Source organism: Tyto alba, unplaced genomic scaffold (genome assembly GCF_018691265.1).
Source record: "Tyto alba isolate M040663 unplaced genomic scaffold, T.alba_DEE_v4.0 Super-Scaffold_38, whole genome shotgun sequence".
Lineage (NCBI taxonomy): Eukaryota > Metazoa > Chordata > Aves > Strigiformes > Tytonidae > Tyto > Tyto alba.
The window spans coordinates 25,309,503-25,530,808 of record NW_024881313.1 but is presented as its reverse complement, the minus strand read 5'-3'; the positions used below and the strand labels follow the sequence as shown (position 1 = coordinate 25,530,808).

Sequence of the window (221,306 nt, the reverse complement as noted above, 5' to 3'; positions counted from 1 at the left end):
AAAGCCATGCAGTGGTAGTGTGGACCTAGTAATGATTTCCCCCCAGTGCATTGCTGTGTGGAAGATGTGCCTGAGTCCCCTTCCTGACAGATAGGACAAGGTCTGCAAAACAGAGCCTCTGATTCCCTTTTTATTCACACACAGTGTTCCCCAGTCAAGCTACAAAACTCTGGGTGAAGTTGGAAGAACTGAAATTATAACCCAGGGCAGAGCAGATGGTGGAGTCACAGTGATTGAGTTACTGCTCCTTTGATACCACCATCTGGGCCCCCTCCCACCTGCCCTGCAAACAAACCCTGGCAAAGTTTTTGCCCTCCCCCAAAGCCCTGTTCCCCACTAAGCCAGCCAACAGCACACTGCACTACTGCAGAGTCACTTTTTATGGTTAAAGCACTGGAAAGTGAGGGAAGACATAATTAGGAAGACTCTAGTCCTTTTTGCAACCTTAACCCTGCTCCTGTTCAATCCAGCAGAACAGTGCTGTCACCTTCTCTCGGGATAATGAACTTGGGTCTGCCAGACTCTTTCCTAGGGAGGTGAAATATCTAACAAATTCTGGCCCCTGCTACCCATTAAGCACAAATCGCTTCAGAATTGCCTTGACCTGATTGCATCAGTCGTCCTTGGTCCTGGTCATCGTCCTCATTACCTCTCCTCTGCAGAGCACAGTCATGAATGCTATCAGGCTGCAAAAATCCCCCCTTCTTCTCCTACTCCTTGAGCTGTACACTGGATGCAGCTCCATGTGGGCAGGAGGGCCCCAGCTCCTTGCCAGGCCAGCCACGGCAACCGGCAGCAAGGCTCTTGGGGTGGCCACGGGTCACCCCATTGTGGCTCCCACTGCTCTGGGCGCAACCAGGAGGCAACAGCCTGGGCCAAGGGTAGGCTGGATCCTCTGGCTGAAGAGTGCCTTGGAGAAGACAGGCAGTTCTTGCCAGCCCAGGGAAGGAGGGTTTTCCAGGAAAATTCTGGCCAAGTCCTCTCCTTGCCTGAGACCTCACACTCCTCTTCTGTTTGTTTGACTGTCTTACAGGGCTTGGCTACCAGCAGAATTAAGGTCACAAGTCGGTCTGTTAAAAATACCCATCCAATTATCTGCTGGGCCATGTTTATCCTTTATTTTCCTAGCTGCAAGTAGTCCTGGAAGGCACAGGACCGTTCACCTCAATGAAGACAGCCGGTCTGGGCATATGGCCTTTTTATTCTCACCTGCTTTCTCCCAAAAGCTGTGCGAGGGCTCTGATCTCCCTTTTAAAGGGGTCTCATAGTCTTCCCTTTGAGAATGCTGCGAGGTCTCTGCCACACAGCAATCTGTTCACAGCATAATTATTCTCCGTTAAGGCCTCAGAGACCACGAGGCTTCTGACATTTTTCATTGCCTGGAGAGGGGTAATTTTTCATTGCTTTCCTGAGGACTCTTGCAATTCGCAACAGTAATGGAGCATCCAGCTACACCAAGCTGCAGCCTACAGTTTATTTTTATCTCTTGATAGACATAAGCTGAAGGACTTCCAGCTAAGATCAGGAAAATGGGGAGGTGTAAGTAAAGCTATTAAGCAAATTATTGCAGAAGCTCACAGCAAACCACAGAATCTTTCATGGTGGATGTAATATGATTTTGAAATTGTACAATAACAAGATACACTTTACCAAATACTAAGCTATAAGTAAAAAGCAGCAGGAGAGAAGGGATCTCATGTTACATTAAAATAAATAAACTCTGAAATAAAATCAGCAATATCATACATGCCTCTAACTTTATCTGTCTCCAGCTATAGATCTAGAGGCCAGATTCCCTACTGCAGCTGGTATGTGATTGTGTCAGCTGAGCTGCTGGTGGAGGAAAGACATCACTTCATCTCTGGGATACACACTAAGAAAAACGGAGCCTAGAAATCGTACTTTGGCAGGACCTGCACATCTCCATCTAGTTACCGCATTTTTTCACATAGTCTTTTTAAAAGAAAGTATGTGTAACAGAAACTGCTCTTGCAAGGAGCTGGTAAACAGAGCAGAAAAGGGTTGAAATTTTAGTTTGGATTTGAAATGCTGTTGTATGCAAGAAGTGTTTTCAAATACTTCTGAAATCTAACATCTAATTTAACTTACCAAAACAGATGAGTAACAACCTACAAGCCTGAAAAAGAAAAACATCTGAGTTTTGCCAAACCTTTCCAGTGATTTGCCGAAGAATAAGTATCTTAGTTTAAAGCTCTTAAAGGGAATTAGCTCTGAGAATGAAACTATAAGGCAAAAAATAAATTATATTTTCATTTATTTTTCATCATTCCCAGTGGTGCTGAAGAAAGGCGGGTGGGCTGGGCTGCCTCTCCTCCTTACAGAGGGTATAGGGGGGACTGGGGGGTACAAACAGAGCTAGGGAACACTGTCCTGGACAGGGCAAATCCCTGCTCCAGAGTCAACCAAATACCCTTCTGTCCTGCAATTACTTCTCCCTTATATTAGACAATCTGCACTTAGGTCACAGAGTTAAGGTCAGTTGATTTTCTTCGGCACAGTTCAGGCAAAAATTAGTATGATGCTGCTTTGCTCCAGACAGGAGGCTTTTTCTTCTTTTTAAACCCAACCCTAAAATTCAAATTAGCCTCCAGCTCAAAGCCTTTACCACCAGGGCATGAATGCTAAATAGCCTGCTCCCAGTCCAATCTGTTCACTGCCTGGCTAATGATTATTCTCCATAGAAACCCTACCAGAGTCAGTTATTATTCTCTCCTCATGCACTTGTATCTCTCTTGTATTTATATAAGATTAAGTAGCCCTGTTAGGTTTTTACCTCTCTGATTGGAGCTTATTTTAACCTCAATTAAGCCATCAGCCCAGCTTTCTGAAGGCAGAGCAATAGCATAGCCATTATCATTCTCTCCACCTTTTGTATGAAAATGATGCTGAGGATTGGTTGCTTTGGGGATTGCTCTGTGACAGGTAACCAGTGCCGAGAGTTGGGGAGGATAAATGGTGTCAGACTCCCAGAGGTGCCGTGGCACTGTGTAATTATTGTTCCAGACAGCTGAAAGCAGCAGGGTTTCTGGTTCCCCTGCTTAGTTTCAGTCTGTCATGATTGCTGGCACAGAAAGATGCTGATTATAAGTAAACATTAATTATGCCCTGCTACCCCACTGCTAGCATCGCTGGGCTTGCAAGCACAGAGCTGGGCTTGGTTCCCGTTACTGAAAAACCATCTATACACATTTCAATGTGCAGATTTTCATCTCACTTGGTCAGAGAACACTGCTCCTAAATATCATCCTCATGCATACCTGGAGTTATGGTGCTTTTTTCTACCACTGCTTATGTGCTGTACTTCAATGTTGTTGCTAAAATAATGACTAAAGTACTTATTCTTTGAAGAAGGTGAGCTCAGGTGAAGCAGCAAGCAATTCTGTTATCTGCTCCAGAGCAGAGGAATCATTTTAGCATCTTTAAAGGAAAAAAAAAAAAAAACAAACACAGGGCAAATAAAACTTATCAATCATCCTATATGTCAAGGTATTTTTTTTTCAGATTATGTGCTTTTTTTAAATGGCAGCCTATTCCTCCTTCTTTTTTATGTGGCTTTGGGATTTCTTTTTCTTTGTTAAAGGAGGCTTAAAAATGCAGAGCCCACAGTGTTACAGACTGTAAACACTGCTCCTCGAGTCGCGTGGACAGTTACAAAGAGATATCTGTGGCACTCGAAATGCAGCCTCCGACGCTGATGGAATTTCACTGCGCTGTGATTGCACCGCACTGCAGTGAAATAGGTTCAATTTGATTATCTGGCTATTCCATTTCGCCTATATTTACAACCTGCCTGACCTCTGGGGGAAGGGGAGGACAGGCAGCCAATCATGCCGGAGACATTTCAAAAGGTCAAAGCAATACAGCGTTTACCACTATAATTCACAGGCTCTACAATTCGGAGACTGTGCTCTCATGACAAAAATTGGCAGAAGAACATAGTTAATGTGAAATATTTGTCCATTCCCAGAGCAAACACGGAAAATAGAGAATGTTTTAAAAATTCACCCCTTTCTCCTTTTGGCACATGATGATGTGCAAGGGCATAAAAGCAGCACACAGACAACACCGTGTCTTTTAAAAGTTGCCCTTGGCTGGTGCCAAAAGGTTTATGTTGGACTGGCTACCTGGGATTTTCTCCCCCTTGTACACAGCCTCAGCTCTGAAGCTAACACATTTACAGCCCCATGGGGATGCTTTTGAGTGTGCTGCTGCTGCTGCCACTGCTCCCAGCTGGGTGTTACCTTCCACACCTCCTCTCTGCCTTCCCCAGTCAGCAGTGAGGCCACCGTCCCTCCTACATCACACCAGCGGCTTGGAGGGGCTCAGGGGCAGAAAGAGATTCGTAAATTTTAATTAAGCTTCACATCCACTCCTTCCATTCTGAAGCAGAGATTCATTAAGGTCACAAACAACCACCACCCTTTCCAACTGGTTAGCTAATAAAATAGTGTGATGACTCTAAAGCATTGTAAAAAAAATCTTGTATACTTAAAAGGCCCCAAAAGTCAGGAAGGATGAAAGCAACTTCAGGCTCAAACAAGTTAGTGCAACTACTCAGTTCTGATTTTTCCATCCCTCCCAAGCCTGGGTCTCAGGTCTGGGTTTCCACATAAACTGGATCCACTTTTTGCACCTCTTGTCTGGTTGTATTTAAACACTGTTTAGTTTTAAAGCTCCACTGAAGTTAGGTTTGCCAGAGCTCCTGGGGCCAGAGGCAGTGTGAATTATAACAGTTTCATTTTGAAAACTCAACTGGCTTTTGTTTGTTTTAAAGTGAACACTTTTTATGAAATCTCCTGAGAACTCCCGTCTATCATCTTACATGTTATTGGATTAATACAGGAGAGAGTGGAGCCTGAAAGGCAGCTGTAAGACCTACTTCTTAGCATCTTTTATCTTTGCAGGGAAGATCTATTTGAAAGGCAGCCTAACAGAGAAGACCTGCTTGACATAAACATCAGCTTCACGAGGCAGCACAGTTAAGAAATATGAAGTGTTTCTTTTAGGGGAGTGTTTCATTTAGATGCTGCATCACATTCAAAAAGGATCACTTGAGGCTCATGCCGCCTCTCCCCTCAGCTGCCACAAGGTACTGGCCCTTTTCTTTGTCCCTAGCAGAGGTCTCTGGTGACACAGTTCCACTGTGCAGAGCTGAACAGATGAGGTTTCTGCCAGGGACAGGGGTGAGCACTGGCTTGACCAGTGCTGCTTGGACTGTTTAAAGCAGAAAATACTTTGTTTGCGTAGCTCCCTCCACTTCAGGCAACACCACACCGCACCACCACCTTCTGCCCAGACTTAACAGGGGTATCTGATGAGACACCAAAATAATAGCAGCTTGCAGGGAAGGGAAGGAGGTAAGACCTGTGTGCTGTTGAACATGACAAGCCAAAAGAACAAGGAAGAAAAAAGGAGTGTGCCAGAGACACTCGGTTGTTTGTTGTTGTGAAGCATGACCGAGTCTCACACACAGAGCATTTTCCTTGCATCCCAGCTCACCCTCACAGAAGGAAGTACTCAGCTTGGGCCAAGGAGCAGCTATCTGGTTAGAAGGTGGTTGAAAGCAGCTTCTGCTCACACACAGGGCTTAAAATGAGCTTTGCGCAAGAAGAAGTAAATACTGCTTTAATGACAGCACCTGTCACCAGCTGGGTGTGCTGCAGGACCAGGAGCAGGACGTGGTTAGGTGAGGTGCTTAGGGATGTTTCATCCAAGCTCAACCATTGGCACAGATCTGGGGTTTTCTTATAAATGGAAAGGGCTAAAATTTGCCTCCACCTCTAGCTCTTGTTAATAATTCTGTTTTTTCTCCATCTCCTTCCATTTCTTTTACCTCGTTCTTCATTTTGTGTTTGCCGTCCTTTATCAAGAATGACTAACCTTCCCCCACCTCCTAGAAAGACCATTTTCCAGTGGATTATAAAACCATCAAAAGTGGAAAGTTTGGCAAGGTTTCCTATGTGAGATTTCTGGTTTTGTTCATAATCTTTGAGAGGAACCATCACAAAACCTGACCAGAGAAGCCTCAGAAGGAGTTCAGAGGAAGACCCTGAATGACAGCCCTTCATTAGGGAGTATTAGCACATCTATTGTTTGAGGCAGAACTTTAGAAACCTGCTGAGAGATCACCCTCATGTTAGCCATGGGCCTTTGCTATCTCCATGTGACCTGACCAAATTTGGCCAATTTTTTAGCCTCTGAAAACTCTCAGACTGTACACAGACAATAACTGCCTGCTGGAGTTTGCCAGCTAAAATATCTTTACACTGAGCATGCTCTAGCTGAGAGGCAGTGGGATGTTAACTGATCTTTCCACACCTCCCCTCATGGGGCACAAGCACTGGGGGCAAAGGACCAAATTAAAGTTATTTTAGCAAACTTAATATTAGTGTTTGGCTCAACAACCCTATTTGAAGCTGTGTGGACAGACAAGATAAAGATTCTTACTGTAACTGAACCATTGGAGAAGTTAATATTCACTGTATTTAGAGTTAAAGTATGCAAAAATTAAGGCTTCTGTAAGAAATGTGTTCATGTCACCAAAAATGTCAGAGGTGTGCCTTTGTTGTTCGTCAAAATTGTTTAATTATTTATAACTGCACTGCATTGTCAAGATTTACACACTTGGTCAAATAACAGAGTCACTTAGAAGAGCAAGATGATGTCTTTATTGAAAACGCTTGTGTAATTGGCATAACCTCATCTTGGCTGAGCTCTATCATAGATTGTCTATAATATTAAATTACTGGGATACGGAGTAAAAAGGAGACAAGTCCAGCAGGCTAAAGCTGGGGGTGTCGAATGCTGAGAAGTGTGAGAAGCTGCATCTACAGAAGCGAGTTTCTCCCTGTGAGCAGCCTGGAAACCAGGCTCAGCAAAATCCTTTGTAAAAATGAAGCAAGGGATAAAAATAACAAGGCAAAAAAAAATGAAAACAAAACAAAAATACCCTCACCAGGAAAAGAATGTATCTCCAAGGCAGGATGAGAGAGTAAATCAGGAAATGTTTCTGCAGATAAGACAACTCAGTAAAAAAAACCCCAACCCCTCCACCCTGCAACTCATACATTGATCATGGGCAGATTGAATTTACCGTGACGCCAGCCGCAGCTAACTGATGTGAAGGAAGGGTGCTGTGTTGCTTTTACAGCTTACAGAGACCATGGCTGCTGCAGAAATTGGCCTTCACTAAAGGGTCAATATGCACAAAAGTCTGCCAAAGCCATCACCTGAACTGCCAGGCACATGCACGTTGAACGGAGCCGGCAAAGGCGGCTGGGGAGTGGCTGGCTGAGGTGGAGCTGCAGCCTCCAAGTGCAGGTAAAGAAATGCCCCTAAGCAGCACAAAGAAATGTTATACAATTAACACAAGGTTACTTATAGAAAGCCTAAAAAGGTAAAAATATCCTGTTGTGCTTCTTGATAGCAAACCTCCTTTCTTAACGTCTTTCTATTTAATTCCAACAGTGAGCTTAAGGAAAAGCTTTAAGAAGAAATAGGACAAACCTCAAACCCAGCACAGAGTCCTCTAGGCCGTTTACAGCCCTCCAAACAACTACAGCTACACAGCCTTGACATTCCTGATCTTTTACAAAAAACTGGGCATTGAAACAAGATTTTCCATGTTTGCTTTCTTCACATTACAAAAATTAGAAAGGAACAAAAAATTACAGGCTGCACTGAAACACAGAGAGCCAGAGGGACATTCCTGAGCATATGCCCTGTGTCTAACCCCGGGTTGGCATGTTTAACTCCAGCTGCTCTGGAAACACCAGCCACATCAATGGCCACCACAAAGCTTTCCTGCCATGGCTGTAACTCCAGCAGCAGGTTGGCCACCATCACTCAGAGGCACCCACATCCATGGCTTTAGGGTCCCTGGAGCTTTGCTCTGCTGGAAACAAGAGCCAGAATCACTGAAGGATTGAGGTTGGAAGGGGCCTCTGGAGGTCATTTGGCCCACCCTCTTGCTCAAGCAGGGACACCTGGAGCAGGCTTCCCAGGAACATGACCAGATAGTTTATTAATAACTCCAAGGATGGAAACTCTGCCACCTCCCTGGGCAACCTGTGCCAGTACTTGGCCACCCTCATAGTGAAAAAGTGTTTCCTGATGTTTAGAGGGAACCTCCTGTGTTTCAGTCTGTGCCCATTTCCCTCGGTCCTCTTGCTGGACACCACTGAAAAGAGCCTGGTTCTGTCCTCTTTGCATGCTCCTTTCAGGTATTTATATACACTGATAAGATCCCCCCTGAACCTTCTCTTTTCCAGGCTGAACAGTCCCAGCTCTTTCAGCCTTTCCTCATGGGAAACATGCTCCAGTCCCTTAATAATGTTCATGGCCCTTCATTGGACTCTCTGCAGTATGTCCATATCTGTCTGGTAGTGGGGAGCCCAGAACTGGACACCGCACTTCAGGTGTGGCCTCACCAATGCTGAGTAGAGATGAAGGGTCACCTCCCTCAATCTGATGGCAATGCTTTGTTTTCTAATACAGCCCAGGACACCATTGGCCTTCTTTGCCACAAGGGCATGTTGCTGTCTCATGATCAACTTGGAGACCACCAGAACCCCCAGGTCCTTTTCTGCCAAACTTCTTTCCAGCTGGGTAGCCCCCAGCATGTACAGGTGCATGGGGTCATTCTTCTCCAGGTGCAGGATTTTTCTCATGTCCTTGTTGAACTTCATAACAACCCAGGGTGGCCTGAATTGAACCCATAGCCTTGCATAATCTGACCTGAAGACCCAAATCTGACATTTCCAGTCTCCACCTGTTCCTCCAAAATGTTATCTAGGAGGCTTGTTCTATACTCAGTTCAGACCCTACAGAAAACACATCAGTGTTTGAAAGTCCCCTTTCCCACAAAATAAGCCCTTCATGGCTGTATCAGCACTGCTGGTACCTCTCAGCCCTTTCCTTCAGCTTCACGACCAGAGCACACACGCAGCATGGACAAGCCCAGCATTCAGCTCCTTGCCTGGCTCAGAAGGTACCAGAGGCTCCCACACTGTGGATGCTCTCCACTCGCTGATCATGAGATGGCCACAGCTGCAGGGACAGCGGCTATCCTCTATTGCAGGCCACACAGCCCAGCATCTCTGCTTGCTCCTCATCCCTCCTCTAGCTAACCACAGGGCTCCTCCTTGGGCTGGGGCACCTTGACAGGAGAGCACAGCCACACCATTGGCCTGGGACAGACCAGGGCTCTGGGGAGCTATAGAGGCCACTCAAAATAGGGGGAATTATCATTCAAACCTCACTTCTTCAACTGGTGTTACTCCTACCAGGAGCATGGTGCTGGACCCATCCTGTCTTCCTCTGGCCACGTCTGGAAAGAAAAGCCTTTCTCTCAGCCCACCCTCAGTGACTACTTCAGGAAAATGTCTGGGCAATGAACCACCCAAATGGCAGGACATATGGCCCTGAGCAATCCACCTCCTGGGTGCTGGGTCAGGCAACTCCCCCTTGGATTATCCTTTTCTATGGGGACCACACGCCCATCATAGGGAAACCAGAGCTGAACAAGGGCCTTACATTACAGATGGCTAAAGACTAGGTGCTGCAAGGAGTGGCATTGCAGCACCCAAAACTTTTTGAGCACTTAGGCTTTAGGTTCTTGAAAAGAAGCAGCAGCAGAGGGGAATAAAGCCCAACCTGCCAGGGCTTCCTTGGTGGCTGGCAGGCAGTGAGTCTCCATCCTTCCCCCTTCCCATCACAGGTTTATTGACTACTGGAATCATTTCCGTACCTACTGCCAAAACAAAATGAACATTTATGCCCAAATTGTTAACAGATGTTGGGAACATCTCAAAAAATACATAAAGTCCTAAATTGGTCTTTCACTGAGAGATTACTATTATAATGTCATCCCAGCACAGTGCTGCTCACAGTAATCTGCCAAGCCAAAGAAAGTAATTAACACAGTTAAGACTGTGCTGTAAGTCCAAATAAGGGAAGAGGAAAATGGAAGTTTATCTTAAGCTATCCTTAGCTCACCTTACTGTGTCTAGACGTGGCAGGTTGTCAGAGCTGTCTAAGAGCTTTGGGAGCAGGTATGCAGCAGATCAAACTCTCCAGCTCCCAGCTGAGCAAAGCACAACTGATGCTTGCAGACTGCAGCTCACTGGGAACCTCAGCAAAGCACAGTTGGATTTCAAGCCTGTCTTTTTCAGTCTCCTGATGTATCAAGGCACAGGGTAAATTTGAAAACGAAACCAACGTAACAAGTCTTGTGCAGAAAGGTGTGAGACTTTTTCTGCTCTCTCACTGCTTCTTCTGGACATTTAAGAAGGGTCTGGAGAACAGCTTGCTGGAGAGACCTCCACGGAGTATCCTGCTGCCTGTTAGCTGATTTATAAAAGGAAGACAGTTAAATGTCAGCATAAGGGCAATACAAAACCCATGAAATTTTGCATTGGCTATGATCTAACACCACAGACCCCCTACACGTACACAAAAACCACCCTCAAGGAAGGGAGATCACATGGGGTGGGAGGGGGAAGATGGATTGTGTATTCAACAGTTTTGATAGGAAGCAAACATTTCCAAAGAAAAGGGCTACTGACACTGAAGTATTCACCTTACTACTTAGCTAAGAAGAGTTTAATCTTCCCCCATGTGCTGTTACTCTTTGAAATTATCTTGGTGCAACAGAATTTTCTTGAGACATGGGGTTTTAAAGAAAAGCTTTGACACGTTTTTCCTTAAAAATTAATACCTAAGATACAGCAATAAGAGATCAAGGTGGACAAAAGTTTGCTACAAAGAAGGAAAAAGGTAAAAGCCAAATGGAGCTAGGAAGAGTCAATAAGCATAAGTGGAGCACAAAGCAGACTATAGCAATTACATCATTGTTTTGCTCTTATGCCAGTACTGTATTTTGAAAACACAGTGTTTTTCTGTTCCCTGCGGCATAAACCACAAAGTTTCAGGCCTGCTGTTCCAAAAGCCTTCAAGTTAACATGCTGTATACTTATATCATTAAAGAAATAAGAGGCCACTTCATTCATGGTATTTAAGCCTATATATTTTAAGATCTAAACAGGACTTGAGTGACAAGGCTTAGTAAGGTTATTCCATAATTACCTACTATGAAATTCATCTAAAGCTTCTGACTGACTGTTGCTACAGACACATACTGGCATAGCCAGACCACTCAGTACAGCAAATTCACCCTCCTGCAAGTCTCTGTATTTGCATGCATCCTTACACCCCCTCAATCCCTATCTGAGATCAAAGACGCTGCCGTGTCCTGGTTCACAGCACAGCAGGAGCTGAAACTGGAAGTGACATGTTTAGAGAGTGGTCATTTAGCACTAGCACAGGCTTCATGAGTTTCCACTCGCCTTGATATTAAACAGGTGTTAAACAGTAGGCAATTTTATAAGTTTCTTTTTAACTGGAAACTGTCTTGAAAGCAACAAAAACCTCACAGAGGTGTTTTTGTGAAATGTCAGAGGGAAACATCTGTTATTTGAAAACTTAATAGGAGGAAAGTACTCCAGTTAGAAATTTCTCTTTTGCACATTTTTCCCGTGCTGGGAAGTGCTCCTCCGGGACTCTCACTCACGCCTGCCTGCAGCTTTGCTGGTTGAAGCTTTGCTTGCAAGAGCGGTAGGATCTAGAGCTGCTAGAGGTTCAGTCAGGTCCCGAGTCACCAGAGAGCAGCCAAGGTGAGGCAGCTCAGCATCACACAACCCTTCCCAGGCACATGAGTCTATGCAACAGTTTACCAGCTTTTTGCCCCTTTAATTTGCTGCACTTCCAACAAAACCTGACTTTTAAGCACTGCTGGTGTTCATCAAATTGTGTTGCTTAGCAGAAAAAAAGATTATTTTGGTGCCTGTCCTTTAACTGAAGCTTACCAAGGACATCAAGGACTCCAAATACAGGGAATAACAGGTAGGAATGAATGACAAGCTCTTATAATATAGACATATTCATCAAATTTCTCCTCTCAGCATCTACTATTGGCCACCAGCCACAGGTAACTGGTTTTATCCAGTTAAGACAGGGATTATCCTAAGGGGTAAATTTGAGATGGCGCCTGAAAATCCATCATTTTAGTTGCAGGCACAGCCCTGACTGCTCTCTCTCTCCTGGGGCTCAGGGAGGGAAAATGATACTTTTCAGAGCATGATGCAACTGGTGTTTCAGCCTCCCCTGACATCCTCTCCTTTGCTGCCCCAACCTCAGGCACAAGGATGCTGCGGGTCCCCAGTTTCTCACAACCTCAGAAACTCTTGACAAGAGTAGTTCAAGTGGTGATGCAGTGGGTCACAGGAGAGAGCAAAGGTGCTGCTTTTCTATCTAGACCTGGGGCTTGGGGTATGACCTGAGTCTGATGTACATCTTGATATTATTCATATGCAAAACCAGGTCTGAAGTAGATCAGCAAGACAAGACAGTCATTTCTTTATTCTTCAACTCAGCCTGAGAGCAGCAGGGGCTGGTAACGTCCCACATCAGTGGAGAGGTTAGCACAAGGAACCACAAAGTTCTTCCTCTCTGTTTCATGAACAGGTGATGGATAAAGCAGAAAGCAAACCCAGTCCTGGGGGACTTCTGTTAGCTCCATTTGCATTAGGGCAAACTCTCAGAGACAAAGGTACTGGTTGTTTACTGTTGTGCTGTCAGCTTTAAACTGCTCAGTGTGACTGTTTTGGGTAGAATAAATAGTTTTTGTTTTACTCCTCTGCTGTCTTTGGCTCCTGCATGTACTGGTTTATTGGATTAAAACACACAGATTAAGGGGATAAGATAATCAACAAACAGACATTGAACTCTGTGAGACTAGAGCAGATGGTGGTACAGTGCATACTGCTGGTTCTGCCTCCACACCTGGGAGCATCGGCCCTCCCAGTGTATGCCCCTGTTGGTATAGTGATAGGTTTGGTTAGCCATTGCTGGGGCATCACACTCATGGGCAAGCTCCACTGCACACACCTGGATGAGAAGTCAAATCCATGTCCTGTTTTCCCGGATTTGCCTTTTTCTAGGTTTGTGTGGTCCTGTTTGGTTTGTGTCTGCACCTGCGTTGAGATCACCTGACATAATTTTATACCCCGATCAAGTACTTGCAGTGTCTGTCCTGGCAAAAGCCTCAGGTGAACTCAGACCAAGGCCTGTGACACAAAAACCTGTAAATAGGACATGCAGGCATTTGTTAGTCACGCATTTTCATGGGGCCCTATTTAGCCAACAACAGACAATTGACACAGGACGGAACTTACATACGAGGCAAACCTTTACCAGGTATCCCTGCACTAATTTACACAGGCACAAAGACGATGCAGGCTGCTGGCAGGATCAGGGGCACTGTCTGACACTCATTTTTACAACTCCCCAACCTTTAAACAATAACAAAAAACAAAACAAAACAAAACCCACCTTCATTTTTTGGGAAGGGAAAGAGTGACACACTACACACATAGGCACTTCCTTGTCTAATTGTGAGCTCAGCCAGACACGCTCTTTTTCTTTTTCCTCTGATTAATCTCTGGAGACATCATGCTTGAATTGTCCTGGATCTTTACACAGGCTGTTTGTTGCTGTGCTACATCCCCATGGTATTTGCTATAAGCTAGGTTCTTAGAAGGCTTAGTGTGAAGTCCCTTATAAGAAAGTTATTTGACATTCATCTGCTGCTCAGTTCCAGGGAAGGTTACATTGGTTAGGCTGCAAAGTTATGATGTAAATACATGTAGCTTTACATTGCAGAACTAACTCAGCCCTGCCTGGGGACCCACCACTGAGCCTGCCATGGAAACCCAGCAAATGCCTTCTGCAAAGCTCTGTCCTCCCCGGCAGAAGCAAGGCTGTTTTTTTGGCAGACCATCGAACCCCATGCCTCATGCTTCACAGCTGGTGCAGTGCCACAGCCACCTCCTTGCTGCAAGATACATGATCACAGCCATCCTGAATACCTTCTCATGTGGCCACCGCAATCATCCTCTCCTCCCCTCCACCTGCTCCCTCGCAGTCCTATTTCCCATGTCCTCCCCTGAACCGCTGTGGTTAGTGAAACCGTTGCACGTCAATTCATAATCTATCTGTGTGTTGGTCACAAAAGAAGCGCTTCTGATGCACAGCCATCAGTTCACAAGTCAGGCAGTGGCCACAAGCACAGTGGATTAACGTAATGACTTACAAAATAAGAATAACCATCCCATTTTCATTATTCTTTTAAAAATTCAGAGTGGAGCAGAGAAAACCTGACCTCTGCAATTGCCTTTTCCTCCAAGGCAGAAATCATATGAAATAAAAAGGACCCAGCTTCTCACCCAAAGGCACACTTTTAACTTCCTACAAACACAGAAAAGTGATGCAAAATGCCCATATTTTATCTGCAGAAGTATTGGGCTGAGATAGTACAGGCTGACCCAGCTGGGCAAGGATTCTAAAAGCAAATAATGTGTCCTGAAACACTATTTCAGCATGTGCTCCTATTAGAAATATGGCCGAAAGAGAAGTTGTATGTGTGTCAATAGACAACTTTTCACCTCTAAGGAAAATCAAGCCTGCACTTTCCAGAGCCACAGCCACTGATGTACAAACTTAAAAGCCCCAACCCATTCCACTGTATTGTGCAAGCCACTTTCTCCAGCCTCCACCCCATTGGTCTCCTTTCAATTTTCTTGATTTTGAGGATTGAAACATATGGACACTTACTGCAGGAGCATTTTCCCATACAAAAAACCCAAGTCTTGAGTGAAGTCATGAGCTTTGTGTGAATGGCTTAACCTTCATTAATTAGGAGCCCTCTTTTTAAGGATATATTTTTTAGGCTATACTGACATCTGCAGGTGCACCATAATGGATTTTGGAAATTAGACATGCTATGGTTGAAAAATCAGCCGCCAGGATTGCAAAGAAAATGATTATTGCACTACTCTGTCTGAAGGGAGCAGAGAAGCAGTGCAAGTTCCCATGAGAGGGTGCTATGCAGTTCAGTGGCCAAACTCTACTACCAAACCTGTAAGAGTAGACTTAATTACTCCTTGCTCATGAAATTCTTCTCAGGCTAGTAAATCACATCAGGCCAACCCATTAAAGCATCTGCAAGCTGCAGCTCCTCAGGACGAGCAGTGATTTGCATTTAGGTACATTTTTGCTGGTATTCAAACCTGTGTTGACCAACGCTGGCCTTAATTTGTCATCAGACTATACACATAGGAATATACATTTGGAAAAATGTAGGAGATTGTAGGTGAGAATGAGGGTCAAATTGACTTAGATCATCACTATTCGAATTTCAAATCACCCATCAAAATTTTATTCAGCCAGGATATAATATACTTTACAAATATTCCCAGTTTTCTACAGTTCTGCTCTTATACTGAAGTATTACACTTCTGCTTGCTTGCTAAACTGCAGCAAGATGTTACATGTTCTCCAAAATCAAGAGGCATTCAGAGCGTCTTGCCTTTAATGAAGCTGTACACAACAAAATCACAGGAGATGCAACTTGAAGCGGTTGAAAGATAGAGTGAAGCCCAGGAGCCAAGACAGATGAGATTTTTTGTGGCTAATGCATGCCTGGATATTACAAAACTGAAAGAATTTGGCTGAAGCTTTTGGGTGCTACTGTACCCATTGCAGTAGTATAGCATAACAGTTTTGCAAAGGCGAATTGTTTTTAGATATTTTCTTCATAAAGTAAACATACATTAAAAATTATTGTCATTTTCCTCCCAAACATTTTCTGGCTTCTAAAAAATATTCTATTATCAGTACAATACTCTCTGTTTTATCTCATCCTCAAATTATTTTCAAGGCATGAGGGCTTGGACAGCCATTGTGTTACTGTAGAATACTACAAATCCTTGAAGTATTAAAAAAGAATAAATCCATGCAAACAACACAGAGTTCTTTTAGTTTAAACATAGAAACTTCCAGTATCTAAGGTATGATTTGTTTGTCTCACATTAGTTTAAAATTCAGGCTCTTTGCCCACTGAATAATGGACCTCAACAGACACCCAGGCCCACCTGAGTGCAGGGAGCCCTGATGCAGGGAGCTCTGGGGAGACAATCTGCACCTTCTCCCCTGCAAACTGCTCTTGTGCAGTCTGTGCTCAGCACCTGCACCTTGCAGCTCACACCGGAGGCGGCAGGGACTGATCCTGGTAGCTGTTACTTTTTATAGTGAGATGGCACGGTTTAGTACCCAGTTACAAGAGGAATTACACGTCATGCAAATAATGTCAGCTGGCGCACAGAACAGCAGGAGAAAGTGCAGCGTTAAGACACCCCTCTCATGTCAAAGGCCAGACTCGGCTCACTCAGTCTTTCCAGATAGTCTCACTGAAGTTAAAGCAGCTACTGGAGCAGCTAAAGAGAATGGAGTTGGACCGTGGGTGTGCTAATGTTAGAAGATCTTTCCCCCTCCACAGCCAAGATGCTACATCTGAGTGTTGTCTCAGTGACTGTGTGGGTGCAGAGCTGCCTTTGACTGCATCATTTCTGAGATCTGATCGATTTGGTGAGTGCATGGAGAAGCAGATGAGGTGCCATCTGCCCTGTGAGCAAAACAGGGAAGAGACTCAGGCAGCCTCTTCCTGTGCCGAGGACTAAGTGCCCCAATCACAGTGTACAAGAGGAAACAAGTCAGCTAACACAGCTGTCCTCTGCACAGTGTCTGGAAGGCACACCCCAGGGTCAGTCTGATGCCTTGGAACAGCTCTCAAAAAATTGCAGCAGAGCTTAAAAATGTGTCCCAGTGTGAATTAGTGCAGAGTGCTAGCCAGCTATGGATCAGAAGCATGTAAGCATGAGAAATTAACTCATACTAACATCGTGCACTTGGTACATATCTCTCAGGGCTAGATTCACATAAAAGCTTTTGAAGACCTTGTCTACCAACTAGAACCCATTGCACTGAACTATGTCCCTAAGCTTGCTGCACACTGTATGACTGCAGGGAGTCAAGCACTTCTGAATAATGAGTGGTGAACACCAGGAGTAACCCTGCACAGCAATTAATATACACCCAGGACGGGTCTGTCTTGTGTGCCTCCCTGCGTACCCAGAAAACATATAGAAGTCCTGCAATGAGAGCAGTGGCTTATCAACATCTGCGATTAACACCCTTGGAGCTACAGAGCCTATATCCCTCCAGGTACAGCTGTCTGCACCTTTTTATAAATCCTGTAATGGCACATTGTCTGAGGAGGCAGGAGGCAGAGGTACAGCTCTCCCTGGCCCTGATGGCTTTGGGCATTCCTCTTCTAAACCAGGTGCTCTCACAGTGAGGATCTGAGGTGGGGGCAATGTGGATTTTCTAGTCCCTGTAGCAGGAGTCACTTTTTTTTTTTTTTTTTTTTTGCAGCACAGGAACAGGACAGGGCTGGAGAGCTGGAGCCAAAGTGGATCAAAGAGAGAAAACTCACTCAGCAAATCAGGTACGGCAGCTCTGTGGCAGATTGCACTGAGTGTGAACCGAGCTTCTCTTCTCCATCCATTTAACCATCACAATGAACTACCTCACCTGGGGAAAAGCTGGTCCTTCTGACTTGGCTGCACTGGGGAGGGAGGCTTTCAAACATCCTGTAGAGAGGATGGAGGCTAAACCCCTTGAATATCAACAGACCTTCATTGCCTTCTCTCAGTTTATTTTGGGCATCTGGACATCAGTGATCTCGCCCTGTGTGTGAGCTGTGGAGCAGCTCAGCAGCCCTCAGGCCATGTCTCAGGAGTCCTTGGCAGCACAGCACCTCACAGGAGTTCATCACTTGGCCATAGTTTTGCCACGTGGATATTCACATCCTTGAGCTCAAATTCAACAATGTAACAAGCAAATCCTCAAACCAAGAAAACTAGCCATGAATCTATCGTTTTCATTATAGCTTTATACATCTAGAGAGAAAACAAATCTCCCTATCACATTTTTTTCCACAAGAGAAGCCCCTGGGGCAGGTAAGCCCTGCAGTATACCTGTCATACACTGTGTGCAGCACAGCTGGCAGCCCTGAACACGAGGCAGCCATAAATCAGAGGAGGAGGAGAGGATGGGCCCAGGTCTTACACTGCCATCCCAGCAATGGTAAAGACCTTGGAAAGTGATCCACAGGAGAAGGACACAAGGGCCAGCTGCTTACTTCTATCTGTCAAGAGCGCTGTAGTACAAATCACCTAACAAACAGAAGCAGGGTCAAAAAAGCCATGGCCATAAAAGCCAGGGTGAGCTTTCCTCCTCTTCTGTTACGAAGACAGGACATTTAATAAAACTGGGAAAACTGACTACATGCAGGACTTGCTGAAGCCCATGTGCTGAGTACCTTGCTCACCTGCTGACATAACACACATTTAGTTCAGCAAAGAGGAATATAAGAGCAGGTAAAATACTCATCCAAACCCTACCTTCTGAAGGTGATGGGGAGAGGAGAAAGGAAACCAAATCTGGGTCAGGAGCCAGAATGTATGCTTTGCTTTGTTTTGTTTTGTTTTTTTTTTTTTTTTTTTTTGTTTTGTTTTGTTTTTGTGATGGTCTAAACCTGAAGTCTGATCTGAGAACTTCTGAAATGCAAGGAAGTAAAATTCAAGTCCAGACTTCATATTTGGATCCATTCCAAGTAAAACCCAAAAGGACTAAGTCTTTTGCTGTCTGAAGATTAGACATGTTTATCTGCCAAACTGTCTGTTACCAAGCATGAGTTTAGCACAATTTAAACAAACAAACAAGCAAAAAAAAAAAAAAAAAAAAAGAGGGGACAGTGGAATGCATTTATCTGATTTTTAAGCAGTGATTAACTAGACTAGATCTGAAAATGCCACCTGTGAGGAAAAAAAGACACTAGCCCAGGTATGAAACTGGGAGTCTTCCAAACTATTAAAAAAAATGTAACATATTGTCAAAACAAGCTACAGACAAACAAGCATACCACAGGTGAAAAATGTGACTGCAAGGGGTGTGATGACAGTTCTGTTTGCACAATACATTAATTTCAAGGTACTTGAGCATCTGTTATATATTTAGTTCCTTTCTGCTAAAGACAATAAAGCAGGTGAGCATCACTTACACTTAAGAGACCATATGTTTGTGAGATGCTGAGAGGTACACTCAGCAGAGAGAGAAATGCATTCACTTCAGGGGAGAGTGAAGCAGACTGAATTTCTTCGTTGAACAGACTGCTCTTTATTATCACAAAGTTATTAATGCAAGTGATTTAAAATCATGTACACAGAATACAGCACCTGGGCTGAATAACTCCTATTCCTTGCTCTCAAGACATTAAACTAGAGTCTTGCTTTGGCTTTTGTGGACAAATACGGTATAGGAAGGAAAGTTAAACATGGCTGATTTCCTCTACCCTTTGTACTGCATCCTCTCCTAAACTGTCAGGAGGGGAAATTGGACATGAAAGGTGGTTCCCAAGCAGGTGTCTACTGAAGAAAAGCTCCCAGGTGCTTAGCATAAAACCTCAGCTGGAGACAGGAAAGGAAGAGATTACTTTGTTTTAAAGTCTTCCTATTTATGGTATCCCCATTCCCACATTGCAATGGCTGTGTTTGCTCCGCTGTTTGAGGTATGTTTTCATGTTTTGAGGAAGCAACAGACTGAGGAAAGTGGTGGCTCCCCTTTATTGAGCATGTGTGAGGCCACACTGGGAGTACTGTGTCCAGCTTGGGACTCTCCAGAACAAGACAGACAGAATTATGCCCAGCAGAGGCCACCAAGATGGTCGGAGGTGGGTGCACGTGCTGCGCCAGGAGAGGCTGAGGCAGCTGGGCTTGCCCTGCCTGGTGAGGGATGGCTGTCAGGGATCCCGCTGCTGTTGGCAACTGCCTAGTGGGAGGGAAAAAGGATGAGGGAACCAGAATAGGTCCCTCCCAATCTACATCATTCTGTAATACTAAAACTGGGTACTCCCCCATGAAGGAACAACCCACCTTCTTCACACTTCAGACTTTGATGTGAAATGCAAGAAAGGGAGAGAAACCATACGGAAGTGAAGACGCATTTTTATTTAACTGCGTGGCTTCCAGGACAGTTCAGCTAGAAGGGCCTGAGTGAAGAAGCTCCTCAGTTTCTAACTTCTAACAAAGTTCACCTGGCTCAAAAAACTACCCAGGTGAATGTGTCTACTCTTCATTGACTACTGCACTGCTGAGACAGCCAGGCCTCAGCCTGAAGAGAGGTTTTAAATCAAGAAATTAAATTTAGATGTGTGCACTAACTGGCCAAGTTATTTGGTATTAGTGTAGGTGCAAAAGTAGAGATTCAGAGGAGTTCTACTGCAGCTGAAGAAGCTGGTTAAGTCATAAAAGCAAAGTATTGGTAGCTGTGAAGATCCCTAGACTGCTTGCTGAAAGGATTTTGAAGTGTTTAGAAAACAAGTAAGATGATGCTTTTTTTTTCCAGATCTAATGAATTCAGGTGCTACACCACAAATCATGGTTATGCTACAAAGACAGAAAAATTACCTCTGAAAGACATTTAGAGAGGACTATGTTTATATGTGTGTACCGAAGTAGGAAAGTGCAAGTGTTGTGGTGTAACCTTGTATAACAAGTATGTGTAATGGTAACCAAGGGGTAATTCTGTATGAAAAAAGCCAATGGATTTACTGCTTGAATGGGTTTTATTTAGAAGTAAAGTACTGGTATTCTAAATCGTACTTAATGTGTTTTTTTATAATGTATTAAAAGTTTGCTTATTAAGAACCATACAGTATTCCCTTGTTGATGTTAATGGAGACTATCGACACCTTCAGTCAATAACTAAGACCCAGATAATGTTTTCTGAAAGGACAGAATTGAAGTCTGTGTTTCAGGAAAGGGTTAAACAGAGTTCCCCAGAGCTGGATGGTTACAGGACTGGCACTGAAATGAGGTTACATGGGCATGCAAATGGGGAGGATAATTAAAATAGCTAAGCATTGTTTCATTGCCTCTGTTTCCTTGTTATCAAATCAGGACAGTGCTACCTGGGCTATGAAAGCACCTTGCTGGGCAGGAGATCTCCAGCCCATCAAAGACCTCTACTAATCTGCAGCATCTGGGCAGGACAGAAATGTGCCCTTGGGGACCCAGCTGGCACAGGAGGAGAGGTGGGAACCCCCATCCCACCCCATCGAGAGGTATTAGTGTAAACAGATCTGCCCCATAAACCCTCCTGTTTCTCTACAAGAATAGCAAGAGTTTCCCTGAATCTCTCCCAGCCATTAGTGGGGAGCTCTCTCTGACAGGAAAGGCAGAGGAGCAACCTCTAGGAGCTAAGCAAACCTGCCAACATTTTAGGGCTGGTGATTTAGGGATGCATCTTAAACATCTCCAAGCCTTTGGGGACAAGATACAGGGAGGCCTGGGAGCTGTTTTGCTGGGCCAAGGGGTTGGCCCCTGCCCAGAGCTCCTTGCTTTTTCCCATACCAGTGCTCCCAGCAAGGCTGTGGTGGTGGTGGGGGGGGAGCAGCCCTGTGAGGATTCAGGGCTGCTGGGCTGCTCTCCTTAGGCAGGCCCCTGGGGTTGCTGGAGTAACATGTTTTAGTGGCCTGGGGTGTTTGGTGGGGAACAACTGAGCTATACAAACTCCCCAGTGGAACGCCAATGCCAGCCTCAGCTGTGCCCTCTGGCTCACCTGCCACCTCCTCCTCAAGAGCCCCCAGAGCCCTCTGTCTGCTACTTATTTATTTATCTTGTAAAGATGAGCCTGGAGCGTTTCGTCTTTCAGTCCTTTCTGTGCCATCAAGGGAGGTAATGGAGGTAATGGAAAACCTGGCAGGAGATGCATACGCTTATCAGCCCGGGGGTCCCCTGCAACACTTTTGGAGAGTTCCCCAGCAGGAGGGTCTGGCCCCCGTGAGGGGGACCACACAGCCATTGATAAACATTTATCAGCGCTGCCATCATTAATCCCTATGCTTTTTAAAATAAAGAACACAAACCTAAAGAAAGCCAGGGAAAGCACATATATAAAACCAGCAGGAAACACTGGAGACTTGGAGTAGCATCTTTCCTGTACTGGGGGGTTTCCTTCTGCATAAACACAACAATAAATAACAAGTGCTTCAAGTAACAGCTATAAATAGCATCTCGTGCGCAAACTCAGATGATTTATATGCTTGTCCTGGAGAGATTGGGCTGGAATGACTTGCAGCCTGTTCCTCTTCCTACATGGCAGGAGTTCTCCCATTACCTAAGCTTCATTGTTTTTACACTTTTTATTCCAGGGATTCACGCATGGCTTGTTTGCTGCTCAGTTCTTTCCCGTGTCCAGCTTCCCTCCCTGCCAACATTTCCAACAACGGAGATGACACCTGATGGTGAGCTGATCAATGGCTGGTTTCCTTCCTCTGAACTCACCCCATCCCACACACACCACAGCCCATCAGCTTCCCAGATGTTCCCACTTGTTTTGTTTTCATAAGATATTTGAAAACATTTCAAATCCACCAAGGGCTGGATGAAAATAATTCAGGCCTCAAGCAACTGTGCTGACTTTAATCATATGTGTCCTGTTGAAGAGGACACACACATGTACACATACTGTACACACTCTTTTCACATATGTGCAGTATAAGTTTTCTGATGCAAATAACATGTTTCTTCTATTGGTTACTCTGGGTATGAAACAGTATCTTTTGAGACAGAAAAATATCACATAGCACCAATAAAAAGTTTGTATTATTTGGATTGTTATGGCAAAGCATTGGTGGAAATTTCCCTTGGGAAAATATGTAGCACCTGAGATTTCTCCTTACATTCATGAACATGTATTAATGAGTCTTGATTGTTTGAATTTCTAATTGAAAATATTCAGTATAACTCCCCTTGCTGTCCTGACTTCATAGCTGTAGAATTGTGTTTGCCTTCTTTAAAGATTTCCTGCCACCTCAACTAAACAGAGGTTGGAAAAAGGGAACTACCTTAGTAAAATACACCACTGTCCCAGAACAGGGGTTCACAAACTTTTTATCTTGTGGGCCAACTCTCATCCTTTTGAACTACAGCTCCACAGATGAATGCCATCTCCTCTGCAACCCACATGTTGCTGGAGGTGGTTCAAAGACATATGGAGAGTGAGAGCCTGTTACAAGTAGAAGACAGCACTGCCTCTGCTGAAAATAGGAAACGAGCCAAATGAGCCCTTGTGATGTACAAATGAAGTCAGGACTTGTGACTGCCCTGTCAGCCTTGGCAACTCCCACAAGCAACTGCAGAGTCACAACCATCAATGGAGAACTGTTGGGCTAGGAGAAGTCATTAGCTGCTTTGATATTTCTTGTAGGGAACTATGGAGGCAGACCTGCCAGTTTATCCCAGCCCCATGAACATTCATGCTTCTCAAGCAGCAGTAACGATTACAAAGAGAATGAAGCTCCATGCAGCTGCAGGGTGCTGCAGAAGGGCTGGAGGCACCCCCACTCACGATGATTGTTTGCCTGCAGCTGGATTATGCACATGGTTGCTTCCAGTGTCCACAAAAGGTTGAAGAATGCAAAGAAACCAGCTCAGACAATTGTTTATTTGTGTAAAAAAAGGAAGAGAAAGAGACTCTCTCAGTGGAGAGCATCAATTCATGGCCAAGTACATGTCTTTGGGACTAGAATAAGTGGTGCCTCCACCAAAGGAGATGAAAGCTGATGTCTTCTGCCAGGATGGGCCATGACAACCACCTCGTGCTTCTGTCTCACCACAAGTGACAGACAGCCTCTCCTCGACTTGAGTTCAGCAAAATTAGGGTCTCAACCTCTTTGTGCATCTGTCAGTAGAGGGCAATGTAGTTACAAATAACTGACCCACTGCAGGTCCCCACCCAGCTGAAGGCATAGACCTTACCTAGTATTTTATATTGCCATGTGTGACCTAACAGTGTATCCTGCTGTTATGTGCCGTGTTTAACATACCAGTAACACTATGTCATGAAGCTGATACTAGAATTAAGGTCTAGGATATTTGTTTATGAAGGCAGGTTCCCTTGTGATCACTGCTATTTGTGGCAGGGGGAAAGGAGGGGACAGAGCACTGGAATGGGTTTCCAGTGGGCGTTTGTTTACTGTACTTTTGATGCACTGGTTTATCAGACCAGGGAATAAGTTATAGCTTCCCAGCCTGCCTGTCTGGTTACAAATTCCAGTCTGTTCCTCCAAGCTGAATATAGAGAGCAGCTGGCTGAAGCTAAATGAATAATACTGCCTCACAAAACAATAGTGCTGGGCTCAACATGTTGCACAGACATCTATTTTGAGTTTGGATATTTAAAGACTAAGGAGGCATGACAGGCACATTTATGGGGCAGCAATTACCAGCAGCTTGCAGACTGTGCCTGGGATGTGAACAGATTAACACCTTCCTCTCTGCGTGTGTCAAATACTCTAGTAAAGAGTTCACCTCTACAAAGAAAGTGTCTCTGAAGAGTTGACAAGTCCTTCTACTTCTTGTATACCCAGCATTTGCACACTGGATAGCCTAAAATTGAAAGTTTCTGTGCTGCAATTAATCCTGTCTGGAATAAATTAATGAAATAGAATGCCGTTATTTTCTTCCATCCTGGACTTTTTATCAGTGGAAAAAGTTAGAAAGATCTAACAGGCCTTCATGGTTAATAATTTTCTAATTTCCGGGCAAACTCTTTCCTCTGGAAGAATGAAAGCACTGCTAAGAATATCCTTAGCATATAAGGTGCCTTAATACTTAGCAGCAATTACTGCTTTTCAAATGGACAAAGGAGGTTACTTGCTGGTTTTCTGTTTTTCTGTTTTTCAAGTCAATCAGAGCTAGGATATAAACAGATACATAGGTTGCTTCTGCAGATACTTCATCTCTTTCTGTTTCAGCTATGAATTCCTGCATATACCTATTTTCTAGAAGGAGACTGGATTCCTATTTTGGGCAGAACCTGCTAGCTTCTATTCATTTCAGATGAAGCTGAACATGTGCAGAAGAGCAATTTGTATAACTTTGTGTCCTGAGCCTGAAAGGCACGGTTCTCAGGACACTGTCACAACAGATTGAACTGCTCTCATGCAGGACAGTGCTAGAGAGCTAAAATGTATTTGTTTTACAACCCAGTGTCATAACACTGGGTACAAGCAGTCACAGGAACTTGCAAGAGCTTTTATAAACTCATGGTAACTTCAGGTGGTTGAAAGCTCCAAACTTTGACTAGTATCTTCAGCAGGAAGAAAAAAATACTCTTGTTTAAATGGTGCTTAAGGGAATAATTCAATCTTTCTTAACAAGCTCACTGTCCAATGACCCTGGGGTTAGAGAAGTCCTGATCGTAGTAGGAAGTGACACTCTATCCCAGGTTTAGGGGCTGAGATATAAATGAACTTAGGCTAAGAAGGCTCCTAGTACAGACTTCAGCTGATTAGTAATGTTGACTGGCCTGCAGATAGCTTGTGCATTGATGCATTAGTAGTTTCATGACAAGTAATTCAAAATACCTAATAAAATAAATTGAAATAGGTTAAAAAAAGAAAGCTAGGGAATCCAAAACAGATATTCATGATGGCATTTGCTGTCTTTTTCTGCAGTTTTGAAACCAGCACAATTCTCGCATTTCATCATGTAGTTCTGCATGTAGCAAACAACTAGGACAGTGAAAACAGGCAGCTGACAGAAAATCCCAGTGGAAAATACAGTATGCCACACTTCTGACTTTTATCTGAAGATGGCACATGATACAAATGCTTTGGTCTCACCAGTAATGTCCACATTAATGAAGCTGAGCATGTGATTAAATGCTTTGCTATACTAACATTATTTATCTGAGGCTTTTGGAAAATTGAAAAGTAAGAAACGAAAAGATTCAAGTTCAGGTTGTGATTTCCAGAAAAAGTAGAACTAGCATTACAGCAGAATTAAAGATACACAGCTGTATCCTTTGTCCTGGTTGGGGCTGGACTAGAGCTCCCCTTGGTTCGGCAGCGGGAGGAGCTGCAGCACCCTGAGACCCCAGGGGCTCCCCAGGTCCCAGTGCCCTCACCTGTGTGCGGGGGCGGGGGGAGCACAGCTGGAGGGCTGGGCCCGGATTGGCTGATATTTCATGTCATGTGACATTATGCTCACCATATAAAGGCAGGAGAGGACTGGGAGGGGCTGCCACTTCTGGGAGTGTTGCTGTGGTGCCTTTGTGTTTGGGATTGCTGGCTGGGAGCAGGTGGGTGTTGATCGGTGGGTGGTGAGCAGCTATAGTGTACATTACCTGCTGATATTGCTGTCAGTGTATTATTCTGTTACTATTATTAAACTGTTTTTATCTCAACCCATGAGTCTTCCCTTGCCCCTCCGATTCCCTCCCCATTCCCAAGTGGGTGAAGGGTGGGTGAGCGGCTGTGTGGCATTTAGCTGCTGAGTAGGCTCAAACCACAACACCTGGACAATGCCTTAGACCCATAGACTAATTTAGGTAGGAAGAGACCTCTGCAGTTCACCTTGCCAACATGCTGCTTAGAAGAGGGTCAACTACAGGAAGTTGCTCAGGGTTTTGACCTTCTGAGTTTTGAATATGTACAAGGATGGAGACTCTACAATCTTCCAAGGAAACCTGTTACAGTGTTGAGACCTTCTTCTGCCCCCTTGATGAAAAAGGCTTCCCCCCTATTTAATTGGAACTGTCCACGTTCCAGCTGGTGTCTGTTGCCTACCACTGTGCACCACTGAAAAGTCTGGCTCCACCTGACCTTTTGGGGAACACCCTCCTGAAGCCTTCCTTCCTCCATGATGAACAAACCCAGCTCAGCCTCCCCTCATGCTTCATGTGCTCCAACCCCCTCACCATCTTGGTGGCCTCCTCTGGACTCATTCCACTTTGTTCATGTATGGTAGAGTCCAAAAGTGGACACAGTGCTCCAGATGTGGTCTCATATTCCTCAGCCTACTGTCTCTGCTCATGCTCAGGCAGCTCATTGTGGAGTTGCCTTTGTTGCAAGGGCACACTGTTGTCTTATGTCCCACATATAGTCTACCAGGACTTCCAGCTCCTTTTCTGCCAAACTGCTGTCTGTCTGCTTGGCCCCTCACCTGTCCTGCTGTGTGGCATTGTTCCATCACAGGTATAGGACAGGGTGTAGCTATAGAAAGTAATTAGTGGGACAAATGCATCCAAAGCCTCTGAACAAGCCATGCTCGAGGTCTTCTCTGCACAAGATGCTATGGCAGCAGTCACGCACAGTCCTCCTGGAAGTCAGCTGTGGGGACAGTCACTCAGCACCTGGCAGTGCAAACTGTCCTGCCCCTTGCAGATGGTCTTTCTTGGTGCCTGTTATGTCTCAGATAGTCAGAAGTGTAGGGCTGCAGTGACTGAATGTCTAGGGTATGTGTCTTGCCCTATCCGGAGGATTTATTTTTGCAATAATGTAATATTGGGACGGTAAGCAGGAAACAAAATGTCATTATGTTTTTTATCAATCCTTTTGCCATCAGCCTGTACTGCTTAATTTTTAACAACCAAGGGCATGGGAAGTAACTGAGAACCTCTAATTGAGCTAACAGTTTCCCCTGATTACAGCAATTCCCTGTTCCACTTTTCATCCTGATTTTAGAGTGTTTTTGCTGGGACTGGCTTTGTCTTCCACTGACAAGGTTGCAGCTGGTCCAAATCTGACGGGCTCCTATCTCTGACAATGTTTTACTGCTCTGGAAACTTTTCCAGGGCCATGTCTCCAATTTGAATTTGATCTAATAAAAGTCACAGTGTCTAGACAGTGAAGCAAATTGTGGGGGGAGCACATGGAGTCTGATCCCAACTCACCGCTGTGGTGATGCAGCGTGATGTGGTACAGCTCCTTGACACAGCCTCTGGCCCACGTGGTTGGAAATGGCTCTTTGTGTCTGGTGGAAGGTATCAAACCCTCTCCTGTACCAGGGAGAACCATCAAGAAAGAACAAACCACTTCTCCTTACCTCATGCAAATGTTATTCAGCACAAAAGGTTATGCTGTTTCCCAGGGATGTGATTACAAAGCCAAGGAGACACACTTGTACTGCCTATTAATAAACATTCAGTTAGTTAGGCAACTTAAATCTCTTCTCTATATGCTGAGTTTTGGCGGTGCTGGCCACACAGGACTCCGAGCTTCACCCTGCAGTGTGCTCAGAGCTCCCTGACTCCACACTAAATAGGTTCCCGCCTGCTGCAAGACCGGAGGAATCACGTGGCATTGCTTACTTATAAATAGCATACACCTAATCTGAGTGCTAAATTAAATTAGACATAAAATATTCACACAGCCTACACCTGGTTCCCTGCTAACAGCAGCTAACAGCTACATTGGTATATGCTCTTTTTCTCCAGCAAATCTCTCCCCTCTGAGACAGCTCTGGCAGAGCTGCTCACCGCGAGCAAGAGAGGATGGGACACGGGATGACTTCTGCCTCTGCCCCTTGCTGGTGCCATCCAAGGGGTCTACTCATGAAGGCTGCTGCCATTTTTGTCCCTTCGGAGAATTCCTAAGTTTGCTATTTTTGTATCACACACAAAGCAACAGGTTCTTTTAATTTTAAATATTAAAAAAAAAAAAAAAAAAAAAAAAAAAAAGAGAAGAAAAGACATGTCTTGCATTTTTAGACTTGCTGAGACACTGTACTGGGTACATGCAAAAACACAAGCCAAAATTTATTCAAGGTGTCTAATTGGTCTTCACCTAAAATCTTTAATTTTCTCAGTGGCACATTGCATACAGAGATTGATGATGTGGCCTTATGGTTTAAGGATTGCTGCATAATTCTTTCCATATAATAATACAATAACAGGTGCTGTATTTTTAGCACATAACTTTGGCCTAAAAGGTAACTTCCCCTACTAGACTTCCAAGGAACTGCTGCAGGAGAAAAAAGCTACTGCTGTACAAGTGGTTCAATAAGCAGAGCCTGTATCTGAGCAAGTTATGCCTAGCCCAGGCCACTGTGCCTGCCTTTACTGAGCTGGATTGTCCAGAAATTTGCAGGGAAACAAAAGCTGTTAGCAGGTTTGAACAGTGAACAGCCTGGGCCAAAACTCAGAAAAACCATCTCCCCAGAATGGGAAGAAAATTTTGAAACTTCTGGATAATTAATTTTTATATTTAAAAAATCAAACCACTTTTCATCCTTACCTTAACATTGATTTATGCTTCTCAGAATCTAAGGAAAGATAATTCTGAAAAAAACTTTATCTCTGGCATGAGGAAAGTATTTGGGGGTTCACTCTTTTGTAACAATTTTGGCTGCAAGATAAAAAAAAAAAAATCCATTATTCATACAGCTCTATTCAGGAACTCTCAGCCTACATGTCCCATATGGCAAGGTTTAGACTTTGAGAAGTAGCAGATATCAAATATTTGGTGCAATTTTGGGGTGAGGGGAGGAGAGAAAGACTAAGTAAGTACTTATAATTTAAGTTCTGTTTAACCCATTTAAAAAAAAGTCTTTGAAAGCCACCGTAGAGGCAACATTTCATGTGTTTAACTCAGGACTGTATCTTCTGGCAAGCTGGAAGAGTGAGAGGCATTAAAAACAGCCTTCACAAGCTCTGTAAAGCCCTTGTACAGTTTCTTTCTTCTGGTAGTTATGAGACTTGCTCTTAGTGGTGTGGAAGCCGTGCCAAAAGCTGTATCTCTGTAAACAGGACTTCTGACTTGATCCCTATGGAAATGGTAAAATAGAGGTAATACTCAGGGGACCGAAGTAAATGACAGGCAGATTTATGAATATCAGGTATAAAATTAATAATTTTCAAATTGCCTATTATTTGCCGAGTATTGTGCAAAAATAGAGACACTGCCTGTTCTGACAGGCTTATGGACCTTGGTTTTTAACCAGTAACATGCAGCCAGATTGCTGTGGCTAAAGGGCGAACCACTGCTTTCATGTGCACTTTTCACCAGCAGACCTACGCATTAAAAGCTGCTGCCTAAACAGCAGAGCCACCCAGTAGGAAGGATGAAAGGGAAACCAGGATTCTGAAAGTGGTCTTTCTATTCCCTGCCTTACCTCAGAGGCTGTGGGCAAGCCAAGGTCTCATGTTCCCCTTCTTTAAAAGACTGGTGACAGCACTCTGCTACCCTGGCAAGGATAGTGAAGATACATACATTTAAGACTGTGAGACTCTGACACTAAAAAGAGAGAAGCATCCCAGACAGACACAGAGTATACAGGCTGCCCTGGAAAGCCCCTAGTGAGGAATGTGGCTCAGTATTTGCAAATTATAGTTGACACTTTTTTTTAGGACTTAGTATTTTCTGGCGATGATAACACTCTCAGAGGAACAGACCCTCAGTCTCTGCAAATCATGCATTAGAGCAGATGTCATAGTTCTGATGCTTTGGTCCATTACATATATTTTTGGAATTCTAAAAACCCCTAAATCCTCCAAATCTAGATTGAACACTATATGTGTTGTAACATAAATATGCATAGCTGAAACCCTCGTTATGACTGTCAATACTAACTAGAGAACCCTAATGTGCTTAAATTTAAGCCCACTTAATTTGCAGAAAGCTATTCAGGTGCTGTCAATCAAGCTGGGAATTTGAAGAATATTTAAGCTGTTGATTAACTACTTAACACTACAGGTTAATGCAAAATTGTCTGTCCTACTTTTCTTGTGGTTATATGATGACCTGTATAAATGTTGGAGTTCTGTCTCATTCCTTGCAGTGCAATGAGGTCCCTGTCACCCCAAATAATCTCAGACTGGAGGGGGTGCAAATATGTGTTTACATGTCAGGCTACCAACTAGCAACTCCTTTGTGCTGCTCATTTGCTCTCACTGATGAGATGCAGATGTTCACTAATCATGCATGTGAGACTCAACTAAGGCAGGAGGAAGAAGTAAAAATTCCATGAAGTTGCTTCTCTTTCCAGACCTGTGGTGAGGTCTTCTTGCATGGGAAGGGAGGAGGACAGTGCCAGCGAAGGCTTGGATGGGAAAAGACACACTCTTCCAAGAGCCTGGGTTTTATTAGAGCTCCAAAATCAAGGTGAAACTGGCAACACTAGATCCCTCTCTGCCCAAAACAGCTTCCACCTGAGAAAATCCTGACCCTGTCATCATTTTGCACATGAAAGTGGGAAGGTGAAACTCCCTCCCGTCTAGAGGCTGGAGATTTGTGTGCAGGACAGCAGGTCAACATCACAGAGCAGAACAGAGCATTTGCACTGCCAGCACCAGAGCTTTCATGGTGAGGCTTTGATTTCTTTTTTCTTGAAATCATAGACTTTGCAACAAGGGTTTACAGGACATTTTCAGCATGAACCAAGCAAAAACACACACAAAGACTCCCCACAAACTTCCTAACTCTTCTTAAAGAAAAATCGAGAAAAGATGACCAAATACAATGTAAAAGACTTAAAATTCAGAAAGTATCCCATCCTTGTTGTGGGCTATTGTAAAAACTTGTGAATGTAGGCAGATGGGCACACTGTGTGTTGAGGCTGTCAGTGTTGTTTTGTTGAGCACCACATAGGCCAGGGCAATTCTGTACTCTGTACTTAGAAGTAGAACTGGCCCAGACAACAAAGCAGAACTAAAATAAACTCCTTACTATGAATAATGCATGGGCCTTGGTACTCCAGGAGACCAAATCTGTCCCTCCAGCCACTGCGTTAGTGGTGCTGTGCTACAAAGCTCCTATGCAGGTGTGTTTCTTTCTCATGAACCTCATTTAAGGAAGATAAAGACCTTAGATGTCCTCTGTCCTCACAGGTCTCACTTCATGTGTTTCAGGCCAGGAATAATTCAAGTTTACCTCCCCCTGACGTTTTTTTCAAGAGCTGAAAAAATCCACTGTGGAGGCAGAAACTCATTAACTGGTTGAAACAGGGATCACCCAGTGGCAGTGTCCTTCACCTCCACATAGAATCACAGAACCCACCTCATCTCCTTCAGATACTGGCATGCCATCCCCATAGCTGCTGCAATTACTTAGTCTTCTATGTGACACCAGGGAAGAGTATCATTGATTTCTTCCTTGTTTTAATGGAGTTTAGCAGCTAGAAAGGAGGAAGAACAAATGCTGCATCATCAGCCAGTTCCCAAAGATAAGCACCAAGTAGTCCTCAAACCATAACTGGGAAAGTGGTTGATAAAGATGACATGTACTGACATATATGTGGACTCAATGTGATGGAGGAGTTCCTGGTACTATTCAAGCATTAGGATTTTTGGAGTTAGCTACATAAACCTATGTATTTACTGAGTCAATTTCTCCATAATTAAGGAAATCAGATTACCACCTGTCTATTTGACTACTGAACTGTAAGGATGCAGTGGGTCATTAAAATAATATATTCTTACATGATACACACATTTGTAAATGGCCTAAAAATCTAGGTCTGGTAACAATGACACATGGAGTATGTGCCCTTGGGTTGGTTTAATCCTAAATGTATAAGTGAACTGAACTAATATGTTGTTTAGTTCAGCGTTATAGAAAAATGCTCGTGACTTATTTCTAAGTGTTTATTCTATATGTGATCTGTATGTGTTCACTTCCCTGGGAGTTGGTTTTTTAACTATATTCCCAGGGTAGTCAGGATGTTGGTAAATATTCATTGGCAAAAACATCCCCACATGACTGGAATTCACTCCCAGCAGGCACTAAATTGGAACAGAGGAACAAAGGATATGCCAGACTTGATCAGACCACTGCTCTGTCAAGCCTGGTACCCTGCCCCTGGCAGTGGCCCATTCTTTATGCTTCAGAGAAAAGCAAAAAAAAAAAAAAAAAAGAAATAATAATAATGCACCTGTCTGGAAATGCATCCCAGATACTTAACTCAGACTTACTACCTCATCTTAAATATCTGGGACTGGAGTTACAGAGAATACAATAACTTTATACAGTATTTCAGGGAATGATTGTATTCACTTAATTTTTGCTGCCCTTCATTGATTATCTAACTAGGAGAGACCTTACTTTAATATTTATGTAGCTTCAGAGTTTCCCTGATGCTGTCGAAAATGAGCTTTGGCTTCTCAGGCATCATTCTGGTGGGTGAGTGTCTCAGAAATCAATCAGATTTGACTCTGGCAGTTTGACACACAAAAACTGCCTTTCACTTACAGCTCCACAGCCCAAGTCCAGGAGAGCTGGGCTTTGAAGTCAGTACCTCGGGTGGCCTTTGCAGAAATTGTTTGATTCCAACAACTAAGTTTTGCTTTTATTATCATAGTTTATCCTGTATTAAGGCTCCTCTATGCCACCCTGCTCAGGACCCAAAGTGGTAGCCCATGCACAAGACCATCTCAGATCTGACATGCCCTGCCTTCAAAGACTTCATGGTCCAGAAGAGAAATTGTGGCAAGTGAATGAAACTGGTAAGCCAGTAGGGAAGATAAAAGGTGAACTAGTATATTCATCAGGAGAAAATAAACAGGTTTCTCCCACACTGGTACAATGACAGATCTGATCTTCTCATTGAGTATGAGGTTTTACTGGCAATGTCAGCAGAAAAGCTGAGGTTTTGGTGACATGGAAACTGAGTGATGATCACAGCCCAGATGTATTGCCCTCTGGAGAAGGTCTGGGGCATGTTGATGAAGAAGGTGATCAGCACCCAGGCTGTGGTGAGAAATACAGACTCTTAGAGAACCTTAGAAGCCACCAATGCTGTGTTCTTCATGGGCAACACATGAATAATAGAATTATGTTGTATTTTTGCATCCCAATGTGCCGTTCGAGTCTCTTCAGGTCTGTGAGCAAGCAGAGCACCTCTGTTTGCAGGTGAGGAAAAAGGGTCTTTAGATATACTTTCTTCAGATTTTGAATCCCCCTGCCTCAGGCCAGTCTCAAGCACTTCAGCTGAGAAACCTTTGATCCCCACTGCACTATATTACACAAGGGATACGTGTCATGAAGTCCTTGCTTTTCACCCTAATAAATTGTAACCACATATGTTGTGTGCCAGTGTTGTGTGAAACTAGTCCGTGTGAGAAGTGATGCTCACAGAAGACAGTGAATGCCACTGGCAATAAGTGACTGACTGCTGAGGAGGGTGGTCACGATAAAAGGGGCCAGTGATTTCACCTTAAAAGCTGTTCTGAGCACGTCCAGTCTGTATGGAAAACCCAGTCAAGAATGGACATCTGTGTTTTTGGTCTGTTAACTTGTATTTGACAGCTTGGGTTTTGGCAGCCTGAAAAGATTAAAAAAAAAAAAAAAAAAAAAAAAATGCAGCCCAGACAGAGCTACCCTTACACTAACACAAATAGCTGCAAGGGGATTAGAGATGGAAGGGAGGCTGAGATGCAGTGGTAGTGGTGGGCCCAAAGCTCTGTGAACAGCCCAGTGCTCACTTTTCCTCAGCTGGTAGCCATTTCTTTGAGGATTTGAACTGCCTGGCCACTGGCTGGGGGCTTGCAAAGTGCCTGTGTGGAAAACATTTCCATCGGTGTTTCTGATGCAGCTGCTGGAGGAAAGGAGCATGGCCTGGGAGTCCAGCAGTGCTCTGCACACCCCATCTCCCTTGAGCACAACCTGGGCTGAGTAGCGTCGATGCCGGTTTCAAGCTCTTCCCAGTGCTTTTAAAGCTGGTAGAGGTCTTCTCTGCCTCTAGGGAGCATTCGCTTGCTGAAGGTAATTAAAAAGAGGAGCTCACATAGCTGACAACCACGGGGTATAAAACTGGATAAGAAGAAAAAATATTGAGCCTCCAATGAATAACATGGCTGGGTCTGTACCCATGATCTTATCGTCCCAATAAAGGTATTTTGTTGCATTGTCTTAAGAAAAGATATAGGATTTTTGCCTGATTGAGCCCATAACAGGACAGCAGATTTAGAGAAAGGCGCTTGTCAACTTCTTGCTGCTACAAGGCTAAATGCCAAGAGAGATAGATGCATGCAATATTCACACCAAGACATTTATTAACCCTTGCCACTCTTAGGATTGTGTCAGACCAAAATGCCCTTAATCACACTGAAGCATCTAATGGTGATATGCTGATGATAATGATATGCTAATGACAAAAGATTTGGCAGGCATTGTCCTTCCCTCAGCAGCAAGAACCAAGAAGCTGAGACCACAGAGTTGATTGTGGAAATGGTATCCTGGTAAAGAGGTACTTATGTGCTCTGAGATAGGCGTTCAGAGTACTTCCAAATGTTATTCTGAAATATGTTGATTTTGTCGAGAGGGCAACTGTTGTAACACCTAGCAGTGTTGTCTTCTGCTGGTGTGATGAAGGAAGGAGCCAGAGGGAAGGCAAAGGACTGCAGGCTGCAGTGCTTCAGAAACTTCCCCCGTACCTGAACAGCAGCACTAGATGAACCTTCCAGTCCTCTGAGAATGTGTGACCATTTCAGCTCAGCATCATTTAGCAATAATGGCTGTCAGAGGGGGCATTTCTTAAAAGCTAACATGTGACTGCAGATGTTTTGAGGCTGAAAAATAATCCAGTCAGTAAAGAGCAATAGGAAATGCTGATCAAGGTTGGTCATTGCAAGTAAAGCATTTGTTTAAAGTTGTGACTGGTAAGAGGGCAGGATTACATTCCCAACATCTGTATTGCTTAGAGTGAAGTAAGAAACAGAAAAGGACCATAAAAGCCCAGTTCTAGTCTCCAACAAGGACAGAATCACTGAACATTTGGAATTATTTTTGATTACTCCTCTAGAGCAGCATGCACAGCCCTTACGGAGTGGCCAAGCTGCCATGTGGCTTGTTCGGGGGAGTCGCGAGTGTCTGAGCAGACATATGGTGAGGTGAAGAACCAGCCGGTGCAGGTTGAGACAGACACTGCCAACTCACTTTCTGCCGCTGCTGGGCAATTAGGCACATCAGGAACTCAGTGATTTTATTTTTTTTTTTCCCTCTCTCCATGTTTGTAAGTGAAAAGACATAAAATGTCTGCAGGGCTCACACACACTTTCATTGCCATTGTCTTCATCTGCATCTCCCCCCCTAGCAGTCACCAAAAAATAAGACAAAAATAACACTGTTTGAGCTGAATGTATCTCTGTGCAGAGGGATTGTGTAATGCCCTTTGCAGTATTCAAGCCTTGCCTTGGGTCTGCATATGGCTCATGGGTGAAGCAGCCACACAAAGAGGGTTGTTGTATTGAACAAGTTCCTTCGGCACAATAAAAGTCTCTGCCATAAGAATAAAGCTCCTTTGTGCAGGGAGCGGAGAATTTCCAGTGTGTGGTGGTGGAAGGAACACCCTTAGAGACTGGGCAGCATCTGGCATTCGCCATCGTCCTTTCTCAGCATGAGGCATCTTTCTCTGACGTTGCCTTATCGCAGGAAAACACGTAGCAGCATGGATCTCAAAGAAATAAGCCACCGAAAGAGGCTTTCTCCTGCACCCACCTCTCCCCCCAGGCTGTGGACGAGCCAAGAGAGGCCTGTGGTAGTCACACTGCTGCAGGAGAGAGCTTGGAGGGTGCATAGCTGAGACCTCACTGCTGCATGTTCATCTCTGACAGAGAAAGGGTGAGTGGAATGGGAACTGCTGCTGTTGAATGCCCAAGCCATTGTGGGACCTTCTGGCAAGGATGCCAGACATGGCTGGGACACCAGGACCTTGTACCCGCTTCTCCTGAGCCCTACAGGGCCAGGGTTGCGATTCATGTGCCACCTGGAGAGCTGGAAGGCCCCAGACAAGTGCTTACACTCCATACAGAGATGCCTGTACTTAGATGCTCTTCTGACATTGGTCCAGAGCCAGCTTGTGAGTTGAGGGAGCCCCTGCTGCCACTCCTTCCCAAATGAAAAGCACTCTGTAAAGGCAGGAGCACTTGTGAGGGCTGTGCTCAAAACCACATCTAAAAACAGACGGTGTCAACAGAATATCAGACCAGACATCGCCTACCTCTAAAACCACATGCAAGGCCTGAATTTTAGCTGCATCTGCTAAACGTGCATGGCAAAATGGCTGGTGTGACCACATTTCCTGTTGTCCCCAGGCCCGTGGTGCTGCAGTGACATGAAGCAGAGCATTCATCCCGGGCAGCGCTGGCCAGGGGATGCAGCAGCCTCAGGCAGCTCAGTACAAATGCTCCCATCACTGCCAGTGCTCCCCAGCACTGCTGCTCACTGACAGGAGAGAGGGCACGGCACAGGTTGCCCAAGTGCTCAAATGCTGAGCTGGGAAGTGCAGCAAGACCTGATTCCATCTGCTGTTGCCAGCGCAGGGAACTTTTCTGGCTTGTAAGGAGGGAGGTGGATAGGAGTGGTCCCAATGAGCGTGGTCTGCAGAGAAGCAGGAGTTGTTGGGTGGCTAAAGGCAGCAGTGTCTGTTGATAACTTGGCATCTTGTTGAGCAGAACAGGAAACATTTTTGTTTGGATTTAGTCATAGCAGGACCTGTGATGGGTAGGAGAATCTTTCACAGGAGCTCTGAGGATTCAGGCAGAGGCTGCAGATAGAGGTAAATGTTTCTGGATTTCAGACTTCTCCTTGGTTTGGGGAAGCAATGCTGATGGTGGGAAAGCAAAGCTGAAGAGAGCTCTTGACCTGCTGTGATTGCTCCTGTTGACACATCATGAGACACAGCCCAGTTTCTCCTCCTGGGCTAAGGAAAAGGCTGTCAGCTCCTGGGTACCTCTGATGGCAAATGCCAGGGCTTTGTCTGTGAGCGGTGGCTGCTCCAAACTGCTGGAATGCCTGGGGAATTTCTGCCTTAAAACTCACCCTGGGTCCAGAGCAATCAAGTGCCAGAATGAGAGGGACCAATTAGAGGAACCCATGGAGAGCGGGAGAGGTTGTAACGCTATTCACTTGCTGTCATTTCAAAAAGGTTTTCTCTTCTGTATGTTTAATATGCAAATATTTAATGGGGTGTATTAGAGCATAACAGCCATAACTTGAGATCTTTCAGTCAAGATTAAACAGGTGCCGAGTCTTTCTTTACAGGGCCCGGCAGAGCTGTGAGCCTGCGCTCCCCAGTACGTGATTATGGGATGCTGCTGGGGCATTTTCCACATCCCTCCCCCACGATGCCTCACCCACTCCTGCAAAGACCCTTTTTTTGTCTTCCTACAAGAGACTGTCCTCGCCATTCAAAAGGAGCAGGAAAAAAGAATCGTGATTTATTAGCTCTGGCGTAGAGGGCAAGGTTTTGACCTCAGGTGTGAATCTGAGAAAAATACTATTTTCCTGACAGCCAGTCCTCTCGGAGTGAATTAAAACTGCTATTGTGAGGAAATGGATTAAAGCCATTTTGACTTTTATGACAATATCAAGGTGGTTACTTTATAGAGCGTCTAGGATGTAGACTCACCCCAAAGTGCTTTATAATCATAAGTTTAAAGGGAGAGAATTTGCCTGCAGAGATGAATCAATAGGTGTATTTTATGAAACATTAATGACTGCTTTTGTAGATGTAAATTTGGGGGTATGCTCCTGCATCTCTCCGTGCTGTCCTGCAGCTGTAACTTAAGCTCTTTTGCTGTTAGTGAGGATCATAATCCAGCAGTGCAGTCTTGCTGGAGGAGCTTTACATCATCTTCTAATGTAAACAATATTGTAAGAGAGCCCGACAGCCCCACAGGATTTTCATTGAGCAATGATTGATGTGGAAAGGGATGGAACTGCAGTGATTCCGCATCAGTCACAGCTCTTGCTTGGCTCTAAAACTGACCCTGTTAGCACAGTCTGACTTGGATCATTTGTCTCAGAAGTACCAAGGGATTTTAAAACAGCTGTGGATTCAACCATTTCAAATGGGAACATATTTTTGGTTTGTGGTAAGAACAACATAAACCGTATGTGTTTCAGAACTCGGGCCTCAGCATTCCTGGCTTGTTTTGTCAGTGAGTCTTTGCTCTCCTCCACAGCATTTGCACATGCGGCTCCACAGTGACTTTTTTTTTCTGGTTTTGTTTTTCCATTTCAGGTCTTCCTTGCATCTTTTTTCCTCCTCTCTCCAAAGAAAGAAAGAAAGAAAGAAAATGACTCACCTTTGCTTTCTACAGCAAGGCAAGGTGTAAGCTGTGAGAATGCTTAAGCAAAACAGGTATTTGTTTTTCAGCCTTTGATGTATACCCCATCTGATGTGTTTTCTCCTAAATGCTGTTGATTGTACAAGTGCCCACTGGTAAAAGCAAGTACCAGACATCACGGCAGAGCCCTGTGCAGTAACTGTGTGCTGCCAGCCCTCTCTCTGTGGCCAGATGGGTATCCCATTTCACTAATGCAAAATTACTCTGATTTTCTGCTTCTCTCCCCAGCCCTTTCCACCACTCCTCCCCTGCTCCTTCTGCAGGTTCCTTCCCCACTGACATCTGTTCCAAGGAATGATGAACCGAGCTTTGGAGCAATTACCACAGTTTGCATTTCCCGAACCAGCTTGCAGCATGTGTATTAAAAACACCAGCGCTAAAAGTCAACAGGGTGTAAAAGGTAACAGGGTCTCCCACCTCAAAGCTAATGATGTTTTGCCATGTGAACAAGGGCTGTGGTTCTTAATTTGCTGGCTCCTTTCTCACTTGTACGATTTTCAGCCATTGCTTAATGAAGCCCGCCTGGTTCCCATGATGTGATATTCTATTATCACAATGCTCATGTTAAAGGCCTTATATTTCACCCCAAGCACCTGTGGCTGCTCAGCAAGAAGGAAAGATCTAATGTGCCAACTTGGATTCAGATTTTGCAACAGGAAAAGCCTGATTTTGGAAATGCCTCTCTGCCTTCCTTGTGGCCGAGCACAGCAGGGGTTGGGGAGCCGGTGGGCTGCTCAGGGTGCCTGCTGTCTGAGGCAGGCTCTGTGCTACAGCCAGCGGCTGGGGATTAATATCACACAGAGAGTGAGAGCCGAGTTATTTCCGCAATCTGTTCACATAATGGATGTGAATGTCAAGATGCCGCCATCTGAAGTATGAGCACCTTGGAACAAAACAAAAAATTACTGGCGGTGTCAGCTTTCAGGAATGCTTTTCAGAGGTGGTGGAAAGCTACACATGCAGTGCCGACCTTCTTCAGAATCTTCCTTTCTGAATAAAAGGTGACCTCAAGCCCTCTCCTCTTCCTCCACAGGCAGCCACGCACAGATCTCCTATAAATTAAACCCTGTTCACTCTTACTACAATGTGAGAAGCTTTTTGGTAGGTTATTGCTCGGGCAGGTGCTAGGTGTGGATTTGTGGCTCCAGTGTGTACAGACTCTGCCAAAGGGCTGCGAACAGACCGGAGCATCTACAAACTCTGTCTGAGGTTTTATCCCCCTGTTTGCTGCAAACTGACTGGAGCTCATGTCAGACATGAGACACAGGCTGGTTTGGCAGTGTCCTGTGTACAAACACCACCTCTGGATCTGGAGTTCCAGGACCAAATTGAAGCTGGAGCAGGGTTTAGTGCTAACTGGGAGATGGCTGTAATCACCCTGGTACTGAACCAAACCCCTCCGTACTCATGAGCTTCCTGGCTGGATATTTAAGTACTGTCCTCATCATCACCATCACCACAGTTGGTCAGAATAACTTACTCTGACCATGAGCTCTGATTACACTGTAGAGCCGTCTACTCTCCAGCTGTTAAAATGCTTCTCTCTTGATCTGGGGACATAGGTAGAGAAAATTGCATTGATTACATCTCTGCCTTGGATGCCTAGCAAGCCTCAACCCCTAAGGCTGTAGCACTGCTATATGGCATTAGTAGGAAAACTCAACTTCTATTTTCCCTAGAAAAATGGTACTGGCTTTGCAGTGGGTCAGTGCGTGGGAGAGTGCTGCTCCCCATTTGGAAGGATCCTGGCCAAACCTTTTAAGAGCTTTGTAATAGGGCCATGGAAGACAGAAAGGGAGTTTTCCCAGGAGTTCCTGGTTTTGGTGCCTGAATGGCACAGTGACTATGTCTCGGAAATTAAATAACCTGGCTGTTACATCCCAAAAGTTGTGAAAATAATATTTTTTTCACAAATAAGCACACCTGCCCAGAAATGACACCCAAAGATTTCATCAGTAGGGAACCCTCAAAGCCCAGATATTGCTCCTTCCCTGCTCCAATTCACCAGCAAGGAGATCACTGATACCAAAAATATTAGATTCAAAATAAGTATTAGATCAGATCCCGTCTGTGGCCTGTCAGGATACTTCAAGGGCTGAACAGTATTTCCAGTCTTCCTCCCCATGTCACCAACTTTCCCATCACGTAATGAAGTTTCATTTCTAAGAGAACAGGAGTGCCCTGACATTCAGACCTGATTACCTGATTTGAATTTAGATTATTCCATCAAGTTAATAACAAGATCTGGGATCACAATCTGCTGGAATAATTCAGTAAGCCATGCGAGGTCACTATTGCTTTTTACAAATATGGCTTAGACATAATTTACCTGGCAGTAACTTGACCTGGAAGAGAGAGGTTTATCTTCTTGGCATACTGTGTCTGGGTAGCTTGACAATCTCTACATAAATTTGAGATCTTTCATTCTCCAGCTGGTTGTTATCATTTATAATCTCTTAATACAAAAAGTATTCCTTCTAGAGGCCCCTTTCCTTGCCTTTCTTACCTATATTTTTTTTTAAAAAGGATTTATTGCTTGCTGTTTTGTCTTAGGATCTCAGGCCCTTGACCTTGCAGCCATTGCACCAAAAGTCTTTGTTATGTTTTAGGTGCCTCTTCACTTCTAAATGTTATACTATATTATAACATAGGAAATGCTGATTAAAGGACCTATGATGAAAACCTTTCCTTGTCGATGTAGCCCACAGCATTGCTTAGAATCCCTTTTGTGGGGATATTACAAGCAGAACAAGGGAATTACGGGATTATGGTAGAAATGGGAGGAAAATTGCTGCAGGGATCCTTGAGGGAGGCCTGATCCTGGCCTCTCTCGGGGTAGGTACAGCGCAGCTCTCTCTTACATATCCGCTCCATCCCTCTCTGGGTGTTTGAGACTGGCAGTGGGTCACTGTCTTCCCGCACTGTGCAAATGCCCTTCTCTGTGTCTTGGGACAGTCTCCCTGTCCCTTGTCCCCTTCCTCGGTGCCAGCAGGGACTAAGCGGCTCCTCGTCACTGCCTCAGCCGCCTGACACCTGCTTCCTTCTGATGTCTGTGGTGCTGCCCCTTCTCCCACACCTACTGCTGCTGTTAGCTGAAGCACTGGGGGATTTCTGCTGCCCTTTGAACCTCTATGGCTGCTGGAGCATGAAACACCCCCTCAGCATTTCCATGTTCTAGAAAGGGTGGTTTCACTTCCCTTTTTGGTTTTTGCTTTTTTAGCCCCAAGAAGGCAGCCCACAGCAGAGTCTTTTCCTTCCCCTTTACCGGAAAGAGCCAGCACTGAAGAGCTGCCCCATCTTTGTGACCAAGTGCTGTGGGAAGCCCTGTGCTGCCCTCCCCATCGTCAGGGGAGGGAGGGAGACACAAGGCTCAGCTGGAAGCGAGTTGTGCCTCTGGGGTCTGCCCATCACTGGCAAGACCCAGCGCGAACTGACTGACGTGTCCCACTGGCTTGCTCACCGAACGGTCCCAGGAGCACATGGTGGCCGCTCCTGTCTGTGCACAGGGGCTTCTCTGGGGGAATCCTGGGGGCATGGCCCATGGCCAGGGTGCGTGCCGGGTGAGTCCCGAGGGACTGGGATGCTGGGGAGCACTGTGGGGTCAGCCTGCCCTGCTGCACAGACGTAGCCCCTGAGAGCTGGAAGGCGACAGACCCTTGCTGTATGGGCTCGACTTCACTGCCAGGATAAGGAGTCAGTGCCTTGACATGTCCAGCATCAGCACTGGGCTTAGAGGATGGGCACCAGATCGCAGTCACCCTAGAAGGCAAGAAGAAGCTCTCTGAAAATGCTACTGTTCCTTCGGCAGAACATGTTGACCTTCAATAAAATATTTTACAATGCAAACCTCCTTTACAGTTTGATATCACCATTATAGTTGTTGTCAGGCTTTATGCAGTTTCTCTCAATAATCCTTTATCTTCACTGTTATGGTTGTCTGGACCCAAATCATTACAAATATCTCCTTCCCAATATCATTGTACCTTGTTTTAGCAATGTGACAAACAGCAGCAGTCTCAGAAATGCCAATTTTAAAGAGTGACTAAACCCTCACCCACACTTTTAAATTGGGACAGATGAGAAAGTGCTTTTATGTAAGATGATGCAGAGCATTACGGCCATCCCCATCAGGTTGGTTGCTTTTCTCCTTCCTCCCTCGCCTCAAGACGTTGCAATTTTAGCTAGTATTTGCTTTTTTTCCAGCTCATAACTCCACTTCTGACTGGAAGGCACAGCCTCCGAGAAGGGCTCTGCTGATGTCTGTAACATTAGCGCAAGGCTGTCAGGGAGCAGACGGCATGTGATCAGGAGAGGCTAAACCAGGACGCTGTGATTCAGATAACCAGCTTCCCTATTTCTGGCTCTGTGTTGAGGTCTGTGTTCTGCTGCTCCTCAGCTATTAGGTGGGGGTGCAGGGCCACAGCATCCCACCATGGCCAGCAGCCAGTGCTCAGGACTGCGTAGAAGAAGCACATGTGTGATGCAGGGCATCGGCTATGGAAGAGGAATCAGCAAGGGGACTGGGCTGGAAATACCCCAAGGAACAAACATTTTTACTAGTCCTGTTGCAGAATTTCCTGCCTCTGGCAGCTAGGAGTGCTTGGCCCTGTGCAAGGGAGCTGCTCTGTCCCCTCTGGCTTCTCTCCCACTGCTTTTGCTTTTGCTGTGTGTTTCTCAGCAACTGTCCCAGCAGACTGTCATCCCTAGCTCTTCCTCCCACCGCTTAGTCAAGTGCCTGTGATGGATGGGAGGTGGAGGGGGTACTCCTGGGGAATTTATCCAGCAACCTTTGAACTATGCAGAACTGTACAACTTCAGCAAAATTTTAATCTGACCCTGGAAATTATGGCTTATTTTTTTACTGAAAAAAGAGATTTAATTGAAAATTCAGGGCAGTGCCTCCTGTTGGGCTATTACTTATGATGAGTGTAAACACTTAAAGTGAATTTTACTTTTAAATTATGAGGCAGTGTCATAGGAAAGGATTGTAATTGCATTCCCGTAAGAGAGTTGCCCACAGACGTCTGAGAGCGATGCTCTTTCTGTGCAGCCTGCCAAAGGCCAGTGTCTGAAGTGCATAAACCTACAAGAGGCAGAAAGCAGAAACGAAACTGTTGCTCACCGATCTGCACAGCACAAAGTGCTAAGAAAAAAGGTTGCTCTACCCAAAACACCTATTTAAATCTCATCTGCCATTGCAAATATTATGAAAACACCCAATTAAGGCTGTTCTGCCATTGCAGATATTATGGCTGATGTCAAAAAGGAGTGGGATTAAAGCCACTCTCATTTGATGTTCAGTAGGTGGCTCTGGAAGAAGCAGCTGCTGCTCCATTCCCACAGGTACACTGTAAAAGCTTTAATGGGGGAACAAACAGTCCCAGCCCTGTGCCACGATGTTGGCTGCAGACAGCTTCTCCCTGCCCCAGCCAGTGAGCCCATGGTGCAGGCAGACCACTGGGGCACAACATCTGTCTGAACTTCACAGCTTTTTCAGCCCAAACCCTCAGCATAAAACCTCTCCAGCTCTGTCTCTCTTCTCAGTCCCTCCTCCCTGTTGACCTCAGCCTGTTCCTGGCACAGGCCTAGCTTCCTTTTCTTCCCCCTTTCCTTCACAACGTCTGTATAATTTATTTTCTGTCTCCTGTGCATCTCTCTTGCTGTCTGTGTCCTGTCAGAGGTGTCTTGCCCACAGCATTTCTCCCCCCTTCCTCCATCCCTTCCCCAAATTTCTGTGTCCTACAAAAATAACACTCACTGCATCTGGTCTGCTTTTCTCCCTCCCCATCAGCTCTTCCCAGCTTTCACTGGGTCTTCCCTCCCCATGACCTCCTGCATTGAAGTCCAATTCCACCACTGCCTCCCTGTACCTGCATTTGCTTCAGGGAAACCTCCTGCTCCCTGGAGGCAGCATTAGATTCAAGAGGACCCAAGGAAAAGTGGAGATTTGAGTATCCCTCCTCTATCAACAGATGGAAATAAGCTTCTTAGCTTGACCAGTGATGATCCCTGTATTGCCTTCACCACGAAGAATTGCCCTAACAGAAATGGCTTTCTCTCCTGACTGCTTCTTCCTTCTGCTCTCTTCAGCTGTGCAATTTGCCAGCTTCTTCCCCACCATCCACCCACCCACCAACGGTTCCCCCCTGACAGCCTCCGTGGACCACTGTATGGTTTAACAGTAACAGCATTGGTGGCACCGTCACCCCTCAGTAATAGTCATGCTGTGTTCTGACTGTTCTCTGCACCTGCCCGGCATCACCTCATACCTGGTACACACACGTTGGCCTCCCGCCGTCACTCTTTGACTCAGACCAGCCACCCACCACGGTGACCGAATACTGCCAGGAAAACAGGGAGAAGGAGCTTACCCTCAGTCTCCACCTGGCCTCCTCCTCTTTGCCAGGCTTTCCTCTACTTTTTTCCTACCTTCCCTCACTCCATCACAGATTTTGTGTGTTAATGTGTCCCGTTTTGATTTTCTCAGTCCACTCTGAGAGGCAGCAGTTCAGTTCTCTTGATCTGGAGTGATTTTGTTTTCACAGGAATTTTTGTCTCATTTTTAGAAACCTTTTCAGCCTTCTCCAGCTCTTGCTTTTTTGTCTGCCTCTACGCCTTGCCTCTCAAAGGACCCCTCCCATTTTTTTCCCCTCCCTCTTGAATTTTGTGCTCAAAAGCATATTTAGATTGGAAGAATTGGGGAAGCTTGTGCCTTTTAAGTTCCAGCAATGCTCTGGTCTTGGTAGATTTCAGTGATGTTGTAACAGACTAATCTATTGCCCAGGAAACTGAAGCATCCCACCTGCATCTTGCCCTGCCCTCAGTCACACTCTTGGACTCAGCCAGGTTTGATGTAATTATTCCTTCATTATGTCTCTCTGGGCTTATTATTTATTCCATGTAAGATTCGTTCTTACCTTTTTATTTCTGACACTGACCACATCTCTCTTGCCATGCCCTTGCCCTTACCCCTGAACCAGCAGATCATTCCAGTTCATCTTTTAGCAAAAATTATATGTCTTCATAAGTCCCTACCATCGTGCTTCTATTTTCAGTAGAGGTGAAATGAAACTGAATTACTTTGGGTGTTTTCCTCTGCATATTTGTAATCTTATCCCAAAAAATACTTCAAAAAAGTTACGGAAGAGCTTGTGATGACTAATACAATGCTGTCATGCAATTAGCACCATACTCACTTAATCTAGTTTTAGGAAAGAAATTACCATTATATCAAGAAAATTTATGAAACCTCCAAAACACTAACCACCCCCACATCAAGCTATCAGTTTGTCTTTTCTCTTCAGTCACTTGCTGCTGTATGACCTGGGTTATACGCAGCAAGTCCACTTCTGTGAGACATTTTCTTTTTCAGAAATAATGGATTGCCACACCATTCATGAAGAACAACCCAGTCCAGGAGCTTTTCTCTAGCAATATTTGGTGTTGGAAGTTTCAGATGAACATCCACGCTTCACTTTCATGAAATAAGGCAAGTTTTTTCTGCCTCTACCTGGCAATGAAGTTATATGCTTAAGGAGAAACATTGCCTCTTGCATAGTTTTACAGTCCCTAGTGTAACTACATATATAAATCTTATTATTACCAGTACATGGACCCTACAATTTTGATTTGACTGTTGAAAAAAAACACTAAAGCTTTATCTGAGTGGAAAGCTTTCCCTTTTCCCTGTGGTTTCAGGTGCTGTCTGTCTTTCATCTTACTCCATTTCCCCACACAGTACGAGACGGGGGTGAGCCTGCCGTGCTGTGCTGTGCCTGCAGCACGGAAAAAACATTTCTAATTCATCTTTCACCAGTGCAATGGTGTGGAGTCAGCTGAAGCTGTATCAGAAATCAAAGCAATTTTATATGCCATGACTCTGGAGGAGAAACACATGCTGTAGCAAGTACAGGGTCTAAAATAATAGACACTAGGGGGAAATAAAAGCATGTCAGTGGATAGACTGTTAAATCCACACAGCCAAATCCTGAGAGGTCTTAAGCCCCCCCAGGCAACTCCTGTTGGCTTCAAGTGCTCATCTTCCCTCAGGATCTGGCTACAGGACTTTTACTTAATGAAAAGATCTCCACTGACTACGTGGAGAGCGAAAGGTTTTTGAGCGCAATGAAACGATTTTTCTGGATTTGTGGAGCAGGCAGCATGAGTTGGGTTTCATAACAACAGTACCTGTTCCTCTGGAAATGGTGGTTGTGACTTCTGGTGCTGGGAGCACATTTCTGCTTCTGGATTCAGTACACTGAAACAGTGTGTAAAATAGGGAACAAGAAGAGCCGCTGTCAGAAGGGCTCGTAGGTTGCAGATGCCTGCGTGGCTGACTGGAGAGAGGAAAATATCTTAATTCAGATGGCTTTGAACTCCTGACTCTTCAACAAACTGCATATTGTACAAAACAAAACTTGTATTCAAACTAAAGAGACACTTTTGTTTGACATGGTGTGGAGGGGGTCCCATATGACTCTTCCCAGGGATACAAAGTGATTGATAATAAAACAGCCTTTCAGTGCTCGTGCATCCAACAAAGGGCAAGTCTTTAACATGAGACTGTAATATAATTTTAATTTATTATTATTATTACTATTATTACTATTATTATTTTTTTATTTTATTTTATTTTTTTTTTTTTAAAGACACCGAACAGAAGTGCACTAACTTGGAGTATTATTTTCAGTAGTTCCAACAATGTCTGCAGCACACCTGCTCTCTGTGGTCATTTCAAGACAGCTCCTGCTCTGTTGTTATTGGCTCCATACCAAGAGCCAGCAAAGCAAAAAATTTTTCACTTAAGCCCAGACTTACTGTTCTCCTGTCAGCTTCCCCATAATGTATTACTTCACCATGTCCTTTGACCGCTTGCATTTCTTTGTAGAGAAATATAATTAATTGTGAGCCACAGCTTAGCTCTGGGGGTTCAAAACAGTTTCACATGTTTATTCAAAACATTAACTTTTTTCCTTCTTTTTTAATTTTCAGGCAGAAAAGGTGATGAGGGTTAAGCAAAGCATCACTCCTTCCAAGATTTCCAAACCCCAGCAGGGCTGGAAGGAGCTGATGGGAGGGAGGAGGGCAGAAGGGACGGAGAAGGGGGTTTCTCAGCAAGACCCCAGGAGCCAGAGCTGTGCCTGGGAGCTCAGGTGTAGGAAGGAAAGAGGGAAACCTCTACTGCACAAATAGCCTCAGCCCCAGAGCAGTGGAAAGGAGAAGATGACATTCTAGAAAAAACGCAAACCAGATTATGGTTGTCTAGTACTTAACTACCCAGGTTCTTAAAGGGGTACGGGTACAAGGCTGCAGCCCCACAAGAAGCTCTCCCCAAGCAAGATGGACAGTGTGATCTGAGATCCCACCAAGAGAGCAGTGTGCTGGCGTGCAGCATCAGGCAGCCCTGGCTGCTCACAGTTCGGGAGTATGGCACCAGCAAATGTGTTGGCCAGGGTTCGGTGCACACCCTTCGCCTTCTGGCTCCAGAGAGCTGTGAACAGGAGACCCAAAACCAAGTCTGCAGTACAATAACCTTAAATTTATACCATGTAGCTAGGCTGTAAACATCATCACCGCTTTCAGTATTGGCCTGGGGAAGTGGAAGCTGAAGGCTGGGGAAAAGCTGCTGCATCCAAGCTGCCAATTTTCCTCCTCCTAGCACCACAGTGGTGTAGGTGATGGTGGATCTCTGCAGATCGCTCTGGGTTTTGCGAGAATATTCATTTACAGGCTGACTGCACAAAAAGCTACTGCTGCCAACAGCAACATCATCACTTGCCCTGCCCATGCAGGCTCCCTCATGGGCAGAGCTCAGCTAGTACAGTGACATGTCCCAGGGATCCAGGCAAACACTAGTATCTTTGTTTCTCACTGAGAAATCAGGACACGGAGGGAGTGTTAAGGTGACCTGCTACCTCTCTCATTTGCACATGAATTCATGAGGATTTGTCATAAAAATGACAATGATCTTATTACTGAAGGAAGGTCTTATTTACTCATCACACCAATAACACCTCGGTAGCAACCCTACCAATACTGTAGAAATCCTTCTTCATTTGTGGATTATTGTCAGAAGACCCAAGGCGTTTCTAGAAACCCTGAAGGACCCAGTTAAGCCACTTTCTGCATCATTTTTCTGCTGCAGAACTGTTTCTTGTGTTGCAGAATACACTCACAGTCCATCTGAGGGCAGCTGCTGCAAATCCAACATGTAGGTGATGTTAATCCCACAGGAATTTTCTTAGGAAATGGGAGGGAAGGGAATTTACATAGATACAGAAATAAACAAAAAAAAACCCTCATAAAACTTCAGCACATTTCTATTTCTCAGGCATCCAGAGCCATCCAGCACCATTAGCAACCAGTAACTGGGAAGAGATATATTCAGTAACAATGAGAGATGCACTTGAGGTTATATTTTCAAAGGGACGTGTGGCTTCTAGTCCTTATGAACTTAACAGTAGCCCCATAGCTGATACTCCACAGAAAGCCCTGATAACCCTTTGCAAGTCCAGTCAGCACCTTTGAAGTCAGTGACAACGCTGCCACAGTAATAGCTCTAAAGAGCTGTGTTGGCTCTTATGTTGCTGAAAGACCATCTATTTCGTACTGCTCAGGTTCTTTGAACTAACACCAGTCCCCAGGCTTATAGCACCTGACACATCTGCTGTCAAGATTCTTTGCTTCTTTCTTACTGCTTTTCCAAAGCAAGCTCTCCTATAACTTATTTTTTAATGTCTTTTAATAGAAAAAAACCTGGTTCCATAATAAATTCAATGTCTAACTTTGCAGAAATGTTATACAAACAGCCATACTGGGATTGAAGCAGCAACCAGTTGCTGGAGATTTGTGTTTGTGCATCCTCTTACTTGAAATCCTTTTCCTCAATGCAGTCCTGAAAACACTCTCACATGGAAACTAGCAGGAAAAAGGTCTAGATTTCATATAATGAAAGGTGCAAAATTAGTTTCAAAACAGACTATAGGTTGTTTTTTTAAAAAATTGACATTTCATTGTCATATTGGGAGGATGAAGTAATGTCCCAACAAGGTTTGTCACAAATCTGACGCAGACTAGGCAAAGGCAGCAGTCAAAAGCTATTATAAAAGCCAAAGCTGGCATTTAGCATCATGCATCAGCAAAGAAAACATGAAATCTCACAGCACAGCTCTCATCTAACCATGATACATTTGACAGCTGGGTGCCAGAAAGTTCTTTGCAGCTTACTTAATGGCATGATGGAGTATCAAAATGGTGGGGTGACCCCTGCCCAGGCCTGGCATGATGATCTCAGCCTTGAGCCTATGGCATGAACTGAACATTCAGTGTTAACACATGACGCTTTTCATGAGTAGGGTGTGCTAACCCGTGGGAGACTGCATGCCCGAGGGTGATCTTACTCTTGATCATTTTCTGTGCACATAATGAGAAGCAGAGTGCTCAGTCCTGGGCACTAGACCAGATCTCACAGTGCCTTGGCTGCTGCCCACCACCTACCATATTGCCCCGGTAACCTGAATGGCAAACCCAGTACCAAACTGAGCTTCAAGGCCGTATCACATCTAGTCCTTAGCAAGGGTGGAATAAACACCAGTTCTGAAGGAACTGGTTGTAGTCGGGGACCAGGAAAAAACACTCAGGAGGCAGCAAACAACCTGTACTTTTTTTTTTTTTTTTTAATTTGAGAATTGTCTGCTAAACATCCAAATCATGATGACATCTAATAAGGAAGGGAAAACAACAGTAATTTATCTGAAGCGCTATGGTCTTTTGGATAAACTAATTCTCCCTGCCTCTCAAGCACAAGTTCATACAGTCAATGCAGATTGGCTACTCTTTTAATACCCAAACTAAGATAAATGATCAGCTTGTCCACAAGTCATCTATACCATTTCCCATAGGAAGACAAGGTTTGAATTCAAATTGATCCTGAAGAGCCCAAAGTAATGGACAGAAATCAAATAGGTGATAGTAAAAAGCACATAAGAGGGAAATGTCACAAGCAAACGTCCCCAACAAGCAAGCCCAACCTGCGGCCCTCATGAACAATGACCTGCCAGGTGTCAGTGTGCAGAGAGGGACCTACAGCTTTTAGAGATCCAGAAACTGTGGGAGACCTTGGTATTATCTGCCCAAGACACAAGAAAAAAGAAAATGTCATCCCAGGACACACCTGCAAGTTTTTTATGTAAGACACAGAAGAAATTATTGTGCTCTACTTGGCACCGGTGCAGACTCAGCTGAGTTTGGTGTCCAGTTCTTGGCACCATGCTTTAAGGAAAATGGAAGTTGGACAAGGTCCAAAGGAGCTCTTATGAAAGCCAAAATGTTTAGAAGATGCAGCCCAAGACAAAAGGCTGATGGAGTTGTCATCTTCTGTGTGGAAATGAGAAGATGAGGGAAACCTAACAACACTTAGCTGTCAGGCAGAAACCTGACTTCTTTCTGCCCATTATAAACTGGTGAAGTGTGATGTCTTCTGCTCTCTACTTTTGTTTGGTGGGCTTGGTATAGCAGGACTGCTTTTGCAGTGCAAATTTAGACCACCTGTTAGAGTATTTTCAGACTTTTCATAAGTCCTTAGAGGAATCAGACCTTCCTCAGATCAAAGTCCCTCAAGATTCCCCTCAGAATTCTGTGGCCAGAATTCATCACAACCAACTGCTTTTGGACATATCCAGTTGTCTGGGAGACTGTATGGTTTAGACTTGCAATGCTGCGCTTAAGCTGAGGCAAGGTCTGGGACATGATGGTTCTTACTGTGCAGCATCAGTCTGCCTAGTGACTTCTTGCTCTAGGAGACACAGTCTGGACACAAAGGGCTTGAGTCATTTGCAGCATTGGTATCTCCAGTGGTCCACCTGCCAGGGCTGGCAGGCATGACACAGGACCTCTAGAAGACCTACATATTTCTGGAACAGCAGTTGGACTCAGGTGGCACTTCCTAGGGGAAAATGGCAACTAGCCTGCACTCAAGCAGGTGAATTGTGCCTGCTACCAAAGCAGAGGAAGCCATATGTTTACTAAATTGCTTATACTAGGAGCACCTGTTGTATGGTTAAAGAATTACACCATGATGCAGTGACACTTCTGGGCAGGAGATGGGGATTCTGTCCATCCAAGAACAGAGGCTCCCAAACTGAATCCTAGGACACCCACAAGCACAACTTATCTGAAGACAAAGTGCAGTGCCCAGCAGGGCTGGCAGTGGGCGCACATGTGGAAGCCAAGGAAGGCAGCAGGGCAAGGGAAATGGCTGCAATAAAGGCTATTTCCCCAGCTCCATATCCCTGCAGCCACTGCCTGCCCTTCCCTCACTGGAGCTGTTGCTCCCAAACCCTCTGCTTACCCAGGGTGTGGAGCTGGCACAGATTCACATCGACCCCAGATCCTGTTTCTGGGCCACACTGACCACGAGTGCAATCATGCACACTTCCTTCCACATTTGTGCAAAAAACATCCACCCCACACACATTTCCACTGTATTTGAGGCCCTGTGTAGTCTTGGCAGAAGTGAATGGATTTTGCCTAGCATACACAATTTAGTGCTAATTATCTCTTCCTGCTGGGCTTTAGAGCACAGAACTTTCAGTTCAAAAACAACAGTTACAAGAGCTAATGGATTTCTCTGTTACCAGGAAGCAAACTCTTTGCAGAGCTTGGAGGATCCTACCCTGCCACAGGTCCCAAGGAAAGCCCAGCTCCGCAACAATAGGAGAATGGAGTTCCTTAACTCTTCAGGGAAGGAGACAGCATCACCCGCGTTGTAATTGCCTTCTACTGGTGCTGCTGGGAAGACTCTCCAACATAAAAGAGAATAACTGTGGCTGAGATTCATTCCCTTCCATGTCACATACAGTAAAAGTCCCCATTTTTTGCTCTAATGTGAGGTGAGTGTATAAGACATGGATTAAACTGTTAGTTTCTGAGCGCCACTTCTGGTGTGCAGTTATCCCATATCTAGGATGACCTATGGGCCTCTGCTAGGGCTCCACTGACAAGCCAGTTCTTTTTTGGTGATACTCCCTGAGATGAGAAGGAGCTTTGCACCACTCTGCTGGCAGTTCAGGCACAGGTAATGAATTAACAGCATATGGGAATCACACTTGTAGCCAATAATAATTTAATTCACCTGCACTGGCACTTAACCATCTAGCAATAACTGTTGCAGAGCTGCTCTCCACACAGCTAATTTAGAAGCTTTATAGACCTGCATGTGGTGATCATTTATTCTAATGCTGACATGTTACCTGAAGGAGAGTCCAAAGTACCCCCTAGCATAGTGAGTGTCTTGGCTGGGGGTGACCACATCTTATCTTGTCTTTCAAATTCAGTCTTTTACGTGTAGATGCTCACCTACTTGAATATCCTTACAAGTGTAAGAAATAAAATACTGAAATATAGAGCAGATGCTTCAGTACCTTGGACTGGATCCATTATTGACACGGGACCAACATTACACCCTTCTCAAAGACACTTTCTCACTTGCTCATATGGTGCACAGATGTAGGCTGCTGGCAGCAATCTCTGAGGCAATGTGGGCAACTTCTAGATTTTCAGCTACCCTTTGTCTCCATTTCTTTTGCAGAATTCTGGACAGTTTATTCTCATTTGCGTCTCTGTAGTTATCACATTAAAATATCCTCATGAATGCTGTATTTTGGCTCCCTCTTGAAAACAGGGTAAGGGAAACACCACTGGATAAATGGAACAACACTCAGCAATGGAGGCGAGGGATGATGTCTGGCCCAGCAGCGTTACTGCAGGCCACTGAGATAATCTTATGACCTGACTCCCAGTGTACAGAGGTTTTAACGGCAACTCTTCTAGTGATTCTGTTACTTCTAGTAGCAAAGATCTTCACAGTGTGGAATTGCAACTACCAGCACCAAAAAATAAAAGGCTGTAAGGAGTGAGAGCCCTTCTCCAACCGTCAGCTGAGGAAACAGCTGGAAGAAGCCTGACGCCCCTTTGCTGAGACATTTGCGAGCATCCTCCATCACGTTCAGACAGTTTCCTGTTTCTAGAACAAGTCGTCTAGCAGTGGCTCACTGGGAAACACCAGAAGAAGAAAAAAAAGAAATACCAGGTTGATTCCAGGGAAGATTTTCTTCTGTGAAATGAAGGTAAATAATTCTGCTGCTTTATGACTAGTGGTTTTACTGTGAGGTATTGCACAACAGGCCTAAATTATGCTGAAGTATCACTACCTCCAGTTTTATGTGGCTGCAATGTTTCTTCTTAACTCATTGCATCTTGGAGAAGGTTGGTTGTGAAGAACAAAAGCCTTTCAGGGCTGCAGTCTGCTTGCACATGAACCATTCTTGCCCAACCACAATAATAAGCATGTGAAGTACACACTGAAGTCATTCTTCATAAAGTTTTGTCTCATAACATTTGAAATTAAAATAAACTTTTTTCTTTTACAAATAAGTATTGAGCTAATTGCATTCATAAATATAAATCAAAACCGTATATTTTGGCAAATAAAAGGTAGAACATACTCTTCCTATCCCACATATGGACAGCCACAGTTTCTATCATGAGCAGGTCCATGGGGAACCAGTGTGGGCAGCTGTTACAGAGGAAATCAAAGCAACTGGACACCCCATCCCCAAGCTGCCAGAAGCCCCACCCTCAGACCTGCAGAGGTCTGTCTCTCTCATCTCCCTCCCTGGTGGGCCTATCCCTACTTCTTGCACATTTTTAGCAAGGTTTGCCAGGCTCCTTTTCTGCCCAGATGGTCTCTACCTTACTACTGTCCCAAGAGACGGAAGGGACCTCAGCAAATCTACTGCCCACCTTGTACAGTAGAAAAAGAAGGAGCTGTGGCAACCCCTGCCTTTGAAAGAAAAGCAGTGATTTGCCTCTTCTCTCGTAATATTGAGGATGGTCCACCAACACCTTCCCCACCCATCACCTCAAAGGGCTCATCTTCTCTCCCTTATTTTTTTTTTTTTTTAAAACAAACTCAATTGGAAAAACTAACTGAGGGGCAAGTCCCTACAAGGAAAATAGAGCTTTTGCAAAAAACGTTAAGCAGCTTGAAGCAGATCTTGCTGGAGGCGAGTCAAGCAGGGTTGTCAGACTATAAATGTTGAGCCGGCTCAGAGATGTACATCTGCTTTTGTGCTGTGTCTTCAAGCCCAGTGCCCTGGGCATGCTGCAACCATGGCAGAGTTGTATCGCATGTGTGGGATCTAATGTGTTGCAGCAAAAGTGCTGTCTTCCCTTCAGATGAGGCTTGGGATGTGAGCAGTAAGTACAGGACAGCTCATATTGCACAGGGCATCTGGTGACTGAACGCCGGTTGACCTCTGTACCGCAGGTGATGCTCCAACCCCATCGGCACAGCCACAGCTTTGCTCTCCTACAGCTCCTACGCTTCACTGGCTGGGCATTACTGAAAGTAGATCCCACAGCATGCCTGTGGATAATGATTTGTACTTCTCTTTCCTCCAAAGATAGGGAAACTGGAGCAGAGACAGGGATTTTTTCCTACTGTAGTGATGTTTCAGTTGTTTTCATCCTTGAATCTGATGTTTGTGATCTGGGATTTCTGCTTCCCTCCCCACTTATTCCTGAACTGGGGTAGGATGTGGGTACCTGGGTGTCCCCTGAAGGCAGCTCTGCCACCTGACTTTGACAGAAAGGGGCAATATAAGGCAGGAAGCACCCTTTGTTCCCTGCAAAATATATGTTGGGTTTTTTTATTCAGTTGGGCAGCAAACTGCTCAGCTGGGAGCAGGGAGAATGAGGCTGATCCTTGGGAATTTTTTGGAAGCTTTGCTGGCTGTCAGATGGATAGCTATAAAAATACTCATACAGGATCAGGTCTGAAAACACTGCAGGGCCATCCCCTTCACTGGAGAGATTTTGTACAGAGACTGGGTGAAAACCAGTGAAGCAATGGACATCGTTGTATTTCTTTTTCATTGTCACAGCTGGTAGAAAAATCCAGTTTACATATTTGCTGACATGTTGTAGATAACAAAAGATAGCTCTAATATAACTGCCTGTAATAGCCCTTGGCCCCACCAGCAAGCACCCAGAGGTCCCTGCTGCCCAGGTGTCCAAGGCCACCCCAGTGCCAGCGGGCCAACATGTCTTTCCTGCCCAAGGCAACAAGGTAAAGACACTTAGTTTTGGGGAGATTCCAAAATATCCTGCGGAGCCTGACCTTCTGGCTGTGCCCAGAGCCCATCTCATGTGTAGTGATGATTTCTGCCCCTTGTGAAACACAGATGCAGCCAGTGTTTTCTTCTAAAGCTTGGGTGGAGGAGGTACCCGTCCCTTATGCAGCAGCCTGTTGCAAGAGCACTCACCCAGGACACTGTGCTGTGCTCAGGCTGGCCCTTGTTATCTCCTACTCCATCACGGTGGCTAAACATGCATGGAGTGGTCCTTGGGACACAGGGGCATCTTCTCCACCAAGGGACTGCTCTTCCTGTGGGATCAGAGACAGGTTACCTCTGGTACCTGTGCTCCTTTATATGGTTCTTGTCTCCTTTTCCCATCTCCAAGTCCAGAAATACTGTCTGAAGAGGAAAACTTCCTTAGTAAAAGGAAAAGTAGTGTCCCAGTCCTGCTCTGAAATAGCCTGTGTCTGTTGGGTTACACTTTTCAATCACTGAAGCAGCAATAATGGGTGGGTTAAGTAGGATATTGGGTGAGTTAAATAGGATGTCCTCCTGACAGGAATAGTTTTATCTTTTGGAAATTGGCAGGAGCAGGGTTTGAAGGCATGCAGTGAGGCCGGTCCAGTGCAGGTCCTGGAAAACCACAGATTCACAGGGAGAAATCCATGTTTTGGAGTGTATGTAGACAGAAGAACCCAAGAACATCCCTGAGCCAAGGCAGTGCCAGCTGATTTGCATCACATGTTGGTGCACCCAAATTTCGCTTTGCACCAAGTAGCTTCCCAACAGAGATCCCTGGACTTTATTTCACGGTTAGGCCCTCAAGTCCTCTATTATGTCTAGTTTGTAGTCTCAGCATGATGACACCCTGCTGCCAGTGTCTCATTTGTAAGCAAGGGAAAAAACAGCCCATTCTAATTTTGAATATGCTAAATGACTAATAGAGGTAATTGTGGCCTCTGCTCTTGTGACAGCTTGAAAGTGAAAAAGAGATGTTGATGCAATAGGGCAAAGGACATTTTCTAGCTCTGACAATAACGCAGCAGCCTGTACTAAAGCATCCCTGTGCCTTTGCAGAGAACGTGCCATGCTGCCAGCAGCATGCTCTCAGTGGTGTCTTGCTTACTTTTGTAATTTATTTCAGTTTTTGGCTACCAGCACAATCTTAAACATCGTTGCTCTTGGCTTTATTCTGGAACATAGCAGAACACACAGGAACCCTGTGATGGATAAAGCAAACACAGAAGAGTAGAATACCTGTAATCCAGCCCCTACTTGTTATTTTCACCAAAAGCAGTAGCATACAGAGCACAGACATAGGAGTGAGAGAGTGGGGAAGCACTATTTTAAGTCAAACAGCAGAGGAGGTGGTTCTTAGCTCAAAACTAAAATGACCTGCTTGCATCATAAAATAAATGAAATTTTCAGCAATAGCTGGAAGTTTATGCAACCACATATATAGGGAACAAATAAGTTTGGTTACAAGACACTGGTTATATTGCATTTTAAGGTAGTAAATGTAGGTGCAGTACTAAAAGCAGAACAAACTCAGTTCAGGTTTAACTGTGAGCTGCTACTGCTACAGACTGCAATGAGAGATTCCTAAACTGTTTCCTACCATTGGTATTGGGGCATGTGTCTTGGACAGATAAACTCTGTACCTGTCGTTGCTCTTTGGTAAACCAACTTTAAATTCAAGTGGAGAACATTTCAGAAGGACAAAATCAAAGGCATTAAGGGGATGAATCTTATCAGTAAACATAAAACACCTTCAAAAAGCATTTCCACTAGATCCACTACCAGGACCAAACTGCTCCAGCTGAGCTAATTCTTACTTTTGGCAGCTGTACACAAAACTGTGGTCCTCAGGAGCACCAGCCAGGTGTTGCTGTCCTCTGGAAGCAGGGATGCCCTGGGCAGCTCAGGCTGTAGCTCAGCACGTGGTCAGTGCCTCCTTCATGCCAGTGTAAAAGGGTAACCCCATGCCCCAACCTTCCTTCCTCTTACTCTGGCAAAAGCTTTTGTGTTATGTAGTAAACTGATCCAGCTGAAAAATAACACAGGAGAAATAACTGGTTAATTGTTAACTGTATTGGTCCTGATGGGGCTGTACCAGCCTGGGAGAGGGCAGAGTGGATGCAGAGACCAGCAGATGAGAGGGGGCCAGATTCTCCCTTCCAGCAGCATCCACACTTGCTAGTATTGACTGCAATGGTTGTTGAATCACAGGCTCAGTGTTTGGACATATGGTTCTCAAGAGGTTTAAACATCCACTTCTGGCATTCCCAGAAGTCCTCCAGCATCAATGTGCTGACTAGAACCCACAGCCTGGGTCTTCCTTCACCTCTATCATTTGGGAAGCATGGTGAAACAGGATTAAACCCACTTAAACTGTTTGGACTGAGATGTACACTGGTGTAGAAATAACAGGATAATCCATGATTACATCCATGTTACAGCATTTATGAAGGATATATGAAACTTACACTCTGTTTTTCCATTGAAATGAGAAGATTCAAAGACACCATGATGTTCTGGCCCTTCTGGAAGACAAAGACTCTGTCACTGGGCTAATTCTACTTTGCATGACAGAATTTCGTATTTGTTTGGCTGGAGAGTGAACAAACAAACATGATTCTTAGCCTGTGATGGAGATGACGGTGTCAGACCTGTTGGCAGTCTCTCCTGTGAATAATGGTCAGACACTGTAGTTAGTACCATAATTCAGGTCTCCTTTTTAAGGGCAGTGCAATAGTCAACTAGTAATTAGAAATTCATACCTGCTCTTGTGTGTTTTTTCTTTTCTCTTTTGTCCGCTCAAATAACAGCATTGACAAGAGAGCAACTGAACTAATGAAACCCTCTATCGCCTTCCCTATCTTTCTTGGATGGACAAGCAGTGGCATATGCTGTAAATGGTTCAGAACTGCACTTACGATGTTAAGGGACTGAATAATACTTGCCTTTGCTTAGCAAGGACATTAGTTTGGTACTCTGCCCTAGACAAGTTTCACAAGTCATGTAAAGACTTCACATCTTTGACATATTAACTTTTCTGTCAAAGTTGGCCAGGTACAATCATCAGGTCAAAATGTATTGTAAAATGAGAGAAGGGAAAATGCAGCACAGGCTCACAAATGCCATTGCTTAGGAGAACAAGGCCAAAACCAAGGTAGGTGGTTACAAGATACTAATTGCAAGGGAATGGTATTCTGCAAGGATACTTAATTTATTGCTGCCATTTCTTTGACTGAGAAAGACATCATTATCCTGAAATTATGTCACCCTAGAGATTATACAGCAGCATTCTTCCATGCCTTGCCACTGCTGGTCATTCAGGAGAGCATCTTTGTGTGCTGCAGAACACTAACAGTAACATGCACCTTTTGGGGGAGCAAAGACTCTGCTTTCCACAAGGAAAACTGGGTACCAGCACCCACACAGCAAACTCCACATCAGGTAACACCACTCAGCTGAACACTTAAGTAGAGAGGTGGGCAAAATGCACTTCAGCTACAGAAGACAGCTCATTTAGTAGAATTACTGGAAAAGGTAATTTGTGAAATATGAAGGTATTCACCATGAGAAATCCCACAGAAATGTAAATTTTCTGCTTGGAAGGAAGTATATGACTAGGCTCTGGTGCAATGGTCTGGCTGACTGGCTTATGCAGTCCTGCTGTGACAATGAAGCTAGGCTGCCTCTTGTTTTGGTGATTTCAAGTGCTTGATTTCCCAGCAGTACAGTCACTGGAGCATGGCCACGACATGAGGAGAATCTTATTTACCCACGGAAGTCACAAGGGGTGCGCAGGTGTTTGGGTGGTTTGGGCCTACAGGGCAAAACTGAGAGCACCTGGGTAGAAATCAGGTATCAGGAGGAACAGAAGATGGACTTGAACAGAGTTTTTCAACATATAGTTTAAAAAATCAGGAACATAAATGGTCTTTGTCCTATACATGGTTCTGGTCATGAAATATTTGCATCTTTTTGGCATCAGATTCTCCAGCTACTTTCAATTAGTTTTAGATACAGTGAGCTGAACAGTTTCAGATTTCACTGAACCAAATACGTTTCCATTATCAGAGAGTAAGCAATGCACCTGCTTAAACAGAGATGGCGGGACCACAATTAGGGACTACATTAAATAATAAACTACAGTAAAGCAGGAATTAAGTTTTTGTTTTCCTTAATATTAAAAAACCCCCAGAACATTTTAACTGTAAAGAAGAAAAAGGAGATCCTACAATGGCTTTACTTACATAACTAATCATGATTTGAACAGTTTCTGTAAAGAAGGATAAAGAAGGATTATTCATACATGGAACAATCTGCTGCACCGAGGGGATTGATGAGGTATTGGGCTAGCAGAAGCTGTAGACAATTAGCAAAACTTTTATTCTTTCCCCTCCATAAGAGTCACCGCCAGAACCTGAACTCCCCCCACCCAGACTGAAGCACATTCACCACTTTTCTTGTAGCAGCCACCCCTGCATCAGCTTGTGCAGGGAGCAATGGGGCACAAGGATTACAGGTTTCTAGAAACAGTTCTGCAAGTAAATTGCTCGTGGCAAATAACCATCCAGTGAAATGTCCCACCAGTCCTTTTTTTGTCATCTGCTGGCCCTGAATAAGATGCTTTTATTGTATACAAAGTCTGAGTCTTCGCTGCTCAAACTGAAGAACTGGCCTCATAACTGCAGTGTAATAGGATAAGGTTGTCAAGCACTGTGGCTGCTAACAGGTGAACTCCACTGTGCTGCTGAAAACCACAGAAATGCTTCATTTGCCATATTCCTTCAGAACAAGCCACATACTAAAGTAAAAGAGAAAGAGCTTGGTCATGGTAGAGAACCCTCAGTTCTGTTCCCAACTCTGCCTGAATAGCCCTGTGCAAGCTATATTATCATTTATCAGTTAATTTTTTATCTTTTTTTTTTTTTTTTTTTTTCTTCCTAAGTCACGAAAATTGGCTTCATAACCAGGGTTGGAAAACATGCAGAAATTTTGGTAACACTGACTAGAAGTGCAAATGCTAGAATTCCTTGTTCCTTGGTTTATAGAGTGCCTCTCACTAAGCTTCAGGATGTTTTAAGAGAATTTGACACAACAGATTCTCTAACAGATCAGAATGCAAATACGAAGAACCCTGATTAAAAAGATTAAAAGAAGATTCTAAAGACAATGCCATGTTTTGGGGAAGATGAGGCACTACTCTCAAGAATTTGTAATTTATAGACTGAGAGCTGGCTGTACCCCTGCCTCGGGTGATGCAGGGGAGCAGCTCCTCCAAGAATGGTTGCTGGCTACTGCCAGAGGAAATCTTTGGAGCTGTCTAAATGGGGAAAAAAGCTGCCTTAAGGTCAACTTAGTCAGCTTGTCTTGATTGAAGTCCCTGTTATCTCTGCAACCACAGCTGAGATCATTTGACCAGGTCAGGCTGTAACCATGACCACTTCAAATGCTCCCTGGCCAGTAGCAGCAGCAGCTTGCAGAAAGGTGTTGCTGGCAGCATGACCATTAGAAAGGTTAAACCTTCCTCCCCCTCACTCCGACACTTACTGCTCACAGGGACTCAAAATGAAGTATGTACAAGTGAGAGAGCTGTTCAGCTCCTGCTTTGGAGACCAGTGGCAGCATTACATTCAGCCTGAGCAAAAGAAATTGAGGACTGCTGTCCATGTCAGTGTTCTGTTATTGGGTTGATTTGATTGAGGGAGGGAAAAAAACTCCAAGTACCCTTTTTGTGTATAGTGACGTGACCTTAAAACCTGTTGTAAGCTCTATTTTCAGAATATTTCATGATTTTCCAATGAACTTATTTCTTGACCAATTCAGTCCAGCTTTGAACAATTTGGTCCAACAGATTTTACTCTTGCACACCGAAAAGAGCAAAATCCTTTCTCTGTACCTTTGCAATAGCTTACCCGTCATTAAAAATTTAGAAAGTTTCACAGAATTCAAGGTTTCCGGTGGTAGTCATCAACAGTCATGGAGGATTTGGCCTAAAGAGAATGCTCCTGAACAGTAAGGGATGGAAACAGGACCCAGTCATACAAAGTGGTCTTGTATGACTTGTGGTTTGTCTTTGGGCCCAGGCTATGGTAAAAGCAAGCAGACTTTCCAGGTAAAAGAGGAACAGAAACTTTTGAGGAATGACACAAAGCTAGTGTAGGTGTATTTCAGGTTTTTGGGGGTTTAACCCATTTATCCCCTTAATTCCTGAATTAACACGCAATGCAAATCTCCTTGTTATTACACAAACCCTAGTCTACACAAAGATGAGCAAGACCCAAGGACAGTCCCCAGTACAGAAATGTTGAAATCTAAAAGCAGAATTAGAGAACTTGAGACTCATCAGAAAACCAAAGGAAAGACCAAAATGGATTTCAATATATTTATTTTAAAGATTACTTCCCATTGTCCTTATAATTTTAAAAGATCTTTTGGGGATCTGATAGTGTAGAGGTATGGCCTTGGAGAAGTTTACCTAGTTGTATATTAATACAACATGACTTTCACATTTGGCATGCTACTAGGACAAACCTTGCTGTGAAAGTGCTCCTAATATCAGCACATCGCATGTTTAATCCCAACTATCAGTTTATTTTCTAATTACAGTTTAAAAGAAGAGCAGATTTGATTTTGTGAAGCAACGAATTATATCATAATATATAGCTTGCCCTAGAGACAGCATACATAGAATGTGTATGACAGGCATAATACACACAACTAAGAAGACTACGTGTCAGATTAGTGACCAGAGGTCATGAAAAAGCAGAGGGATAAAACAAAAGTTGTAAATGTTTGATCACTTTTGAATTAATTTGATCATCATAACCTTTTTGTATTATTTTTTTTTTTTTTTTGGTGCAAATCAGACTGTGCAAATATAATTAGAACAACTGCCCAAGAAAAACATGAACAATAAATGATAAAATACAGACTCAAAAGATACTCTAATATTGAATTTCCATTATGAAATTCTGAGATTAGTGACAATTAAACAAGCTCTTCTGCCAAGGAAGGACAAAAAAAATACTTGTGTGCTTAAGTACCAGAATGTGAATTGCAAAACATACAACAAAACCTCTATCCAAGCAAAGAATTTTGTGCAGACTTATATACTAGTAGTAAATAAATGAAAAAGAACACCCTCTCAAGAGATGCTTAGGACAGAACATATTAAGCTCCTTCCTCTCTCCTCCTCCTCTACTATCCTCTGTCTTCACTACAGCCTCCATGAGCAAAATGAACTTTTCTCATCCTCATACCATTACCTTCACCTCTAATGGTCTTCTGTACACTAGAAAGTATTTTTATTTCTCCACTACAGACTTCTCTGTTGGTTTGGAGTGTATATGCCTGATCTTTCATTGCTTTGATGATAAAAGCCCCACTATAGCATTTTGCTGTGGCTGAAACTGTGCTTTTAGCAGTGTCATATTTTCTCTCTTGTAAATGGCTTTGCTTTCAAATTGCCACTCAGGCTTGTGGCCACCACCATCCCAGGCACACTTTGGCAGCACAAACAACAGTAAAGTGCTGCTTGTACAGACACCAACTGTGGGTTTACCAGCAATAATGGCATTAGAATAATTTTACTCAGTAGTGTGAACACAACATTTGTTGCCAGCTTAAGCAATTTTTTCTCAATCTGCCTGAAGAATAGTGCCTTTTAGGGTAACTATACTGCATTCTGGGTTGATATGCCATGGTGCATTCTTCTACTAAAATTTAAGATAGATATTGAAACACTGAGATTAGCCAAAGTAACAAAACTTCCTGATTTATTTTTTTAGTATCCATTAATTTATCTGATTATTTGTAATTCAATACAATTTAAAAAAAATCTTTCAAGCTTATACATATAGCATTGCTATGTTATCAATTACACATATGCATAGCTGCTCCAGGAAACTAGCAACTAGATAGCAACATGTCTACAGAGAACTTGAGAATGCCTCCAGAATCATCACTGGGATGACACACTTGTACTACTAAAAGAGGAGAAAGCAGTTACTTATCTTCAACATATCTGCTAGTTTTCTCTGTAGCCTTAAGTCCCTCTTGCTGCTCCCATTTGCTCAGGATCTCAGAAGGGTATACCCCATCCCAGGGCATGAAACTTAGTATTCTCTTCTGTAACTTTCTTCCTACAGTTATTCTGTAATACCTTCCCTATTCTCAAATTAGTTGATAAAAGAGTCACAATTTCACAACTGGAACCGATTTTGAAACATAGCTATTATCTTCTGGAGTCATAAAATGGGCCAGTTATCAGAACCAAAACCAGAACATCAGGCTTAGGTCACTGTTTTGGCCTACACTGTATTCAAAGGACAGTTTTCTGTCAGTCTGGACTGGTGACTGTCCCCTGATTGCTTAGCTAAGATAAGTCATGCATGGTGAGCATGAGGAAGGAGGCACAGACAACAGCCTGAGCACACAGGGCAACTGATGTACTTTTCATCTTCTGAACAAAGGAGAGGTTGCTGGACAGTGACGTTTTAAAACTACGTTCCATTTTTACTTCTCTTTTCCAACTTTCCTTTATCTTTAAAGGACAGAACGCAAAGGCTTTACACTTTTGCTTTCAACCTTTTATCATGTTTGAAATTTACTCTCCTTGAAACTGCTTTGCTGTTAACTTAGAGGGAAGGTCCACGTGGCTGCAGCTGGGCTGCTTCTGGTACATTGGTGGCTGGACTCCTTCACAGCTGCCCAGGCTTCTCTACATTGCACAGTTACCTGCCCCGCAGGCATTTCGCTCATGGGGCTGGGAATAAAACCCGCGTCTCCTGAGCACCTCTATGTTCCAGATGAGCTCTGCTAAATGAAGATGCATGACAGTTTTTGTGTTTTTCAAATGGATAATAAATGATGTTATAAGGTCACAAATATCAGAGGCATCTCTGAGCTTAACAGATGCAAAATTCAATACACCAATTAATTTTGAAGTTAAAATGTTAATAATGGTTTCATAGCCTAAGTAATGAATATGAATTTTCTCCCCGAAACTGATGACATTTCCTGAATCAAAAATGCTAGGACTTTGCTCTCTATCCAAGCATAATGTTCTCTTGCTTCATTTAAGGTTTTGGAAATTGAAGTTACTGGGGCCATTCATGTGCAGCTGTCACTTCCGTGAGTAACCTTGGATTTATTAAAATTCTTTGTTCTATTACTAAAGACAGCAAAATTTTCCCATTTCAACGAATGTCTCACTTGGTTTATCACTATAGACAAGTAAGACATTCCTGGAATGTGAAAAATCTTAAAACAGTTTCAAAAAGGTGTGTTTCATTACCTAGAATAGAGCAGACCGTTTTACCTGCAAGAAATCCTGAACTACCTGATTGATTCTATTATAATAATAGCTACAAGGCAACGTTATTGATGCAGTATAAATGGTTATTTTTTTCAAAACAGCTTTCTCATGTTTACCCCAACAATACTACTGAGTTAAGAGCTTACTCCACTTAAAGGTGCAATATTTGGTGTACTGTACAGCAAAATACAAAGTAAAACAATTAATATGAGATAAATCCTTTCTATGTATTAATGTTGAGATAAGAAGATTAAGAATTATTCAAAACTTAGATATGTGAATATAAACTAACTTACATGATGTTCATGTAAAAAAGCAAAGATGAACAACTGAAATTCCTTTTTAGGGATCATTAAAGAACAGAACTTTCCTTAACCATCTCTAAACTTTGCTTGAACTGCAAAAGATTGTAAACATGCATACGTAATACACCTTTCAAGCCTTCATACTTACATTATTGAAATTATATATAATCTGTAAGGTTGGCACTGTATCTTTGGAAAGTTCAACAGCAACATATACATCCACATTTTCACTAGCTTATTGCTAAATCAAGAAAACATTTATAGACTTACTTCCTTTAAAAGCAGTCCTACTGAAAGAGAGCATTAAACTGTATATTAGATATATATGAGAAAAAAAATAAATCACAAAACCACATGGGTTCATTTTGAAAACTCTGTTGTTCTACTGATTTTGCTAAATCAATAAACTAATGTCACACAATCCATTTGCCTGCACACAGTCAAACCCTTCTTTCACTTATGTGCTCCTTACATACAAGTGAAACCGAGTATCAACATTGAAGCAGGAACCATGTCTGAATAACATCACATAGAAATAATTTAAAGGCATTTTCTAAATTACCAGAATAATGACAGTAAGTCAGACTTGTTGACGCATTTTATTGTGAGATGGGGAGTCTGGTAAAAAACTAGAAAATGACCATGATGTAACAAGGAACTTAAAAATGAAGTTTCAGATTTGTAACATACATACATGAATACAGGAACAAATTGGCACAAAAATGTTAAACATTGTTCCCAACACTGTTTATAAGATTATTCTAATTTGGCTTACTAAGGAAATGAGAGTTTTATGGTTAGACTAATCTCTTAATAAAACTGCAGAGCATCATGCTATTAGTCACACAGTGAATTTCAAAATTTAAGAGCTTTATATTAAAAACTGGGTAAAGGTAAAATGAATTGATTGCAATTGTAAAATTAATACATTCCCATTTTAATTCTTCTGTTCTACAGTCCAAGGCAAGTATAAATGTTAACATAACACTGTTAAATCAAATCTCAATGCAAGAGAACCGATTGCATCTCTACTTTAAATCTTATCAACTTTCCAAATTTTCATACTAAAATATATTATTGTATTAATACAAACTACAGTATTATACACTACACTGTGTAATAAATAAAGAAATATAAAAATAAGACACATAAATATAAAAGTTTTCTAAAACTAAAAAGGTACATATGTCAGTAAGAAGGGTATTAATACTGCCAGGTTTGAAGACATACAGTACAAAATGTTGCACAGATCTATAAACTAAAAGAAATAAAATAATACTGATAGGTAAAAATCAGCTAACATTGTTAATAAATGGGGTCCATAATAACTAACATTTGAAAATACTTATGAGCCAGATAACATGTCATGTATGTGTCTGAAATTAAAGTAAACCAATAAAGCAATAAAGCAGATTAGAAAATTTCCCTTGTAATTATTGTAGAGAAATTCTGCAAGTCAGGTATTAACCCAAAATACCACCAAATAATTAAATAATGAAATATACCAGTGTTCTTACTTCTCTGATGGCTAAGTGTTTTTTTCCCCATGATTCGCTTTTAAGTTTGATACAAATCAACAAATGCTAGTTATTGTAGGCCACACATTGGATAAAGGCTGCTTAAAGCCTTTATAATACTGATAAATGGCACTTACAGCACACAGGTCTTGCATAAGGCCAAAGGAGATACAAAGCTTCATATCATATCCTTCATATTGTAACTACATACTCAAAACACAATTACAAACACTGATTTTGACGACTTTGCTGTCCTTACCAGTATTAACACTGTTAGTCCCTGCAATCAGAACTCAACAACAATCTTTTCAACTACATTTTTAATCACATGAGTAAGAAACTTCAGTTCTTCTATCATCTGCTTTCTTAAGGCTAACAATACACTTTAAATGATAATATGCTCTACTACAACATCTAATGTCATAAACCGCTACCTTCTAGGTTGAATTTACAAAGGTAGCCAAGTACTGTTTGCAACTGCATTACAGGTTTCTGCAAAAGGGAATTTTGTAGTGCAGAAGTTCTCACATTTTAAAACATAAGAAAATACTGAATTGGATTTAGGAAATGTTTTACCATTAAAAAAAAAAAAAATCATATAAATCTCTCCCAATTGTACAGCTTAAAAATTAATCAACTGAAGAATGAAAATTAATACTGATAAAACAAACAATGCCAGATGCTTGTCTAATAAATCAGGTTTCCTACAACCTGTTAAATCTTTGCTTCCAGAGTCACTGTATTTTTCTAATCTGCTTCATGTTATAAACTTGTTCCTAACTTTGAAAACTGTGTGAAAAATTACTAAGTTTGAGGTTCAGGCACACCTGGATTTATTTTTTTTTTCTTTTTCTTTTTTTTACATATATATTTTTTTACACAGTAGTGAACAGAAATCACAGTATGCAGGCTACTGCGTTTCCATGAAAAGCATGTATAATATAGAACGAACTTCATTACCAATTTTTTTTTCCTTATAGAAAAAACTATCATTTAAGCTTTATTTGTTTTTTTCTTCTGACACCTGCCCATTATTCTGTATAACTTCTGGTTCTGCATTGCTTGCTTGATTAACAGCTTCATCATTCTTGTTACCTTCAGTTTTCTCTTCTTCTTCTTCTTCTTCTTCTTCATCTTCTCCTTCTTCTCCTTCTTCTTCATCCTCCACTTCTTGTAGTTTCCTACATTCTTTTTCTTCCTGCAGTCCTTCTATCTCTTTTTCTTCCTCCTCCTCTTCCTCTTTTTCACTGTCTTCCTCTTCTTCCCTGGTTAGACTCTCTCTCTCATCTGAGTCGATCTGTGATGGAGATGCCCTGGCACCAGCATGCTCATTATTGAGGACTTCCTGGCCTGTCTCCTCCTGTTCCGTGCTGTCACGCTCTTCTGCCTCTCTTTTGCAATAGGAGTAGCGATGATTCATGTGCTGAGAGTAAGACCCCGAGTGTGAAAACCGCTTTCCACATTTGTCACATTGGTAGGGTTTTTCCCCAGAATGCAGTCGCATGTGTTCGATCAAATGGTGTTTGTGTTTAAATGCTTTTTTACAGATTCCACACTCATGAGGTCTTTTACCTACAAAATAAAGCACAATTGGACATCATGCAGCTGAAGTTTTAAAAATTTATACTGTTGTTTTCATCATGAAATGCTGTTGGTGAATGTATTACCAAGAATTAATACTTTTATTTAGCAAGATGTTCTACTCCACATTATCAGCCTGAGTTTCTCACCCGAGCCCAAACGATGAGGGTGCAAGGGTACATTGCCACAGTTACAAGGTTAATTTTGTAAGTTTTTTATGAAAACTGAACACAGAAGGACAAACAGATTATCAGATGTAACTTTTAACACAAAAAAGTGCAAACATAAGTAAATTATAAAAGGAGACATTTTTCTTGCAGTAAACATTACTTTGACTCAAAACCATTTTAACTTTTATATATTGATGGAAATTTTACATCAGCTAAGCTTTTACATTGGTTTTCGTGTACCAAGTCCTTCTTCCATGTTATAGGTAAAGGGAAAATAATCTGAAATCTAGGTTGGCACGGGTAAACGCCTTACATACAAAACTTGCTGACTATACATATATTAACAAGAAAAATCTGCTTTGTTTCACTTAGTTCTCTTTCTGCTCTGTTTTCCAGGTTTCTACTCTGTTGCCTTGTTTTTAGAGTCTCTTTCAACAAAGTTGTTATGCAAAACAACTTCGTGAAGTCTTAGCCCAGACACAGAAGTCAGAGACAATAAGACAGCAGTTTTTTGGTCACACTGCACTGATGATCAACACCTCCATGTCAACTTATGCCAAACAAAGAGGTGGGTGTTGGTGCCTCTTCCCAAGTCACAAGCGATAGAAAGAGAGGAAACAGCCTCAGTTTGTGCCAGGGGAGGTTTAGATTGGATATTAGGAGAAATTTCTTCACTGAAAGGGTTGTCAGGCATTGGAACAGCTGCACAGGGAAGTGGTGGAGTCACCATCCCTAAGGGTGTTTAAAAGACATGTAGACATGGCACTTACGGACACGGTTTAGTGGTGGACTTGGCTGTGCTAGATTAATGGTTGGACTTGATGATCTTAAAGGTCTTTTCCAGCCTAAATAATTCTGTGATTATGAACAATGCACTTAATTTAAAAGTAGAATGGAAAGAACAATTACATTATTAAAAGGAGGAGTTAAAAGAGTTTCAGGACTGGAAAGTTATGAAAATAGTCTTAATGAATTCATCTTGAGAAACTTGATTGAGTAAAGAAAAAAGGGATTTTTTAATCTTTTTAATTCTATATGTGAGATGCAATTAAAACATTAATATAGGCACCTAAACAATAAAGATTTTTTTTTTAAGACATTACAGTAGAAGTAAGAGAGCAACAGTTATTAAAATAAAGACTAAAGATACCAGAAACTGAAGCCAAAAGGGACAACTATGACAAATTAAAAATAAAAAATAGAGCCAAAAGGGTGTTTTTTTGGCGTTAGATTTCATGTCTAATGAATGGCTGTTAGCTTCAGATAATTATAAAGGTGTCTCAATTTGAAAATCCTTCAGGCTAGATAGAAACACTGACTTTCATGTGAAGTATCATACACATACATAATCCTTTTTTCTTAATTTCGAATTTTAATTTTAAATTGTTCTTAATTTATAGTCAGGCAAGTTAAATTAGAAGTAATACATCCTTGATTACAGGCTGTGGCTTGCAGATGATTGTCCATGATCCAGATGGAAGAAACTCCCCTTTTTCTACTCAGGGTTTAGGTCTTACAGATTTAAAGAAACACAGAATTGCAGTTCTGTCAAACAAAAATACAAAACACATTTCTAAAGAAAGCTGAGCATAGGTGATAAGAAGGACTATTACACTTCCCTACACTTTCTGAGAACTGGATTCCAGTTATCAGTTACATACTAGCAATGAAATAATAATCTGAAACTGCTTTTCCTAGTACATACCTGTGTGCTCATACTTATGTCTCAATAATGAGCTGCTCTTCTGGAATATTTTATCACATAAATCACATGCATACATCCCATTTTCTGTCTTTCTCATCTTTTTCTTTGGGGGTGTTGAATCAGAATCATTTTGATCTTCTACATTTGATACTCCTTCTGAGCTAGTGTCTTGCCTTTCATCCTTAAGAAAAAAATATGAAAATGAAAAAAGGTTGAGTTCAACAGAAAAAAAAATGCACTGATGCAGCATACAATTTATAAAGTGTAAGCTGAAGCTGCACTGTTATTCAATTCTGTAAACAGCCAAACGAAGTTGTTTGGACTTATATAGTCAGAAAAATCTTTGGCTGCATCACTCTGCTTTGCAGTCCCTGCCACCATAGAGATGCATAATTCTCACTGGGACTGACTTTAATCACTTCAAAGTCTGACTGTTGGCGAGGTCTAAGCTACACTGACACATCATGTTTTAGGGCCCCTAAAATAAATGAAATGTTAGGAGGGAAAAGAAGATTACAGACCTATAAAGTACCTCAGTAAGTTGGAAGAGCAAATTTGTTATCTAACTGCATTTTTCAACTAGTGTTTGTCACACACATTTTGCTACCATGCGGATTTTATGGAAGTTAGGACTGTATTTTTTTCATGAATTTTTCACAAAAAGCTATTTAAGTTACCAATTGAATTTGCATATTTGACTACCCCCTTCCTCATAAAATTACCACAAATACTACTTAACCTAAAATTTTGGTGATTTCAAATGTTTCATTAATAAAGTTTTAAAAATATCATATCTGTTGTCTGTTTCTAAGCATTTCAAGTGCTGAAGCTCACCTGTAAGAAGCAAAGTATTTTTTACTGATATCAGCAGTATCACTACACACAGAATTAATTTTATCATACATTACTAAATCTGAATATAAAAAAGTACAAGTTAGCTATCTCAAATGTTGTATGTCTCATTAACATTAAGCAACCGTGTAAGTCTTCAAGGCTCCTCAGTCTCTGGCAATACAGAGGCCTGCATAAAATGCTAAACAGCCAATTTCTAAGATTTAATTAGAAATGTTCAGTCTTTACACAAGCCACTTTTCTGTTCTGCTCTGTCATGCACAGGTGTTTTGCAGGAGGCCTGACTGATTAGATCACATCTGGATGTACCCATGGAGGAACACAGCAGGATACAGGAATGGCAGATGAAGAAGACAAATACCTGCCTGACTTCCAATTGAGAAAACATCTGAATTTCGTTTAAAGTGCCATTATGGCGTAGGACGAATTCAGCTACTCTCCAAGAAAGCAGAGCAGTGTGAAGGGAGTAGCCAAAAGTTTCAAATAGTTTATTTTCTGGATGTGGGGAAAGATACAGAGCCAGAAAGAAACACAAATGGTGGCCTTACTTTTCTTTTTGATCAGGAGAATTAGACTGTCTTTAAAATAATGAGCAGCAATGTCCTAGAAGACACTTCTGAATGACTGAATATGGTGAAGAACTGACTTGTCCACACACAGAACTATATAGTTTCTGTCCGTCTGGACTCAGGCTGCCTGAGCTAACTAGCATTGCAGAGGACTTAACAGTAACATCTACTATCCATTTAACAATCAAGCCAAATAAACATGAGAGCTTATATTTACATTTTTATTTAATTTATCTTGACAGTTTTCTGTTAGTTCAGCATGGATACAGAATGAATACACCATACACAACATATAGGAATAGAGGGACTGAAGTACCTGATTTCCATTGGCTTGGGTCTGTTTTGGTGGTGTTTCTTGAACTGCAGGACTAACTGTAGTAGAGTATGTATAAGCCACCTGTGGAATCAAAATGGTTTGCTTATTGGCAGCGAGAGCTCTCAAGCATGGAACACTGTTCTGGTCAGCAATGGCAACAATTGTAGGTAACTGGGCAGTGACTGTAGGTATAGCAATATTTATGGGATTGGCACTTGGTGGGATTACATTTACAATAGGATCAGAGTCTGTAATACTGTTGTCCTTTTGTGGTTCTTTTTTTGCACAAGTTAAGTTCAAAGGTTCTTCTTGGACAGAATAAACACTGTTCTGGTAAACACTAGTTATGGTAGATCTTTCCAATAGTTCCCCATGTTGCTTTGGTAGCGAAAGGTCAAGAGGTTCAATTTGTGGCTCTTCTTGTACACCCTCTGCTGTGTACGTATAACCCTGTGAATTTCTTGATGAAGATAGGTTTAGTGGCGATGGGGATGGCGTGCTACTGCGTGAACCATTCAGAGTTGATCCCCCTGGTAAAGTCTGAGATTTTGTTGTATTGACAGGATTTTGTGAGTTATTTGTGCTGTTCTGGGGTTCACTTACATTTGTAGTTGCTGCTTGATCATCATTATCTGTGTGACTGCTTAATTTAACTTGTTCAGGAGAAGACGGTGCAGAAGACTGCACAGAAATTTGTCCAGCTTGCATTTTTTCAAACCACTTTTTTACCACATCCAGTGGTAGGTTTACTGAATCTGCTATTTTTGAAAGCTCTTCTGCGCTTGGTTGTGCATTTAATGCATAATACGCTTTTAGGAGCGATAAAAGGTTCTTTAAAGGTGGCTGACCAGGAGATAAGTTATTCTCCCCAGTTTCTGATGGGACAGGGGAGTCAGGCTTCTCAGCTTCTGTTCCACTGGGCTGAGGAAGCTGAGGAGGATTTTTCGTTTCATAGTGCTTTAATTCTTGAAGTGCATTAAGATCTCCTGGACAGTCATCACAAAGAAGACAAGTGCTATCATTAGTCTCTCCTTCAAAGTTCTTATCTTTCTCAGACTTCACTGTAAGATCTTCTGGTAATTTTTCATTTTTGCAACTATTTGTAGGAACAGAGTTTTCTTTTTTCAGATTTTGTGGAACAACCTGAAGTTGACTTGGCTGCTCCAAGCTGTAGTTGATGATAATTTTGGTTGTCCCATCTTGGTCAACCAAAGGAAGACTGATAGCTGAAATGAGGGAATGGCCAGCTTGTTGTATAGATGCATTGCTGATTGTTTCTTGTTCTTTGGACGCAAGATTAGCATGATTGTTTTCCAATACTTGCCGTATTACATTACCATCCACTGCCACTTTAAGTACATTTTGAATGTCACTTAAGTTGATGCTTATGGGAGACACCAGACCTACTGTTGGTAGAACAACAGCTTGCACCACACCCTGAGGAGAACTGGTTGCCTGCAATGGGCTACCACCACTAAAAACCCCATTCTGCAAAGGGGTTGAACAATTAATTCCTGAAGCAACCACTATGGGCTTGAATTCATAATCCACAGGTTCAGTTTTAATTTGGTTAACAGGAAGTTGCTCTTGCAAGGGTTTATTTTCTATCTTTTGTCGTATCTGTGGTCTTGCTGGGCTACCTGGTGATGCAGAAAGGGAAGGGGAGGAGCACTGAGATGTCTTGAGCCCTGACCGGGCTCGACCATTCACGGGCATCAAACCAATACACTTCTTACTGCTTATGTGTGAACTGTATGAACCAGAATGGGAAAAACGTTTCTTGCAGTTTGGGCACTCATATGGCTTCTCTCCTAAAGATAAAAAAAAGAAAAAAACAAACAAAGAAAAAAAAACACACAAAAAAAAAAAAAAAACAAAACAAGAAGAAAAAAAAGCATATGCAGTAGTTTACTAGGTTACAGTGTAACTTCATCGAGCAATAGTAACTAGAAAAGAATACATCAAAATGACATCTCAAAGACTCCTAGGGATAAAGAAACCTTATACAGTGAATTGAACAGTAGGAGTAATTATGTCATCTATAGCTCTGATTCTAGGGTCCTTTAATAAGTTTGTGATCCGCTAGCAGATATAGGATGGAGTCCATATGATCATGATACATTTCACTATTTCCCAGTAACTGTCTACTTATCACATAAACGAGACTATATAATACTTGCAGATTTCATTAAACTCCATTTAAGTAGTACCACTACTAACTTCATAAACTACTTCAGAATGGAAAAAAATTAGAACTAAAGAAAAACTGGCATAAATGCAGGTCGTAAATGTGTAAGGAGCTATGCACATTTTATTGTAGCAAACTCAATACAATATATCCCTATGTTACTACAATACTCGTCAGCTGATAATTAGGCAAAGTTTAAGTAAAAGGAAACCAGACACATATAGAAGACATGTATATTTGTGTTCAGAGATGAATGTCAGGTTAAATTGCCAGGAAGAAGCACACAACTATGCAGTCATTACACTCCTAGTAAGAGTTGGCTTTTCAGGGGATCTGTGCTACAGAGGAAAAGGAAAGAGCCCGAAGAGCTGGCTTGCTTCATACTGAAAAGTATGTTCACTGAGGCTTTCCCACTCACAGGCACAGTGCCAATACCCTCTGGAAATGAAAGGAAGACTATGTTTGCTGAGTGAGGACTTCTAAGTGAGGTGTACTTCATTGCTATTATCATGTCTGAGAAGAAGGGAAAATTTGGCCTAAAAACTTGTTTTCAGACTTTCTGTCAAAGGGTAAATCTGGGTTAAAGACAGAAATTGAGAATCTCTTTTGAGTAACCACATTTAACTTATTGTTATATATTGAAATATATTAGTATGTATTAAATTTCTTATAAATTGGAACTTTCTTATGAATTGAAACCGTTGTGACAGAGTATCAGAATCCTAGACCTGTGTCCTAAGGCTATTTTAATATGATTAGTCTTGAATGATGACAATCACAGCCACAGTAGGAAGCATAGTTCTTATGTCCTGATTATTATCACTTAAAACTTTCTAGCAAGGCTCAATAACATACTGAATGATCTGCAAACATTGAGATAAAACAGACAAGTGAAAAAGGACCAGAAGAATGCCCTCATTTCTTCTGTGACAAGTGAAGTTTTCCTTAACTGTCAGAGCTTAAGCTGCAACTGTAAACCCTCTTCAGTTATTCTATGTATTTCTTGCACACAGCTGAAGGCTGCAGTCAGTTTTTACAGAGTCCCAGAGAAAAAAAGAAATGGAAAACACTAGTATTTTAAACTTAGACTTACAAGACTGATACCGTATCAAAATTATAAAGAGTAAAAAAGGCAACATTAGTACATAATTCAGTTCTTGGTTTATTTACCACTGTGGATTCGTAGGTGCTCCTTTAGGTGATGTTTGTATTTAAAAGCTTTTCCACATTCAGTGCACTTGAATTTTCGATTACCACTGGACTGCGTCACATGTCTCTGTAAGAAAGAATTCATAATTATTGAATAAGACAGCAAGCTGGAAAAACATCTTGTATTTTCACACTGTAACAGAGAAAATGCGATACAAAACTGAAAAGAATCAATCATAATTTTAAGAAACTGAAAGGTGGTATGTGTTATGCATGGAAAAGATACAAATTAGAAGTCAGGTTAAAACTGAGCCATGTGTATCTTCTGAATAAATCTGGTACAGTAAAAAGAAAAGAAAACAAACCAACCCCAAAATATATTTGCCCCCTCTCCTAATTTCAGATGAAGCTTGCATTGACATGTTATGTGAGTAAGAAGTTCCAGGATGCATGCTAATTCTATTTGTAAAATTAAAAAAAAAAAAAGCAAGAAAAACCCCATGCCCACCACCCATAGAATAAGTCACGCAGGACAAAGAAACAAAGCATATAAAAGCCTGTTTAAAGTTTAATCAGTTGCCTTAATTTTTCCATTTACATGCTTCCAGCGCTTACTGTTGGCCTTGGATTCCTCTATGTAATGATGTCACAGGATTGCTCAAGAGAAGATGGCTCAATGACAACAAAGGCACTCTCAGACACAATTAATTCTCAAAATAAATGCAAAAAACTAAATTAAAAGAAATAACAATATGGAGGGATTTCCCAAGTACAAAACATCAGACCTCTTCACTATTTGCATTAAAGCTCTGTGGTTATTTTCGTTATATTTTGCCTTGTGAGAACATTAATTGATAAGCTCCGAATTATTTTTAATTTATCTTTATTTTTATACTAGTTTAAAAAAAGCAAAAGTTAAGACAGACATGTAAATATATGTAGTATAGACGTGATATGTATATGGAAGATAGATCATTTTATCAGAAACTGTATAAATCTATGAATGTGTATTTTTAAAGACAAAAATTACATACATTTTAAATGTTGGAGCAACTTAATGAACTCCAAGATGAAATGGAGGAATTAGAAATTCTTCTGTTCAAACAAACTGTTTATTTAAAAGACCTGTGGCTCCTTTTTAAGTAGAGCTCACTTTGCATGAAGATGCTCTATCACCGTTTGTATACAGCTGCAGATTTTTGGTAACCGGGGCAAGTATTTTCATAAACTCATTAATAGAGCTATTCTTGTACTCTGGGGAAACAGCCTGCCTATGGGCAGCTACCATGAACTGTCTGGCATGCATTAGCTTCCGCTGGTGTGAAAGAGTGGCAGGGAGCTCCTACACCTAATTCTGGTCTACTGTGGTGGGAGCAGATGCTCACCGAGTGCTCAGGCTGTTCCCCGAGTACAGACACAGCAACTGGGGGCTGAGATCTGTGCTGGAGAAGTGGGGATGAATAAAAGGCAGGATGATGCTCCTGTTCTGATTTAGATCTGAGGAACCCCCATCCATGCAGTTTGCTAGATAGAAGTCTGAGCATTCTGCTATGAGATATGTTGTCCAAATTATCAACCCTCCCTGCTGTATACCCTGTCTTCCTTTATATGATACAGATGCTAACAGAAGACGAATTGAAACAAGATAATCTAAATTGCTTACAAGTACTCTAATTTAACAGTTCCCTTGGGATGAGCACTTGGTTAAGCTGCAGTTTTCACCTCTCAGCAGATACTGCTCCCACTCTCCTTGGGGGGGTGGGCTCCTTCCCGCCTCCTCCCAGGCTCTGCAGTGAGGTCTCCACTCTGACTTATCCTGATTAGCACTTGACCTTTATTTCGGGTTTGTCAGCTGTTTTTTGCTAGTCCACATGGCTTTTCAGCTTTGTTTAACTAAGTCCCTTGAAGATGATGTTCTAGATGATTGTGCCTGACTCACTGCAGTTCATTTTAATGATGCAACTCCACTGAGTCTAGAGGACTGTGTCGGGATTTACTTAAGCCTGCAGAGAATCAGTTACTGTGGTTTGACTTGGGATTATACAAGTTAAAGGATCTCAGCATATATACAGCTACTGCAGATGCTGGATTACATAAAAATTCATACTAAATATTAGTGCATGTATTCAGTCTGTCAGAAATATTTCCACTCCAGTCTTTAAAATCCAATGTTCTACTTCCATGGCGTAGAAGCCCAAATTTAACTTATCAAATTTTTAACGAGTTTTCCTGTTTTCCTGGTCATGGCTATAAGCTGCTTTGAACTTTCTGCTAGGCAGTGTTTCCATCTATTTGCCTTACCTTCTTATATTTGTAATTCTTTATTCAGTTTTCTCGCTGTCTGTCCTATACTTTTCTTTTTTATAAATCTGGAACATCCTCAGAATTACTCTCCAGGATCTTCTTTAAAACTGAGAAAACATAACTCTTCTATAAAGTACCATCTTTGATATTCTTTCACCTTCATTTTCTCAGATTCAAATGGTTTTCCCCCTTTCAGTACTGTTAAATCCACATTTTTTGTGCCTCTGATGTGTGATATATTTTTTTTAAAGCACTGCACATAACTGCTGTCTTCTGCTCATTATAGAATTAACCGCAGCATTCAAAGAATACTCCTCTGCATTCCTTTAAGGATTGAAAGAAGAAACATCAGCATTAAGGTCTGTAACTAGTCACTAGTACATCCCTGCATCATTATTTACTGTGCTTAGGAGTAAAATCCACTCTTTTCATACCACAGAATCAAAACTAATTAATGAGTATCATCCAAAATTATTTGGAAGACAGGATTTACAGGTACATCAGGGTTTTTTCACAGATGGTTTGAACATGGTCTTCAAGAACTGCCATTTCTCAGTGGTGTCCATGGCAATACGAAATTTTAACAGAATACCTATGGGTGCTTAGTAAAATGATGAAAATAAAAATAAAACAAATATAAGCAGCACTTATTCATACTTCAACATCTTTCTTGGAGTTTTATATGTGAAAGCAGATGATACATAGGCAGCATTGCCTCCTACCAACCATTAGTGGTGTAGGAGCAGTCAGGGGAGCTGTGAGGGATGACGGGGCCAAGGGAGGGATGAAGGAGAAGGTGCAGGATGGCTCCCAGATCTTTGCTCGAGCAGAAGTAGCTGCAGTTTGGCATATTTCCCCCTTCCTCAGAGAGAGGCACAGTGTGCACATATCTCTTCCACTGCCTTCACTACACTAGGTATTATCTTTGCTCACTGCTTCCTTGTACAAAACAATTACACAGTTGTTACATGCTGGACATTAACCAGCTAACAGTTATCCAAATATACTTTCAGGTGAAGCCCTTTAAGAACAAGACATGAACCATTCTATGATTAAGTTTTGAAGATGCAGTTGTTTAAGATGCACAACCAGGAGGTCTATACTTACTATGGAAAAAGGTTAATTTTCTATTACACGAATGACGTAACCACATACATGTACATGAAGCCAATTTTGAAGACAACAACTTTGTGAAAATAACAAACAAATACATATTTCAAATTTACCAAGTATCTAAACTATTGTAGTTTTGACTCTAGCTATGGCTCTAGAGAAAACTCACACTTAAACAGGTGTAATATTGAGTTCCAGATACTTCATAGAAACAACATTTATCACATGCGATTGTGCCTTCAAAAGTGTAAACCCATTAAAATATATCTGCAGGAAAACAATTTAAGCTTCCTTTTGTAGCAATTCTTCTGAGATTGTTTACTCACTTGGTATTTTTTAGCTATTCATTCAAACTACATGTAAATATGGGAAAGGCTTCTAGCCTCTCCAACTACTTTATTCTTCTGCTTTTAGGCTTCTAGTTGGAAGATCTGAAAATAAATGTGGTAGCTCACAAAAAAGCATTATACAAGAAGCATTCATAGATTTAATAGTTAGAAATATAAGATATGTAAAATATAAGATGATAGTAAATTTAAAGTGGAAGACAAGCCGATAAGATAGCAAGACAGAAATTAATTTTTAATGGGAAATATATTTGCATAAACAAGAACTGCCACACCAGAATATGCTGACAGGGTTACTCCAAACCCTGTGAGATAGTAAAATCCCTGCAGTAGGATGGCCAATACTTCTTGTAAGAATTTTTCCTATTTAACTTACCCATGAAGGCAAACAGGTATAAAAATGTGTAACAAATGTGTAAGTCTGTTAAATTCCTGGACTTAGTGATACTTTGTAGAATGGAGGTTAATACACAATGTGTAAAAAAGTATCTCCTTTACTGTGTTACTGCCTTTCAGTTTAATGAAAGATCTCCGTTTGAAGCTGCAAGAAATATTGAAGTACCTTTCCCTTTACATTTATTATTCACTGTTTTGCATCTTCCTGTTTTCTGATTGAAAACCTGTGTCTTTTTTACTTGCCTAATTCCTGACTGTTTCAGTGAGTTTCAGTTGGTTTCTGAGCCTCAGAAAACCTCTGATAAGCTATGGAAGCATGTAATTGGGGATGGATGATAAGAAATTGTGGGGATAAAAGAACAAAAGAAAAAGAGGGAGAGTGGAACACAATCTCAGGACCTTCCATAGTGATGAGATGGGTAACTCCTGGAAGGCATCTCAGGGAACCAAGCCGTCGGGGTCAGCCCATGAACCAGTGAAAACAAGGCTGTAGTATCTTTAGCCTTTTTTGTTGCTTTATTTAGTGCTGAAACGTTGTATTTTATGAACAAATTATTTATATATTGTCTTACAGCATGGACTGCATTTAAAAGCTGTATCTCACAGTTCAAGCAAATGAATTTACAAAAAAAAAAAAAAGTAGTATTTCTCTAAAGATTTGAGATTAAATTTGAGTCACAATTTTTATGTAATGTTCGCCAATGAACAGAAAAAACCTAATTACCTATATAAATGCAATAAAGCACTTCTGAAAACCAAATTTAAACCCAACCATACTGCCTAGGTGAATGAAAACACAGGAATTCAGATCTCATCATTTGACAGATATGGAAAAAGCCTGACTTCATCAGCAAGTTTAAGTGCATGCTCTGGGAATGGGACTTCAGCACACAGATAATCTGATGTGAACAGCTGACTTGCTCTGTACATTTTTGCTCACATAACAAATCACAGCATAGTTACAGAGGGTGATAAATCTTTAATTCAAATGCCACTTACTTGATCTCTTCCTGATTTGTGTGACGTCATGTGGCGGTCGAGCTGCGTTCTGTACGCAAACGTGTAACTGCACAAGGAGCAACTAAAGTTATCTTCATTTTTTTCATGGCGATATTTAATGTGTTCCTTCAGAGAGGTAAAACGCTTGTACCCTCGATCGCAATATGGGCAAGTAAGCAGTTGGGAAAATGCATCAGGTGTTCCTACACAGGACAGGCAATACACCGTATTTAAATAAATGTAAGTTCCAAACTTATTACTATCAACATACATACTTTACATTTACATATATAACTGTAAGAAAACATGCAGCTGCTAGGAACTCCATCTGTTTTAGAAAAGGACTAATGATTTTTTTTTTTTTTTCCCCACAGGTATTATGTTACTAACTACAGTACAACATGGTTGCCCCAGTGTACACTGGAGAGAGTCAGCACAATATGATTACCCAAAACTGCACCTCTCAGTGAGTCTGTTGGGCTTCCCAATACATTACTAGAGCTTCTATATATGTATTTCTGTTTAAAAAGTAGTCTGAAAATTGTGAAACATGGTTTAAGATCTAGCTATTTTTGCAGATCTGGTTAGCTCAATCACAGAAATCCTCAAATCCTGGTTAGAAATGTAAGTTTGTCACTGAAACACCTAATAGTCATCCTGTTTTCAACTCCTGAGGAATAAATAATATTTGCAAACTGCAGAGAATATTTTTTGTTTTCTTTTTACCTAACACAGAATTGTAAGTGAAAAGAGAAATGAAAAAAAAAATTAGAAATGTGGTTTATAATTCTTATACCTGGACCTTTTGGAATGGGTCCAGAGGAGGGCCATAAAGATGATCAGGGGGCTGGAGCACCTCTCCTGTGAGGACAGGCTGAGAGAGTTGGAGTTGTTCAGCTTAGAGAAAAAGAAGGCTTCAGGGAGACCTTATAGCGGCCTTCCAGTACTTAAAGGGGGCTACAGGGAAGCTGGGGAAGGACTTTTTAATAGCAACAGTGCAAGGTGTAATGGTTATAAACTAACAGAGGGTAGATTCAGACTAGATATAAGGAAGATTTTTTTTTTTTTATGGTGAAATACTGGAACAGGCTGCCGAGAGAGGTGGTAGATGTCACATCCCTGGAAACATTCAAGGTGAGGTTGGATGGGGCTCTGAGCAACCTGATCTATTTGAAGATGTCCCTGCTTACTGCAGGGGGTTTGGACTAGATAATCTTTAAAGGTCCCTTCTAACCCAAACTATTCTATGATTCTATGATACACAGATATGTACCTGTTAGTAAGACATACTGTCTGAGTGACAGAAAGGAGAGAGAGCAAATGTAAGGCCGTAAGTATGATTCTAATGTGATTATGGGATCTATTCTGCTCACTTTCATGAAGTTACTTCTGTGACAGTACAGGACAAATCAGATTGAAGCTGAATATTAATTTCACAAGTCCATTTCTGAAAAGTCACCATTTATGAAGTTTTAACTCCATCTCTTTTTATTAGCATATATTTATCTCCCATTTATAGTAACAATCTATCTTTGAAAAGTTAATTTTTTAAAGGATTGAAAACAAAAATCTTTCTTTCTATATTTATAAAGGTGTGTTTAAATAAATGTGGGCTTTGCTGTATTTGATCAAACTATCAAGTTATGAGGTGTGATATCCTCCAATGACGATGCTACCCTTCCATGCTTCAAGAGAAACGGGAAGCAAATTTTGCAAGGATGCACCTATGCAGTGCACTGAGTGAGAGCAGGAGAGGAAGGTGGAACATCTTTACTGATTACCATTTTATGTTCTGAAGCACAAGGGGGAAATTTGTACGCACTGTCATTTGAAGTTGCAGAACTATAACCATTATTAATACTCATAAAATTAACCAGTACTTTAGGAAGTACTTCTGAACTATTTATCTTCATGGCCTCTTCCAGCAGTTAGCACCACAGATAGATTATATGCTCTATAAAGTAGCAATTTGTTCTGTTTGTCTGGAGTTTACTGACTTTATTTTTACTGAACGTGCCATTGTTCTTGAAACAGTGAAAAGGAAAAGAGGAGTCAGACTAGTTTTCAGTACTAAAAGCCAACACCTTCTCTGTCATATAGGTTCTTTTACACTTGTTATGGTAACAGGCAAGGTAACAGTTGTATTGCACTCGGTTTTGTGTTGTTCTATCCCTTTTCTGCTTTTTCTGGATTAGCTGGATTGTCCAAAAATGAACCTGTCCTCACATGTGTAGACACAGTATGCTTCCCTTCAATTCTCTTTTTTCCATCTACAACTCAATTCACCTGACATAAAGAATACTCCATTTCAGCACAAATACAACTCAGTGGAAATGTCAGAAGCATGTTAACTTAAATGCTGTTTCTGTGGGAACAATTGGCAAAATGGCAATGGTTTCCCAAAGCCACTAAAGACTCTAATTCTCTGTCGGTTCTCTTGTGCAGTCCCTCAGTTTGGAAGCATTTATCTTTAGCAAATATCACTATATTTTTGGCTTTATTGTTCAGCATCATGATTTTCAGAATACCTCCCTGTGAATTTACTGGGCTATGTCCAATTTAAATTATTAATACAAGTGTGTATTCTTAATGATTACATGGAAATCATATTCCAAGGCTGTAAAACTATTCTTAATAATCTCTGCCAGTGCAACTACAAATTTAAATCTTAAATTTATTAAATTGTAATTTTAAAAATGCTACTGTTGAGCAAGTATCTTGAATTTTGCAAAACTTGTTAAATAAACCACAAATTATTAGCAATTCAGGTCCTATTTTTGTATGTAAATAGGCATGTACACAGTTTTAATTTCTCAAATATTTTAATTTATTTATTTGTTTTTGCTAAAGTCTCTAATAACATAAAATCTCTGGAAAAGCAGAACAAAACTCTTAGCATTACCCCTTTCACTGCTCTCCCTTGGACTTCAACAGAGCTACAATGTAATACAGCTACAATGACACTTTTTGTTCAATTATGTACATTTTTTTAAATGACTGGAACACAACAACTCCTTTACCATTTATGTAGGATGTTACTTTCTTTTGAAAAATCTTAAATATTCCAATAAGGGAACACAATCTGGTTGAAACTGCAGTTATCACAGGTTATGAAAGCTGAACACTTCAGAAAGCAGCACAGAATGCAAAACCAATCTGAACAGGTTTTGCCTTCAAATATTTCATGACGAAGATGCCTTCAATGTTTCACGATGAAGAAATGAATAAAGAATGACTTCTCACTTGGAAGAACATCTTAAACATGAAACTTCCTTAGAGAAAAAAACATACCTACTTAAAAATAACAACAGGTCATAATTTTTTTCACATAAATGTTTTTGTATAAACAATGTTTCTTTTTTCTCCACTGCTGACTTTTCAGGAAAAAAGAAAAAAAGCCTGTCATAGATTGACTACCTAATAAAAGAACTATCTAATAGATCCTTTTGGGTGTTTTGTTTAGAAATCTAAAAAGAAAAGTAACATGTTGTAACTCCCCCTAAGTTATTCTTGCATAAAACCATACTATCTTGCGTCATTTCATCATATTTAATACATTTGTTCTGTTCTTTCATATAATGCTACTGAATGGATTTCTGAAAACTTCCGTGCCGCCCCCTCCCCTCCCCTAAATTACACGTGTATGCATTGTTGTCTTTGAAAATACAACATAACTTCTGGCTCATATAGTACAATTTATTTCCTAAGAACCAAACCGGTGGCATATTTACCATTTTCATCCTGACCACTAGCTTCTGGAGTGCCTTGTCTCTGGTCCTCCTCAGGTGCTTCAGGGTAAATAACAGCTGTATCTTCTTGTTGAAGGAATTCTTCAACATTAGGGTCATGGTTTTGTTCATTTTCTGCATCAGAATCACATTCATCTTCTTTTACTAAGAGTGAAAAACAAGATAGGACATACGAAATTAAGAGCTTAAAAAGAACACAAATGAGATTCACATTGCCAAATCGCCCTCTATCCAGGCATTTCAAAACTCTTTACAAGTATTAGAATAGTTCAGCCCTTTAAAATGCAGGAATATGACAAGTTTGAAAACAGAGAACCAGTGGCATAATGACATTTACAATTTTGACTAAAACTAAAGTTTGCCTCTTCAGCTCAGTGCATTTTTATCATTTTAGATATAGCTGTTCCCCTCAACTTCCCTAAAAATCTTAAATGCAACATTAATTATGATTTAGCCCTTGTAGTTTAAAGGCCAACTTACTGTCTTGGCTCCTGTTTGCAGAAGTAAATTTGTTGCCTTCAAGACATAATTTTGAATATTATTTAAGACTTGTTCATTAGTGCAAGTCCAGAAGATATCTGAACTCTGAATAACAAGTTGGCTGGATGAAATGCAGCAAACTTGAACTTTGATTGCCTTGTTCTCTGGTGTTGGAAATGGCTATCAAAAAGGTTTCAGATCTACTTAACATCCTTCAACTTTTTCCATTTTAAAACTTAAGAACACAATCAACAACTGTATTTCAAAGCTAACAAATAATAAATTAAATATTTTACTTAATGCTTGCAAGATAAATATTTGCTACCAAGTATTTCTCTAAATACATTGTTCATAGAGTTTACTTTTACCATAGCAGAACAGTCTGTGAGAGCTCTGCCTGCCGCACACTAAATCATGACAGTTCTCCTCCACTATTAATAATGTGAGGTATAGTTTTAATAGGAAGGAGAAGTTTTATGATTCATCTCTCAGTATGAAGTCATATACTCAATTTACAATTTGACAATTTTTTTATGACATAAGGCAGTCTCTTACATATAGACTGTAATGCAGTACATAATGTAGTTCTCCATACTTGTTTGAAGAGATCAGACTTTATAGTAACTTAAAGCAACGCGTGAAATTACAGTTGTAAAATACCAATGTTTAGTTTGTTTTGTTGTTTAAATAAGGCTTACCCTGATAATATTTAACCATTTAGAGTTAAGGGTGTTAAAAAAGAGAAATATATAAAAATCTTTTAAAAAGCTGGATGAACTATATGTTACATTTTCTGACAACCATAGAAATAATAAACTAACAAAGCATCTGGTTTTGTTTGGTTCTGAAACTAAAGTGCACACTTTATTTTGCCTTCTGTATAATCAGTACAGACAGAGGAGTTGATAAGATACAGTATTAGCTTAAGTTTATTTTGGTATATGTCTTATTAGTTTAAAACACTATCTATTGACCTGTACTTGTATTCTATTCAACTACAAGTAAGATGAGCGGTATTCCTTCTTTTGCTCCAAGAAGACATGGTGCTGCAGAGGACTGCTCTGTCTCACTGGTCAGCTACGCCTCTGGACACAGGACCTCTGAAAGGAGCCCAGGTTATTCTTCCTCGGCTAAAACACTGTTTATAAATTAAGACCTCTAGCATGGATGAGCAAGGCAGTTTATAAAGAGAGGTGGAAGAATTAAAAAAATTTCAGAAGGATACTCACCTAGCCAAAATTCAATAGCACTTTATGAATAAGGGACTCAGATTAACAAAGAAATACCTGTACATCCAACTTCATCTGTCTGAGCTTCAGGCCCCAGGATTTCCTTTGTTTCTTTTCCAGCTGAAGTAATACATTTCACAAAAAGAAGAATGAATATTAAAAAAAAAAAAACCAAACAAAACAAACAACCCAAAAAAGCACCACACACACAACTTAATATACTTATTTTTTCAGCAATTTTTTCCATTTCTTTATTGTTTAGAAGAACTGCATTCAAACACAATATTAGTTCAAAAATATAGATTGCGTATTATTTCAGCAGTGTGTAATCAGTTGAACCACAAAGATATTCCACAGTTAAAGAAGCAAAATCTTAAAAGGAAGTAATACTAAACACTAACCATTATTTGAAGAGAGGTAAAGACAGGGACTGTGGGTTCCTCCAGCAAATACAGAATCAGCTACTTCAATAACCCTGCCTACAAATGCAGCTGTTTTATACACTGGAATATTATTTCCAGAAACCAGAGTATCATAAACCAAATAGGTTTACATTATTTTCTCCAATTAGCAGTTTTCAGAACTGATTGATAATTTGCTGGTAATGTCTGCACACAAATACTTAGTGCATTCTCTTTCTTATAAATCATCTATAAACCACTTACAGACTGCTATTGCTTACACAAACAAGGATTTTAAACGCATGCTCCCCACTTCAGATCAACTGTGCACTACAAAAATGTTTCACATATCAATTCCAACACTGAGTATGAGTTTGCAGGTACCAGACATCTGCAGAACTATTGCTGGGGAGCCTACCTGCCTCCGAAGCTTCACCAGCTCCTGCTGACCTGCAGCATTCAAGGATGCAGCATGGAAGCTTTAACTCACTACAGGTTGTTGGTTTAAATCAGTATGGGGCCCAAGTTGTTCCTAATTTATGACTGTTGGGTAGCCTGGACTGGAAAGTTCCCATTGGGAAGGCCACTGCTGCCATTTCTGTCAGTGTGTGGCTTATGGCAGGAGTGCATAGGAAAGCTATGTTGGTTGTTTTGCTCCTTTATCAGATATGCTCTGATGCTATGCTAATATATATGAAAACAAAGCATAGTTTTATTATGGAAACTTTAGATACCTCAGAGCTACACTGCAGAAGACTTGCATGATACAGAAGGTTAGATCACACAACTGCTATCACCTGAAGTGGCAACTGTTATACTTTTATTTACCTTACTTCACTCTACTTCAGTGCAGGGAAATAATTTGGTTTAGCTTGTCAAAACCCCCAAACATTCCAGCTTTTTAATTACAGGAGAAACTAATTTCTCCTTTATGTGGAAGATGATAAATTGTAGGAGAACTTTAAGGTCTCAGATAATACCAGCTTCCTCAGAGGAAAAGATTGTTAATTCTGTCTACTTTGATAAAAATCCCACAGACCTAAAATATCTGCAGATAGTCACAAACAAGAAATATGCTTAAAAGGAAACTGTTAACTGTTAAATCTTACTTTAATTGTCATCTGAAAAAAAAAAAAAAACAACAAGCAGTCCATACTTTATTGGTCAATACTGGATTGTGAACCAATTATATTTTTGGCACATGATACCACAGGCTTGGTTCAGAATTTGTAAGATGGATGATTGCATGCAATGCAAATTTATATCAAAAAGTTAATTTCTTAAAAACACTCATGATGCAAACCCACTATTTTTCTTTAAAAAGGGTTTGTGATTTTTCTCCTTTATGAAATAGGCTCTGTGGAAGAGGTTTTTATATTTTAATAAAAACTTACTGTTTTTACTCATAGAAATTTAAATTATAGTGTCTAGCAAATTTCATTGGCTATGGTGCAAATAAAAGCTATGCTTCCCAAGGGAATGTCAAGGAATTTATGGCATTATAGATTTATCCCAGTGAAGTTAAAACTCTCAATTCTAATAATTATAACCTCTGTTTGGTACTGTCTCTTCCCAATATCTAAAAGTGGGGTATATAAGACAGAGAGAAGACCTTTACCACAGGGGATGATCTTCCTTAGTACTGTAGGAATAATTAATAAGTTGAAAAATGTTAAGCTGAGCTCTATCTTTATAGCTATGTATGGCCCACATAGGAAGGCAACTTTGCAGTTGTGCCCTCAGACGCCCAGTTGCCATGCTGCAAATACAGCTTCTGGGAAGCAATGGAAAGGGAAGCAATGATGGGGGAACAGATCTTAAGACACTGTTCCACCATGTAGAAGTCACAGCTCTGAATTCCAGAAGAAATTTGAGCTACCTGCTGAATGACTCCTTAAATACAGGTCCCCACGAACAGCATCTAGGGCATAAATATCCATCTTGGCATTACATCTGGGCAGACCAGATAATTGCAAAACATGTTCTTGGACTTCTGTATCTCATTATGGCTTCTGAGCAGCTGCTTAGAGATACTGTGGGACTTCACTAAGGTTAAATATTAATGAATTTCAGATCACAGGCAACAGCATCTACTAGCAGTGAACATGCATGACACAATCACTGTGTCATAGGCTGACTGTAAAGATCTCTGCATGATCAAATTTAAACCACTAGCAAAATGGAAATTTTGGTTGTAGGCAGAAAGACAAACTTCACTAAAATTTCCACTGCAGTCTTATCTTCAAAGGGATTAAATTCCAAAGCCCATCAAAAGAGTTTCTAATTCAAATTATTTAGAGCTAATTTTCTGATATGCATGTCACAAGCACTGTTTACAGCTTACAGTACTGCCTGGATGTTTGCATCTGAGTGAAAATTTGATCAAAAAGATGTCACACATTTTTAGCCTTCCTCCCAAATGAAATCAATACAAAATAGTGCAGCAACCTTCCTCAGCAACCCACCACACTGAAAGAAAACCATCAATCTTACAGCACATAGGCTCAACCTAAAATGTTGAGAGTTAAAGGACTTTCTGAGTGCCAGGAAGAGCTTAAACATAAAACATAACTTCATTAATTGTTAAAGGTTATTTCAAGATCTGGACAATTTTTTAAAATTTTCAAATTTTCAAAGATACCTTTGTTCCAGGTCTGGGATGTCTAGATATGCTAAATACTTATAATACATAATAATGCTTTTTAAGTGTATTAATATAATAAATCAATAAGTTTAACATTTGCTTTTTTTTTTTTTTAAATTATAGCATAGGTTTTACTTTAAAGCAAAAAAAAAATCATGTTACAGAATCATTGCACACATGAATGCTGGCACACTGCCAACAACTTGTGCAGGATACACGTGGTTCATTTTTTCAAACCCATATGACTGTTTCAGTTAAACCTCTTGAGATACACACCTTATATTTAAAACACCTGCTCTGAAGGTCTTTTAGAAATTCAGTTAGAATGACTGGAAACGGAAGGAAACTAATCTGATAAAAAAATGTTACGTGTGTTGTTTCTATTCTTGGGCATTCGTGAGCAGAATAAATATGTAAAAAACTCATTCTGTCAAGTTCAGCTAAACCCAGGAACTTTCGGTACTACTTTACCAGTGATACACAACTTACAAAAGGTGCTGCAGTGTATGTTTTTTAAAAATAACCACCACTCCTGAAGATGGTATTAGTGTTGCATGGACTCCAGTACCTTTCCTTGTATGAGAGAGATCATGTATTCAATACCTCTTCTCTTCAGATTTCTAATGTGTAACCAACACTGATAAGATTTAACTCACACCTTTGCTTCTAGGAAGGCTATAAAAAAGTAAATAGTTCTTTACCATAGCAAATCAAAGCTCCATAAAACCTAATGTAGCCTTCATTTTTCTCATGTAGTCTTTGCCAGAAATTCAAACAATTTATTTAAAAAAAAAAACTTACTATCAAATAAGAAACCCTCCAGACTACTACAAAAGAGACTACAGAATACATCATCTTTACTGAAGAAATTTACAGTAGTTTGGGCAAGCCTGTATGGCAACTGTTTAATCTTTTGTCTGTCTAAACACTGATGAAATCCTGTCTTCAGCAGCAGTGACCAAGTCAGGGAAAACATTGCCAACATTGCGTTTCTAAAATAGCAGTAGAATTTGGTTTAAATGCTGAACTGGCAAACAAATTTTAAAAGGTTAAAAATTGTACATTTGAAATAAGGAGTCAAAAAACATGTCATCACATGTCTGGAGCTCTGAAAAACCCCAGAAACTTGTCTGAGGCAAGACTATGTGTCATGATTACCTGTAAGTACATCTCCAGGAAACATTCAGTCCAAAGGGTCTTGACCCAGCACCCTCTGTGAGCCAGTGCTCTTCACTGACTATTTCGGGTTTCCTACACCTATGCTTGAAGGGTTTAAGAAACAGTCTACACACAGCCCATTTTTATGTAACTGCAATTCCTGATAGATATAGCCTATGGTAGAGCAAAGATATTACAGAACTAAGAAAATTACCTACTTAGTAATTTAGCTCCAAAATACTAATTTCCCTGCACAGCATACCTTGGCAATAGCAGCTATGTAAAAACAGGCTGAGTTGATGCTATTCTTTGAACACTCAGCTGCTTGCTCTCAGCTGGATTGCAGTTAGGGACCATATGACTGCTTTCCATTTATTTAGATGTGAGGTCATACAATTTGTCTTAAACCACCAGTTTTAACAAGGTGGATGCTAAAAAATTGCATCTGGAGTTCAGACACAAACAGGGATATGCCGGAAAATACTCTGCATCTTCCAGGGGATTAAGGCCAAATTCCATAATAAATTCCACTAATTTATGCATTTATCTCTATTTGGCTCAAATGTAAGCATGCTGTGTGATACTACGAAACTTGGTATCTGATTCCACACTAAAAAAGGCCCATTTCCTGATTGCTTTAAATTTTCAGCTTCTAAAGCTTCTGCATAATATGTACAGCATTTATCGCCTTCCAGTGTTTTCGAAATACAGATTCATTATGAGTAAGATAGCCAATTCTAAAACTAGTAATCTAAAAATTATTTTTTTCTGGCTGTATTTTAGAAGGGAAAAGGCAGAAGCAGATCACAGGGAGAAACTTATATTTGAACGCTATTTTGTTTCATGTTTTTGGCTTACTGCTTACCCCTCAAGCAGAGCAAACCCTGAACCTTACCAGGAGCTATGGCAAAGACCTGCCATGCAAAAAGACTTGGAAAAACTAAACGCAAGTAACTAGTTTCTGATTGCCCTTAAGAGTGCTGCATCTACAGATTTGAAGCTCCTGTTTAACAATGCCAATGGAATGAATGCACCTCTGAATCTGCCTCAAACATGAAATAAAGAACATAAAATATATTACAATAAATGTTAAAATCCCTATTTTTTGTTTATCAATATTATATGCTATTTCAGTAACAAAGTGACCAAAAAAATTTCTATCGAATCTTCTTTTAGAAACCTTTCTCTACACAGGATCATCAGTGAAAATGCACGTACCTTCATCTTCCCAGCAACTGTTTGTGCTCCCTTCTCTTTCACTGTTTTCTGGTAATACTGTATGGTCTGTTGGCAAGTCATCTTCTGGCACACTAGCATCACAGTCTGCTGCATCAGTTACACTTTCTTCTTCCACTATATGCAACTTATCTTCATCATCTGAATCTGAGTTTGCTTCTACCACGTTATTATAATTGGTGACTGTGGACAGATAAAAAACAAAATACTGATCAATATACTCTTAATTTACGGCATGGAGATCCAAAGCTTTCAGAACTGTGGCCAGATGCTCTATCTGGGGCATCTCTATGGAGTCACATTATTATTTCTTCTTTCCACATGGGGATGGCAGCGGCTTGTGAGCACCTGGATGTAACAGCAGCACACAAGGAGACATGTGACAGCTGCTGGGCTTCCACCACTCCTCAGAACCATGATACCTCTCACTTCTGCACACTCAGCCTAAGACTGCACAAGACAAGGCAGTGGACAACTCCAGAGTTGTCTTCTGGACCACACTGAAACATCAGGCTTCCAACTGGACCACTCCAAATTGGATACCAGCATTATGTATGATTCCTTTAAGAATATTATAGCCTGGTTAGCAGTCTGTGAAACACTGAATACTGATAAACAACATCTTGTTACAGACACATATAATGAGGATGGGCTGTATGAGTATAGCAACCAGTGGGGTACAGAAGGAACAGAACTGTAGGGAAACAGCTGGCACTGAACACCAAGTGATCCCACGCTGGGCACACGCCAGAGAGGGAAGCTCTTGTCTGGCCCCACTGAGCAAGCCCTTGTCTGTGGTTATGCACGTTAGCTGTGCTCACCCAGTCCATCTTCTCCCTGGCTTTTCTTATAACTGATGCCACCTCCATGCTCCACGTACGTGAATCAAGGAGCAATAAATGGGAACAATAAGGAGATTTGATTCAGGAGGGCTAAAGTGCTCCTGATCCAAGCTAAAATGCTCCTGTAGTTACATCCGAAGATCACACTGAAGACTCAGCAGGAGATCAAACTAAAGACTCGGCAGGATGAATGTGAAAGGAAAAATCTGAAGTGACTTAGAAAGGAAATATCACGTAACATATTCCCCAGCTACCATGAAATGGTAATAACTATACTTTTTCAGCCTGGAGAACATATTGTAAAAGTCTTGTGGACGAAGGATTACATAATGATATATATGTTTCTGTCATACGGGAGCAGATTATTATTAGAATATTCTTCATTTGTAAGCACAAAAGATCAGTTATGGCCATTTAAACTTAAAATGTAAAGATTACGTATTAAGAAAAAAATTACTTTCACAATCTGTTGAAATGTCTTGTTACTCACACTGAAGTTAAACTATTAAATATTTATATTTGTGTACTACTTCTTCACTGCCAAGTTTGAATGTCTTACTGAAATGCTTCAAAATACAGTTTAAGAAAGAGAATAAATTTATCCATGAATAAACTAACAAGATTTGTCCTTACTGCAGTACTCCTTCAGTGGTTATCAGAATCATACCTGGGAGGCACATAATTACGCTACTTTATAATACCTGCATCCTGTCACTGTTAGCATATGAGAAGCCAGACTGATTCTTTCATGTGAAATCCTGCCTATTAAGGTAGATAAATAGCAAACTGTACTCATGGTCTTCAGAAGTTTTTTGTTTTGTTTGGGGTATTTTTTCGTGTGTGTGTGGGGTTTTTTTTGTGTTTTTTTTTTTGTTTTTTTTTTTTTTTTTCTGTTTTAAAGTAGATATTCTAGTCATGTAAAAATGCATTTAAGCAGGGAAAGTAACATTATGAACTGTCAGGCTACTATCCCATTTCTTACCAATACAAGAGAAAAATGTCTCATCTAGAATATGCATAAGCAAGACAAAAGAGCCTTCTGAGTTTGAAACAACTATTCCATGTTTCCATATTTTATACACCACATTATATGAAAAATATAGTAGCACCTCACTATTTATGGTATTGACCTTTTGTAAGACAACAAATTTAGCCAAACTGCCTAACTACTACTATCTGGTCCATTTCAATCGACAAATTGATTTTCACTTTCTATTCTGCAACTGATTTTGCAAAGTAAAATTGGTGCTGTAAGGAATGCTGTAAAATTGTGTGAAAGAGAAGACATACATGTATTCCCTCACCAAAGCAGAAGAGATTCATGAATTATTTTGCCTGAGAAATGGTTAATGCAACTTTAAGAAAAGTGTAAGAACAGCTAATAAAACAGGAGGAAATGGAAAAATTATCTTAGCCTGTTGTCTTAACTGGGTTTTATTGTGATGCTTAGATATAGAGGTTTATTAAAATAAAACACCAGTGTATTTACATGTGTTAGTAAGAGCAGGGATCAAAATTTATAGGCCTATGTTCAGTAATGTAGATAATGAATACTGGATTTTTTTTAAATAAAATTCCTGTTTAGTTTGCAAAATTATGTAGAATCCCTTATTTTAGAATTAAGAGTGGTTTTTACAGAAAATGAAAATAAAATCAGAAAGTTTGTTCTGAAGAGTTACACTTACAGAGAAAAAATATCTTTTCCTCATCATATATTTTTTGGTTTTAAATAGAATCTATTCATTATGGGTCTAGTTATCTTGAAACATTTTCATACATTCTCACTATGTTCACCTGTGCTAACTCTGCACAACTTAAAACCTCCTCCTTCCTCATGAAAAGTGAGGAATAAATGGTCTTTGGTATTTCAGTTTCTTCCACCAAAGATCAGTTGTCAACAAGGCAACACAATAAAATCAGCAAGAAATCTGGCTCTAACATTCCTGCTTCCTCTTACAAAGAGCTTTGAGGGAAATAAACTGCCAAACCTGCATCTAAATGGGCTCAGCACATTTAGGATGGCCAGGCAGCCCACGCCAAATGCAGCAGAAAGTTGAACACTTAAAATGATGGAAACGTCCATCTATCTAGACACAATTCTAACTAAATGATTACACGCTGTTTTTCCTCTACAGGATCCTTGCCTCTTCTAGTGCAGTGATGGAAAATACACAGGGAACTCTCAGTTTTATGGAGTGAATTGAATATCTGTAGGATCCTGCTTCACTTTTTCAGATTGCAAAGTGATTGCTCATTCTTTTTATCACCACCAGCCAGCAGTGTTCCCAAAAGCCTCACTTATAGAATGTTAGCCCAAATGAGATTCCGCATTATAAATTATATATATTGTAGAAGATATTATATATATTTATAGACAATATAGTATAACTATATATTACATAATTATATGATTATAAATTATATATAATTTCCCTACGTGGCATCCATCAGGAATGCTTCAAAACATAAAATTAACTGAACCATAGTAGGGTGATGGTATCTCCATTTTATGGAGAAGAAAGTGGCTACTTAGAAAACAGAGGATTTGTTTGTAAATCCTGACAATGCCATGTCAGCGTAAGGTATTTTGGGCCATACTTTTCAGAGGACTTTGCATTTTTACAGCATTTTATATATTCAAAGCAGACTTGCATTCATTTCAAATGCAGCTGTGCTCAGAACCCAGGTACCTTGGCCTGCATGCCACAGCAACTAGAAACACAGAGATCACCTCCAAAGTAAGTGACCTTCCAGAATCACATAACTCCTTGAAATAATGAGAATAAAATCCAGTCTTTCAGTGGAGCTTTCAAATGCTTTAGAGAGCGTGCTTTTGATTCTTACAGTCCTCTACTTAAATTACTACGCTTTCCAGCAATTAAGGCAAGGGTTCTGAAGGCAACAGCTTTCTTTAATAAACACCCCTGATTCATTCTCTGGGCACCATTCCTCCTGTGAAAAAATTATGTGATCACATAATTAAAGATCTTATCATTATGCATACATGCAAGGGACAAATTAAAACAGTCTGAACAATCTTCATTCTGACATTTTCCAACTTTTTTTGAATATTCAACCTTCAAAGTCAAGTGTTTGATTTCAAAGAACGTATTCATATTCTTTAATAGAAATGATGGGGAAAAAACAATCAAGCCCTGTAATGTACGGTATTTTTAGCTAATTAAAAGTAAAATCCCATTACATGGTACCATACTGATGCCTCCATGGCTGCAAAGCTTTAGCAATGCAGATCTGCTCCAGGTGCCTATGAGACTAAGGGGTGGTAGTAGCAGGCTATGTTCATTTGCTTCAGAGGTGTCTGGCTACATGTTTCACAGCTCTTTGAAGACATTAAAGAAACCCTGGAACTACAGCACCCAGTATCCAACTCCAGGGGAAACCGTCCTCACCCTCTCCCTTCTCCAGTTCAATCCTAGAGCAAGATTTAGACCTTCCATATCTGCACATCATTTTGAATGTTTTCTCCTCTCGTCCTTGATGTTCCCTCAGAATAGCCACCACTGAAAGAAGAGGAGAACAAGCTCCTAAGCCTTGCTAGATGCCTGGCACCACAATAACTGCTGAAGTTGGGAGGAATATATTTAGTTAAACCTTTCTGGATAGAGATTGAAATATATTTAATAGAAAAGCAATATGTAGACACTACTGCTTACAACCTGAAAGAAACGCAATTGAATATATGTAGTGATGACTTCAAGTGGCTTCTAATTGGGCCAAATATTCCATGCAGAAAATAAAAAACATATGTAAAATCTTACTTAGAAAAAAAGTTAGAGCTTTCTGATGAAGTAACTACAAATATTTCAAACTTCAGTAATATTTACTTTTAGTTAATATAATTTGAAAGTAGCAACTACCTCAACAAAATGATTCAGCCTGGATCACAGAAAACTGGCACAAGCAGCAATCAATGTCTCCATGATGAGACACTGCTCTGTGAAAATCAAGGACGGCTAGAGAGGTTATGTCAGGCTTAGTCATCACTGCTCCAGGGACGGCCATCAGCAGCAGGGGAGAAGAAGCAGACCACTGATGAGAATCTTATCTTTAGCTGTAAAAGCTATGTCTGACACAGATCATGAACCATGGCTATGAGCCTCTGAAAACAGGTCACCAGACAAGCATATATGATGTGTAACAGACATATGAGCCTATTCAGTCCACCATATAGTATGTAACCTTTGTGTAAACATGTATATAATTATATTAAACACTTCCATTATTAGTTTCAGCTTTACTTTCACAGATTGATAAAGGCCCCACTTTTGACATATGTACTACAAATGGCACTGAAGAGTAAATATTTATTCAATAATAATTTTTTATATCATTACTATATATCTTCTGAAATAAAGATGAAATAGTCATTTAAAAACAATACGTGAAAAATACATCTTATAATTACCTTTTTTCTTCTTGATCACTTTCTTGCTACAGTATCCTGATTCTCAAAGAATAAATGAGTAGCTGTAGTTGAAGCTTTCATTGCTATAAGAGTAAATGATTGCAAAATGGACTGCAGAAAATAAGCTTTGCTTTCTGGATTTTGAGAGTATTAATTCTGAGATGTACAATGTTAGGAAATTTAATTTAAAAAGAAATATGTTCAAATGGAATTAGTGATTAAAGCTAAATCAGAGAAATACATTATTTTGCTGGTTGAATACAGCTGGGAAACTGTGATACATATGTCTAGTCAAATTCAAACATGGTATTTAAAAGGAAAAGTATCTTGAGTTCTCTTATTGAAAACCAGTGAACCCAGGAAATTTAAGGCAAAACTAATATTGGAGAGATGAAAGACCACAGGACTCACTGTTTCCACAGCATATATGATAATGGGAGAGACCTCAAAAAGGCTAGTGACCTGGGTGGCAATAGAAGGAAAGCTTCTCAAAAAGCTGGCAGCAGGTACCTGCTCACTGCTTCCCCATCCAGATCTGCTCTCAGAATCATCAGATGACATGAAAATGACATTCCCAACACAAAGAATGAGCCAATCAAGTTCATATCACTCAAATTCTGATAGCAATTTACTTATCTCAACAAGAAAAAAATTGCATGGTGGAATACCAATTGGAATAATTTAAGATCAGGTGGCAACAGCACAGAACTGCACTAAAAAGAGAATAGGCTTCAACAGAACTAATCCATAATCTCTAATATGAATTACCAGGATCTGGAAGCCACAGAGGGAAGGATGCTTTGAACCTGATCTGTTAGTCTCTTCTTCAATACTTGCCTGTGGTCACTGTCTTTTACATAGAGCCTGGTCCAACATTCTTGCTACTCGTCTCTTTTATACCTCCCCATACTTAATCCAAAATCCTACCTATTTCCATTGAAAAAATAAACTTTTTAGAATTTGTGAGTTAACACAAACACCCTTGAGTTTTTTAAAATCTTGGACACATGTAACCACTACATTTGAGTTGTGTGGGCTCAGTATCTCAACACTGAAAAGGCTGGAGATCTACAACAGGTGTGAGGGATTATGATCTTTTAGAAATCCTACTTCTAAAAGCTCTTCCAAGTTCTAATAAAAATTTGAAAGCTTATTCATGAATACGGTTAGAAATGAAACCTTTGATTCTACAAACTGGAACGACTCCTGTGCTCTCTGAAGTGCATTCTTAGTTCATGGATTTCTGCTTTGACAGCCTACAACATATCTTGGAAACCATTTACTCTCTGTCAGCTCAGCTGAAGATCTGCACCTAATATATTATTTTGCTCTAGTCTTAAAAATATTTTAAACAAAATGTATTGCTTATATATTAGTATCTATATAATATCTATATTATATAACATATATAATATAATTAATACATATTAGTATAGATTATATATATACTAATATATATTATATAGATACTAATATATCAGACAGAAACCTGATAGTTTAGTATTCAGTATTTTATATTTAGATTTTAGTGTATACTATTAATTTTATTACTACTCCTGAATGAAATGCCATACTTCTGCCTCTCCACTGATAAGCTGCCCAATATCTTTACTAAAGTTAAACCTTTATGTTTTTTTCATATTTTTTCTCTCAGTTTAATACATACACTTGAAATTAATAAGTACCTTCCATGCAATAATATGTACGTAACCACGTTATCACCTGAAGTAGAAACACAGGGAAGAGCTTAAGAAAAGGCATATCTTGATGCTTCTCCTAAAATTCTCTGCCTGTTTCCAGTAGTTTTTTTGGCTCCTGGAATTCCTAAACAAGATGTGTTGTCTTCATACCTAATAGCCTCATTTTCTGTGAAATCATCTGGTTACTTTTTGAACTCATTAAAACTTTGGCATCCAAATTATTCTGAGGCATGCAGTTTCACAGCTCTCTGTTGTGGGAAGAATAAGTTTCTTCTGTTGATTTTCAACCTTCGCTGCACTAGAATCAGTGGATGTCCCCTAAATTCTCCCCACTTGTGTCCTCTATGGTGTTCATGATTTTATACACTTCATTGCACAGCACTCCCTTCCAGTGTGAAGAGTCCTTGTCCACATGTTACTCCTACAGAAGCTGTTCCACTGATCGTTTCTGCTGCTCCTATCTGGACCTTCTGCTCTGCTCCACTGCCATGTTTACAGGGGGGAGAGATGACAACCTACAACTGCGCCCAGCATTCAGGATGCCCATGCACCATGGATTAGAATAGCAGCATAACAACGCACTGTTTTCTTCCCTATCCCTTTTCTAATAATGCAAGTCATATTCTAGGACTTTTCTTGACTGCTACAAAGTAATTAAACTGACACTACTACAGGTTTATTTTCTGTAACCCCAAAAGTGATATTCCTGAATGTTAACAAACAGCTCAGAACCCATCAAGGGACCATGCTCCTCCCTCAACATACACTGTTTCACCTTTTCTACCTAGAATTTTATCTGCCTTGCTACTGCTTGGCTATTTGGAAACACCGTCATTACTTCCCAAACAAGTACAAGCAACCCTTAGTGAAAATATTCACTGCTTCCCAGTCATGCCACAGCCTCCATCAGGCAGCAGAGTGATTTTCTGTAGTATCGGGACCACTAGCAGTACTACAGAAGGGAGTGGAGGTAGCAGAAAACATTACATTAGGCAGCTTGTTGAACTCAACAAAAATACGCTACAATGAGATCTCGTTATGTGGAAAGTGTGAGGAAACTGTATTATAATCTTAATAAAATCATTCAAAGAAAAAAAAAAACAAAACAAAAAACTTACCAGAGATTAGTTTCTGAAATAATCCATTTAAATTTTAATTTAAAAACATACTTGCAATTTTCAGAAAAGGCATTCTGCTTTTAAGAACAGTATAAATGCTATAACTGTGAAGAATAGAACTATATTTTTTATATATAAAAGGTTGACTCACTGTTTATTTAGACATATATACATGTGAGCATGCTCACACAGGCAAGGGGGAACTGGATTCAGTCCTTCGTCTGCCTGAAGGGATCAAACTTACATCTCCCACATGTATTTATATATGAAGAGCTGTAAAAATGTAAGTCTAAATATTTACATGTACCAAGCACATTTCTGATAATTTTAACTAATAAAAATATCTTTCAAAATTTTTTTACACCTGTTAACTGAATACTAACATCCAATCAAATTCAGCTTGACACACATTTTGACTGAATATTCTGACATTATAAAACCCATAAAATTCAAGAATTTTGATATGCACCAAGGTATATAAATCATCTCAATACACATGTACTGGATTATTTGGTCTTCTGGTCAACTCAGAGAAATGTTGAGTTTAAAATAAATGCTTTGCAAGTGGACTGCATACTGAAATGTGCTCTAAATGCTGTACCAGAAGTGAGACTGAATGTTTGGCTTGGCTTACACAATACACATTAAAATCAATGGTGTAAATACAAATTTTCTGCTTGTCAATTTTAAATCTTGGTTTTAAAATCAATCAGTATTTGACATTAAATACAAACTGACCTTCAGTGTTGAATTTTTCTATTGATATGGCAAAGTCTGGCGCAAAGCCTGATGATCTAAGTCAGGACCAGCTCCCCAGCATGGAGGTAACGGCTCCAGCTCTGGCACTGGACTCTGAGATGACATAAGTGATACTTGGAGCAAATCTGGCAAATATTCCAGCCTCAGTGACTAAATTTCTTGCTGATCTTGTTCATCTGATCATTAGTTCGATTTAGGGTTAACTGAGTCCCATATGCACAATTATACTGGAAAAGGACCATTTGGTAGTGTACTATTTAGAAACTCAGAAGCAGCTCCAGGTTTCCCAGTGGGGCAAACATGGTGAAGCTTCTGCCACGAAGGTGAACAAAGGCAGATAGCAGACAGCAGCTGGGGATTCTGCTTCCTTGGCTGCTCCTGGCAGGCAGCTTTAGCTAACTACCTGCTTTGCCTATGACTAAGATAAGTTCTGGGTAGAAGAATGCATATATTCCCTCCATCCCTCCCAAACTGTTCAAAACTATGTACCTAAGACTTTAGATTTTATTTCTGTATCACGTCTGGGATACTGAGTCCGAAACAAAGTCCCACTGATTGTAAAGGATTTGTAAGAGTCGCTGGCTGTGATGGCAAGGACAACGAGCTTGTATCCACACTAGCAAGCAGGGTGGTGGAAGAGAAACAGAAATATATGGTGAAACTGCTGACACTGAGGACCTGATTTTCACACTCTGTTTCAGAGTGGTCTCTTAATAAAACTAGCTCTAGTCTGGTCTTCTGGAGTAAATTTTCATTAGTCTGCAACAAACTAAGAGTGCTCCCAGGGCCCATCTTCTCATTTCGTATAAAGAAAAGGTATGCTCCCAAGTCACAGCACAGTGAGTGAGGGCAATCAGGAGTTTCACTTCAAAAACACAGTCCTGATCTGTATGAAGCCACTGAAGGATGTGCACCTGCAGCCAGACACCTCTGGAAGGGACATGCACTTCTTGCCTGCTGAGTCTGAAGGATAAAACTTTTCACCGCTCATTCCAGTATAATGATTAAACGTGACTGGCACCAAAATATCAGCCAGTAGAGGGGAGGGACTTCTTGGACCGTGTATAATGTTCCTCCCTCCTACAAGCAACCAGGTCATATATTCCCTTTCACAGTCTACTTTTTGAAGGGATCAGTCAAATTGCAATAGCAACACAGAAAAGCTTGAAAAGGACCTTTGGGAGACAGGAGAATGATGGCACAGAAGACATGGATGCCAGCAAGTACCCAATTCACTCCGCACTGCAGTGCAGGGTTAAAGATGAGTGAATAATAGTAATGGAGCTCTAGGACTGGTAACAAGTTGTCATACGCAGTACGTATAGCCCAGTAAATGAGAGACCACCACCACCTCCTCCCTTTGGGTTGCTTCTTGAAAGAAAATCTTTTCTTCCTTTTGAAATATCTTAAGAACATACGCATGGTTGTTCCCATCTGCAGTGCTGATTGGCATCAACTCTGAACATTACTATATATGATCCAGTGAGATTACCTGACCACAACAACCATATGTGTTTCAGTAACTCCTGAGATTGCAGATGACAAGCTCAAGTGGGGACACTGGCTTCACATGCATCAGAAAGGATCACCAAAACTACACAGGCAATCCTCTCAACAAGGGGCCTTAGTACAGAGGGCCATTGGGTCACCAAGCGGGAGCTCTTAAGGTAGCCCACATACCACATAGTTTTAACTGTCCATCACCTGAGCAATGCAATCACAGCAGTTGTACATTGGGATACTATATAAACCTTTCCTAGAAACACTAGACTCCAAATGCATGCCACTTGGAATGGCTTTCCAGATGCTGTAAAGCAACATGTTAAAAATTTATAGAACTTATAAGGGCAGGAAACAACTATAAATGTAACTCTAGCACTCACATGACAATTTATTTGCATGTAGAACTGACATGAGTCCAGAGATGAGAAGTAGAGAGTACATCGACAAGTGTTTCAAGTATTCAGTCTTAGTCCAATAATAAGTTTATAATACAGGAAAACATATGTTTATGTATTAATATATACATATACATACTTACATATATTTTGTCAGGTTTGATAGCCTAAAATTAGATTTGGAAATCTATATCTATATATGTATACCTATATCATCATATAAAAATAATCTGATTTTGAAATATTCCTCTTATCTTCAGATAAGTAACTTAAGAAATGTAATTCTTAGCACACTGCTTTGAATCTTTTCGTTACTCTGCAGCTCTTCTGTACTAAAAATGGAAGCTTTATAGCTTTGCAAAATGAAGGCTTTCAGTCTTTCAGTGAGACAGAGAGACTTGCAATGGTAATTTCTCTATTGGATTTCCAAATTATGATATATTTTCTAATGAAAAAGTTAACTATTGCCCAAATATTCTCTCCTTCTAGTCTCTGGATTGATGTAAATTCTACATGCAAAAAAGAAATTTCTCAGTGGCAGCACAATTTGAAAAATGGTATTACTACAAGGTGCTTATAGGTTTGGAAATACTAAAAATGGTCCCATAAGAAAAAAATTAACATTCAGAAACAAGACAGCTAAATGTATATAAGAAAATTAACCATACCCTTTTCCTGTTATCACCAGTGTACAAGCCAAGGTTGCAGAGCTTTCTACAAATCAGAACTTAACTCTGTGTAATTCCATGTCAACTGCTGCTGTCAGGAAGTTTTACAAAAATTTAAAGTATGTTTAAGACTTTAAGGAGGTATTTACAAAACCTTAGAGTAGTGAACAGAAAGAACCATATCCCCCTCACAGCTTTTTTTTTTTTTTTAATTTACTGAAAAAAATCATTTAAATAATTTCACTGCAGCTTTAAACATCGGGCAGGGAGAAGTCATACCCTGGTTAATTTTTCTCTCTCACAGCTCCCCCATTTTCTGTGCTGTCTCTCAGGTAGCCTCATAAAATCCAGAAAAGTATTCACTCATTATGGGTGACAAAAACTCTCTTATGTCACATGGAAATTATTACACATATTTATATTTGTGAATGCACGTGGACAAAATAAATATCAAATAGAAGTGGGGATAGCCATGTAACACAACAGCAGGAACTTTTTACTAAATCTCATGCTCTCTGCCCATTTTTCTCTTTCTAAAGAACTCACATAATTTTCCCATGAAATTATACTGATATAAATATCAAATAGATAAAATCTTCATGTTTATGATTTTTCAGAAAATCTGAATTTTCAAAGTATATACCGTGGGGACCAATTCTGGGTAGGCAGCAATGATATAGTAATTCTCTGCTCCAAATTAAAAGAAGTGAAAAGTAGAAACCTTTCCCTCATGTCCTATTTCATCCCAAGTAAGTTAGCATTTCTGTCACCAGTATTAGTTTCATAGTCTATCATTTTATTCAGAAGACTGGAAAAAATAATCTACACATCTGACTGGTGTCCCTCACAGCCAACAAAAGTTCGACAGCTGCAATGATTTACTTAATGCCTCTGAGACAACTGATCATGGTGATCATTAAAATTAAGCACGAGATGTATCAATACCTGAGAAGCCTTCATCTTTTAGTAACTCCAATTACTGAACAACCAGAAACAGTAAACTACACTGAGGAGAGGCTGAGAGGAAGAATTATTTCCATGGGTTAACACACTTAAAAATGATCTGTCCACTGATGACTGTACGACTCTGTTATAAATAGAGCATTTTGAACATACAAGATGACCACATTGTTTCTACACAGTTCCTAGTCCAGATGCCTGACATTTTTTTCCTTTATAAAACTTCTCTCATATAAAAAAGTAAGCCAATAAAAGTATATAAAAGGCAAGTTCATTAATTACTTTCTCAGAGAGAGATTTTTAAAACCAGAGGATTTATTACTACAGTAAAAATTAACCCTTGCACACAGATAAATGTCACCAAGTTTAAGATGAGCCACAGAAAATTGTCTCATCATTAACTGCTGTCAGGTACCAATGGGTATTGGTACTAGGTGCCAATGGGTAACGAATCATTTGGGAGAATGTGGTCAGTTACAGGAATTTATTTGTTTACAGCAAGATGGAGATACTCATTGTAAGAGATATATAGGCATAAACCACACACACACCTCATAGTAGCATTCTTCAAAATTACAAGCTCCCTCCTGCTGACCAACTTGCTAAAAAAGCACCAACTGTAGCATAAACTGAATCCAACTGTGATATAGTTGGTTTAGTTTTATCCTCATTAAAGACTTAATCTGAATTACAGTTTGATAGTTACCTCAATCCATACTGAAAAACTTGACAGCTGTGTTTTATCATTATACATAAAAACTCAGGTTAGTACAAATTATCAGTTGCAACCATAATCACTCCAAAATGCTAACTCAATCACTGCGTGAAATAATTCCACTCCTGTGGCACACTTGCATGTGTATCAGTTACAGAGCATCTACTCATGCCTGAACTGGCCTGAATCTTGTGCCAGTAATTCAGATATCATTAGTCCAGGTTAATTCTGCAGGAAGACACAGTTGAGATGCTTACAAAAATATGTATTATATATTTCATAATACCAATGATTGTCTATAACATAATTACCTGGGTTTATATACAGTAAATGTTTATTTCATGGATAATTAAAAGACTGTAATACAGGAGTACCAGTTTGGCTTATAAAGTTTTGTGATCCTCTTAGATACAAGGCAGAAGAATGATAGTCCAACTGCTACATTTTATATACAAGAATAGCCAGTTACAGCAATTCTTTCTTGCCTCCGAAGTTTTATGACTGTAATTAGATGCCATTACAAAAGTCTTCAGCATTAAGAAAATTATATACATGGTAGAGATACCACCATAATAAATCACATGCCTTATAAAGCCCTGACATTTTTCTTTATTCATTTCTAAATTAACAGAACAAAAAAATTATGCAACTTCAAACAGATGTTGCATAAATATAATATAAATTAATATATCATCAAAATTAATTTCTTTAGAAAGTATAATTTTATTTTCATTTAATAATTCACAACATTTTTCCTTAACCTCTAAGTAATTTCTTAAATATACCTCTTGAAATAGAACTAGTTCGTCAAATCCATAATGGTCAGCTATTTATTCTGACTATAGGTTTAAACATTCCAGTATTCAAATGACCTCCCAGGCTGTTCCCTGCTTATGATACAGGAGAAGGGACCTTTTTTTTTTTTTTCCAATTTATTTTTTAAGTTGACAAGCTACTTTTTAGCCTCTCTGAATTCACATAACAGAAGAGCATTTTCGATGGTGCTCTAGGTTTCACTTTTCAAAATATGGGTCCTGACTTTTGGATTCAGGGTAACTAATTTGTTATTATGACAGATTGCCATATCAAACATTCCTAATTCACTTTTCCTGAAAATAAAGATTACAAAGAGATGTTACAATACCAAAATGTGCACAAACAGAGTTTTAGTATGTAATCTGGATGAACTTGTTTGCTTCATGTAGTTTTGCATCTTGAATAACATGAGTTTATTATGCATATTCATATATGACATGCACATAATTTTTTTGCATTTATATTCACAGCTAATCAACCAAAACACTGGTAGTAGAAAATTACTGTCTGGGAGTGATATGACAAGTTTCAAGTATCTCAAATTTTTAATTATCTTCTATATTTTTACAATATTCATTTTTACATTACAGATTTTTCACATTACTGATTTTCAATTATTTTAAAATATTAAATCACTGATGATTTATATAATTTATTTGTGTGAAGTAGGAAATAAAGCACCACCTAAATCCTAAGTGTGGCTTGTTCATTTTGCTAGCTAGTGAACAGCTATCATTCCCAGAAACCTACTGCAGTACAGGAGCATGAATAAAGAGACAGTCAAAAAACATGCAATGGATTTACAGTGTTTTACTGGATTTCAAGGGTAGACATTCCCTGGTGTTCTATTTAAACAAGTGGATGTGTGAGATCATGAAAGGTCTCATCTTGTTTAAACTGAAGTAACAAAGCTTAAGGAAAAGTTTAATGTTCAAAAGATGCATTCCAAAAGGATAATATACCTTTGCTAAAACAACAGGAAATCACGTTAGTGAATTTTTACACATTTAAATAAAACTTTCTATATTTATACAAATCAGAATGAAACCTAATGGATACTTCTGACATTCTATTAAGAAAATAAACATATTTTGCCATACTAACCTCTTCGCTTCAAAATGCTGTGTATGTAGACCACAGCACACTTTAACAAGATCTTATTTTTCTCTGAAGATCAAGTAATTTATGACTGATCCTTCTAAAGGCAGGGTTGTTAACTTCTTTAAAACTGTAATCTGGACTTGCATTGTTCCATTCCTGTACAGAAATTGTTCACATATAGCTACTGAATCTCTCTGCAAAGGCAATTATACCTAGATTTTTGGACCGAGAACTGGACAAATCAGCTCTTCAGCCCCCACGGTTAAGAACAGCCCTCATCTAACCATTGCAGTATTTCATAGACATAGTTAGCATGTGCTTCAAAAGAAGTCAGGTTCATGAAGAACGTATGAGAGGAGAATGCCATGAGCTTCCAGGCGTGCATGGCCATGCTGGCTCTGTGACACTACAGCTGCTCCTCACTAGACAGATGAAGATTCACACCAGCACTGAAAAAGTGTTGCACGAATGAAGAGGAGAATACACAAGACCCTCTTGTTGGAATACAGACTCACAAACTCACTCAAACACAAAGAAATGCTAAATTTAGGTACTAGACTAATTTAAAAAAAATTTCACTCACTTTTCAATAGAACCAATTAGATGAACTAACAGATGGATGTACTAGCAAACTATTTCAGACTGTTTCCCTTAAGAAGTGGAATAATATCCTGAGAAATCAGCACTTCTCACCTTGAATAATGATAATAATCTCTCCAAAACAGTCTTAATGAGTAAGAAAGTATCTCACAAAGCCAGGAACTTCAGAGCAGACGTAACATGATGACGTGATATTATCTGTCTGAAGTACTTATGTAGCTGAAAATGTTATTATTAAGGAAAAAAAAGATCTTACACTCTTGAAACTATTTGAGTAGTGAAAATATTGACTGTATACATGATTCCTAGCACAGCATTTTTTTTTAACCATTCAATTCAACAGATATATACTGAAAAAAAGCATGCCACAGAAGAGCATATAGTTCTACTATAAATACTGCTAAAATTTTATTCCTACCTGGACTCCTCATCACTGCTTCTTGTGGCCAAATCAAGCATACCGCTTCCTCCTCCTAACAGCTATACCCATCTATAGATAGCATAAAACACATTTGCACATAGGCTTTGATGATTTGCCAATGAATATGAGCATGAAATCTGACAAGTTCAATTCTTTGAGCCTAAGCACTATATAAATGAGTTGAAGAACAAATGGACCTGGCCCAGAAGGCCATTGCCCACCAGCTCCACAGTCCTGAAGGCGGCCAGCACCCACCAGGCAGGGGTCCCACTCTTCCCTGCTTCCTTCCTGAGCATTAAGTCATTTCTGAGTGGCAACCCTTGCCTTTAAGCCTTATATTACACTGATTCAAGTTCACTCTTGTATTTCTGAATCCTACCAGCAACTGTAACTTCTATCAACAACTGAAAATTTATATATTAATCAGTGATTTAGAAAAAATCTCAGTTTCCCTCAAGAGAGGTGTGGACTTCACAAATAAACCCAGCACAAGGAAGAAGGAGTTATAATTGGCACAAGGGTAAGGATTTCCAACATTTTTATTTAATTTAACCTAATTTAAAGAAACAACAGCCAAGAAAGCATCTTTCCAATCAGAAGAGAAAGAGCTTTCCTTACTGAAAAAAACTACAGTAATCAGTTCTGTAACATGACTGAGTTTCAGAAAATGATGTCCTGTCCACTGTCTTCTGCTGGGCCTCTGGAGAAGCACCCTCAGAGGCTTTGTTTTATTCAGACTCACACTTGTTTCTTTATAAACTCCAAAGGGAATTATTCCTTAATTTTTCAGATTTTCTTGTCACAAAAAAACCCTGCAGGCAAAAATATTTCTAATCTTTCATTAGTTAGTTGCTGCCTTTTTTTTTTTTTTTTGACATTATTTAGGTAGTGTAATGTTACTGTAATATGAGCTGAATGAATAGTAGCTAATAAGCTAATGCTGAAACCTTTCTTAAATATTTGTAATTACTTTTTAAAGTATGCAGCGCTACATGATACACTGAATTTCCAAGCAAGCATGCACTCATGTTTGTAAAGGATCAACATACGGCACAGTAAAGTCTGTAAAAGGTTCCCAACAAATAAATACTTTAAAATAAGAGTACAGCAAATGAAGATGACTTAAAATATCAGTCCATAAAAAAGACAACTGTGAGATTTTAATTATGATATTGGAATTTACTGTACAGTGGGCATGTTCCAAGACTGGTTAATGGCGATGAAAAACTCTATTCAATGTAGTCCAACACCTCCAAATTCTCACTGTCTACACAAGGATGAAGTCAAACATTTTGAGACTTTAATTTAAAAGAGCTTATCTATTTCATTTGACATTGAAATTCATATGTAAGGTGAATGAACAGTGATAAAGAAGAATCTAACAAAAGATCATCTACGGGCTAGCTTAAATAAAGAGACCAGTTTCCAAAAAAAAGGAGAAAATATCCAACTCCTTATTTATTCATGTAAATGACCTGACATGCATTACAGGATTTTTAAGTTTAATTTTGCTAGCCTTTTGTAAATGAACGGAAAAGAGAGTAAGAAAGTAACAAAGACATGCCTGATTTCAGATGAATACTGAGAAAGACAGTAAGAGACTTTCTCTTTGTAAAGACTACAACAAAAACAGCTGAGCACTAACAAACCACTACAGGAGTATTTGGCTTGAAAAGAAAACTGTTTTGTTTAGGAGGCAAATTATTTTAAGCTTGCTGTATTTCTTATGAAGAGACAGAATTTCTAAAGAGGGAGGAAAAGCTTTCAAATGCCTTGTGGATTGTTTTTTACTGCTTCACAGCTAGTCTCTTAGAAATTTCTCAAGACCTATCTGGTTAAAATTACAAGCCAGAGAGATACTGAAGATAGCAAAAGCATATTGTTGCCTGTAGCTATTTTAGCATATGTAATCCTTTAATTTTATATAAAGTATTTCTATAGTAGATTTTAGTTTTTAAGAATTATTTGCTCTATCAGATCAGTCCAACTGCAATTCTCTGACATACTACAAAAAAGGCATAACAGCAATAACAATAATGTTAATAAATATAAAACATTTTAATCTAGTTACTCCATTGGTAAATCTTAGTAATGGATAGTTGGCTGTTAATATCCCAGATATTAAACAACTCTAGGCTTACAACCCTTTATTTCCTAAGGGAAAAAGAACAAGGAAACACAGAATTTGAAGAAGAACGAAGCATTAAAGTGTGATCAGAACTGACTTTTGGATCTTCTGAAATGAGAAATATATTTTCCAATCTCTTGTAATTTTTCCAAGAAGATACCCACACCCATTTTTAAGACCTATCTAATCTGTTGTTTCTCCTAAAAATAGTTGAGACATCTTTGTGGTTTCGAGTGTAACTAAAATGATCATGAACTCCTAAAAGGATCAGGATCAAGGAAGATTAAGTCAACCCCTGACTACTTCTGCAGGGGAATTCAGTTTTTTCGAAAGCCGTGATGCCATTAGAGAAAGGGAGATGTAGGGAAGTGTATTGAGGATTACAACACAAACAGTCGGTGAGCAGAAGGCTACTGAGAAGTCACTGAATAGGAAATCAATATGACCATGAAAGACAAACAGCCAAAATGAAGGTAAAAGGATGAGATGAGCAACGTTTAAATAGAGAAAACCCACAACTCTGCAAGGTAGCCTGACACAAATAGCACTTCTGGGAATGGTAGGAGCACAGGGAAAAAAGATTCGTTTCCATTGTGCTGAGGATTGTATGGAAAGACTCTAACAGTTGTCCTAACTTTCTTTCACCGCAGACAGTACAACACTCAAAGGTATTACAGCCAGTATGAAGCGCTGCCTGGTAAAAAGTCTAATAAAATAGTTGAGAATATTGTGGTAGATACCAGTAATAGCCAAATACATCCATACTGCTCTTGGGATCCAAAGTCAGATCAACAACTTTTCTCAAATCCTGCGCTGTTAAGAAAGAGAAATATTAAAATGAACCTTTGTGATTAAAGATATTGTGTAGAAGCTTAGGAGATCTGTTGTGGTCTGGTAAAAACTGAGACACCTATGAAATCTCTTCCCACATTATTATTTTTTTTTTAAAGCTCAACATGAGACATGTGAGGTGAAATAAATATTCCTCCCTGAAAATATGAGTCAGTAAATTTACCCTTGTCTTCAGAACACCCATCTTTTTGCAAGCTGATATAAATGACATATTTGTTCTTTCTGGAGAATACGGAAACTAGTGATAGAGAGCAAAAACTTAAGAACAGACTCACAAGGTTTCACGTTAGAGTTTAAATACTACGTGACTTAAAAAACTCTTCAGTGTAAATGAGAAAATCAGCTTTATTTTACCAGCTAAATTTAGATCAGTTAGTAATCACTGTACTCTAATAGGAAGCAGATAGTTTTGGCCACTGCAGGTAATCACTGTACTCCGGAAACCAGCAGCTGTAAAAGGTACTGTAACAATACATCATCTGGCTCACTTATGAGGTCTCTTGATGAACAAACTCAAGGCCACACAAGTATTCAGTAAGAAGGAAAAAAAAAAGAGAGGGAGTAGAGTGGTTAATTAAATTTTTCCAACCTCAGTGTTACTATACAGCGCATAGAAACACATGTGAACATTCCCCACACTGGCTTCAGTCCAGGCTCCTCCCCTGACTTGTTACAATGTCTTATTAACACTCATATAAACTTGAAGTCATTCAAAACTGTAAAGGGAACCAAGCTTCCTTAACACAGAAATGATTTAAACTCTCTGTGATTAGGACTTTTGAACAATGACAGGTGACTTCTGAGACTCAAAACTTTCAGGCTGGCCAGGATCATGAAGAATTAAGATAACTCCACTCAATAGTCAAATTGTAATGTGCCTGCTGACACATCGATAAATAGTGTACTGGAAGGACAGCAATACTGAATTCTCAAGTAACACAGAAGTGAGATTAAACATGAGCTCAGAAAAATTAGGAAATGTGAAGAAATAAAAAACTAAGACATATAACCTATGATGTTAAGCTCAACAGAAAGTTCAGGTAATATTTTTTTTAGATTAAAAAGTACAATCTTAGGGCATTTTTATGAGAATATGACATAATTAAACAATATAAATGCAATAGAAACCATTTGAAGTACTTAGAAAAACTTACATAGTTCCAAAATTTTGTTATCCTTTTTTTTTTTTTTTAAAAAAAAAAAGAAAACAAAAAGAAATCCTGTCTGTTTTGCAAAACTACTTTTTTCTTCAAGTCATATGATATTCAGATTCCTTTCTCCAGGAGAATTCCCAGGCATTTTCACTGACTACCTACAATGGAAACACTCAATACTACAAACCAGACAACTCTCAAGTGGAACATCGTGTTAATTTTGGTCCAGCTAAAGCAGGATAGTGTTTTGAGAGAGCTGAATGATGGGTGTTGTTATCAACTAGAATGGCTGAAAGAATATATTGTCATAATTTGAGCACACCTAGAAAACAGCATCCCTGCTCTGTAAAAAGAACTATCTAGTTCTTAAGAACAGAAGTAATGAAGATTAATTTTACAATATATTTATTTAAACAACATCTATATCTTCTAGAAGTCCTTTAACTCAGTGCACTCAGAACACTAATTCTGCACTCTCTCATTTTAATGCCTTATGGGGCAAAACCTGCGAAATTATGAGCTAACACTTACAGAGAGATAACCTGTATGATAGCATTTTGTTAGTAGCCACTTAATCTATTAAGAATTTTTAAAGGATCTAGCAAAAATATGATTTCTTTCTATAATTCTACTGTGATTTGTACCATTAAGCATGACAGTGCAGTAGTACCAGTAACATGTTCTTAGTAATAAGCCAATATGAAAATATGAAACAATGAATTTCTGTTCCACTTATTAAACACTTTGAATAAACAGTTCTCATGTGCATAGTAAGATTTAAAGTAAGTTCAGGTCACTGCTAAAAGAAAACATTGTAATGAAGAAAAATGACTATCAATTTTTTTTTTTTTTGCAAGAAACTCAAGATGCATATGAAAGTCCTTGCAAAGTTCTGATATACCCTCTCCAAAATAATTTAAAATGTCTTGTGTTTTACTCTGTCACTATGGAGTATACAGACCTACAAGGAACTGCTTATTCCCATGAGCCAACACAGAAGAGTGAGCAGGGGCTTTAATTACTATTCACCTTTAAAAATGGGACCACTGGGTCAAACAAGATACTAGTAATGGCAGAGCATAAGCTGTAAAGTTATTTGTGCTTATCAGCTGTATGGATAAACACTGAGTGTTATCTGATTATCAATCTTATTGACAAGCTTACTGGTGTCAATGTACGTTGTTACAAAAGACTGAATTACTTCAACATGATTTGCAACTAAATAAGTCACAGTCCTTTTTCCCTTGATTCTTATTTTTGAATAGCAATTTAAAAAGTACCTGATCACCCTCCTGCAGTTAGAGATATTTAGAATCTTAATCTAATAACTGCAACATCAGAGACCAGTCTAACTCTCATCATCTCAACAGATGTCTTGACTGCTTGATCAAATTCATTTGGAGCTACTATTTCTATTCCGGAAGAACAACATCTGGTTTTTCCAAGTAAAAATGGTTTTGTTCACTCTCATTTTAATAATACACTACAGACAGATCATTAGATACAGGGTAAGCAATTAATTAACCTTATGCAGTTAAAGAAATAATTTTTTTTTTTAAATAATAAAAATGTCAGCCACATATACCAGTTCTATGCACTTGTCAAAATGCAGCTTCCCCTCAGAAAAATGAGGTACAATTGAACAGCATAAATGTTCTAACAGCGGTTTAGCAAACAAGGAGCTGTCAACTTCCAATAAGCTATTATTCACACCTCTTTAATCACTGCCACAGAGTCGATTATAAATAGCCTCATACATTTTTAAATAAGGTCATTCTGAAATGAAACAACAAAGAGGGTAGTAAATATTCCAGTACATAAGCAATTTAAATTCTACAACATAACAGAATTGTGCGTTCTCAAATATTCAGTTTAAAGAAAGCCAACAAAACCGTTTATTAACTGGTGCAGTGTCAGATGTGTAATCTCTGTGAGATCAATAAACCAGCCCAATTATGTGATAGTTTGCAAACAGATCTGAAAGAAATGAAACTATTCAGACTTGTTCATAAAATCCAGTTTCAATAGCATTATTTACAAATATACAGTAATACAAATTAATACAATACATGCATTGCATGAGTAATTCTACTATGCAAAGACTTTACATGACTATGAAATGGTTCCTCTGTGCGTTCCCAGAAGCAGAACACAAATAAATAACTCATGTAGAGCCCTGGTTCATATTAGACCCCGTTTTCTACTTTTCTTGAGATTTTAAATAATTTTAAATTAATACATAAAGAAAAACAAGAAAAGAACTGCGCAAGTAGGAGCAAGTTCTTATTTCTTCCCTCTTCTCCAGTTTTTCTCAGGTTCAAGATCACTTGACAAATTAATGCTAATATCAAATCTTTAAAAATTAGCTTAGGGAAAAAAGACAAAGATTATAAATATTTATAACTATGCAGAATTTTTCTCAGAAACATTTTAATAATTGCAGATGTTGACAGCAATTTAAATAAGTTAATTTATCACTACCAGAAAAGCAAAGAATTAAAAGAAAAAAAATAACCAAATAGTTCCCATCTTATTGACCTCTACTGAGTTGTTACTGTGTTGAGTACTGGAATGCTCCTTCCTATCACAGGTTTTGTTTTTCTAACTTGATACTCATCTTTGTAGACAGACACTTATCTATGGGTTTTTTTTAAATCACGAAAGAAATGCCTACTGATACACTGTGCTGTATCTGCCCAAATACCAATAGTCCTTATTGCTCCACTGTGAACACTTCATTCCAGAAAATGGGTTCCTTGAGTAGGGGACCCCAATACCACCTTCCCAACCTTTCTGAGGTTTTTAAGCCTCTTACAATTTAAGCCTCAACTATTTCCTAGATTTAGCTCAAAGGATTTTGAGCAGGAAGTGAAGTTTATTTAGTTCACAGGCTGCTGTGTGTCTGATTCTTAAAAAACTAACATTTCACGTGAGCAGCAGACACACTAGAAACATAGCTTAATATTACAGTGTCATGTTTAAGTATTCATGCATTTGGACAGACACAGGAGGCATGAGTTCATTCTGCCTATACTGAGTTGGCCATGCCCAGAAGCTATATCCCCATGACACCATGCCTAACCTGACAGCCTTGCTGAGCCTTCTTGCCTTTTCATGTTCTTACCATAAAGCAAGAGTGACCTCCCAGGTAAAGGGCATTCAGATCAATTAAGAACTTAATCATTATCAAAACCTTTACCTACACCCATGAACACCCTAGAAATCAGTGTAAAGGATCTACTGAGGGTTTGTTCTCAGTTTTTTCCCATGGTAAGGCAGTACTGCTTTTCTATGAAGCTACACTTTCTAACTGGATTCCCACGTCCTAAATAAAACATACTACAGCAGCTTATGCAGTGAAGGGATAAAATTGCAGCTCATCACAGCAAGATCTACATAAAAGCAAGGCATGACTTCAAGAAACAAACTTTGCTATTTCAGTTCTCAGATAATACAGAAGTAGAAATGGTTCAGATGCCAACAGGCATCTCAGAATATGTTCATTTCTGCATTAGGCATGTTACTTTTTCCTCTAATTCAGTGTCATCTCCCTCATAACAGCCCATACTGAATACTTGAAAAGGGAAAGACACCAACAAGAAGTTGTGCAATAGCTTACACAAAGATACACTCCTTCTCAGCCTTAATACCACCAAAGCCTTGTTCATGCCCCAAACCCTGAAAACTTTTTTTTCTTAGGTGTACACCCTCCATCTTCCATAATTTGTTGCTAATAGATAGAACAGTATTCCAGACAGCTCTAAGTTTTATTAATTGCCCCCTTTTTTAACCTATATCAGGGAAATGAAAGAATAAATGAATAGAAATTTTTTTTTTTCCTCCAAAAATTTGCCCTATCATATATGCTTTAAGTGCATCATCTTCTGGTGTTTTACATTCATTAATAAACCACCTGTGATTTTTCCATCTGTAGAAGACAGTTTTTCTATACTCCCATCCTCACAACTTTTGGTAATAACAAAGCCTCTTATATGCTATTTACAATATGTTCTCAACCAGAGTTTTCTGGAAGAAACACAGTCAACTATATGGGATTTGTTACTTATAGGAGCATTTGGTGGGGCTGGGAGTTCAAACTCTTCTTAATATTGAGAGGACATCTTCATTGCACTATCTTCAGCAAAACAGAAAACTTTCTTCTCATTCAATACAGAACTAGGTTTATAACCTAGTAATTGTGAGAAGTCTAGTGTACAGTAGTTTCAGTGGTTGCTGTGAGTCTCACAATAGTTTGCTTTCAGCTGCTTCATGACAACCTTGTAGAAGATGGAAGAATATTAGGTTCTGATAAACAAAAGAAAGAATAGTGACATGTTTCCCGCCACAGTGAGAAAAGCATAGTTCAGATCCACTAAGTACAACAAACTGGAGAGGAAACAAGTCTGAACTGTGAAGATATTTCAGGGCAAAGTTACTCAGCACTGCCATCAGAGATCAAGAAAGTTGCAGTCCTACAGTGACACTCCACAAGAAAGTATGAAAGGATCATGCAGATGAAACTGGTCAAATCTCAGGACCTTTGGGTACCAATAATGATGCTACATATTCCCATTACCAAAAAAAGCAAGTGCACCCCAAAGTACAAAAGGACCTAGAGCAAGGTGAGTCCCAAAACCAATGAAAATCAGTAAAGAAATAAAACGTAATAAAAATATACCTGTTATTCGTATTCATTAGTATCAGAGGTGACTCTATGAAGTGTGAAAAAGAAAAATATGGTTTGAGTTTTATACAATATGTATAAAGAATACACATATACATATACCTTTACATACATGTATATACATATAAATAACCACAATTATTTATGAAGTGCCTAGCATCCTTGAAAAGCAATGCAACCTATCTGACAGTCAGCTGACCTACAGAGTATACAATATTATTGTAAATCTGGCAAGGAGGGTCCCTCCTCCTTGCTGTGTTTGTACTCCAACCATCTGAGCTGAGAACAGGAGTGGAAAAGGGAACAACGAAACAAAAAAGACACAATTCAGCTAAAAACCAAAAGAGTAAAAACGAAACCCAACTCTCACATGATCTAAGAATATTACTCAATATGTCAGGAACAGGAGACAGAAAGTGGAGAAGAATGTGACACACATGCACAGATGAAAGTAGCACAATGGCTATGCCTATATGAACTGTAAATGAGAATGAAATCCAATACTTAGACAGCAAAAACTTTAAAAACTAGCAGGTGGGCAGCCCACATGGGATGAAACCTCATCTAACTCAATTCAGATTTAGAGATAATGTTCCAAGGAAGATCTTGAGGCACATGTGAACATGAATGTGCAAATGAACATGAGTTCAGTGCAGTAGGAACACTGCTCAAAAGCACAGCCCTCATTTTATCATACTAAAATAAAATTATTTTTAACTATATACACCAATACTACTATATTCCCGGCCTATTCAAGATAAACTTAAAAAACACACAAGCCAGTCTGCTGACGTGTTTATTTATGAAAAGCATGCTTCGTTTCTCACTTCTGACTCCCCTTGCTTCAAACACTTCACAGTCAGCTTACCTGCTGATAGCATAGTTCCAGCCAAGCTCTTATTATCAATAACATACACTTATGCCTTGCCAAATACCTTCCTACATTATTATAGCTCATTTGGTAAACTTTAATAGATATACTAATGCAAATTATGTGAAATTAAATAGTCTAAGGACTATTTGTCTCCCAGCCATGATGCAATGCCTGGACTGAGATATAGTACGTTATCAGTTACAGTTTAACATACTCATAATGCTCCAGTGGATATGGCATTGGAGGAATCAGTAGTAAACAACATTGAAAACTGTGTTTTATTGGTTTATTTTCCTCTTCAGTGGCTATGCAAACAAAGAATTTCACACTTTTTTTAGTAAGATATATTTGGCGCTTCTGATGGATGCTAGTGTAGTCTGACAGCTGTCCACCTCTGGAGAGGTGAGCCGCCCTGTAGAATTGCTTCTTTCTTTCCAAGACTAAGTGGCAGGACTAGCTCAGATTTCAACATCCAAAATGCTGACAACTAATTAGTACAGGTGACTCTTGCCCAGTAAGAGAAGGTACCTAAGGAAGAACATACCTGGGAGAAGATACATAGCAATCACCTGAAAGGAAACGGACACTTTTAGGGTGAAAGTGTACTTAAACCTCCACCTCAGAGTTATCAGATAAACAATGTATATTAGCAAAATGAGATAATTTCCCTTGCACAAAATCCATTCAGCTTTCAGTTTTGCCCGTTTTTTTCTAACATTCTAATTTAAATATATTTGTGAAGAGATGTCTGAACTTCCTTAGTTGTGCAGAAATTGTGAGTGCCACCTGCAGAAAGTAGGAGGAGGGCCAGCATCACTGGAGAGTAATCCTGGGCAACTCATTATGAGCTACTATAAAAGGCTGAAAGTATTACCATTAATGAACTAGCTTCACAGAAAACCAGACATGATGTATACTGCACAGAAGGGCCTACCTTTCTATACAGACTCTTCTGGAAGTTGAAGTGAGTTCCATCTGCTCACGTTCCAACTTGGCCTGACAGAAGCCAACGTCAACCAAAACCCTCATTGGTGTTGTAGCATTTTACCAAGCCCAAGCAAACCCCTCCTGCTATTCAGCCTGGTTTATTACTGCAGGCATGCTGCCATAGAGATATAGATCACCTATTTCAAACTAATTCAGAGCAGTAATGCAGGCAAATTGGAATAAAAAAAAAAAAAAAAAAAAAGGTATCTAAGAATAAGCTTAGGAAAAAAAAAATGCAGCAAGATTAGCTAGAAGCTCCTAAAGCTTGCAAACAGCAGTCACTCTTGTTGCAGGTGCCATATTCTAGGCAGAGAACTCTTTTGGTAAGACAAGCTTTGCCACTCCAAACCCTTTTCAGACAAATTTACAGCCTGAAAGAGATGAAACCAGTGTCAAGGGAGTGTTCAGTCTTACTTCTTTCAAAAAGTGACTGTTACTGTAGGAGGAAGCTTGATTTTGTCCAGCTTTCTACCCGCATAAACCCTCATGAGTGGGTCCCTAACCCAGTCCTGGGCTATTAGAAAGAAAAACAGTGGGAGAAGCAATAAAAGGTCTAAAACATATTTAAAACTGAAAGAATGTTTGAGCATCCTAACATGAGTGTAATACAGGACACCATTTTTTTCATGTTTCTTTGTTGTTGTTATAGAACTAGGAACAAAGATTTTAAAAAAAAAAAAATAATTAGAAATTGCAACACTGATCAGAAATAACATTTTATACAGCTATTTTCCTTAATTTGACAAGATCACACAGATACAAGTTTTACAATCCTGTTACACCTACTCAAACTGTAAAAGTGCTCTTCAAAAACACTTGCTTTTAATTTCTAGCTAGAGTAAAAGCAGAAAATACATGTGTGGAATTTTTAATTTAGGTGAGCCTTTGGTCCAGGTATAATCCATGAGATCTCTGTTAAACACACTTGCACAGATCTGCGACTGTAATTCAGTTTTTCCCACTCATGTAAAATGTTCTCTTCATTGCTGGTCGTTGCTATGCAGTATTTCTCTTCAGGAAGCCTGTAGTGCTTTCTTACTGCATTTTGCACCAGTGATTCCAGGAGTACATGCATGTAGTGACAGCTGCTGATGTGCCCAAACAGAAATACATGGTGCAATATAGCTGAAGAACTAATTAGTGCATCACCAATGAAAGGGATCTTTCTCAAGCTGAAAATTTCACCTTAATCGCGATTTCTTGTTTTCTGAACTTAATTTGCTTGTTTTCAGTGTTCCCTACTACAAGTAACTAAGTGCTCAAATTCCTTCTGAATTTAGAGTATGCTGCTTCCATTGCTTTCATGTCTACGTCTACACTGATGATGCCAGATGATATACCAGGTACAATGGATGGTTTATCAAATCCCTGGAAAAACCAATCAGGATAACCAAATGATACCTTTATTTTATGATAACTTTAACTTGACACTAGGTACAACAGAACAGAAAGGTGGCACCTAATCTTCAATTCTGAGCTTTGCTTTTCTACCCCAAGCACAGGCTAACCTGGGCTACTCAGAAGCCACTCTGCACAACTGGCCACATTGTGGACATGTCAGCCCACGTTCAGCTGTCCTGTCACACCCAGTACACCTTCTCTCAGCTTACCAGTGGGGAATTTCCAAGAGAATTTGTAGTTTACTCTGCTGAGCAAAGGAATTAGAATGATGAAGAAAGTATCAGTGACAGAACAGCTTAATGTGGTTCTTGCCAATAACCTGAAAAGATGAGCAAGTCGTCAGAAAGTATCTATGCGAAGGTTCGTTTTGCTTTCTAAAGTAATTCTGAATTAGCTACACACTGGTGCAGCAGCTGGTAAGTCTGTTGAGAAGGAATATGACAGGACAGCTTCTTCCTACTCTGTATCTTAGAAGTTATGTATACCCAGGTCCGTATTTCAATCATACTCAGCAACTAAGATGAAAATACATCAAAGGGTGATTTCTATACCCATTTTAATTTTTTAAGCTCATTATTAACCTAATACACTGAAGAAAGACTACAAAAAGCTTATTATTATTAGGAAATGTCAGTGAATTCATACAACACACTTGAATTTCATGTACAGCTTCCTGAAGAAAAACTGAACAAGGTCAGCAAGTGCTTTAGGTTCCATATAACCTGACTGCATGAAGATCATAAAACATTCCATTGTTATGAATTAAAAGAGCACTACAATATTAAAAGTAGTCCCTTTAGATGAAGTCTCACCTCTATAGCTACACCAGAGCTTCAAATAGCCTATCCAAAAAATATTTCTGTTCATTAAACCTAATAAAATATTTCAGACAGCAAACCTGACCACAACTTTTAAATAGCCAACTACATTTGAAATTACTTCATATGAGTAGAATTTCACAGGTTCCCTCCTGTTAGGTTTGCAAGGCATAAATGATAAACTGCATTTATTTTCAGAACATAGAAAAGCGTGTTTCAGAGAAAGACAACTTTTTCCATCTTCGCCTTTTTACAATTATTCTAAAGTATAAAGGTGGTCTCCTTTGACTAATGACAAAGAAAAGCATACATTTACAAGGTAAGTGGTCATGAGTCTCTAACCTCTCTTCCCGGCTAGTAAGGGAGAACCTCACACAGCACAAGGGAGGTGAGGGCTGCCGAGACAGAACATGAAGTTCCCCAGACCTCTGCCAGCTTTATGAAAGGTCAGAGCCTGGGGCTCCACCTTCCTGGAGCTGCCGGCCTTCTGTTGACCACATGAGAAGTGAGAGGGAGAAGGATGCAGGTTTCCCAGTTAAGTGAAAGGCTTGAGAAATCCCAGGACAGGTGTAGATGGTAGTGTTAAGACAGGCTTAGGTGAAAAAAAAAGTCCATAATCCACATCTGTAGGCCCATATTTATGTTGACTTTGCTAAGTAGTAGCTTAGAGTTTGTTTTGTACACATTTGGTAACCTTGTCTACTTAGACTAATAATTGTTCTTAAGACTCTAATTTTACTTCCTCTAGTAGAATTTTTTTCAGAAAGAACTTACATGGCAATGCCTCTACCCCCTGGTTAGTTAACCAAATCTGTGTGCAGAAAAAAAAAATAATATAAAATATTCTCTAAAGCAAATTTGAAATAGTCATATTTAAGCAAATGACAAATAGACAGGTTTGAAGGTGACAAAAAATATCTCATAACAGCAAGTCAACTTTAAACTTGAAACTAAGAATTGATTGTAGAGATTAGAGAAGAGGAAGTGGAAAAGTAAAGGGAAAGTTATTTTTTCATGGTACCATGTGAAATTAAAGGTTTTATTTAAGAAATGCCTATACAATTACTTCAGCTCTTAAAACCCAATTATTTTCTAATTTAACTTCAGAAAGTTTCTAAAAATACATTAATGATAAGAAATGCCATCAAATAAATTCTTCCTCCAGAATGAGTGACAAGCAGCTAACAGATCAACAGCCAAAAACATGCCATCTACAACATGTGCCAATTAGGTTATTTCCCATAACATAATATCCTCTATAACCCAATCATTAGATCTTTCTTATTTCACCTAACTTTAAATAGCATCTCAATAACACATTACAGTCACAAATCAGAATCAACTCCACCACTCCTCTATCCTCTCCTTACCGTGCAGTCCACCTACTGAAAATACAACACATTTGGATGCATGTGCTCCTAAATTTAGAAAACAAATCATGATAGCACTTACAGTTTTGAAATCACAGGTAAAGACACCACAAGAAATATTTAAATTTTCAGTAGTAAGGAAAACAAAACTCCACAATACTGCTCTTTAGGTGTGATAGTAATTTCAAAGCAAAAAGGAAATAATGACTGTCACTTCAACAGATACAGTTTTTACAGCACTCACTAGGAGCTACTGTGCATTCAGTAACACAGAAGTCATTTCAACACTGAAAAAAGTTTTCTGCAATTGATAAAGAAGAAACAGAAATGGTAAAATATTAGCACGAGCATGACTAAAATAAGAAAATCTAACATTTTGTCAAGGATATCTTTATGCTTCAAGCAGAACAGGAAAGTGACCAGGTATTTTTACTTGTGCATATCTTCAAAAATGCAGTACTTCTATGAATGTCTTCTAATGCTCGTAATTTTTAGTTACATTAGAAAACACATTCACAAGCTTCAAAGAAATTAATGTTACAGAAATCTTACGCCTTCTGTTTCAATGTTAAATACTGAGAGACATTTTGCCTCAGGTAGGAAGGAAAAAAAAACCAAACTACTTGTATACTGAAACCCTGAGATTTAGCTCATTGACCATCCTCTGCAATGTTTGGTAAGAATACACTGAAATAGCGTGTGGCTCTTGATGTGACAGCACAAGCTCACATCAGTATATTTGGGAAAAATAAGGTTTCAATCATATTATTTGATTCCAAGAAAAAGATCTAAGTAACAGGCCCAATAGCTAGCATCATCACCAGTTAAGGATTTCACTGATAAAAAAATTAAATTTGATCTAATGAAGTTAAACAGTAAAAAGAAAATACAGGCTGACTGTAGGTCCTACCCACCATACGCACACCATCATTATGACAGCAAACCATAATAGACTTGAGAAACCGTCTTAAAGAAATATTTTCTTCTACCACTTATGTTTAATATCTTAAAGCTAAACTATAAAGCATCACAAAACATACTTGAAAAATAATGATGCGTTAGGTATTTGAGAGAGAAACTGTTTGATCACCTAACTGATCACCCTGTGAAGCACTGTGACGGAGTTCTTTGAGTGGCGGGCAGACATTCACTGGATGGCCAGAACAGAAGAGGTTTCTTGCAGCATCACTCTGCCAGTTCCCTCACCGTCTTCCCTGGGTCTGCCAGCCTCCCTCCCCTGACAGCAAAGGACTCTTTTCCTCTCAGACATTTAAAGTTTAGGGTCTTATTTGTTCCTAGATTTTGCTATAAGTATAGGAATTCGTTACAGGTTGAGTTAAGCCTGAGACGTTACTCCAAAGCAGAAGGAAATAGAGACTATGGGTGAAGAAGTAGCTGGACAAACTCCCCTGATAACGGAGTAGGCAGTATGCTAAAATGCTCTTTAGTTCTGCTTCTTCCAGGCCTTTAACTGAATATATTCTCCAAGACATTAAGTAGCTCTCAGCACCAAGATGGGTATCAACTTCAAATGCAAGCAGCTTTTCCAGTGTTTCACTATTCATTCAATGAAATCTATGCTGTCCTGCTCATTGATATTCTGTTCAATTTCTAAGTTTTTAATTAAATCAAAGATTACTTTCTGAATCTATTACATTAAAGAAAAAAAAAATCCTTTCAACAGCCTTTGCTGAGCCAACAAAATTGCTATAAATATATGAGTCCTCATTTCTGGAATGAAAAGAGAACTCCATGTCAGAACAAAGAAGATAGTGCATGCCAGCACCAAGGAGTGGCTAACAGAAGTGCTCATGGAGTTTTAAATGTTATTAATATTCTATGTTCAAAACAGCAAGACACAATTCTTATGTTGTTCCTTTTCATGTACAAAGCTCTTTTAACACTTTCTGGTTTATTATAGCAATGTATTAATGTCCTAAATACTTATTAAAAGCAAAATCCTGTAACCAGTAGCCGTTAGGTGAGCAAGCTGTACCTCAGAAGGACATGAAGCAGTCTGAAATGTCGCAAGCTAAAAATAGTTGGAAGCTTAAAGCAAAACCAAAATTAATGGTATTGAACAATTTTTAGTGAAGAAAAAACTGTCGTATCTGGAAACATGCATTCTAATTTTGATATTGTACTAAATTCCTAATTTTCAGACATGTGACCAGGCATAACTGGTAGCTTTGAGATGAAAAGGAAAAAATCATGCCTGTAAAAGGGAAAAAAAGTTAAAGCAGGTCTAAATTGGTTTGTTTTTTGTTTTTGTTTTTTTTTTCTTTAAGACTCAAAATCTACCTTAAATAAATTTTCTTTAGGTCAAGTGCTTCATTTCTCTGCTTTAATTAAGGTGTATTTAGAAGTTGATTTTTTGAGCTTTTCTGCAGGACAAATTAAACTTCTGTTTTCAGTAAAAGAAAACCATATTGCTAAAAGTATACAGTTTCCAGGGTGTATAGGATGGAAACAAGACAATTAGGAGTAACATCATTAGGTTTTCATTTTACAGATCAACAACATATTTTTAAGAACTGCTAACAGTATCTAGAAAAATGTATTAATTAACTTGAATTCATAATACAGTCATCTGCATCGTCCTCGGAAAAGTTTTAGGATCTACAAATGGAATGCTGAAAGCCATTGGCAGATACTCTTTGCATGGCATGTGATACATCGATGTTCTGACTAATACACAGTTGTAGGGATTAATCTAAAAAGCAGCAAGACTTGTAGAAGAGGCAAGAGCAGACTCAGCATAGATTACATAAAAAACATAATCAGGAGTTAAGCAAAGACAACTGCACAACTGAGGGGAAAATAATGGCTTCTTCTGCAACTTCAGGCTGAGTTCCTAAGACATTTTACTACAGAGTTTTTATTTACATGACCACCTGCTATTTTTCCACACACCTTCTGTCTCATTCAGCATACAGGACAGGCAATGCTTACTTACTGGGCAGGTAGTCAGGTTTAATTTGCACAGGTATCACTGAGTGACCACTTAATCCAAAATTTCTTGCATTCCTTCACTGTATCCATGTTCTTAAACATCTTCACAACATCACTATGACAACAGGAAGACTTGGCTCCACTTGATAGAGAAAGTAAGACCAGATTTTAAAAATTAAAAAAAAAAAAAAAACACAACAACCCAAAAAAACACACACCCCCTCAAACCAAACAAAACCAAAAAACCCCAAAGAAACAAACAAAATAAACCAAAAAAAACTGCCACAAAAAAAAGTGCTCATTAATTTGGAAGTTCAATCTGAAGTACTTAAGTCTGAGCTTTTAAAAGTATTTCTCATTTTGACAGCCATGTATATGTGCAGATGAGAATTTTAACAGAGTGCAGCTGTTCCTGTGAACACCATGTGCTTCTGCTGAAGTGACCTGAGCAGCAGCTACACAGCCAGAGCAACCTCTGCTCACTGACCACTGAATGAGGAACGGATGTGATGGAAAGTACACAGCTATAATTAAAGACCATCGTAACCGCTACTGTTCCAAGTATGGAGTGGCCATGCTTCACATCTTACGTATGCTCTTCTCCTTCAGCTGGTGACCGGGCTGATCTCCTGGATCTTGGCTGCTTTGCGTAACGACTGCAATAACTCAGCATTCAGACTGTATCTCAGACTTGCACCTTTCCTTTCTTCTCAACATGACAAGTAATGTTTGCAAATTTTTTTTGGCTCCCAAGAGTTTCCTATCAGAGACTTGAAATAACCTTGCACTGACATCTTCAAAAGATACTATTAATTAAACTCTCAAGAGAGATGTGAATGAAAGCAAAAGTTTTAAAGATTAATTTTTATGTGCACAGGATTCTCTGGTACCTTAAAAGTCTCTGCACACATTTATGCTCCTCATGTCCACACAAGCTTGGCTGATACCAGCCCTGGGCAAGGAGCCATAGTCTGCTCCTTCATTATTTCCTTAAAGCCTTCTCTTCCCAATTGGTTAGTCTGCAGGTTTCCTCTTTATAGTTCCTTTTCATTTTAACCCACTGAATTCAAACAGGTTAATGTAATATCAAAGTTATGCAAGAGGCACACAGAATTGAATAATCAATTAAAATATACAATGCCAAGCCTTTTCTCAAGTGTATGTATTATTGGGCTGAATTAAGGTGTTGCAAGCAGTTTTTCCACAATTTTTAAAACCTTTATTATTTTATTATATACCAAGATTATAAGCAGTTAAGGAAATAACGTTAAATGGAACTGCACTCATCTCTGAGGGTCAGCAGCAATATCTTACTGAGTAGAGTGGTCTTTCAGCTATCGATTCAATTTGAGAAATACTAAGGACACCTAAAAATGATTGGTTTAGGGACTCCTGTAATTATAACAGCTATTATGATTAACAGTAAAAATTTGTATCATTTAACTACTGAAGATGGAGCATAATTATTTAGCAACTCTCTGATAACTAAATCTTAACAACAGTACACATTTATAAGCTGCACCTGAGGACCCTGAATTTCAAATACTGCATCATTAAGGGTATATTACTATCCATATTAGAACCTTCTCTCCTGACCTTGGATCTGCCATCTGTTTGTGACATATAGATACTTTTTTTCAGTTAAAAAGCAAATGATAAACCTTAATCAAACCCTACAGAACACTGTGTTCAGAGCTTAAAGCAAATCACATGCTCAAATTTCACTTCATCAAAATTTGCAAAGTCGTTCCACAGCAAATAGGAATTTTTAAGAGACATGCACACTAAGGTGGAAATGTAGGACAAACTACAGTGTGAATACTGAAGTTTTCGCAAAGCAATAAGTAATGAAATAAAAGAAAAAAATCGTGCTTTTAAAAGGTAAAGTGTTACTCAGGTGCTCCATATATTTAATATCTATTTTAACTATTAGTTAGATGATGGTTCTAAGTTTAAATCTCAGAGTCTGTTACTGCAGTTATGAGGAAAAGCTGGAGAAGCAGATGTTTAAGAACTGAAAGGAAAAGAACAGATGAGGGCAGTATAGATTTTTGCCAATTAATACTTTAGAAGATAAGGAAACATTTACAGCTTTTTTTAGCCACTGCTTCCTGCTGTTTTCCAGACTTACAATGTTTAAATCAAAGTGTCACTTGCAGGGTAAAGTTGCAACTATGATAACTTTCATAAGCTGAAGCTGTTCCAAGGAAAAGGAGAAAAAGAAAAGCCCAAACAGGATCCTTCTAACTCCTCTTGCCTAAGTGATCTGTGCCATATCAGCTTATGTTAGCCAGGAAGACCCAAAGGGTCATGTTTATAGTGCTGTAATGTAAAATTAAACACTGAAAAACAGGGGAAAGAGAGTATAGATCTCTATAGGTTAAAGAGGAGCAAACAAAAAGGAAGAAATAAGCAGCGTTAAGAAAAAATTAGCAAAATTTCCAAGCAGAACAGATTAAGTTGACTAATCAGCACACTACTTAGTTGAAAATGCTCTATATTTTGTCTAAGGATGTGCACTAAAATATATTATGTTTCGGTTTTACAGGTGTACCTAATTTAAAACAGCATGAAACTGATAAATAGGCAAAAACAAATAATCAATTTCCTCAAGACTGTTTGCTACTCCAGCTGTCACATCCAATTCCAGCTCATGTGTCATGCTAGGAAATCCTAAACTACTACCATCAAGACAAGCTGTTTTTCTTTCTCCCAGATTCACTGAAACCAGAAAGACAGAATATATATATTTTTTTTACAGTCTTAAGAGGCAGAGAAATCCAGAAGAGTTCTTACATATCAGAGGCAGAAGAAACAAAGATTCACTGAAGTATTTTCTATGTAATAGCATGTTACTGTTTTTTTATTCCTGTGTGTCACAGGAAGATGGTTTTACTTACCAAAATTAGGTATTTAAAGAACCATAATTATAAAAAAAATTGCACACACACATACAAATACCTGCACATCTGTGCATTTAAGGGGATAAAACTAAAATCAGTGCACTGAAATGCTAAACTAGTTTTACACATAGTGAAATCTGGGTAAAAGTAAGTGTAATTCCAATAAAGGTATATAGAAACAACCACATCAAATGCCTTTTGAGTACTGCTATGGGGTGTTGGTAAAAAGCAAAACTATGCTAATGAAGTTTCTAAGACAAAAGGTTAAATGTGGAAATCAACTTTCATATACCTGCATTAATATAGAAAATGAAAATCTTTGCAAGCATCCACATACTCAGTGCTTAATTCACTGAGAATGTTTTCAGTGCATTTCATAATAGCTGTTTCAGGTTTACAGAGCTGTAACTCAAAGCAGATATAAAAATCACTGCTTATTTTAACACACTAAACAAAACAATTATGAAGTGTGTGACAATTCAGGTAGAAATACCTGTTGTTATAGACTAAAAACAAAGTGGCATTTCAAGTAATTTACTACTATACAAAATAGCTGTTATTGCTGTTGGTTTGCCACTACAAAATCTCTCCCTATGAGCAAAACCCAACAATTTAGAAAAAGTAGAGTGAAATGCAGAGAGAAAACCAGAAGTTCTAAATAGAAAGGCAACACCCTTACACAGGGATGATGAGAAAACTTCATAGAGTGACGTACTATAGCACGCCAGATCATACAGAAGTCATTCCATGGAACAGAGATATGTAAGTCCTTCTAGCTTGAGTTTTAATCTATGCAGGGATTTTGATTCAGGGAGTTACTGAAGCCACACACTGCTGAACAGTTTGCTGTTCTCCTTTTATCATACTATTCCTTTAGCATCTATTAGTCACTAACTTTGATGTTTATTTCCATTTAAGGTTGGGTATTAGCCTTACCCTAGCAAAGTTAAACATCCCAACTGTTGTAGAGGAACAATAAATTAAATAATTGACAAGGTTTGGAGGCTGAACGATGAACTAGAAGGAGACATCAAGCAGAGCAACACTGCCTATATCCACTGATCCTTGAAGGTGTCTAAGGAGATGGTGGATGATGACCAGTGGTGCTCTGTCCAGAAACGTGAGTCCAAGAGGACTTGCCTGAGATAGAAAATTGCAAGATGTAAGGCAGCCCTCAACTTCTGCAGCAGAGAGAGAGGCAGCAGGTGGGCTGGAAAAACAGCATGGGATCCACAAAGGGTAGCAAAATATAGTCCATGAGCTCTCTAGCCTTGGTGCTACCTGTCAGAATGAGCGCATGGCATGGCAAGGGGTCCTTCAGGCCTGCATGCAGGGATGGACAAGGTCTAGCAGGTTCTCAGCAAGGTTTCTTCCCACTCTCTTGCTGACCAAGAGGGATTCAGTTGTTCTGAGAAGCTTTCAGGTTCTAAAAATAGTTTTGGTGGAAGACTGGCAGCTGAGAATAGTATTGGAAAAGATCTCTTGATATGAGGGTAAAGAGCTGCTAGTCATATTGGAGCCCTCAGATATGACAGAGGAAAGTCCACGCCAGAATGCTCCATGCAGGAAAGCCTCCACCACACAGGAATCTCTGTGGAGCCTGGAAGTAGAAGGTATGAACCCGAATGCAGATGCAGACCAAGTCCTGCTCCCACCCTCCACTCAGGGGGGACATCAAGAACCATACAGAGAACCAGTGCAGGATACTCACTAGCTAGATCCTTGGTCTGACACAGTGCAAACAGCATTATAATCAGATTTGATGACTGAGTTGCAGAAAGAGGCAACAGTTTTGATGAGTAATTTTTATCTTAGAGGACACTTACAAATCCGAGTCCCAGACCAGACTTTACTAGCTTGGCTCTGGTTGAATTGCACTCTCTCACCACTAAGAGTGCAAGAACAAAGGGACAGCTAAGGTCAAGAGGCAGAAGAGAGTCTTTAATTATCTTGTCATCATGGTTGAGGGATAGCTCCCTCTTCTAACTGACCAGTAGGGAACCAAGGTATTTGTTGTTATTCCAAGAGAACAGTTTAAAATTATGCAGGATAGAATGAAATTTAAAGATTGCTCAATACTGAAGTTGCTATTAGAATACTGTATTTTCACTTGGTTATAAAAGTAACATCAGCCAACTGTGTTAGAGTTTTGACACGTAATGTAATTTGAGGCAACTACTCAACATTAAGCCTATCTGTCATAAAACAGCTCCAATCATTTCAAGAAACTTGGATACAGGAAAAATTTTACAGCCTGAGCAAAATGAATGTGCTCACAAAAACCTCATCTTTGAGCATGACGGCAAATCTACATTTAGTAGAAAGAACTCGGTATGTTTAACAGTGTTCAATTTACAGGGTAGGAATTTGCCTTTTACTGTTTTTTTCACCAAGAGGTAGCCTAAAATACATCTTCAAGGCACTGTGGGAATAGGAAATTTGTACATACTAATGACATTAAAAAACCCTAAGATCCACAACATTACATAGCAAGTCTCAGCAGCATTTTTCAACTTTATCAGCCAAGATTTCTAAAAACTGTGGACACGCCCCAATATTGTCGGGGTTTCCATGTTCCATTTTCTCCAGAGTAAAAGTTTCCAAATTACAGCACCTAAATGCTTTTACATTGTACACACAGCCCCAATAACTGAGTATCTTTTGTACATTGACATTATCTGGAAGAATACTGACACAGTAGACCAGAATAAGTTTTGGAACTTTACCAAGAAAAAGTTTTACAATCTATTTTTAACAAACATGATTTCAAGGGTAAAGTTGGTCATTTTAAAAATGGATTTTCCTCACAGTTTTAGCCCCTTGGTGAGATAAGCACTGAAAATACAATCCAGAAGCCAGAGAGTTTCTCCTATGCTTTCAACTACTCTGTGCTGACACCTAGGCAACATAGAAAGGAAAATGTGATGAGAATGCAAAGGGCATGAATGAAGTGAGGAAAAGGAAAAAAGTGGATTGTACCACGTCTGATGAGTGGGAAGATGCAGGAAGCTGGCCAGGGAGGATTTGAGCCTACTTGGCAAGGCCAGTGGGAATTGGAGGAAGGGTCAGTGGAAAGCCAAATCATTTGGGCAAATAGGATGGAAGACAGAAGAGACAATTGACTAAAAGTCAGTAAGAAAAATGGTAGATAAAGGACTAACAAGCAGTTGGATGAAGAGTAAGAACGGGGTCACTGAGGAGGTGTGAAAATTCTGGGAACAGAAGGAAAGGCACCAGAGCTGGGAAACTCTGGGAATGAAAATAAGGGACATGGAGACACTATCACTGGTGCTGAAAAGCAGCAGGAAGATGACATATGCCTGTAACTCTTTTCCAGTTCTCCTGATAGGCAAAGGTTGAGGTGTGGGCACAAGAAGAAGAAACAGATCAAAATGGGGGAAAAGACTTAAAAAAAGAAAAAAAAAAAAAAGAAAAGAAAAAAAAAAAAAAGGAAAAAAAGAGGTCCAAGTAAGGAAATAAAGAACAGTAGTCAGAAAAAGGGAAAAGGGAGAAGGGACCTGGGTAAGCTTCCATGAAGATACTGGTATAGACTGAACAGACAGAATGTGATGGATACAAGAACTCTGAATATTGGAATTAGGTATCATGAGCAAGACTAAGACAAGCACCCAAAGATCAAGCAGGGGTAGGGCGGATGAAAGCAAGATGTAAGAAATTTTCATGCTCAGAGCTGCGGGAAGAGAAGCAAAAGCATCTATGCTTTCTAGAAAGAATTCTCCAAAGTTTCTACTGGAACACATAATTCCTAAATGGTATCTTTCTTCTCTGTTAGCAACCACTATATAGCTTGCTAGTAAAACATGCCTTCTCCTGTTCTAGGGTGGCCAATGTAACTATTAGCAATAGCCCAATAGTGGTAACATTTCTTGTGAATTTAAGGTTTCACAACCTGCTAACACATAACAGGATGACAGAAAGAAACTGAAAGTGGAAAGGTATCAAGTTGAGGCTGTTAAACTCCACTTCTCCCACCCCACATGACAATAAAGTAACATGAAACCATAATTTACGTGGCCCTTCCCACCAAAACCATATACTATTCAGTGTACAGGATGCACCTCCACTGGGAAAGAATGAGGATCTGTATGTGACTTTAGCACCTTTGGCTCATTTACAGCAGAATTTGCAAAGGTGCGAATGACACAAAGATTGCAGTAAGACAGTGTCTTAGCTGACATAACTGCATGTTATTCCTGTCTTTGCTACAGACTCTCTGCTAACACCAAGCAGGCTATTCAGAACAAATTTCTTATACCTTATTAACTGCTACTTTCTACATTTTTCAGATATCCAACATAATTTGCCTATAAAGCAAACAGCTACTAAATAATGAGGAGCAGCTACAGACAGGGGGAGCTGTTCTTGGTATTACACAGTATTTCTGTGTTTCAGTCAAAGGGTTCAAGTACTTCAGGATGCAAAAAGTCACCCAAAATTGATGGAAAACATTCCTTTTAAAATTCCACCTCAAAGAATCACTGTGAAAAGACCGGACAGCATAGACAGAATTGTCTTCAAAAGTCCTGACAAAAAGTCTTATGAACACCCATTTAGGAATAATTTTTATTTCAGAATAGCATCGAGCATTAATACTGTAAGACACAAAGCAACACATGGAACAATAAGGTGGAAAATGGTTGTGACTAGCTTTCTCTTAAATATATACCACACATGTGCACTGAAACTGGAGTGCTGTGGAAAAACTACAAGTGATCAGGAAATTAACTACAATTATCCATACACATAAATGCACACACATTCACTGAAGAATACATGCGTATGTGTTTGGAGAAGAAAGACAGAACAGAGGTTAAAAGTAGTGAGATACAAATTAAGTGTGCAGTTTGCCAATTTTTTAACCTCTGAATGATCACTTAAAGCCAAAAAACTTTTAAGAAATAAGAGCATGTAGATCAAGAAGGACAGGAATTTAGAGGGTTCTCACTTTAAGGGTTCTTTTTTCTTTTTAATAGAACATGGCTCTCAAGTCCTAGAATACAACGTCCAGGTACTCCATTTACAGCCATGCTTCTTTCAGAGCAAATTACATTTGACAAGATTTGGATATCAGCAATTAATTAAATCCGAAGTGGTAAATTATGTTCACAGCCCACTTGAAATATAAAAAGCTACTTTTGCTGCTTAAGTTTAATAAGTAAAATTACCAGGAAAATGACACTAAAGTTTAAAAGCAATCTTTTTCTGGTCAGACACAAACATTTGTTTCTCGGCTAGAATATCTACAACCTGCCAAAGGCTGAGAAGAAACTAATACTATGCAGGGAACCGGTAATCTCTTCTACCTCTACACTGTGAATAAAGAATGGGTGATGGTGACTCACTTTATATGCATATCAAAGGCATGACTAAGGCTGAATATCCCTGCAAAATATAGCAACTCTTTGTCCAAAATAAACTTCAACACCTGTCAATCATTTATAGAGAATAGATATAAATTAACAGAATTGCTGGCACATTCTCTCCTTTGATATACGCATTCTCAAGCTGTATTGGAAAAGCCTGGTCTTAAAGGTATGAACTAGGATAAAAAAGAAACCCAGGGAAAGATTGAAATTCAACACATAGTGCATATTTAGAGTGGGTGTGCTTAATTTGAAACAAAAATTTCCATTTCTGCAGTTGAAGACCTAACAGAGGATATATTTTACAAGAAGTCTTCTCATATAAGAGGTAAGAGAAAAAGGAATGCACTGTGTACTAGTCTTGAAAAAGAAAGAATTCACGTCAACTAGATGGACTCTCTGGAGTCTGCAGCACTCTCGTGCAGATGAAGTCACTAAAAATCCACTGTTCCCATTTTTAACGCTATGTGTAGTCTCATGGGGAAAATTTGATTTGACAGTGAATTAATCTGTTCTTTTGGTTCTTCTTACAAGAGAAGTAATTCTGTGGTAGCAGCAACTATGTAAAACAACAATATTTCAGGAGTTTTCTTCCTTCGTGCATTATACTTGCCTCAAGATTGTAATTTTTTCTTTTACTGTTCTTTCTCATTCTGCACTGGTTTTTGTATCATACTCATTTTAAATTAGATTATGCTGGCTACACACTCAGTGAAATGTTGATATTTTCTCTTCATGTAAATTGGTAAATATAATTATCTGATATATAATGAACTATAAAAACCTTTTCAGTGTGCCAGCATCACATTTTTAGTTTAGTTTCATGATGTGTTATGGTATCCACATCCTTGAAGATTTGTAGCATTTGCCCCAAATAAATGCTTAAAACATAAAACAAGACTAAGAGAAGTGAGTTTTTCTATCAGAATTTTTACCATGTTTCACTCCAGTTTCCTCTCTCAAAGTCTTGCTTTCTGTGCTTCTGAAATTTTTCTTAACACTGGCAACAGCTATACAATTTACATCAGCTGATTTTGCACTTTTGAAAAACGGCTCAGCTATTAGAACGCAAAAATATTTATTTCCAATACTTACAGCAAAACCTAACTTTGATGAAACAGCAATTTTGCTTGGGTCTAAGTCCAACTGTTTTCCAATTCTGCTTTCTACATTTGTCTTTATCTACACTATATTTGGCATTTTGAATTTTCAGACTGTCATTCCACCTCTTTTGAACTGTGATTCTACTTCTCATAAACTTCTGGCTTAAAACAGTACCTAATTTGTATGCAGAAAAAAACCCCATAGCTGTAATAGTACTACATTTAATATTTATTTTCTTGACGTAGCTGCTACAGCACTTGACTCTTTTTATTGCATGAACATCTGTTGAGAAATACGTTATTTATCATGTTAGATTTTAGTCTCTCTGAAAGATGAGTCAACTACCTGTTCTTTTGATGCATGTATTTGGAATCACAGATCAGATACTTGTCCTCTATAGTAGGACAAATACTGTGCTTCAGTCTTAGAGGTTTTTTTAATACATTGAATGTCATTTATCCTTTTTGCCTTTCTAGCATGAAATCTCTCTGCAACTCCATGTCACCCTTGTTTCTATGACCCTGAGTAACTTTACAACATTAGAAGTTACTCTTTTTACTATCTATTCCCTTTTCCAGATCATTTATAACATTAGCAGAGTATTGAACAGCACAGATTCTAGAAGGGACACTCACACAATGCAGAAAACTATTTTATTACCAATTCCTTTTTTCCGGTACCCTCAGTTTTAAATTAATGCCTCTATCCAAAGACCTTCCTTACCCTGTTGAAGATGTTAACCATGTCAACTGCATGTCAACCCTCTCATCCACCTGCTCTGTGACTCCTTTGAAGAAAGCAGGAGTGTGCCATCAAGCCTGCTGGACTAGAGCTCTCTGGTCTTGCCCTGGAGCTGTACCCTCTTTCCCAACTGTTCCATACTGAACCAGCCCTGGACAATATGCTCTACATAGCTCAGCCATTTCATTTTCATGTCATTCATGAGGAAAACTACATTTGATCTGGGGGTTTGTTGTTCATTTTGTTCACCCTCCCTACCTCCAAAGTCTGAACAATCTGTTTTAGGGCAGTTTCCTTTTGCAGGAGATCAGAGCTGGACTGAAGTGAACTTGCCAAACCTCTTACACAGTGAACAGTTACCTAAAAGCATCGCTTTTGTGTTCTGTGACTTTATTTTCTTCAAGTGCCACTTTTATACATTAATCAGTTTCTAGTATTACAGCAAGCTTCTTGTTTCTGATGATTGAAAAACAGGCTTTAATAGTGTGCAGACACCTTCTAAATTGTTCCCCAGACTCTTGTTTCAGCCTTCTCTTTGGTGTTTTTAGATTAAGCATACCAGAACCTAATGTACTTTCTATTCCCTGTGCTGGGCACCATTTCAGCTTTATGAGAGAAGGTTATCTTCCTCTTTCTGTAGTTCCATTTATTGCACCATCTAATCATACAAACTCTCTTGATCTTTTACAGAAGTCAACCACTTGCAGGTTACGTGGTGATTTCAAGGCTTCGGGAAAATTCGCACTGCTTGCAGCTGCCCCTTTTCATTTCTTTCTAGAGTTAAGGAATATTCTTACAGACTTCCCAGTATGCGGGGCTTCAACACAGCTACAGAGCACTTGTTTTGGACAGATGCAACATCACTGCAGGAATGAAGTACAGTCTGATCACTGTTAGAACAGTTCCTTAATAAGAGCATTTGCAGTAACTTGGGTCCAGTGCATAGTTTAGGACAAGTCAAAACCCGTTTGCCTTGTAAACTCCCCAACAATAGGGTCCATGATATTCTTGCTGTCTGATGAAAGTGACAAATTGTGTACTATGATACTGACAACTTCTTCTACAAACTTATCACCCTCTCTAAAAGGAGGGCCAAGTGTGTCTGCAGTCTTTCTGGAATCTGACAGCCTTACAATGTAATTTAAAAGGCAGCTCCAGATCCTTCAAATCATATCATCTATGAATAAAATCATGGTGGGCAATAATTTTATTGTGACCTTGAGGGGACACGAAAGTTCAACTGGGGACGATGTTATTGTGTGTATGTGCATATATTTACATATTAATGCCACAGCATGACAGCAGCCTGAAGTGAAAGCTCTATCATCCCCCTTCAGCAATCACAGCTTTTATTTTTGCACTTTTCCAGCTCACTTGTGTGCTACATTCTCCACTGTAAGTTCGTAGTGAAATACATAATAATTTTCCCCACTGTATACTGTGTTAAAAGATTTTTCAGTTTGTGAGAACTCAGCAATGTTTACAACCAAATTAAATATTCCTTCTAAAAACAAATTGGTTTGGTTTCAGTTTGGGCATTAATAAAATTGATTTATTCTTTTACTTAATAAAAGCACAGAAAATATATGAATGACATGACTCAAACATCTTCATGTTGCATTTTTTTTTTTAATCGTGTCTCCTATTGAGATATGCAACTAGAATTAACTTTCATATTAGAAATATATATGGGAAGGTCCACTTGCATTCAATGTTATCCAGGTCAGTACTTCTGGAAGTAATAAGCTCCTTATACCAACAACACTTGTATTATCATACACATAACTAAGTGATTTCAAGATCAATACATTGCAAACATGTTTAACCTGAATCCTACAAGTGTTGGGCTTCACTGTCAAAAGAAGTATAAGCTCATGTCACCTAGCAGAGATAATACGCAAGTTTCCATGTACACATGAAAAAAATTTCCTTAGGGACAGCTGTATAGAACAAAAATCCTTACCAATAGCCATAATCATAAAACAAGAATTACTTTTATGCATCTCAATAGTGCTCACTAAGATTAAACCGTAACTAAAACAGCTTCCCAGCTTTTCTTAAAAAAAGTTTAGGGTAAGTGAAAAAATTTATTATCTACTCTAATTTCTATGGAACTTCATTTTCAGACTGTTATTCATATGCACTTGGATCATTTCCTTTGGTTTCTTCAAGCCATGAGGGCAAATTTGAAGGGTTTATTTGCATCCAAAAACCAAAACCAAAACACCCGCACACAAATCAAAGCAATTTTAAGACAAATCGACACTAAAATTAAAGCTATTCACAGAAAAATCTTGAAGCTTTTTATAGACCAAAGGTAATAAATATACAAATATTTCCTATCTATTTTAACAGGATATCTTGAAGATCGAGAACCTCTGAATTTCATATTTTCAAATATCTGAATCATTAAGGCTTGAATACTGAACTGAGCTCTCAAACAGGTAAATACTTTCCGTAGCTGTATGAATTATAAATGTGAAGAACTGTAACATATTCATTAAACCCCATAATCCTTATCAGAACTACTATTCATCAATTCCATATTAGCAGCAGGAAATGTCTACCATACAGAAAACTCTAAGATTCCCCAATGAAGAAAAATATTTTCTTGATTAACTGCTAAACAATTTAGGAGAACATTATTCTATTAGATTTTTCAAGTTGCCTCGATACTACCAAGTTGTACTGCTTTTTTCCTCTCACTTCTGAAGTGTGTATTTTCATTTAGGGCATTTCTAAATCTCATATTGATTAAAATAAAATTCCATTAGACTTACAGCTAAGTCATTAAATAAAGAAGTTGATTCTGCCTGATGATAAACACTGGTAATTGTATCAGTTTAAATGGAAATTACAGATGCTCTCCAGTCATGAAAATTAGAGAATAGCTTTAGAAACATAAAAAAATTTAAGACATATTTTGAAAGTTGACCAAAATTCATCTATTTGGTTATATGTCTGCCTTCGTTTTTGAAAGATCTTGACACTAATGTATCTTTCTCTTTTCCTATCAGGACAAAGTTTTTTTGGTTTTGTTTTTTCTTGGTTTTTTTTTTTTTTTTTTTTTTTTTAGACTAATGTCTTAATCTGAGTTTACCATGCATTCTTCAAATATGACATGGAACAGTTCAACACCTGTAGTGAGGAAAGAGAAAGGCTGCCAAAGGCTGGTTTACTGGAAATTATTAAGCATCGGGCAGGGGGACGGGAACAGGAAGGACAGGATATCCATCTGTGATGGGGGGAAAAGTCTCAGTGGCTAGTTAGTAGGGGTAAAGTTGTTATAGAGTGCAGACCAGTGCTTTGCAGTGTCAGAACAAGAAGACAGCAGAGACATTTGGCTACGTTCAAGGTCTTGCCACAAATCCTATACAGAACCATCCTGTGGTCTTCCTGCACAAGTAATCATAAGATTCCAGCTCAGAGGTTTTTAATGTAGGCCATGGGATATTTGATATGCTACTAAGAATAGGTGAAACTATTTATTACACGCACCCCCTCAAAAAGCAAACCATGAAAAAAAAACAAATCCTAAAAAACTACAAGATTGTACTTGATTCATGCATACAAGAGGGTTAGTTAAAGCTTGTAGTTTGGGACAGAAGACTTAAAGCCTGTTCTTAATTTCTGATGGGCATAAGTATAGAATTTATCACTATTAAAAAAAGAGAAATAGACAAGAATATGAACTGGAATTTATCATACAGAAATAAATATTACAGGCAGCTTATGTTAACTTCACTGTGTTTCAGGGGTTAAGTAACCAGGAGACAGTGGACACAGCACAAAAGTTGAGGTCTTCTGTTGACATAAAGTCAGAAGAACTCCTCTTACTCACAAATAGGCAATAAATACATATTTTACCTTATAATCATCCCATCTGATTAAGATAGTATGACAATACTTTTTATTGCTTTTTTAATACAAAATATCTAAAATAGTTTGGCACTGAACCTTTGCTCATGCAGAGGTTCTTATTCACAGATGTTTCAAACCCTCCTTGAAACTTTTGTCTCCATGTTCAGAGTAAAGGGTCAGGTCTTCTTAATTTAAATTTTTTTAAAACTTAATTTTGACTCTGTTACCTGTTCTTCCTCCCCATTTACATTTCATTTTTGTTTACCTGCCATATAATTGAATACAGTCATATCATCAGAAAACTCATGGAATATATGCCTTGACTGTATTGTAGTGTTCTTCACTATTTATAGTGCATGTTTTGATATCTATATCTAATTGTTTAAATAGAGGGACATAATTAATAATACTTCTTTACCTACTGCCATGAACACCTTGTCTCTTTGATTATGGTAGGACATAATAGCACTGGGATTACAAATTAAAATTGTTAGCTCTCAGGTTTTGCTCTGGATTAATTCAAAGGAGGAGGAGGAGAAAGAATGATCCTTTTTCAGAGGTTGGGGTTTTCCCCTTTCAACTTGCATGGAAGGAATACAGAGATCTTTTGCAGTACCAAAAGTAGTAACTGGACATTTTATAAAACCTTTTTATGAAGATATAAAAACAAGGTAATAATAGGAAAGTATTTTACAATCAGAGTTTAGGAACAGTTTCATAAAGGGCACAGGAAGGAGGGGAAAGGGTAAGAAATAAAATAAGAAATGTTTTTAAAAAGTACATTTGGCTAATGGGACAAAAAACCACAACTGGATGCTTCAGTGTCATCTGCACCTTTGTAAATGCATAACGGGATTTTCGACAGGTTAGCATTCTTTAACTATAAAGTAGGTAAAGTATACTTTACCTGCTAAAGTGTAGCCCCTTCTTCTACCTGACCTTTCTGATTTCCTTTGAATTGACTTATTTAACTTTCTATAGCCTCTGCTCAAACATGCATGTGCAGGAAGTACATAGGTTACAGTAACATACTGGTGTGTACTGAAGTACTACATTTTTTCACTTGCCTTTAATAATGAAAATGTAGGACAACATAGAATGAAATTAGTTCATGTTTATATTACACTTAGGTATCAACAATTAAAATATGAGTACTATGCATATACAAGCTTTGCTCCTAAAGGACTATTTATTTGGTATCTGTAACACAAACCAAGCAAAAATTCATAGGAAAAACAGTATAGACAAAGTATTTTAAAGCAAACCATGTCTACAGAGTTCTACATGCAGAATCCAAAACTGCAGTATTTATAAGTTTCACAGAAATTCAGAGAAAGCATATAGACACCACCTGTGACTTCCCAGTTATAACTTGGCAATTACTACTCATGGCAGTAGAATATCTACATACCACCTTCATAAGTTTCATTTACATTAAGTATCAGCCTCAATGTCTTAGCTCTTGAAACTATTATACAAACAATGTCATGTGCATTTCCAGGAGGCTGAACTCTTAAAAGGAAAAAAAAAAAGGTCTTTTACATTTAATATTTTAATATTAAAGCTCAGACAGGGCCTGATCAGCTTGAATGCTTTTCCAATGTGACTATTACAGGTTGCCTAATTACCTAGGATAAACAACATCTGCTTAAAGAATTGCCTTATACCACTGTTGCAGAAGTTTATAATTCCCAGTTCTTAAACATTTAACACTGCTCACATACTCAAAACTGTAAAATAGTCCCATAACTGAAATTCTCAAATTAATAACTGGCATAAAAGATTCAGACTACTAGTTTAAAGTAACATATGAGAGAAGCATTTACTTTTAAACCACATACTAGTTTTAGGAAGAAAACCAACATATCTTTAAAAAAAAAAAAAAAAGTAAACAAACTAAACTGAAAAGGCCAACATGAGAAAGAGACCGTCTCAGGGGTGACATCAGAGTCCCAGAGAGCAGCACCCTGATACAGATACAAGCACATACAACAGCAAAATTCACTATATCTCTGCATAGGCTTAGGAAAAACTTGCATAAATATTTCCATACAGTTCCTTAAGTCAGGCAAGACAGTACAGTTATGTACAATTACTCTTTGAGACAGCTTGAAACGTCCTGAAGAATCAGAATTGAATTTTTTAAGCACCTTAAAGCAATGAACACAATTTGCACCCAAGCCAAATAAAAAAACATAAATCTGAAAGTAAACTACAGAATGTTTAATATAGTTACATACAAGAAAACCGTTGACTAACAAATTCCCAAAAGCCACACAAGCACCAGAACTTCTCTTCAGTGTAAGATCAGCATGTGAACTCTACAGCTCTGAATCTGATCAAAAGAGGCGTTATCTCCCCCTGCCCTGTAGTGTGTACTTTACTAATGAGTTATTGTAAAGATAAATGGAAAGACTATAACATTTGAAGGTCAAAAATACTGTTTACCAAAAAAACCCACCACCTGAGAAGTGCCATTGTTTCAGGAATGAAGCTTTCATCCTTGCAGAGATGGCTTAGGCATATACTAGTACAAATTTTAAATTTGTCTTTAAAAAAAGTTTTCTAACATCCTTCTAACCCCAAGAAAAGTGTAATCCATACAGATAAATCAACATGAAAATATGTTGAAGTACAAGGTTTGTGTGTGTGTGTGGCTGGGGGGGATTGGGGAAGAGAAGAGCACAGGTGATGTTATTTTAATGCCAGTCTAGAAAACACTATGACAAGCTTGAATCAGACAAAAAGATCTAAACATCAGTAAAATGAAAAACAGTCTTCCCTTCAAATGGATGAAGTAGAGAACCAGTGTCATACTTCAGAAGTTCTTAGGTTACTAGGGATGTTGCTTGCTGTTTATTCCAGTTTCAATTATTCTTCCCAAGCTCTGCAGAAAGGGTTATTGCCTGGATCAAGTTTGCTGCCGTCAATTAACAGTTGTAAGAAAATAGATTATGAAGCTGTGAAGATTTATCTATGGAGTAAATGAAAACAAACTAGGATTTTCTCAGAGATAAAAATATTTTAAGCACTAGATACCACAAAAAGTAAAATGAACTTGTTCTGAGTAAAGCATGGATTCTTGTCACAGAATCTTTCTGTTATTTGAAAATGAAGATGCTCATCATACAAAGTTAAGATTGGCAAAACACTGCATCTCTACTTAAATTACATCCCAAAACATTATTCCTTCATGCAAGTTTATCCCTCAGTAATTTTCCTATCTTGAGGAGTACAGAGAACATCAAGAACTATGCTCTCTATACACTCCAGGAGAAATACTGGTTCACAATCACCAACAGCTTGGCATTGGCATTCAATGCAAAGCTTCTTACAGCACCTACTAACTGCTGAAATTTAGTCAGCAGACATGTAGGACATCCTAAAATTACAAGTTTTCTGAGTTTTATTTCATTTACTTGAGCTTAGACATGTCTTTTATTAAAAAAAAAAAAAGAGCAGCAAAAAGACTTTTTTTTTTTTTTTTAAAATGGGTAAGCATATGTGTCATTAAATGCACAAACACATGCAGTGCAACTGCATCAGTACAAATGGCAAATCATAGGTTCTGTATCTCCTAACACACCCCACAAGAGACACATTTTCACTAGCCTTGCTCCTAAAAGACTGATGGCAGGGAGGAGACTTCCAAAGAAGAAAGTCTGCCTGTACCTGTTCAAACACAACTGAAAGCATCCCTGCATATTTCTTCTGCAAAATGCCAGGTAAGGTTGTATTGATTTATGACACTTATGTCTAGAAATCATAAGAGCATTAACACTTCAACTAAATAAGGTACAACTGATAATTTTGGGAACACTTCTAACATTTCTCATGAAATTGTTTTCCACTTGTAATATCAAAATACTGAGCACAAAAACTGAAGATTTGTACTTTGTTGGGTTTTTAGTATAGACTTTTCAGTTTACTTCGGTTCTTACAGGCACAGAGATAGACAAGAGCTGCAGGGAAAAGTGAGTACCACACCTTGTTTTCAACTTATGCCAACAAGACGTCCACAGACTGAGAGACCTGGTAACTTGCATATTAAACCCCCACACAGAGTACACACAAAATTTATTCACAAGGAAATTGTATCTAGAAAGAGAGGGCAGAAAGCTAATACTTTAACGGCTCCTTTTCAGACATCTGTGTATTATGAAATAGTATTTAGGGAAAATTGATATTCCGTTACAAGACATTACAGATGAAGTGACCAAAAGGGAGAAACAAGTAGTAATTAAAAAAAAAAAAAATTACATTGACAATTTGGAGCTGAAAGACCTCCCCTGATTCTGACAAGTTTATGATCTCTGAGAAGCCAACACAGGCCCAACCAGAGCTTTCTTAATCAGAAAAATCAGTAAAAAAAATGGCTTACATTGGTTGCTCACAGTCCCGTCCCAGCATGTCCCCCCATCTTCTAGCTTAATTGATACATCCAGCCTTCTGGAAATTCTGTTTATTACATTTGTACATAAGCTTTATAAATTCTAAATCTCATGTTCAGTAACATCACTCTATCCCTGCAAAACAATACTTTGTTTTCTCTCCTACAAAGGGTAAGCCCATCTCCCAAACCCTAAATCCATGAAAGATACATAAGAAATTTAAGTAACAGTTTCATTTGAAGTTTTCTTACAAATACATTAGCCTTTATAAGAGTGTATCTATATGTATTCTATATGTATTTTTAAACCAATAAGTATATGGAGATCTTCTTTAGGTTGCAAGTTATTCTGTGAGGAAGGGTCGAATGACTTATTGTACACACTTTGCACTATAATTCAAAACTGCAATCTTAATAGGATGCTCATCTGGGGTTTTTTTACCTCTTCAGTGTTACAGTAGAAAGCTAGGAGACGAGAGAAGGTGTGAGCCTACTGTTCAGAAGTTACACATGTCCTCCAGAAGAGAACCTGCAGTGAAGCAGGTATATCACTCCTCCTTACCTGTTTATGGAATAACTATTTCTGGCTACACAGTGAGAATACACTGAATTCTTCATGTTCTTACAGAAAGCTCCATGGCTTAATGGCAGTAATGTAAGAGAAGGTCCATCCTCACTGGCTAGGGCACTGCTGCCACTGATATACTGTCCCTAGCCCAGAAACATTTAGTTGGAGATGGAAGATGTAGCTATAACACCTCAAATAGGAGGAAAAATTTCAGGACCTGTATCATCTAACAACAGCCCTGGTCTTTTTTCTGATTATTCTCCCTAGTGAAATCATCCAGAATTTTAATATGAAACTATCCCGGTTCCAAGCCTTTTATAACCCCGAAAATAACCAATTAAGGATGCCACGGGAGGGGGGAGAAATCCCTCAACAACTATGCTAATATGGAAAACACTCATGGAATTATGGTTTTAAATGTAGCCTGTTCGATTTACTGTTTGTCTTAAAGTGTTCAATATGCAATATGAAGAGCCATCAGGATCACAAAACATGGAAGTTATCTTTCTGACCTACTTATGTGTAACTCTGCATTACACAATGGCACAAGGGCAACAAAAGGAGTCAAGCCCTCTCTTTGACAAGGACTCTAGCTCATTTTGGATTTGTTAGCAGGCTCAATAAATATCTGAAATGGGACTGCAAAGCCATGCTAACAGTCTGACATTCTTCCCCACCCCTTTGTCCCTCCCAAACAGAGCAGATTGGCAGCATTTATTGTTGCTCTGCACAGTAATAAGAATTATTGCCATCATTGCGCTGGACTTGGAACAACTGTATTTCAACACACTTTTTAACATCAGTATGACAACAGCATTGCAGAATCTCTTTACTTCACATACAAAACTTTAGCCAAATATTCTCACTTATTACCATTGGTCCTTTTCAACTATGAACAATTAAAGCCACAAATATACAATATAAACTTCTGCCTCTCTATTAACAGTGAATTTAGTAGATACTTTACCTTCTACAAGATTATGCATTTTAAACATTTCTACATACCAAACACGAATGCAATAACTGCATTCAAGTCTGTTCCACAAAAGAATTAATGGTTTGCTACAAGTGTTCACAAGTTGAATTCAAAATATGTAGGTTTTAAAAACTCACTATGTTGCTGGCAGTCTGAATTTGAGACCGTCTAGAATAACGTGTGTTCAAGTTGTACATCTGATCTATTCCCAGACAATGACAATCAATTATAAGCAAATGAAATTCCACAAGGAGAAATGCATCAGCCTTCTCCTCTAGAAGCCCCGTAGCAATGTGCAGATTACAAAGCAAAACCTATGAGCTGCTGTGCCAGGTTGTGCAGGGCAGAAAGCATGATGCAGCAGTTTCCATTAGCACTAACGCTTGCACACATCTTGCAAGAGCAGAGCCTCTTTAAACAGTTTACAAGGACATTCTGTAACTTGTTCAGCAACTGAGATCTATCCAGCTTCCTCTCCTCCTTCCTGCTGCTGTTCTACACGCTGATGAGAAAGAGGGAAGCAAAAAAATGGAAGCTAGTACAAGGGATGGTAGTTTGCACCGAGAAATACAGTTCACAGTCTGAAAGGATTTTCTGAAATACCTCATAATACCAAACTGACAGTGAATAGACATAGTACAGACTTACATCACTAATTCAGAGCACTGTTCAGCTGTAGTCTTCAATTGTGTTCCATAAGGGATGGAGGATATTTATGGAAGTCAAAAAGAACAATGTTTTAATTCGTGCCAGTAGCTTTACATTTTACACACTATACATTTATACTAGTAATAGACTGAAGAGAAAATACACTCAACATTTAAAACTACATTAGACTGATACATTACATTAACTGTTTGTGCCCTTTAAAACGAAGCATGTCAAGTTACTTACAAGCAGGACAAGTGTAATTTCTCTAATTTTCTTTCACTCTCTTCATTATTAAAAACAAACAAACAAAAAAGTATTTGTTTAAGATATTTAATTGTAAGCACTTTTTCTTCTTTAAACTTACCTTTTATGTGTTATTCTAAAAATCTGTTTTGTTTAGAGCAGCTGCTAATCAGTAACTAGACAGTGTCCAGAAATGTCTCAAGTGAGCAATAACTTAGTTGAAAGAAGCACAAACATATGGATGAGGAAAGATTACAACAGGGACAGCTGAAGAGTAAAGAGAATGACTTAAAATTTGTAAGAACAAAAAATCCCCACCAAAACCAAACCCCATGAATCTTACCACAGGAGTATCTTCACAAGGTATGGGACTAACCATTATACGAATACGAAATGCTTGTAAAGCTTAAATATCTACTTCATGCTGTGCTTTATCACCCATCAGTCTGCTCCATTGAAAATAAAACATGTAAAATTTAAGATTTAGTCAAACTTCAACTGTGTATGTTTTTCTATTACAGTGGGAGCTAGTCATGCTTTTTACAGTTTTGAATAAATTTCAACTTGTTCTCCATTCAAATAAGAGAAGTGCAACAGCACTTGCTTGTGTACAGTGAGTGCAAGTGTTCAGGAATGATACCGAAATGTCTGTTTTGCACTGCTTTAAGTTTTTCCCTGAAAAAAACCCCACTTTTTGTAGCTCACAATACATTCTTCAGGAACTTAATTTGCAACCGTTAAAGGAAATGAATGTGTAGTTCTATACTTCTCTCTTCAAGGAGAACTGCTTTTCTAAGAAATAAAATTCCTACATCAGGCTGCAGGAGACACACGGTTCTCATCATGATGCTTGTAACTTTAAAGAACTGCAAATCCACTTAAAAGTAGTACTTTTCAGGAGTATAAATGAAAAAAGTTAAATAGTTAGAGATACAAGTGTAGGTTACCTAAACCAAGAAGATGCCCAAGTAGATGATGAAAGGCAGCAGACCTGTCCGTCCTCCCAGATATTAACAGCCTCCTAAAAAGACTGTATATTTAGTTTTATTCAACAAATTTAGAAACCAACTGCCAATATCATCACTTGAAGGTTAAAATCCCATTCTGAATTGATTAGATGTTGAAAGGATCATCTTTTATCCTGTTAATTCCCACCTTCCCCATGAACAATGCAATTTAGTTAAATACATGAGTGGGCATACCAGGTTAAACATTAACACCCACTCATACTAGCCAAAGTATCACAGACAGTGTTTGACTAGTATTAATTGGTTTGAGGAGATTTTTACAGAGAATCCAGCAGCAGTTTTATGGAAAGGCGCTTCCCTTCTAACTTAAAAAAAAAACAACAACAAAAAAAACACACACACAAAAAAAAACAAAAAAAAACAACCAAACAAAAAAAAACCAAACCAGAACAAAAAAAAAAAAAAAAAAAAAACAAAAACAAGAAAAAGAAACCAAAACAAAAAAACAAACAAATTCCCCAAAACACCACCACAAAACTGTATTCCAACTTTGAAGAGAGACAAATAGAAGGCTGCAGTTTAAAAGAGGAAAAAAAAAAAAAAAAAAGGAAAGGTCAAATATCAGTCTGAATTTTAGTATCTAAATTTAAGTATTAACCTTCATTCCACCCTCTTATTCCTGCATCTCATCTACATTAGGAGATACAGATCACTATTTAAAGAGGAGTTACCAAGTCCAAAACCAGTTAATTATTTCAGAACGCAAAACACATGCTCTTCTGTGCCAATTGAATACCATCAGGACTCTTTTGATGGCATTTACACAGAACTCTGTCAGTTACCAGACCTCTCAGTCGAGCACCCAGGACAATGCAGTTACAGATCAAGGCCATCTCCACACATAATCACAACAGCGATCCGACACCATTACACTTCTACACCTCACATTTGAAACTTCTCTCACTTTCAGTGTGGCATAAATACAAACCACTGTGCCAACAGGAGTCTAGGGTCATTGTAAACAAAACATTTCCAGCAAAAGGGGTTGTTATTAGTGCCCTTGGATGACTGGAAGGATGAGCCAGACTAACAGGAGGCAGCATTAGTCTTGGTGGCAGGCTTTTTCCTCAACAGAATCCCTGCAACAGAATGACAATCTTGTCAATGTTACTTAAGTCAGGTCTTTCCTCTCTTCAGTCTTTCCTTAAGGAACATCACAAGATACAGGGGTATACTGGGTTTGCGCATCAAGGTTTTGGTAGTGGGAGGGGCTACAGGTGTGGCTTCTGTGAGAACCTGCCAGAAGCTTCCCCTATGTCAGATGCCAGCTGGCTCCAAGATGGACCCATTGCTGACCAAGGCTGAGCCCATCAGCAATGGTGGTAGCACCTCCGTTACAACATTAAGAAGGGAAAAGAGTTCTGTACAATGGAAATTGCAGCCAGAGAGAGAAGTGAGAATATGTGGGAGAAACAACTCTGCAGACACCAAGGTCAGTGAAGAAGGAAAGGGAGGAGATGCTCCAGGCACCAGAGCAGAGATTCCCCTGCAGCCATCCTCTTGCATCGCTCAGGGGAAGGAGGTAGAGAAATCAGGAGTGAAGTTGAGCCTGGGAAGAAGGGAGGAGTAGGGTGAAGGTGTTTTAAGATTTGGTTTTATTTCTCATTATCCTACTCTGATTTGACTGGTAATTAATTAAACTAATTTCCACAAGTTATGTCTGTTTTGCCCGTGACAGTAATTAGTAAATGATCTCTCTCTGTCTTTATCTCAACCCACGAGCATTTCATTGTATTTTTCTCTCCCCTGTCCAGCTGAGGAGGGGAGTGATAGAGCAGCTTTGGTGGGCACCTGGCATCCAGTCATGGCCAACCCACCACAAGGGGAATGCTATTTTAACTTTAATAGGGGGCCTATCTTCCCAGAACACAAAGATCCTCTAATACATTAGCAACCTCTTTGCCCTCTCAGAATAGGGACATGTATAATTTGTCCTGCTTCCCAGCTCCACTCCCGTCCTAGATGGGTAATCACTTACATACTCTTTATGCCTCTTCAGTTAATAAGATGACCCTTTACACTGTAGAAACTACTACTTTGGCTGCTTTTCACCTGGGAGTTCAAAAACAGGCTCCCAAGCACAACTACAACTTCAGTGGGCAGAAGAACAGCTGGTAGAAAAAAACATTAATTACAGTTTCAAACCTTCCTTAAGGGCTGCTAGCACTAACATAATTCATGGGCTGGAGTCTTAAGGACAAGCTGAAACTGGTGGACGTGAAGGCCTGGGGAATCTCCACAGGCATGGTTGCTGTAAGTACATCAAGTGAACACAGTTCTGCTGTGAGACTACAGTCTCCTGAAGAGCATTTTTGTTTCATATATTCAAGTGCCTTAGGATGGTACTTGAAAGCTTGACAAACACAAACTATTACAGCTTGAAGAACTTGAATAAGATGAGTATTTCTTTTAACTTTCTGAACAACTACACTGTCTAGCTTTCAATGACTTTTACATGTACCAAAAGCTTGATAGCTGACAAGCTTGATAGCACAAGTAAAATTATTCATTATTATTTCAATAATTTGTCTGTTTGGGTATGCTGTCATCATCTGTCATCCTGCACAGTGTGAGAAGAGGTTATTCATACAAACAGACACAAAAAGGTTCATATATTTCTCCATGTGCCTATTTTCATAATGCTTAAGCCAGAGCATTTCTGGATGTGGTCTTGTTATGAAGGTCTAGATTTATAATTTTGACAGGCACAATTTAGATATTAGTACCGTAAAAACCTTAATTTTACTGACAAAAGCTGCCTTTGAAATTTACTTTGTTCAGGAAATGCTGTGACATGTACTATCATAAATTATTATTTTACTAATATAAGCTGAATTTAATTTAGAAGCATCTGCAGTTATTAATAATACCGCTTCTAGTTATGACCCCAGTATACAGTTGTTCTCCATCAAGAGTATTACTCTGAGTTACACAGTACTTCTCAAAACATCTGCAAAACGTTCAGAGGAACTCACTTTAGCTCAGTATTTATTCAAACCATTAATGTAAGTTGTTTTGACTTCTGAAATTGCATTAATGGAGTTAGTTGGTATATGTGTCACACCTGGATTTAATACTAGTTAAAACTATCATTCAAATTCTTATTTTGTGTTGCATTTGGTAAATAACCTGGTTCAAGTGTTTTAACCTTAATTTTTTAGGTAAATAAAATAAACAAAGAACAGTCTTGGCAAAATTTTAAAATAATTATTATCAATTTTCAAAATGGCTCTACTTGAGGGATTGCTCTCAATGGCTTCAGTCCATCATCACCCTTAAATAAACAGTAAAGTTCAATTTCCCCATCACTTTATGGAAGCTTGAGTTGAACTTCACCGTACGTTTACTGTATGCAGTTAGCATTTTCTCTATAGCCTGCGAAGATTTCACCATCTGTTGCATATGCTTGAGTAGATTAAAGTTATAACACATCCTACAACTTTTCTCGGAACGTTCAACAAAGAGATCCATACACTGAGAAGGAATCAGGGTAGCCTAGAAAACACAGTTCACCAAACCCAAGTTTTAACTTCTGATCCCATATTTACCTAAAAGGAACCTGAACCGAAGTCAGAAATAAAAAGAAGCATCAGCAACTAAAAACTGCTAAGAAGTTTCTAACAATTTCAGAGACTCCTGACAGAAAGTAATTTGGTCTATACTACTTTTTAAAATGAGAAACTTAATATTGGTTATTATCACAACCCATGGAACAAGTAGTATAGCCAAAGCAGTGAGCTATTTATGTATTTATGAGGATACTAACTAAAAAGTCCATGTGAGGAGACTAACAGCAAGTGAAACAAAAATCTTAGAACTCTCCAGATAATTCCGAGGGAAGTCTTTAAATTTGGCCCTAAATAGACGCAGGGAACTTTCTCAATCATCTACTCTACTGCAAGAAGTTGGTTACCATTTTTGTTTACCAACAAAGCAAACAAGTGATTCCACATTAACCTATGTAGTACTTTTAAAGATCATATAAAAATGTTAGTCAAAAGCAGCAAGTAGTATCCTAAACATTAGACAGGTATGTTCTTCATAAGTACAGAAAGCAGATTATCCTTATTGTACAGAATTTTCCATAGTAACCTATGGCCTAACAGCCATCTGTTGTAAGGAATCTGATGTTGCTGACAATACTCAGGAGCTGCAAATTACCTAAATGGCTCTAAATTAGAGTTATATCCAATCACACAGTAAGTGGGAAATGTTCTATGTAAAGTGTCAGTCAAATTAAAAAAAAGCTAACAAAAAACCCCAAACCAACCAACCAAAAAAACCTCCAAACCAAACACACACTCTTTGTTCACCATCAAGCAACCTTAAAGCCAGTGTCTACCATTACCTTGGAAAACCATTCAGAAAAGGAAGACACTGACTACCACAGCTAGAAAGCACCAAAAACTGAGTACAACTACTGCATTTGAATCCAGTGACAACACGAGTCAGACACTAGATAAAAATGAAGATGAGATTTACTTTTCCTCCATAGAGTGGATAAATTCTCCCTCACTACTATTCTTTCAGTGTAGCAAGGAAGAACAAGTGTGTAATTTGTGAGGAAACAGTGAGTGTTTATTACAAGGAGGACACACACCAAACCTCCAAATCCTTCAAACAAGACAGTTGTAGCAAGGTTAAAAGCAGTCACCTGTTTCACTTTGTCAGCAAGTTCTTTACCCACACTTGCACACTAGTGGAGAAAGAAGAAAAAGAAAGAAAAAAAAAGTGGAAGAATGACTAACAGAAACAGTAGTGAGTTTCAGTGTGGAAATATTGAAGTGGTTAGCTAGAAAAAGCCAGGCTTCCTTACAGCTCACTAAGTTCAGCTCAACTTCTGCACCTTGTGAAATTTCTTGGAAGACTGTAATATGAAACAGGCATTCATTTCTTCAACCAGGTATATCAAGGTTATTAAAGACAGACTGGCTACTATTACTTTAAAAGAATGCTTATCCTTCAATACCACACTTATCCTTCAATACCCTGAGGCAGGATTATACAAGAAAAGAGAAAGCCCTGTTTTAAGTCCTCCCGATGATTTGACCCTGCATTACTTTTGATGCTTTCACGAAACTCTGGCTGTGGTACGCTTCATCTTTTAACTTAGCAGTTTTCATTTTTCAATGTTAGCTAAGTCATGAATTACCCTTACTCATCATCAAAAACATAACTATCTTATTTCTTTCAACTTGAAAACAAGGGTAACTTAATTGAGGATTTTCTAAGACATGGCCATTTCTTTCATATATCCTTGCTCAAGACTCAAAGGCTGATCTGCTTAACACATTTGAAAGAGCCACTGTAAAAACACTCAGGTGTAAATGTCTGTCTAGATGAACTGAGATAGGTTTCCAACCAAAGCAGAGACTAGCAAGCAACAGAAAAAGCCTAACAAATAGCCTCACAAATCTCATTTTTATATTAAGTCAGAAATACGCTGGAACTTTACTACCTCCCCCCAACATTTTTTCTCTATCATAGTCAGAGAATACTCTCCACTTCTTGTAAGTCTGTGTCAAAGTTTCTAGATTTTCAGTGACAAAAACATATAATAAAGATGGCAAATTAAAGGAACAAGTCTCAACTTCCTCAAGATGTGATGCTATCTTAAATTTACCTTTTTAGACTGAGGATATTAATCTTCAGAGTTTAAAACACAGTGAGGGCAGACAAAAAGCTCACTTTAAAAAAGTTTCCCACTATTCTCTTGGGGTAACCCAAATAACAGGCTGGTATCTAAAAGTAATTACCTGCCTGTAATGATATTCAAACAGTCTCAGCTTCTTCCAGGACCCCTTGCTCCCAAATTCTTAGATTCTTTGCATGGTTTTGTTAATAGAGATATAGAAAGGACGCTACTCCCCAGCATACATGAAGCAGCATACTCTTATGGAGTCTAGGCCTCTAGACTTCTAGATCTTGCGTGCTTTACTCTAAGATGCAAGATAAGGCCTTGCACTATTCCCTGGGAGAGAACAAAGGCTTCAACATGAAGTCTATCAGAAACTGAACAGAAGGATTACAATAGTGAAGAGTCACAAGGGGTACAAATATCCCATATACTTAGTTTTCCCATCATGATTTGTTTTGCTATACAAGGATCCTCAGTGCAATGGAAATTATAAAAGTCCTTTGTGCAGAAGGCAAGTGTAGCTGAAATAGTGCCAAAAAGACTGACATGCTTTTTGCTCCATCTGCCTGCTAAAGACCACATAAGCAATCAGGCAGCTGTCTCTACTGCTGATCTCTAATATACAGGAGTTCCTGAAAGACACAGAAAACTCCCCAAATCCCCACCTACATGAAAAACCACAGCAAAGAAAATGTAATGCTGTTCTCCAGAAGAGACTGGAAGACAAAGGAATCAACAGGAAGAGTGCAAGGAACTCCAAGCAACTATTTTTTTGCCTAGCAAAGATGAGAAGGAACCTTACATCATGCTACAGCAGCAAGTAACAGTCAGAGCAGTGACTAGTAGTGGCAGTACTCTTACAATCAAGGAGATTTGTCATAACTCTAGCATGACATTAAGGAAACAGTATATGCAAGCCACTGTTTTAAAAAGCAATTATCCCATGGGCTTTTGCTAAAAGCTGCCACTTAATCAGCAAACCCTCAAATAAACAGAAAAAAATACAGAGAGGGCAGGGGAAGGAGTGGGGAGATGTCCACAAGAAAAACACTACTGCCACCTTTTCCAATACAACAGGGCATTAAGTAGGATAAAACCTAAACAAACATAAAAGAAATTTCATTTAGTCCTACCTCTATAAAAGCATATTAGTCCACACTGGTTTCATCTGCATAAGTGAAAGATATACTTAGCCACTGGAGGGTTCTTAAATCTGAAGATGCACATGTTGGTGCTCTACTCCAAGTATTTTTTAACTTACCTTTTCAGACTTGAGAAGCACAAACTGTGATCCTTCAGCATTTACTTACCACTACTATTACACTTTGATCTTGAACTTCTATACACACTTGGCTTTAATATTATCCCCTACCCCCTCCCAAAATTTCAATAGTTATTTGCCATGGTACCATGATTTGTGTTTTTGTTTTTTTTTTTTTTTTTAATTAAGATAGAGGAGTGATCCAGGGTGCTGCATCTTAATGAAGCTGGAATTGTGTTTTGAGACTTGGGGGGGGGTGGTGGGGGGAAGCTTTAATTTTTCCAAACTTACATTCAGTTCTTGTCAAAAGAACATTTAAAAAAGGAAAACCAAGATATAATGCAGTCTGTTTTCTTCATCCCCTCAGGTTCCTTATTTTTCGGTTACAGTAGCTTCAGACTCTTTCTTTGCTACCCAGTTACTGGAAATCAGATTTGTTCTTGGAAGTATGTGCGACAATTGCATGTTCCAACACACAAGGTGGCACAAGCCTGCCCACTATACTACTGATTAGAACTGACTCTCTAATATTTAATATAGACAGGTAGCTTGGGAAAGCCTCACAAGAAGCTCCATTTTAAATTATATGTTCTAAACAGATATTGAGGCAGGGGAAAGAAGACTTAAGACATCCTTGGTGTTGATGTTAAAAGTAATTTTCAGGCACTCATTAGGCAAAGGATTGCCCAAAAGGAAAGAATGACATTTTCAGATAAAGAAACTGTAGGTAACTACTTTGATACTGCTCCTCTGCTCTTGAAATGTTATGTATGACTTGTAAAACTGATCAGTGTAAGAAATAAGAAGCCAACATACAAGTAAAAAAAAAAAAAAAAACCCACACACACACCACCAAAACCAACCAACTAAAAAAAATACAATCCCACCATCAACTATGATTTCAAGTTTAGTAGCAATGATTCATTTACTTTTTGCTACAAATTAAATATCTTTATACCACCAAATCTGATTAAAATCTTCTCTCAACTAAAGAACAGCATAGCCCAACTAGCAGCGTGATTTAGAGTACTTTATACTTTTTTTCTTCCTTCTGTTTTCTAAGTTCTCTGCTTAACAGCAGGTAGGGTTTTTTTGGGACACACACACCCCCTCAGTTAGGACCCACTTACCAAATAATTTAGAAGTTCATAAAAATCTTCAGAATACTTAATTTCTATAGGAGAGTTCTTCAACAATTAGAGGTAGTTTCTAATCTTACGTTTAAATTAGTCAAGTGCAATTTTTTCAGATTTGTGACTTTGGAACAAGTATGAGTAACTAAATCCATTTCACAGAAATCATGTTATTAATGTAAAAGTATAGAAAGTCTACATAATATTGAGTTGTTTATAGTTTAAGCCATCTGACTTTAGAGTATGAATGAAAGTTTTATTTGGACACGAATTATGAAGCAACACTGTATATGCTTCTGCCCTGAAACTTGGAATCATAGAAGAGTTTGGGTTGGAAGGGACCTTTAAAGGTCAAACTTCCACATGTGCTGACATTGCCATCCCCCCCACGATATAACATAATAAAGTATTCTATTGTGACTGGCTGAAACTGAGAAAAAAGGTTGAATAAAATAAAATCAAAAAGTAGAGGGTGTTGTTTTCATATTTCTGATGCAGAGGAAATTTTTTTAAAGTGGACTTAAGTCTAACAGAAGGAGTTTAGTTCTTCCTGAAGTTTTTTTTTTTTTTTTCTTCAAAGTCAAAACTCACAAGTTGCTTCCAGTAAGCGTGGTGTGTTAATTAGTTTTAAACAGGCCATAAAAGAGTCATAGTTCACATACAAAGCAATTTAACCATTCACTAAAATCCTATTCAATAGGCAATGAAGCTTAACAAACTGCTTCTTCCAGAGGTCTAGCAAAGACAAGTTCCAGACACTCCTGAAATGAAAACGTATGCACTGACCTTTGTTAGTAAAACACATCCAACATGGAACTCACAGCCAAACTGATTTCCCCCCTTTGGCTGACACACACTTCCCCCCCCACCAACGGAGCATTAAAAATCACTATCAGAAAACTTAAGTGAATTTTTCCACAACTTACCCAACCATAAAATGTATTTTCAAGAGGAGGAGGAGGAGGAAGCCACCATTAACAGTTAACATTTACAAAAAGTTACTGCTAATCTATGTGTATTAAGCTAGTATCAAATCCACAACAGTCATGTAACATCTCTCTCCCCCAAAAGAGGGGAAGCAAATGGATGGAAGATAAAAGGATGGGAGTACAGAAGACACATGAGACTCCCTTGAATATAATAGCAACTTCTTAGACTTCTGAATCATGCAAATCTGGGTGCTTTAATACAGCTGATTATGATAAGTGTTAGTTGTGCTAAAACTTAAATTTGTCTGCTTACTGGAAATCTCATATTAATATTTCATTCTGTTACATAATGCTTCCTTCACACAAAGCCAAGTTCCAGAATCTTATACCTTTATGTAATACAGAGCTTACAATCCCCCTCCACAACCTTCCCCCACATTTCACATTAAATTAAGATGAAAACAGTGCAGCTCTTCCTCAGCCCACAGGACAGAGTCTGCCATGTCTCCTTTCATGCCTGCTTCCCTGTGCACCCCTCTCACTGTAGCTCCCTAAAACAGGTTCAGCAGCTCTGCAACACAACCCAAGGCCTCTCCTGGCTGAATCTACCCCAAACACTAGAACAATAATATGAATATTTTCTTCACCCACAGTATGACACAGAAGGAGATAAGCAGTTGGGAAGGCCCACTGTGGATTGTAGGGCATGAACTTAAAACAAACCAATAGTTACACAGAAACATTCAGCCCAGGTAAGTGCAAGGGAAATGGCTGTAAAATGCACACAGTAAAGATTTTTGAGAACATGGCTCCTTCCAGTCCTTTCCTGGTCACACCCTAATAAAGTCAACCCCTTCACAGCTCTTTGACTAGCATGATGGCAAACAAGGCTGTCAGAGGAACACTGAGACTTCAATAAAGCCTACAGCCTCTCAAGACACTGTTTATTGACAGTTACTTATATACCTTCCTTTAGGGTTTTTATGTTGCCATAATGCCTGGGATCATTTCTTCAACAAATCATGGAAGCAGGAGGTCTTTACAAGAGACTTAAGAGCATGAATCTGCTTGGCTTGAGGTCATCTTACTATTAGCTGAAAATGAATTACCATTGTCAAATATTACACTGTGAAGTTTACTAGGGAAAAATAGAAGTTGGGCCAAGAAGCAGAAAACATCTTATTCCAACACTTTCAGTTCTTGCTCAGGGTTGCTCTTACACCTTCAGGCTTTACAGCATATGTTCAAACATGTTATGAGTCCCTCCATTTGTATGAGAGCATTTTCATTCTGCTTTTATCAGCTATCATTCTCTCAGAAAAAGCACCACACCAGCCACCTGTACTTAAAGTACGATTTCTGATCATTCTTCCTGTTTTTCTTAAGCTCATTTAAAAAAACAAAACCAAAAAACCCAACACTTAAAATTGACGTTCCTCCCCTGAATTAAAGCACAGCCTTAAGTCACAACAGCTCTCCTGCAACTACATAGAAGAGTTCGGGCTTGGGACATGTCTACTCCACAAACTCCCTTATATTAGCTATATATCTGCCAGCTGCTCTTCTCTTTTAATATATAAAATAATCTTTAAGCAGCATATGGCCTTCACTATGCGTGTATGTTCTGGCAGGTTCAGGCTAAAAGGGTTACAGGCCATTTGTCAAGCCATATCACATTTCCTCCACGCCCTTCCTCTTGTGAGTAACCCAATGCCACTCACAGCTAGAGCTAGATGCAGAAGTGTGGCCATGACTGAGTAAAGGCTATTATTTGAACCTAGCAAAATATGTTGGTGCGCATATAGTGAATCATGTCTATTAAAATAAAGGGCATGACACAGCATAAGTTAAAATGATGAGAAATTAACAGTTAATCAGGCTGGAGGAGAAAAGCCTGGTTCTCCAAAATCGTAGTTTTATTGGGGTTTTTGCACTTGGCCAGTGGCTTAGGCAGCCACTGGAGCCGCCATATGCCAGCAAAAAAGGGAGGTCATGTTACACCATCCTTTAGCCTCACGGGCAAGAAAGCCTGTGCTCTATGTGCTCAAGAGCCTTTTCCACTCTGTGCAGCGTGAGACTTGCAATTGAAAGGCTTTGGCAGTATAATACAACCAGCCAAGTGACAACCAGCACAGTGCATTTAAGAAAAGGACAGTCCTAATAATACTTACTGGCTTATCTTTGTATCTCCAAACATGTTACAGGAAAATCAGAGTTCTGTCAATAAAAACTCCTATGTGATTTAGCAAACTTTTACTGCCATAGCTCTATCAGTCACAAGTAACGCTGCCATACCTCTTACCAACACCACTGAAACTGCTGTAACCAGGATGAGTTTTCAGTACAGTACTATCTGGGCTTTGGTACCCTACTTTCCTTGAAGTACAGTAGTGCTTTGGGACAAGGGATCAATGGATGGATGGAACATCACCTTCATTTCCCCCATTCGCAGCGTCACAGACAAGTTTTATGTACTTCGCAATTAAATCCATTTAGTGAGCCAAACTTTTTCCCTTTTAAGTAGTGCATTCAAAGTGAGTTAGTTGCATATAACAGCAGAAATCTATTCAAAACAAACATAATAAATGTTTATATTAACAGAAAAGGGATGACAGTCATGAAAGATCACACCAAAAGCTTTATCAAGAGAATCGTTCTGTTTCACATAGGTCAGTGAACAGGTACCTTACAATAAATACTTCAGTATTAGGATAAAGACTTTTTTCCACCTCTAAGCCAGATACCTTTGGAGAAAAACAGTAAATTATTTCTTAATATATTTAATCATGGTTGAGAAAAGTCTGTGTCTGATTCCATACTGGGGAAAAGGACAGTAAGTTTCAGAATGTGAAAGGTACAGGTATTGCAACACTACAGGAATGAGGAAATATGTCTTGTTTACTTAATGCACCTGAATTTGATCATTCCTAGATGATCTACAGGAACACTTACTGAATTCAAGTTCATTATAATGATTAGGTACTACACAGTGCAAGAATACACAGTATAGATCTGTTTAGATATCTACATGGGTAAATATGAAATTACTGGTTTCATAAAGCAACTTCTGAACAGGTGGCTGTGTTTCAAAGCTTTTTGTCCAAATACAGTGATGGCCTAATGTTTGAGAAACAGAAAAAATCCTTTGTTTTGAAACCTCCAGGCACACCTATTTGAAATCATAGAGCATATGGCAGCATACATGCTGACAATGAGACAAATCATCATACAGCAACAAATTCTGGATAACCTGTTCTACCAACTCTGTCCTCATTTCTTATCTCAAGTGACTACGCAACGCTACTTGGACAATGAGAATATATCAAAGTCTACTTTCCTGATCTTGCTGAAAGTTAGTTCTAAGATGGCTTAAAAGAGGGGGTTCCTCTTCTAACACAAAACCAAGCAGTTACCTGTAAAAAATACTCTCACCTTGGGACATAGTACTCTTGGAATTGCTTACCCTATTTCTAATGAACAGGTTTGAACTTTAACTGAAGCAAATTACAAAACTTGGCTTCTGAACATATTTCTGTGAAAAAAGTTTGTCGTGAATTGTTAAGTATGCCATTAGAGGTACTTAGAACACAGTAAAGAAACCACAGGAATGCCCACTCAAGATAAAGCTAAGTATCATTCTTACACCTCAAGATGTTAAGAGTTCAACAGCTACAGCAGAAAGCTTCACTTCCCAGCAGTCCTCTCTCTCCTCCCTCCACTAGCATTCATAAAAGTGGAGCAAGTTGGGGGAAGAGCAGAAAACATCTAAGAGGCCACCCATGTCCAGATTAGTATTTTCTGGAGAATACAGTCCTTCAGTGCCTTTTATGTATGCTGAGGAGGGATGCATACAAACACTATACAAGTGCCAAAACACTGCCAGATCAACATCTCAGGACTGCAGTTAGCACTGCCGTAGTCCTCTATACTGACACGATCGATGGCACAGGATCATAGAAGACAATTACTGATTTTTGCCTGTCTCACTCCAAGGGTAGACTGGAAAGAAGGGGATGGAGGCAGCACATGTTTATATAGTGCAGTAACATAGGAGCATCACAACATTTCAATAAATTTGGTCATTTTATACATAATTTATTAGTAAGCTGCACTACAATTCCAAAAAAAAAGCTGCTAACTCAACAAGGTAACAGCTATCAGGCTTGGATCTCTGGAATTACAGCAACAAAGTTGTGTTCTCCAGTTCAAAACACAAGCTGAGCTCTTAATTTATAGCTCACCTGAATGGATAACAGTGGAAGCCTTTAGTAGTTCCTCTTGCCATACCTAATATATTTTTTTGGCTGTGCTATTTATTAATACAACAATAGCATGTGGCAACCTGGCATCAGAAATAGCAAAACTAATACCAGTGACATTTATTTCTAAATGTGAATACCTAGATTCTGAAACCCTGAATTACTGAACTGAAGGCTGAACAGCTTCTTACCACCAGCTAAATGCCACACATTTTGCCTGGAAATGAGCTGCAAAACAGACTGTCAGACATCTTTGCATTAGTTTGCTTTGTGGTTTCTTTCATTTATCCCAACCACATTTTAAATTGTTGGCTTGGTTTGGTTGTTTTTGGAACTCAAAGCTATAGAAATGCTCTTTATGGGACTTTTCCGGAATTCCTACACATTGTAAGCCTGGGGCAAAAAATGCATTTGTTCCATGCTTCTCATACTGGTTACACAGGAGGCTGGATCTATGGTAGTGCTAACAGTTTTAGGAAAATAAATTGTCATCTGAATAGAACTTTTTTCTCCTTTTTCCTCTCTCTTAACATTCATTAACTTTCCAAACCTCACCTGAAATTTGTCTGTTTTCTACACTGAAAAACTATTACAGCTCAGGGTATCAAAACCATTGTTAAGCATTTAAAAGAAATTCCTCATGGGTCTTTTTCAGAAGTTACTCCTCAGGAAATGCTTTGAATCTGCCCAAAACCTCTTTGACTGATTTGAAGCTGCTTCACTTAACTAAACAGCTCTACTAAGTAAGTGCAGGCCATACAGGCTTTAAATGGTCCCTTATCATGTAACTGCTACTTTGGTGGTTCAAAATAGCCAATGGAAAATAGTGACCAGCTGTCTAGATTCCAGTAGACATCACAGCAGGGGTTGGTCTTACCAAAAACTGCTTGATATATCTCAAAGGAAATCACTGACTGATATGATAACGTTGTTAGTAATTAATCCAGTCACAGGACAAGAGATGCCTATCAGTTACCAAGACTGTTGGTTACTTAATTTTGTATCTTGATTCTATGGCAGCAGGAACTTCTTGTTGTTACTTGACAGCAAGGAAGCTACTAAAATACTGAAGTTGTAAGCCACAGGTTTGCTTTTTACTCTAAAAACAACATACATCTGCCTGAGCTGTTCAAAATAACAAGAAGTTACTTAACTAGTTCAAAGTAACTCCCATTACAAAAAAACAGTTATTTAATACAGATGTCCCTAGCCCTTCACACACAAATACAATACAATTCTACATGATTATTACAGGACTGTTCTGGGTCATTACTGACCTTACTGAAAATGTTACAAGTTTAACTCCTGAGCACTGTCCTAAAACAAAACAAGGCTGAATTTCGTATTTGTGTATTTGGTATATTCATCACATTTAGCAACTTTTACAGATCTTCTACATTTGCGTAGCTGGCAGAAGCTTCTTCCTACTTCACCAGAAATTAGGTTTAATTAGGTTTAGAGCACTGCTAAACACCTCAGTTTGGCTGAGGGGGAAAGGGGGTGAAGACTGGGGAGAAAAGGAAAGAAAGGGAAAGAACTAGTAAGGTCCGCTTGGGCCCTAAACCCAGAAAGCATTCACCTTTCATTACCTTTGCAATATAAACAGAAAACAGAGAAAGAACAAAGCAAGAATACAAGAACTGGGAGAAAAAAAAAAAAAAAAGACAAAAAAATACTCAAGTAACTGTTTAGTTAACTCAGGAGCACATTTGGGATGAAATGGATGCAGCTTGGACTAAATTTGAGTTCTTTTAGCATAGATCATGGATTTTTTTTTTCCCTGCACCCGATCGACATCTCAGTGCTGGAGTTACACCAACAGAGACTGTTAGCATTATTCTAGTTCAACTACTGTTACACCCCACTGCAACAAGAACACACCAGAACAATCACATCCTCCAAAAGAAGGCATAAGTCTAGCCAATTTATAAAACCCAAAATATTTTTCTGTCTTGTATGTGTCTACACTTGTGTCCTGGGTTTGAGTGAGCCCCCCCTGTTGTAGTTCAGCGCTGGGAGGATTGCAGCATGCAGGGGTGTCCCACACTGGAGCAGCTCGGGAAGGGCTGCAGCCGTGGGAGGGACTCCAGTTGGAGAAAGTTGGTGCCCCACGCTGGAGCAGCTTGGGAAACACTGTGGCCCGTGAGAGGGATTCAAGTTGAAGAAAAGTTGTGGAGGACTGTCTCCTGTGAGAGGGGTACCACAATGGAGCAGGGAAAAGAAGTTCCAGGAGTTCCTCCCCACCCCCTGAAGATGGAAAAGCGGCAGCACTGACTGTACTCCCCCACCCCCCCCACCCCCACGCCCCATTCCCTGCCCCTGCGCCACTGGGGGGAGGAGGTGGAGATACCAGGAGCAGAGCTGAGCCCTGGAAGAAGGGAAGGGTGGTGGGAGGTGTTTTCAAGATGTGGTAATGCTTCTCACTGTCCTACTCTATCTGTTAAGTGCTGTTGTTGTTAGTGTCTGTATTAAATTTATGAGTTTTTTCCCCTCCCTTAACAAGTCTGCCTTTTGCCCATGACCGTACCGGGTGATTTATCCCTCCCTGTTCTATCTTGAATCCCAAGTCTGTACTTATTTTCTCCTTCTCAGCACTGGCAGGGGGGAAGAAGGTGAGTGAGCAGCTATGTGGTGCTCAGTTGCCCTCTGAGCTCCAACCACAACAACCTGGGACAGAACAAATACATTGAAATCCCTAAAACATCCAGAACTTGAAGGTATTTTTGCTTTATACTGTTTAAAGCATGCATTTTTAGCTGAGAAGGTAAAAACACTATCCCAAGACTAAAAAAAAAAAAAAAAAAGAAAAGAAATATCAAGATGCATTTCCTATGCAGATTCCAACTTAGACAAGATGCAGTTGTAGAAAGCCTATGGCACATATTGTATGTGCTAGACTAGACCTTAACTAAATCTGTTCTTTTCAAGAGTTTATCAAGTTATGAAAGAACCAAATTTCCTGAACCAAAATAACTAACTGTTGCTTATGGCACAGCAATTCACAGAGGTGCAACCAACATTTGAGACTAACTCTTCACTGACTTCTGTGAAGAGCTACATTCTACACTGAACAGGATTGCACTGCATATGGATATTCCTCATGACGTAACTCCTTCTCGCAAAATAACAGTGTTCTGTTTCATTTACAGGAGGATGTTATTAAGTTATGAAATATTGCTTGTTCATATCCAGTAAAGCAGACATTGGTTGATCTGTGGAGAATAATCTCATACAGTATTACTGTCACCAAGTAGAGTCCCCCAGACAACTGCACAATACAGAAAGCAGACAGGCTCCTGTGGCTGGCGGCATTTCAGAGATGATCCTGGCCAACACCAGAGCCATTTGCCAGCTGTGCAGTTAAGGGTCAGATTGGGCTGTGCTTTCAGAAGGCCAAGCACCTTAGGTATGCTGATGCACAGGGTACATAACCAAAGAGTACACGTATTCAGCAGAAAACCAGCTCAGAGAAAAAGCAAACATGTTGCATCTGCTGCACTGCAGGTTATGTCCATTATACACTGGACACTAACTGCACTAGCAAGAGCCTACAGAAGAGTACATTCAAGAGAGGAATGGGAAAAAGATTATGATTTCACATCATCATCACCACTTCGCCAAATAGCAGGCAACTACAGAGTTGCAGGGATGCTGACTATCAGCATACTTCCTTTCTCCTTGCTGGTCCATCTGAAGCACAGCAACTGTTTTTCTTCCCTTCTGGAAGATGCAATGTCTAACTGATAGGACGCAGTACACAGACAACATGATGGTGGTGTTTGCTTTAAAATCAAAAGTACTAGATCTCCACCATGCTATAAAAAGGGAAATTACAGCCTTTCTTGGTAATGACAGAGGTTTCAGGTTCACTGGCACATGAGTAGGGATCAAACAATCACCCTTCATCAGTTATTCCACCGAATAAACAGCAGAAAAGATCTGCAGTACTAGAAATGCATGCTTTCCCCTTCTGCTCCAGTCAACAGCATGTCATGTTTAAAGCTAGCTTTAAAAAATATTCAGACATCTTCGAGAACAAGAAATAATCTTGTAAGAGAGGCATGTTAAGAGTACACTTGCTCCTTGCATGACTTTTTAGCAGCCAACAGCAAGTAATACATTGTACAATGGGACTGTTTTTCTTCCCAATACAACAATCTGGTTGAAAGAAATCTGGGGTACCAGGTGTAGACCAAGAGCATCTCCAGCCTACTGAGGCCAGTCTGCTGCACATGTGGCCGAGAAAGTGAATCTGACAGCATCCAGCCCCCAGAGAAAGTATGGCCAGGTGCATTATTCAAAAACTTAGAGGTCTGATATTTGAACAGATAAGTAATGTAAATAACATACAGTTCTACACAAGAAGTTTTACTTGCTGTTCTCATATAACCCCAAGAATTCTCCTACAACCCTTCAGACATCACACACAACAGCAGAAGTGATTTAAGAATGAGCTATTAATTCACTTCCCAATTTGCCTGTTGGGGCAAATAACAACCCTCTAACATCTCCCAGATTTCCCCAGTACTATCTATGGAAAGCTATCACCTATATCAATGCTACTCACCAACTCTCACAGCAGTGTGCTTTTGCCATGAGAGAGGAAAGCAGACATACTCATTTTAAGCAAAGACATAGTACAGAAGATATACATTCAAATCTAAAAGAATATTTAGGAGAAAGGCTGAATATATTCTTTAAAGACGCACTGCATGCATGTTAACTAAACTGCATCTGAGTAAGTTTTTCTTAACTTTTCTTAAGCAACCAGTATTTGGGAAAGTTTCTCAGAACGCAAATACTGGAATTTTTTGTATCTACACTACCTCATTCACAAATGTGTAAAGAATTGTGTTCTCCCCCACTCCTGGTTAAAAAAGATACCAGCATAATGATCTAGTCTGATTATCTTGAGTAGCACAGATCACAGAAGTTTTACTGACCAACCCAAGAAGCCCGCAGTTACTGGTTAATCTGGAACCTACTATTTAGAAAGGCTTTTTAAGTCCATTTAAGAAATTCACTTATGGACATCACAAACCAACTTTCCATAAATTCCCCAATTTTAACTCTCTTTTAAGATCTGGCACACAGATGCAGAAGCTATACTGAAAATAACTACTGAGAAGCAATATATATCTACCTTTGCCTGGTAGAACTACCCAACTTCAGCTTTCACATCTCTCTTCCTTTGAGTTATGAGACTTGCCACAACACTTCCTCCTACCCTTCTTTCAGGTAAACTCAAACTGTGCATCTTCATTCTCAGCACTAATAGTTTTACTGCCATTTTTATGTAAGTTTTTTGTATTGGTTTGGTTTGGGTTTTTTTTTTGGTGGTGGTGGGTTTGGGTTTTTTTTGTTGTTCATTTGGGTTTGTTTTTATTATGAACACAGACACAAACCTTCCTGTATATGATGCTATGCTAGCAACCATTCTGAAGAGCTGGCACAAGAAACAGGAATGATATTTTAGTCCTAGTCTTTACTACTGACAACTGCAGCACCACTTCCCTAGCATTTTTCTGCAAACAGGGAGACATTTCTGAGGGCCCTGAAAGCTCACAATCAGTTAGCCACCATGAATCTCAACATCTTTAACAACTACCCTTTCTAAGGTATGCACACATTAACAGCAATGAGCAACTACAGTCTGGAGAATGTTTTGGTGTTTTCTGTAATTACACTCTAGCTGAAGCCAGCTATTCAAGACTGAAATCCCCAAAAGGTTGATATGAAAAGTTAGCAAGTGAAGATTCCTTCAGAGTATATAATCTCACTGCTACATATTGGACAAATTATTTTCAGGACAGCAGTTTTTTATATAACATTTTGTAAATTTAGCTACCAAACATTTGGATTTGAATTCTTCAAAAGGATATTTGGAACAGCTAAAAATATTTTTTTGAGAAAAGCAAGGCATCTCCTAAATCCTTCTTAAAATTTACACTAACATAAAATATCAGAAGAGAACCATAGACTGTTTTCATTCAAACATCATGTTCTCAGACTACTGAAGGGATGTGGTGACTTTTAATAGATCTTCTTGTATAACTTCAAGTGATTTTGATTTCTACAGAAATAGATTAACATAATGTTCAGTCCATTAAATTAAACTAGTGCTTTTCAGTGGCAGTTTGGAGAAAATAAAGTAAAGCTTCTAATACAGTTGTGCAGATAGACTTAGCTTCTCTGTAATTTTAAATTGCCTATCAATTCTCAAGTAAGAGCCATGACAGAAGAAACAGATACAAACTGCTGTTTCAAAGTAGACTGATACTATTCTGATATAGTTATGGGAAGGAAGAGAAGGAAGCAAAAGATACAAATTCATGCAGCCTGAGAAGTATCTGCTGAACAAGACACTGAAAAAAACACAGTACGAAGTTTGAGAGAGAAGGGAGTTAGAGTCCCCTCTTAGGTTCCTCCTGGGTAATCTACACCTGAAGGGATGGTTGAAACAATGCCATCACTTGACCTCAGAACCTGAGCTTTTACAAGAGACTGTTACAAGCTGAATTCCTACAGGATACCTATTGTGTGTTTCACCAGTCCACTAATCTATCACAATGGTGCAAACCTACTCTGTTCTAACATAAATCTCTTCATCTCCATAAATAAAGTCAGAAAGACTGTTAAAAAAAAAAAAACCACACTGTACAGCATGAACATTAAAAGATAGAGGGATGTCAGCTAGAGCTTTGCACAGTGTGGGAGACTTAACCAAAGCCATCTATTTGTTTAAGCACCATTCTTCAGGTTTTTGTCTGTGTTGTCCCCCAGCTGCCAGTAACTTCTCTAATTAAGTACAGAATGTATCCTGTGGTTCTAGTGAGCACTCTCAGTATTGAGGACATGGCAGAATCCAAGCTGTTGCATATCCAGAGAGAGATGCACTCTGGCTACAAAGAAACCTTTTAAAAGCAAGTATTAATATAATAGGAAGAAAGAACAAGGGAGTAAGAAAAGACACTTCTGTGTCTAAGTAGCTCATTAGACAGTTGACTCTTCCTTGATCTGAAACAACTACCAATTACTCTAACCACATTGAACTCAAGGCCATTGCACTAAAAAATTCACTGCTATTAAAAAAAAAATAAATATAATCTTAGTTCTTCGTAGTGACATTTCAAACTTCAAAGCTGTTTTTCCCATTACCAAACCTCCCCGCTCCAACACCCCACACATCAGTTTCACCTGTGATCATCAATTTAGTACAAAATCACTTTTTAAGTAATCAACAGAAATTAACATTTTAAGTTAAAAGCCAGTTGTGACCAACTCTGACAGCACAGGCAACTGAATAAGAGAAAACAGAAAAATTTCATTGCTGTTTTCTAACAAGACTTCAAGATAGCATATTAATTGCAAGAAGCTCATTTGTTTCGCATTAAGAAGTAGCAGAAACTTCACTTGAGTCAGACAGGTCCAGCTCAACACCAAGATGTTCTGAAGGGAGGTATACGGGGCAGGGGGAAGGCAGGCTGCCTGCTTCCCAGCTGAACTGAGATCCCAGTCCATGAATCCTAGAGAACTGAAAGCTACTTAAGATCAGACTGTTAGAGACAGCATTGAGAAAGGTATCATCTTCAAGACATAGCTTTTGGCACTCAGGAATTTCAACTGTGATAATAATAATAAAAAAAAAAAAAAAAGTGAAATAGGAAAGAATTCACAAGGGGAGTTTTAATAGCAAAAAGAACATCAAACAGTTTTTCAACTGTTAGAGATTAAAAAAGCATTAGGGTGAGATACAGCTCACAGATATAAATGCCTAAATCTGAGTTTTGTTATATCAACTAGTTGCCTAAATTCCTACTATAATCAGTGGTATCAAAAGAACTATTCTGGTCATCCTAAAGCAGGTACCTACGTTCAGTCAGCTGAACAGCTCTTCAGATCCACTGACTAGGTCTCCACAGACTATAATGGGAGCACAGGCAATGAGCTCACACCCTGGCATCTAAATTTAGGTGCTGTAGTCTGTGAGCCAACCCTACAGTTTATACAGCCGAAGTACATAGGCATGCTGATAGGCCAAACATACACATGCTGTAACCAACTGCTGGGAGAATAGTCCTTTAAAAAAATCCTTTTCTGAACAAGGACTCTAATGAGAAAATGCAAGTCAGTGTAATAAGAAAGCCTGCTAATAGAGCACAAGTTGAATTCCTGAACTATGTTCCATACAGGTTTCAGTCTGTATGAAAAGCAAATGGTTTCTAGATATACAAAAAGGAGAGATTCTGCCCTACAAAAGTTGTCTTTACAAACAGTAACACATCTGATTGATTTCCACCACACAACTGGTCAGGGAAAACATCCCTCATTCATGAACTGTGTGAGCAGGCTGACAAGGATTTGTTTTTTAATAATTAAGCATTATAGTTATGCCACATTTTTCACCAGCTGCTATATATATGGATATAGTTCTGGATTTACAAACTAGAAAACTAAATAAGTAAAAGTTGAGTGAAAGAAAAGAATCTGTTCTTTAAAAAAAAAAAACAAAACAAAACAAAAACAAAACACCCTGCACCACAGAAGCCAGGAGAATTTGAGGTAGGGCATGCTCAGATGCTATAATATGACAACAAAGCACCACTTCCATGAATTGTTGTGAATTGACCACTTGTTCTTAATCTGTCCCAACTGTGAGATAAACAGAGGATAATCTCTGCATCCTATGCCTTCCACAGATCCACTTGTTGATAGAGCTAAGGACCACATCAATTGCTTGCCCACAGAATAATGCTAGGACCATGGGTTTGACAATTGTGCAAGCTAACATGCTTCTTGTTCTCAGTCCCTCAATATCACACAGTCCAGGAAAGGACAGAAGAGTAAAAGCACAGGCTGCATTCCTGACCCTTGAGATGCCAACAGTTGGCCTACTGAGGTATTTATCCACACCCAGCTCTCTTGGTGACCAGGATTCTCCAGGGTAGAAGGTGTCTGACACCACTCTCTACAATTCATTAGTTTGTTCTCCTTTGGGTTACCTGCCAGCCTGACCAGGAATGACTTTCAGTCAAGGACCAGGATGTAAAAGCATAGATTCAAGCAGCAGTTACAGGGAGATCTTAAAGCAAATATTGCTGTGAATAACATGAAATCAATTCTGCATTATTCTGTTTTCTTGAAGTCTCACAAAAGCTGTCATTTCCATGCTTTTACTAAGGTTTCATCATGACCATCAGAACTAATGCTTTCTGAAAAACAACAAAAAAAAAACACAAAAAAATATATATATAAAGAAATCCAAAACAAAACAAAAAACAAACCAACACATAAAACCCCCAGAAAATGATTCCACAATACTAGCATGCAGACCTGTCAGCTCTTTGAAGTCTTTGGTAGTTGCTACTTAAATAGGATCAAAGTCAATTTTAAATGAACAGGTGAGGTAACTTCTAGTTTTCCTTTCAGAATTAAGTATTCTACAATATAACCAAATGACAGTATTTAGCTAAAACTCAAAGTCAGAACAAAAACTTTGGGGCTCTCAGTAGCCAGACATGCTAGAGGGTTCAACTCCACTGTCCCCACACAGTGAAATCTGGGGCCAAACCTCCTTCTTTCACGTTTTAAGATCAGGCCATTCACATGTTCAACACATTTACATTCTCTAAGAGCTCAAAACTACTTGGGGCATAGTGGCTTACTACACATGTAGCTTTCAGTACAGTTTGAAGGAACACTTTACACCAGTGGGCTCCAGGACTTGGAAGACAGGCTTTCCAAATTGGCCAGCAGATTCTTCAGCATGGCAAGTTGCAGGGGTAGAAAAGCTGAAGGATCCCCACATGGCAGGCTTCTGGTCAGATGTTCTATCAGGAACTGTGGCTTTGAATGCACCTCTGCCTGTGCCTTTACGGTCTAAACTATTCCAAATTAGACAGCCTTTAAGTCACATTACAGTTCGTTTATTCTGCCAGGCATTTATGTTTAGGATAGTAAAAGAAACAGAAGATCAGACACGTTAAGTTTACATTCCTGAATTGTCAACTGTTGGTATTACTGAAGTATACAGCTGCCTCTTTAAACTGCATTGGTGATCAACTGTGAAATTAGATCAGCAGCACACAGCTAGATTGTTTTGCTGTTTCCATTATGAATTTTTAGCATTGTATAAGTTCTAAAAACAAGAGCGTTGTTTCCTCCTTACTATTCATATGACTTAAAAGAAATGCTGCTTAGTAGCAGGTTTGACCGTCTGTTCCCTGCTCTGCCACTAATTTACTCCCTTGCTTTGTATCCCTATTGCAAGCCTTCCCACCTGAAGCTGGCAGAAGGAGAACAGTTATTTTGACCTTCTTGGAAGAACCTAAGAGCAACTAGGGATGTACTACGTCGCAACTAGGTACGAAACAGCATGTTTATTTCCTTCAGCATTGCTCCTCCAGCCTTTTCACTTCACAGCTGATTCTCCAAATCCTACCCTCACATCACTAGAAGTTGAAAAAACCCAGAGGAATACAGCAGATTTGGCAGCCAATAGACTAGCCATGGGAGCATTAGTTACTAGAAAACCTCCCTTAACATCTCAAGACTGAAACAGTCTTGAAAAGGAGAACATAAAGAAAAGAGAAACTCTTACCCAGCATGTAGTTTCATAGCCTGACAGGAGGGAAGAAAAAATAGGAGAAGAAAAACTGCCATTATGTAACAGTAAGTAGCATTTTAAGAAAGGGAGACTTGATTTACCAATTAAAAATCTTGATATTGCAGAAGAACATTTGATTGTTGCCTTTTAGTTCTGATTAATACAAGCAAATGATTTTCTGGTATTATTCACAAGTACCCAAGATTAGTAGATGAGAGCTCATAAACAGCTCTGAAAAACATGTATCAGTTTCACTCAGCTATGATAGAATTGTTCACAGTTTTGCTATATTGTGAAACAGTAAACATTGTGGCATATATTTGTAGGTGGATATTCTAGATATAACTTACTAGTTTACAGCCTGCAAGACTAAGGGAGTTTTAAGATGCAAGTTCTTGCTGTCATTCATGTTATACAATTAAATTAAGCATGCAACAAAGACACTACAGTCAGCTATGTAGTCTTCTGGGTGAAGGCTGATGACACTCAGGTATGTAAATGCAACAACCAAAGAAGTAGAGTATGGGAGGTTGCGATGGGAAGGGGGAGGGTAAACAACTGGGGGTGAACCCACATCAAAAAAGCATACCGTGCTACTCAGCCTGTCTGAGATTCGGAGCAAATCTACCTTGGCAGTGTTGAACATAGGCAGTAAGCTTATTCCTTGAAGCAGCAAGAGATGATGATCACAGTAGGTTCCTCAGAATTACTCTCCTAGAGCAGTTATTGGTAGCACTAAGCAGACTGAAGGGTTGAAAATGCATCTCTCCAACAGACACAAAACTTGAAAGGATGCAGCCAACAAGGAATTAAAGCCCTTACTGAAACCTTATCAGACTGCTTCCTAACCCCAAATACTTCTTTCGCCCTCCTGCCAGTAGCTACTACCTCCACAGCACAGACAGCTAACACAGGCACAGGCCCAGGCCTCTGCTACTTCATTTTTAAATTACTCTGCTGGGCTGTTAGTTCCAGCCTGTGTGTCAGGATGTGACCTGCAAAGCTGAGGACTTTTTCAGTTGCTTCTGTGATGGAAGTAAGAGCTTACTGTGGGTGTCCATGTCCAGCAGAGGAGTGGACGATCACTGCTCTTCAGCCACACCAGCTCACCTGCATCAGGCAAGAGAAGCAAAGCCCTGCTCTCCCCACAGCACTTGCTCTTCTCTTTTCCAAGGTGGACTGAAATAACTCAATTCTCCTTTTAAAAAAAAAAAAAAAAAAAAACACACACAACAACAAAAAAAAAAAGGAAAAAAAAAAACCCACAACAATCCCCAAAGCCATCTAGCTCATCAGCAAGTCTTTGTGTGAAAGTGTTTTAAAACTGAAAATTGAGTGCTGAGTGAAGCATGTTTGTTTTCAAGAAGAATTAACAGGTTTTTAAGCACTTATCCACTAAACTAGGAAAAGAGAAAGTAAACAGCGAAAGGCATGGAAGAAGCTGAAGGGACCTGCAAATTTAACAGTGAGCATCCAAGTTTCAAAGTTTAGTTTAAAAAAATAAAAAAGCACACTCATGCTTTCAGAATAACTCTCACTAGGTTTAATTAAAAAAAAAAAAAAAAAACAAAAAAAACCCAGAGAGGTCTCCTTGTTGCTTAATGTAGCTTTTAATCTCTGAAGTTAACAAAAGCTAGTTATTTTCTAGTTTGGAAGCCCTTAAAAAACAACAAATCCCCCTCTTTACTTAAAAATAAACTTTGCAAAGTTTGATTAAAAAGTAAACAGAAAAACCCCAAATAAGTGCACATGTAAGGTGGGAAATACTGGCCGAAGTGTCAGATTAGGAAGTGCTCATCCCAGGAGGTGCGGGAGGCTCAGAGAGATGTGTTAAGCATTTTGGGCAAAGCCTCAGAAGTCACAGGGTAAATCTACACAAGCTGAAAACGCACAAATCGGAGAGAAATTTCCCACAAGCCTTGTGTGAAAGACTGCCTCCTTATACTCAAGCCTTTGAATAGTGCTTTTCTTCTGAAACAAAGTCTATGAGGTACAGCGAACAAACTGTAAAGGTAACTAGGTCTTTTGTCATATAGTTCCTCCACCCACTTGTACTTTACCACACAATAGCTCGTTTACAGATTCAGACCACTCCAGCTCCACACAGAAACAATCCTGTATTATGAAGTGAATCTACCACAGGAGTAAAGTCTAAAAATACTGCAAAAAGTCTATAACAATAATTTAGTAGAACTCTACGGTTCTTCCCTTAGAGACAAAGGCTTTCCCAATTTCAATGGGTAATAACAGACTTAGTCACTCCTTACTTATGACTAATAGCCTGTGAAAGCAAAAAATACATATGTACCATACAGTATATGAAGCTGTTCATCTCTTAAAATACAAAGATGATTTGCACTGAAGCAAAAGTAGTTGTAGCATAAAATTCCATGTTATTTACCCTCCCATCTCCACTGGGGAAAACAAAGAACTATGTAACACAGACCCACTTCTGCATGTGCTACCCAAGACGATCTGTATGTGTTTGTTTATATCAGCAGATAGGTGCAGCAGCTACAAAACAGCATGAGTAGAACAAATAGCAGATCACATGGATCGACCAGCAATCTGCCTAGTCAGCCATACATTAATTCAAGTAATCATGGGAGACCAGTTAGGTTGTTGGGAAAGTCTGGAAGGAAAGACAGATAGCCTACCTACACTCTACTTGCACTTTCACCTCACAGAGGATAGTTACTCCATCCCCCACAAGCCACTATAATAGAATAAAGATAAACGCAGGGATTATGCCAAGTTGACCCCAGGCTTTGTTCTTTCCCTCCAAGCACATTCAATGAAAAGGTCTAAACACACATCTGATTTGACAAGCATTCAGATTCACAAAGAACATGGTGAAAGTGAAATCATACTTGGGGCATTCATGGGTCCCTATGTCAAAGGTCATTCAGCAGCATTTCAGCTGCTGCTTGCTAGGATTTAAAATGGACTAGTTTAAACCCTCATCACCACAGACACCGACATATAGTTTGTGCCAACCAAGAATATTTTATAGCATGTTTAGCAAAATTTAGGCCAGAGATAATATAATTTCTGGACAAACATTTAATCCTCACAAGTGGCACCATCTCATCTAGAAGAGATGAATGCATCCTTTTTAGCCAGATTTTTGTTGTCAACTCACATAATTTATCTGCAGAATACTGAATTATTATTAGAAAGAAGGTCTGAACAAAGCATTTATATGCCTTTCCCCTTTAAAAAAAAGCCCGACAGGTTTTTTTTTTTCTACCTAACTAAAGGTTGATCAGTATATTGAAGCAGAAAAAGAGTCACTTTTAAATCACTTAGCTAAAACAGAGAGCTCAAAAATATTTATTTAATAATTTTTTTATTGATTTTCTCAGTTTATCAACTATTATTCAAGTTTTCCAACCTTTGTTCAGTATCTTTAAAAAAGGTGCATTAGAAATTAACTTGAAACAGTAGCAGGCTGGGCAGCTTTAGGGCTACCAAAAGTGGGGGAGCAGCAACTGAAAACCTGCTGAGAAGTAACAACAGCGCAGGAAAACAAATGTGTTCTTCCAAAGCTTTTGTGAAGCTCACTCTCCGCTATGGGCAGCACAGTGGTAAGCCCAGCTGTCGATTCAGCAAGCTGCAAGACTGTCACTCCAAAACAGGTCACAGTTCAGCAAACAAGTTGTTATTTGTTTTTACTGCAGATGAAGAGGTCTACTCACTAAAAAGCAGCACTTCTGAGACAGTGTTTTCCTAGGAACAACTATATGCCTTTATGCATTACATATAATATAGCATGTTGCCACCAGTGGACATCAGTAGATTTCTTTACTGGAGAAAAACTCCAGGTGGTGGATTCACATAAAGATGACTGTTTGCCATAGCTGGCAAGCAGACATATTTCTGTTACTTTGTTAGCAACCCAGACTCCCCCGAAGTTGAATGGTAAGGCAGCAACATCTCCTACTATTACCCCTAGCTTCTATGCCAAGGCATTCTGAGCATCTGCCAAAAAGCAGCCTCTATTCCTTGAGGTTTCCACAAAAGGCATACAATTTGGTAATGGTAGACATAGCACCCACAACTGACTGCTTCTCAAGGAAGTAGCAAGATGGTCTCTGTTTAGTGGGATGGGCTCCATTAGCTGACAGGAATTAGTTGCATTACATACTCTCACCTCATACACACAGGCATCAATTTAAATAACCTTTGGGCAAAAGACAGCCTTTATCCTTTTGACAAATGAGGAAAAAAAAACCTCTCAAGGAAGCACAAATGCACTTGTTCTTTTAGACTAAAGAAATAAGCGCTCTCAAACCCAATATGACTTTTCCATCTGCACCCTTCTCCCATGAATAACTAAGAATTCAATTTAAATAGAAGCTGGACATAATCTCAAAGACTGAGTATTTTGTTCTGGAGCCCTCATGACTAAATGGAAACCCACATATAACAGGCTTTCCATGAGTGCCCAGCTTGCAGAAATGGAAAAAAAGCACCGAAAATAAGGCTTCTAACAGGTTTAGGACAGGAGAGATGACTAAAAACCCCTTGTTCTTGCTCACATGATACTACAAGGATGACAACACAAACATCACAAGGCAAAGCAAGCCTCACTTCTCTCCAGATCCCTTATGTCCCCCAGAAGGAACAAAGCACATTGCTTTCCTAATGACTGGCAGGTCGTGTTCAGGATAGTATGGAAATCCCTCCTACTCTATCATGCTGCATAAGCAAACAGATTTGTCATGTCAGTGCAGTTGCTTATTAGTTTTAGAATATTCTTAGTTTTGTAGATAGCTGTGATGGCTACCAGATAGTTTAGGAATCCGTGAGGTACAGAGGAGTAAGATTCAACTAAAAACAAACAAAACAAAAAAACAAACACCAAAACAGAGGTATCTAAGATATCGATAGCATCCAAGGCAGTAATATCAACATGCTTTTGCCTGTGTAGTTTTCCAGAACACCCTTACAAATCAAAAGGAAATCTAAGGACAAGCACATGTGAATGAATCGGAAAGATTTTGAACACATGCTTCCTCCAAAACAGTGACTGACACTCCTTATTCTCATACACTACAGGCTGACCTGCTGAGGACTACATTTCAGTCTTTGAAAGTTACCCAAATTAAGGAGTCCCTGACTGTAACAGACAGTGTCTGCTGAAGTACTCTGCAACAGACAGGTTTTGCAGAATTGCATTAATTGCTCCAAGAAATCTAAACCACCTATTATTACAGCAGAGATAATCATAAGCCCTATTTAAGCTCAAAAACATCAATTTGGCTTTTTTTGGTAGCAGTTTTTTCCCCTTCTCTAAAACAGTCTTGCTTGGAAGACGAGGAGATGGGAAAAAAAAGGAGACAAAAATACACTGTAGCTCTTCATATCTTAAAATCTTGAGTTTCTTGGACAGCTAGATGAAATAGCATGACAGAGTTCACTACCTCATCCAGAAGGGAGAGCAACATTGTATTGATGCCTTTAACTTCTCATAAGAATTACTCAATTCTAGGGTGAGGAAAAAACATCAGGTTTTTTAACATTTGCCTCTGAAGCATATCTAAGAGACTCCATTTACAGAAAAGAAATCCCACAAAACTGGAGTCATTAGGATCCACATAGGGCCTACAATGCATAGAAAAGATAGCAACAAACAACATCTCAGTCAGGTAACAAAAACACATACTCTAATTCTTCTACTGTAGAAACACACTTCTGTTCTACCTATGAAAAACAGCAGACAAATGGAACTGAGGTAACTACATGGTTCTGGGCTGAGCTGGGAAGTAACAGCAAATCACTGTAAAACCCACGAGCTTCCACATTAATAACACTGTGTTTGTCAAAGCTTAAAGCAAGGGTTGGCTATCAGGATTCATGAAAGCAAAACTGGGGGAGGATATAAGAAGCTATCTTCCAGGCCTGTATCCTCCAGGCATCTCATTTTGTGTCAAGCACTGCACCTTCATTTGTACAAGGCCTTCTGTAATTTCATAGTTTTTATACTAGATACTTTACAGAGGAGAGATTAAGACCTTGCCTCCTCTTCCTCACTACCATCAGCAAACAAAAGACAATTCATCCACAGGAAGTTTTAAAATACACTGTACTCAGTTAAACCTAGTGATAAATATTCCAAATTGGCTACCTTTTAAGCCTGAAAATACGGATTTCCGGGTTTGAGATTTCTCCCTCACACCACCTCAGGCACTCCATAGCTCTGTGGCTGGTGGCCATAATTATCACATCCTAAACTTCGGATTCCAACTCTGTTGCACTAGTACTTGCCAACAAGAAACAACAAAGCAATCTTAAGTATCAATCCAAAAGCTGTTAAAATTGGAAGATAGTCCTGTTTATTAGTACTAGGACTATATTTTACTAGCATATTTTAAAATGCAGAACCTCAACTACCCTAGTTAACTAAATGTTTATTTTCAAACTAGCAGGGACAAGACCCAGTTAAAGTTCTCAAAAATTCCCGGTTGCAGTAAATTTGTCAAAAAGGGACATTTGGAAATGGTCTACAGCTTAGTCAGACAGACTGACATACCGTATCTCTTGCCACTGATTAAAAGCAATCATGTAACTTCAGGAAGCAAGAACAGTAAGCTTCCCCCACCCTCTCCTCTCCACCATGGTATACCCATCACAAGACCTCTTTTATGAATGTTTGGAATAATTCAGCACAAATCTTCATACCTGCAAACTGTCTTCATACATGGTATTTGAACCAGCTACTCCACTGTTGTAGCCTAAATATCACAGAAAACAGCAAGTAAAACTACCTGCCAAAAGAATAATTTTTTTCTATTGCCTAAATACCTTTAAGATAACAAAAATTGTATTTCCTATGTTTCCTTCTGGTTAAGTGAAGTTGAACTTTCAACTGTTTTACCATTCTCTTATTCTGCAACTTCTCAAATCTGTCCTGAAAACCAACCATGGCACAATACTGTAATCATGTCAAATCAGGTCAGTCCAAGGCAGCAAATGCCTTTTCTCGGTATGAAGTGATTATAAAAATCACGTAAAAGATGAGAAGAGTTCTAGATTTTTTTTTTAATTCATATTCATAAATGCAACTTCCATAAGCTGCTTTCAGCAGGGCCTACTAAGTCACAGATGTTGAAAGATTTGTAAAACATGTAGCTACCTCCATCCCCCATAAGAGAGTTTGCTTTCTTATTTTTACTCATTTGCATTATCGATCAGTGACTACCGACCTTTCCACCTGTGACTGCAGAAACTAGCAGCTTCCTACTGTAAACCACAGAAATCACATGGGACAAGGAAAGAGGAGATAAAAACCCCATAAATCCTCTCAAGAAACTAGCCCAGAACATATTTTAGTTGTCACTGACTACCCACTGTTTGAGATAGTTAACTAAGCTTTTGTTTTATCACTAACTTCCTTCATAAGCAGCTACAGCCTTCAGTGCCATAAAAAGCTTGTATGATCATAGAAACAATTCAGAACTGTAAAATAAAAATACATGTAAAGTGAATTAATACTGCTGTCAAGCAAGCAGCATCTGTGGAGCTCTGTGGTATAATCAGTCTCAAAATCACTCTCAGCTGTTTCCTCTTTCTTTGTAGGGGGTAGACTTTGCTGGGGGAGAAGGGAGAGAAAGAAGTATGCATGAAGTACACATTTTGAGGAAGGGTATTCCCTTAAGGAAAATCAATCCAAGAGATTGAGGAAGAGTTGGTGTGTAAAGTGCAGCTAAAAGGAGATCTTCAAGGGGCACAGTCCATATAACAGACGGAACATACATCCAAGAACAGCCACAATGAGACCTGGCAGCAGCTGACAGAATGAGAAAAATAACACAAAGGTTACTCACACAGTATTCACATTTTATTTATTACAAGTTTTAATTTGTACATTTTGCTGCTAAAGCATAGATTTCCACAGTCGACTTTGTTCAATATGTCACTGTGGATACAACCTGACTCCAACAAATGAGGGACAGACTAAAACAAATATTAGTCAAGAGGTTTCTTTAAGCATTTTAGGACAAGTTTTGCACGTATTAACAATTCCTCCTTATTCTATATACCGAATTGTTTTTATGCTGACTTGCCATTTAGTTTGAAAGCCTGTGTTTATCAGAAGCCATCTTCATTTCCAGAGCAGAAGCAATCCAGGAAGATCCTCCATTTAGCATAAATGAAAGCAGTGCACCTTTTTTCTGGGGGGCAGAGCATCTTTTAGAGCTTGCATGCCATCAAACAAAACATCTTCTTGAAAGCTGTAAATAGAAGTTACAATGGCAAGAGCAGCCACTACTGCTTACAAACACAGTAAACTGTAGACAATTAAGAGGTTGTTTAAACACCAGATTCTTATAGTGGGTTAAGTACAGTTGTCAAAAACCTTGATAGGATTCCTAGTTATTTTTCCTGCTACTGTGCTTCTGCATACAGACTTGTACCTCTGCTTGATCCAACTCACTACAGCTTTATATTTTATATCCCTCTAACATCTGGATTCCCTCTGTCTCAGCCATGTCTCTGGCCCAATTTCCTTCAAATCTGTATTAGCATATCTTTCAAAAGACTTAATCCAAACACACTTCCGCAGGGCAGATTATGTAATCCTGTAACTAATCAAAACACTAGGAATAAAAAATTGAAAAGAAAAAAAAAAATACACCTGCATGGTGAAAATGAAACTGAGCCATCATGCTATTACACCCTTCCTTCCCCCACACTTATACAGCAATCAGGAATAGCAAGTAGTACATCATACATTTAGCTCATCGCTATTTTCCTGCTGGAAGGATCTTCAACACTACTCTATAAAGCACCTAGGAATACTTTTGACAGTTGAAAAAAAATTAAGTTTATTTTACACTCATTAACATGATCATAAACCAAAGGCTACTCTCCATCTCCCCCGTACAGATATCCTCCATGGCAGGCTTGTCATTTTTTGCTTTATAGTGAAGTCACTTTATTATATGCAAGAAGCCTCAGGCATTTTGTACAGCCCATTACTCTTTGCTGCCCACATTCAGATAGCTAATCTGCTATCAGCCAGAAGCCTGACAGACAAAAGGAAAAGGCAGGAAAACAGCACACAGTTGCGCATGTGCATACACACTTCAGCTACAAAGTGTTTTGACAGTAGACCCAAGAACCAACAAGACACACATTTGATTGCAGTCCTACCTAATGCTTCTCTGGTTGAAGGAAGAAGTATGAGTTCTTTAAAGGTAGATAGGCTAGGGAGACATTAAAAAAAAAAAAAGTTTAATTAGGATGCCTATTAAGATACATTAAAGCACAAACTGGGAAGGCTTTACTCAGCAAGTGAGCATCTTAGAACTTGAAAAATCACAAACATCTTTCTATTCTGAGGATTTGTTATACAATGCCTTCAAAATGCTTAAAAAATATTGTCAAAAGTTAGAAAGATGAAATAAGGGCTAAATATAAGCAATTGGAAACTATTAGAACAAGACACTTGGCAAGTTTTCAATTTCAGCACTTATTTTCTTACTTGCTCAGAAAAGAACTCAGATATTTATAAAGAAGTTTTATATTCTTTCCTATATCCCAAACTATTGTGACAACATACATAAACAAAAACAAATGCAGTGAAATGATTTGCATGTCATACTGCTTAACAAGGAGCTTTTTAATTATTTTCTTTTTAAAAAGAGCTTGAGCTAATTCAATGGAGAAGGCTTGCAACTTCATACCAAAATAAAGAAAATGCCTGTATTTGCTGGAGTTCTTAACTACCTTACTTATTTTGTTTCTGCAGGAAAGCATCTCAGCAGTCACAGGCAGTACCAGCAAAAATATTTTTTAAGCATTACATCTACAGGCAACAGTTTGCATCAAACACCTTGTAAGAATTTTCTGTCAGGATCACAAACCTCTGTTGTGTACTGTGATTTTTATTCAACTATGTCTATTTGTACCCCTTGCAGCTGGAAAGCTAAAATTGTCCCTCTTGTGTGAACCAGCTTAGCTCACAGAAACAGAAAGTCTGCTGCTAGTTTTAGTCATTCACATGCTGAGGTACAAACCTGGCTCATCCTTTTAAGAAGTCCCTCTCCATCATGTAACTACCACATCAGCTCTGCAGGCTGATCCCTGAAGGCATGATTAACCACGTGGAGAAATACAGAGAACTATGGCATGTTACACTGCATTATGTGTCACTGGAAATATTTCCCTTTTCCTACAACTACCAATTCAATTTTGCTTCTCATTTCTTTTTAAGTTATTATTCCAATTTTGTGCAGAAAGAGTCCCCCACCATTTTGACTGCAATATAGAACTGGTTCTATCTTACTTCTACTATTTCGTTGTAAGACATATTTGGGGTTTCAGGAATACAGTATGTCAGTCAATTCAAAATCTGGAAAAAGTACAAGGTAAGCCTTACCTTAAGAGCAGAAGTTGTCACAATAGTCTTTTCCATAGAGTTAGTGTCTGTCGTTTTAGTATCATTACAACACTGTTATGAATGACCAAAGTTTACCTTGTGTTACCACATGGAGCATACAAACCAGCCTAAGAGATTAAAATTTTGATAACTATACCTAGGTATGTCTACAAAACAAATTCCTGTTGCAAATACAAAGTCAGTCTTAGCACTTGGTAGCTAGAATGTAACAAAATGTTATTATAACAAGTTGTCCAACAATCTGCTCCTATCTGAAGTTTAAAGTTGGCATGAACAGTGTTTTCTTGTTGCCTTCGTGTCACTGAAGTTCTGAAATGACCCATGAGCCTTGTCCGGAAGGACGAGTACTTCTCTCCTTGTGTGGCCCATCTGCAGCACCATCCCTGGCAGTACTCTGCAACCTTATCTTTCTCTTCCACATGTACAAGGTAAGAGGGCAAAAAAATACTACATTTGCATATGTAATTATGGTGTAGCTCAGCAGTGAGCAAAAAATTACTGGAAGTTGAGAACAGATATGCCTGATGACCACACCTTAGTTTTTCAAATGAAAATGCTTTGCAAGGAAGGGGAAGGGACAGCAGCAGGGAAGGAAGCCAGTCATTACAGCTCCAAATCTGCTTCAAAGACCATATTCACCACCTCATGCTCTTTGTGGGGCCAACTGTACCTAGGCTCTTCCTGTGAACAATAACATAAGAATGAATCCAGTAGTATGCAACTAGTTCCACTTTGCTTCAATTTACCAAATAGCTGTACCAGGAATACTGGGGGGGGGGGGGGGGGGGGGGGGGGGGAGGGGGGTTGGGGGGAGGGGAAAGGAAACAAAACAGGACAGAAGACTAAAACTGGTTACAGATTCTGAACAGTACCTCCTTTTCCAGTCTAGAACTTCACATGACTTACTGCAGATAGCATACAAGAGCTTAAGAGAAAGAATAAAATGGACTAGAAAGTGGAAAGAAGGAAAATCTGATGCATACCTGAGAGGACACCAGGCAGAAATTCCTCAAGGCATAGAGAAAAACTGTTTAAAACAAATGTACTTAGGTAAAAGGAACAACTCACCTCCCTTATATTTTTGGGCACTAAGAAAAATTATGTTAGATTGGGGAAGGAGGAAGGTGTTAGGAAAATAAACAAAAAACCCAACCTGCTTCTTTAGGTTAAATCTACAGTTTAGCAAAAAGCAACCCAATCCCTGTAATTAAGGTACTATTTTTCTGTTCTTTAGTTTGCACTTTTTCAGATGGAATAGATTTCCCCAGGCCTTTTTCAATCATGTCACATTTGTGATGTTTCGTAATTTTATTTTGCTTTCTCCCATATACACTCTGTGGACAGATGTCTCTACAAAATGGAACAGAAAACTGCCCTCAGTGTCTGTCACTTGTCTGTCAGACAGAATTTGAAAAGGGATGTTTGCTGAAATAATGAAAACATTGCATATCACAATAACTGAAAGTGCTCCCTAGCGTCACTGGTCCAAGTAGCATTTGATCCTAATGAGGACAGGCACATTAGTTCATAGGTAAAAATATTCTCTCCACCACATCAGAGACTTTTAACTCCTTTATTTCAAGTGTCATCCATGAAAGTCGCTCTCAGGATCACAGTGAAATGGCAGGTTTATAATCCATTTATCCCCAGTGCTCTTGCCAGCTCCTCTAATGTTCCTGGATCTTATGCTTGACTTGTGAGAAGCTAACAAACAGAAGAGCTTGCAGACAGAGGATATCTGTATCAAATGTAAAAACATACTTAAAAGAAGTACATAATACTATGTAGTTAGTTAAGAAAGAGTTGTTTTTCCTGCTGATACACTCCAACATCATATGGGGTTCTTAGCGTTTAAAGAAGTAATTTTACATGTCCTTTCACTCAAGAAGGACTGCTACTTGTACTTACAGATCCTAATTGGATAGGATTAAATGTCATGTCAGCACAGGATATAATTTCTCTTTTTTACTCTCTCCTCAGTCATAATTCAGCCCCCTAACACATCCAGAAGAATATATTCATCATTAGACATGTTCATTTGCTTTGCATAGTTCTCCAAAAATAGGATGGAACACATCGAAGGCAGAGCAGTGAGGGAGATGCTACCAAACAGAAACCAAACATTTGTAAGGGAAGCAACAAAAGATACCACTTTTCAGGTTTTAACCTTTGGGCAACAGCAGTTGTTAACCAAACTGCTTTGCAACAACAGGGGTAAAGTCCTCACATCAAGGAGACTGTGACAGCTGGGAATGACAGCTGAAAAGGAGAGAACTGAAACAGGCTGCGTTCAAACAGTACTGACTTCTCAAAGATGAGAAAGCATATTTTTAGTTAACTTCTGTTGCTCTGAAAAAGCATGTTAAAATAAAAGATGCAGTTACATTACAGTAATGGCATCAGACACAAGCACGGAGCGAGGCAAAGCAAAAGCCTCCTTTATTCCCTCCTTGGGGTTCCTTTGGGGACAAATGTACAAGTCTAAAGAACCCTGGTTAGTGTGTTCAGCACTACTCAACTGAAGCATTTGAATCCCTGCCTGGCTGCTCCACACGTAAAGACACAAACTTAACAAGTTTCTTCTTTCTGCTCTACCACCACCTATCATCCTAACATGTGAATGTAAGCTGTCAGGTACTCACACAAAGAATCAGATGTATAGGCCCAGATACAGGAAGAGAAGACTCAGAACATATATTTTTACTGCCTGAAAGGTGCTTACATACTGTGATGATGGGGGTAGTATTTTTCTCAGGAGTACTGAAATAGATTTATAAAGCTATGCTGCATTTAACTGTAGTCAGTATTTTATCCATCAAGTCTCGCTCTTCTTGACTGGGCTTGCCATTTTCCTTGCCTGTCACACAGGAATACTACTTATCTATGTAAGAAACAGGCAAAGAGATTATTAAACAAACAAACTGCAGCTCAACACAAAAGGAAAACTGAAAATAACCCTAGTCTTTCTTTGAAAGAAGAAGGCAAGAAAAGATTAAAAAGCAGCAACAGTGAACAGTTTTTAAAAATATCAAACTTCTGTTACTCTTTCCAGTAACTTAAAAATAAGATGCTAGGAATTAGACAACCAGAAAAGCAAACCAAGACTGAGAAATACCCATGCATTTGACAATTAGCTCAAGAAATTGACTCCATCAGAATATCACAGGCAATGGCTTAGCGAGAGGTTTAAAGAACTTGCTAACATAACATGGAAGCAGAAAGCTTTTGTGTGTGTAGTTTTTTTGCAAAGCCTCTATAGAATCCCCCAATGATTCCAGTGTTTCAAGGCATCACCTAGTCAACTGAGGTCAAAGCTATTTCCCACTGTGGTCTTCTCATACAGCCAACCTGCGAGCAGATTCATCACCCCCTGGAAGGCCACCAACATGCATCAGAAATAAGGTACCAGACCTTCAGTAAGAAGCAGACTTCTCCCTTCCCTGTTCCATCCTCCCCACACATTCTTTGCCTCACCCATGCAGCCCTGCCCATTCATACATACATCCCTCTTCTCTCCATGATGCGCCTTGGGTTTTGTTGATTTTTCTTATTTTTTCTTTAATTATTAAAGATTTCAAACAGCATCTCCCCTCAAGAGGAAAGAGTCCCTATCATAGCTGATATATCACACTGTCTCATGACTAGAGCTAACCACATATCTTCACTAAAGAAAAGACCAGACTGCTCTCCACACCCACCTCACCTGGCGCTGCCTGGGCCCCCCCTCCCCGGGGCAGGAGCAGCACCCACCTGCCCCCACAGACACCTCCCACACGGCTCCGTCTTAGCAGCAGCAGCCCCCTCCAACAAATGGGAGCAGTGGTAAAACCTAGGCTTGGCATGTGTTTGTCCCAGCAAAGTAAACTTTTCAGGCCTGACATTTATTTACTAATTTCTGAGGAATTTTTGTTTTAAGGAAGACTTACGCTTTTTTTTTATTTACCTAGCAATCACTTTCAAATATTAGAAATACCAGACACATGCTGAGACTCTTTAGTCATTACTGTCCCAAGAAAACCAGTATGTGATTAAACCGTATCTGCCCAGATGTTAACCTCTAAGAAAAGAGTTTTCTAAACACTCCACACATGGGGGGGTAGGGATGTTGACATTAACAGTATAGGGCTTAAGCCAATTCCTGTTGTGTTTTACTTTTTTCTACCTACACATCACTGAATTTAAGATTTGGGAATACAAAAAACCACCAGAAGATATAATTTTACTTCTTCAGCACATCATTACATCAACACTGACTACACAGACAGGAAGCATCACCAGTGAATATGCTATCTTAATACCATCCAAAAATTGCTAGAGAAAATTGAGTTTTGCATATTGCCACTCGTTTGCTGAATGTACAAGTATTTCAAGACAATAAATATGAAAGAGCTTAAATACTAAAATGGAAAGGAATAGTAACTGCTAAATAATAAATTTGTTCTTTCTCTTTAAGGCTCTAGATCAAGCCAAATGCAAAGGTAGTCCCAAGGATTAAAAATGGACTGAGACTCAGTCTTGCTGTGGACTTCCTGTGTGACCTTGGGTAAGTCACTTGAGAATTTAGTTCTCAAAAATAACAGGCCTATTATAGCTGCCAGAATGAAGCACCAAAGTTTAAGACCACGGACGCAAGCCCAGTCCTGCCTACTTGCCCATAATGTATAAGATCCTACCCAGTGAGCCCTTTTGAAAAATGGAGATAAATATGACCAGAACTTCAGGAATATTAAGCACCTGAAAGTTCATCTGAAACTGTACTTTGAAAATTGTTATGAAATCCTACATAAAACCAGGATTATTTTCATTTCTCAAGCTCTTGTTTTCTGTATTTCTGTGAAACCTATCAAGAGTATAATCTTTATGATCTCCAGAGATGCAGTATGTACTGTTAAATACTGGATTTATAGTCAACGAAGCACACCGTATTCTAATCAGCTTGCAATACCAATTAGTTAGAGTTTTTGAAATGACTACAAACAGCTAATGAGTTGAAAGCAATAAGCTTATATTTTTAGTAAATAATAATGACTGAATTTATAAGTAGGGATTCTTAAGCATCATTTGGCTTGATACTGTAGTTCCAGCAGTTTCCCTGCAATAGAGAGCAGCTGCTCAAAAATCAGTTAAAAAACAAACAAGCAAAGCACCTACAACCGAAGCGTCACAGAAGTTCATTTTTTTTCTCTAACATAGTAATACTGTCCCACGCATGTTAAAAATGTCTGCTATCCTTTGCTGGTATTTTAAACACTATTAAAACAGATGTTTCCATGTGAAGAAAGGCATTGCACTGATATTTTTACTTTAGATTGCTCTAGCCTCTCTCCCCCTCCCAGCGTAAAACTTCTATAAGAAGAAATGACAGATTTATACCATCACCTGGGTCTCAGTGGGGAAGGAGGCATAGGATGGCTGGAGAACCCCTTCCCCCTGAACAGCCGGCGGAGGAGCTCGCTTACCTAGAGCAAGGGCCTAACTGAAGTCAGTAATGTCGATATTAACAGGACCTGTAATAAAGCCCAAAATCCACAAAAAGACTCAATGTGGAAGAATATCTGGTATAACAGAAAATGTTCAACAGAAAATTTGGGCTGAGTTCACAGAAGTCAAATCCTCAGCCTTTTAACTAAAAAATGTAATCCAAGTGACTTCTGTGATAGGAAAGCCCATGGCAGGGGGAGAGTTTCATCTACTTGCTACTTTTCATCAACTGTTTCAGCAACATGTTTACCAGAGTTCTATAAGCAAGGAAAACTGTTTTCAGGCAACTGGTCACCTTAAAAAACCCTGTCCCAGGTAGCTAATTACCTTAAAACACCCCGCTTCACAACTGTTAAAGTAACAAGCATTGATTACTGAGAGAATTAAGAGATAATGACATTTTTAAGTGCAGACCCATTATATTTCAGTAGTTAACATTAAAACAGAAATATTACTTGTTTATACGAGAAGATTTCCCAGGACTCAAACAGTTAATTCAGTTGTCCATGTAGACCTGTTCACTGTGCCTGGAATTTTAACTCCAGCTACATTCCTCAATTCCCAAATTGCAAATTTATATTAATGCTGGAGTGAAAACATGATATCTAGTGAAAAAGAAAGGAAGGGGGGCAAGAGAAGAAAGGCATGACAAGGAATGTCATATCCCAAGCGCCACTAACACCTGACATCCTGCCAGTAGTTAACACCTTGGAGCTAACAGAAATACGCCATGCTTTTGTCTTATTCAGAAGCATTTATGATCTTCTTACAGTCCTTAGCTTTGTAACAAAACTTTATATGAAATTATTATCTAATAAAAATAAGAAAGGAAATCCAATTGTAAAGCAACTGAAACAGCACTCTAACAAGTCAATCTACATAACCTTTTAGTAATGAACTCACTGTTACCAGGGGGTAATAAAAAAGCGCCTGCCTCATACCTTCTCTTCACACATACCTGACAGCATGCAGAATTTACTGTTTCATACATTTTTTTTTTTTACTATTAAATATACATCTGAAAACCTGAAGGCATACTTACATTATTTTCAGAACGTCAGTATAAAAGGTTGATATATTTTTAACCCTCTAGTAAAGGAAGTTTTAAACACTTTGCTTGTTTTACTTGTCTCACAGCATTGCTGAAGAACAAGATGTGTTACTTTTAGATTTGCTGTTTAGGAAGAATTAAGATAATCCTATAATATATATGAGAGATGCTAAAAAAGCAACTACTCCTGATCTTGCAAGCCAACTCAGAATAAGAAAGCCTTTGCTGATACTGAACCTATTTAAAGTCCACACAGGATTCGCATAGTGTGGCAATGCAGATGACTGGCAAAAAAAAACCCACATCCCTCATCTCTCCTCCTCATTTCTCTACCAAAAGAGGGGGAGAAGGGGAAAATGTAGATAGGAAGAAAGACTCCCAACCAGGGCTATGTTTCTGCTTTAATCAGAATGGTGCGATCACCCTAACACTTTGCTAACTCCTTTGCTGTAGTGGACGTCTTCACGTACTGGCCATAAGTAAGGACGATGACACACGATAGTTTCCTTCAAGTATGAAGTGGCAGATTTTCTTGTACGTGGAGGCTTTAATGGCAGTGCCAATCGGCTCTTTTGCTGATCTCTTGTAGGGGCCAATAAGCAAGGTAGAAAAGGAACCAGCTCTAGAGTTAAGAAGATAAGACTGTCTTTCCAGCTACAGTTAATGCATCAGGGATGGCAGCTGTAAGTTCTGGCTCCCAAACATAGAGAAAGAGAGAGGAGACAAAAAAAGGAAACAAAAGTTTACAGTACAAGAATAGTTGTACTGAGTTTATCAACAGATAAACAGAAGGAAAGTTTACAGTATTAAGACTCAATCCCATAGCCCAGTATTATTAACTGGTATACTAGATGTCAACTGAAATTTCTCTCTAATTGTATCACATTCTGTGGGAAAGTGGGGGGAAAAAACAACTGGAATGGCATAAAATTGATGTAGTGTATACTATGAACAAGCCAGTTGCTGAAGCATCTCCTGTATGTTGATCTTTCCTTAACAGAAGATACTCACCTATAAGAGTGAAGTGCATTTAGAGAAAAAAAAAAAAGTCTCATAAATATCTATTTTAAAGGTTAAAGGGTTAACGTTTTTCTAGCCATTTTCTTTAGTAAATATTTGCAAGTCAAACATAAACCCACTGCTGAGAAATCTCTATTATCCAGAACCTATTATCTAACTGGTCCTGATGCTTCAATGCACAATGACTTAAGTTCGTTTTAATTCCTCCAAAAAAGGAACCAAAACCAGCCTAAAACAAGACATACTACATCCTACATTGCAGAACTAGTTGATAAAGACTCAGAGGCTTTATTATAATAAAATGGGTGCAGCAATGAGGTCCAAAAGTGATGAAGATGAAAGATACCTGGAATGATACCACGTCTCATACACCTTTTGTTTTCTGCGAGTGATCCATGCTGCAGACAAAACGTTTTGTGCTAAACAGCCTCAAATCTGGTTTTCTAATATTAAGCACAAAGGAAAAACACTGACAGCAAGCGTGGTAAATAAATCCCTCCCTTGAGAACGAAAGCAGCAGACAGGAGGGGGCTGACATGCATGCAGGAGAAAACTAAACACCATCTTTTTTTCTACCTGCACAAGTTGCCATTTGCTGCAGCGATCAAGAATCTCTTTTCCCCGTTGATTTCAAAAGCTAGGTTTTCAGAAAATTTCTCTCTCAAGTCATCTGTTGATATGCTTTAAGAGTATGATACTTGTATCACTGGATCTTTAAGAGAAAAATCCATTTTCTTTCCTGTTCAGGTAAACATGTTTACAGCTCCTGCACAGACGCTGGGTGGTTCAGACTCACATGTCACACACATGTCGTCAGCAACAAGAAAAGCCCCTTTCTCTGATCATCAACATTTTTAATCAGGTAAAGAGAAAAGCACTTTCCAAACTTACCTTTAGCACAGCCAAATCATGAGCTAAATATAAATATTTACACTAGGACAAGGAATTAATAACACGAGCATGCAAACAAAAATACTTGCTAGAAAACGCACGCAGCAAAAATAAGAAAACCTTCCTAAGTTCGAAGCAATCAAATCAACTCCTTAGCCCCTGGAAAGGCCGTTATTTATCACCATGTTACGCCCCAAACTGTCAGGATTAGAGAGGAGAGGCACCCATCGTGACTCTGATCTATTTCGGAGACCGTTCACTGCGTATGAAAACATCTCGGATCGCAGGCGAAAGCCTTCCTATCTGTGACCCTGCACAGGAAATGCCACATAAAACCTAAAATTGCCAAGGAAGGTTACAAAATCTCCTGCTTTACATCCTATTGCGAAGAGTCGCTACGAGAACCAAACTACTTCTCCATTTTCCAGAAAATAAGTATAGAGTGGGTGTTACGAGCGTTTATTCCCCCCGCCGTGTACCTTCCAAATGCATCTTAAAGTAACACACGTACCGAAGGCAGAAGAAGAACAAAAAAAAAAAAAAAAAAAAAAAAAAAAAAAAACAACAAACCAAGCCCACAACAGCCCTTAAGTCTGAAATGTAAATGTAATTCCTTATATAGACTGCAGCAGTTGGTCACACACGCACAGAGAGCGGAGCGGGGGCCCCCGGCCAAACCGTTACCACCCATTATTATACAAACAGGTACCTCCGAAGCCAGAGGGAAGGGAAGAAACTTCGCCGCCCGCCCCCGCCGCCCGGGAGCAGCCCTCCCTCCCTCCCTTCCCCACCGCCCCGGCGGGACCCGGGCCGGGGGCGCCGCCGGGGACCAACTCTCGGCGGGGAGGCGGCGAGAGCGGCGAGCGGCCCCCCCTCCCGCCGGCCCGGGGCGGCCGCGCCGCGCTGCCCCCGCGCCGATCGCTGCCTCCCCGCCACCGGCAGCCGCGCTCCCCGGGTGTGCCCCCCCCCCACCCCCCTTCCCTCGGTGACGGCTGGCGTTCGTCCTCCCCGCCGCCCCCCGAAAAGCGAACGCCCGCCCGCCCCGCCGCTACCGGGCGAAAGAGGGGAAAACTCCGGCGAGCGGCGGAGAGGCGCTCCCGGGCGGGCGGCGGGGCGATCCCGCCCGCGGGGCCGGGGCGGGGGCCGGGGGGGGGCAGGACGGAAAGGCGGGCGGGGAGGCCCCGCTCCGCCGGGGCGCGCAGGTAACAAGTTTCGGAGTTGGGGTTGCCGAGGCCGGGCGGGCGGCGGAGGCTGCCCCGCCGCTCCCCACGGGGCTCGGCGTCCCCGCCCGGGACGGAGGGCGGCGGCGCGGCCGGGGGGCCCCCCGAGTCCGCTCCCCGCAGCGGCGGCGGGGCGGTCGCGGGGCGTGTGGGGGAAGGCAGCGTGTAACGGTCCCGGACAGGCGGCGGAGTGCGGAGGCACCGCTAGGCGGAGGAGGGAGGCAGGCGGCGAGGCGAGGGAGGCACCAGGTAGCGGATATAACGGTGCGGAGGGAGCCGGGCTCCCGGCGAGGAGCGGCGGGGGAATTACTTTCGCGCCCGCCCGACCTCCCCCCTCCGCGCCCGGGACGGCTCTGCCCGGCCCCCGCCCCGGCCCCGCCGCCGCCCCAGCGCAGCCGGGCCGCTGCCCCGCGGGCTGACTGACCGTTATTGCGCCTCGGGTTCGCCTGCTTCCTGCGCTTACACCTGGGGCCATCCGCCATGATCCTCTCGCTTGTGTCTAAATGCTCCAGTCACCTCCTCCCCCGCCCTCCCCCCTCCCTCCCCTCCCCTCCCCCCCGGACCTGGTTTACGACACTGGGTGGTTTTACTTTTACATCACCTTCCTACACCTAGTGCTCGGCCGGAACCTTGTTGCCAGGGGAGACGGGCGCTTTACGGCAGGACGTTTGAACGGCGGCGGGGGAAAAGTTGCGGCCGCAGGTACCGGGAGCGGCGGCCGCGGGCGGGGAGGGGCTCGCGGGGCGGCTGCGGCGCCGCCCGGGGACCCCCGGCCCGCCGCGGGGTGCGTCCCCCCAGCCCTCCGCCGGCCGCGGCAGGGGGGCGATCCCCGCGGGGCGGGGCGGGCCGAGGGGGCGGGCGCCCCGGGGAGGAGTGAGGGGGGGCGGGCGGTGGGCGCCGGCCCCCGGGGTGGCGGTGGCGGCGGCGGCGGCGGAGGGGGATCCCCCGCTGTCGAGCGCGGCCCAGGGGGGAGTTGCGCCCGTCCCGCACCGCCGCGTTGAAGGGCCAGCCCACCGCTCGCCTCCCGCCCCGCTGCCAGGTGCCTCCCGCCCCGCTGCCCCGCGGCCTGCGCGGCGCCAGCCACGGACAGCCGCCCCCAGGTACGGCGGAGGCGGCGGGTCCGGCCCGAGGTCCCCGCGCCGGGCACCTGCCTCCGGCCCTCGGGCAGCGGCGGGGCGGCCACGGCCGGCGGTCCCTCTGCTGCCCCGCCGCTGCAGGCCGCCCCCCCCGCGGGCTCCCGTACCGTCACCCGGCGCGGGCCGGGTCCCGTCGTGACATCGATCTTGCGTTACAGGTCTGAGCAAGGAGCGAACAGCGGGACGGGAGCGATTCTGTTGCCGCCGTGTGTGAAGTCTGTCATTCTTGGGCTTTGCTTAATCGCACTTCCTGCATTTGTGAAGAGGAGAAGAGGTATAAAATTCTATGCCCTGAAAAATAAAAAGGGAAGGGGGCCATTTTTCAGGGATAATTAATAAGCAGCCTCATTTGGGCTTAACGTTTATTAAATGTATTAAAAATTAAAACATTACTATCAAACACTCATACTATTTATTTATTCTTGCTTTTTGCTTCAGGCAATAAATTGATTTAGTAAGTTTCCATTCGTTTCTAGGCTTTCTTATTTACTTTTTTTATTATTTTTTTTCTTATCCTGGGATGATTCAGTCGAATTTATAGTTCTGTGCTTCTGGGGAATTCTTTTATGCAAACGAATTAAATTTCAGTGAAAACGTTTCTGTTAATGAGATTCTTTTAATAAGTAATTGATACACTGCTGCATTTGAGGCCTTTGGCTAGTCTACATTGTCTCCACATGCTAAACATTCACGTGCTGTGACATTTCACATCATCTCATGGAAACAGCATAACATATCTTTAGAAAATTAACTATTAAACACTGGAAGTTTGTGGCAGTACTTTGCATCCGAAGCTTCCCCAGAACTCGGTAGAATCAGAAATGCTTAGAAAAGAGGTATAGGTCTAAAGTGGATGCAGAGTTAGGTAAAGATCTAGAGGGATTTTTTCAAAATTGATTGTACTCTCAGAAATGGACATGAGTCGTGGATTTGGGTACTCACGTGAAAACAGTTGTTGCCCTTCTTTACAGGTACAAATAATGCGTCTAATATCTCCCCCAAATTGGTAAATTTAGGTGTAGTGTTTTTACTTGTGGATCTTCACCCAGTGTGAATTGGCTGCTGACTTCAATAATTTAATGAAGATCTACTTAAGAGTTGTTAAAAAAGGGTAACAAATCAAACAGTACAGCGGGTTTGATGGACTAACAGAAGTAATTTTAAAAGCATTAGATTTGACATTAGCTGGGAGTACTGAACCCCAAATACAAAGGTAGCTAAGAAACACAACATGAAACCCATTACAGGATAAAAATGAAGCCTGTCAGCAAAATTTTGACTGAGGGAATTGCAAAGTTTAAGGCAGAATCTTGGTTTTGTCCTGCTTTAATAAATAGTTCAACATCCTTGCTTGTCAAGTTTTTATACAGAAGATACCTGTGGTTGTGAAACTGCTTACAAACAAGAGCTTAAGGTGTTTTGGAATTCTTGGGTATTTTTATTATTCTGTGGATTAATTTAACCATAATACTAAGCACAGGTTTTCATGCTAAGTTTTTAGTTCCTTAAAATTTGTCATGTTTCAGAAGGTAGTTGCAAAACCAAAAATAATAACATATCTGTAAATATATGTGTAGATTTGTAACAATATTCCCCTGCATGCCCACACAAAATTCCAGGCCCCTCTTTCAAGTGACTTTCAAGTAGCTTGTTTTCGTTGTGTTTTGTCACTTTTCACCTCTGGATAAGGATTCTTGTCTCCTCATTTTGCGCAATGATGTTTCTTAATAGAATGAGGAGAGAAACAGTCTCCTGGTGTTTGCTACTGCTCTTCTTCAATCAGCCATAGTGTCTATTGGAACATTAGTCCTTTGAGATTTACAGGTAGTTAGGAGAAACTGGTGACAACTCGTGCTGCCCATTAGTTTCTGAAGAGAACAACTGAAAGTGGCAGGACCATTGCTAGCTCTACACTGTTACAGTTTTGATAAATGAGAACGCCAAAGCAATCTTTATATGTATTGTCTTTGATACCAAGGAGGTCTAGAAACTAAAAAAGCAGAGGACAGTGTTTTATATCAAGTTATTGATTACCACAATCACTATTCATTGCAGAAAGCGTCTCATTCACAATTTATAAATAGGTATGTGGATAGACTGGTTTTTTGTTTTTTGGTTTTTGTTTTTCAAACTTTGATATATTTAATCCAAGCAACTGGGCACTTCATATCTTTGTATACAAAGTTCCCGTTATTTACTATGCTAAAAAGCATCACAATTAAGGATGCAGACACCATCAAAGTGTTTTCAGCTGATATATTCTCCTGATCCTGGATGCAAACCCAGTAGTTAAAATTCCTGCTATCTTTGTAGTATAAGCACATTGTATATGTAATTTAAACCGGTTTGTGCTGCAAGAATGAAAAATCCTGGTTTTCTTTATGGTGCACAGCTTTCAATCTGACTTTTCATTCAAGGATGCAGGAATTAATGTATGTATTTACAAAATCTCAGCAAAGCAGTGTATTTTCTGCATCCTTTTAAATGTGGCAGTCTTGAGAATATGTTTCTTTAGAGGAGGAATTCTAAGACAGTGGTCATTGATAACAATTAGTTTGTATCTAATCACATAATCTGTGTGGGAATTTAAGCAACCTAAATAGGCATAATGTAGTTGAAATGTCAGATTGCATAGCTGCTGTACTTCACCTTTTTTGAAATTTATTTTCATTGTCTGAAGACAGGAATTAAAATACCTCAGTTACACTGGAGTATGGATGCTCAAAAATGAGCTAATGATTAGTACAGACAGTTTTTGCAGTTTTAAAAAGTGTCATGTATGTTGTGTTATGGTTTATGATCTCTTGAGTATGTATTATTAAATAAAAGCAATCAGTCCTCTGTTTGTATGTCTACTCCTTATTTATGTTTATGAAATGAAGTTTCACATCCTGTATTGAGTATTCTAGATTTAATGGTGTTCATTTAGTTGAATGAATTTAGAATTACAGTGGAAAATGACTCAGTGACTTGTTTCTTGTTTCATTTCTGGAGATTCTTTTTTTTTTTCTGCTTCCATTAGTGAAACTTTATTTTCACTTCCATGTATTTTCTTGGAATGTCAGTTCCTAAAATTTACTTTTCAATTGATGTCTTTTTTCTTTTGGAAATACACTTTTGCTCCTCTGTAGAAATTGTAGTTGAAAGATTTACTAGGAGAAGAGTGACCCAGAAATGTGCAGCTTGCCTGCAGCTAGCTGAGGAACTAATGTTGAATAAAATGTGGATTTTAGAGATATCAACATACGGTTTTACTGCCCTTCCAGATGGTCTTTCAATTTCTGTTTTTGCTTCCAAGTGAATCTAATAAGTTTTGAAAGTGTACCCTGGGATGTTGTACAGTCTCAAAAAATGGTAAAACCACTTGAAATTTGCACATTCACTTAGAGCGGAGTTTGTAAATATTTATCAAGAGAAATCACAGTTTTTTCACTTTCCTCAGCTTACAGGGTTTTTTCTGTTCCTGTACTTTACCATGAATTTATTTGTTTAGTTAAAGCCTGAAGCTACAATTCCTAATAAATTGCTGTGTCTTGCATGACTTGAGAAGGCTGTACCTGCTTGAAAGATTTAAGTCTAAGGATGTAAACTGCCATAAAGCATCAATGTGTACATAGCTATATATACTATAATGACTTGCATATATGCAATTGACTTTTCAAAAATCTTTCTTGTTAAGATCACAAAGGCCTTCAAAACCATTTTGTTTCTCTTGTTCTCTTTTTGCCTTACTTGTTGCGTATTGGTTTTCTCTTGAAAGCAATTAACCTGTGCTGATACCTACGTCAGATTGCCAGGCTGTATAATATAAGTGTGGGAAAACATAACCAGGACCTCCAATTCCATTCTTATGCTAATTTTAACTTTAGATGTGTTCTCTGTTTCAGAGCCTTCAGACAAGCAAAAAAATATTTTAGAAAAGGAAAAAATCTGAAAAGGTCATTCCACATTCTTCATCCAAAAGGCAAATCTTGCGTGTTCAAAATGGAATTAGAATTCAAATTTGGGTACAAGCGCTGGATTGTGAATAGTTGTGATTTTTCTATTTGTTTTCAGTGTACCTGGAACTTCAGTTGAGAATGTCTACTTCAATACTTCAGTTTCTACTACTAGATGCAGTAGCAAAATACTGTATCAAAATATTATTTTTTGTTTTAAATTACATCTGAACTTGTGACCGATCAAATTACAGTTGTAGTGCAGTTAGATTACCCAGTTTTATTAGTAGCACATTTTTCATTCATCTTTGTTTATGGTGATTCTGCATAAGTGTCCTTATCCATTATATTATCTAATTAAACACTAATGTATTGTGAATATTTTCCCATATGGTTCATGTTTGTTTCCTTCTGTAATTTACCCTCTGTTTCTGATTTAGTTCTACTCCTGAGCCCTCTTGCTGTTTGTTGTCTCACAGTTTTGTACGATTGCTCATTTGGCTCTCGTTTGGAGTTATTCTCTTTGTTGTGATATCTGTACAGCTGGCTCACCCAGCTCTTTAAATCCCAACTTAAAATTTATTTCTTAATTATTTCATTGCATATTCTTATTTATGTTTGGGGTTTTTAATTGCTGGAGCACCTTCTAATGTAAGAAGTTACTAATTTGTTCTCTCTCATTTGTCTTTTGTTTTTTTTCTCACTGCAAAGCGCATAATACTTCTGCATGAAATGTTTGTTAATGTATAAAGGAAAGCTGTAGTTTTGAAGCCTGCAGTGTGTATTCTGAATGTGCAGAATTCACGTAAAGAAAACCAGAAAAAAAAGAATATGAGTCTACTAAAACAAACAAATACATACAATTAAAAGTCTAGTTTTGTTTAAGAGACCTCAACAAATCATACAGTCAGTGCCATAAGGTGAAACACAGATAATGTAATGTCTGTTTTCTGAGATGTGAACTGAAACTTTGGAGTACTCAGCATAGTTGGTCTGATTCTTCTATTTGGCAAGGTAAGGGTCTGCCGTAAATACAAACATATGCTATTAAAATGGACAATAGTATGTTTGAAATTCAGATGCACAGACCAAATTTGTTGGCACTATAGAGCTGTGTAAAATCTAGTGTAATTGTATCTGAGTTTAGTTTACTGGAGCAGGGAACAGCACTTCAGTGCAAGAACAATCGTGTTGATAAAGAATTGGAAAGGGATTTTGATTCTTGTGTAAGGTTATGCATATCAGGAATTTTTTGTTGCAAGATCAAACAAGGAAAGCCTAGTTTGGATCCATCCAAACAATAAACTTTTATTTTTTCCCTTGTGGAAATAAAAGCCTGAAAAGATTTTATGTGGGATCAAATAGAAAATGTATTTTTTACTCAAGTATTAAAAGTTTGGATTAGAGCAATTGTTAAAAGCAGAGCAGGTGGTCCAGGGGTTTCCATGAACCAAATGATTTGAAAATTCCCTTTACTAGGTTCCCTCTTTTTACTGGGGAGGTTTGAACAGAGTTGTCTATAGTGGGCAGTACCCTAAATCATTGGACTTCAGATATTCTGAAGAACTCTCATTTTCTCTTATTGATGCTGACTAATAGTGTAAGTACTGGAGGAAGGACAAGAGCTCCTGTGTCATCTTAAGAGAAGTACTTTGAAATACTCTACTCCTCTCACCACTTAGATAATATGTTCTGGCCGCTAGGTGATAATCTTCCTCTAACTCAATGACTATTTTAAGTTTTTTATAGAAACAAAAATCATTCATCAGTACAGATGAAAAACACCTGAATTCTTGTCTTTAGGAAGGGAAATTGGCATCATTGGGAAGTGATGATGGTGATTCAGATTTCTTTGAGGAGAGGATAGATTCAAACCTTGGCTTTTAATGTCCTGGAAAAACTCAGTGACTACTGGGATTTCATATTACAGATGGATTACACCCAACATTTCATGCATGCAGGGCATGTTCTGAATGGCCCAAATCAGTTTGTGCAGAGAAGCCAGGTAGAGAAAAGCTGAAGATCTGCGGATGGTTAGGTAGAGTGAAGAGCTAGGCAGCTGTAGGGATGACCAGAAGCAGACCTTCATGTGCATGGAGTATTTAACTGAAAAATTCTGAGTAGCTAGAAGCTGAAAGTGGTAGTGGAGAGCTTTGTTTGGATTTAAATGCCTGCAGGATCTTGTCTGACCATTCTTTTGCAAATACAAAGGCTATCTGGAGTAATGAAATTAAAATTGGATATGTTTTAGGTAATTTTATTTCTATCTAAAAGATTCAGTACATATTTCAGTAGCTGCTGGTAGGCATTGAAGCAGTTGATGTCTTGCAGATAATGACTAATTCATGTTAAGTAACAGTACTAGGTGATCATGTGTGGGACTTAGCTTCCTTATGTGGTTTTACTTCTGGGCTAGTGTCTCCAGATTGCCTTTGTAGCTGCTGGGGATCTAGTCAGTAGAGCCTGGTATACCGCACGGGCATATAAAGTTGTGAGATGAATCCCACCCCATCTCTTGCTTTTGACAACAATCCAGTCAGTGAGATATGTTTTCCTGCCATAAGATTGTTGGGGTTTATGGAGATGACTTCATCTCTCTCCTCTAATTTTTACTCTCAGTTTTGTAGGGTGAAAAGTCTTAGAATTTGTTGCCTCACCTGCAACTGGTGTCTTTTTTGCTGAGCATCTTTAGACACTGTTTCCTGATAAGGCCATACCAGCTCTGTGGATTTTTGTATAAGTTGCCATATATCACACAACACCAAAGGCAACAAAAGCATTTGTTATGGCATGAAAAAAATGGCTGGGTTGTTTTTTGTTTTTTGTTTTTTTTTTTTTTTAAATACTTGTAATCCTGCCAAATGTTTATACACTGAAAACCTTATTCTGCAAAGGTGTATAATGCAAAAGCTCAAAGTTTGTTCCTGCAACCGGGTGTGTTTGTATTTGGATTCACCATTGCAGCATCTTGAAGAAGAGGACTGAAGAAATTTGTTTAGTTGTTAATAATAGTACTTTGGTGCAATTTATTCTAAATAGTGTCAAGAACTTCATGGGATTCAATGATGATTTTAGGTGCAAGATTAATTTGCAGAATGGAAAAGCTCCTCACTACAATAGCATTCTTCACCATGAATCCAGGACTATACTTACTTGCACTCTTCACCTTGGACTGCTTTATCTTTATTTGGTGATTGCTTCATAAAGACTGCTCTGCTCCTAAATAGTATTTACAGGTTCTCTGATGTTTTTATCTTAAAATTGTTGCTTGCTTAAATGTTTATTCCTCAAGGTCTGAAAAATTATGTTTGCTACTACTGTCAATTTCCCCTATGAAAGGTATCTTATGTACAACTATTTTTCAGAGTCTATTTCATGACATTTTTTAACTACAGTCTAGTCTTAATCCGAGTCAGACTAAATCACAGTCACGTTTTCTCTTGAATAGTAATGCACTACATTAGTTTTACAGCCTCTGAGAGTGCATTTTAAGGACGTATGCATTGCCTGGGTCTTCATTCTCCTCAAACTGATACATACTGATATGAATCCCAAGCAAATGCTGCTTTCCTAGCTTGTTTTTCCTGTGTTGTAGTGATGAATAACCCTTTCTGTTGACTGAATTAAAAAAAAAAAAAAAAAAAACAGAACTACCTGTTCATTGCTGTGACTACCTAGACCGTAGTGCCAAACTCCGCAAACAGGCTATTCTTCATTCGTAGAAGAAAATACTAGACACAGTATCCAGCCAGCCAGGGATCACCAAATGTAACAGAGCAAAACCCATGGCCAAACTGAAACTGAAATATTTGAAGTGAATTCATCTGTGTGGGTTTTTTTCCTGCTTGCTACTTGATGCTCTCTCTTGTCCTACTGCACGAGAGCTGAGGGTTCCTTTCTTCACTAGCTTTTCTTACCTTTCAGAATATTAAAAAACATGCCAAACAATTTTAGATAACATTTGAGGTGTATATCTGTTACTACATTGCATCTGTTTGTATACACACACGCACACGTGCATAAAGCGATTGTCAAAGATTAGGAAGGTCACAAAGTCGTGGGCTTGGCCTAGATTTGTGATCCCTTGGTTATACCCGCATCTGCCTGCCCCATCCCTCCCCAAGAGATTACCACCACCACAGCCGAGGCTGCCGTTCAAATCCCTGTGTATTAGCAAACTGAAAACAGCAGTAGTTCAAATTAAAAGTACTACGCTGGACCAGCAGCTGCAGACTCAGTCTTTCTCCCATTCATTTGAAGTGGCTGAAGAGGTTACCGTTTCCAGTTGTACGATCAATGTTGTTTTCAGCTGCTGCTGCTCCAGCTATATCCAGCATGGATGGCAACATTACAGAATGGAAATATTAATGCTTCCCATTTCAGCCACAGAGTTTTAATTTTTATCACATATGAAATTAGCTACATTACCCCATCTCTTCCTGCACCTTGAGAAGATGTGTCACTAGGCAATGTATTAATATATCTTTCCTCCTCATTCAAAATAGCTCCCAAATCTTAATCATACAGGTTATACAAACCCCACTCAGAAGACAATCTTGGGGTTTCCATGGAAGACAGTTCTAGGCAGATGCTTATGTTTGACTTACATAACATGCAGTATATGGAAGGTCATACATCATGTCAGACACCTTTCATTCATCAGAGTTGGCTTCCCAAATGCTTTGAGAAACTAGTCAAAATCACAACACGGGAAATTCCTTAACCAAGAGCATTTGAGAATTCATTTGGACATTCTTGTACCAATAGCACCTAATATAATGGTAACTACCAGCTAGGGGTATATATTTCTGCATCTTTGCTGGAGAGTAGCGTGGGGGAGTACCTAACAGAAAAGCTCCAAGTACTTTTTATTTCAATTTCCTGCTGGGAAATGATTAAGATTTCTCCAAGCATTTTGCTCTTTTCCATCAGAATCTCATCAGGAAGCTCTTTCTTCCTCAATTAAAAGAATGTCAAAACCACTTAATTTCCCTTTCGCAGTCCTACTTGGATCTAAATCTGCATTTGACATTTCATGCTACACCCAGTTCCAACAGATGTAGGCTCTATGGCCTTACAATTAGGTACTATGGTAAGTGATATCTAATTTTAGGAGATGCCATATGGCTTTCCGTGTATTTTCCTAGATAGCCTGTGAAAGGTAAGCATGCCGTTTCATTACAGAAATCCATCACCTCCTGAAGTCATGGGAAGGCTCATGCTTCCTCACGAGGATCCTGTGCTCCTTGGGCTACAATCCATCACCAGAATATGTAGAGCCCTTCCTACCTCCTAGTTACAGATACAATCTCAAAAAACCCCAAACCTCAGCAATTAATTAATATAAGGACATTGATTTGGAGCCTGAGAACATAAGTTTCAGGATGATGATGTAGCAGTCATTTTTCTATCTTTCCCATTAGAAGATGCCATTTGATTTTAGGGACTAGTAATCTCCAATTTTTAAGTTAATACTCATTTCAGTTTAAGAGACCTCTCTTCTGTTATCTGACCATCTGGGACCCTTTCATAAGAAAAACGTCATTCCAACATTAGAAAGAATATTTCAGCTTGCCATATTCAATTGGAACATATTGAAGCAAGATGCAAAGCAGTATCAGATGAAAGCTAAACTCCCCGGTTAGTTGCTAGAGTGAGTATAACCTTCTTGTCTAAACAGAGTCAAAGAATTTAAGAAATTACTGGCTTAGTGTTATACAGAAAATAATAAGTAACAGTCATTTAATAATAATAATGACATAGTTAAATATAATTACAATAATAAAACACACAAAGATTAAGATATGTTGATTGTGATTTATGTTAAAACATTTGAGGGGTTAAGATATATGTTGAAGGAACTGTCAGGTTTGTCTCTGTGCCTCTCCCATTAGGGATTAGATCACATTCTAAAAGGCTAACAGTAATCTTGTTATCATTTTCCATTATGAAATTTTCAGTGCTGTTCTGTCAAGCTCTAACCACATGTGTTCTAAACAGGGTCCATTGGACCAGTTGTTAGCCGCTCTGCTTGCTGGCAGCACACGCGTCACCCAGAGAGTGTTCCCCCCTCACCTGGCAGCGCTGCTTATCCAACCGTTCCCGGAGTGGGAATCTACAGAAGGCACTTAAAGGAGAGACAGAGGAGGCTGTTCCCCAGAAAGCAGCACTCTTTGAGATGAGCACAAGGAGGTTTTTGGCCGGTACCTCACCACATTCTGCTGAGTCAAGTCAGCATTAAGTGAATACAAATTCTCCCCTGGGAGTCCTAATTACAGCTGAGATTCTGAGGAAGTTATGGAAGGAAACAGGAGGGCTGGAGTGCTTTCATAGCCTCTTCTTTTGAATATCCAGGAAACACACAAGAAGAGACCCATGACCCACAGCACCTGAGAACTGCAATTTCAGGCCATACCCAGCTTCACCCCCATTGATTCCATCCACAGGATTCCTACTGGAGAAGGATTTTTGGGGTGATCGATCAGTAGCAAGTCCCTACAGAGCTGTCTGTAGTGGGCATTACTACAAGATTTGCCAGCATCAGTGCTGTATCTTTTGTACACACAGCTGCTGGTTCTCAGTGTCCATTTTTCCTTGCTTAAGTTGATGTACATGGCATCTGATTATTTTTTTAGTGTATCTAGTATTTTCTAACAATTTATATGATTATGAGAGTGCGTCAATGCAACTTGTTGACAGTAATCAGCCTGTAGTTGCCCTTCATTCATCTAAGGGTAGTAAAAAGTAAAAAACAGTTATGGTCCTTTCTTGGAGTGAAACAGCTGAAATAATTCCATTTCCCAAAACTTAACAGTAGGCAATATTGTCTGGAGTCAGCTGTGCAGATGGAAGGAGGGATGGGTGGAAGGGGTGCTGCTGACATACAGCCTTCAAAGATGATGATGAAAAGGCAGAGAGAAGCAACAAGAGGAGAAGTAAAAATGTGCTTTGGGGAGAAGGTCCAGCAAAAGAACATTTTTGGCAAAGTGCTGGCTAAAACCAGGCTTGAAACAGCAAGCAAAGAAACTGCCTTCTAGTGTTTAATTCTTGCTTGGTTAGAGGAGCAGTAAACCAGAGGCTTCTGAAAATTCTTCCAATTGTCATTTGGCAGCCAACGGCTTCAAGAGCAGATCAGGACACCAGGGGATTTAGGTGAGGCCCTGCCTGCTGCACCTTGCCTGGCTTTGCCCCAGTACCCCCGCCAGCCACCACCACCCCTCCACCCCCTCCACACACACCCTCCTGCCAGCCCTCCCCGCTGCCCCCGGGGAAGGCACCCTTTCCTGTCTGTGCTGCAGGATAAAGCAGCAAGATCAGGTTGGAAGACCTCCTAAAGCATCAGCGGGTAATTAAGGATCCTCAATTAGGAAGAGCCTTGAGGCAGGATGATGACCTAAGTCTGGGAAGAAAAGGTTGAGCTTTAAGTCAGTGTCAGTAGCTTGAGAACACTTGGGTTGGGTTTTGTTTGGGTATGTTTTTTTGGGGTTTGGAGGATTTTTTTGTTACGGGTTTGTTTTGTTTGGGGTTGTGTGTGTGTGTGTCTTGTTTTCTCTCTCATTTTAAATTTCCTTTACCTTATGTTCCCAAGTGTTTTAAAATTAAGTGCTCCAAAGTAATGAAGCACAGATACAGAACAAGAGTATTTCCAAATATTTGAACTACTAATCATCCCCAGAATTTTAAGTACAAATTTTTGATACACACTGTTATAAAAAAAGAAACCCAAAGCTACTTGTAGTGGGACATCAGAGAAACCTCCCAGAAAATTCACTGAAAATGAGCAGCGTTTTGAATCAATCGAAGTGAAAGTCCAACGGACTATGATCTTAATTTTCTGGCACACACTGCCTTGCTTTCAGCCATTTTTTACACTTCGATTTTGGTCCATCCACTTTCAGATGTAACTAATCTCCCCTGGGTGGTGATTCCAGCATTGCTGCAGAAACTGTCCCACTGCACATTCTGTAATAAAAAATACGCCACAACAGGTTATATTTAACAAGGAAAAGAGGAACAGAAAGCGGTACATCTGCACAATGAATATAATATAGCATTGACTTGGAATTTCCTGACTTCAGCAGTCCCTCCAAAATAATAATGCATTAATAGAATTACATTTAGCTTTCTGCTTTTCAAAGGAAAATATTTGAAAGTAGAAGTCTTTTCATCTTCCAAGTTATTCTGGCTCTGTGTGTGAGATAGTGGAAATAACACAGGACTGTGTAACCACAGCAAACAAGTGGGGTGGGAATTCTGTAGCTGCTCAGCTGGCCTGAAGCAGAACGGTAGTGAAGGAGCAGACTGGATTTTGGATTTAATAGGTGGAATTTTTTTTCCCCTCTAAACTCCATTCATTTCTATGGATGAAAATAAAATGACTCTCTTGTAGGCAGGACTGGTGGTGACCTATAATTAAGGATGTCTGACATTTCCATTATAAGAGGCAGGTTTTAGTTGGCTATAATTTCAGCTGTTGTTTGGTTTAAATTTTAACTGATTAGGCAGGAGTTTCCTTTTCTGGATACCTCCTGCAGTCTGGCTTTTTTGAGAGGGATGCAGTAGAGAAAGAGTGAGAAGTTCAGCAAATTGTTCATTAGCATCTATAAAGCAAATAAGAAAAAATACATTATTTTGACCATATAGAGAAGCTCTAAAATCCTTGCTTAAAATTTGGCAAAGAAGTCACCTTCTTGTTGGGATGTCCTTTCTGCTTTCTGAGGAAAATCTCAGTTGATACATAGGCAGTAGAAATGTGTTCAAATTTAGCACATGGATGTGCAAAAAAAAAAAAAAAAAAAAAAAAAAATCCATCTACTCTGAGCATGCTCCAAAGCAGGGACAGAATTAGCTCACTGAGGAACACTTGATTGATCCACCAGTAAAAATGCTGAAAGGCAGCAGAAATATGTACATATTTAACCTCCCAGCAATTTCAGCTTTAGTGGGGCTTAGCTGGTGGAATGTATAAAGTTGTTCTTCCCTGTTTTACCAGTAAAATTCCCTAATATAGACAACATTTCAGAAGTGTAGACTTTATTCTCTCTCTTATAAATGAATTTTGTCTTTAACATCACTGTAAAAACAAAAATATGACTCTCTGACTCATTGACTTCTTCCTAGGTGGTTTTGCTAGAAGACATTACCAAATGCTCTTTGGGAACTGGCATTTTTAATCATATCAATAAAAGTAACTATGATGTGTAAAGATGACTTAATTTTGACGTCTTGGTCAGGGGAGATCAATTGACATTATCTGTGTATAGCTCTATGTCTTAGCTCCATTCTACCATCAGTCCAGTTTTAATATCCAGCCCATTGCCACCAAACAGGGATAATATTGACGTGCCATAGTCAGTGGCTCTGGTTCTGAAGCTTCATCAGTGCTTTATCAAAGTAAAAATTCTTTCTGCTCTTCATTGTCCATGTATCCTCTCCCTGTAGTTTTCTTCTGTCATTAGTAAAATCTTATAAGAAATAAAAAGGTATAGAACCTCCATTACCACCGGTAAAAAAAAAACAGCCTTACTCTTGTTTACAGAAGCAGTGCCAATCTTTTGTTTTCATGATAAGAGAGCAAATGTGTTTGTTTTCTTTGCAGGTTACTTGGTATGTCAATAATTTAAGATATTGGATTTTGACACTTCAGTGTTGTCCCGTGGGAGTATTTGGAGATAAATTCACAAAACAACAGGTTTTAAATAAGACATATTGCTCCTGGTTTGGAAACAGTGCTTAGAGCTGGGTGTACTGTACACTGAATGCCAAGGGGCCTGACTGACTGGCTAATGCCATCACTGGCAAGACTCCCTGAGACACTGGTGGATATTGGGTCAGGCCCTAGAGGTTATCTGTCTTCTTCCATTTAACTGCAGGCTTAGAACAAGCCTGAGCAGCTTTTCTTGCAGTGAGCTTAAGTGTGGGATCAGTGCAAACACATATGTTCTTGTGGCTTCGTTGGACCTAGAAAATCTGGTGGGAGTATGTAGGCAACTTAGTCGTGATTGCTGCAAGCTGTGAGCATGACCAGGGACATTGCAGAACTTCAAAACCTTGTTGAAGACTGTGTTAAAGTTAATGACATTGAATATGCAACTGATTTACAGTGTGCTGGAAGCATCACTCCTATACGACATACAGAAGAATAAACAAGGTGAACTGGGACTTTTTTGATGTGCAGGTTTAACATGTTGCTGCATTCTAAGATCATATAGGAAGTTTTGTTTGTTTTTTTTTTTTCAGACAAGATACCACACTGATTTTCTGTAATTAAAAACTGCTATATGTATGGTGCTTACAAGTTCTAGAAGCTAAATCAAGGTTTTGTCTACCACTTATGTGGTATCTACCTACTGCATGTCCTACTATTTAGCTTAAGGGGAAAAAATATGCTGGCATTATTTTTTTCCATCTGTTCCATAACCTCTGATATTGAGTTTCTAAAAAGCTCAGAGCAGACTAAACATCAGAGTTAAAACAGTAAGGTTGCTTTTCATGTATTCTTTAAATCACATGTTTTAATTATAGTTTTTAGTTTGTTTGCTAATTAGAAAACAGGTCCACAATGTGGTATCTATCTTCTTCTATTTGAATCAATAAACAGAGAAGTCATGAGAAAGGGACCTCTTCCCTTCAGGGAGTCTTTTCTTGTTAATGTTGACTCAGGTTGTTAGTGCTTGTTCTTGTCTCCTTTCCTCTTCTGCCTACTCCCCAGTCTTTTCTCTTTCAGTTCCCCCTCTTGTTTCCCATTGTAAGATCTGTTGCCTTATACATCACCTGTATGCATTTGTCCTTCATATTTACCTGCTGTGTCTTGAGTGCACTGTATTTTTCAGTCTGCATTGAAAAAGTGGTCTCTTTAACCAGGCTGAATGATGTTTTTTAAGCCTATAAAAATGTAAAAGTTTCATTGAAAGCGAAACAAGGGAAATACTTCAGCTATAAATAATGGATATGCACTTTTAAACAACTTGTGAGACCTGTTTGGAATTATCCCGAAGGCTTGCCTCCCACCTGAAAATCACAGCGCCAGCTGAGAAATGAGTACTTCATGTGCTTGCAACTTGATTAAATTGAGATAAGTTACTAAATGGTCTCACTTTTTTGGTTTGCTCTGTGCTTTGGATGTCATAGTTGGATTTTATAACTTCTCTTTTATGGTTAGCTGAGTCTAATTCCTGCAAAGACTTAACGTGTATATTTAACTTTATTTTGGTTAACTGTCTGTGTAAAGACTTTTTAGCTTTGGGACCCTGATTAGTTTCTTCCTTGCTGAAAAGACTACTGTAAATTTCAATAGGGAAACAGAAAAGTCCCTTAATTTTTAAGGAAGCTTTTAAAACAATGATTTGAGGATGTACTATTTAAAGTTAATTGCATCAGATACTGGGTTATTTTGAAATAAAAAATGTCTGAATAACAGTGACCTGCTTTTTGTGTGTTCAGGCTTGCTACTGCACACTAGGAAATTTTTAAAGCTGTTTGTAAGGGAGTAAATAATCAGAAATTCAAGTGTAACCAAATGCTGTGGGGTTTGAGGGCTGCAATTCCTACTCACTTAACCCTGAGTGCAGGATGTATTGGGTCCCTGAAGACTCTAGACACACCTTGCTTGTACTCCATATTGCTCCTATGTGTCAGCTCTGAAGGGCTTCTCCTGTGATCTGGAAATAATGAAAGGTCAGTTAAAACAAATACCATAAAAAGACATGGCAGAATTTTTCAAAATTTAGAGACATTATCTATCTTCAAATCTCCTCACTAGACCTACATTAAAATAATGATTGCAAGTCAAATATAGAACATTTGAACCGTCCTTTTCCAGGCCAGATGTGCTATGTTATGTAATGCCATTTTAGGGTGATTGCTAGAGCTTGGAGTAAAAGAAAAATGAACATATTGTAGATATTGTTCCAAAGAACAAACGTCATAAAAATATTATAAAACTCAAGGCCTTGAGCAAAAAAATTTAACAAATGCAAGTTCTACACAGAACCTTGTCTACATACAGGCTAATCTCTCCAGCAACGTACAACCCAGCCACAGGCTCCAGAGGTTACAGTAAGACGAGGGCCCAAATACACGTGCCTGCACCAGCACACTTTACCCAGATACAAAATCATTGTAACTCCTAAGAGCTTGTTCCTCCAGGCTAGGCACATTTCTAAGTTAAATGCACCACTAGCAGAAATTTTCTCCATATGCTTTTCAAAACCCTATTAAATAAAAACCATCCAAGCAAATAGTTGTTGATATGTATGTGCAACAGGCTTCCCAGAAATTCTTTGTAAATAGAGCATCAATGTTTTCCACTGTTCGCAGGGAGGAAATCTGCTGAGTTCAGACCGCTGTAATCAAATCCACATTGCAAAGTCACAAATAGAGAAACAAAGGACAATCACTGTCCATTTTTTGCAATGCGGATGCATTAATCAGGCTCCATTTTCTTCACTGCTTCAGATTTTGTTCTCAGGGGGATGTGCCAGCCTCCTGACTCTGTTGGTTATGTTGCTGTCCCCCCTGTCACTGCAACCAGAGCTGGGACAGCACACTCACCACTTGAAGTATTTCACAGTTATGATACCAAGCATAAGACTGTCATCTACACAGGGCATTGGAGAGGCAGATATACCATGGGAAAGACTTAGAGTATCTACATTAAGTGTCTAAACACATATAGGGAGCATACCACAAGAGTCACCAAGCTCAGTTGATTCAGGGAGCATTTCTTCACTTTCAAATCTCTTTTCACTGTGAAGAATATTTTCTTCCTTTTCAGGCAGTCTGTAGCAAGAGCAAAAATAGGAACCCAATTACGCCTGGCCTCTCTGAAGGGAGGTGAGAGCAGGCAAGCACAGAGGGTGCTGTGCTGTGATTATGCCTAGGGCACAACCTGCACAGAAACTCACTGTCCCCAACGAGAAACGTGACCTTTAGCGACTCACTTGTTCTTGGAGGAGATGGCAGAGCAGCTACACTCTGCAAGAGCAGCTGTATCTGAGCTCTGTTCCCTGAAGAGCTAAGCCTTGGGGTGCTTACATTTTAGACACCCTTTACCTCCACCTAGTTGACTCATGATGCAAGAGAGGATAAAATGTCTTTCCCAGGGCTATTTAAGAGAAACCTGCTACCCTCTGGGAAAGGGATTCAGCAGTAAATGGGAAATATTTGTAGGCTATTAAAGTACCACCTTTGTAAGACTAAGGGGTAGGAAAAGGTAGGTAGTTTGGGCACAGCAGATATCAGTAATCTGCCAGCTCTTTTTGCCATACACTCCTTCTCTAGACCCAGCTAACTGGGCCTGTCTGCACCCAGTCCGAGATCACTGACTTGGCTCTGGGAAGGCTAGTGTGCCTGCACAGCTCTCAAGTGTTGTTCAGAAAAGCCAGAGTGGGTTTTACAAACCATTTCTCCAAACGTGCTTAATTGCTACAATATTTCTAGATCTCTGTCTTTTTTTTTGCCTTTTTTTTTTTCCTTTAACATTAATAAGAGAGATTTAAAGAGAGCGATCATATCTCTTCTCTGGCTTTATTTAGAAGGTTTTTTTAAGTCTCATAAAGTAGTTTACTCATAAAATAAACTTCTTAGCCTTTTAGCCTTCCTCTGCACCTATCCCAATTTGTCTTTTGTGTGTGTGAGCAACCCTGCTATTCAAAGGGTGTCAGGACAGTTGTCATCAATGTTTTGGACAAGGGCCTGAATTATTCCTATGCTCTACCAACACTTTTTTGTATCCCGTGATCATGTTTTGCATCCTATGATCATGCTTGTCATTTCTCAGGACCATTGACTGGTAGGCTGTGGTAACCCCTGTGATCAACCAGCATGCTCATGCTTATATCCCTCCTCTGTTTTTTCCATTTCATTCTTGTTATTAGTTGAAGCTCTTGATTTTTCACTTTCTACTTTTAAGCTCCAGCCCCTTTCTGACTCTTCCTGACAAATAAAATGCTATATCGATGATGCCACCTTGTCCTCATTATTATCTATTAATTTTCTTCAAGACACTGATATTTTATGTAAAATAATAATGTGAAACTCTAAGTAGGAGAATCAGGAGGTCTTGCTCTTTTTTGATCTGCATCAATTCAGATAATCTTAGACAGTGTGTGCCTGCCCACTGCACCAGGGCTGGTAGCTTGTGGAAAGTAAGTGTTGCAGTAGTTGGCAACACACACGGAGGCTGCAGCTTACAGGGAATCACTGTAGGGTTTTTATGCAATTGATTAAATGATATTGTGCACAGTCATCAAAAGTGGAACTTCACAATATATGTAATGATGTGCTTTGTTCTAATCTTTGCCTGCATAATATCAGAGGAACATCTATTTCTAGATAAAATAAATATAAATGAATATAACTAAGCCTGAAAAAGTTATCTGATTTTCCAATTGCTGGAGGTAAGCTGAGGGAATATGATTTCCCCATCCTGTTCCAACTAAAATATTTTAAGAACTTACAGGTGGAGGATTTGCTGCTTTAGGGGGCCAGTACAGCAGGTCTCCAAGTGGTCATGAAGCAGAAACAGAAGTGATCTACATGTCGCACAAAGGTGGGTTTGATGAAGCGGTAGAGATTTTAGCTAAAATATAAATAAAGGAGAAAGGCAAATGTCTGAGGATGAGTCAGCCAAGAAGTGAATGCATTTACTCATAAGTAGGCTGTTTTGTAGATCACACTGAGACTTAGAAACCAAGATAAGGCTGTAGAGTCTGTGCTTGAACTTTTTAGAAATCTTTGATTAATTGCTAGAGGATGACATCTCAAATGTCCCTGCTCCTTTCCTTCTTTCTTTTATTCAGCTCCTATTTCTTTAGCTTTCTGTTCTCTTGCCTTTTTCTCTTTATTTTTTTTTCTCTAATTAAATATAAATAAAAAGGACTGCATGTTCTGTGCTGTCACTTACGATATATAACTTCTCACCAGCAATGCTAGATTCAGTAGTGATTTTAACTGACAGTTTGCAATTAAATAGACAGTTCATAGGTTTTAACTGTGTATCTGCATTTCTTGTCTTCTGGGTGGTTTTTGCAAACGTAACAGTGTGTAAAGCAGGACTTTTTTGCATGTGTATATGTATATATATTTCTGCTTTCATATCTGATCAGATTAGTATTATTTAGGTCACCTCTAGTCAAGAAAGCCATGCTGGTATAGCACGATGAGCTAGGGGAGTGACTGGGTTGGTTTTTTTTTTTTCCTTTCTGACTGGGGAAAATCTGAGTTTAATGTACGGTGAAACTAGAAGAATTCCCACAAGAACATAACAAAAATTCATGCTTTTTCTGGGAAAGCTTATTTTCCTTTTGGGTAAATCAAGGTAAGATGACTCTCCTTTTACTTTTTCTTTTTTTTCCCCCTTTCCAACCATCTGCGCACTACTTCTAAATGAGGCAAGGCTGCCAGCATGGCTGCGGCAGCGCGGCTCTGTCAGCAAACTTCCTGCCAGAGCCAGAGATGACACTTGTCTGGTGCAGCGCTGCCCGGGGCTGGACTTTCAGTATGAGCCGGCTCCTTCCACCACCGCTCGGGCTAGGAGCAGTGGGTCAGCCGGGGGTGAGAGGAGGAGCGGCGGGAGCCGGCCTGCCATGCCTGGGGAGGCTCGACGACCTCCAGCAGCAGGCCCGGCTCCCTGGCAGCAGCAGGCCCTTGGCGGCCGCCGAGCCGATGTGTTTCCCCGCGTCCTGCCAGCTCCAGGCAGCCAGGCCGGCCGCGAGAACAGCTGCGGAGCAGGAAGCGAACGCAGAGAGAGCTGAAAACTGATTTTGAGCTGCAGCGGTCGGGACGGAGGGTGCCCGATGCAGCTCTGCTCCCTCGGCCGTGTAACAGATTCCCAGGGGGACCGTGCACGCACCACGACAGCAGCGTACAACCCTCATGCAGGAAAGCCTCTGTGCTAAGCAGAGGAACGGGTCAGGAAGCAAACCTGAATGCATTCACCTACACTCAAACAGGTGAAAAAACCTCTAGGCACATTGTGTCATTTAAAGAAAATTAACACTATAATTTTCACAACATAAAATCCAATGATCTGAAGGTGAAATTATTTTCTTCTTTAGCCTTGGAGTGAGTTGGCTTTCTGAGGAGAGGCCTCTTCTTTTATTATCATTCTTCAGTGAGATAGCTGGCATTTCTTTATGGAGGTGATCTGCACTGCTTCCCCAGGAGACCTGAAATGGTGTCCCCCCCCCAGTTCTGTTTGGAAAGCCATGCTGCAAGGCAACCTCAGCTCCAGGTACACTTTCCTTAAAAGAGGATGTTGTAAAACAGAAAAATATATTCCATCCTGGGTCCTATTCACATCTGATTTGTCAATCCCACTTCATGTTAGCAGAAGTAGAAAAAATTAAGAAAACTTAGTTTATTCTATTCTGCTACAGAGTTCACTGCAACCTTCCTATTTTGTCTATTTACTCTCTTTTAGTATTGGTACTGCTCACTGAGACTTTGTTATGAACTAAAAACCTTAAATGCAAACTACTTCCCAGGCCAGTAAGAAATATTTAAACACTTCAGGCATTCAGTCTGTGATTCAGAGATTTATTTATAAAACTGTTGATTTTGGGACACTAAACCATTGCATTTAAACTGCAGAAGTGAGTCATATTTGTGGGAGGTAATTACTACCAGAAAGTACAACTAACTTTTGTAGGTTTCTCTGTAAAATGTCCACTTATGATCTGCAACTACTAAAAATAACATGCTTTGTTGAATTTCAGCACAAGTTATCTTTACAGAATTATGTGGCTTTATACATATATTCTGTTTTCCTGACATATGATAAAATAAATGACTCGCATGCCTGAGAATTTATTTGGGTGTTTTATGTGGACTGTCCTGACCAGGTAACTTGTTTAGCTTATACACTTTTCATGAAAACCAAAGACTTTGAGGTAACTACTAGAGAAAAAAACATTTAACAGGGGAACAGTGATTGTAGCTAGCACTTACAAACAGTGTTTGTTCATCAGAAAAGTCTCTGATTTCCTGTATCATCCTAAAACACAATCTACTCAATCTGTTCTCTTCTCTTTAGTTAATAGATCTTGGGAGCTGAGGGAGTTCCAGATGTCCAACACCTGCAGAAGCTACTTGCAGAGCAGGAGGGAACTTTCCTCATTATCCCTCAGCCATGACTGAGGAATTCAAGTTTATTTAACTTGTGGTCACTTAGCAGCACTCCCTACTAGCAGATGAGTCAGATGCTATGCCACCTATCCCAAGAGATACCCTGCAACTGGGTTCAGAAAAATAAAGTCATCCACCCTGGCATACTAGGTTTTGAACAGTTTTTCCCATGTCAATCAGGGAGAACTTAAGGTGCACCATAAACCCAAGCAGCCTTTAATTGCTAGCAGACCAGGAATCATGGCTAACAGACCAAAAACGGAGTTGTTATCCAGAATTTAAACCACAGTCCTCTGAATATCTTCTTCCCTTTCAAAATGGGCAGTTACAGAAGATGCCTTCCTTTATAAACTGCAATTACCTGTGTCCGCAATTTTCCAGGAACCAGGTAGTCTCTGCTACAGTGCTCGGGAATCTCATGACCAGATCACAATCAGGAAATCCTTCCCCTATTCTCCCTGCTCCTCCAAAGTGAATCCAACTCTCACAAACTGCATAGCCTCCGTGAGGTGGTGAGGGTTAGAGATGTGAAGGATAGGACTTGCATTTGCCTTTCCATGGATTTCTGAGGAAGAGAACTATATATTATCATCCTTAACTATGCATCTTTGAGCAACTCCACCCTATTCTACCCATGGTTCTTGGACAAACAAGCACTTAGTGTATTTTTCCTAGCTTTTTTTTTTTTTTCCCCCTCCTTCCTAAGGTCAGGTTTTAATTACCAGCTGGCTCTGGGCAAATGTGCTGCACTTGGCCATGGCAGCACAGCTGGCTGGCAGAGCGTTTGCCCACATTAAGGGAGCTCCCCATGCTGTTGGGAAGCCAGTCTGATGTACCCACTAAGGAGGAGGGCTGGGTGTGTGTCAAGTCACATTCTGAGACACCACACATAGCAGGATGTTAGCTGGTGGTCAGGGAAGGCCAGGACTGTCTCTCATCAGCATTAAAGTGGACTTGGGTACATTTTACATTAAGTTACAAATTGGATCCTTGAGGTGTTGTATCAATACTATTTGCTACAGCAGAGTGGGGTTGGAAGGCAAATTGCCTTTTCCCTTAAATTCATTCTACAGGAATGTAGGAATTATGATTTCAATCTGATTAATAGCCCACTCACTCTGGTGTCTTCAGCCAAGGAACCAGAGTCCTCAACACTTCAAAGAGACAAAACCTGGTAATAAATATTTATATAAGATGATTTTCAGGCAAAATTATTTCTAATACCAAAGTTATTTTTGCATGAAAGGTTCATGAAAGATGAGCACAAATCTCTTCATCTGATGGCTTCAGTGGTGGAGGCAAATAGTTGCACCTCAAGCAAAACACAGTGATGAGCTTGAAATTGAAAAAATATTTCACAAGATAGCCATATATTGTGGGTATTATTTCACAGGATAGTCACTATCAAAATGGGCTAAAGATAAATCTAAACATGATCGTTTCTGTTTTCAGAGACATTTTAGAGTTTTCAGTGTTCATGTTGGATGGAGACTTAACCAGATGGTCTTTACCATACAATTGGCAAAGCATTTTAGTGGCTGTGAACCGTTAGCAATCAGTGTATTAAGGATTCAGTGGTCATGGATGATAAACACACTTGCACCAAAATTAAGCATTTTTTTTATATATAACTTAATTTCATAATCTCAAATCAGATCATTTTTGTTAATAATTTTTAAACTTCCTCATTTGTGAAGTTAAGTGTGACTATACCTCTTGTATAAGTTGAGGAGAGGGTTTCTGTTAATTCCTCAGCACTCTCACAAGCCCTTCAGAAACCCTCCAAATGGCTGCAGGCTTCTAGGAAAGCAGGTGGTCACCACTGAGCATTGGGCTGTACTGTGAACTGAATGCTTTGAGGTAGGCTCTGCATTTGTTAAAGTGGGTCTACTTTTATGACTCATAATTTTTCCTGCAGCAGTGAAAAAGCAGTACTGCTTCACTTATGCATTTAGATCTGCCCATCAATTGCCTAGAGCTGAGTTCACGTATTTGCAAAATACTGTTCTCCTTGCACTGGATCCCAACGGGTGTTTGCATGGAAGAGCTGTGCTCCAGTCGCATCTCCTGTAATACTCCTGTACCATATTGTCAGGTTTTTTGCTGTTGTTTTGCAGAAGGGAAAATTATCAGAGAAGAGAATCACATTAAAATTGTTTGTACTTCTTGAGACTGATGCACATCCCATTAAAATACATACCTGTAATATAGTTACTCAACCTTCATGATATGACCGTTGCTTCCAAACAAATAAGCCAGGGATGGAAATGCTGCTTAGACTGTGCTGCTAGACCTTGATCACTAGCAACAATTCTAAGTATGGTTTCTTGAGGATTTTTGCTAAAATCTCAGATTCAGGTCCCACCTCGAACAGGGGGATACTAACCCAGCCCAGCAAAACTTCTGCTGCCCCTGTTTCTTCAGACAGAAGAGGCAAATAAAAAGCACAATCCTTCTGGCAGGACTTGACTAGCAGCAATGAGGTCTTGGCTAGAGGGTTTAAAGGGGTTGACAGTAAAATGATACCCCAGCCCTGACACTCGTAGTGGGCAGGGCAGGCGTGGCATGAGGCTGGGCAGTGGGCAGGGCAGGGGTGGCATGAGGCTGGCACTGCCCAGCCCAGTGACCTGTCCCACTGACAGCCCCTGTACTCTACACGGGCAGTGGTAAAGGGCTTTTTCTGCTTCCCAGCTCATCTGGCCCCACAACACAGCCCCTTTATCTTGTTCCTTCCTCTAGTTGCAAGTTATTGCTCTGGGTTAGGGTGAGCACCCTCCTGGGCTTTGCTTCTGTGATGCTTCCTCTGGGTTTCTTCCGACCATGGTCCAATTATATTTGGGCATATTTGATGCAGCCTGCTGCATCAAATACTACTGCAAGTAGAAACTCCTTTATGGTATTTCTCCTTTTCTAACAAGAAATACTTTGCCAGAACACTGAGGTGACCAAGCCCAGACCTTGCACCAGGAGAGATTTACTATATGCCTTCTTGCTTCTCTGCCCTTCTGACTTTGGTAAGGACTCCTTACCTCATAGCTTCTGCTGAGAGACTTTTGCCTGATATGGAGAAGCATAAGAAAGGCTGCCTGCAGACAGACAGACAGACAGGCAGAATGATAACTGCATTTTTGGTACAGAGTTTGGCCTCTGCAGTCTCTGGTTCAAATGTTAGTAAGGGGAATCAGCAGCATTTTCAAGCCAGTCACGTCCAGTGATTCACCTTCAGGGGACCTAGAAGTGTAGAGGGGATTGCAAGGATAAAGACTGGTCATAGATTACTCATATAAAGAAAGAATTTTTAGTAGAACAATTTAAATGCTAGCTGACAATGTGTTTGCCAAATTTTAGTCCAGTAGAGTTGAAATGGCCAAGTTTTTAGTGCCAACAATTGAGGTTTGTAAAGGAAATACCAAACCAACCTTGTCGGAAAAAGAGGCGGACATTAAATTACAGAGCAAAGACTGCATTCACTTTGTAGCAGAGAAATAAACAAGTTACAGAAAAGAAAATCAGTTTGAGTTTTCCAGTTTGATTCCTGTGTCTATGCAGAAAAGTGTAAGATTTATGAGTAATGATTGAGCTCAAGTGGACACTCAGCAAGCTGTACAGAATTGTCAGTGAGGGGATCAGGGAAGGGGACCAATACAGGGAAGTGCTGCAAAAATGCTCAGAAACTGTTGCTCAGTCTCATCATGTAAAGACTTAAAAAGAGCCCAGACCACAAATTCTTGACTGCTTTTATTTCAGTGAGTGCCAAAAAGACACGTTCTTTAATGTATACAATGGTTTTTCTTGGATACAATGTTGACAATATACACTTGTCATTGGACATTTGTATAATTTTTCCTGTATAATGTGAAAGAGCATGCCCCTGAATTCCTGCAGCAACAGCAGGCCAGCTAAATTCACCGTGAGTCCTATCTTCCATCCAAGAGGCATTCCACTGAAGTTGGAGAAACTATTCACTGCATGGGGACTGCCAAGGCACACTGGAGCAAGGATAACAAAATCTTCTCCTGAAATATTATTTCAGTCAGTTCAGTTTTATAAAGGACAAAAGAAAACATTACACATTGTATGTGTAGACTTATTTGTCTGCTCCAGAAGACTGAATGTATTTCATCCAAAAGTGACAGCAGAGCCTGAAAAACTACTTCTCAGAATTAGTAGGTTTATTTAGTAGTGCCACTTGCCAAGACCAGGTTTCCAGACCCAGTAATGGACATCAGAGAGGTCACAATACAGAAATGCCAAAGCATAGGCACTGGTCCTTGTACAGGACCAACCTAGAGATAACTTGATTGACCAAATTCTACATGATGAACTTCCCTAATGTCCTGGTTTGGGCTGAAATAGAGTTAATATTCCTTTTTGGGAACTAGAAGAATGCTGTGTTTTGGATTTAGCTTTGGGTTTAGTATGAGAAGAATGCTGATAGCACACTGATGTTTTCAGCTGCTACTGAGATTTCAAGGACTCTCCGACTCCTCACGTCCTGCCCGTGCGCAAGGGCACAGGGAGCAGGGAGGGAGCACGGACAGAGCACCAGACCCAAACTGGCCAGTGAAATATTCCATATCATGGAACGTCATGCTCACTGTATAGAGGAGGGGTGGTCGGGAAGGGGCTCTCTCGCTTCCGGGATTGCGATTGCGGGATCTTGGTATTTCGGGGTCGCCAGCCGGGAACGGGCTGGGGATTGGTCAGCGGGTGGTGAGCAATTGCATTGTGCATTGCCCGTTTATATTTTCTATTACTGTCATTGTTCTCATTTTATTACTATTATTAAACTGTTCCTACCTCAATCGGCAAGTCTCCCTTTACCCCTCCAATTCCCTCCCCCATTCCCAGATGTGGGGGGGGCAGGGTGGGTGATCGGCTGCAGGGTGGCTGGCTGCCGACCAGGCTCAAACCACAACACCTAACAAACAGATATGTTGTATGTGTAGTTAGTAGCAGAGACTGGTGGTCAGTGGCCATAATTTCCAGACTGCTTTTTTCAGATTACCTATGAATGACCGTCCTCCTGTTTTTAACTTGCTAGATCAATGCAATGCTTTCCCGTTCAGTTAAGTAGATGCCATGCTACAGCAGAGTATTTCTGGGTTTTCTGCTGTAAATTATTAATATCTTAAAAAAAAAGCATCACCAGCTAATATTTGGGTACTCAATCACATAGAATAGTCCCCTATACGTTCCTTTTGTAATGGTTGTAGCGATTTGCAAAAAGCTACTGCATTTTTGCGTACTCTGTGTTATGCTTTTCTGTTTTCTCAATTGTCCTTTTTTGTAAAATAGTGTTTAATAGATTTTAAGTAAATATGGGAGTGCTTTATCACATGCAAATATGTAAATTTTGCAGTGCATAGGAACATACAGACTATTGCCATTATTCCTTAAGCAATGCATGAACTTTGTAGTTTTCACCTACCAAATAAAATCAGACATGTTTTTTACAGATTAAATGATCTGTAGCAGCAGGAATACATTGTTTAGTTTTACTTCTATGTTCCTTGCTAGAGGTAAATAAGATATTATTTACCGTTCATTCTGTTATAGCCCTGGCTGTGTCAGCATTTACATTATAGACCTCTTCTTCCAGGGGTTTATAACTGAGCCATAAAATGTACTCCAGCCTGAAACTTGGCACATAAGGTCTCAGTCTGGCAATGAATTTATTTTACAAAAAGTGAGAACACTGCAATATCTGTTTGGCCGTATCCAAGTTATAATTGTTTAGGTTCTTAGCAACGGAGTGGGCCTACATAGAGAAATCCACAAATATGCACCTGCCCGACACATCACTCCAGCCTTCTCCTTTTAAGTTGACCATAAAAACCAAGTGTGTCAAAGCCTAAAACGTTTCATGAAGTTTTGAGCACAGAAGTGAGTTTAATTCAAAAGGTGAATTTTCAGAAGTGTTGTGCGTTGCACTTCTCCAGGTAGCACTTCTGCTACTCCTGCTGTGGGCCTTGATCAGCTGAGGTCCCCAATGGCTTTTCATGGTTCATAATCAAACCCCAGACCTGCTCCGATGGTGAGGAATGATGCCTGTTTCACTTACATTTGTACCTTTGTTTCCCAGAGCGTGAGCATTTCATCTCATGGCCCCTGCCAGGGCCTGACTCTCCTCTCCCTTTTGCTTCTCGTGCCCAGGCACCCCTTCAGACACCGCTCCCTGCAGCCCAGGGCTGTCCAGGTTGTTGGGCTGCCTTCTACATGGGGGCCCTGCACCCATGGCCGAACTTTGACTTACTATCAGTCATGTAGGAAAAGGTCCCATAAACAGCAGAGCTGTTGAAGTCATCAGGTTTCATGTTCAGAGACTGAATTTGCCATGCCGTCCCCTTGGACTTGTTAGGAACTTATAATGTCACAGTCCCTTCCGCAGTGTCCTTCCTCAGCCGCAGCCCTCGGCGGGTGATGGGGAAGCAGTGCCTCCACCACGCAGCCACAAACATCCTCCTCCCCTGCAGTGGCTACCTACCCAAGTCCCCACCCAAAGTTTCCAAGAGACCTCCTGTTATCTCAAGGCTTTCTTCTGCTACTACTACTGGAACATAACTTGGGTAAGTTTACATCATGGGATTTGCCACAAAATTACCATATCCAAAGATGTTAGCATGTTAAAAGGTGAATACTATTTGAAGAGCAGGCAAAGCACCTTTTTATGAAACATCTCCCTGCTCTTGCTCTGGGCCACACCTCAGGTTTTCTCCTCCGGTTTCAAGAACGTGTTTTGGCTCTCTTTTCATCCCCAGCTGAACTGAGAAACTGAGTGAGCACTGGTTGGGTTTGCCAGGTTTGATATACACTCACCAACCAGCAATTATAAAAACCATTTAGAGTATATAACATATAATAATATATAGATTCTGAGAGATACTGTTATTAACCATTAAAGAACATGCTATATTTAAATAAAAATAGAAAGGCAGATGAGATTTTATCTAGAATCTGTCTTTAAAACAAAGATATGAGATGTAGTTTCCAAAGATTAATTCACTTTCATCTTATGATATTTCCTTTTGGAAAGCCTCAACCCTCCAGGTTCTCTCCGTTTCTGCTCTGCAGATGGTGGAAGATTGTGATATTGATTGCATGTGTTTAAAAATGAGTTGTTTGCTCCTGTATCTTTAATGCAAGTAATATAAGATTATGCTTAGGAAAATAAAAATAAAAATAAAAATGTGGTTTTGAGCATATACATGCAAAAACATTATATTAATAATGCCATCATCTTAAAGTATAACTCAAATAGACACCTAGTATTCTATAAAAATCAGTTTAAAGAAAAACAGACACGGTGTTCTGACTTGTTTAAGCCAAAGTTTGAACTGGACGTACATTCAGGGCATATTTTGCCTGTATTGTTCAAGTATATATGTCATTTGGAAGGAGATTATTTCCAGTCTCCAGCAATGTATCTGATCTTCCAAACTCACTGACAATCTGTATCACAGAAATAGAATCCAGCAATTAGGTGTCCCTGACACAACCAATTCAATTAAATATTTGGACTCCATTTTAAAATTTGTTAACTGATAGTCAAGCTTTTTTTTTCTGTATCTGGGAAACATTAAGAAATGGGAAGGAAATAAATCTTAATATTAAAATATGTGGGCTGTAATAACAAGGATTTGGGGACAAAAATAGGCAATCAAAAAAATGTGATTAAAATTTTTTAAAAGTGAGCCAAAACTACATTGTACACTTGCAGAACTCAATAAAGTTACAGTAATGTACAACCTCCCTCGTGAATGCAAGATAGGACTTTGCTTCATTAGTTTTTTTTCTGGCCAGGGAAGGCATATACATTTTGTGAGCATAGTAGAGGCATACATTAAACAAGCATGTTCACCCTTACATTGGAAAGGCAGGACAGTTTTTTCTGCAGCGGTATGTTTTTAGAAAACGCACAGATAGCTGAAGTGCCTATTGTCACCAACTTCCATTCCAGAATGAAAAAGATAGCAGAAGCATCCACCTAGCAGATAGAGTCTGAAATGCAACATTAGAAGAAATGTCGAACCTTTGAATCTAAATAAGAAAATACTTACATGGCAGCAAAAACAAATCACTCAGAACTTTATAAAAGATTTGCTCTGATACATTGTTAGACTGAGTCTGAAATTGGAAGAGGTATCTCCTTTGTTGTGATGTTATTTGTTTGTGGTTATGGAGACAAGATGTTTTTCTTGGTGCTGAAACCCTTGAAATGACTGGCAAAATTCAAAGAATGAAGATATATGTCTCAAGTGACAAATTCTATAAAAGATCTCATCAGCTTTCTTGGAAATTTTTCCTTGAACATATGAGTTTGGGAAATAGTCTGACATTTTGAAGAAA

The 221,306-nt window shown here is 39.7% G+C and overlaps 1 protein-coding gene and 2 long non-coding RNA genes across 8 annotated transcripts; 1 reads left to right on the top strand and 2 right to left on the bottom strand.

The window, feature by feature from the left end:
* Positions 1–66,243: 66,243 nt before the first annotated feature.
* On the bottom strand, positions 66,244–191,320 carry ZEB1 (zinc finger E-box binding homeobox 1). Of its 3 annotated transcripts, none has more exons than XM_042802281.1 (9): positions 191,181–191,320; positions 91,749–91,949; positions 86,385–86,447; positions 84,601–84,762; positions 80,870–81,072; positions 75,732–75,837; positions 72,374–74,184; positions 70,637–70,817; positions 66,244–68,752 (listed from the first exon to the last, which is right to left on the bottom strand). In XM_042802281.1, the coding sequence occupies exons 1-9, from the start codon at positions 191,236–191,238 to the stop codon at positions 68,181–68,183; spliced, it is 3,357 nt and encodes a 1,118-aa protein (XP_042658215.1). In that variant the 5' UTR covers positions 191,239–191,320; the 3' UTR covers positions 66,244–68,180. The 3 variants fall into 3 exon arrangements, with proteins under 3 accessions (XP_042658215.1, XP_032838592.2, XP_032838591.2); XM_032982701.2 differs by lacking the exon at positions 191,181–191,320 and adding an exon at positions 190,589–190,632; XM_032982700.2 differs by lacking the exon at positions 191,181–191,320 and adding an exon at positions 189,222–189,980.
* On the bottom strand, positions 178,507–184,789 carry LOC116959070. Of its 3 annotated transcripts, none has more exons than XR_006166240.1 (3): positions 181,073–184,789; positions 179,845–179,897; positions 178,507–178,922 (listed from the first exon to the last, which is right to left on the bottom strand). It is a non-coding gene; the product is annotated as an uncharacterized LOC116959070 (long non-coding RNA). The 3 variants fall into 3 exon arrangements; XR_006166242.1 differs by having other exon boundaries at positions 178,507–179,897; positions 181,073–182,831; positions 183,002–184,789; XR_006166241.1 differs by having other exon boundaries at positions 178,507–179,897.
* On the top strand, positions 190,117–192,298 carry LOC116959069. Of its 2 annotated transcripts, none has more exons than XR_006166239.1 (3): positions 190,117–190,241; positions 191,372–191,458; positions 192,051–192,298. It is a non-coding gene; the product is annotated as an uncharacterized LOC116959069 (long non-coding RNA). The 2 variants fall into 2 exon arrangements; XR_004405625.2 differs by lacking the exon at positions 190,117–190,241 and adding an exon at positions 190,675–191,005.
* The last annotated feature ends 29,008 nt before the right edge of the window (positions 192,299–221,306 follow it).

Bases quoted from the DNA above. Each gene is read 5' to 3' on its own strand.
- ZEB1 (XM_042802281.1), bottom strand. From the start codon at position 191,238: ATGGCGGATGGCCCCAGGTGTAAGCGCAGGAAGCAGGCGAACCCGAGG. The intron at 91,950-191,180 runs GTCAGTCAGCCC...ATCTGTCCACAG, and splicing joins GAACCCGAGGCGCAATAACG to TCACCAATTATAATAACGTG. The intron at 75,838-80,869 runs GTAAGTGGCATT...TCTTTCTTACAG, and splicing joins ACAAATCAGGAAGAGATCAA to AGACATGTGACGCAGTCCAG.